General features: G+C 43.4%; 6 protein-coding genes and 1 pseudogene across 10 annotated transcripts in view; 4 read left to right on the top strand and 3 right to left on the bottom strand.

Moving 5' to 3' along the window:
* The window catches only part of LOC134808380 (uncharacterized protein C14orf178), an 8,713-nt gene extending 3,473 nt beyond the window's left edge, over positions 1-5,240 (bottom strand). Inside the window, exon 1 of the mRNA XM_063793818.1 lies at positions 5,067-5,240. Within this exon, the coding sequence (XP_063649888.1) occupies positions 5,067-5,140 (74 nt within the window). The 5' untranslated portion in view covers positions 5,141-5,240. The remainder of the gene's footprint in view (positions 1-5,066) is intronic.
* Positions 1-48,902, top strand: part of SNW1 (SNW domain containing 1) — a 66,592-nt gene extending 17,690 nt beyond the window's left edge. Inside the window, exons 2-15 of one of the 2 annotated variants that reach the window (XM_063792692.1) lie at positions 4,807-5,069; positions 11,011-11,164; positions 14,628-14,789; positions 27,066-27,161; positions 27,243-27,349; positions 29,051-29,155; positions 30,134-30,203; positions 31,129-31,194; positions 33,545-33,661; positions 35,018-35,159; positions 43,205-43,301; positions 45,657-45,774; positions 47,971-48,134; positions 48,215-48,902. In XM_063792692.1, coding sequence (XP_063648762.1) covers positions 5,056-5,069; positions 11,011-11,164; positions 14,628-14,789; positions 27,066-27,161; positions 27,243-27,349; positions 29,051-29,155; positions 30,134-30,203; positions 31,129-31,194; positions 33,545-33,661; positions 35,018-35,159; positions 43,205-43,301; positions 45,657-45,774; positions 47,971-48,134; positions 48,215-48,413 — 1,611 coding nt within the window. In that variant the 5' untranslated portion in view covers positions 4,807-5,055 and the 3' untranslated portion in view covers positions 48,414-48,902. 2 annotated transcript variants of the gene reach the window in all.
* Positions 48,903-58,596, bottom strand: SLIRP (SRA stem-loop interacting RNA binding protein). The gene is made up of 4 exons (XM_003952546.5): positions 58,468-58,596; positions 55,759-55,817; positions 50,614-50,721; positions 48,903-49,005 (listed from the first exon to the last, which is right to left on the bottom strand). The coding sequence occupies exons 1-4, from the start codon at positions 58,562-58,564 to the stop codon at positions 48,940-48,942; spliced, it is 330 nt and encodes a 109-aa protein (XP_003952595.2). The 5' UTR covers positions 58,565-58,596; the 3' UTR covers positions 48,903-48,939.
* Positions 58,597-58,652: 56 nt separating this feature from the next.
* ALKBH1 (alkB homolog 1, histone H2A dioxygenase) lies at positions 58,653-93,534 on the top strand. Its single transcript, XM_510096.8, has 6 exons — positions 58,653-58,854; positions 62,166-62,274; positions 71,743-71,905; positions 86,629-86,719; positions 90,723-90,916; positions 92,337-93,534. The coding sequence occupies exons 1-6, from the start codon at positions 58,672-58,674 to the stop codon at positions 92,764-92,766; spliced, it is 1,170 nt and encodes a 389-aa protein (XP_510096.2). The 5' UTR covers positions 58,653-58,671; the 3' UTR covers positions 92,767-93,534.
* LOC107968270 (zinc finger MYND domain-containing protein 19-like) lies at positions 69,140-70,091 on the bottom strand (annotated as a pseudogene).
* A 56,258-nt stretch (positions 93,535-149,792) lies between the features above and the next one.
* SPTLC2 (serine palmitoyltransferase long chain base subunit 2) lies at positions 149,793-250,819 on the top strand. 2 transcript variants are annotated; one of them, XM_510095.9, is made up of 12 exons: positions 149,793-150,197; positions 169,305-169,499; positions 187,645-187,799; positions 189,858-190,006; positions 196,246-196,370; positions 204,263-204,356; positions 209,598-209,703; positions 211,221-211,440; positions 214,519-214,645; positions 241,432-241,567; positions 244,661-244,790; positions 250,433-250,819. In XM_510095.9, the coding sequence occupies exons 1-12, from the start codon at positions 150,060-150,062 to the stop codon at positions 250,550-250,552; spliced, it is 1,695 nt and encodes a 564-aa protein (XP_510095.4). In that variant the 5' UTR covers positions 149,793-150,059; the 3' UTR covers positions 250,553-250,819. The 2 variants fall into 2 exon arrangements, with proteins under 2 accessions (XP_510095.4, XP_063649887.1); XM_063793817.1 differs by lacking the exons at positions 196,246-196,370; positions 204,263-204,356 and having other exon boundaries at positions 149,847-150,197.
* A 13,426-nt stretch (positions 250,820-264,245) lies between these two features.
* ISM2 (isthmin 2) lies at positions 264,246-287,990 on the top strand. 3 transcript variants are annotated; one of them, XR_010151244.1, is made up of 8 exons: positions 264,344-264,548; positions 277,458-277,700; positions 277,812-278,054; positions 279,702-280,047; positions 283,659-283,799; positions 284,049-284,132; positions 286,263-286,853; positions 287,716-287,990. XR_010151244.1 is itself a non-coding variant. In XM_003314431.7 (7 exons), the coding sequence occupies exons 1-7, from the start codon at positions 264,420-264,422 to the stop codon at positions 286,778-286,780; spliced, it is 1,704 nt and encodes a 567-aa protein (XP_003314479.2). In that variant the 5' UTR covers positions 264,246-264,419; the 3' UTR covers positions 286,781-287,990. The 3 variants fall into 3 exon arrangements, 2 of the variants coding, with proteins under 2 accessions (XP_003314479.2, XP_003314480.2); XM_003314431.7 differs by having other exon boundaries at positions 264,246-264,548; positions 286,263-287,990; XM_003314432.7 differs by lacking the exons at positions 279,702-280,047; positions 287,716-287,990 and having other exon boundaries at positions 286,263-286,379.
* Positions 287,991-288,358: the final 368 nt, after the last annotated feature.

The following is a 288,358-nucleotide window of genomic DNA, read 5'->3' as shown; positions in this document are numbered from 1 at the left end:
CATACCACTGAACTCCAGCTTGAGCAACAGAGTGAGACCCTGTCTCAAAAAAAAAAAAGAGATAATTTTCATATATATATAAAAGTTGAAACAATAGTTCAATAAACACCTATACAGTCCACACTCCCCCATCTAAGCTTAAATAATTGTTAACATTTTGCTTTCCCTTTCATGCTCTCTCACACTCTCTCACTATAAACACACACACACACACATTTTTTGTTGTTGAGATAAACTATTTGAAAGTAAGTTGAGGCTGGGCATAGTGGCTCAGGCCTATAATCCCAGCACTTTGGGAGGCCAGGTGGATGGAGCACCTGAGGTCAGGAGTTCGAGACCGGCCTGGCCAACATGGTAAAACCTCGTCTGTACTAAAAACGCAAAAATTAGCTGGGCATGGTGGCAGGCGCCCATAATCCCAGCTACTTGGGAGACTGAGGCAGGAGAATCACTTGAACCCGGGAGGCAGAGATTGCAGTAAGCCAAGATTGCGTCACTGTACTCCAGCCTGGGTGACAAGAGCAAAATTGTGTCTCAAAACAAAAACAAACAAAAAAGAAGAAAGTAAGTTGACACATTTCATCCCCAAATCCTCTGGCATGCATCTCCTAAGAATAAGGATGTTCTTCTACTTAACCACAATGTCATTAATACTCCTAAGAAATTTAGCAAAAATTCTACGATGTTGTCTATTATCACTCCATATGCAACTTTCTCCAAATGTCCCAAGAATATTTTTTATAGTTTTCCCCAACTGAACCAGAATCCCATCAAGGTTTACTAATTTTATGTGTCATGTCTCATCAATCTGTTTTCATCTATTCTATTCACATCCATTCCATGACATTGACATTTTGTAGAGTCTCAAGTCAGTTGTCTTGTAGAATGTCTCACATTCTGGATTTTACTGATTGTTTCCTCATGCTTTTAAACTTGTTACTCTATCCCCTGAATTTCTTGTGACCTGGACATTAGGTCTGGTTTGATCAGAAAATTGGTGAACTTCCGGCCAGGTGCAGTGGCTCATACCCGTAATCCCAGCACTTTGGGATGCCAAGGTGGGTGGATCACTTAAGGCCAGGAGTTCAAGACTAGCCTGGCCAACATGGTGAAACCCCATCTCTACTAAAAATACAAAAATTAGCCAGGCGTGCTTGCTCATGCCTGTAATCCCAGCTACTCGGGAGGCTGAGGCAGGAGAATCGCTTGAACTAGGGAGGCAGAGGTTGCAGTAAGCCGAAATCGCACCACTGCACTCCACCCTGGGCAACGGAGGAAGACTCGGTCTAAAAAAAAAAAAAAGAAAGAAAGAAAGAAAGAAAACTGGGGAACTTCCTATTAAAAGCACCTAGTGTCAGATTGTTCCACTGTTAGTGAAGCAAAAGTGATGACAGCCAAATCTCTCCATCGTAAAGATACGTTATTTCTTTCGCAGTTCCTAAGTAATCATTGGCTCTAGCCTTTTTAACTATGCTTTAATGCAAACCAATATTTTAATTAAAAAAAAATTTTAAACATTGAGAGGGCACGTAAAACACATCCAAAAAGTAAGAACGGTGAGGTGGAGCAGCTCTACCTTTTATCAGAGAATGATTATAATAATATAGCCATAATAACTAAAGCATAATGGCATCAGAGCATAAAATACTGGCATTGAAGTAAATTTAAACATACATCCTATAGCAGAAAATGTTAGTTGGAAGGTACCCCAGAAATAAAATTGAGTTCAACTGCCTCACTTCGCAGATGCAAAACCTGAACCTTAATAAATTAAGGCCAATTCATTAAAGCCAGAAAGCATAATTAATTTTTGAGCGCTTACTCTATGCTGGGCATTTTTCTAAGCACTTCACATGATTAACTCATTTAATCCTCCCAATAGCTTTATTGAGGATAAGTTATACTGATTCCACGCCCCTCACCCTTTTTATTGGCCAGTGAGAAAACTGAGACAGAGAGAAGTGACTTATCCAGAATCTACAGCTCATAAATTAGGGAGCTGGGATCAGAAGGCAGGAAAGCTGACTCCAGAATATGTGCTTAACTTGTCCTCCCTACCACCTCACAAGCTATATTACTTGTGGCTACATAGCCACACCTACTTAGGAATCAAATTAGGCCCTAGGTTCTCTGAGAACAATTCTACTCTCTATCCAGAATTCTAAGACTGGAGTGAATTGATTGCTTCTTGCAACCTGGCGCATTACTGATTCCAGCATGCACTGGGCTCTCTACATGAGCAGGCAGCTGCTAATTACCTATGATAATGAGGGATGGATAGGCACTGAAGATTCAGCATAGCTTAACACCAAACCCCCTCCCCAACAAAACCAAAGAAAGCACTAGGCCTTTGGGTATAATATTGTATCACGTTTGCAGTAGATTTGCTTTCTTAATTGTTTTGATAGGATTGCTATTAAAGTCAGTTTCTATTCTTTACACACCCCCAAAACAGCGAGGGACTATGACTGGTGGAAATGCCTTGCATGATGTGCCTCTGTGGAAAATGAGAGTGGATTGCAAAAGCTCCTCTCCACCCTGTTCTTTCAATCCTGCATCCCAGGTCTTGGTCTATGTCTTACTGATTTCCCATGTTAATTATTTTAACCTTGTCCTCAGTAGCCTCCTTTGTCTCTCATTGCCATAGAAACCCATTCTGCCTTAAGAATTGTCTTTCTTGCCTGTTCCTTTGACCCAGGCCCTCTACTTAAGTCCTCCTTCAGCTGCAAATCACCTGCTGAACTAAATCTAAGCTCCTTGATCTTGGCTTCCAGGACGTTCTATAATTTGCTTCTCTGTTTTTCTCCTTTTAGAAATAATACATTCCTGGAGCAGAGGTTGAAGTAGATCACTGTCAACCAAAATATTAACTGTAATAACTAACATATTTACATAGTACTTAAGAGTTAAGTAAAAACATATCCACCTACATTACCTCATTTAAGGCTCATACTCTGCTGTATTGTATATAATTATTTTACATTTATATAAATATAGGTAAAGCAGATAACATGATCAGCATTTTAAGTTCAATAAAACTGGGGCCCAAATAAATTAAATGACTTGCCCTTTAAGAATTTATTGGTGCTGAAGCTACATTTTTTTTTTTTTTTTTTTTTTTTTTCTGAGACAGTTTCACTCTTGTTGCCCAGGCTAGAGTGCAACGACGCACGATCTCGGCTCACCACAACTTCCGCCTCCCGAGTTCAAGCTATTCTCCTGCCTCGGCCTCCCGAGTAGCTGGGATTACAGGCATGCACCACCACGCCCGGCTAATTTTGTATTTTCAGTAGAGACGCAGTTTCTCCATGTTGGTCAGGCTGGTCTCGAACTCCCGACCTCAGGTGATCTGCCCGCCTCAGCCTCCCAAAGTGCTGGGATTAAAGGCACAAGCCACCACACCCAGCCAAAGCTACATCTTAAACTCTAATCTTTGGGCTCCCAGGCCATGCAGGTTATAATACACAATGTGATTAATAATCCTGTATTTACCAAAAGATTTTTTCTTTTTGTTTTTTTGGTTTACATGCTGTGGCAGGCAGAATTCTAGGATATCCCCCAAGATCTCCTCCTCACCCAACCCCCACAGTACCTGACCTACATAACCCCTGGGGCCATGACTATGAAGATTCTGATTCTGTTATGCGATGTGGCAGAGTTGATTTTTTTTTTTTTTTTGAGACAGAATTTTACTTTGTCACCCACGCTGGAGTGCAATGGTGCAATCTCGGCTCACTGCAACCTCCACCTCCTGGGTTCAAGCGATTCTTGTACCTCAGCCTCCCAAGTAGCTGAGAAAACAAGAGCACATCACCACACCCAGCTATTCTTTTATATTATTTATTTATTTATTTACTTTTATTTTTTGAGACGCAGTCTCACTCTGTCGCCAGGCTGGAGTGCAGTGGCGTGATCTTGGCTCACTGCAACCTCCGTCTCCTGATTCACACGATTCTCCTGCCTCAGCCTCCCCAGTAGCTAGGACTACAGGAGCGCGCCACAACGCCCAGCTAATTTTTGTATTTTTTGTAGAGACAGGGTTTCACCATGTTGCCCAGGCTTTGTCGAACTCCTGAGCTCAGGCAATCCGCCCGCCCCGGCCTCCCAAAGTGCTAGGATTACAAGTGTGAGCTACCGCGCCCGGCCAAGAGTTGATCTTAAAATAGGGAGATTATCCAGGTGCTCCTGATCTAATCACATGAGCCCTTTAAAAGCAGAGCATTTTTCTCCAACAGTGGCAGAAGAGGAGTCAGAAAGATGTGCTTCAGAAAGCAAATATCCATGTTGTGAACTACCAATAAATAGGGCTCATGTGGGTGGGAAGGACTCGAGAGTGACCCCTAGGAGCTGAGGGTGGCCACCACTAACAGCACAAAACAAAACAGGGAACTCGATCCCACAACCGCCAGGAACTGATTTTTGCCAACAAGAATGAGTTAGGAGACGGATTTTTCCCCAGAGCCTCCTATGAGATTTCAGCCTTGTCATACCCTGGGGCAGAGAACCCAGACACTCGGTAAATTACCAAGGATTACGAAATATCTCCCCAAGAGAGTGTTTTGGGGGGTGAGAGGATACGGTTTAAAGAAAAGTTTTGAGTGTGAATGTTTTCAGAGAGTCCAAGAACTCTCCATTAGCTAGTCTCATTATTACCTGTCGTTTTAAACGCCCTATCACTCTTACTTAAAGTAGCTATTCCCTGGAAGCTTTTGTATTTTGTACCCCTTCTCGGGGAACGGGACTGAGTAAGGAACGTAATAAAGCGGCCTAAAAGGCATCTCCCTGTATCTTTGATATTTTGCCTAGGGAACGCCCTATCATGTCGCATATAAGCGATCGAGTTATGCATTTGTTGCTAGCTGAAGAGATTATTCCTTGATAACCGCTTGGTCTGGTCAGAATACAAACGGTACTCCTGTTCAAAGAACTACAAATCCCAGAAGGCCTTTTCGGCCAGAGCGCCTGCGCATCGCGCACTCCTTCCTTTCCGCTCCTCATCATCTGGAAAGACCCGCCCAGCGGTGCTGTCGCTCGCGCTGGAAGAAGCGGAAGAAGATGGCGCTCACCAGGTGGGTTGTTGATTGGGGTCCTCGATACGGAAGGGTCTGGGAGTACCAGTCTTCTTCATTTCTCTTCCCATACCCTCCGGGCGGTGACCTGACCCGGGGCACAGAATGACGTGGGCCAAGACTACGGCTACGCCCTCCCGCTGGCCGCCGCTACGACTAGGCCTAGTCGAAGCTGGGGTCTTTCAGCGGTTTCCCGGGTTTAGTTCACCCGCTCACCGAGGCCGAAAGCTGCGGAGTGGCCTCAGACACTGAAGAGTGGGTTTTTCGCGTGAGCATCTTGCGGGGAGCGGACAGCGCTCCCTCAGGTCCGCGGCTCGGGCGAACGAGATGGGGTTGGTGATGGTAGTGGCTTATTTGGGCGGAGTGAAGCGCGCGGGCTGCGACTGCGCGGCTTTCCGGCCGTTTGCCTGTGGTGGTCTCTCTCCTTTCGCTGTCCACTGGGTGTCCCGAAACAAGGATTCCTGAAAAAAGAGGCCCGGAGCTGAATACAGATTTAAATGAGCCACAGTAGTGACCGCCGTCTGCTGATATGCGCCACTGCTCCGCATTTTAACTTTGGAGCTTAGAATTTCTTCCGTAGATAGAACCACCTCAGTTTTGCTGTTTCCGGTTACCTTAGTAACCGTCTGTAAAGTGCTCTCCGCCTTTAAGAAAAAGATGCTTTTCAGTGGGAGAGTCCGAGAAGTTACGCTACTCCTACTAGTCCCCAGCCTTGCTGCCCCGTTTTAAGTGGAAAAACTTTCCATGCGAACTCAACAGGAAAAGGCTAGTGTTCAGGAAGGTTGTAGAGAAAGTAATCCTTTTAGGACATCAGCTTGAGCTCTCTTAACCCCCTTCATTCTCCTCACGCATGTTTTTTTTTTTTTTTTCTGGCTGATGACAGTATGAATCCAAAAGTTTTAATCAAAAAATTATTTTGGGAATTACTGTTGGTGCCTTGCTCTGTCCTGGGGGTTGTGTACACAGAAGAAAATCTGTCTTTGGCAACAGGGAAGATGGGGTCCAAGGTATACAGACATAAAACAATTACAGAACACAAAATGTGCATTTGTGTAATACTAACCTTAGTGCAAAAAGAATTGAATGGAATAAGTTATGTGGGCTGGAGAGTTTTCTTCCCCCCCCCTCGTTTCTAAAATTTTTTTGCTTTTTTTTTTTTAACTTTATTTTTTGAGATGCGATCTCGCTGTGTTGGCCAGGTTGGTCTTGAATTCTTGGCCTCAAGCAGTCCTCCTGTCTCGGCCTCCGAAAGTGCTAGGATTACAGGCATGAGCCACCATGCCCGGCATCTGAAATCTTTTTTTAAAAAAATTAGAAATGGGGTGTTACTGCGTTGGCCAGGGTGGCCTCCAATTCTTGGCCTCCATCAGTCTTCTCACCTAGGCCTCCCAAAGTGCTGGGATTGCAGGCATGAGCTACCATGCCCAGCCAAGAGTTTGTTTAGTAAATGTTACAGGCAGCAAACATTTGAGTGCCCCCCAGGTGTGAGACACTGTGTCATAGACTAGTAAAGTTATGAGGGGAGACTTTGTGGAAAAGGTGGAATTTGAAATGGACACACAGGAAAAATTTCTAGAGATGTCATGGGTATTTTTTATTTATTTAATTTTATTTTTTGATACAGGGTCTCACTCTTGCCCAGGCTGGAGTGCAGTGGCCCAATCACAGCCCACTGCAGCCTCAACCTCCCAAGGCTCAGGTGATCCTCCTGCCTCAGCGCCCGAGAGTAGCTGGGACTCTAGACGCTTGCCATGATGCCCAGTTAATTTTTGTTTTTTTTTAGTAGAGATGGGGTTTTGCCATGTTGCCCAGCCTGGTCTTGAACTGGGCTTAACTGATCTGATCTACCCATCTCAGCCTCCCACAGTGCTGGCATTACTGGCGTGAGCCACCACATCATCTGGCCTGTCATGGGTATTGTGTGCTTAAAATTGCAGTGGCAGAATGTGATCTTTAAATGGCCAGTCTTGAGGACTCCAGAGCTTTCCATACCTACCATCTGGTGTTCCTCAGTATTCTTTGTAATATCCTTTAAATCAGTAAACACATTTCCCTGAGTTCTGTGAGCTGCCCTAGCAAATTAGTTGAACCTGAAGATGAGGTCATGGGAACCCTGGTTTGTAGTTAGTTGGCCAGTGGCCTTGGACCTACTGTTGGCATCTGAAGTAAGGGCAGTCTTGTGGGACTGAGCCCTCAACCTGTAACATCTGACAGTATCTCCAGGTAGATAACATCAAAATTGAATTGAATTAGAGGACACTTGACTGGTGTCCAGTAGACAGTTGATAGCTTGCTTGATATGTGGGGAAAAACCATCACACATCTGGTATCAGAAGTGTTGTGTGTTGTTGATTGTTGAGTGAAATAATAGGAGAAACTGAGTTTGTTTTAATTTTATACTCTATCCACATGGAGCTTACATTCTAATGGGACAGAATTCTAATTAGCTTACATTCTAATGGGACAGAGTGAGTAAAATCATAATGCAATTTCAGGTAATACATGCTAGGAATAAAATAAAGACCGGGTTAGAGAGTGACTCAAAGTTTGGGGTGAAGTGGCTATTTTGGGTAAGGTGGTCAGAAAACAGCTCTAGAGAGAGGTAACTGAGCAGAGACAAGAGTGCTGAGATGCAAGCTGTTGAAAGATCTGGGGCTACTCTAGGCATACTGCCTGTGGGATAGCCCTGCCCGGCAAGGAGCAGTCAAAAAAGAAAAGATCTGGAGATCTGGAGAAGAATTTTCTATAAAAGCATACGAAAATTTGTTTTGTTTTTGTTTTTGTTTTTGTTTTTTGAGGCAGAGTCTCACTCTCACCCAGGCTGGAGTGCAGTGGAGCAATCTCAGCTCACTACAAACTCCACCTCCCAGGTTCAAGTGATTTTCCTGCCTCAGCTGGGATTACAGGCGTCCGCCACCACGCCCGGCTAATTTTTGTGTTTTTAATAGAGACAGGGTTTCACTATGTTGGCATGGCTGGTCTCGAACTCCTGGCCTCAAGTAATCCACCTGCCTTGGCCTCCCAAAGTGTTGGAATTACAGGTGTGAGCCACCTCGCCCAGCCGGAAAAATTGTGATTGATCGATTGCAATAGATAGAGAAAAATTGTGATTGATTGATTGCGATAGATAGATAGATAGATGGATAGATGATTAGATTGATTTTATGGCAGAAGGAATAGCCAATGTAAAGATCCTGAGATGGCTTGTTTAAGGAAAGATAAGAAGGCTGTAGTGAAATAAAGATGGTGAGTGCTGGGGAAGAGTGTATTTATTTATCCTACAACATTTAAGGAGCTCCAGCTGTGAGCTAGAAGTCTTGGAGCATTAGGGATGAAAGAAGCATAAGGCGTGATTCCTGCAGAGCTGCTCACAGTCTCATGGAAACAGAATAGTTAAATGAGTAGATGATTGCAATACAGTAAGGTAATGTTGTAGTAGTGGTATATAGAGCATTTTGGGGGAGCATAGAGACAGGCAGTTAACCGAAACTGGAAGAGTCATGGAACAGCCCTAAAATAATCAAACATACAGAACCTGTATTGAAAGTGTCTAGATACTATACCAACTGGTTCATGGATTTCTCTCATTTAATACTTATAAGAACCTTATGAAGTAGATACTCTTATGAACTATTATTACAGATGAGAAAACAGATTCAGAGAGGTAAGTAGCTTATCCAGGTTAGTAAGTGGCATAGGTCGGATCTGAATTCTGAGCCTAGCCATCACTTACCTCCCCAGACTGGATTAGATCCCTCTCATGTAGACTGTCATAGCATCTATATTTTTCCATCATAACTTAACATAATGTCTAATTATAGATTTGTGTGATTTTTTTTTTTTTGGTCTCTGTCTGCAAGACTAAGCTGTCTTTCTCCATTTATAGTCTCATGCCTAGCATAGTGCTTGTACCCAAATAATAAATATTTTTGAATAATTAATAAGCTCTGCTACTTAGGTATGCTTACTATCCAAGAATCACAAAGGAACTAAGGTTATTTTCTCCATATTCATCCATCAGGATCCTTTTGTAATACTTTGGAGTATCACTGTAATACTTTAATACTTAAAAGTTGTTAAGAACCATTTAGTAGAAAGGTTACCTTGACTAAAGAATAAGCTGCATCTTCAGGGCTTCTGCTTTGATTCTTTGGCCTCTAAGGGTTTTTTTGTTGTTGTTTGTTTGTTTGAGATGGAGTTTTGCTGTTGTTGCCTAGGCTGGAGTGCAATGGTGCAATCTTGGCTCACTGTACCCTCCACCTACCGGATTCAAGTGATTCTCCTGCCTCAGCCTCCCGAGTGGGATTACAGGCGCACACCAGCACGCCTGGCTAATTTTGTATTTTTAGTAGAGACAGGGTTTCACCATGTTGATCAGGCCGGTCTTGATCTCCTGACCTCAAGTGATCCACCCACCTCGGCCTCCCAAAGTGCTGGGATTACAGGTGTGAGCCACCATGGCTGGCCTGGCCTCTAAGTTTTAAATTTCACTGTAGATACCCTTGACACTTAAATATGCAACTTGTGTTTATTTTATCCACCTCTTTTTTACATTCAGTTTTAATCCTAGTTCTTTTGTATTTACACTGAAGTAGTTTAAGGAGCATAACGGTAAAAATGTTAAAAACAAGGAGTAGCCAGGCGTGGTGGCTCATGCCAGTAATCCCAGCACTTTGGGAGACGGAGGCTGATGGATCACTTGAGGTCAGGAGTTCGAGACCAGCCTGACCAACATGGGCCAACATGGCAAAAACCAGTCTCTACTAAAAATACAAAAAATAGGGATGTGGTGGCATGCACCTGTAATCCCAGCTACTCGGGAGGCTGAGGCATGAGAATCACACGAATCCAGGCGACAGAGGTTTCAGTGAGCCGAGGTTGCGCCACTGCACTCAAGGCTGGGCGACAGAACGAGACTCTGTCTCAAAAAAAAAAGGAGTATAAGAATAGCAAGTATATACTGGACAGTTTATCCCTGAAGTATTAGGAATGTTTACTTGTTTGTTATAAGAAATATGGAAACAGGCTGGGCGTGGTGGTTCACACCTGTAATCCTAGCACTTTGGGAGGCTGGGGCGGGCACATCACCTGCGGTCAGGAGTTCGAGACCAGCCTGGCCAACATGGCGAAACCCTGTCTTTACTAAAAATACAAAAATTAGGTGGGCGTGGTGCTGCACATCTGTAATCCCAGCTACTTGGGAGGGTGAGGCAGGAAAATCACTTGAACCCAGGAGGTGGAGGCTGCAGTGAGCTGAGATGGTGCCACTGCACTCTAGCCTAGGTGACACAGAGAGACTCTGTCTCAAAAAAAAAAAAAAGGAAAGAAATATGGAAATATGGAAGCATGGCCAGGTGTGGTGGCACACGCCTGTAATTCCAGCACTTTGGGAGGCCAAGGTCAGCGGATCACTTGAGGTCAAGTTCAAGACCAGCCTGGCCAACATGGTGAAACCCCATCTCTACTAAAATTGCAAAAATTAGCCTGGTGTGGTGGCGCATGCTTGTAATCCCAGCTACTTGGGACGCTGAGGGAGGAAAATCACTTGAACCCAGGAGGCAGAGGTTGCAGTGAGTGGAGATGACACCACTGTACTCCAGCCTGGGCAACAGAGTGAGACTCTTTCTCAAAAAAAAAAAGGAAATATGAAGCATAAACGCTTAAGAGTTTGTCTGTTATGTGAAATATCTGTTAATTTTTTATTCTGGACATCATTTGCTGTTGTCCTAGTCAGATGTTTTTACTGTGTATCTTTGAGTACTTCTGTCTTCCACATACTATAAAATGGCTAGTATTGAGTACTACCATAAATCATTGAAAAATCTGCTCTTTTTCTGAAAAGTAAAAGCATCGTAGGAAAAATTGTCTCTGTGGCCAAGTTGCAGTGGTCAAATTAAACATAAGAGTTTTTTAAATTTCTGACTTTTATCTTTGCTTATAGCTTTTTACCTGCACCTACTCAGCTATCTCAGGACCAGCTTGAGGCTGAAGAAAAGGCAAGATCCCAGAGATCGCGGCAGACCTCACTGGTCTCCTCCCGAAGAGAACCTCCCCCGTACGGATACCGGAAAGGCTGGATACCTCGGTTATTAGAGGTACATATAGATCTTAAGTTTAGATTTGTTAAATTGTGCTGAAATGTATTATAGCACACTATAACATAAATTTAAATGTTAGAACCTCTGATTATGAATGTCAGTGTGATAGAAATTCTGGTTATGTGCTCTCAAGATGTATATTTCCCTCAGAAGATGTATCATTTTCTTTTTGCTTATTATCTATCACTGCTTTGTGGTCACTAGAGAACTGTACCATTTGTCTATTCCTATATCAAACTATTAAATATTTACAAGAAAACTAATATTTTATAAATTCAGGAATTACGGAAAATAATGGGAAAGTAAAAGATAAGAGAGATGAAAGTGGATTTCATATTTGGGCTCCTCCTCCTCCTCCCCCACTCCGATAATACCACATAACCCTGAAGACACAACTTTCCTTCAGGGAAAACTCCAGTAGCACCTCCTTTGCTGATTTCTTTCTCTTCACCTGTTTTCTTACCTTTAATTTGAGAATGTTAATATATATCTGATATATAGATTAAATATATTTTTGCGGGTATAAGAGACAAAATTTGGTTGATTTGAAGGCAATGAGGGAGAAGGAACCATCTGGAATAGCTCTTTCTATCTCTAGCTTGTTGCCAAATAACAAGCTTCCGGTCGGGCGCAGTGGCTCACACCTGTAATCCCAGCACTTTGGGAGGCCAAGGCGGGCAGATCACCTGAGGCCAGGAGTTCGAGACCAGCCTGACCAACATGGAGCAACCCTGTCTCTACTAAAAATACAAAATTAACCAGGTGTGGTGGCGCATGCCTGTAATCCCAGCTACTCCGGAGGCTGAGGCGGGAGAATTGCTTGAACCTGGGAGGCAGAGGTTGTGGTGAGCCAAGATCGCACCATTGCACTCCAGCCTGGGCAACAACAGCAAAACTCCATCTCAAAAAAAATAAAAAATAAAAATAAAAAGAATAAGCTTCCTTGGTAGCACCTATTCTAATTACTCAGGATCCTTTACATTAATTAATTAATTTTTTTTTTTTTATTTTTGGGATGGAATCTCGCTCCGTTTCCCAGGCTGGAGTGCAGTGGTGCGATCTTGGCTCACTGCAGCCTTCGCCTCCTGGGTTCAAGCAATTCTCCTGCCTCAGCCTCCCAAGTAGCCAGGATTACAGGCACGTGCCACCACACCCAGCTAATTTTTTGTATTTTTAGTACAGACAGGGTTTCACCATGTTTGTTAGGCTGGTCTTGAACTCCTGACTTCAGGTGATCCACCTGCCTCGGCCTCCTAAAGTGCTGGGATTACAGGTGTGAGCCACCGCGCCTGCCCCACACTCTTTATTAGAGTTTATAAGAGGAACACCCAACTAGATCATATCTTGTCCTATGTATTCCAAAAAACCCACATGTAGGTCTTTTTGTTGCTTTTTTGTCAGCTTTCCTCTGGTCCTTATGAATGCTGGTGTGTGAAGGCCAGTCATATTGCAATTATTAAGGGATTTTTGTTGCTTTTGTTCTCTCTGATAGTGTAATTTGTGGGAGGCAGAGGAAGATGAAAGATTATCAAGGAGTCTTACCTGGGGCAAAAAAGTAGTGACTGGCATCATCTAATAGAGCAGTTGAGTGTCTCTGTTGAGGCATTATAAATATTGTTTGGTCTGTCAGTACATTGCACCATGAGGGTGACAGGCATCATCTTACATAGAATGTAAATCTCATCCATGCATTTCAACATTACGATACTTGGTTGCTATTAGATTTTTAGATTCTTACTTGGCTATCAGTGGTTTCATATATCCTGGTGAAACAGAACAACTTATTTGAAAATCAAGTTGAAATGGCTAGCTAATCTGGAAATGCTATGGATGCTGCTTGAGGGGAGTGAATGTTCTGTGGAAGAAGGCATTTTGTTCTAGTTTTCAAAATAAAAGCTATGATTTTCTGGCAAGCTTAATGACCACATAATGCTACAGCTACAGTTCTGAAGTACTTATTATAGTTGAAAAACTCTAGCAAATCCAAGCATGTGTCAGATTGATGGCTTGGGTACGGGAAGCACTTTTCTTAGGAATGCTTTAACTCTTTCTCATTTACAAGAAAATGTCTCTCAGCTTTATTCTCTTGGTTTTCAAAAACTTCAAACATCTCTTTAGCAAATAAGCATATTGTACTTAGGAACTCATATATCTTAGATCTAATGGAGTATTACTTAAAGAGGTCTTGTAAAAGTGAGTATTTTCTTTTTTTTCCATCAAACCCCCTCTAAATGATTAATTTTAATTTGTGTTTTCTATTATTTCTTAATAGTACTCATTTGGCTGTTTTGAGCTAAAAGAAAGGTATTTCATAGTAGTAGAAAATACAAAGCTTTTTGGAGTCTCAAAAGATCTGGGTTCAGGTGCTGCATATAATACCTATGAGATCTCAGGAACACCGCTTAATTTTTCTAAGCCTGAATGTTTCCATTTAAAATGATGTTAAAGAGTTACAAGGATTAAATGAGATAATACATGTGTGAATCATGTTTAAAGTGTACTAAGCAAATACTACTGAATTTTTTTAACTACTTAAAAATTATACTTGATCCTCATTTATCAAATAAACCTTTTTAAAATACTACATTTCATCAGCAAACTTTATTTAGCTTGTTCTACTTTAGCAGTCTCAGTTCTCTCTCCTAAATAATTATGTATAATCACTAGTAGAAATGTAGTAAACTCATTTCTGGATCCTTCCTATTGTATTCATTTGCTTCTCACATAACAATGAATAAATAATATGTTAATAAAATCTGATTCCAAGAAAAAATCTTTTATATTTCTGCCCCAAGTATAGCTTTACCTGTTCCTCACTAAAATATGTATTTATATGCTAAAATATATACACATATATTTTGCCTTGTCCTAGCCATTTTACTTAGTTTCGTCCTGCATATATGAAATCCACATTTTCTTGCTGTAGCATGTAAGTCCCTTTGTGATCTGGTGTTTTTTACTCATGTAACTTGTGCCTCAAGCTCTGCTGTCCTTATTAAGCTGTTAGCCCCACTGAATTCTCATTTCCTAAAATATACCAAGCTCGTTCTTGCAGCAGGGCTTTTGCATTGGCTATTTGATCCATCTAGAAAATGCTTCGTGTGTGTGTGTGTGTGTGTGTGTGTGTGTGTGTGTCTTCCCATGACTGCTTTCTAATCATTCAGGCTTTAGCTCACATGTTACTTCTTCACAAAGGCTGTCCCCAACCACCCTATCAAAAGTAGCCCCTTTTCCCAGTCTTTTTCTTTTATATTACCTTCATGGTACTTATCACAAGCCAAAGAATGTGTTTTTTATATCTTTGCCTACTAGAATGTAAACTCCACAAGACGCAGGGACCTCTGCTGTATCTCTAGCATCTAGCATACTAAGGACTCAACAATTACTTGTTGAATGAATGAATATATCTTGAATGTCAAATGATGATTAACTATTTTATTTAACTACTTCTAATGTGTAGGATTTTGGAGATGGAGGTGCTTTTCCAGAGATCCATGTGGCCCAGTATCCACTGGATATGGGACGAAAGAAAAAAATGTCGAATGCGCTGGCCATTCAGGTGGATTCTGAAGGAAAAATTAAATATGATGCAATTGCTCGACAAGGACAGTCAAAAGACAAGGTAATCCTCTCATGTTTTCCCTGAATGATGAATATTTTAGGAAACATTTTAAATTTTGTGGACACGATAAATCTCTTGCTGTTTGAATTATGTTAAAAGTAGCAGTGGCTGGGCATGGTGGCTCGTACCTATATTCCCAGCTACTTGGGAGGCAGAGGTAGGAGGTTTGACTGAGCCCAAGAGTTTGAGGATACAGTGAGCCACTGCACTCTTGCTTGGGTGGCAATACCTTGTTTTAAAGGGGGAAAAAAAGTACATTTTAAAACAGTTACTTTATATTACTAGCATTCTAAAACTGCCAGTAAATTTTTTAAAATCTGCAACCCCAGAGCCTTACCATCAACTTTTAATTTATCCTGTAGTTTCTTCTAGTTTTTTCCTATAGTCTTGACTCATTTCCTCCATGTACTTAGAGTACTTACATGTACTCTATTACAAGTATTTAATAGTTTATTTGAGTATAATAAATTACACAAACTTCTTTTGCCCTAGATTAAGTACAAAACTAGCATTTGCTATCCAGATTTAGGATGGCCCTGCTACGAAGTAATCCATAGGCCAAAAATAAAATTTGCTTAAAATAATCTCATCACAGAACAGCTACACTCAGGGCCAAGGAACTATTTTTAAGAAGACCTAGTTTTTTTTTTTCTTGTAAATAAATACTCAAGATAGAAGTGAAAGATTTCTTTAGAACTGATGATGTTTGGAAAAATACTTGAGAGCTTTCAGTGCCTATCATTGGCCTCTCTCTCCCCACCAAACTTTTTCAATTTACCCTCTAAAATAGCACTAACAACCCATCCTTTGCTTCTGCATCATGGCTGCTGAGCTTTGGGGGAAGACAATTATGCAATCATGCAGATTTATATCTCCTATTTCAGCTCAGCTCCCTTGGTACTCCCGCCAAACTTTAATTCCTACTCCTTTCATCCCATCTCATCCTTAGCAGGTGACTCCCCCATCTATTTGAATATAAAGACTATTGGAAGACAATTGTCAATTTTCTTCATCCTGCACTTGTCCTTTTTCCTCGACTTTTACTTTTGTTTTTGCACGAAATGCCTTCTTCTGTCTAAGCCTAATGTTTTTTTATTTTACTTTTTATTTGTTTTTTTGAGACAGGGTCTTGTTCTGTTGCCCAGGCTGGAGTGCAGTGGCACGATGATGGCTCACTGAAGCCTCGACCTCCTGGGCTCAAGCAGTCCTCCCGCCTCAGCCTCTCGAGTGGCTGAGAGCACAGGTGTGCACCACCATGCCTGGCTAATTTATTATTTTTTTGTAGAGGTGGGATATCCCTATGTTACTCAAGCTGGTCTTGAACTTTTGGGCTCAAGCAATCCTCCTGCTTCTGCCACCCAAAGTGCTGGGATCACAGGCGTGAGCCACTGCACATGGATCTACACCTGATCTTGCCATATGTATTCTGGATCTCAATCCCTTCCCTCTTCCTCTATGAACCTTACCTACTAGTTAATCTTCTCAACAGTTCTTCATCCCTCCTCTTCTAACGGCTCTTTCCTGTTAGCATTTGAATGTGCTTGTTTTTCTTGTCATTTGTTTGTTTGTTTATTCTTTTTTAGATTGTAGTGCCATGGCACCCTCATAATTCATTGCAACCTTGAACTCTTGGGCTCAGGCGATCATCCTACGTCAGCCCCCCGAGTAGCTGGGACTACAGGCGCCTGCCACCATGCCCGGTGAATTTTTTTGTATTTTTAGTAGAGATGGGGTTTCACCATGTTAGCCAGGATGGTCTCGATCTCCTGACCTCGTGATCCGCCCGCCTCGGCTTCTCAAAGTGCTGGGATTACAGGCATGAGGCTGCCTGGCCTTTCTTATCTTTTGAAAGATAGGCTTTTCCCTGAGTACCTACTCGCAGTGTTCTGTCTAGCTACCACCTAATTTTCTTCACTTTTTTCAGGCTTGTTTCAGGAGTTGTTTTTGCCCTCTCTGCTTCTTCACTTTCCTTTCACTCTTCAATTCACTACAAAATGACCTCACCTAAACCAGTTTGATGAGGTGCTCTCTGGCAAAAGTCTCTTAACACATTTTTTTACAGCACATTCTCTTTATATATATATTTTTTTCTTTTAATCATTCTGTGACTTTAACCAAAAAACACAGCACATTCTCTTTAACTAATGTAATTTATTTGCCACTCATATGCTGATGACTGTTCAATCTGTGTTTCCAGCCCAGTATTCTCTGCTGGGCTGTAGGTCCTTATATCTTACTGTCTACAAGGGCAAGTCTATCTAGATTTCCCTAAAGTGCTACTTAATCAAATCCAAACCTAAATACATAATTTTCCACTTAATCTACCTGCTATTTCTGTAACTCAGTAAGTGGTAGTGATATTTCCCTAATTGTTTATGCTGAAAGCCTGGGAGTCATTTTTTCTTACTACTATATTGATTTTTTTAAAAAAAATTATACAAATAGGCTGGGTGTGGTGGCTCACACCTGTAATCCCAGCACTTTGGGAGGCTGAGGTGGGTGGATCACGAGGTCAGGAGATTGAGAACATCCTGGCTAACACAGTGAAACCCCGTCTCTACTAAAAACACAAAAAATTAGCTGGGCATGGTAGCGGGTGCCTGTAGTCCCAGCTACTTGGGAGGCTGAGGCAGGAGAATGGCGTGAACCTGGGAGGCAGAGCTTGCAGTGAGCTAAAGATGGCACCACCGCACTCCAGCCTGGGTGACAGAGCAAGACTCTGTCTCAAATTAAAAAAAAAAAGTTATACAAATAATATATTATAGTAAAAGATACCATAAGTATATATCACAAGTATATACAGTCCTGCCCACTTTTCTCCTATTTTACTTCCCAGAGATAACTGCTGTTACTACAGTGATACATATAATTCCAATTTTTTTTTCCTAAAATATTTTGTTTATTTATTTATTTATTTTAGTATTTATTGATCATTCTTGGGTGTTTCTCAGAGAGGGGGATTTGGCAGGGTCATAGGACAATAGTGGAGGGAAGGTCAGCAGATAAACAAGTGAACAAGGGTCTCTGGTTTTCCTAGGCAGAGGACCCTGCGGCCTTCCACAGTGTTTGTGTCCCTGGGTACTGAGATTAGGGAGTGGTGATGACTCTTAACAAGCATGCTGCCTTCAAGCATCTGTTTAACAAAGCACATCTTGCACCGCCCTTAATCCATTTAACCCTGAGTGGACACAGCACATGTTTCAGAGAGCATGGGGTTAGGGGTAAGGTTATAGATTAACAGCATCCCAAGGCAGAAGAATTTTTCTTAGTACAGAACAAAATGGAGTCTCCTACGTCTACTTCCCTCTACACAGACACAGCAACAATCTGATTTCTCTATCTTTTCCCCACATTTCCCCCCTCTCCATTCGACAAAACCGCCATCGTCATCATGGCCCGTTCTCAATGAGCTGTTGGGTACACCTCCCAGACGGGGTGGCCGCTGGGCAGAGGGGCTCCTCACCTCCCAGACGGGGCGGCCGGGCAGAGGCGCCCCCCACCTCCCGGATGGGGCGGCGGCCGGGCAGAGGCGCCCCCCACCTCCTGGACGGGGCGGCTGGCCAGGCGGGGGCTGGCCCCCACCTCCCTCCCGGACGGGGCGGCTGGCGGGGTGGGGGCTGCCCCCCCACCTCCCTCCTGGACGGGGCGGCTGCCGGGCGGAGACGCTCCTCACTTCCCAGACGGGGCGGCTGCCGGGCGGAGGGGCTCCTCACTTCACAGACGGGGCGGCTGCTGGGCGGAGGGGCTCTTCACTTCTCAGACGGGGTAGCCGGGCAGAGACGCTCCTCACCTCCCAGATGGGGTCGCGGCTGGGCAGAGGTGCTCCTCACATCCCAGACAGGGCGGTGGGGCAGAGGCGCTCACCACATCTCAGACGATGGGCGGCCTGGCAGAGACGCTCCTCACTTCCTAGACGGGATGGCAGCCGGGAAGACGCGCTCCTCACTTCCCAGACTGAGCGGCCGGGCAGAGGGGCTCCTCACATCCCAGACGATGGGCGGCCAGGCAGAGACGCTCCTCACTTCCCAGACAGGGTGGCGGCCAGGCAGAGGCTGCAATCTCGGCACTTTGGGAGGCCAAGGCAGGCGGCTGGGAGGTGGAGGTTGTAGCGAGCCAAGATCACGCCACTGCACTCCAGCCTGGGCAACATTGAGCACTGAGTGAGTGAGACTCCGTCTGCAATCCCGGCACCTTGGGAGGCCGAGGCTGGCAGATAACTCGCGGTTAGGAGCTGGAGACCAGCCCGGCCAACACAGCGAAACCCCGTCTCCACCAAAAAAATACGAAAACCAGTCAGGCGTGGCGGCGCGTGCCTGCAATCCCAGGCACTCGGCAGGCTGAGGCAGGAGAATCAGGCAGGGAGGTTGCAGTGAGCCGAGATGGTGGCAGCACAGTCCAGCCTCGGCTCAGCATCAGAGGGAGACCGTGGAGAGAGAGAGAGAGGGAGAGGGAGAGGGAGACCGTGGGCAGAAGGGGGGAGGGGGAGCTATAATTCCAAATTTTTATTATGGATTTAGATATTTATGTATATCCTCATTTTATGTATACATACAAACTTAGAAACTGTTGTTTACATGAATGGAATTTTGATGCCCATAACTTCCTTTGACTTGCTTTTTTTTTACTTAACACATTTGACAATTTTTGTTAGTACATATAGGTCTACTTCATTTTTTTTTTATTAATCTGTATAGGATTCCATGGCATGGTTATCTGCTAGTTTTTTTAAGCATTGGTAGTTTTTAGTTTTACAAACAAATGTATTCAAGATCCACATACAAACATCTTGTTGAACATGATTATTTGTTTAAATTCTTAGATGTGGACTTACTGGCTCAAAGGCTATTCAGATTTCATTCTAGTTCTTGTTTCCCTCAGACCTTCCATCTATTTATTCTCTGTGAACGATCTTATTTCCTTAACACTTCTCAAGTATATTCCCCTCTCTGCTACTTAGTTCAGGCTGTTTTCATTTCTTGCTTGATTTACTGCAGCCAAGCCTGCAACCATCTCGTTGACATTTGTCTTGCTAGCATGAACAAACAAATTCATCCATGTCTGTCTTTCTCATCATGTATATACACATACACGCAAGTGTGCACAATTAAAATCTTTCTGTGGCTTCCATGGTCTTTAGGGTAAGGACTAAGCTGCTATGGCATGCTTGACCCCTTACTCACTTTTCTGGGCTAGCTTCAACTCTCCTGATCGGAATACTGAAATCCAAAAATAAATAGTTCAGTTTTAGCCATTCTGTTTGTTTTCACTATAAAATAAATACTATTATAGGTGTTGTTGTTTGTTTTCGAGACAGAGTCTTGCTCTGTCACCCAGGCTGGAGTGCAGTGGCACAATAACGACTCGCTGCAGCCTTGAACTCCTGAGCTCAAGTGATCCTTTCACCCCAGCCTTCTGAGTAGTTGGGACTACAGGTGCACACCACCATGCCCGGCTAATTTTTGTATTTTTTGTAGTGAAAGGGTTTCACCTTGTTGCCCAGGCTGGTCTCAAACTCCTGAGCTCAAGTGATCTGCCTGCTTTGGCCTCCCAGAGTGTTGGAATTACAGTTGTGTGCCACCGCACCTAGCCAAGGTGGTTGTTAAGAAGAAAAAAACTTTTTCTGAGACCAAATCTTGCTTTGTCCCCCAGGCTGGAGTGCAGTAGGGCAATCTCAGCTCACTGCGACCTCAGCCTTCCCAGTTCAAGCAGTTCTCCTGCCTCAGCCTTCTGAGTAGCTGGGATTACAGGCGCCCGCCACCAGGCCCAGCTCATTTTTGTCTTTTTAGTAGAAATGGGTTTCACCATGTTGGTTAGGCTGGTCTTCAACTCCTGACCTCAAGCAGTCCACCTGCCTTGGCCTCCCAAAGTGCTGGGATTACAGGCATGAGACACCGTGCCCAGCCAAGAAGAAAAAACGTTCAAGCATTCCCTATAAATATTTGCCATGAGGAACTACTTGTAGTTCCCGTAATATGACACATTCTCTCTTGAGACTTCCCATGGATATTCTTTTTCCTAGAAAGTTCTACCCTTATTCATTCTCTGACTTAATTCTATTGCTTTCCATTCTCAGCTCACTCTTCACTATTCCAGGGTGTTGTCCTGGACCTTCCCTGGCTAGACTAAGTGTCCCTCTTCTCTACTCTCAATGTTTATCATTAGCAGTCTTCACCTTTTGTTGTAATTATCTGTTCACTCATAATCTATATCATTTGACTATAATGTTTTTAAGGGCAGGGATTATATATTTATATTTCCGTCTTTGGTGCCTTACTTACTGCCTGAAAGTTTGACACATAAGGCGTCCACCAGTGTTTGTTCAGCAAATAATAGTGGTTTTCATTGTATAACACAAAACCACTTCTGAAGCCAGTGAGGAAGTATAGTCCACTCCTGCAAAAGGAAAATTAGGCCCCTATACATGGAGAACATATACTGGAAATTTACCCTATACCATGGGGGCCTTCACTTGACTTCAGTTGCCTTTGTTTTGGTGCATCTCTCCTTGGGGGTAATCACTCTTCTTTATTGGTATGTGCTACCTCTCCAGTCCCATTTGGTAGGAAAAAACAACATCTAAGGGCAACAATTTGGCATTGGCAGGTTGTGTTATTTTGAATGAAATACAGCTTTGGTCCATTTTGCATTATATTTCAAGACTGGAAAGCAGGAGTTTTATCTGATTTCTAGGGAATGATGTTTAAATCACTGTCTGTATTGGTGATTATTTTGTATTCAAAATAGAGTAGAACTGTTCAGACTGAACTATCTATTTTTGGAGTTTAGTATCTTGGCCAAATAAGGTCTCCAAAGCATTGTTCCTTGTTTTTTCTCTTTTTTTTCTTTTCTTTTCTTTACTTTTCTTTTTTTTTTTTTTTTTTTTTTTTTGAGATGGAGTCTTGCTCTGTTGCCCAGGCTGGAGTGCAATCTTGGCTCACTGCAACCTCTGCCTCCCAGGTTTAAGTGATTCTTCTGCCTCACCATCCCACGTAGCTGGGATTACAGACGCACACCACCATGCCCAGCTAATTTTTTTGTATTTTTAGTAGAAACAGGGTTTCACCATGTTGGCCAGGCTGGTCTTAAACTCCTGACCTCAAATGATCCATCCTCCTCAGCTTCCCAAAGTGCTGGGATTATAGGTGTGAGCTGCTGTGCCCAGCCTATGCTATTTTCTTTTTTTCTTTTTTCTTTTTTTTTTTTTTTTGAGATGGAGTCTCACTCTGTCACCCAGGCTGGAATGCAGTGGCACGATCTTGGCTCACTGCAGCCTCCCAAAGTGATGGGATTACAGGCATGAACGACTACGCCCGGCCAGATCGTTGCTTTTGTCTGTAATGCAGCCACTAGAAACAAACCCCAAACTGGGACCACTCTCAGGTTTATATCTTTTTGTTTGTTTGTTTTCTAGAAGTGGATAGATTCATGCATGAAGTTTGGAATGCATTGAGTAATTCAACATTAATCAAGTAACTATTATGTGCCATTGGCACTGGGGGAGCACTTTGATTGTTTAGGACCATCTTCAGCATTGTACAATGTTTAGCATAAGTGGCACTACCTATAAATCCCAGTAGCGTCCCCATCCTACCCCCATTGTCTTAACTAGAAACACCTCACACATTTACAAAGGCACTGGGAGAAAGGAGTTAGAGGTGGCAGTGATGCCCTGTTTGACAATCACTGGTTTTCCTGTTTTAGAAGAAATAGAAATGGACTGCATAATATATAAAATAGGATTTAAAAAATTTGTTATTCCAGAGACTGAACAGGTTATTGGATTTATGAATTTGGACTAAGATTTCTGATTTGCTTCCGAGAGGTCTGGTATTCTTCAGAAACGAGGGAGTTCTCACTGAAATATTAATAGTGAATGAGTAAGAATGGAAAATACTAGGTGTTAGGTATAAGAGGTGAGAAGAATCAGTGAGGATTCTAAGACGTAATATTCTAGGACAAGTCTAAGGCAATTCTCTACATGTGAAGTAAGTACTGTGTATACGACTTATTAGTCATACAAAATTGGGGATGAAAAAGTTTTTTTAGTGTAAATCTTGATACAACCAAATGCTTTTTTTTTTCCTAATTATGAAAGTGATCAATCTTTTTTTTTTTTTGAAACGGAGTTTTGCTCTTGTTGCCCAGGCTGGGGTGCAATGGCACGATCTCAGCTCACCGCAACCTCTGCCTCCCGGGTTCAAGTGATTCTCTTGCCTCAGCCTCCCGAGTAGCTGGGATTACAGGCATGTGCCACCACACCTGACTAATTTTGTATTTTTGGTAGAGACGGTGTTTCTCCGTGTTGGTCAGGCTAGTCTCCAACTCCCAACCTCAGGTGATCCACCCACCTCGGCCTCCTAAAGTGCTGGGATTACAGGCATGAGCCACCACACCCAGCCAAGTGAAAAATCTTGAAATAAAGGGCTTGGTGTATGTATTTTTCCCTCTGAAATAGTTATGTAAGAAATACTACATACAGGCCAAGTGCATTGGCTCATGCTTGTAATCCCAGCACTTTGGGAAGGTTGAGGTGGGAGGATCATTTGAGGCCAGGAGTTTGAGACTAGCCTGGGCAATATAATGAAACCCTATCTCTTAAAGAAACGAAATGTTACACACATACTATACCCAAAAGAATGCCTTCAACGTATTACCCCTAAAAAACCGTAACAACTTTAAACTGACCCCATGATAAATTATATGTTATCTTGTTTGTATGATTTCACACACTAGCTAAGCTAGATTAGCGTTTTCTTTCTACCTCACATAGTGAATGTTTTGACAGGCTTATCCTTTTAGTCAGTCTAGTTCTTTGCCAGTTTTCTGTAATAAAATATCTGTTTCACAGATGAGTTACTACTTTATCTTGTTGACAAAGCTTATTTTTGCTTCTGATACTTTCAAGAGTATATTGTATTTTTCAGAAAACGCTCCCCAGCCCATTTGCCTCCTGGTACTCAGTTTCCTCAGCACATTTAATTCTCAGACTATAAAAATTTGGGGTTTTGGCCAGGTGCCGTGGCTCACGCCTGTAATCCCAGCACTTTGGGAGGCCGAGGCGGGTGGATCGCCTGAGGTCAGGAGATCGAGACCAGCCTGGCCAACATGGTGAAACCCCATCTCTAATAAAAATACAAAAATTAGCTGGACATGGTGTCATGCGCCTGTAATCCCAGCAACTTGGGAGGGAGGCTGAGGCAGGAGAATGGTTTTAACCCAGGAGGCGGAGGTTGCTATGAGCTGAGATCACGCCATTGCACTCCAGCCTGGGCAACAAGAGCAAGACTTCGTCTCGAAAAAAAAAAAATGGGGGGTTTTATAATTAATTACTATGGAGGAATCTTGCTCTTCAGATGTCCTTCACTCAGCCTTGTGAGATACTAGAATCTTACTGATGCTCATTTGAAGGGTTATTAACTTTGGAATGCCCAAATAAGGAGCAGCAAATGACTCTTGTATGCTAAATTAGTATTGACAGTTTATGTTGAACATACATGACTACCAGGGAGCCATTTACTTAGAATCCTTTCCTTATAACCGTTGCTATGGAGAAGGGATAAACTCTTCATGATTAACTCTTCATAGAATTGGTATTTTTTTCTTGTGTTGTTATATAATTTTCAGCTTAGGGTTGTATAGGTTTTTCCATGCTGAGAGGAAATAAGACTTTTGAGGTCAGATAGTAGCTGTATGATCTTAATGTACTGAACCTCACTCTTTTCAGTAGAGTGAGCTTTATGGTCCCTTCCAAAATCAACACTCTTAGAGTATGGTGACACTAATAACTCACATATCAGTAGTACGTGTTTTGTGCTAAATCATCTTAGGCTTTCTTACCTGATCCCTCTTCTCACTCCTGAGAAAAACAAGCTGGAGATTTTAGTGTATAGCCATGAGATAGTTTTTTCTGGGAAATCAGTAGCTTATAGAAAGTTCTGTAGGGCCTAAAATATAAACTTATTTATTTATTCATTCATCCATCCATTCTTTAAAATAGAGATAGGTCTTGCCATGTTGCCCTGGCTGGTCTCGAATTCCTGGGCTCAAGCTATCCTCCAACCTTGGCCTTCCAAAACGCTGTGATTACAGGTGTGAGTCACTGTTCCTGGCCTATAAACACCTTTAGCATGTAACAGAATATCTCTAAAATTCATTTATTTATTCATTTGTACAAAAAATATTGATCAAATATCTCCAGTCATTATTATAAAGCACAGGAGACACTTTTTTTTTTATTTTTTTTTGAGACAGTTTCACTCTTGTTGCTCAGGCTGGAGTGCAATGGCATGATCTCGGCTCACTGCCACCTCCGTCTCCTGGGTTCAAGCGATTCTCCTGCCTCAGCGTCTCATGTAGCTGGGATTACAGGCACCCACCACCATGCCTGGCTAATTTTTCTGTTTTTGGGAGAGACGGGGTTTCACCATGTTGGTCAGGCTGGTCTTGAAATCCTGACCTCAGGTGATCCACCCGCCTCGGCCTCCCAAAGTGCTGGGATTACAGGCGTGAGCCACCGTGCCCTGCCCGTTTTTATTGTTTTAATAGGGGAGACAGATAATAACCATGTAAAGTAGATAATTTCATGCTGTGAACAGTCTTGATCACAGTAAACAGTGCTATGGAGCAAATGATTGGGTGGGGAGGGGTTACTACTAAGGCAATCAGAAGAAGCCTCGATAATGGAGGACCTTTGATCTGAGACACACAGATTGAGAGCTTACTTGAAGAATGATAAACAGAACTCTGTAAAGGCCTAGAACTGGGGAAAAGTATGTTATGTTCAAGAAACAGAAGATGAGCTAGTGTGACTGAAGCATAATGAGTGAGAGAGTGAGAGTTGTAAGGGGAGATTGAAGGCATAGGCAAAGTCAGGTCAAGTTGCATAAGCCATAAAGTGGCTCACACTTTTTTGCTCTGTTTGGAGTAGAAAATTAGAAATAGCATGCATTTCCTTTAAACTTTTTTATTGAATGATGTATGATAGACTTATTAATAGAAGACTTTGGCTTGTAGTGGTAAACAGTTCTACAAAAAAAAAATTCTGGAGATCTCAAGTGCCTAGGAATTTGATTTTCTTTGATATTTATAAGTTGTCCTTTCTTTTTATGTACCTCAAAGAATTTCTGACTAAAGCATTAAAGGTAGAATGCCTATTATTTATTGAATTTTCTGTATCTCTCTCTCTTTTTTTTTTTTTTTAATATACAGTGTCTTGCTCTGTCACCCAGGCTGGAGTGCAGTGACGCAATCTTGGCTTACTGCGAGCTCTTCCTCCCGGGTTAAAGCCATTCTCCTGCCTCAGCCTCCCGAGTAGCTGGGACTACAGGCGCCTGCCACCACAACCGGCTAATTTTTTGTATTTTTAGTGGAGACGGGGTTTCACCATGTTAGCTAGGATGGTTTCGATCTCCTGACCACATGATCCAGCCACCTCAGCCTCCCAAAGTGCTGGGATTACAGGCGTGAGCCACCGCGCCCGGCCCCTCTGTATCTCTTTTTTACTTTAAAATATGCCATGTAACTTGTTTTGAAAATATTTAAGAAGTATAGATGGACCTGAAAGTAACCAGTATTCTATTTGTTAAGAGCCTACCACATCAGTGTCAGCCTAATAGAAACCATGTTGGGCATAGTATAAGTCATATAACAGGCCTCAATTTGGATAATGGATATAAAATAAGTTGTATATATAGAATATATTTTTCTTTTTCTTTTTTTTTTTTTTCTTTTGTCTTCTCATGGAAGAAAGCATTCTGGGTTTTTTAACTGTGGCACATGTTTATTTTCTTAGTCTGTGAATAGAGTTGATGGCAGAAAAGAGAAGTGTTATAAATAGGATGAGGTCAATAAAATTTTTCAGGCCCAGTGAATTTGGAAATTATTTGGTAACCTGACTTAAATTCTGATGAGTTTGTAATCCAGGTTAATGGTGCTATAGGCAATTTATATTATCATTAATTTCAAGTTTTAGTGGGCCTCAAAAATAGTGATCATCAATGCATGATTTTGTTGGCATGGTTTATTTGGATACTAACTTGATTAGAAGATCTCAAACAATTTAAATGCATGAGGTCAAGGGAAAATTACTAACTTACAGCCAGGGTAGCAATTTGTTTATATATTTTAAGCTTCCTTGGTTTTAAAATCTAAAAGAGAAAATCTGAGTGTCCTAAATTTTTAAGTGTGCTGAGAGGGCATGTTGACATCTGAAATGGCTAATGAGGTTTCTTTTCCTTGTTTGCTTTTCTTAAGCCTGCTTGTGTTTGAACATTTTAGGTCATTTATAGCAAATACACTGACCTGGTTCCAAAGGAGGTTATGAATGCAGATGATCCAGACCTGCAAAGGCCTGATGAAGAAGCTATTAAAGAGGTAACTGGGAATTGATATATTCGATGACTATTTACATCCTGATTAACTTCCAAACTCTCAATGTGATATTTCCTATTTCAGATAACAGAAAAGACAAGAGTAGCCTTAGAAAAATCTGTATCACAGAAGGTCGCCGCAGCCATGCCAGTTCGAGCAGCTGACAAACTGGCTCCTGCTCAGTATATCCGGTATGAATCATGCCTAGAAGACTTAGTTTCATTCTGAACTTGATTCAGCTTGGGGGGTCATGGTATTCTTTTACTAACCCACTTAGCAACCATTATAAATGCATTGTTTTCAATAATGACTCAAAGCCTGTCTACTGTCTTTGCAGACAATTGAAAGCAGAATTTTTTAAGGTGTCCACTTTGGTTTTTGTTTGTTTTCTGAGACAAAGTTTCTCTGTTGCCCAGGCTGGAGTACGGTGACACCAACACAGCTCACTGCAGCCCCCACCTCCTGGGCTCAGGTGATCCTCCTGCCTTGATGCCACCATGCCTGGCTAATATTTTAATTTTTTGTAGAGACAGGGTCTCGCTGTGATGCTCAGGCTGTTTTCGAACTCCTGGGCTCAAGCAGTCCTCCTGCCTTGTCATCCCAAAGTGCTGAGATTACAGACTTGAGCCACCACACTTGGCCTCTTTTTATGGTTTTTTTTGGGGTGGGGGACAGAATCTTGCTCTGTTGCCCAGGCTGGAGTGCAGTGGTGTGATCTTGGCTCACTGTAACCTCTGCCTCCCAAGAGATTCTTCTGCCTCAGCCTCCTGAGTAGCTGGGATTACAGGTGCCCACCACCACCATACCTGGCTAATTTTTGTATTTTTTTTAGTAGAGACAGGGTTTCACCATGTTGGCCAGGCTGGTCTCGAACTCCTGACCTCAAATGATCCATCCTTCTCAGGTTCTCAAAGTGCTGGGATTATAGGCGTGAGCCACTGTGCCCAGCCTATGCTATTTTCTTTTTTTTTTTTTTTTGAGATGGAGTCTCACTCTGTCACCCAGGCTGGAATGCAGTGGCACAATCTTGGCTCACTGCAACCTCTGCCTCCTGGGTTCAAGCAATTCTCCTGCCTCAACCTCCTGAGTAGCTGGGATTACAGGCTTGCACCACCATGCTCAGCTAATTTTTGTATTTTTAGTAGAGACAGGGTTTCACCACGTTGGCCAGGCTGGTCTCAAACTCCTGACCTCAGATGATCCGCCCACCTCGGCCTCCCAATGTGCTGGGATTACAGGCATGAGCCACCTGGCCTGGCCCTATGCTGTTTTCAAATTATATTTTTTGTTTTTAGAAATTAACAGTTACTTGTGGTATATGACCTAAATCACAATTATTATTTATAGTTTTCCATTTATAAGTAATAGATATCTTTATAATACTTCTAAATTTTGAGGCGTTTTACTTGACTAAATCTGCATAGAGAATTGAATCACATACAGATATTGAGGGAAAATTCAGAGCTGGTAGGGCTGCTGTCATTATTCTTTTCTCTGTTTTATAACCTATGATTAATCAAAAACTGCTAACCGTAAGTTGCCTGCTGGGATTATTATGAGTGTTTTTTCCTCAGATGCAGGCATACTAAATAGGTACTATTTTCTAGACTGCTTATCTGTGAAACTGAACACGGCACCTTCCATGTTGGAAAACATATGAGGATGGGTTATTTGCAAACTAATACCACTCAAGTTTATATTTTGACTGTAACTCATAATTTATGTTCTTTTATCCCTCTTGCTGTCTGCTTTGTCTAAATATTTTGTTAATTTTCTGTTAATACTTTGCGAAAGGAATGAAAATGTAGTGTAGCTTAAGATTGTAATAGAAGGAAAATACCTACTGAAAGTTTGAACTAATTACACCTTTAGTTTTTATCTGCTTTCTTCAGATACACACCATCTCAGCAAGGAGTGGCATTCAACTCTGGAGCTAAACAGAGGGTTATTCGGATGGTAGAAATGCAGAAAGATCCAATGGAGCCTCCAAGGTTCAAGTAAGTGAAAAGGAATAGGCTACTAATACACACAATAACATGGATGAATCTCAAAACAATTATGCTGAGTGAAAGAAGCCAGGCAAAAACAAGTACATACAGTATGATTCCATTTATCTAAAACTCCAGGAAATGCAAACTAACCTATAGTTACAGAAAGTAGATAGGTGGTTGCCTCTGGGGAAGGAGGTAGGGACAGAGAGGAGTTGGGAGGGACAAGAGGAATAGGCAAGGGGCAAGCAGAAACTTTTGGGGATGATAGACATGTTCACTATCTTGCTTGTGATGATGATTTCACAGGTGCATATTTGTGTCAAAATTTAATCAAATCGTATGCTTTAAATATGTATAGCTAATAAATGTCAATTATCTCAATAAAGCTGCCTTTTTTTTGTTGTGTTTTTTTGTTTTTTTTTTTTTGTTTTTTTTTTTTTTTGAGAGACAGTCTCGCTCTGTCATCCAGGCTGGAGTGCAGTGGCATGATCTCAGCTCACTGCAACCTCTGCCTCCTGGGTTCAAGCGATTCTCTTGTCTCAGCCTCCTGAGTAGCTGGGATTACAGGCGTGTGCCACAATGCCCAGCTAAGTTTTTGTATTTTTAGTAGAGACAGGGTTTCACCATGTTAGCCAGGATGGTCTCGATCTCCTGACGTCAGGCGATCTGCCCACCTTGGCCTCCCAAAGTGCTGGGATTACAGGCATGAGCCACTGCACCCGACCTAAAGCTGCTTTTTAAAGTGGAAAAAAGTATATTACTCTGCAAAATGACAATAATGTTGTGGAGGTGGGGTGAGTAACAGTTTCAAAGTTGGCCATGTTTTATTCATTGTCGAAGTGGAGTGGTAAATGTATATCATTATACAGTCTCTGTTTTTGTCCATGTTTGAAACTTTTATGCAAGAAAAAGGAGGAGAGACTTGATATGATGACTAAAAGGGAGGAAACTATATCACTCTCTGGTTGTGTTTTTATACTTCAGGATTAATAAGAAAATTCCCCGGGGACCACCTTCTCCTCCTGCGCCTGTCATGCATTCTCCTAGCCGAAAGGTATTCTTTGCTGTAGTCCAAAATATTTTTTTCTACTCATGGTTATTAATTTTATAGATAACCTCCCTATGCCTATACAGGTGCATGTCACCACACTGACTTGTAGTTTCTTTTTTTATTTTTCAAGATGAAGTTTCAAGAATGCTTATGAGAATGTATATAACATGTTAGCTATAAGTTTTGTTATTAGTAATGCAAACCCTACTTTTAATGGAATGGACAAGGTCTGCTGTTTCAGTTTAAGGATGTTATAGGAAGTGAATATATGGGTTCATTAGGTCCCTGGTAATTTGACTTTTTAAGATATGTTTTGTTAATCAAAAGAACAATTTTTCATCCAAAAGAAGTCACATCGGCCGGGCGTGGTGGCTCACGCCTGTAATCCCAGCACTTTGGGAGGCCGAGGCGGGCAGATCACCTGAAGTCGGGAGTTCAAGACCGGCCTGACCAACATGGAGAAACCCCGTCTCTACTTTAAAAAAAATTAGCTGGGCGTGGTGGCGCATGCCTATAATCCCAGCTACTTGGGAGGCTGAGGCAGGAGAATCACTTGAACCCAGGAGGCGGAGGTTGTGGTGAGCCAAGATTGCACCATTGCACTCCATCCTGGGCAACAAAAGCGAAACTCCGTCTCAATAAAAAAAAGAAAAAAGAAGTCACATCACTTTAAATATGGAAAAATACTAGCCAACATTTATAACTATCAAGAATAATTTCTAGATTATTTTCCATTTTTCACACTAGTTCAAAGTTATTACTAGAATTATATGGTAAACTAGTGCTAGCAAACATGGACTGCTGGCCTTTTACTACGGCTGTGCATATGTCAGTGTATATGGAGCTGTCTTTGAAGATAAAGATTATACTTAGATTTACTTTGTAGACTATAAATCTAAACTTGTCTCTTCTTTCCCTCTTCTCTCAGATGACTGTAAAGGAACAACAAGAGTGGAAGATTCCTCCTTGTATTTCTAACTGGAAAAATGCAAAGGTAATTAAGTTGTCAAATCAGTCTCTATTAATATAACCTACTGGAAAACACCAGTAAAACAACTACAGCCTGCATAACTGTAGTTGAAACAACACGTGGTTTAACTGAGCATTTTCAAAAAGGAATGCCCAATTTGGTGACTTTTTTAATGTAATAGAAATGTTAGTATGCCAGGCACGTGAATACCGTGTCAGTTCCTTTTTTTTTTTTTTGAGACGGAGTCTCGCTCTGTCACTAGGCTGGAGTACGGTGGCGTGATCTCAGCTCACTGCAGCCTCCACCTCCCAGGTTGAAGCGATTGCCCTGCCTCAGCCTCCTGAGTAGCTGGGACCACAGGCGCATGCCACCACGTCCAGCTAATTTTTTGTATTTTAGTAGAAACGGGGTTTCACCCTGTTGGCCAGGTTGGTCTTGATCTCCCAACCTTGTGATCCGCCGGCCTCGGCCACCCAAAGGGCTTAGATTGCAGGTGTGAGCCACCGCACCCGGCCCCATATCAGTTCTTTTAGTGAATTGTAGCTAACAGAAGCACATAGAGAAGGAATAAGTAGAATAAAGTGTCATGTAAATACAAGATGGTTTTTAGAAAACTCAAATTTATATCTAAAAATTATTTCTAAAAGAAAGTAAACTGATGTAAAAGATTATATGACAAAAGAACAGAGTAAATGTTTGGATACTTTAAGTGCTTTAATATTCAACTACTTGGCTCTGTAGTAGTGAAGGCTTAAGCTATATATCTCTAATCCAAAGTTTCTAGGAGTTGTTAAGAATCTGTAGATTGTGGGATAGATTTGCTAGTTACTGTTTCATCTTCCCTGAATCATAGTTCATGATTTTATTTTTGATGGATAAAGAAGACCATTTCAGGTTTCTTAAGAGAATTTATATACTCACCCTAAACAAAGAGGTTGTCGAATGGTCTGATTTGAGTTGATTAGTATTATGTAACTGGATGGTATCTTGAGCTGGTTCTGTAATGCTTCATTTTATTATGAGACCATGGACTAAAAGTCAACATTTGAGAGACTAGTCAGATATCTGGAAAATAAAGCTAAGCCTGAAAGTTACATAGACATTCAAATACAGTTCTTGAGTTATTGAAATGGGATGCAAAGTTTTAGAATGTAGAAATTCAGTTGTTTAGCAAACATTTTTTTTTCTTTTTTCTTTGGTTTTTTTTTTTTTTTTTTTTTTTTTTTTTGAGACGGTCTCGCTCTGTTGCCCAGGCTGGAGTGCAGTGGTATGATCATGGCTCACTGCAGCCTCAACCTCCCAGGCTCAGGCGATCCTCCCACCTCAGCCTCCCGAGTAGTTGGAACCACAAGTGTGCCCCACCATGCCTGGCTACTTTTTTGTATTTTTGGTAGAGACGGGGTTTCACCATGTTGCCAGGCTGGTCTTGAACTCCTGGGCTCAAGCAGTCCACCTGCCTTGGCCACCCAAAGTGTTGGGATTACAGGCTTGAGCTACTGCACCCAGCCTTTTTTTTTCTATTTACTAAAACTTCAGGATTCTAAGAATATAACAGATCATTAAGACAGTACAGCAGATTTAACTTCCTATAGATGCTAAGATTATAGTGATTCTACCTTTGTTTGACTGTTACATTTACTTGAGGAGCAACTGTTGAACTGTTTAACAGTGATTTCCTTTTATTAAAATCCACAATTATTAACACAAATATCTATTTTTCCAGAGCTTGGGTTCTGAAATCCTGCTGTCTGAGTTTAAATCCTAATCGCCCACTTACTAACTGTATGACCTTGGGGATGTTACCAAAGCATCAGTGAAATGGACACAATAATGTTAGAAGCTTTATAGAATTATCGTGAAGGTTAAATGAGACCATAGGTGTAAGTGCTTGATCTTCTACATAAAGCACTCATTGGTAGCTGCTGTTGTTTTGCATCATTGTGAAGAAAGATGCAAGGAAAAAGAACCTCCAGTTAAGTGGTTCTCAAAATGTGGGCATATTTAAATTTAATTTTAGCCAGGCTCGATGGCTCATGCCTGTAATCCCAGCACTTTGGGAGGCCAAGGGCGGATCACTCAAGGTCAGGAATTCAAAACCATCCTGGCCAACATGGTGAAACTCCGTCTCTACTAAAAATAGAAAAACTAGCCGAGTGTGTGGCGCACGCCTATGGTCCCAGCTACTCGGGAGGCTGAGGTAGGAGACTCGCTTGAACCCAGGAGGCAGAGGTTGCAGTGAGCCAAGATGGCACCCCTGCCCTCCAGCCAGGGTGACAGAGCAAGACTCCAGCTCGAAAAAAATAAAATTAATTTAACTTCAAATAATTAATTGAAGCACTTCTGTGACTGGGTTTTCTGTCTGCTTTCACTCTAGGGTTATACAATTCCATTAGACAAACGTCTGGCTGCTGATGGAAGAGGACTACAGACAGTACACATAAATGAAAATTTCGCCAAATTGGCAGAAGCCCTCTACATTGCCGATCGGAAGGTTGGTTTGTTATAATTTGTTTAATGCTCTTGTTACTTTTAAAATCCATTCTTGGTTACCTAAGGTACTGATAATTTAACTATAGTACCGAGCACCCAAAGAGAGTCTCACCCATGGTACGTGTGTCAGAAATGGCAGCTGCTAGTTGGCAGCTCTCTGCATGCTCCCAGCTTTTGTAGATGTGTACATACACCCCACAGTGGTGATCCGGCTCCCTCACAACATGTCAGAATAATGGTTTCCTAGGATGATCCCATTTTTTGAAGATTGCTAGGTTTCATAATTTTTGATTTCAAATTTTCCTCTATTTTAGATGTAGATGTCCTCCAAAAGGGCAGTTGCAGGAAAAGGCAGATAAACATTCTAATGAATTGAATACTACATAAAATGGCGTTCATAGCATTGGCCATCTATTAATGTTACATAATGTATTAAATATTATGGAATTAGGCTGGGCACAATGGCTCAGGCGTATAATCCCAGCATTTTGGGAGGCCAAGACTGGTGGATTCCTTGAGGTTGAGTGTTCAAGACCAGCCTGACCAATGTGGTGAAACTCCATCTCTACTAAATATACAAACATTAGCTGGATGTGGCATGCACCTGTAATCCTAGCTACTTGGGAGGCTGAGGCAGGAGAATCTCTCAAACCCAGGAGGTGGAGGTTGCAGTGAGCCAAGAACGCACCACTGCACTCCAGCCTGGGCAGCAGAGTAAGACACTTCATCTCAAAAAATATATGTAAATATAAATATTATGGAATTAATATGTGATATTGAAGTTCACATGCATCATAGCGTGTGTTTGGAACATAAAAAAAAATGTCTTTTGTATCACAGTGAGTACCCTTATAAAAATTATCTAGCAGATGTAAGTTAAGATTTTATCTTGAGTTGACTCGATTAACTTTGAAAGTGTTATTAATTTTGAAAATGTTATTTTTTTGAGATGGATCTCACTACGTTGCCTAGGCTGGTCCCAAGCTCCTGAGCTCAAGCAGTCCTTCCACCCTGGCCTCCCAAAGTGCTAGGATTGCAGGAGAGAGCCACTATGCCTGGCTTTAATTTTGTTCTTTAGATTGTTTCTGAGAAAGCATTAGTGAAATACTTGACTTACAAGATTAATTGGGGTCACGATAGTTTCAATCACTAAAATATTCCCAGAGAAAAAAGCTGACCTTGCAGTGTCTTCCAGGCAGGATATCTTTTAGTGGACAAGACTCTTTGTTTTAATTAGCAATAACAAATCTGAATTCTGTATAATTGCTCTTACCAGCCAGATGTTAGGGAGTTGGATGATAGCCATAAATATTTATCCCATGATACTGTCCTGTTTAACATGTGCCTTTACCAACAGGCTCGTGAAGCTGTGGAAATGCGTGCCCAAGTAGAGAGAAAAATGGCTCAGAAAGAAAAGGAAAAACATGAAGAGAAACTTAGAGAAATGGCCCAGAAAGCCAGGGAGAGAAGAGCTGGGATCAAAACTCATGTGGAAAAAGGTATGACATTCTCATTACTGAATTGAATTTTGCTTGGTGAACAAAATATATCTTATTTTAGAAAATCTTTTTCCTACTGCATATAAAGTAGGTACATATAAACAAAATTTAGATACATCAGATATAGTGTAGAAATGGAGAGTAATCTCTGCCTTAGTAAGCTGAAGCAACAGGAGATAAGAAAAAAGTGGGTCTTCAGTTTGGGACTGTACCAGAAATTTTTAAACTTCTGAGCAGTGTACTTTTCAAAATTGCATTATTACTCAAATGATAGGCTTGATTTTCTCTTATTTTAATCTCAAAACTTAAGAGAAATTAGGTATCTAACGGAATAATTCAGCTCCTTCATATGGTGAAGTAATCCAGAGTTTTTCTATCTTGTAGGCTCCAATGCATTTCTCATCATTAAATCTGCCAGTATTTTCTCTCTGACTTTACTTAGTGGTCTACATTGGTGTATTAATTCAATTAGAGTGGGAAGTCGAGTCCTAAGTATAATTTAAGAAATTTTGTGAGGGTGGTTATTTTTTTTTCATTACTAAATTCTTACCTGGTACATTTATTCATTCTTTCATTTATTTCGTTCATATTAAGCATCTGCTGTGTGCAAGGTTCTCTTTTAGACACAAAGTGTTTTTGCTAGACAGTGGGTAGGGGGATGGGATATAACAGTCAACATTCTGGTGAGTGTAGACAGACAGAAATTAATCATGTAGTATAGTAAAAGTTAATAATTGCTGTGGAGGAAAAATAATACAGGGAAAGAGGATATAAAATTGCCAGAAGGTGAGAGTGGTCAAATAGCCCTCACTTCTGAGATGGTGCTGTTAGCAGAAATACTTGAAGAAAGTAAGGAAGCAAACCATGTGGATTTCTGGGGGAAGAGCATCCCACACAGAAGGGCCAGCGAGTACATGGCTCTGAAATGGGAGTATGCCTAGTGTGGCCCAAGGAAGAGCAGACAGGCAAATATGACTGGATTTGTATGAGAAAGAAGGGGATAAGTAGGAGATGAGGTGTCAGAATAGTTAGGGCAGGTGGGAAGAGTAGTGGCCAGATCATGTATGGCCCTTTAACCTAAAGATAAAGCTTTTACTACAAGTGAAAAGGGAAGCAATTGCAGGGTTTTGAGCAGAGTAATGACCTGACATACTGTTTTCCAGCTTTATTGAGGTATAATTGGCAAATAAAAATTGTATAAAACATACAACATGATGTTTTAATATACACTGTGAAATATTCAGTACTGCCAAGCTAATTAACTTACCAGTCATCTCTTATAGTTACTTTTTAAATTTTTTGGTGAGAACACTTAAGATCTACTCTCTTGGCAAATTTCAAATATACAATGCAGTACTGTTAACTATAGTTAACATACAGTATATTAGATCTCCAGAACTTACTCATCCTGCATAAATGAGACTTTGTACCATATGACCATTTCCCCTAACATATATTTTTAAAAGACCTCCCTGGCCGGGCGCGGTGGCTCACGCTTGTAATCCCAGCACTTTGGGAGGCCGAGGCGGGCGGATCACGAGGTCAGGAGATCGAGACCATCCTGGCTAACACGGTGAAACCCCGTCTCTACTAAAAATACAAAAAAATTAGCCGGGCGTGATGGCGGGCGCCTGTAGTCCCAGCTACTCGGGAGGCTGAGGCAGGAGAATGGCGTGAACCCGGGAGGCGGAGCTTTCAGTGAGCCGAGATTGCGCCACTGCACTCCCGCCTGGGCCACAGAGCGAGACTTCGTCTCAAAAAAAAAAAAAAAAAAAAAAAAAGACCTCCCTGGCTGCTGTGTTAAAAATAGAATACTGTGGAATGGGCATGGGCTAATGCCTTCCAAATAAACTGTAAGAGAGATGGTAACAAGAGGTAACAAAAACATGGTCCCATATTGGATGTATTTTGGTGGTAGAGTTGACAAAATTTGTTTGTGGATTAGGTGGAGATACGAAAAAAAGTAGGAGTTAAGGATGACTCCAGAACTCTTATCCTAAGCAGTTGGGAAGGATTAAATTGCCAACTGCTCAGGATAAAAGTAAATATTACTTTTATTTACTAATATTGGGAAGACTGCAGGAGGAACAGGTTTGGGAGGGAAAGATGAAGAATTTATTATAGTTAAGGATATGTTAAGTTTAAGATGGAGGTGCCAGGTAATTGGTTACAAGAGTCTAGAGTTCAACCATAGGGAAATAACCAGGGTTTTAAGTAGTGATCCACTTCCCTCAGTTATATATGAATGACTTAATAAGGTGAGATATAAATACCTGCCTGGTTGTATACCTAACCATAGAAGATAATTAGAAGTAAAACTTACTGCATTTGAGTTCTCTAAACTAATAAGAAAAAGACAACAGAATCGTTCTCAAGAAATTAAAAATTTTAATGAATCTCTTGCCAGATAGTAGTAAAAACTAACATTTATCAGGTGCTTCTTATGGTGGGCACCACTCTGAGTACTTTATTTGCATTATCTCATAATCCCTGGGATAACCCTATGTAGTGATACTATTATTGTGACTGTTTTACAGAGGAGGAAACTAAGGCTTATAGTATTAAGTAATCTGCCCAGGTCACATGGTTAATTGGCTATAGAAACAGGATTTGAATCCAGACAGGCTTGCTCCAAATCTTATGCTCTTAACTGTACTCCATTCCCTCAGACTGGCGAGGGTAGAAAAAAATGAAGATAGATATAAATGCAGTGGAAATCAAGATCCAGCCAGCCCCTAAGGGAAATAAGCCGACAGTCCTTTATTCAATAGAATCTTTGAAAATATAAGGGAAACATTATGCATAATTCTTTTTTTCTGACTTTTTTATTATTATTATTATTATTATTTGGTTTTTTTGAAACGGAGTTTTGCTCTTGTTGCCCAGGCTGAAGTGTAATGATGCAATCTCAGCTGACTGCAACCTCCCCCTCCTGGGTTCAAGCAATTCTCCTGCCTAAGCCTTCCGAGTAGCTGGGATTAAAGGTGCCCATCACCATGCCCAGCTAATTTTTTGTATTATTAGTAGAGATGGGGTTTTACCATACTGGCCAGGCTGGTCTCAAACTCCTGACCTCAGGTGATCCACCTGCCTCAGCCTCTTAAAGTGCTGGGATTACAGGCATGAGCCACCACACCCAGCCTTTCCTGACATTTTATTATGAACATTTTCAAACATACAGAAAAGCTGAAAGAATTATATGATGAACACCCGTATCTCCTACCACCTAGATTCTACACTAAATTTTTTTTTTTTTTTTAACAATTAACATTGCTCCCATGAAAGAAAAGCTCAGGATTTGACAGCTTCACTGCCGAATTTTTCCAAACATTTAAAGAACTAAATACCAGTTCTACTCAGACTATTCCAAAAAATTGAAGAGAAGGGAATGCTTCCAAATTAATTCTACAAGGTCATTAGTATACTGACACCAAAACTAGACAAATATACAACAAAAAAGAAAACCACAGGCTAACATCCCTGATAATCTTAGATGCAAAAATCCTTAACAAAATTCTAACAAACAGAATTCAACACATTAAAAAATATCATTCATCATAATCAACTGAACTATCCTTCATCCCAAGGATGCAAGGATGGTTCAATATATGCAAATCAGTAAATGTGATACATCACATTAATAGAACCAAAAATAAGAACCATAGCATCATTTCAGTAGAAACTGAAAAAGCATTTGAAAAAATTCAACATCCCTTCATGATAAAAACTCTCAACAAAGTGGGCTTAGAAGGAACATAACTAAAAATACTTAAGGCCATATATGACAAACCCACAGCTGACATTATACTGAATGGAGAAACATTGGAAGTCTTTACTCAGAGATCTGGAAGAAGGCAAGGATGCCCACTTTCACCACTGTAACTCAACATGGGACTGGAAGTCCTTGCCAGAGAAATTTAGGCAAGAGAAAGAAATAAAGGGCATCCAGATTGGAAAGGAAGGCCAGGCACAGTGGCTCACACCTTTAATCCCAGCACTTTGGGAGGCTGAGATGGGCAAATCACTTGAGGTCAGGAGTTCAAGACCAGCCTGGCCAACATGGTGAAACCCCGTCTGTACTAAAAATACAAAAATTAGCTGGGTATGGTGGCGTTCACCTGTAATCCCAGCTACTCAGGACGCTGAGTCACAAGAATTGCCTGAGCCCAGGAGGCAGAGGTTACAGCGAGCTGAGATCATGCCACTGCACTCCAGCCTGGGCAACAAAGCAAGACTCCATCTCAAAAACAAAAAAAAACAAGACATCAAATTATACTTTGTCAGAGACAGTATGATCCTATATTTAGAAAAACCTAATGATGCCACCAAAAAACTTAAAACTGATAAACGAATTCAGTAACATTACAAGATACAAAACCAACATACAAAAATCTGTAGCATTTCTATATACAAATAGCATACCCAAGCTGAAAAACAAGAAGGCAGTCCCATTTATAATAGCTACCAAAAACTACCTAGGAATAAAGGTTTTTTTTTTTTTTGAGACGGAGTCTCACTCTGTCACCCAGGCTGGAGTGCAGTGGCATGATCTCAGCACACTGCAACCTCGGCTTCCCAGGCTCAAGCAATCCTTGTGTCTCCGCCTCCTGAGTAGCTGGGACAACAGGCGCACACCACCACGCCTGGCTAATTTTTTTTATTTTTAGTAGAGATGGGGTTTCACCACGTTGGCCAGGCTGGTCTCAGACCTCAGGTGATCTGCCTGCCTCGGCCTCCCAAAGTGCTGGTATTACAGGCGTGAGTCACTGCACATAGCCTCCTAGGAATAAACTTAACCAAAGAAGTGAAAGATCGCCACAAAGAAAATGATAAAAGACTGATGAAAGTAATTGAAGAGGCTGGGCATGGTGGCTCACACCTGTAATCCCAACACTTTGGGAGGCCAAGGCAGAAGGATTACTTGAGGTCAGGTGTTCAAGACCACCCTGGGCAACATAGTAAGACCCTATCTCTTTTTAAAAAAAAAAAATTAAATTTTAAAAACAGAAATTGTAGAAGACACACTAAAAATGGAAAGATAGCCCATGCTCATGAATTGGAAAAATTAGTATTGTTAAAATGTTCATACTACCCAAAGCTAGCTCTAGACACAATGCAATCCCTATCAAAATACCAATGACATTCTTCAAAGAAATAGAAAAAACAATACTAAAATTTGTATGGAACCACAAAAGACCCCAAATAACCAAAGCAATCCTGAATAAAAAGAAAAAAAACTGGAGGCATCACACTGCCTGGCTTCAAAATATACTACAAGGCTATAGTAACCAAAGCAGCATGGTACTGCCATAAAAACAGACACATAGACCAGTGGAATAGAATAGAGAACCCAGAAATAAATGGATCGGCTATAAATGCATGGAATTTTTGATTGTTTGGAGACAACGTCTCACTCTGTCATCCAGCCTGGAGTGCAGTGGTGTAATCTTAGCTCACTGCAACCTCCGCCTCTCAGGCTCAAGCTATCCTCCCACCTTGGCCTCCCAAGTAACTGGGACTAAGGCACACACCACCACGCCTGGCTAATTTTTGTGTTATTTTAGAGACAGGGTTTTGCCATTACACCCAGGGTGGTCTCAACCTCCTGGCCTCAAGTGATCCACCTGCCTCAGCCTCCCAAAGTGCGTTACAGGCCTGAACCACCACCATGCCCAGCCAATGCGTGGATTTTTAACACTGATGCCCAAAGCATACATTGGGGAAAGGATAGTCTCTTCAATACATAATGCTGTGAAAACCGAATAGTCACATGCAAAAGAATGAAAATAGACCTCTTATTTCTTATCACATACAAGAATCAAATCAAAATGGATTAAAGACTTAAATGTAAGGCCTGAACTATGAAACTACTAGATGAAAACATTGGGGACATGCTTCAGGACATTGGTCTGGACAAAGATTTTTTGGGTAAAATCTCAAAAGCACAGACAGCAAAAGCAAATATAGACAAATGGGATTGCGTCAAGCTGAAAAGCTTCTGCACAGCAGTCAACAGACTGAAGAGGCCACCTACAGAATGGAAGAAAATGGTTGCAAACTATCCATTTAAGAAAGAATTAATAACCAGAATGTACAAGAACTCAATCGCAAAGAAACGAGATAATCTGATTTTAAAATGGGCAAATGATCTGAATAGACAGTCTCAAAAGAAGACATACTTATGGCCAACAGGTGTATGAAAAAATGTTCAGCATCACTAATCATCAGGGAAATTCAAATCAAAACCACAGTGAGATATTATGTCACTCCAGTTAAAATGGCTATCATTAAAAAGGCAATAATAGATGCTGGCGAGGATACAGAAGTGGGGGAACACTAGTACATTTTTAGTAAGAATGTAAATTAGTACAGCCACTATGGAAAACAGTATGGCAGTTCTTCAAAAAACTGAAAATAGAGCCACTACGTGATCCAGCAATTCACTGCTGGGTATATATCCAAAAGGAAATCAGTATATCAAATCAAAAAGGGATATCTGCACTTCCATGTTTATTGCAGTGCTCTTTACAGTTACCAAGATACGGAATCAAGTTGTGTCCAGTGGGTGAATGGATAAAGAAAATGTGGTCTATATACACAATGGGATATTACTCAGCCATAAAAAAGAATGAAATCATGTAATTTGCAACAATATGGATGGAACTGAAGGTTATTAAGTGAATAAGCCCGGCACAGAAAAACGAATACTGAATCTTCCCACTTGTATGTGGGAGCTAAAAAAGTTGGTCTCAAGGAAGCAGAGAGTAGAATGGTGGTTACCAGTGGTTGGGAAGGATGTTGGGGACAGGGAATGAAGAGAGATTGGTTGATGGTACAGAAATACAGTTAGAAAGAGTAAGTTCTAATGTTCCTAGTACAGTGGGGTGAATAGTTAATGATAATTTATTGTATATTGCAAAATAGCTAGAAGAGAAGAATAGTTAATGATAATTTATTGTATATTGCAAAATAGCTAGAAGATTTAGAATGTTCCCAACACAAAGAAACAAATGTTTGAGGTGATGGATATCCTAATTACCCTGATTTGATTATTACACATTTTGTTCATGTATCGAATATATATACCCCATAAATATGTATAATGATTATATATCAAAAATAAATTTTAAAAGCAATTAACATTGATAAATTTGCTTTATCACATATTTGCCCATCTTTCTGTCCATCTGTCTGTCCGATTTACTGCATTGCATTTCAAAGTAAGTTGAAGACAGCAATACATTTTACCCTTAAATATTTTAGCCGCATGCTTGATTCTAGAATTCACATTCAAAAATTAAACTAATATCATTTATTAGACTTAAATTAATTGCAAGTAAGGTTTAAAAGGCTGAGTGTGACTACAAAGAAGTTTGGAATTTTCTAAGGTTAAAAAATATTCTCTTGTTCAGAATATTGGCTGGGTGCGGCAGATCACTTGAGGTCAGGAGTTTGAGACTAGCTTGGTGAAACTCCATCTCTACTAAAAATAAAAAATTAGCCCGGCATGGTGGTGCACACCTGTAATCCCAGCTACTTGGGAGGCTGAGGCAGGAGAATCGCTTGAACCCGGGAGGCAGAGGTTGCGGTGAGCTGAGATCGCGCCACTGCATTCCAGCCTGGGCAGCAAGAGCGAAACTCCGTCTCAAAACAAACAAAATACTAATGGGGCTGAGTGCAGTGGCTCACACCTGTGACTCCAGCACTTTGGGAGGCCTAGGTGGGAAGATCACTAGAGCCTGGAGTTTGAGACCATCCTCGACAACATAAGTGGGACCCCATCTTTACAAAAAATTGAAAAATTAGCCAGGCATGGTGGCACACATCTGTGGTCCCAGGTACTCGGGAGGATGAGGCAGGAGGATCACTTGAATCCAGGAGGTAGTGGCTGCAGTGAACCATGTTCATGCTACTACACTCCAGCCTGGGTGACAGAGTGAGACGCTGTCTCTTTTTAAAAAATTATATATATATACACACATGTGTACACGTATGCACACATATAATACATATTACAGTGAAGTACTTTTCAACTGTTCACACAGAGGATGGGGAGGCACGTGAGAGGGATGAAATCCGGCATGACAGGCGAAAAGAGAGACAGCATGACCGGAATCTTTCCAGGGCAGCTCCTGATAAGAGGTAGGTGTTATTTAAGATGTGTACCAATCATGGTGGCCAGGCGCAGTGGTTCACCCCTGTAATCCCAGCACTTTGGGAGGCCAATGCGGGCGGATCACGAGGTCAGGAGATCGAGACCATCCTGGCTAACACGGTGAAACCCTGTGTCTACTAAACGTACAAAAAGTTAGCCGGGCATGGTCGTGGCAGGCGCCTGTAGTCCCAGCTACTTGGCAGGCTGAGGCAGGAGAATGGCGTGAACCCGGGAGGCGGAGCTTGCAGTGAGCCGAGATCACGCCACTGCATTCCAGCCTGGGCGACCGAGCGAGACTCCATCTCACAAAAAAAAAAAAAAAAAAAGATATGTACCAATCATGAAGAGTGGCCTTTTTGTACCTTTTAGAGCAGAGTTTTAGTCCACTAAGATCAGTTTTGCTTCTCTCCCTTTCTTCTTTAGTTTGATAACTTAATAAATTAGCACTTAATTTTCTTGTACTTAACTACTTTGTCTTAGCTCTAGTTGACTGTCTTTGGAATTAATCTTTTCTTCCATCACTTAAGTCAGAATTGAGAATGATGGGAATATAGAAAACGGAATCGAGATCAGATTTTTGAAAAGGATGTAGTAGTAAATTTGGACTGTTATAGTCCGTTCTTTTTCTACCTCAAATGGTGAGATAAATGGATTATGTGCCTCTTTAGACAGGAAATAAGCTTTCATGCGTTTATTGAGATCATTTTATATGCATAGTACTGCATCTAGTACAATTGAGGAGAAGAGCAGTTTTGAAAGAAGTAGAAAATCAGCTCATTTTTAGGAGTAGTTTAACTTACAGTTCAGAAAGACAGAGCTATCCATAAAATAATTTGAGAAAATTTGCAAAGCATTCTTAGTAAGTATAAACGTATAGAACAAACTAAATATATATATGAGGGCATAGAGTAAAGTAGGAATTGGGGAAGTTTATGGCTCACCAAAGGCTGAGGACTAAAAGTTCTGAAAAGTAGAGGAAATGCTGCAGTACTAAGGTGGAATTCTGAGTGAGGGTTAAATGCAAATATAAAATATTTTCTTCCCAAATGAACAGTTTTCTGTGCTCTGATCATCCCATGAGCCTAATACATTTTTCAAGTCATATTTTAAACACAAAAAAGAGGCCGGGCACAGTGGCTGACACCTGTAATCCCAGCACTTTGGCAGGCCAAAGCACACGAATCACTTGAGGTCAGGAGTTCAAGACCAGCCTGGCCAACATGGTGAAACCCCCATCTCTACTAAAAATAGGAAAATTAGCTGGGTGTGGTGGCACATGCCGGTAGTCCCAGCTACTCGAGAGGCCGAAGTGGGAGAATCACTTGAACCCTGGAGGCGGAGGTTTCAGGGAGCCAAGATCGTGCCACTGCACTCCAGCCTGGGCAACAGAGCGAGACTCCGTCTCATAAAAAATAAAAAATAAAAAAATAAAAATAAATAAGCATGAAAAAGATTCCTGCTGGTATTAATTGGCATATTTCATCTCCCTGGATAAATGATGTCATGGAGAAGCAAAGACTCTTACTCTTGAGAGTTGAGGGTAAAGTACATGTAGAAGGAGGAGCAAAGAGTCAAAGTGTTTAATTAATGACAGTCTTGGTTAGTAATTCCGAAGTTGTAAAAGTTACAATGGCTCTGTGGATAAATTGGGCCCTCAAAACGAGTAAAGTGGCTATCAGAATTGACAACATAGAAAAGCTGTAAAATTGTAACTGGATGAAAATAAAATAGCCTATAGAAATCATTTTGTGACCTGAGTTTTTAGTAAAACAAGTAATGACAGTTACCATGGTTTCATTGGGATGTAGATTGCATATATAATGCAACAGCCAGGAAACCAAATTAATCTGAATGTCAAAAAGCGTACTAATTCAGTCATTGACATGTTTTCCTCAAAATTCTAGTGGGATAAAATTACTAAATGTGGTTAGATAAAAGAGCTGTTCCTAGCTTATTTAAAATGTTTCGTGTGCTATATCTAAATTGTATCCACTTCCCCAACCCCCAAACCATCATATAATGATAGTAAATATAGACCATAGCAATTTTATATCTCAGCATGGTTGTAAGGTGATTGCTTATATTAAAGAATTCCATGTCAACGAATCTGTTAGATGTTCTTTTGAGCTAACAGGACGTCCTAATTGTAAAACTCTCCCTCTAATCTGAAATGCTTTATAAGGGCTGCCAGCTTGATTATGTATCATCAAGGAATATATGTTCACAAGATGTGAATGTGACATATTCACATCCTTTGCTTCTGAGATTGGCTGTATTTCTATTGAACATATTCAGCTTGTCTATAAAGAGTTTTCAGTTAGTGATGTCGTATTTCAAAATAGGTCGAAACTTCAGAGAAATGAAAATCGGGATATCAGTGAAGTTATTGCTCTCGGTGTTCCTAATCCTCGGACTTCCAATGAAGTTCAATATGACCAAAGGCTCTTCAACCAATCCAAGGTACAAGTTTAGGAACAGCATATTGTGTGTGTTGATGTGAATACCTATCCTCAGGGAAACGAAAATTAACATACTTTACATTTGGATGTAAATGCCAGCATGATGACAAAAAAATTGGAAGTTGTATGTTGAAACTTGAGACAAGATGAAACAGTTCTGATTTTAACTTCCTATAGTGGGCTGAGATTTGAGACACTAGGAGAAGAAAGAAATTAGGTGATTAAAAACTTGGTGTTGTGGTATGTCAACCTTTTGTTTCTAAAATAGAACCAGGGAGGCCAGGCATGGTGGCTTTTGCCTGTAATCCCAACACATTTGGAGGCCAAAGCGGGCAGATCACCTGAGGTCAGGAGTTCACAACCAGCCTGGCCAACATGGTGAAACCCCATCTCTACTAAAAATACGAAACTAGCCAGGTGTGGTGGTGCACGCCTGTAATCCCCACTACTTGGGAGGCTGAGGCACGAGAATTGCTTCAGCTTATGGTGAGCCAAGATTGTGCCACTGCACTCTAGCCTGGGTGACTGAGACTCTATCTCAAAAAAATAAGAGTCAGTGTCCTACAAAAGTGCCTCTTGGGTTTTTTTGTTGTTGATTTTTGGATTTTTTTTTTTAATGCTATAGAAATATGTCAATTTGGGATTCTTTTAAAAATGAAGCTGTAAAACGGGATTAAAGTACTAGGCTGGCTGTGAGGAAATCTGATTTCTAGTACCAATTGCCATTAGCTAACTAGGACACTTTAAGCCTGGGAAAACACACGCAGGCGTGTGCACACACACAAGAATACAGAAGTGTAAGTTCTACTGGAAAGTAGAGTGGGAAACTTAATTATGACTTGGAGGTTTTAAGTAAGCTCTTCTAAGTGATAATTTATTAGATGCATTTTATATTCTTGGCATTGTTCTAAGTCTTATTATCTCAATTCTTACAAAAATCCTATGAAATAATACTATCTCTTATGTTATAGATGAGGAAATTGAAACACAGGTTTAGCTTGTGACTGATGGAATTAAGATTCAAACTGGGTGTCTTGATTTCAAAGTTTTTTTTTGTTGTTGTTGTTTTTTGTTTTTTTTTTTTGATATGGAGTCCCACTCTGTCGCCCAGGCTGGAGTGCAGTGGTGCCATCTCGGCTCACTGCAACCTCCACCTCCCAGGTTCAAGGGATTCTCCTGCCTCAGCCTCCTGAGTAGCTGGGATTATCACAGGGCATGTGCCACCATGCCAGGCTAATTTTTGTATCCTTAGTAGAGACAGGGTTTCATCACGTTGGGTCAAGCGGGTCTTGAACTCCTGACCTCGTGATCCTCCTGCCTTGGCCTCCCAAAGTGCTGGGATTACAGGCGTGAGCCACTGTGCCCAGCCAATTTCAAAGCTTTCTTAACCACTATACAATGGCAACTTACCAGCTGAGCAAAGCGATCTAGGGGTGAAATTTCACATAAGTAAATATTTTCAAGATAATCACCTGTTAGAAGCTTAAGCTTAAAACATTTAAAAATTGTGATGAAAATATTTCTGGCTGGGCACTGTGGCTCACGCCTGTAATCCTAGCACTTTGTGAGACCTAGGCAGGCAGATTGCTTGAACCCAGTTTAAGACCGGCCTGGGCAATATGGCAAAACCCTGTCTACAAAAAATTAGCTGGACATGGTGGCACACACCTGTACTCCCAGCTACTTGGGAGGCTGAGGTGGGAGGAACACCTGAGCACAGGGAGGTCACAGCTCCAGTGAGCTATGTAGCACTTTGTGAGACCAAGGCAGGCGATCACCTGAGGTCAGGGGTTCAGGACCAGCCTGGCCAACGTGGTGAAACTCTGTCTCTACTAAAAATACAAAAATTAGCTGGGTGTGGTGGCACATTCCTGTAATCCCAGCTACCTGGGAGGCGGAGGCAGGAGAATCACTGGAACTGGGAGGCGGTGGCTGCAGTGAGCCAAGATCACACCACTGCACTCCAGCCTGGGTGACAGAGCGAGACTCTGTCTGAAAAAAAAAAAAAAAAAAAGAATCCAAAGTTGTTACGAAGTTTATGTGCTACCAGTTTTTTAATGAAGACTTTTTAATTTGCAGTTCAGATTGTTGAAAATGTGAGCTGTACATTAGCAAGGGTTTACTGTAAACATGTTATGATTCAGCTTTTGATAAACAATGTTTACACTTTTATTTAATGTCATCCATTTTTCCACAGGGTATGGACAGTGGATTTGCAGGTGGAGAAGATGAAATTTATAATGTTTATGATCAAGCCTGGAGAGGTGGTAAAGATATGGCCCAGAGTATTTATAGGCCCAGTAAAAATCTGGACAAGGACATGTATGGTGATGACCTAGAAGCCAGAATAAAGACCAACAGGTGCCAAGCCATACAACTCAATTTCAGTGTTTACACTGGTGAAAGCAAAGTAGTTCATAGTTTTTTCTCCTTTTCCTTAGATTTGTTCCCGACAAGGAGTTTTCTGGTTCAGACCGTAGACAGAGAGGCCGAGAAGGACCAGTTCAGTTTGAGGAAGATCCTTTTGGTTTGGACAAGTTTTTGGAAGAAGCCAAACAGCATGGTGGCTCTAAAAGACCCTCAGATAGCAGCCGCCCCAAGGAACATGAGCATGAAGGCAAGAAGAGGAGGAAGGAATAGGCACAGGTCTCTTCAAAGTGAATGAACTCTTACCCATAACCCTAATGATGCAAGTCATATGGGGGAACACTTTGTAAATGGTCAGGATAAAAACCAAATCTGGGTGCCACATCCCAGCACTACTTTTTATTACTGGAGAAATGGGGGGGATAGAAAATTCTACTTTGAATTATTTAGTTTTTTTTAAAGAGTGGGTTGTGTTTGTGCTTCTCCCACCTTTCAGCATTTATAGAACATGCTGCCCCACATACAAAGTCAAGACCACTTCCTTTTGTGTGACACTAGTAGTTTGGGGTTAATGTTTTGTGTAAGAACAGCTGCATATGAGTAAAGTTACCCCAACCACAGTGAGGAGGAGGATGTTCACATACTGGAACTGTCCTGCCAAATACATTTTGCCCCTATTGTGCTCTGTTTTAATTTGGAGTGGGCAAAGTAACCTCTTGCTTGGTGCAACTATTTGTTTCAAATAAAAACATTTAGACAAAATTCTCAGTTATGTTAACTTTATTAATAGGCTGCAGTCTCAAAAATCTTTCTTTTCATCATCAGATGTTTGCGGAAGTTTTGGCCTTCTAGTGTGAACCTGGACCTGAAAAAAATAAGCACTGTAAGGGAGGAAAGGCAATGTCTGCAAAAACATTCAAACTGAAAATCACTTTATTAGGGAGTCAGTATGAATAACCCAGGCAGTTTTTATTTGTCCCTTGTTCTTTCGTTTTCTCCTCAAATTCCTTTTACCATCTTTGTTGATATTATGACTCCCTAACCCTCAATTAAAAATTGTAAATCAGACCGGGGCAGTGGCTCAGGCCTGTAATCCCAGCATTTTGGCAAGCTGAGGCAAGAGGACTGCTTGAGGCCAGGAGTTCAACACCACCCTGCAACATAGCAAGGCCCTGTCTCATTAAAAATAAAATTTAAAATAAAATAGTAAATCAGTTTGGCCCAGGATCACATGGTGGGTAAGCCAAGATTTCAGCCCCAGCTTGCCTGACCTGAAAAGCAGACTGCTGGCCAGGCGCTGTGGCTCACGCCTGTAATCCCAGCACTTTGGGAGGCCGAGGTGGGCGGATTGCCTGAGGTCAGGAGTTCGAGACCAGCCTGACCAACATGATGAAACCCAATCTCTACTAAAAATACAAAACAAAATTAGCAGTGCGTGGTGGCGCATGCCTGTAATCCCAGCTACTCGGGAGGTTGAGGCAGGAGAATCGCTTGAACCCAGGAGGCGGAGGTTGCAGTGATCCAAGATCGCACCATTGCACTCTAGCCTGGGCAACAAGAGCGAGACTGTCTCAAAAAGAAAAAAGAAGAGTAGACTGTTATGTCCACTGTGTTACATATCTTGCTACCCATTAAAGGGTCATCTTGTACTTTTCTGGACCTTTTAAAACTGGGCACTCTACCACCCCCCCATTTTTTTTGTTTTTTGTTTTTTTTTTTGAGATGGAGTTTCGCTCTTGTTGCCCAGGCTGGAGTGCAATGGCGCGATTTTAGTTCACTGCAACCTCTGTCTCTTGGGTTCTCCTGCCTCAGTCTCCTGAGTAGCTGGGACTACAGGCATGTGCCACCACGCCCATCTAATTTTTTTTGTATTTTTAGTAGAGACGGGGTTTCTCCGTGTTGGTCAGGCTGGTCTCAAACTCCTGACCTCTGGTGATCCCCCCCGCTTCGGCCTCCCAAAGTGCTGGGATTATAGGCATGAACTACTGCACCTGGCCTACTACCGCACCATTCTTTTTTTGTTGTTGTTTTGTTTGTTTGTTTGAGACGGAGTCTCGCTATCGCCCAGGCTGCAGTGGCGCAATCTCGGCTCACTGCAGGCTCCACCCCCTGGCATTCACGCCATTCTCCTGCCTCAGCCTCCCGAGTAGCTGGGACTACAGGCACCCGCCACCTTGCCAGGCTAATTTTTTGTATTTTTAGTAGAGACGGGGTTTCACCATGTTAGCCAGGATGGTCTCAATCTCCTGACCTCGTGATCTGCCCGCCTCGGCCTCCCAAAGTGCTGGGATTACAGGCGTGAGCCACCGCGCCCAGCCTCCACCCCACCATTCTTAACAAGCATTAAGGCAGCTTCAGTTACAAATCTCTCCAAGTCCCCATCATTCCACATTTATGATCTATTTAATTGATACATAATTAAATAGTACCTACATGTATATCATTTATGTATCTGGCATAGAAATAAATTTACCTTTACTCCATCTATAATATGATTTTCCTGTTGTAGTGCATTCCGAAGTCCTTCTTCTGAAGAAAACTGAACCCAACCCAAACCTCTGTGAAAGCCAGTCTCCTTGTCCTAAAAATTCAAAATATAGGAAAAGATTAATCATGAACTTCAGAAAGTTTCCATGAGTTCCAAATCAAACTACCAACTTTTTCACCTGCCAAAAATCGGACTTTTTAATTTTATTTTATTTTATTTTTAGGCAGGGTCTTGCTCTGTCACCCAGGCTGGGGTGCAGTGGTATGAATGCAACTCACTGCAGCCTCAACTTCCTGGGTTCAAGCAATCCTCCCACCTCAGCCTCTTCAGTAGCTGGGATCACAGGTACATACCACCATGTCTGCCTCATTTTTTATATTTTTTGCAGAGATGGGGTCTTCCCATCTTACCCAGGCCGGTCTCAAACTCCTGGGCTCAAGCAATCTTCCCATCTGGGCCTCCCAAAGTGCTGAAATTACAGGCATAAGCCACCATGCCCAGCCAAAAATCGGATCACAGACATTTATAAGTGTCAGTAACCTTGCTTTACACCCTTCCTGATTACCCAAAGCTAAATCCCTGTGTTATTAAACTTCCTGTTTTCCTTGCTGCCATTAGAGAAGATACGGGTCATGAGCTTTCTGTGTCATTCTAGATGCAAACCATACTAACAGTAATAGCTAAGGGAAATTTTGATCAGTACTCTTGTTCTAAGCTTCGTTTCTAGAAACTAGAAAATTAAGCCTCAAAGCCTTGTTGCACTCATTTCTGAATCCAGTCACCCTCACCACCACCACGACGACTATCACGTGTTCCTAATGAAAAACAAGAAAAGATAATATTTAGCCCTTACTCAACCTAGTTACAGACTTCTGGTTAATTTAAACAATTTTGCTATTTTCCCTTGTGCAAAAGTTTCAACCTATACATCGCATACGGAAAACAGATTCTAGAGTGCTTGGATGTACCCTGCCCCTCCAGCCCTTCAACAGAAAACAGATATTAAGATGTCTAGTCCCTGTAGATGACAAACTGGTCCTCATTAGTCTCATTCAAGTTATGCTGTGCTTTGCCAAAAAAAAACAAAATCTTACAATTGCTCCTCTACTTCAAGGATAACTTTATAAGGATTAACCTAGAAGACAGGGAAAGTTTCTGGTGATGTCCCAATGATCCATTCATTGTAGATACAACAATTTCTAAAGCATTCCTTTATTGTCATGTGACCACTTCCACAGTCAAAGGCATTAAGAAATTTGTTTATATTAAAACATAGGCCAGGTGCAGTGGCTCAATCCCAGCACTTTGGGAGGCTGAGGTGGATGGATGATGGCTTGAGGTCAGGAGTTCGGGACCAGCCTGGCCAACATGGTGAAACTCCATCTCTACTAAAAATACAAAAATTAGCTGGGTGTGGTGGCCCATGCCTGTAGTCCCAGCTATCTGGGTGACTGAGGAAGGGGGATCACTTGAACCTGGGAGGCAGCGATTGCAGTGAGCTGAGATCGCGCCTCTGCACTCCAGCCTGGGCGACAGAGCAAGGCTGTCTCAAAAAAAATAACTCAGTCCAGGTGTGGTGGCTCATGCCTGTAATCACAGCACTTTGGGAGCTGAGGTGAGTAGACTGCTTGAGTCCGGGAGCTCGAGACCAGCCTGGGCAATATGGTGAAGCCCCATTTCTACAAAGAGTACAAAAAATTAGTCAGGTGTGGTGGCACACGACTAATCCCAGCTACTCAGGAGGCAGAGGCAGAAGGATCCCTTGAACCCAGGAGTTCAAGCCTGCAGTGAACGTGATTGTGCCACTGCACTCCAGCCTGAGTGAGAGAGAGAACCTGTCTCAAAAAAGGAACCAGGATTTCCAACTAGAGTACAATGAATGGAACAAAAAAATATTTTTTTGGTCATATTTTATTTTGTTTTACCAACATCAAAGCCGCCTTTTATTTAAATCTAAGATCTATTCTTTGCAGGTCCTATTTTATTTATGGACCAATAAAAATCTATTCTTTTTTTTGCAAGGAACTTTTTATTTAAATGCTCTTGAAAAAACTGAAGTTTTCAAACTTACAGAAAATATTTCATGTCCATAATACATGTGCCCAACTTTTCTATTCAACTATATAAAATTCCATTGCATCAGTGACTTAATATCTAATCAATCCCAGGAATGAACATTTAGGTTTCTTCTTCTTACTTGATTGACATTAAATAATGCTGCTTTGGAATATTCTTGACCACACATTTCTGTAGGATAAATTCTTAGAAAAGTAACCACTAGATCAAAGCAAATATAAATTCTTAACTTTGGTATTTTGCCAACTACACAACAGAACTGAAGGTACCAGTTGAACTTCTCAACAACTTGAGTGCCAGATTCCCTACACCTTCACCGGCACTATATATAACTAATCTGTTAGTCTTTGGGAGTCAAGTAACATTAAACCAAGAATTAAGAATTTAAGTTCCTTTATGTTGTAATTTTACCACAGCCCTTACAGTACTGCAAGGAAAAAAGGGTTTCAGTGAAGTGTGTGTAAACTCTATGTACTCACATCACACCCTAAAAAAGCCCACAGAAAAATACAGCCCAGGATAAATTTATAGGCTGATTTCTAAACCCTCACAAGAAAGCAAAGGAAATGTAATTAAAATAAAAATAGTTTTATTAGTTATAAATCTAAAAAAGAAAATGGTACTCAATGAAGATAAAACAAAATATCCTCTGCCAATTATTAGAAATCTCAAGTCCTTATTAGAATACTATAGTAGGCAGAATTCTAAGATGGGCCCCATGATCTCCATGCATTCCCCATGTTACACCCTATATAATCTCCTCCCTCCTTGGGTGTAGGAGAAACCTGACTTGCTTCTAACCAAAAGAATACAGCGAAAGTAATGGGATGTCACTCCTGTGATTATGTTCTATATAAGATGCCATCTTAAGCAAACTGGAGAAGCCCTTGCTGGCTTTAAAGAAGCAAGCTGCCATATTGTAAGACAGCCTACAGATAAACTAGGTAACAAGGAACTGCAGGGAGTTCAAAAAGAATACAGCGAAAGTAATGGGATGTCACTCCTGTGATTATGTTCTATATAAGATGCCATCTTAAGCAGACTGGAGAAGCCCTTGCTGGCTTTAAAGAAGCAAGCTGCCATATTGTAAGACAGCCTACAGATAAACTAGGTAACAAGGAACTGCAGGGAGTTCCTAGGTGAGAGCAGCTCCCAACTCAGAGCCAAAGGTCAACAAGAAAACAGACCTCAGTCCTACGGTTAAAGATGAATTATGGCCGGGCATGAAGGCTCACACCTGTAATCCCAGCATTTTGGGAAGCCCAGGCGGGCAGGTCACTTGAGGTCAGGAGTTCGAGACCAGCCTGGCCAACATAGCGAAACTCCATCTATACTAAAAATACAAAAAATTAGCCGGGCGTAGTGGCGGGCGCCTGTAGTCCCAGCTACTCAGGAGGCTGAGGCAGGAGAATGGCGTGAACCCAGGAGGCAGAGCTTGTGGTGAGCCGAGATCGTGCCACTGCACTCCAGCCTGGGCCACAGAGTGAGACTCCGTCTCAAAAAAAAAAAAAAAAAAAAAAAAATTAGCCGGTCGTGGTGGTGCATGCCTGTAGTCCCAGCTACTCAGGAGGCTGAGGCAGGAGAATAGCTTGAATCCAGGAGGCAGAGGTTGCAGTAAGCTGAGACTGCACCACTGCACTCCAGCTTAGGCAAGGGAGAAAGACTCCATCTCAAAAAAAAAAAAAGGAGTTTTGCCAACCACATGAGGGAGCTTGCAAGTCAAGTCTTTTTCCCCAGTTGACCCTTTGATGAGACACACCACAGCCCCAACTGACACCTGGAATATATAGCTATGTGAGATCCTAAGGAGAGGACCCAGCTAAACTGTGCTCAGCTGTGAGAGATGTGTTGTTTTTGAGCCATTATGCTTGTGGTATTTTGTTATACAACAATAAAAAAACTAACACAAATACCTATGATAAAGCTTTTTCACTTTTTAATCAAGTATCACTCAAAATGTAATCAATAAAGACTGTAGGCCGGGCACAGTGGCTCATGCCTGTAATCCCAGCACTTTGGGAGGCCAATGCAGGAGGACTGCTTGAAGCCAGGAGTTCAAGGTCAGCCTGGGCAACATGGCAAGACCCCCATCTCCACAAAAATAAGCCAGCACAGTGGCTCACACCTGTAATCTCAACATTTTGGGAGGCCGAGGTGTGCGGATAGCTTGAGCCCAGGAGTTCGACGAGACCAGCATAAGCAACATGGCGAAACCCCAACTCTACAAAAAATACAAAAATTACCCAGGTGTGGTGGTGCATGCCTGTAGTCCCAGCTACTCAGGAGACTGAGGTGGGAGGATCACCTAAGCCTGGGAGGCAGAGGTTGCAGTGAGCCATGACTGCATCACTGCACTCCACCTGGGGTGACAGAACAAGACCCTGTCTCTTAAAGAAAATGAAAATTAAAAAAATTTTCTAGTCTGGGCAGTATCCCTGTCTCCACTAAAAAATACCAAAAAAGTTAGCTGGGCATGGTGGCACATGTCTATAGTCCCAGCTACTCAGGAGGCCAAGGCAGGAAGATCACTTAAGCCTGGGAGGCAGAGGCTGCAGTGAGATCAGGCCACTGCACCCCTGCAGGGGGACAGAGCGAGACCCTGTTGCAAGATAAGAATTTTTTAAAACACTTTATGCTTTTTTTTCAACAATTTCTGTGAGTGTATAGTAAGTGTATATATTTATTTGGGTATATATTTATATATATTTATATATTATTAGGTGTATATATTTATACATTTATATATATAAATATATATATTTATTATGGAGTACATGAGATGTTTTGATATAGGCATGCAATGTAAATTAAGCACATCATGGAGCATGGGGTATCTATCCCCTCAAGCATTTATCCTTTGACTTATGGGGTATCCATCCCCTCAGGCATTTATCCTTTGAGTTACAAATAATCCAATTACACTCTGAGTTATTTTAAAATGTACATTATTGACCATAGTCACCCTGTTGTACTATCAAATAGGTCTTATTCATTCTATTTTTTTTGTACCCATTAGCCATCCCCACCTCCCACCTACTTTTCCTTAATACTTACAAAAGGTAAAATGCACCTTCTGACATGGCCGAACTGTGCAAAGTGTTCTTTCAGCTGACCTGTGTGGCAGAAGAAAACATTAAAAGTAGTTACTATATTTTGGATTCTCTATCTTAGACTGTAGAAAGAAACTAAAAGTGGTCCCAGGGTCACCAGATTTCTTGTGGACAGGAACTACTTTGCATTTCCTTAAAGGCTTAAGATTTAGGAAGCAGCTATGGTACTGACTATAAAGCCATAATGTACCAGACTTGGTGGTGAGAAGGTGAGATGGACAGAGAGGTAGTTGAGTTGGCTGCAGTCTCCATCCTCAGCAAATATCGAGTGCTTTCATACCAGTTACTGTGCTATGTGGACTATGATCCCTGTGAGCAGATCACAATGAAGAAAAAGACAAATTACAATCCAGTGTGTTTCCCAGTATACTGAAGATTTCCAAATAAAATCCCAACTTACTGGTCTTTCACAATTTAGTAAAATGTGTTGAGTTGCCCTCACCTATCCTTCCTGCCTTATTTCCCCACTGCTAGCCCCTAGTTACTCTCTAGTACAACTAATTGAATTATCTTTATCTGTCCTGCGGGTTACCCTCTTTTCATATGTTGTTCTCTCCCCTCCATATGTTGGTAATCCTATCTCCCCCTGGCTAACTTGTAACTATAACTATCCTTCAAGACCCAAACCAAGTACATCCACTGAGTATTACTTTATTGGGCTCCTATCACAGTACAAGACAATGTACCAGCTCTGTGAGACTTCAAAGATTTAGAGTATATAATCTTAAAGACTAAAAACTACACGATCTGTTTCTCTTCTGAACTACAGTGCTTGTACTTCACTGATTTACTTTTTATAATATCTATTTAGTTCTCCTAGTTCACCAAAACCTCACTGGTTCAACAATTGCCTATATTTGTTCTAAGTCTCTTCATCCCCACCACTAATTGTAAGCTCCCTCAGCATATAAACCACTATGTTTACAGTGACCAATAAACAGCAGGGCCTCAATATTGGCTAAATGAATAAGTAAAAGTCCACTAATCCTTCCAACAATCCACAGAGACTAAATTTTGAAGGGCTCTAATGGTTAAGTCAAACCAACTGGCAAGATCAACGTCTCACAGAATATGATACTGGAGAACAAAATAATGTTAAACATATGTTGTATACCAGATAATTAAAGTCCTAGAAGACACTGATTTCAAAACAAACCAGCTCTGGAAGGTAACCCTCTTCCTAAATTGCCTAAAATGGTGAAGGAAAAACAGCTGCAAGCACCAAGAACAATGCCTACCACAGAATAGATACTCAAATAAATATTTGCTGAATCAATGGAACAACAAAGAGAAACTGTTTCAAAGCTGTACATAATGCTGACTCTTTTTAAGGGTTTTAAACTAGCCCTTTATTGTCTGGAAACTTGCATCCGCAAGATGCTAATGAAACTCCTCCGCCTTTCCATAAAGTTTCACAGGGACTACGGGAGACTTTACTGGGCTTGGTCTTCACCAACCACATGTTTAAAAGATGGGGCACAAACCAACCTATTTCCCATTCTACTACTCACATCTGAGCCACAAAAAACTTAGAAGAAACTAAATCTTGCTCCATTTTGTTTCCAGGGGTTGACCTGAAACATGAATATCTACAAAAAGAGTGACCACGAATGTTTACATGTTGGTAAGCAAATATAAAAACCTCATCTCAAAACTGCAGCTGACAAAAATTGAAGGTGGTGAAAGATTTCAGAACTAATTATTCCAACCTTTATCTGTAGACTAGGCCTCTCCCGTAAGTTTCAATTTTAGTTACCGTGAAAATAACTATCATTTGCTGAGTACTTACACTGTATCTAACACAAGTCTAAGAAGTTTGCATATAAACTCAATCCTCTCAACAATCCTATGAGTTGGGTATTATTGACTCCATTTTATCGATGAGTAAACTGAGGCCCAGTTGTGAGCCCTTTTCCCATACTAACTTCAGTTATTCAAGTGATACAACGATTAAATGGCCAAGTTGGAATTCTAACCGCAAGGGTCTAGCTTCGGAGTCCACTTCTCTGCCACAATGATATACAACCTTTGTCCAATTGCCTGACGGAAACCTCACAAGTTTCTCAAAGTTAACACATTCAAACTTTACTCATCTTCTCTTGGCCTGCTCCTAACTTCTAAACAAACAATTCACCAATGCTAAAAACCCAGAAATCATTCCTCCCTTTCCTTTATTCCGTACACTTCTCCCACTTAAGCCATCACGAAACGGTATCTAATTTGCTTTTAAAACATTAATGCATCTGACCACCATCCTTCTACCATCGCCCTAATTCAGGTCCTCACGTTTTAAGTAAATTAATGAAATTGCCTTTTAGCTCCTCTGCACGCCTACAATCTTGCCACCTTGAATCCATCCTCCACACTACAGTCAAAATTATCCCTTCTAAATTGTAAATCTTGGTTACCAAGTAATAAATCTTTACACCAAATCACTCCTAAATGCAAGAGCCGGTGCATTCGTGACCCCAAAAGCTCAAGGGACATCCCTAAACGGTTAACTGCAAACAAAATTTCTTTCTGCTCACTTGCATGCTCAGGAGCAGTCTCCTAATTCAGCCACCACGCTGACTTAAGTACCCTGCAAAAAGCAGAAGCTTTGAGGATCACTTGGACCTAAAAATTCCACTACTCCCACATCTCCATCACTCACTCGACGCCGCAGTCCAAGGAATTCTTCTCACAAAAGCAACCGGCTGATTGATACTTCTACGCAGCGCCGCAGCACCTCGCGCTGCTGAGGCCGCCATCTTCAGACTAAAGCACCTTCTCGAGCCGAGGTCGCGGCCCCGGAAAAAATTTCCGGATCCGGAACACGAGAGAATCTGCTTCCGGATCAGAGGGTATAGGCCGCGAGATGGGGAAGATGGCAGCGGCCGTGGGCTCTGTGGCGACTCTGGCGACTGAGCCCGGGGAGGACGCCTTTCGGAAACTTTTCCGCTTCTACCGTCAGAGCCGGCCCGGGACCGCAGACCTGGAAGGGGTCATCGACTTCTCGGCGGCCCACGCAGCCCGTGGCAAGGGTCCTGGTGCCCAAAAGGTACAGAGAGAGGAGTGGCGCGCGTCTCTCCATCGCTTTGCCCCGCGTCTTGGAGGGACTTACGTGTCTTCTTCGCCTCTTTTCATCTCCAGACCGATTGTTATTGAACGATTCCTGCCCTCCTTTGGCTGCAGAGTCGAACTCCCCACTAACCGTCACACTAGCAATAAAGCGTTGAGATGCCTGTTTCTTTAGGCGGCCATTCCTGGCGGGGGCGCTCAGTCAAAAGAGCCTGGGAATCCGTGTTTATTTCTTACTGTAACCGTCTCCTCACATTTCTGTTTGGGTTTTTGTAAAACCCCATAGAACGTCTTTGTAGACGGTAGGGTAGACTTCTGCAGCTTAAAAAAAAACCACTCCCGAGGAATCCCAGAACTGACAGGGATGCGGCGCTGTTTGTTAAGCCGCTGTGCGTAAAACTAGTCCCTGTCTTCTCCTCTGGCCCTTTTAGAAGGAGGTCATTGAAGGATTCTGAGAATCCCTCCGTGTTGAAAATAAATGGCAAACAAGTATATATGGAATACAGGCACCGTTCTCTCAACTTTTCCCCATGGAGATTAAGAAGGGGAACACAGTCCGGGAGCAGTGGCTCAAGCCTGTAATCCCGCACTTCGGAGGCCGAGGCGGGTGGATCGCTTGAACCCAGGGGTTCGAGACCAGCCTGGGGCATGGCAAGACCCCCGTTTCCGCCAAAAATACAAAAAATTAGCCAGTCTCATAACCTGTTCTCAAGTAAATAGATTTTTTAAAAATTATTTTTTAAGGGAACATAACAGGCAAGAGGGAAAACGGGGAACCAAAACCGTAGTCCAATTTATATTTTCTTTCTTTACAATCCACTTTAACGTTGAGGATATGCAGTGCCTTAATTTGCTCTTGGTGTTGTCCACAGATGTCTAGATGAGGCATTCTTTCCAAGCTTCCTAACAGCTCTGATAAAATTGGGATGCTACAGTATTAAGTGTTAATGATTGCATACTTGAGCTCAGCTTTTCAGCACCTTCATTTGTTAGGGAAAAAAAGTGGTCTTAGAGTTGTCAAAATACAGAAAGTCCACACCCCAATAATAATATACTTTTTCTCTCCAGAGCGCTTCAGACTCTCATTCAGCTCCTTTTACCTACATTTTACCATAATATGTACATGCTTTTTAGAATGTCAGCCATCAGGGAATGAGCCATTATGTGTCTAGTACAGGACCTAAAACAGTACTAAGTACAGTATGTGTTGAGTACATGAAAACTTGGGTGTTTAGTTCCTCAGCTCAAAGCAGATTAAAGTAGTAATTAAGAGAAGTTACTATTACAAGCCAGCTGATGAGACTGGTGGGGAAAGTGGTGGTTAACAGTCTGGCAAGGGAGGAAAGAGAAAACCTTTTATAAAAGCTCAGTGGTGTCGTTCAGTTTAGCATATGATAGAATAGGTCCACTAACATCACCTCCGAGAGTGTGTTGAATTATAGTGCAGTATTAAGTATGGCCTATTAAAGAAATCATGACAAAATGCTTAAAAGTGTTTTACCAGTGCCTAGGTACCTGGAAAACTCAGCTGATAGTACTGTCAGAGGGTTTCAGATAGCCCTTTTATTATAGAGACTGGTTATACATCAGCAAACTTTTGGTATTTTGTCCAGGAATCTCCACACTTGGAGAAGTTGATAAGGTAAAAGATCATTCTCTTTCAAAGAGAATGTTTCATATGTGTATATATATGTGTGTATATATGTGTGTGTATATATAATATATATACTTTTTTTTTTACTGAGACAGCGTCTCACTGTGTCACCCAGGCTGAAGTGCAGTGGCGTGATCTTGGCTCACTGCAACCTCCGTCTCCTAGGTTCAAATGATTCTTCTGCTTCAGCCTCCCAAGTAGCTGGGACTACAGGCACGCGCCACCATGCCTGGCTAATTTTTGTATTTTTAGTAGAGACGGGGTTTCGCCATGTTGGCCAGTCTGGACCCAAACTCCTGACCTCAGGCTTCCCAAAGTGTTGGAATTACAGGTGTGAGCCACCGCTCGGCCTGTTTCATATATTTTAAGGCAAGGCAGACCCTAGGTTTACTATTCAGGGAAGAATAAAGGTTTTTTCCTTTAATGTTTTGACTTCAATGACTGCATAGTGGGTCTCTTAACCAATGTAATGAGCCATCCATTAGATACTCACATACAAAGAAAACTTCAGCCCCTGAAATACTAAATTCATTTCTAAGTAATTAACAGAAGCAGAAGTTGTAGCGTCAGTTGGACATTTCATCTAGAAGAGGGCAAACAGGATTTTTTAGCTTTTACTTTTAGCAAACAGGATTCCCAGTGTCTCACTGAAACATTTTTTCTGTCTGTTTACAGCACTCTCTTTTCATTCTCTTTTTTTTTTTTTTTTTCCCTCAGACAGAGTCTTGCTCTGTTCCTAGGCTGGAGTACAGTGGCACAATCTCAGCTCACTGCAACTTCCACCTCCCAGGTTGAAGCAATTCTGGTGCCCCAGCCTCTCGTAGCTGGGATTTCAGGCGCCCGCCACTACACCCAACTAATTTTTGTATTTTTAGTAGAGACGGGGTTTCACCAGGTTGGTCTCGGACTCCTGACCTCGTGATCCGCCTGCCTCAGCCTCCCAAAGTGCTGGGATTACAGGCGTGAGCCACTGCGACCGGCCTTGTCTTTTCATTTTCTCACCCTGTCCAGCTTGGTGTTCCTTATAGCTCTGTTTAAATACCAACTCTATACAAGTGTCTCAAAAGCATTACTGTTAGCCCTAACTGAAGTAAATAGCTTTGTGACTCAAGATATTTCAGTACACCAAGCACCTTTCATGATTCAACCCCATAAGAAGTTGGAAAGGTATGATGTCATAGGAAAAAGTAGTTTTGAAAGCCAAAATTAGTCTGCTTAAGTTTTCTTATTACCATTTTGCCTTAATTTTGGGTGACTCTACTGTTACTATATAGATGAGAAACTGAGGCCCTAAGACATTAAATGACTCATCTAAAATGCCCAGATCAAGTAAGCAGTACAGCTAAGATTAACCCCAGACTTAATACTCCTTGCTTTGGCCAGGCACAGTGGCATATACCTCTAATCCCATTGCTTTGGGAGGCCAACACAGGAGGATCACTTGAGTTCAGGAGCTTGAGGCTGCAGTGAACTATGATCATGCCTCTGCACTCGCCTGAGCAATAGAGCAAGGTTCTGTATCTTAAACAAGAATCCTAGCTTTGCCTCATACAAGAAATGTCTTTGGAGGTTTGAGGTTCCCAGGGTTGACCTGCAAAATAGATTTAGTCCTTTAACTTCTGTTTCCTTCCTGCCAGGTGATCAAATCTCAGCTAAATGTGTCTTCTGTCAGTGAGCAGAATGCATATAGAGCAGGTCTTCAGCCCGTCAGCAAGTGGCAAGCCTATGGACTCAAAGGCTATCCTGGTGAGTGTAACTGACCTCAGAGAAGGCAATATCACTCAATCATTTATGTCTTCATGTCTTCAAAGAAGGTACTGTGTGTGAGCAAGTAAATAGACAAAGGATACACACAATAAACAGATAAATGTTTCATTTCCAAACCCATTCTAGACTGTACCTTGTCTAAGACATCCGTTTTGAAAGGATAGAACAGGAGTCAGCAGTGCCTGCAAATGTGGCTGAAAGTGGCATGACCATTGAAAAAATAAGGACATTGCCTCTGGGCTCCCTGCCACAACTCTGAACATCTGATTTGGCAGAAGTGCTGTGAAGAATAATTTATCGTTATCATTGTAATAAATGTCATATAATAGTTATGAATAATTCATAATTGTCCCTCTAGTCACATTCTCAAATGGCATAACAACTTAAAACTTGTTGCTATCAAGGCTGAACATATTTAATTAAGAATTACAATTAATGACATCAAAAGTCCTCGCCAGGCGTGGTGGCTCATGCCTGTAATCCCAGAACTTTGAGATGCCAAGGTGGGTGGATCACCTGAGGTCAGGAGGTCAAGACGAGCCTGGCCAACATGGTGAAATCCCGTCTCTACTAAAAATACAAAAATTAGCTGGGCACGGTGGTGCGTGCCTGTAATCCCAGCTACTTGGGAGGCTGAGACAGGAGAATCGCTTGAACCCAGCAGGTGGAGGTTTCAGTGAGCCAAGATCGCGCCATTGCACTCCAGCCTAGGCAATAAGGGGGAAACTCTGTCTCAAAAAAAAAAAAAAAAAAAAGCTGGACGCAGTAGCTCACGCCTGTAATCCCAACACTTTGGGAGGCCGAGGCGGGCGGATCACAAGGTCAGGAGATTGAGACCATCCTGGCTAACAAGGTGAAACCCCATCTCTACTGAAAATACAAAAACAAAATTAGCCGGGCATGGTGGCAGGACCCTGTAGTCCCAGCTACTCGGCAGGCTGAGGTGGGAGAATGGCATGATCCCGGGAGGCAGAGCTTGTTGAGCCGAGTTTGTGCCACTGCACTCCAGCCTGGGCAATAGAGCAAGACTCCGTCTCAAAAAAAAAAAAATAAAGAAAGTCCTAATAGGGACCAGGCGAGGTGTCTCACACCTATAATCCCAACACTTTAGAAGGCCAAGGTGGGAGGATCATTTGAGCCCAGGAATTTGCGACCAGCCCGGGTAACATAGTAAGACCCTGTCTCTACAAAACAAAATTTTTTTTTCCCAGACAGTCTCACTCTGTCGCCCAGGCTGGAGTACAGTGGCACAATCTCAGCTCACTGCAACCTCCGCCTGCCAGGTTCAAGTGATTCTTCTGCCTCCCGAGTAGCTGAGACTACAGGTATATGCCACCACGCCCAGCTAATTTTTGTGTTTTTAGTAGAGACAGGGTTTCATGTTGGCCAAGCTGGTTTCGAACTCCTGACATCAAGTGATCCACCCGCCTCGGTCTCCCAGAGTGCTAGGATTACAGGCGTGAGACACCTCACCCGGCCAAAAAAAATGTTTTTAATTAGCCAAGTGTGGTGGCATGCCTCTGTAGTCTCAGCTACTCAGGAGACTGAGGTAGGAGGATTGCTTGGGGTGCAATGAGCCGAGATCGTGCCACTGCACTCCAGCCTGGGTGACAAAATGAGACCCATCTCATTTTGCAGAATAGATTCGTCTGCAATTTTAAATTTAGTAATGTTAGGTAGCTGGTTTTACAGAGAATGAAATTAAGAAAATAATGAAGAATAGGTAATGTTATTAACCTTTTTTCTAGGCTCCTGGGGCCATTGTAAAAGTTAACATTGCACTTGTGATTTCAAATATGGGTTAAAAGTAAGAGAAATCTTTAAAAAGAAATGTTAGTTTTCATTGTGCCAATGGCCAGGACTCTATGATACAGCTCTTAATACGTTATGACCACCGAAATACTTGTTAATAGCTTGGGAAGATATAACAGCCTGGCTCCTCTTGAGTTTGGGTAAATGTAGAGCATGCATCACCAATAGTCTTGTTCTTGGAGGCCGCTCTTCACCTTTCAACTCTAGCACTTATTTTTATTTATTTATTTATTTATTTTGAGACAGAGTCTTGCTCTGTTGCCTAGGCTGGAGTGCAGTGGTGTGATCTCGGCTCACTGCAGCCTCTGCCTCCCAGGTTCAAGCAATTCTCCTGTCTCAGCCTCCCAAGTAGCTGGGACTACAGGCACCCGCCACCACGCCCAGCTAACTTTTTTGTGTTTTTAGTAGAGATGGGGTTTCACCATGTTGGTCAGGCTGGTCTTGAACTCCTGACCTCAGGTGATCCACCTGCCTTGACCTCCCAGAGTGCTGGGATTACAGGCGTGAGCCACCACGCCCGGCCTCTAGTTCCTATTTTTAAGGCCATGATTCTCTGTTGCTCTAGGCTTTCTCCCCTTAACAGATTGTTCATGCCACAAACTTAACCCCACTTGAGTTTTAAATTGTCTAAACTGCTGTACTTGCTTTCTGAGGCTTTCTAGGATTTACTGCTTAATTAAGCCACATCTTTTGGGTGGGTGTCTCATTATATCCTTGGAGAGTTTATTCTGTCTCTCTTGCCATTATAAGCTGTGTTTATTTTATTTATTTATTTTTTACTTACTTTCCCCTATAAGCTGTATTTAATAGAAATATAATGTCCAAAATACAGGAGAGAACAGTCTCTTCTTACTCTGAGTTGATCAAAAGGATTGTGTTTACTTCTGGATCTGACTTAATCTGAAGGAAGCTGAGTATACTACAACCTGTCCTCACACTTGTGTGAGGACACATCCTCTTGAGCAAGAGGATAATAGGCCTGGAAACCAGAAACAGAATCTAGGGAAGAAAAGACTTATGGGGGAACATGACAGCATTAAACATTGAAAAATTGTCCTGCACAAGAAGTGGTGGGAAGCAGTGCACACCAGTGGTTAAGGCGTAGGTTCTGGTGCCAGGTTACCTGGGTTCATATCCTGGCTCTGCCATCTACTAACTGTAAGACTTTGGGCAAGTTTTTAAATTCTCTTGCCCTCAGTTTCATCATATGTAAAATGTATATAAAAATAGTACCTACTTCATAAGGTTCTTATGAGGATTAAATGTTAATGTATATGTTAACTGCTTAGATCAGTGCATTTATCAAGCACTTAAAAATGATTTGGGGTTGCTCTAGGTGTCAGAACCCAAGACCAATGACTGAAAATTATAGAGAGGCAGATTTTTTTTTTAATCTGGAGAACATGTAGATGCAAGATAGGCAGAGTTTGGTTTTGTTTGTTTTCTTGAGACAGGGTCTCATTCTGTCACCCAGTGGGGTGCAGTAGCACAATCACGCTTCACTGCAGCCCTGACCTCCCAGGCTTAAAGGTTACTCCCACCTCAGCCTGCCTAGTAGCTGGGACCATTGGCTTGCACCACCATGTCCAGCTAATTTTTTTTTTTTTTTGATTTTTTGTAGAGATGGGGTCCCACTATGTTGCTCAGGCTAGTCTGGACCTCCTGGACTCAAGTGATCCCCCTGCCTCGGCCTCCCAGAGTGCTGGGATTACAGACCTGAACCACTGTGCCTGGCTAGGAGGCAGATTTTAACCCACTAAAAAGAAGACAACAGTTGTCTAAAATGGACTGCCTAAAGAGATGTTAAATTTCCTGTCACCATTCAAGCTTGGACTAAACCAGAAGTATTATTCCTTTAGTCTAATATGTTTGGGAATATTATAATATTCTTTATTTCGTGAAATTGTGGTGATAGCAGGTGGTAGGTTGTCGGGGGGTTTCCTATCTTTTTCCATAATATTGATGATCCTATCATTCTCCCAAACTATTTGGAGAATTTTACTGATAAATGAAACATAAAATCCAAATGTATTTTGGAGCTACTTTAGAAGACATATGAAAAATCAGATTACTGGTAAAAATCTTTGTCTGTATGAGGTTTCCTTGATGCCAAAAGCTCATTGACTTTGGTCATGAGGTTTAATTTGGAGTGTATGCTATTGATAATATTAAATGGTGGAACAGGATTAATCAACTGCAATGAGGAACCTGTCCACATTGAATATCTCTAAGCTGTCTAGTTTTTTTCTATATCTGCAAGAATCTAGACATAGAATTTTAAGTGCTTTTAGTAAGATTTAGTACAGTAGAGGAATCTTCAGGTTATTTCCTATGTATTTCTACGATGGCATAACCTCCTTTCAGCTGAGCCGTATGTGGTTTTAAATCTCTTTGAAATTCTGATAGTGGACCATTGATGATATTGTTCAGAGATTTGTTTGGTTAGAGCCTAGTATTTATTTATTTATTTTTATTTATTTATTTATTTTTTGAGACGGAGTCTTGCTTGTCGCCCAGGCTGGAGTGCAGTGGCGCGATCTCTGCTCACTGCAAGCTCCACCTCCCGGGTTCACGCCATTCTCCTGCCTCAGCCTCCCAAGTAGCTGAGACTTCAGGCGCCCGCCACCACGCCCGGCTAATTTTTTGTATTTTTTAGTAGAGACGGGGTTTCATTGTGTTAGCCAGGATGGTCTTGATCTCCTGACCTCATGATCCGCCCTCCTTGCCTCCCAAAGTGCTGGGATTACAGGCATGAGCCACCGCGCCCAGCCAGAACCTAATATTTAATGCAAAGAGCATAGGTTTGTTGCTTATGTGGGCTTACTGGTTTTGCTTGTTCCATGGCCACAAATCCAACTCTGTTTGTCGTATCCCAGATTGTTTGTTTGTCTTATCCCAAATGTGTGCTAGCCTTGTGATGGGCCACGAGAGAGGGATGAATCAGTGAAGCCATGTTACCCCTCTGAAATTCTGTTCTCTTATCTGCAAAACTGGATTAATAACTTCCTCATAGAGTTACTGAAGATTAATGAGATAGCATAAGGTTGCTGGCACAGTGTCTGACGCTTGTAGGCATCTAGTTATTTTTAGCAGCTACTATAATTAATGACTTAGGAATAAACTTACTTATTGTTAATTGCTGTTATTAAACTTTATCATTATTCCATTAATTTATGACTAAATTATATGCCAAAGAGAAAAGAGGAAAAGTAGTTAAGTAATAACAAAGTTGTTTCTGTTTTAGGCTCTCGGCTCAGTGTCTTTACTGTCTGCTTTCCATAGTAATTCTCCCTAAGGATATTTCCATAAAATGTGTCGTTATTGCTAATAGTCTATGCCAGGACTTGGCAAACTGCAGTTTTATTGTAAATACATTTTATTGGAATACAGCCACACCTTTTTGTTTACTTACTATGTATGGCTACTTTCTGGCTACAGTGACAGAATTGAGTGCTAAAGAGACTAAGGGCAAGCGCAGTGGCTCAGGCCTGTAATCCCAGCACTTTGGGAATCCGAGGCGGGCAGATCAGTTGAGGCCAGGAGTTCAAGACCAGCCTGGCCAACATGTCAAAATGCCGTCTCTACTAAAAAATAAAAATAGAAAATAAATTAAAATACAAAAATTAGCCAGGCATGGTAGTCCAAACCTGTAATCTCATCTACTCAGGAGGCTGAGGCAGAAGAATCGCTTGAACCAGGGAGGTGGAGGTGGCAGTGAGCCAAGATTGTGCCTGGGTGACAGAGCAAGACTCTGTCTCAAAAAAATAAAAATAAAGAGACCAAATAACTGTCAAAGCCTAGTCTTTACTATCTAGTTCTTGACAGAAAACATTTGCTGACCTCTGGTCTGGACTAGATCTGGAGTTCAACCAGGAACTGAAGAAGACCTTCAAATTATTGCCAGCATTTAATTCAGAAATCCTTAAGCTTTAGTCTGTTCATCTGTTTTTAAAATCCTTTTGCAAGGGGAACATTACACTAATATATGATGCTTGGCTTTTATATCATTGCTTGGATTCCTTCTTGTTCCTCAGGACCTGTCCAACCATGCTCACTTTTGTTGAGATGACCTTGCTATTTATCTTATTGGGAAAACTGAGTCCCTCAGGCACAAACCCTTTGAGCCTTCAATGCCCCCAACACTTATAAGCAAATGTTCTCATTTCCACCATCCAGTCGTAGAGGAGGAGTTCCTTTAGTTCAAAGCCAGTCTCTCTACCCTCTTGATCCATCTCACCTTCTTAAACCTCTTCCAGCTTTCAAGACCTTGCTCTATTTCTTTCCTCTCTTGTTTCCAAGTGGCTCTTCCCTGTTGGCTCTTTCTTCACAATCTGTAAGCATACTTAGGTCTTGCCAGTCCTTAAAAACCAAAAACTACCCTCTTAACTCTATTTTTCTATGACTATGCCTAAGCTTTTATTTTCTTTCATAGCTGGTCTTACAAAAAGGAGTTTAACTTGTCTTTATTGCCCCCTCTCCAGACAAGGTTTTTTATCACTTTATCTCTAATTCTTTTTTTTTCTTTTGAGGCAGTCTGTTTTTGTCACCCAGGCTGGAGTACAGTGGTGCAGTCTTGGCTCACTGCAACCTGTGCCTCCTGGGTTCAAGTGATCCTCCCACCTTAGCCTCCCAAATAGCTGGGACTACCTGTGTATGCCACCACGCCTGGCTAATTTTTGTATTTTTTGTAGAGACAGGGTTTCACCATGCTGCCCAGGCTGGTCTCGAATTCCTGAGCTCAAGTGATCTGCCTGCCTTGGCCTTTCAAGTGCTAGGATTACAGGCATCGGCCAAGCCACCATGCCCGGCTTCTAATTCTTTTTTTTTTTTTTTTTTTATTACAGCAAATGATTTTATTTGTAATTTCTACCCCACTCAGTGCCTCCTCCCAAAAAACCTGCACATGAATTTACAAACCTATTAACGTATAAATAATGAGAAACATCCTGGCCAGAGTCTCCTGGTTGTCTTTGCTGGAGATTAAGACTGGAGGGGACGCTATCTTCATACAGACTTCCAGTGACATCGAGAGTCACTTGGTGGCTGTTCTGGGCCCACAGCTGGCTTTTTCAACACCTCCAAGTTCAACCACCAGTCTGTCTGCTGTGTCCAAGGTAGAGCCCAGGGACTGCGAGCATGTGCAGCTCCATTGCCCGTCATTGCTCCAGCTGAGGTCATGCTGGAAGGGGTGCTTCCTCTCCTGACAGTGCTTCATGGTGGCCAGCCCGCTCCTGCTGGCACTCAGAGCCTCAGTACTGGGCCACCTGGCAGCACCCACAGATTTTGAACTCCTGGAGCTACTTCTCAATCACTGTGCAGGAAGGGTAATGCTACTATAGTAGGTGTAAGAATTCAACTCTTCCACCACGTCTCCATTGGTGTTATAGTACCAGGTCACAGTTAGGACAGGTCACTGCTCTTCTTTGGGGTCCATGGGAAGCTGCTGAATTGCAAGCCAGTACAAGCTTTGCTACCTCTTCTGGAGGTCTCTTTGGCTTTGGGCCACCAGCCCCACAGCACCAGCTACAGGTTGTCCAGGCAGTTGTCTCAGTCAGGGCATTGAGATGTACCACCTGGAACCCAGGGGTCGTGCCTCTTCTGTGCTCCCACAGCAACTCATGAAGGAGTCTTCCCAATCCTCTTCCTCAGTGCTTGTCGAAAGCATACCTGAATATCTTAGTACCATTTCTATCTGCATCTACTTCCATTTGGACCTCAGAGGAGTATCTCTCCACCAGCAGGATATCTTTGCTCATCTATCAGCGTATTTGGTCTTTATCTGACTGCATACTGCCTATACTACTCTCTCCTACCAGAAGCTACAGCCACTGGTGACAGGAACAGAGCTCTCATGAGGGTAAGGTCCCTGACTAGTACAGCTACACAGGTAGCTCCCTCGCAGCCAATGAGCTGAGCCATGTGATGTCCAATTTGAAGTCAGTCACGGCCAGGCCTATGCTCTCAGCCAGCAGTGCCACTCCCATGGGAGACAGGGGTGCTGGGACAAGGCCAGGGCTAGGGTCAGGCCAGGCAGGCCCCAGGTAGGACAAGACCAGGCCCGGCTTACCTTGTTCATGCCAGACCTCCCAGGCACTGACCTCTAATTCTTAAGAAAGTGCCTAGTACAGACCAGCCTGGCCAATATGGTGAAACCCCGTCTCTACTGAAAATAAAAAAAATTAGCTGGGTACAGTGGCAGGCACCTGTAATCACAGCTACTTGGGAGACTGAGGCAGGAGAATCACTTGAACCCGGGAGGCGGAGGTTGCAGAGAAACAAGATCACACCACTGTTCTCCAGCCTGGGCAACAGGATGAGAGAGACCCCCATCTCAAAAAAAGAAAGAAAGAAAGTGCCTGGCACATATTGTGTGTTTGATGAATGAATGAATCTTTACCATGCGTAGGATTCCGGTTAAATATTATTATTTATCTTTTGTTTTTGAGACAGAGTCTGGCTCTGTCGCCCAGGCTGGAGTGCAGTGACGTGATCTTGGCTCACTACAACCTCCACCTCCTGGGTTCAAGTGATTTTTTCTGCCTCAGCCTCCTGAGTAGCTGGGATTACAGGTGCGTGCCACCATGCCCAACTAATTTTTGTATTTTAGTACAGACGGTTTCACCATGTTGGCGAGGCTGGTCTCAAACTCCTGACCTCATGTGATCCGCCCACCTCAGCCTCCCAAAGTGCTGGGATTACAGGCGAGAGCCACCACGCCCGGCCTATTATTAATCTTTTACAGAGAAAAATGAGGTTAGGTTGCTGTCAAGGTCACAAAGATCTTTAACACACATGCTGTAGTTGTTTACAAACACTGAGATAATACAGAGACACTAACTGCAGGAATTTGCAAACACTGAGATATTACAGAGACAGTAACTGCAGGAAGCAACTGTCACCCCTGCAGCTGAGAAGAACAACAAAAGAGCTTGGGATTACTACATTGAGAAGCTTGGAAAAGGGACTACATGGAACTGGGGCTTAGACTTCTGAGGAGAGGACATAATGAGGCTGATTCTAGTGATGTGGAAAAGCTACATTAGAACCAACTTCCGCCCTCCAGTCTTCCATTAGTGACCCTTATAGGCACAGGTTAGCAGACAGCCAGCTGGCAAATAAGAAGTGTAGTTGGCAGGGTCTCAGCCCCATATTATGAAGCTAAGTATAGAAGAGTGGATTTGAAACTGAGAGAAAATAGACCAATAATGAGCACGCCATTCATTAGACGATGACTTTCAAATCTATGTTTTCGCTAAAATTCATTATAAGATTTCGTGTAATCATGCCTGTAATAAATGAAATAGGGAGGTAAAGAAGTCTCGGATGACTCTAAGTGTCAAGACCTGATAAAAATTAGAGGTGTACTTTTACCACTTCCAATTCTAAAGTTTGCTTTGGGATAACAGTTGTTGTGGAATATTTATTTCTCTTGAGAATACCCAGAAAGCCAGACACATTTGCATAGGGGTAGATGTCTAATGTTCATCAAAACCTACCTGTTCATTAACTTGAAGCATGACCAAAAAAATATGGGGAGTAAATAACAAAATAGTGAGTATAAAGATGTCAAAATTATTTGAATAACTGATGGAGAATTTCCCCCTCTTCTTTTTTTCCCACCCATCTTTTGTATAGGGTTTATTTTTATCCCAAACCCCTTCCTCCCAGGTTACCAGTGGCACTGGGTGAAACAGTGCCTTAAGTTATATTCCCAGAAACCTAATGTATGTAACCTGGACAAACACATGTCTAAAGAAGAGACCCAAGATCTGTGGGAACAGAGCAAAGAGTTCCTGAGGTAAGTCTTGTCAATCAGAATGAAGTGTTAATACTCAGCTCAGATCATCACAGGTCTTTGAAGGAACTGTTCTATAACAATGCAGTAAAAGTGACTGGCTGGGTTTTTTTTTCCCTTCATTGTTTCCAAGCAAAAACAGCACAGTTGTATTCTTTCCCCAGGAACATTTGGACAGATGCTTTGACAGTTATAGTAAATTGAGATCCATTTTAAAGACTTGCTTATCATAGCTTAGATAATTGAGTTCATCCTCATTAATCATCACATGATCCATTTCCATTAGCTTCAGCCATTTTTTTCTACTTAAAGTGAGTTCCTTTGAAGGCTTTTGGTATCCTAGGAAAAGTAACATCGAAAGCTCTTTGCTTCTACCCTCCTAGATGGATTCAGTGGTACTAGCCGTTTTATGATAGGTCAGTTGTTCCTCATGAGAATAACTAATACTTTCACCTTCATGCTTCAACATTCATTCATTCATTCCACAAATACTTAATGAGGGTCAGTAGTGTGTCAGGCATGATGCTAGGCATTGGACACAGAAAGATAAAGGCACCCTCCCTGCACTCAGTAGTGCATAGTCTCTGGCAAGAATGCATTACCTATGAGAATAATTACTGTAGAGCTCAGAAAGTGTTATGATGGGGTTTAGAAAAATACTGTGGGAGCATAGAGGAGGAAATAATTATTCCAGGCAGGGTAGAAGTGTGAACGAAGAAAAAATGATTTTTTGTTTGTTTTTTGTTTTTTGAGACAGAGTCTCACTCTGTCACCCAGGCTGGAGTGCAGTGGCGCGATCTCAGCTCACTGCAACCTCTGCCTCCTGGATTAAAACGATTCTCCTGCCTCAGTCTCCTGAGTAGCTGGGATTACAGGCATCCACCACCACGCCCCACCAATTTTTGTATTTTTAGTAGAGATGGGGTTTCGCCATGTTGGCCAGGCTGGTCTCAATTCCTGACCTCAAGTGATCCCCCTGCCTCAGATTCCCAAAGTGCTGAGACTACAGGCATGAGCCACCAAGCCCGGCCTGAAAAAATGATTTTTTGATTGGGTTATCCTCCTTTCACTGTCCATTTGAACTAATCTTCAAAAATGAGTAGGGGTTTACCAGTCAGAAAAGTAAAAAGTCTCTACTGAGTAGAGAAAGCAGCCTGAGCAAAGATACAATATTTAAGACAGAATAAATCGTCCTGCGAGACAAGAGCATAGGATGTGTACTTTCTTATGTTTATTCAGTTGTTATCTATTGAGTTTCTGCTATGTGTCAGACACTGTGCTTTAGTGTTAGAGATTCAAAGGCAGATAAAAAACAGTTCCTGTCTTCAAGAAATTTGTACTTTAGTTATGTTCAAAAACATACAAACAGATAATTAGATACAATTTGGGTCTGGGCTTGGTGGCTCATGCCTGTAATCTCAACACTTTGGGAGGCCAAGGTGAGAAGAACACTTGAGGCCTGGAGTTACCAGCCTGGGCAACATAGCAAGACCCCATCTCTATGAAAAAAAATTTTTTTTTTTTTTTTTTTTTTTTTTTGAGACGGAGTTTTGCTCTTGTTGCCCAGGCTGGAGTGCAATGGCATGATCTTGGCCCACTGCAACCTCTACCTCCCGGGTTCAAGCAATTCTCCTGCCTCAGCCTCCAGAGTAGCTGGGATTACAGGCAAGCGACACCACACCCGCCTAATTTTGTATTTTTAGTAGAGGTAGGGGTTTCTCCATGTTGGTCAGGCTGGTCTCGAACTCCCGACCTCAGGTGATCTGCCCACCTCGGCCTCCCAAAGTGCTGGGATTACAGGTGTAAGGCACTTCCCAGCCCCAAAAAAAGTTTTTTAATTAGCTGGGCATAGTGGTGTGTGCCTGTAGTCCTAGCTACTCGGCAGGCTGAGGAGAGACTGTCTCTAAAAATAAATAAATAAATAAATAAATAAATACAATTTGGTAGATGCAGGGATAGACATTATAAGATATAATGGGAATGGTCACTTAAGTAGCTAGGCTGGAGGTAGATTATAGAAAATGCTTCCTGGAAGCCATGAGTAGGTGGAATTGGTAAAACATGAAGGAGGAGAGGTGGATTTGGGCCAGATGGTAAAGGTTTTAGTGATGTAGAGCAGGGGGGTCCCCAATCATGGGGCCGCAGACCTAGACAGCCAAGCATTACCACCTGAGCTTCGCCCCCTGTCAGATCAGCAGCAGCATTAGATTCTCATAGGAGCGCAAACCCTGTTGTGAACTGTACATGCAAGGGATCTAGGTTGCGCACTCCTTATTGAGAATGCCTGTTCATCTGAGATGGAACAGTTTTCATCCCCAAACCACCCCCCATCCCCACTCCATCCATGGACAAATTCTCTTCCATGAAACTGGTCCCCAGTGCCAAAAAGGTTGGGAACCACTAATGTAGAGCACCAGTTCTGGAGTCAGACTGACTGTGTTCAGATCCAAGCTCCACCACTTAATAGCTGTGTAACCTTGAGCAAGTTCCTTCACCTTTCTGTGTCTCATAACAATTCTTTCCTTATTGAATAGTATGAAGATTAAACAAGATAATACGTGAGAAGTCCTTTAAAGTGCCTGTTAAAACCATTTTACCAACTTTGTGTCCCGTTTGGTGTTACGTGGCCTTAATTTTGTAGTTTTCAGAAACTGTCATGCCGATTCTAACAGAGTAAAGAGAAGATTTTCTTAAGGGGAAAGGAGAAGTAAAATTCAGTGGTTTTTTTTAAACCTTGGTCTATAGGTTATGGTATCAACAGGAGCAGTGAGGAAAATCCTGTCCATGAGCTTTTAGTAGTATCTTCTTCACAACTGAGAGCAGTGGAGAGGAAGATCGTGGTTAAGTAAATTAGTCCAAGAGAACCTACTGCTATTAAACCAGCCTGTGTTTTCAAGTAATTTTTTTTCCTTCTGATATATGACTCTGCAGAAATCCCAGCTGTCTTTTAAGATAGCTCAGATGAATCTCTGTAATAAATCATCCTGTAAACAATGGTGAGATACCTTTTTTTTTGGTCTAATAAATTAGCAGAAATAAAAAATTTGATGGTCATACCTTATGTTGTCAAAGGTTGGAAGAAATTGATACGCTCAAGACATTGTACTGGCAGCACTGAAAATCGATTAAGGCCAAGTTTTCATTGTATCACTATGTGATACGTGCTTCAGTTTCCTCATGTAAGAAATGAAGGTATTGGACTGGATAAGCCATTCAAGGTAATTGAATCATGGGCAGTCAGGGTCATGTGGACAGTACATGGCAGCTCTCCCAACTTTGCCAGAGTCTCTCAGAACAGGAGAGAGTCTGTTGTTCAAAACAGTTCCCCTGGAGATTTTGATTAGGTATCATAACATCCTCTGACATTGAGAACCACTGAAGTAAAGGACCTCTAAGATCCTTTTGGTTTTAATTTTCTAGAATTCTATGGTCAGGGAAGAAAAAACTTTAGGAAATGAAGAAGAAATACTTGAACTTAAGCAAAAACAAAAATTATTTAAAAAAATACTTGAACTTAAGGGCTGTTCAAAAAATTAGAGTACCTCAATTCTGTTCTTTTTTTTCCAAAGTGAATGGCGTAGCTAGAGATTGTTGTAAAAGTGTACAAGAGTTATGTGCAGGCCGGGCACGGTGGCTCATGCCTGTAATCCCAGCACTTTGGGAGGCCGAGTTGGACAGATCATCTGAGGTCAGGAGTTCGAGACCAGCCTGACCAACATGGTGAAACCCCATCTCTACTAAAAATACAAAATTAGCCGGGCATGGTGGCGCATGCCTATAATCCCAGCTACTCAGGAGGCAGAGGCCGGAGAATCACTTGAACCCGGGAGGCGGAGGTTGTGGTGAGCCGAGATCACGCCATTGCACTCCAGCCTGGGCAACAAGAGTGAAACTCCGTCTCAAAAAAAAAAAGAGTTATGTGTAAACATCTTCATTGTGACATTGTTTGTAACAGAAAAAAAAAATGCAAAACAGCCTAAGAGTTCATCAACAGGCGACCAGGTAAATCTAACGTGACATATCCCAGACATAGAATGCAGCTGCTGTGCAAGGATTAAAAAAACTTTAAATGCAACCCTCTAGTATATATTCCAGACTTCAAAGCCAGAATAAATTCAGTCATTTCTCACCATCTCCATCACAACTGCCTTGGTCTAAGCTGCCATCATTTCTTATCTAGAGCACTGCAGTAGCCCCCTAACCAGCCTCCCTTCGTAGCACAAACTCAGGTGTGGTTCCAAGGGCCCACCTTGATTAACAGTGACACTTTATCACTCAGGAAATTTCAAGGGTTTAGAAGTTCCCTGCCAGGAGCCAGGGACAAAGACCAGTCAAATTCTTTGTTGCATAACATCATCACATTTAGAAAAAATCCAGAATTCTTAACCATGGCTGTAAGGCCGAGATGACCTGGCCCACAGCTACCTCTCTACTCTCATTTCCTACCACTCCTACCTCATTTCCTTTTCATTTGTTCTTTTCTGCCACATTGACCTCCAGTGCTATCCTTAAACACACTAGGCATGCTTACGATTTTTTTTTTGTACAGGCTGTTCTACCTAGGAAGCTCTTCCCTTAGATCAACAGTGTCTTGCTTCTTGTAAGTCTTTGTTCTAATATCATCTTAGAAGAAAGTCTTCACTTATCATTCAGTCAACAAGAATCTCCTACTTCCCCTCATTCTTTATCTTCTTGCTTTGGTTTGTTTGTTTGTTTATTGCCACTTTTTTTTAGAGATGGTGTCTTGCTATGTTGCCCAGGCTGCCTTGAACTTCTGGGCTCAAGCAGTTGTCCCACCTCAGCCCCCTGAATAGCCGGAACTACAATTTTCTGTCTATTTTTTGTTTTCTAAATTTTTTGCTTGATTTTTTTTAATTAAGTGCAACATAGTTGCCAAATAACAACTTAGCTTTATTTGTTCTGTAAATTAGCTTATGAAATACTCTTTTTATGTATATGAAAGCTTTTTTCCCACTGTTACCCTCATTGTGGAAGCAGAATTAATCCTCTCCTCTTTCTACTTAAGACTGTTTATAATGCTAGTATAGCATTTATTCTAGTGAATTGAGTTATCTACCCCTGTCTCCTTCCATTGCCTTCCTCTCCCATCTTGAAAATTTTGTAGCCTTGATTCTTACCACAGTTCTTTGTATATATTAGAAGGTGCTCAGTAAATATTATTTCAATTAAATTCATATTCCCTCTTTATTAGTCCAATAAGAACAATGCTAAATTTGAGAAGGATCATTTAGAGACTGTATAGCTTTTCTTCTTATTTTCACTAATTTATTAAATAATGTACATTTGTGTCTTAGAAAATATGTGATGCTAGGATAGCTATGAAGAAGAATAAAAGCCAGTGAGGGAGGGACTGTTATAGGAGGAACCCAGGTACTTAAATAAGGAATTTACAATACCAAAGCATGTATACTTGAATAGAAGTTGCAAGGTGCTTTGGGGGCGCGATATAGGAAATGGCTGGGAGAAAGACTTCCCAGAAAAAGTGAGTGTAAACTGTATGAAAAAACAAATTGGAAAAATCTGCTAGGCTGAGAGTGGAGTAGAGCATTTCAGTAGAGAAAACTGTATAGTCAGAGGCACGGCCATGAAAAACATGAGAATAGCATACCTTGTGGGAAATGCTTGGAGATGAGACTAGAAAGGTTAGTTAGAGCCAGAATATAAATGGCTCTGCATGTCATCTAAGAGTGTGGACTTTGTCCTATTAACAGTGGGTATTTATCAGGATTAATAACAGATTTTTCACTTCAGAAAAATAACTGTGGTAGTGGAGGAAATTGACTGAAAATGCAGTGGTTGCAAAAAGCACAATTAAGAATTTAGTTCAGGCCAGGCGCGGTGGCTCACGCCTATAATCCCAGCACTTTGGGAGGTCGAGGTGGGGGGATCACCTGAGGTCGGGAGTTCAAGACCTGCCTGGCCAACATGGTGAAACCCCGTCTCTACTAAAAATACAAAAAATAGCTGGGCATGGCGGCAGGCGCCTGTAATCCCAGCTACTAGGGAAACTGAGGTGAGAGAATCGCTTGAATGTGGGAGAATCGCTTGAACCCGGCAGGTGGAGGTTGCAGTGAGCCAAGATCGCACCACCCTACTCCAGCCTGCGCGACAGAATGAGACTCTGTCTCAAAAAAAAAAAAAAGGCTGGGTGCAGTGGCTCACACCTGTAATCCCAGCACTCTGGGAGGCTGAGGTGGACGGATCACGAGGTCAAGAGATCAAGACCATCCTGGCCAACATGGTGAAACTCTGTCTCTACTAAAACTACAAAAATTATCCGGACATGGCAGCACGCACCTCTAGTCCTAGCTACTCGGGAGGCTGAGGCAGAAGAATCCCTTGAATCTGGGAGGAGAGGTTGCAGTGAGCTGAGATCACGCCACTGCACTCCAGCCTGGCGACAGAGCAAAAGCAGAGCAATTGAGACTCTGTCTCAAAAAAAAAAAAAAAAATTTAGTTTAATCCATGCAAAAGATGATAAAGGCCTCAAAAAGATGTTGTCTACAGAACTTAGTTACCAAGCAATTATAAAAAGTGAGAGAAAAGAAAGTTAACAATTACCTACAGATTTCTACATGGCAGTGAGGGTAATACTGAGGCTTGTAATGGAAATAAGTACTGAAAGAAGAAAAGAATGAGCAGAGACTATCCTTAGTGTAGTTGGGGCCATACTGTTTTTTGAAATGCCTGTAGGGTATCCAGGTGGAGATGTCCAGCATGATTTTGGAAATACAGAACCGAGCTTAGGAGTAACTAAGGGTGAGAGGGACACGAAGAGAAAGAGATGAGATGAGGAGTTACACGTAAAGGCCATAGTGAAGCGCTGAAAATAGATGTGGTTTTCTTTCTTCTTTTCACTTTTCTTTCTCATCTATAGAAAAGAAGGCTGTGGCCCCAGGAAGCATCACAGGATGAAGAAAATAGAGCAGGAAAAGACACCAAGCAGCCAGAAGGATATGAGGAAAAACAGAAGAAATGCTGTTAGAGGCTAAGACAGGAAAATGTTTTAAGAAGAGAAGGGCCAGCCATGTCAAATAGGTCTAGGATTTGACAATTAATTGGTGTAATGAAAACTAAGAAACTAGATTCAGTAGTGGTGTAAACAAAAGTCAGATTATGGTGAGGGGAGAGAGTGAGGAAGGCAAATGCTGAATTTTTTAAAAGTTTAATTATAAAGGGAAGGAAAGATAGGTAGGGGGTAGAAGGAGGTGAGGTATAAGCAGGGTAGCTTGCATACGTGACAAAGAAAATGTTTTTATTGTCTATTCTTAAGTATGTAGGAGTATTAAACATGTTTGAAGGCCAAGAGGAAAAAACAAGTTCAGAAGAGTACTTGAAAGTATGAGAAGAAACATTCTATTAATGGAGAAAGGCCTCAGAGGCTGTGTCAGGGAAATAGGATATAGTATAGGTAGAGAATTAGCTTTGGAAGAAAGAAGTAGGACCACTTCTGAAACCAGGAGGATCAGGTGAAAATTTAGAGAAGTTTAGTGGTGTGGGGGAGGAAAGTTGAAATTGTTCACTGGATCATTTGAGCAGGCTTCTGTTTTCTCACTGACATAGAAGGAAATAAGAACAAAACTAAGGACTTGGGATGAATGGTGAAGGTTTAGAACAGAAGACGGTTAGATAAGACTGAATATTTGCAGGATAGCAAAAGGATGTTAGCAGTTACGGTGGCATTGGATGTCCATTTGCAGTGGAGTGTCAAGTTGAGAAGGGAGAGAAAACTGGAAGCACTCAAACACTGAAAGAATGGGGTGGCCAGGCACAGTGGCTTACGCCTGTAATCCCAGCACTTTGGGAGGCAAAGGCAGGTGGATCACAAGGTCAAGAAATCGAGACCATCCTGGCCAATGTGGTGAAACCCCATCTCTACTAAAAATACAAAAATTAACTGGGCATGGCGGCACACATTTGTAGTCCCAGCTACTTGCGAGGCTGAGGCAGGAGAATCACTTGAACCCAGGAGGCGGAGGTTGCAGTGAGCTGAGATCACGCCACTGCACTCCAGCCTGGCGACAAAACGAGACTCTGTCTCAAAAAAGAAAAAAACAATTGCTAAGAGAAATGCCAACGCTTACATAAGGCGCTTACCCATGACAGAAACCAAGCAAACTGCTGTATGAGCACATTCACCAGGGGAGAAGGTGGCCAACCCACCCATCCATCATCCTGCTAGTGCCTGGAGAAGGCAGCAGGGAGCATAGCATGTTTCTTTTTTAGTGAGACCCAATAATTAGGGTCATGTTTGCTTGAACACATTCTTTTGGATAATTGGATAAAGATGTATTAGGTGCCAACGTATTTCCTGCATTCTTCAAGGTGAGAGTTGTATTGGTACTGATCCTTCTTGACCTCCTTTTGGACAAGTCAGGTTTAAAAAGAGAACAACCCACCCCCTTCAGTGATTCTCTCAGTATTTTATGCTTAAAAATGATCCGGAAGCATGTTAAATGGTTTTGGTCTTACTATTCACAGTGTTCAAGAACAAATCTTGGAATTTTTGTTACTCAGGAGGCCCATGATTAACCAGAAGGGTCCTTAAATAGTACTAAGACAAGAAATGTTTGGTGCTGGCCAGTCCTGCTCTCAACATATTGAAGGCAGATATTAAGAGTTGTTGCTACTTTACTTTCAGAAAATACAAAGGCAAGAATTGAAATCAGGTTTTCAGAAGAGAATATAAAATGAGGGTCTAATGCACTTACATGGGTGTAATACGTTACAAAAATATATATGTCTTTGCCCCCAAAATGGCATAGACACTCAAAGATCACAATTTTTCTTTTTGTTATGAGGACTGAACTTAATGCTTTTCAATGTAAGACTCGACTCTGGCTTGTTTTACATCCCTGGACCAGTCATCCTCTATAATATAACGCAAAAACTCAAAGCCTTTTTTTTCCCCCACTGAGACAGGGTCTCACTGTATTGCCCAGGCTGGAGTGCAGTGGCACAATCTTGGTCTACTGCAACCTTCTCCTCCCAGGCTCCTGCCTCAGCCTCCTGAGTAGCTGGGACTACAGGCGTGCACCACCATGCCTGGCTAATTTTTTGTATTTTTAGTAGAGACGAGGTTTCACCATGTTGCCCAGGCTGGTTCTCCAACTTCTGAGCTCAGGCAATCCGCCCACGTCGGCCTCCCGAAGTGCTAGGATTACAAGCGTGAGCCACCACGCCCAGCTCAAAGCCTTTCTTTTAATCATACAGTTAGAGTCCTTGTTTTTTTTTGTTTTTTTTTTTTAAGACAGAGTCTCACTCTGTCGCCCAGGCTGGAGTGCAGTGGCATGATCTTGGCCCACTGCAACCTTCTGGGTTCAAGCGATTCTCGTACCTCAGCTTCCTGAGTAGCTGGAATTACAGGCACCCACCACCATGCCTGGCTAGTTTTTGGTTTTTTAGTAGAGACAGTGTTCCACCATGTTGGCCAGGCTGGTCTTGAACTCCTAGCCTTAAGTGATCCGCCCATCTCAGCCTCCCAAAGTGCTGGGATTGCAGGCGTGAGCCACCGCTCCCAGTGAGAGATGTTATTTTGGCTTCTTAGGAAAGGAACTAAATTAGAAAAGGTATATTACAGGATGATTCTATTCATGCTGTCACTATAATTTTGATAATTTTTATTGTTAATAACATAAACCTGTGTTTATAAAATGTATTCTCTGTTCTTGAATATTAGACTAAATCTTTTGGTGGAAAAGCAGTTTGTTGCGGCCATATCAAATGTCTAAAATACTGTCACCTTTTGAATTATTTCCAAAGCAGCATTATTGTTACGTTTATTGTTTCAGATCAGTCTGACATTGATATAATAGTATGGATTCTTCATAAAATGAGGCTGGGCATGGTGGCTCATGTCTGTAGTACCGATACTTTGGGAGGCCAACGCAGAAGGATTGATTGAAGCTAGAAGTTCAAGACCCACCTGGGCAACATAGAGAGACCCCCGTCTCTACAAAAAAATTAAAAATTAGCCAGGCATGGTAGCACACACCTGTAGTTCTAGCTACTCAAGAGGCTGAGGTGGGGAGGATTACTTGAGCCTGCAGCAAGCTGTGACTGTTAGGAGGCTGAGGGAGGTGGATCACCTGAGGTCCAGAATTCGAAACCAGCCTGGCCAACATGGTGAAACCCCATCTCTACTAAAAATACAAAATTAGCCGGGCGTGGTGGTGCATGCCTGTAATCCAAGCTCCTTGGGAGGCTGAGGCAGGAGAATCACATGAACCTGGGAGGCGGAGGTTGCAGTGAGCCAAGATCGCACCATTGCACTCCAGCTTGGGCAACAAAAGCAAAACTCCGTCTAAAAAAAAAAAAGAAAAAGAATAAAACAATCTGTTATTGAGCTAGAAAGAAACAGAAGGTATTGTGTTTTGTTTTTTAGTTTGGGCTAGAATAGTGGTTTTCAAAGTGTAATTCCTGGACCAGCAGCATAAGTATCATTTGGGAACTTACTAGAAATGCAGTTCTTAGGCCCCCACCCCAGACCTGCTGAATAAGAATTTATAGGCCTGGACCCAGCCATGTGAGTTTCAACAAGCCTTCTAGATGATTCTGATGTACACTAAAGTTTGAGAAACACTCGGCAAAAATTAAGTGGGTTCTGTAATTAAGACAGGTTCTGTAAAGGCTTTCAGTAGAGCTCTTAAGACTCTTTGCGCCTTTCAGCTGGAACTGCCATCTTCCAGTAATTTGTGAAAATGACGAAGACAGGGAAAGAGGAGAAGTACCTGATAGATGTTTTCTAGGCCTTTTAGAAAATGGAGTTTTTCCTTTGGCCATGTATATGCGCATCTATAAGAAAGATGATATTGTCAGCTGGACGCAGTGGCACATGCCTGTAATCCCAGCACTTTGGGAGGCTGAGGCGTTTGGATCACCTGAGGTCAGCAGTTCAAGACCAGCCTGGGCAACATGGGGAAACCCTGTCTCTACTAAAAATACAAAAATTAGCCAGGCGTGGTGGTGCGTGCCTGTAATTCCAGCTACTTGGGAGGCTGAGGCAGGAGAATCGCTGGAACTTGGGAGGTGGAGGCTGCGGTGAGCCGAGATTGCACCACTGCACTCCAGCGTAGGTGACAGAGCAAGACTGCATCTCAAAAAAAAAGGAGGATAGAGTTGTCGACATTAAGGGAATGGGAATGGGTACTGTTCAAAAAGGAATGGCCCATAAATGTTGCCATGGCAAAACTGGAAGAGTCTACAGTGTTCCCCAGCATGCTGTTAGCATTGTTGTGAACAAGTAAGTTAAGGGCAAGATTCTTGCCAAGAGAATTAATGTGCGCATTGAGCACATTAAGCACTCTAAGAGCCGAGATAGCTTCCTGAAACGTGTAGTAAAATGATCAGAAAAAGAACCCAAAGAGAAAGGTACCTGAGTTCAACTGAAGTGCCAGCCTGCCCCACCCAGAGAAGCACACTTTGTGAGAACAAATGGGAAGGAGCCTGAGCTGCTGGAACCTATTCTCTATGGATTCATAGCATAATAGGTGTTAAAATACCCCTGGACTGTTTGTGAAAAAAAAAAAAAAAAAAAAAGACTTTGCAGCTTGGTGCGATGCCTCACTTAGCACTCTGGGAGGTCAGGGCGGAAGGATAGCTTGAGGTAAGGAGTTCAAGATCATCCTGGACAACATGGTGAGACTACATCTCTATATTTTTCTTTTTTGTTTTAATTAAACAATAAAAATAGGCCAGGTGCAGTGGTTCACGCCTGTAATCCCAGCACTTTGGGAGGCCGAGGCGGGTGGATCACCTGAGGTCAGGAGTTCAAGATGAGTCTAGCCAACATGGTGAAACCCCATCTCTACTAAAAATACAAAAATTAGCCAGGCGTAGTGGTGCATTCTGTAATCACAGCTACTTGGGTGGCTGAGGCAGGAGAATCACTTCAACCTGGGAGGCGGAGGTTGCAGTGAGCCAAGATCATGCCATTGCCCTCCAGCCTGGGTGACAAAACGAGACACCGTCTCCAAAAAATAAAATTTTTGAGAAGACTCTTTGCCATTTAGATACTCAGGGTGCCATCTATTTTGAGTTCTAGATTCCAGTCTTAGATGACCAACTTCTTTCATCTTTTACTACCACTTCTACCATCTCTCTTCCCCCTCCTCAAAAACACATAGCTTCAATATTCATAAGATCATCATCATCATCCTTTTCTTCAACAGCATTTTCTTGTATCCTAGAGATTACCTTAAAATAAGGAATTGGCTACAAAGTAATACCTTGGAAAGAGAAATAGAATGGATCACCTCTATAAGGTGCTTATGTAACTCTGGAACTACGTTTATATTTCCATTAACCACAAAGTCCACATGAGTCATACTTATTTTTCTGTCTCAGGCTACTAAAGTAGAACATGTTCTCTAGAGGAGAACATCAAGGAGTTCTTTTATTTGTACCTTTAGCTGAATAAACATTGGTAGACCTCAAGTTGTGTTAATAACTACATTACATTTTTTTCATTTTTCAGTTTTTATGCACAAAAATAATGTGTGGTTGTTATCCATATTGTAATTGTTCAAATCAGCTAGTTGCTGTCAGTGGCCAAGCCTTATATTTTTCCCTAAATTATTAGTTGTCTGTCTCCTGTTGTGTCAGGGAGTCCCCAAAACCACACCCAAATTTGATGATTCGCCAGGAAGACTCAGGACTCAGCATATGGTTGCACTTACAGATTTATCACAGTGAAAGCATACAAAGCAAGATCAGCAAAGGGAAAAGGCACCTGGAGCAAAGTCCAGGAAAAACCAGGTGCATGCCTCCAAAAGTCCTCTCCCAAGGAAATCACACCGGATATGACAATGGGTTGTGACAAAATCTGTGAAATGTCTACCAAAGAAACTCAGTGCCTAGGTTTTTACTAGGAGCTTGTCATGTAGGCAGCCTCTGCCTGACACATGCCAAAATCACAGACTCCCAGAAGCAAAGCAGGTGTTGACCATAAACCATATTGTTTGCACAGTTTAGGTGCAGTAAGCCACTCTTAACACTTCCAGAGAATTGTGTGAACCTTGCCAAGGACCATCTTTGTAAGCAGACCATCAGTCAAGTCTGCTATGTCTCTTCTGCACACCTGTCCTAAATAAATCAGTGTTTGTTCATTTCTTTTTATCTGCTGGTCTTGATGTATGTATGTGTCATGATGTCTTTCGTAGAATGTAAACTCTGTGAGGACAGATAGCATCTATTCTGTAAACTCTTTGTCAAACATCAAGATGAGTGCCACTGAACAGTGTGGGTCTCAATAAATCCTTTGCTTTTGCTTGTGCTGTGTGCCCATATTGCCTACTGCATCACTCCCTATTTAAATGCTGCCCATTCTTCAGTGCCGTGCTCAACTCCCAACTCTGCCAAGAAGCCCCAACTGATTCGACAGCTGACTTTGAGCTCTCCTTTTTCTTAATTCTCGTGCCCCTCAAAGTCTGCTGTTTACTTTAGTACTACACTTTATACTGCGTTCAGTTTCCCTCTAATTTCTCCTTAGACTTTCTATTACATTTGCCATTTCCTGTCACAATCAGATTCCTTAAAGGAATCTGATTTTTTCTTTTTTACACAGCCATAGTTTTGGACAAAAAAATTTTTGATTGATCAATGATGTAAATAACAGAGAAAAATTAAATCATTAGACCTACCATTCTCATATTTTTAGATATTTGGAGGTGAGCCAAACAAACAAGCTTCCTTTTTAGAAAAAGAGTAGTGGGCTGGTTGTGGTGGCTCACGCCTGTAATCCAAACATTTTGGGAGGCCGAGGCAGGCGGATCACCTGAGGTCAGGAGTTCAAGACCAGCCTCAATATGGAGAAACTCCGTCTCTACTAAAAATACAAAATTAGCTGGGCGTGGTGGTGCATGCCTGTAATCCCAGCTACTTGGGAGGCTGAGGCAGGAGAATTGCTTGAACCTGGGAGGCGGAGGCTGTGGTGAGTCAAGATCGCGCCATTGCACTCCAGCCTGGGCAACAAGAGCGAAACTCTGTCTCAAAAAAAAAGAGTAGTTAATCACATAGATTTGATCAGATGAGATGTAATTGCAGAAAGAGCACCTCTCGGTTGTACAGAAACCTCCTGTGGTTTGAACAAGGGTATGTCGGAAACCAAATCAGTTACAGTGGTGCCTTAATTGTTAGCTAAGCCTCAGTTATCTAAGCTATGTTATACAGAGTTAAAGAAGTCATGTTAAACCAGTTATTTTTTATTGTACTATACACTATATTTTGCTAAACTTTTTTTTTCCCCAACCTGCAATTCTGGGAAGCCACCGTCATTATAGACATAGAAATCATTGTGATTAACTGTACCCTGCTTTTAGCAAACCAAACTGAAAATGTTCTGTAAGTCAAATTTTTGATTGCCCATAGTGCTCTTGGTACCATTTCCCATGGACAGGTAAAGACATTTCTCTTGTCATTGTTGTCATTCTTATTTTATCATTACCAAGATGCTGGAGGCTTGTGATTTAAAGTTGACCCCGTTCAGCAGAGGATTTAGAACAAAGGATTATAAATTAGAAGCGCTAACATGTTTTTCTCTGTTAATGTATCTGTGGTCTACTCATTTATCTCTTCTAATTTCTCCTACTGAGTCTTGGCTAACAGCTTATACCATGTAATACTAAATTTTAACTCCAGAGTCCATACAAACGGCTATTGCTGCCATTTTACGTGAATAATTCCTCTTTTGTCACCAATCTTTGCAGGTATAAAGAAGCGACTAAACGGAGACCCCGAAGTTTACTGGAGAAACTGCGTTGGGTGACCGTAGGCTACCATTATAACTGGGACAGTAAGGTATTCAGGTTTTCTTAATTCTTTTGTTTTCTGTTTATAGGCTTCTTTAGCCCACATAGTTGTATTTCTTCCTAACCACGCTTAAGATATCAAGATTATACATTTGTGGGAGGATCCCTTTCTTTTATTTCCTTAAAAAATCTCAACTGGGCCAGGTGCCGTGGCTCACATCTGTAATCCCAGCACTTTGGGAGGCTGAGGTGGGTGGATCACTTAAGGTCAGGAGTTTGCTGCCAGCCTGGGCAACGTGGCACAACCCTGTCTTTACAAAAAATACAAAAGTTTGCCGGGCCTGGTGGCACATGCCTGCAGTCCCAGCTACTCAAGAGGCTGAGGTGGGAGGATTACTTGGACCCAGGAGGTGGAGGTTGCAGTGAGCCAAGATCGCACCACTGCACTCCAGCCTGGGTGACAGAGCAAGACTCTGTCTCAGAAAAGAAAAAAAAAATCTCTCAGGTATCTCAAGAGGAATGAATTTTATTATATCAGAAGTCACCAGTGCTTTCTCACAGTAGGTTCCAGGAATATAGAACTCTTTTCAAGAGCAGTTCTCACCATCTTTATTTCCATTATTAGTGAGAGTTTGTTGAGCATATATTTTTCTTTTTTTTAATTTTTATTGTGCAACAAAAGCCACATTCAAGAGCACTTATTTTTCTATGTAATATCTGCCTGGAGTAAAAAGAAGCTCCATGTATTTCAATTGTTCATTCGTCAACTCACAAAAGAACTTTCAACATATGGATACCGATCACACGCGGTGGCTCACGCCTGTAATCCAAGCACTTTGGGTGGCTGAGGTGGGAAGATCGCTTGAGCTCAGGAGTTCCAGAGCAGCCTGGGGCAACATAGCGAAACCCCATCTCTACAAAAAATAGAAAAATTAGCCAGATGTGGTGGTGCATGCCTGTGGTTCCAGCTACTCAGGAGGCTGGGGAGGGAGGATCGCTTGAGCCTGGGAGGCAGAAGTTGCAGTGAGCCAAGATCGCACCACTGCAGTCCAACTGGGTGACAGAACAAGATCTTGTCTCAAAAAAAAAAAGATATTTGCCTGCTCTATAATGACTAGGAAGGAGGGAGGTGGGAAAGAATTTCCTACAGTTGACAGTTTCGTGTTTTCTTGAGCTACGATTTCTTCTTTCCTATCCTCTATGCTTTAGAAAATGCCTTGTAACTAGCAGTGCAGTGCCTCTTGTCTCAATTAGACATTTGCCACCAAGGGAATATACTGATTATAAGAATAAAATGAAAAAAAAAATATTGGTATAGACCATTTTCTTTGCCTAATAACCAGTTACTTTGTCTGGTTTTTTTTTTTTTTTTTTTTTTGTAATGGTCTTACACTGTCACCTAGGCTGGAGTGCAGTGGCACAATCACTATAGCCTCGACCTCCCCAGACTCAGGTGATCCTCACACCTCAGCCTCGCAGTAACTAGTTACTTTCTAAAAGCTCCACAGTTTCAGCCAACCCAACTTACTAACAGATACATTAACTGCTCCAAATAATGACAGATTTGTTTTAAAAATATTTGTGATATAATTCTGACTTTCAGCAATACAGACTCAGTAGGAAACTAGGTATTTTTTGAGGGAAAATGCCATGTGATTTTCTTTGGATTAGACAGCCCGAGTTTGAATCCTTCCTCCGGTAATGATAGTGCCTACCTCATAAGGCAGTTGTGAAAATTAAGTGATCAGTGCCTGTAAAGTGATCTCAATGGTGTCTGGCTATTCTAAGCAGTTAAATGCATTATCACAATAAATGTTAGCTTTTTTTTTTGGTGATAATATTTTTACTGTTGATATTGTTATTCCCCAAGACCTCAAAGTTAACCTCATTGACTAAGAAAAATAGGGAGTAAAAATGACCAAAAACTGAATGAGTAGTCAGAGAAAAGTGAAAGAGAACTTTAAAAGAAAAAGTAGTGAGTAATGCAGAGACAGTTTGGACAGGGTTGAAAGCCCAAAAGGGTGATTATTTCATTATAGCAGAGGCTATCTACAGCTAGAATGACAGCCTTGACTGTTTGATTATCTGAGGGACTAAAGCTTAAAATGATAGAGGAAAACTTAAAGTTCTTTAATCACACTTTGAGTTTTGAGAAATTAAATAGGAACTCTTCTAATTTACAGTTCAGTAAAAGGAGAAAAAATAAAAAACAGAAAAGTTCCAACTGAAGAGACCAGGCCATTCATCAAGACTCTTCCTTACCCCTGAAGTTAAAGGTCGCTTCTGGCCAAAGTAAATACTTGCTGTCCAGACCTATGACTCTGCTGCTTCAGCTAGAATACATTCAGACACTAGTAGAGATATGAGACAAAAGTAGATTTCTGATCAGATTTGAGGTTAATTTAGCAAAGAAAGAAGTGAGAGCAGAGGAGCATCAAGACAAAAGAAGAGTCTGTCAGGTACATGTAGCCCAAATAGCCCTCAGATTCATCCATATAGGAACCTGTAAGTGAAAGTCTTAATCATAACTGCAGCCATGTCACTCATGCAGAAAGATGTTATAGAGAGTATTATGGCCAGGCCAGGCATGGTGGCTCACACCTGTACTCCCAGCACTTTGGGAGGCCGAGGCAGGCAGTTCACTTGAGGTCAGAAGTTCAAGACCACCCTGGCCAACATGGTGAAACCCTGTTCCTACTAAAAATACAAAAATTAGCCAGGCATGGTGGCAGGCACCTGTAATCCTAGCTGCTCAGGAGGCTGAGGCAAGAGAATCACTTGAATCTGGGAGACAGAGGTTGCAGTGAGCAGAGATCGTACCACTGCACTCCAGCCTGGGTGACAGAATGAGACTCAGTCTCAAAAAAAAAAAAGAGTATTATGGCCTTTGATATATTTTTTTTTAACTGGAAAAAGATATTTGTGATCCTTAGGTGTAAAAAACAGAGACAGCCCAGGGAAGTAAGTTCAGGAAATTACTTCCAATTTAAAGGCCTATCTTGGCCATGCTATAAATGAGAGTTAGTTCCGATGTTTTGAGCATGTCATCCCATCAGATTGACCAGTCAGATTGCCACTAAGCCATGTTGCAAGCTGAGAGGTCCAAAACCAAACTGGCTATAGTATTTGAGTTGCCTTTTTATAAATTAACTTTTTAGTTTAGGATAGTTTTAGATTTGCAGAAAAGTTGAGAAGATATTACAGAGAGAGCTCGTGCTCTCCCCCTATTATTAACATTTTACTTTAGTATGGTAACTTTGTCTCAAATAGTTAACCAATAGTAATACATTACTGTAATAGCATTTGTACTTCATTTAGATTTCCTTAGTTTTTAACTAATATCTTTGTTCTTATATCTAATTTTCTAATATCCCGGATCTTATCCAGGATACTACATTATATTTAGTCCTTGTGTTTCCTTGGGCACCTGTTGGCAATGACGGTTTTGAGTTGCATTTTTACCCTAATAGAACTGTCTCATTTACAGATAGAGTATACTAACTAGAGGGTGGTGGAGTAATTGCTTCATGTATAGACTCAATGCAGTATATAGCACAGTGCCTGTTATATAACAGGTACTTGGGTGTTTGAATGATTCATTATTAGATCATTAGATACCCCAAGAATGGATGGATAGACCGGGCACAGTGGCTCATGTCTGTAATCACAACGCTTTGGGAGACTGAGGCAGGAGGCTCATTTGAGACCAGTCTAGGCAACATAGTGAGACCCCATCTCTGCCAAAAAAAAAAAATTAGCCCGGCATGGTGGCACGCACCTGTGGTCCTACCTACTTGGGAGACTAAGGTAGGAGGATCACTGAGCCCAGGGGGTCTAGGCTACAGTGAGCCATGATCACACCACTGGACTTTAGCCTGGGCAACAGATTGAGGCCCTGTCTTTAAAAAAAAAAATAAAGAAAAGAATGGATAGATAATGCTGTGTTAATATCTTTGTAAGTAAGATTATTTTAAAGTGGTAATTAATCTTATAGTTTCCTGTATTCCTGAGATCATTGTTTATTTTTCTTATTCTCTCTACATTTACCAAAGAAATACTCAGCAGATCATTACACACCTTTCCCTTCTGACCTGGGTTTCCTCTCAGAGCAAGTAGCCGCTGCCTGTGGATTTGAGGATTTCCGAGCCGAAGCAGGGATCCTGAATTACTACCGCCTGGACTCCACACTGGGAATCCACGTAGACAGATCTGAGCTAGATCACTCCAAACCCTTGCTGTCATTCAGGTGAGTTAGTTCCAGGGATTTGGGATTACTTTTTGTCATTTAATTCTTTTTTCTAAGGCATTTTACTCTAAAATAAATACAGGTATTTAACTTTAAAAAAGTGGTTGGACTCTATAATCTTCCACTTCTGGGAATTTTAACAAATTATAGTTAGTATCTCTGTTTAAGACACATGGAGCCTACCTTTTATTTTATTTTTATTTTTTATTATTGTTTTTTTTTGAAACAGAGTCTTGCTCTGTCACCCAGGCTGGAGTACAGTGGCTTGATCTCAGCTCACTTCAAACTCCGCCTCCCAGTTTCAAGTGATTCTCCTGCCTTAGCCTCCTGAGTAGCTGGAACTACAGGTGCACACCGCCACACCCAGCTAATTTTTTTTTTTTTTTTTTAGTAGAGATGGGGTTTCATCGTGTTGCCCAGGCTGGTCGTGAACTCCTGAGCTCAGGCAATCCGCCCACTTCGGCCTCCCAAAGTGCTGAGATTACAGGCGTGAGCCACTGCACCTGGCCGTAACCTACCTTTTATAATGAAAGGTATTGTCAGTGCTCTGTGGAATAGACAAGTGGAAAGCCATAAAAGCAAAGCGAGTGACCTTTGGTATAGAAGAGCAAACTATAGAGCAAAGCACAAAAGCCTGAGTAGTTTACTCTCCTTGTCTCCCTAAAAGTAAGTTTAAATTTGTGCCAAGTTTTGCACCTGTATCTCGGGAAAGTGCCTTTTATTAATTGCCTTATCTTTAAAATGAGGAATGGTAAACATAGTAAAGAACTCAAATGATTTTATTGAAAGACTCAAAGACACATCAATAGGCTGGGCATGATGGCTTACACCTATAATCCCAGTACTTTGGGAGGCCGAGGCCAGTGGATCACTTGAGTTCAGGAGTTTGAGACCAGCCTGGCCAACACGGTAAAACCCCATCTCTACTAAGATACAAAAATTAGTCGGGTGTGGTGGCACACGCCTGTAATCCCAGCTACTCTGGAGGCTGAGGCACAAGAATCACTTGAACCCAGGAGGCTGAGGTTGCAGTGAGCCGAGATCGCGCCGCTGCACTCCAGCCACTCCAGCCTGGGTGACGAAATAAGACTCTGTCTTTAAAAAAAAAAAACCATCAATAAAACTTAAATGGATAACATTAAAGCTAAGTTCTCCATTTGCTTATTTAACTGCATCCAATTTTATTTTGCAGCAGTTCTGTGGGCTGTCATAACTATAGGTAGAAGGTCATGAGTTGGTCACTCATAGACACAAGCCAGAAGAGAAGGATCTTAGCACAGTTTAAAAAGGAGGATTTGGGAGCAATAAATATCAACCTGAAATTACAAAATAACACAGTTGGCAGTAACTTTCCCAGTCATAGTTAATAAACAAAATTTATACTTTTTTATTGTTGTGTGTTTTTACTTATTTTTTGTAGCTTTGGACAGTCCGCCATCTTTCTCCTGGGTGGTCTTCAAAGGGATGAGGCCCCCACGGCCATGTTTATGCACAGTGGTGACATCATGATAATGTCGGGTTTCAGCCGCCTCTTGAACCACGCAGTCCCTCGTGTCCTTCCAAATCCAGAAGGGGAAGGCCTGCCTCACTGCCTAGAGGCACCTCTCCCTGCTGTCCTCCCGAGAGATTCAATGGTAGAGCCTTGTTCTATGGAGGACTGGCAGGTGTGTGCCAGCTACTTGAAGACCGCTCGTGTTAACATGACTGTCCGACAGGTCCTGGCCACAGACCAGAATTTCCCTGTAGAACCCATCGAGGATGAAAAAAGAGACATCAGTACAGAAGGTTTCTGCCATCTGGATGACCAGAATAGCGAAGTAAAACGGGCCAGGATAAACCCTGACAGCTGAGACTTGGAGATCCCATCCTTTTTACTCAGGCACCTGCTTACCGTAAATGCTCATGTTATTGTGTATTGCCGTGGACTTCAGCACCCAGACAAGCCAAAAACAGAGACAGGGAAGAACTCATTGTTGATCACACTGTTGCCTTGGAACCCACGCAGAAGTAAACTCAGCCACTTTGCTCAGAGAAGTGTTTGACATGGTCTGGTCCTAGTTACATGTTGGCTGTAATGTATGTTGAGAAGTCAGTCCAAGGAGGTATGTTCTTCCACAACAGCCTTCTCAGCCTCTGCTATTTCCTTTGAGGAAGGTAGAAGTGAGTTTCCATGTTTGCAGAGTATTTAAATACCTCAGATTTTATTAATGAGAAATACAGTACCCCTCCCTCCACTCCATCTGGTAATTTATGGTAAAATTGTGGTTCTGTGAACCAGCTATTAGTCTCATCTTCTTAACTCCCTGAGGCATCATCAAATTCTTTGATCTTCTCTTCCACCTCTCTGGCTCTCATGGAAGAATCCTTTACACATGAAAACAATGGAACTGGAAAATCTTGTCTCTTAGAAAAGAAATTAATCACAACTATCTCTCTTGCCTAAAAGATAAATATAGGTAAACCCAAGGAAAGGGGAATTTAGTTTCTCTACATGTCATTTCGGTCTCCAAACTCCCTGTTGGCTTTTTAATGCAATTTTAATTGTTGGAATAAAAAAGTCCCAAGGGTGTTTTGTTACTGTTTTCTCCATGAATAAACTCACTTGATTTTAAATTAAAGATCTATATCTGTCTTTGGGGTTTAGTCTATCTGGGATTAAGGTTTTTTTTCTGTTTTTCTTTGCCGTATTGTTCATGCTATTGAAGCCCTCTAGCTGTTTCTGCCCTACACCATTCTGCTGTGCCCTAAGTATTCTTTGTGGCTGTCTCACAGAAGAGAGAACATTTCTTAATATTCCAGTCACTGCTGTTATTGTCTGAGGGTAGGCAGCTTGGAAAATGTAGGCAACACCAAGTTTTAATCTTTATACCCCCAACAATTTGACTGACTATATCATGGTCCAGGTTACTTTACATTTCTCTGGACCTCGGTTTCCTCATCATAAAATGAAGATACTGTAGACTACCATCTTCCTAAAGGGATATTGGTATTTGAAAGAGAATTAAGTGCTCCTTTCTAGAAACATGATGTGCCAAAATTGTTTTATTATAAGGGCTCTTTGAAACATCCTAACTTCCTTGTGTGGAGGACTGGCTGGAAGCCCATTTGGTACCTACTGTTTGCAGTGCATGTTATTAAGTTTACGTGTCTCCTCTGTCCTGCTCTGCCCCTTTTTTAAATTACTGGCATTGAATATTGAGTTCATATGGTAATAGCAGGGTTTTTTAAATGAATAAAAATTATGGATTTATCTCTTATGTGTAAGCTAGGTTCTTTGTTTTTTGTTTTTTGTTTTTTTTGAGTCAGAGTTTCACACTTGTTGCCCAGGCTGGAGTGCAATGGCACAAGCTCAGCTCACTGCAACCTCCACCTCCCGGGTTCAAGCGATTCTCCTGCCTCAGCCTCCTGAGTAGCTGGCATTACAGGCATGCGCCACCACGCCTGGCTAATTTTGTATTTTTAGTAGAGATGGGGTTTCTCCATGTTGGTCAGGCTGGTCTTGAACTCCTGATCTCAGGTGATCGGCCCGCTTTGGCCTCCCAAAGTGCTGGGATTACAGGCGTGAGCCACTGCACCCAGCCTAGGTCCTAAAATTAATACATAGGAAATCTTTATATAATTAAATAATACCACTGGATAAGATTACCACTGTTAACCTTAAATTTTCTACAATGTATGTTAAATGTGACCTACAGAAACCAACATACTGTCATTTAGTAAATCCAACAGAGACAGTCTAGCATTAAGACAGATTATTCTTTCTTCACTTGTGTGTCAGATAAAGGCATTGGTTTGTGTATGGGAACCATGTTGTACAAAAAACACATAACTAAATTGTAGACTCACTCCATGAAGTGAGATGTTTATGCTATGAGAAGCAGGTAGAAACAGGCCAGCCAAGAGAATAGCACATTCCTGTCTCCTGGGATGGTGAACAGATCATTCGTACAATTAAATATTCACGCTCTCTCTCTCCCCGACCCCATCTCCTCCCTCTAGCCCTCCCCACTTTCTCTGGCGCTCTCTCTACTTTTATTTATATATTTTTATGAAGCACATATAATTGAAGATGTATATAATGTAACTCAGTCGGGCGTGGTGGCGGGCGCCTGTAGTCCCAGCTACTCAGGAGGCTGAGGCAGGAGAATGGCGTGAACCCGGAGGCAGAGCTTGCAGTGAGCCGAGATCGCGCCACTGCACTCCAGCCTGGGCGACAGAGCGAGACTCCGTCTCAAAAAAAAAAAAAAAAAAAAAATAGGCCAGGCACAGTGGCTCATGTTTGTAATCCCAGCACTTTGGCAGGCTAAAACGGGAGGATCACTTGAGCCCAGAAGTTCAAGGTTACAGTGAGTTATGATTGTGCTACTGCACTCCAGCCTGGGCAACAGCAAAAACCTGCCTCTAAAAACAGGGCTGGGCGCTGTGGCTCATGCCTGTAATCCCAGCACTTTAGGAGGCCAAGGCAGGTGGATCACCTGAGGTCAGGAGTTCGAGTCCGGCCTGACCAACATGGTGAAACCCAGTCTCTACTAAAAATACAAAATTGGCCGGGCGTGGGGTTGCTCACACCTGTAATCCCAGCACTTTGGGAGGCTGAAGTGGGTGGATCACTTGAGGTCAGGAGTTTGAGACCAGCCTGGCCAACATGGTAAAACCCCATCTCTACTAAAAATACAAAAATTAGCCAGGCATGGTGGCAGGCGCCTGCAATCCCAGTTACTCAGGAGGCTGGTGCAGGAGAATCGCTTGAACCTGGGAGGCAGAGGTTGCAGTGAACTGAGATCGTGCCATTGCACTCCAGCCTGGGTGACAACAGCAAGACTTCATCTCAAAAAAAAAAAAAAATACATAATAATTAGCTGGGCGTGGTGGCGGGCGCCTGTAGTCCCTGCTACTTGGGAGGCTGAGGCAGGGGAATCATTTGAACCTGAGAGGCGGAGGTTGCAGTGAGCCAAGTCGTGCCATTGCATTCCAGCCTGGGCAACAAGAGCAAAACTCCATCTCAAAAAAAAAAACAAACAAACAAAAAGTAAAGTCACAGACGTTAGGCCCTGAGAAATTGGTTTTCTAATACTCTGTTAGTAGGGATGTAAATTGCTATAGCCCCTAAGGCATAATTTGGCATCATGTAATGTGTGACTTTTTATCCTACTTTGACCAGGGTAGTCCTGGATCTCCTTTTCCACCCAGAAGTGGTCTTTCATTCAATGATAATTTATGTGGTCATCCTAATAATGTTTTCAAATGTATACCCTTTGTCCCAGTACATTTCACTTCTAGGAATCGAGTCTGTGGAAAGTAATCAGAGCTGTCCAGAAAGATTTTTGTGTGAGAATATTCATAGTAGAGAAAATATGAAATATACTCAAAATCCAGCAACAGGGAGTTAAATTCATGTACTTTTCAGCACGTGGCTACTGAGCACTGTTCTTTGGCTGCACAAGTACTTTCCTTTGTGGAGCTTGTATACTGGATGTGCCATAACCCTATGTAGCCTTTAAAGGCCATGTTTTACAAGAATAGTTAGAGATAAGGGGAAATGTTTATACTATATTTAGGTGAGAAATCCAATTATGAAACTGTCCATAGTAACCTAATTTTGTATAGAATGTTGACATTTTTATTTTATGTTTTTTTGTTCAGACCTCTCAGAGATGAAATGTTTACATATTGTTTTAAACTGGAATGATGTGAATACCAAAACATGAATGATGGTGGAATTACAGTTGATGCTTATTTGTGCTTTTCTGTATTTCTGATTTTTAATTTTTTTTTCTCTTTCTGCGCACCCCCCTCTCCCCCTGCCCCATCTACTGGGCACCAGAGTTATTTGATTTTTTTTGTTTGTTTTGTTTTTTTGAGACAGGGTCTGGCTCTGTTGCCCAGGCTGGAGTGCAGTGGTGCAATCATAGCTCACTGCAGCCTCAATCTCCTGGGCTCAAACAACCTTCCCACCTCAGCCTCCCAAGTAGCTAGGACTACAGGCACCACCATGCCTGGCTAACTTTTCTAATAGTTTTGTAATGACAGGATTTCACCATGTTTCCCAGGCTGGTCTTGAACTCCTGAGCTCAAGTGATCCACCTGCCTGAGCCTCCCAAAGCTCTGGGATTACAGGCATGAGCCACCGTGCCTGGCTTGTCTGATATTTTTGACATTAAAAATCTTTTTAAAACATTTTTTTAAGACCGGGCACAGTGGCTCATGCCTGTAATCCTAGCACTTTGGGAGGCCGAGGTGGGCAGATTGCCTGAGCTCAGGAGTTCAAGACCAGCCTGGCCAACATGGTGAAACCCCACCCCTACTAGAATACAAAATAATTAGCCAGTCATCATGGCACGTGCCTGTAGTCCCAGCTACTCGGGAGGCTGAGGCAGGAGAATCACTTGAACCTGGGAGGTGGAGGTTGCAGTGAGCAGAGATCACGCCCCTGCAGTCCACTCCAGCTTGGGTGACAGAGCGAGGCTACGTCTCAAAAAAAAAACTTTTTTTTTTTTGAGGCAGAGTTTTGCTCTTGTCGCCCAGGCTGGAGTGCAATAGCACAATCTCTGCACGCTGCATCCTCTGCCTCCCGGGTTCAAGCAATTCTTCTGCCTCAGTCTCCCTAGTAGCTGGGACTACAGGTGCCCGCCACCACACCTGGCTAATTTTTGTATTTTTAGTAGAGACAGGGTTTCACCATGTTGGGCAGGCTGGTCTTGAACTCCTGACCTTGTGATCCACCCACCTCGGCCTCTCAAAGTGCTGGGATTACAGGCGTGAGCCACTGCGCCCAGCCAAAAAAAAAAAAAAACTTTTTTTTTTTTGAGACGGAGTGTCGCTCTTGTCCAGGCTGGAGTGCAGTGGCACAATCTCGGCTCACTGCAACCTCCACTTCCCGGGTTCAAGTGATTCTCCTGCCTCAGCCTCCTGAGTAGCTGGGACTACAGGCACGTGCCATGATGCCTGGCTAATTATTTTGTTTTCTAGTAGAGATGGGGTTTCACCACGTTGGCCAGGCTGGAAGAGGAATTTTCTCTGCACTTCCTCTTATTTTAAAATATGTCTGGGTAAGGTGGATCCACTCACTACTCTCTGCTTATTATTTTGGTAGAGCCTCTTGCCTGTTGCTCTTTTTTTGCACCCCATGTCTGGTTTTTCCTGGAAGGGTGCCGAGGCCTCAGACATAGATGTCCTGCTGAACAGGACAGACTCAGCGAGACTTGGCTTTCCAGTGTTCTCATTTTTTCAGTTCTTTGGTCACTAAGATAAGCTGGTCTTACCCCATTTCTCTTTTCCCTTAATCTAAAATATTGGTTTATTAGAGTAAAAAAAAAAAAAAAAGACCCTACCCTAGGTGGATCCAATAAGGCAAATTAGAATGGTAATGAGGCAGAAGGGAGCCCTTGGGGTGACTTGATCTCAACGTGATTGACAGGAGGACCTAGAAAGAAAGACACCTCACCTGTTTTCTGTTTCCAAGGTCACAGTAGAAGCAATGCAAATCTAATGCCTTAGGCTGAATGGTAAATTTCTACTGATTTTGATCAGCTACCTATACAAATTCGAGCCCTCCTGGAGATAGGTTTGTTGGCTCTAATTTTATTGGTAAGACAGACTTCTGGCCAGGCACAGTGGCTCATGCCTGTAATCTCAGCACCTTGGAAGTTCGAAGCAGGTGGATCACGAGGTCAGGAGTTCAAGACCAGTGTGGCCAAGATGGTGAAACCCCGTCTACACTGAAAATACAAAAATTAGCCAGGCATGGTGGCACACGCCTGTAATCCCAGCTACTCGGGAGGCTGAGGCAGGAGAATCGCTTGAACCCGGGAGGCAGAGATTGCAGTGAGCCGAGATCGGGCCACTGCACTCCAGCCTGGGCAACAAGAGCGAAACTCTGTCTTAAAAAAAAAAAAAAGACAAACTTCTTATTAAGATAAGATGGTACAGTAGATGGAAAGTAACATTGAGTGGTTACCAGAAAAGCTAATTCTAGTAAAAATTCCAACACTTAGCTGTGTGACCTTGACTAAATCTTCAGCTGAGCCTCAGTGAACCTTTTTGGGCCCCAGTTATCTCATCTATAAGGAGCTCGCCAAGTAATTCTTGTGTTGCCTACCACTTCTGCAATACTATATTTCTAAAATGAGAAGTTAATCTCACAGAGGTTGGATAAACAGCAAACAAAAGTTACCCCATGGGCAGCAAGATTTTTGGTAAGGAAATGAAGTGTTAACCAAGTAACACTAAAGGAGAACAAAGCAAAACTGAAACTTCTCTGAAGAAAGCAATACAAATAGCCAATAAACATCTAAAAAGCTGCTAACCTCGCTAGCAGATAGAAATGCAAATTAAAGCAATAGATGTGTATTTGTACCCATTTATTTGGCAAAATTAATTACATTATCTCTTGACTGTCTTTCACTCACATTATTCTACTTTTTTTTTTTTTGACTCCCGTTCTGTCACCCAGACTGGAGTGCAGTGGCACTATCTCTGCTCACTGCATCCTCCGCCTTTTGGGTTCAAGCGATTCTCCTGCCTCCGCCTCAAATAGCTGGGATTACAGGCGTGTGCCACCACACCCAGCTAATTTTTGTATTTTTAGTACAGATGGAGTTTCACCATGATGGCCAGGCTGGTCTTGAACTCCTGACCTCAAGTGATCCACCCACCTTGGCCTCCCAAAGTGCTGGGATTACAGGTGTGAGCCATTGTGCCCGGCCCACTCAATCCTACTTCTAATACCACAGGAAATGTTGGCTCTACCTTTCACGTATCCAGAGTCTAACCACTTGTGTTTACCTCACTGTTACTGTCCTGGCCCAAGCCACTATCATCTCTCAACTGGGTTATTACAATAGTGTCCTAATAGCTCCACCTTCCGTGCTTTGCCCCCTTCTCTTCCCCCATATTTTATCCTCAAGATAGCAGCCAGAGTGAGGCTATTAACACCTGAGACAGGTCATGTCACTCTTGTGCTCAAAACTCTTATGTTGCTCCTCACTCTGAGTACAAGCCAAAGTCCTGTCAATTGCCTACAAACCCCAACCCATCTGGTCCCCCATTTCCTCTTGGTCCTCTCACCCACTCTGTCTCAGCCACACTGGTCTCCTTGTTTTACTTCTGAAGATGCAAAGCACATCCCTGCCTTGAGACTTTCACACTGAACTGTTTCCTTTGCCTGGAATGCTCTTCTCCCAGAGATCTGCACCCTCACTGCCTTCCAGTCTTTGCTCAAATATCACTTTGGTGAGATCTTCCTTGACTACCCTCATTGAAAGTTTCAATTCTGCTGCCATTCCTAGTTTTCTTTACACAGTATAGTAAATACTCTGTTTTTTTCATAGCATTTCTGATATAACATTCTACATAATTTACTAAATAAGGAAATAACCCTTTTAAGGAAATAATGATAAATAATTATTGTCCCCTCCACTAGGCTGTAAGTGCCGCATGGCAGAGACGTGCCCTGGTGTCTAGTACAGTTCCTGGCACATAGTAGTTACTCAGTATATGTTGAATGAATGGATATTCACTGTAGGTGTGGACGTGTGGAAATGGGCACTCATATACTACCGTGGGAATGTAAATTGGTAAAGCTCTTTGGAGGCTAATTATCAGTGTTCACATAAATTTTGACCTAGCAATTCTACTTCCTTAGTATCTTCCCTATAGAAATAGATGGACACAATATGTGTAAAAAGATATTTATCACAGTGTTGTTCATAACAGTGAAAAACTGGAAACAACCCAAATGTTAATCAGTACTAAAAAGATTAAATTATGGTTCATATGCACTATGGAATATTATGAATATGTATTACTTCACAAGAATGTACTGACATCAACAGGGCTCCAGGATATTTTGGTTAGTAAAAACAAGTCGCAAAATAATAAATACAGTGTAAAAACATGTAAAACTATTATATATGTAAATATATATATATATATATAAACTAATATGTAAAAACTAAACAAGTCTTTCTTTTTTTTTGAGATGGAGTTTCACCCATATCACCCAGGTTGGAGTGCAATGGCGCAGTCTCGGCTCACTGCAACCTCTGTCTCCCAGGTTCAAGCGATTCTCCTGCCTCAGCCTCCCAAGTAGCTGGGATTACAGGCGCCGGCCACCATACCCAGCTAATTTTTGTATTTTTAGTAGAGACAGGGTTTCACCATGTTGGCCAGATTGGTCTCCATCTCCTGACCTCAAGTGATCCACCTGCTTCGGCCTCCCAAAGTGCTGGGATTACGGGCGTGAGCCACCGTGCCTGGCCTAAACAAGTCTTATCTATATATGCACATATGTTTGTAAATGCATGGGGGGAAAGGATATGTCCAAGGATAAGGGTGGGGAGGAGAGAGATTAGAAGATTGTAGAAGGTACTTTCTACTATGTGATTTGGGGCCTTAGATTTTTTTTTAATTTTTTAAAATTTACATTTATTTATTTATTTATGAGACAGGGTCTCACTCTTTTGCACAGGCTGGAATGCAGTGGTATGATCTCGGCTCACTGCAACCTCTGCCTCCTGGATTCAACTGATTCTCTTGCCTCAGCCTCCTGAGTAGCTGGGATTACAGGCACACACCACCATGCCCAACTAATTTTTGTGTTTTTAGTAGAGACGGGGTTTCACTTCATCGCCCAGGCTGGTCTCGAACTCCTGGGCTCAAGCGATCCTCCTGTCTCAGCTTCCCAAAGTGCTATGATTAAAAGCATGAGCCACCATGCCCAGCCTGGTGTTTATTTTTTTATGAGAATTATTCACATGTTACTTATATATTTTTATTATTTATTTATTTATTTATTTATTTATTTGAGAAGGAGTTTTGCTCTTGTCTCCCGGGCTGCAGTGCAACGGCGCGATCTCCACTCACTGCACTCTCCGCCTCCTGGGTTCAAGGGATTCTCCAGCCTCAGCCTCCCGAGTGGCTGGGATTACAGGCGCCCACCACCACACCCAGCTAATTTTTTTGTATTTTTAGTAGAGACAGGGTTTCACCATTTTGGCCAGGCTGCTCTCGAACTCCCGACCTCAAGTGATCCGCCCGCCTCAGCCTCCCAAAGTGCTGGGATTACAGGTATGAGCCACGGCGCCCGGCCACTTATATATTTTTAAATTATTTAAGTTATATATAGCAAACTTTAAAGAATCATATGCAGTAATAAAAATTTGAGGAAATGTATCTTTCTCCAAATTCTCTGAAAGTTTTTGTGTTGTTATAAATAAGATCTGGTAGTGTGTTAAATCATGGGAAAAGCAGCTGATTTTGGCGGCCGTCATAAACACTAGTTCTGGTCTCTGAGTTGGATTCACCATGGGCTGGCCAGAGAATGTTCGATTGTACCTATTCAGGCAAGAGAAGCAGCCCCTTGTTTTTCTATATCCTAAATTCATGTACATTGCTGTGCTCAGGAACCCCAATAAAAATAGGAGGCTTTGGTTGCTAAGGCAATAGACAGTCAACCTTAAGGTTGAGCCACTTGTGAGGGCTATAGTCCTCTGAAAAAGATTACTGTATTCTCCTAGGGACATAGTTAGCAGATAGCATTGATATCCACAGGGCCCCATGGTGTATTATTTCTGTTTTCTCTGTGGCAATGGCACAAGGGAGGAGTGGTGGAATCTGCTGTTTTTGGCACACTGAGAGGTATTTGTGCACATGTACACTGTGTATTCCCTTTTCTTGTTAGGTATTAATTGTCCTATCCCCCAAAGTGAGCGTAGGCCTACAAGTGTGGCCACCAGTGGCTGTCTGCTTCCGTCCGCTCTCATCCACAATAATCAAGCACTTCCTGAGAGCCACTGGATACTGGACCTACAGGCTTTATATCTTCATTTTTAACAGGTGCTCAGCAGAAGGGCACCAAGCTCAACAACAGGAAAAGCGTGAACAAACCGTGTTTCTGGCTATGGAAGATTTTTCTCTGTCTTTGAAGACAGTGATGCTATGTCTGTGTTACTAACCAACTCTTTTTGCCTTTGGAAGGTCACGTAGTGTAAGAATTGCCTAAGGGAGTGAAATAAACATCAGTATTGCTGCTGTCAGTTAGGTGTCAAGCCCTTGTTATTCATCCAGCAACTACTGAGCATCTATGAAGTGAGTCACTGTGTTAGGTGAATGTAACAGGCATTGTTTCTGCCCTCGGGTCCTTCCATGAGTGGGAAAAACACCTACGTAAGTAGGGTTGCCATAAAAGTATGCTCCCATGGGCCAAGTACAAGGTGTAGTGGGAGGGGCATTTAACCTAGAAATGGCAATGACAGGCTTCCTGTAGGAAGTGACATAAAAGCGGACGAAGAAGGAGCTAGACTTAGCTTCACTACCCTCCTATTTGGCTTAAGGCCGTTTATTATCTCCTCTATTGTTTCATTGGTCTTGTGGGAATAAGAGCATCTGGAAAATCTTGAAGACCTTTTTAGCCTTAATAGTTTATGATTCTGTATGACTCACATGATAAAAATCATTTATTTTGTTCATAGCCCTTAGCACTATCTGCTATTATATCTTTTTTTACTCTTTATTATTTGTGTCCTCCAAAGAAGAGCAGGCTTTTTTCTTTTTTTTTTTTTGTCTGTCTTGTTCTGGGCTATTTCCCTGACACCTAGAATTGTTCTTGGTACATAGTAGCTGCTCAATTAAATATTGTTGAATGAAGAACATTTTATCATACTCTTAATGTGATGTTGTATATCACAGAAGTCCTTTGCAAATAGTTGGCTGGAGAAAGGGGACAGCATCTTTTTAAGCATTTACACATATACAAGCAGTCTTTTTTCTAGGGATTCACTGTTTATCCTGAGTGGGGATGTGGCTCCAAAAGGCACTGCTAGCATCACAAGCCAAACCTAACCCAAATATTCTAATGCCTTAATCAGGGATCATTCCACTACAAGACACAAACCCACTAAATTACAAAAAACAACCAAGGGTAGGAAGTGCAGCCAAGCCTCACTGGGAACTAGAATTGGTAAAAACATCAGGACTCACAGCAGCTGCCATATTCCACTCTCCCCCACTCTCCCTCCCTCTTGGTTTTTTTCTGCCTTCTGCTTCCTTCTTATTGCAACCCTCTTTGTTAATTTTACTTGCACAGTGATGCCCCTAAATGGCACCTTCAGTCCCCAGTTTTCCAGGTTGCTTGCATATAGATGCCCTAAATCCCGATTGCTCGAAGAAAATCAGCTTGGCATTTTTTGGATTAGTTGTCTACCCCAGCTCAGTTACCTGTGGCCCTGATGATACAGAGGACTTAACTCTTCAAAACCAAACAAAGAACAATGGATGGATGGAAAGGAAGTAATTAGTGTGGGGAAAAGAAAGAGAGATCAGATTGTTACTGTATCTGTGTAGAAAGAAGTAGACATAGGAGACTCCATTTTGTTCTGTACTAAGACAAATTCTTCTGCCTTGAGACTCTGTTAATCTATGACCTCACCCCCAACCCCGTGCTCTCTGAAACATGTGCTGTGTCAAACTCAGGGTTAAATGGATTAAGGGCAGTGCAAGATGTGCTTTGTTAAACAGATGCTTGAAGGCAGCATGCTCCTTAAGAGTCATCACCACTCCCTAATCTCAAGTACCCAGGGACACAAACACTGCGGAAGGCCGCAGGGACCTCTGCCTAGGAAAGCCAGGTATTGTCCAAGGTTTCTCCCCATGTGATAGTCTGAAATATGGCCTCGTGGGAAGGGAAAGACCTGACCGTCCCCCAGCCCGACACCCGTAAAGGGTCTGTGCTGAGGAGGATTAGTATAAGAGGAAGGAATGCCTCTTTGCAGTTGAGACAAGAGGAAGGCATCTGTCTCCTGCCCGTCCCTGGGCAATGGAATGTCTCGGTATAAAACCCGATTGTATGTTCCATCTACTGAGATAGGGGAAAACCGCCTTAGGGCTGGAGGTGGGACATGCGGGCAACAATACTGCTTTGTAAAGCATTGAGATGTTTATGTGTATGCATACCTAAAGCACAGCACTTAATCTTTTACCTTGTCTAAGATGCAGAGACCTTGTTCACGTGTTTATCTGCTGACCTTCTCTCCACTATTATCCTATGACCCTGCCACATCCCCCTCTCCGAGAAACACCCAAGAATGATCAATAAATACTAAGGGAACTCAGAGGCTGGCGGGATCCTCCCTATGCTGAACGCCGGTCCCCTGGGCCCCCTTTTTTCTTTCTCTATACTTTGCCTCTGTGTCTCTTTCTTTTCTAAGTCTTTCGTTCCACCTAACGAGAAACACCCACAGGTGTGGAGGGGCAACCCACCCCTTCATCTAGTGGAAGAAATTACTGGCAACTCTAATGGTGTTATTATACACATTTTACTTCTGGAATGAAGTGCTAGGTGACTGGACCAGGAGATGATAAAAGTAGAGTGTGTCGGTGGCTCTCTCCAGCCCCCTTCACCAGACACTACTCCCAGGCCCCCCCCCCCAACAAACAAAATTCACCCGTGCCCCCTGTGCCATCTCCCCTGCTTATCGCCTCTTGGGCTTTGTCAAAAGGTTGGAGACAACAGTGAGGCATGCTCCCACGGTCCCATTGCTTTGGAGACCAGAGGCAATTGAGGTGCTTTCAGCCAGAAAAATATAATGTAAGGGCTTGGCATCTGGCTGGGAGCAGAGAGCTATGTTGCCATGGCAATGCCTCGCTTCATTTAACAGCAACATATCCCCAAGTTTGGTCACATCCACACTCAGGCACATACAGCACCCCGTCAGCAGCCCCCGTGACGTGCACACACTCACCTCTGGCAGAAATCCCTCTGCAAGATGCAAAGCCCATTCCCTGCACCCTCCTCTCATCATAGACACCCACACTCCCCCATATCCTTTCCTACAACACCTCAGCCAATCAGGTAGATTCCAAAAACACCTCCAGACAGCACAGAACACTCCAGGGAATTTTGTTTTGTTTTGTTTTGTTTTTGAGACGGAGTTTCACTCTTGTTGCCCAGGCTGGAGTGCAATGGTGCGATCTCGGCTCACCACAACCTCCGCCTCCTGGGTTCAAGCGATTCTCCTGCCTCAGCCTCCCAAGTAGCTGGGATTACAGGCACCTGCAACCACGCCTGGCTATTTTTTTTGTATTTTTTAGTAGAAACGGAGTTTCACCATGTTGGCCAGGCTAGTCTTGAACTCCTGACCTCAGGCAATCCACCCACCTCAGCCTTCCAAAGTGCTGGGATTACAGGTGTGAGCCACCACGCCTGGCCACTCCAGGGAATTTTGAGTGCTCTGTGAGTGCAGACCCTCTTAAATAGGCCCACACCACGAAGGCTGCTGGGGTCCCTGTGCTTCTTCAGCATCCCTAATATGCAACTGTAGCTCCGTCTTCCTTTACAAATCTTTGTGTGTCGTCTCCAATCCTTTAATAATGCCCAAGAGGATGGTAATGAGGGAGAGGAGCAGTGGTGGCCAGCAGTGCACAAATCTCTGTTTTCTTGAGAGCAGAGGTTAGCCTCTAGGGGTCAGGTACAAGGATCAAATCCCTGCAGTAATTATCCAGAAGCCCCCAAGTGCCTACTGATACTCTGTTTCTGCCCCTCCCTTAACCCAGGCAGTGGTAAACAGGATGGATCAGAGAAGAGAGACTTGAAAGCACAAGATCATTTATTGCAACACTGTTTATAGTAGTGAAAAAATAGAAATTGCCTAAATGTCCGTTAACAGGAACTAGCTAAATACACTGTGGCTCATCTGTATAATGATGGACTCTATGGGGTTTAAAAGAATTATGCAATCCATGTGTATCATGTGAAAATATGTCAGTATGTAAAGTGTGATCCCACCGATTTTTTTTTTTCCTGAGATGGAGTCTCGCTGTGTTGCCCAGGCTGGAGTGCAGAGGTGCAGTCTCGGCTCACTGCAACCTCCACCTCCCAGGTTCAAGCAATTCTCCTGCCTCAGCCTCCCAAGTAGCTGGGACTACAGGCACACGCCGCCACGCCCAGCTAATTTTTTGTATATTACTAGAGACAGGGTTTCACCATGTTGCCCAGGCTGGTCGCGAACTCCTGAGCTCAGGCAATCCGCCTGCCTCAGCCTCCTAAGATTTTTTTAACTTTAGTATATACACATGGATATTGATAATGTGAAGAAAAAGGTCTGAGAAGGCTGGACACAGTGGCTCACACCTGTAATCCCAACACTTTGGGAGGCCCAGGTGGGAGGATCGCTTGAGCCCAGGAGTTTGAGACCAGCCTGGGCAACATAGCAAGACCCTGTCTCTACAAAATATAATAATAATAATAATAACAAATTAGCCAGGCATGGTGGCATACACCTGTAGTCCCAGCTACTTGGGAGGCTGAGGTGGGAGGATTGCTTGAGCCTGGGAGGTCGAGTCTGCAGTGAACTATGATCGTGCCACTGCTCTCCAGCCTGGGCAACAGAGAAAGACCCTATCCCCCCAAAAAATTAATTAAATTTAAAAAAAGAAAAAGGTCTAAGAAGAGTGGGATCGAGAGAGGGGTGATGGTGACAGTTTCAGTTGTCCTTTGCTGCATGACAAACTTAGAGGCTTAGAACAATAACTTGTTATTTCTCCTGATTCTGTGGGTTGGCTTGGTAGCTCCTCAACTAGGTTCCCCTGAACTCACTGATGAAGCTGCATTCACCTAGTGCTGGCTGCCAGCTGGGCTTCCCCAGGTGCCCACATGGCCTCTCATCACCCAGGAGGCTAGAGTGGCTTCTGTGGTGTCCCAGGACAGCAGTCCGAGACCACCAAAGCAGAAGCAGCAGGAGTCCTGAAGGCCGAGGCTCTAGAACTCAACAATATCATGTCTGTCATGCTCTGCTGTTCAAGGCAAGTCAGAAGTTAGCCTGGTTTCAAGGGATGAGGAAACAGACTGAAACTCTTGGTGACATGCATGGCACAGCTACGTTGCCAAAGGGCCTATGGATTGGGATAGGGAGAATCTGTAGCCATGAAACAAACAACTGTCATGGGCACCTCTCACTTTTTACTCTATGCAATTCTGTACTTTGCGTTCAGGTTTTCCTTGTGTAAATTTGAAGAAAAAAATAAGTGGAAGAGTGAATCTAAGAGAGAAAAGGAAGAATGATGAGGACTTTGTAGACACATGATTTAGATAGAAATATCAAAGATGACCTAAAGGCTACCAGCCTTGAATACTAACTCATAGCAAGCTTTTTGTTTTTTAAATCAACTGTGAAGAAGAGAAGATTGGAATATCCAAGGGTGGAGATGCAACGACATTGACTAGTGATTCAGTGGGTGAGAAGCATGAATTTTAAAGAGCAGCAGAAGAAAGTATAGCTATTTCACTGGATTCCCATTTTACAGGAAATAAATGTAATCAGCCTTTGAAATAGCTATACATATGCAAAAGATGTATATATTATCACCAGCTATCAAAATGGATGGCAGGTTTTTCATTTTCTGCTGGCTCACTGCCTCTTCTTGCTGGACATTAAGTAAATTCCAGAACCACATTCCCACCCATAAAACAAAAGGATCCTCCCTTAGAAAGTATTTGTTTTGTTTTGTTTTGTTTTTTTAAGTGAAGATTTCACATTTATACAACATTCTTGCAAAGTTGGTTTGTTCCATCCGCATGGATGATTTAACAAAACAATAGCCTCAAAGGCTTGGACAAGGCCGGGAGCGGTGGCTCACGCCTGTAATCCCAGCACTTTGGGAGGCCAAGGCAGGCGGATCACCCGAGGTCGGCAGTTCGAGACCAGCCTGACCAACATGGAGAAACCCTGTCTCTACTAAAAATACAAAATTAGCCAGGCATGGTGGCACATGCCTATAATCCCAGCTACTGGGGAGGCTGAGGCAGGAGAATCGCTTGAACCTGGGAGGCGGAGGTTGCAGTGAGCCGAGATCGCACCATTGCACTCCAGCCTGGGCAACAAGAGTGAAACTCCATCTCAAAAAAAAAAAAAAAAAAAAAAAAAGGCTTGGACAAAGACGGCCAGGAAAAAAGAAAATGAAACCTTATTCCCAAAATAGCAAGTTCGTTGGAAGCATCGTGATTCTCTCTGTGTCCTGAGTCAGGGCCTTGTCTATATGCAGCACCGTGGAAAGCCTCAAGTTAACAGAGAGTTCCCAGGACACAGGGACAGGCAGAAGAATAAGACGATCAGAAAAACACCAGGGATGCAGAAGTCATCTGGTCACTGACCCCACAAGGAAGAAAGATGTCATGGGCAGAGGACAGGACCACTGATGTAAGGAAAGGATATGACGGGGGAACCGTCTTCCTCATTTCTGATGTTTCCTTCCTGCAAAGGAAGCTTAATGAGTGGAACTTCCGGAACTCTCTCTGCCCCACTGCTCCCTCCTCTCCTGGTGGGTGTGGGGGAGGAGCAGTGACTGTTCCCACTGGTTTTTTGGTGGGGAGGGGAGGAAGGTTGTTTGTTTGTTTGAGACAGGGTCTTGCTTTGTTGTCCAGGCTGCAGTGCAGTGGCATGATCATGGCTCACTGCAGCCTCCGCCTCCTGGGCTCAAGCGATCCTCCCACCTCAGCCTCCCGAGTAGCTGGGACCACAGGCATGCACCACCACACCCAGCTCATTTTTCTATTTATTGTAGTGATGGGGTTTCACCATGTTGCCCAGGTTGGTCTCGTACTCCTGGGCTCAAGCGATCTGCCCACATCACCCTCCCAAAGTGCTAGGATTACAGGTGTAAGCCACCATGCCCAGCCTGTTCCCACTGTTAATTTTGAGAATATCTGGGTATCTTTGGCTCAGTTCCATACTTTTGTCTCTGTTGGGCATGATTCCACCTGTTGAGAAGTTTTCTCCCCTTCTTCATGCTTCTACTCTGCAAGGGGAGGTCTCTGCTCCACCCAGTGTTCCTTGGGTCTGTGTGGGTATCCACCTAAATTCTGGGGTTTGGGACTGTCAGGCTCAATTGGCTTAAGTCACATCCTGCAATCTGGCCTCTTATCACTAATGAAAGTGATATTTCACCTTCCATATTTACTTTTTGTTTTATTTCTTGGCCGCAAAACCCAGGAAAAAATAAGAGAGTGTCCTCTTGAAGCCTGTATCAGTTGTTTACTGCTGGAAATATGGCCACATTTACTTAAAACGATGAATCTTTATGTTCTCACACAGTGCCTCTGGGAGCAGCTTGCCTGAGTGGTTGGTGAGGCTCAGGGAGGCTCAGGAGGTTACAGGCAGGACGTTGGTCCAGGCCGCAGTTGTCTGAAGCTTGATGTGGCTGGGGCATTGGCTTCCAACCTGGCTGAGGGCAGAAGGCCTCAGGTCCACACACGTGGGCATCTCCACAGAGCTGCTGCGTGTCCTCATGACATGGCAAGGGTCTTCCCTGAGCAATGATCCAAGTGAGAAAGAACAGGAAGTTCCAGTGCCTTTTGTGACCTAGTTTCTGCAGTTGCACACCATCACTTTTGCTTTATATTTTTAGAAGCCAGTCTCTGAGTCTACCCCAGGAGAGGAATTAGGCTCCCCATCTTCAGGAGAGCAGCAAAGAACTTGCAGATCTTTCTTAAAACCACAGAGACCTCGATAAAGGAAAAGTAACTGGGCTCTCATACAAGAAGCTGGTCCAGAGTTGGAGAAAGAGAAGCCATTCCTGCTGGGCGCGGTGGCTCACGCCTGTAATCCCAGCACTTTGGGAGGCCGAGGCAGGCAGATCACCTGAGGTCAGGAGTTCGAGACCAGCCTAACCAACATGGAGAAACCCCATCTCTACTAAAAATACAAAATTAGCCGGGCATGGTGATGCATGCCTGTAATCCCAGCTACTCGGGAGGCTGAGGCAGGAGAATCACTTGAACCTGGGAGGCGGAGGTTGCCGTGAGCCAAGATCATGCCATTGCACTCCATCCTGGGAAACAACAGCAAAACTCTGTCTCAAAAAAAAAAAAAAAAAAAAAAAAAAAAGCCATTCCTTCAAACGGCTCTTACTGAAAACCCGCTAACTGCTCGACTTTGTGCGGGATGTAGCCTGTGAAGGCAGAAATACTACAAGATTCTTTTGCTCGAGGTCTGAGTGAGAGAACACATCCTTGAGAGACGCTCTCCTTTGCTCTAGCCCTCCCTATCAGCCCAAGGGAAGTGCCTGCCCAGAGACCTTGGCCCCCTTGCGCTCTGAGGACCCAGGACCCCAACATCCTCTTCCCAAGTGGCCCGAGCCTGCTTCTCAGCCTCTGCAGCCTCATCCTCAAGTTCATCTTCCTGCCTGTGTACACACCCCCAAGCCCAGGGCAGCTCTTGGTGGGAACTGGCCAAAGCTTAGCCCTGCAGGCTGGGCTGTGGAGTGTCCACACTCATGGTGTGGGTCTGAGGCAGGGCAGGAGGAGAAGGAGGCCTCACCTCCTGGAAAGGAGATGACGCACAGAGGTCTAGGTCTCCACAGTACATCGGGGTGTTCCTTTCCTTCCTCCTCTTACCTGTAATCTAGCAAGTGTATGCAGGGGCTGCATGCCTCTTCACAGCCCAAGACTAGCAGCCAGCCCCTCAACAATAGGTGGGTGTGGTGTCACTTCTGAGCCCAGGCCTCCCTCTAGTGACCAGTCGGGAGACAACAGCCAGAGGCTCTTTGCTACTCTCCTGCACCTCTTCCAGAACCTGCTTTCCAGAACACAGATCTGATCCTGTTGTTCCTGGCTTAGAAACCTCAAAAGCAAAGAGCAAAACCTCCCAAGCTCCCTGCGTTCCCACATGCCTTTCAGTCCCTTAGCCTGCTTTATGTTATCCCAGGGCCAGCCAGGAGGCCCTTCCAGGTTTAAGCCAGCCTATATCTCCAGGATGGCTCAGAGCCAGCTTCCAGCACACACACACACACACACACACACACACACACCTCCCTCCACCACCTGTTAAACACACACACACACCCCTCCCTCTACCACCTGCTACACACATACACACACATGCACACACACACACACCTCCCTCCACCACCTGTTACACACAGACCTCTGTCCACCACCTGTTACACACACACATACACGTCATCTCTGCTACATAAAGTGCACACACACACACGTTTGAATTCTGCAACCCCTCTCCCACCCGCTCTGCTACACACACACACACACACACACACACACACTGTCATCCTCCACTGCCACACTGTTTGCCACACCAAACACACCATAGATTCCCTGCCTCCTTTTTTTTTTTTTTTTTTTTTTGATACAGAGTCTGGCTGTGTCACCCAGGCTGGAGTGCACTGGCACGATCTTGGCTCACTGTAACCTCCGCCTCCTGGGTTCGAGCAATTCTTGTGCCTCTCTTTTGCTGACAATTAACCACCCACCTTTGTCCATCAATCAAACAAACCTTGACTCCTCCATAAAGACTCATGTAACAGCTTCTTTGTGGCTTGCTCCAGCCCCTGTGAGAGTTAACAGCGGCTCCTTGCTGGTTCCTGAAGCACTTTTGTGCAGAACAATCACTAACATCTATTGAGCCCTTAACGCCAGCTGAAGGCTCCACAGGGATTACCTCATGTGGTCTCACGGTAACCCTCAACGCCAGGCGCTGCTGTCATCCTCGTTTTACAGATGTGGCAAAGGAGAAGAGAGGGGCTAAATCATGGGCCCGAGGTGACCCGGGGAGCAAGAGCTGTGTGGTGCCCACGTGCTCCCTGGGCCAGGGCTCTTCAGCAGGCGCCCTTGCTTCCTGCCCGCTGAGAGCCCCTTCAGAGAGAGGCCTGTTCTCCTGCCTCTGAATGCCCAGCATGAAGCACCACAGCCCTGTGCTTGGAGCCTGCTAGACCCACCACGCATTTCCTGGATTGAATGGCAGGCAGGAAGCGCTAGCTCTGCCTACTACCATCTTTCTCAGGCCCTTCGCGTCTGAACCCTGATTCTAAATCTCCCACCTACAGCCAAAAATCTTGTTTCCCTGCACAGAGCCAGTCAGATATACTTAGCAAATGAAGGCAGAAGCTGTGGGCACAGTTTGCAGTGTAAGGACGAGGTATAAGTTGGGGCTAGTTATCAAAACAGCTGATCCTCCATTCCCCACCTCTAACCTAATTAGCCCCAAACCAGCCAGGAGTTGGCACTCATCCCCAGGTGCTCCCTCAGGACTCCAGCGTGTCCCAGAGGGCTGCCTCCCTGACCCAGGGCCCCGTCCCTGCTGCCCTTCCTCCTGCCACTGGGGGAGCAGCCTGCCTTCGTCCCCTCTCCTTACTTCCTTTCTCGCCGCTTTCCTGTCTTCTGTCTTCACTCACTTTAACTTAGGCAACATGCATTAAATAAACTCCTTTTTGGCTCACCTGGAGTGCTCATTTGCTAAGTTGCATCCGTTTCCTCTTTTTTTTTTTTTTGAGATGGAGTCTCACTCTGTCGCCTAGGCTGGAACGCAGTGGTGTGATCTCGGCATGGCAATTCTCCTGCCTCAGCCTCCTGAGTAGCTGGGACTAGAGGCGCCCGCCACCACGCCTGGCTAATTTTTGTATTTTTGGTAGAGATGGGGTTTCACCATGTTGGCTAGGCTGGTCTCAAACTCCTGACCTCAGGTGATCCACCTGCTTCAGCCTTCAAAGTGCTGACATTACAGGCATGAGCCACTGCACCCTGCCCTTTTCTTCCTTTTCTTCAAAGTGGAAATACGAGGTCTCTTTGTTCTTCTGGATTATGACAGTAGTATGGTTTTCCTGCAAAAAATTCAAACACAGCCGTCCATTTTCCCATCAGCCAAGAAGGACGTTGTTGTTAAGGCTGGCATACCTATCAAGGACAGTAACTGCCATGGCTTCCGGTGCTTTGACGAAACCCGATGCGTGGCCTTCTGGCCAAGCACCTGTGCTTTCATCTTGTTTGAGAACTCATTGTATCTGCGGGGGTTGCAGCTCTCTATAAGTTTGCTGTGGCTGAACCAAGAAAAAAGACGTACACAGATTTCTACAGTAATTATGAGTTCAATGAAAGATTTTTGAGGAAATGAGGAAGGCTGGTATCTTTCAGAGTGCAAAGTGATTTGGGAATATAAAAAATGTATTTGGGTTGCATCACCTAGAAGTTTGTCACTGACTTGTGTTCTTGAACTAGAAACATGAATGTGTGGGCTAAGAAATAGTTTCTCTTGATAAAGAAACAACATATTTTTTAAAAAATCGAAACACAGGCCAGGTGCTGTGGCTCATGCCTATAATCCCAGCACTTTGGGAGGCCAAGGCGGGCGGATCACCTGAGGTCAGGAGTTTGAGACCAGCCTGACCAACATGGAGAAACCCCATCTCTACTAAAAATGTAAAATTAGCAGGGCATGGTGGCCCATGCCTGTAATCCCAGCTACTCAGGAGGCTGAGGCAGGAGAATCACTTGAACCTAGGAGGCGGAGATTGCAGTGAACCGAGATCACACCATTGCACTCCAGCCTGGGCAACAAGAGCGAAGCTCCATCTCAAAAAACAAACAAACAAAACCACAAATGTTTAAAGTAGAAAGTGAAAGTGGTCAGCCATCCCACTACAAGATAACCAGTGTTTTCAGTTTGGTTTATAGCATTCCAGATTAGCATGTGTGTGTATGAGTTTGTCATTTTACGTTTTTGTTGCTGTTGTTGTTGTTGTTTTTGGAGACAGAGTCTTGCACTGTTGCCCAGGCTGGAGTGTGGTTGCAGGATCTCGGGTCACTGCAACCTCTGCCTCCTGGGTTCACGCAATTCTCCTGCCTCAGCCTCCCGAGTAGCTGGGACTACAAGCATGCACCACCACGCCTGGCTAATTTTTGTATTTTGGTAGAGACAGGTTTTGCCATGTTGGCCAGGCTGGTCTCCAACTCCTGACCTCAAGTGATCTGTCTACCTCAGCCTCCCAGTGTGCTGCGATTACAGGTGTGAGCCACCGTGCCCAGCCTAGTTTGTCATTTTACTTTAATTTGAATCATAAATGAAAATCTGTCTCTCTCTCTCTCACGGTAATTTTATTCCAGCAGCCCTAGGTTGAAATGACAATGCTGCTACAAGGTCTTAGTCAAAAGCCACCCAGATTCATTCCGACAGAATGCTCTGGTTTCAGTTGGGGAGGAATCAGACAAGGTAGTATTGGAACCTTTCCTTCCAGAGGACTCCTAAGGTCCTTAGAGCAACTAGTCATACAAGCTCTACATATAGGCCGGGTGAAGTGGCTCACGCCTGTAATCCCAGCACTTCGGGAGGCCAAGGCGGGTGGATCACCTGAGATCAGGAGTTCGAGACCAGCCTGACCAACATGGTGAAACCCCATCTCTACTAAAAATACAAAAATTAGCCAGGCATGGTGGCGGGCGCCTGTAATCCCAGCTACTCAGGAGGCTGAGGCACAAGAATCGCTTGAACCCGGGAGGCGGAGGTTGCAGTGAGCCGAGATCATGCCACTGCACTCCAGCCTGGCAACAGAGCAAGATTATGTCTCAAACAAAAAAGCAAAACAAGACAAAAAAACTCTACATATAAAATGGCCTTTTCTAACTCATGGGAAAGTCTTTTTACACCATTTTCCCAGAACAAGACTTCTATTTACTCATATTTACCAAAACTAAGAGATCCATTGGCATCATGTTTCCCCCTGTAATAATAAAATATCACCATACTCAGGTAATTTGCTGGCTTCCCTTCAGAACAAAGCAGAGGATGGCAGGGTACTGGGAGGCAGCGGGGACTCACTTTAGCAGACGTTCATTTATTCATTCCACAAGCATTGGCTGAGGAAACAATGATAATACGCGGTTCCTGCTCACAGGCTATGGGAATAATGCGTCTTCTCCACAGAGTGCCAGCGGCATCAAGGGTAAAGTACTCAATAGAGGGTAAAATGCCAGACATGGGTAGAGCAATGATTACTGTGACACACTTCTAGACTCATGAGAGCTTGATGCTTAAAAACTGGGAGAGCCGTTACATTGTTTACTAATAAGAGATACAACTTTTTTTTTTTTTTTTTTTTTTTTTTTGAGATGGAGTCTGTCTCTGTCACCAGGCCTGGAGTACAGTTGCACGATCTCAGCTCACTGCAACCTCCGCCTCCCAGGTTCAAGTGATTCTCCTGCCTCAGCCTTCCGAGCAGCTGGGATCACAGGTGCCTGCCACCACGCCCAGCTAATTTTTGTATTTTTAGTAGAGACAGGGTTTCACTGTGTTGGCCAGGATGGTCTCCATCTCTTGACCTTGTGATCCACCCGCCTTGGCCTCCCAAGTGCTGGGATTACAGGTGTGAAACACCATGCCCAGCCTGGAGATACAACTTTTAAACGGGCCAGGCATGGTGCCTCACACCTGGAATCCCAGCATTTTGGGAGGCCAAGGCAGGAGGATCGCTTGAGGTCGGTGGTGGGCCAGCCTGGGCAACAGAGTGAGACCCCAACTCTACAAAAAATTTAAAAATTGGCTGGGCATGGTGGTGTGTGCCTGTAGTCCCTGCTACTTGGGAAGCTGGATTGGGAGGATCACTTGAGCCCAGGGGCTCCAGGCTACAGAGAGCTATGATTGTACCATTGCACTCCAGCCCAGATGACAGAGTGAGAACTTGTCTCAAAAAAGAAAAAAAAGATTGGCTACTTTTGTTTACTGATCATATTCTCTCCTGTAGGTTTATAATTAAAAATGAGAATAATAATGTATATAATATAATGATAATAATAAGAGTTACTCTTCGTTGAGTGCATGCTATGTGCTAGGTACTGGGCTGAGCCTGTTATCTTCATTTTCTCATCTAAATCTCTCTACAACACTATGTGGTGGGTACTGTTTCTTTTCTTTTTCTCTTTTTTTTTTGAGATAGGGTCTCACTCTGTCACCCAGCCTGGAGTGCAGTGGCACAATCTCGGCTCACCTGTAACCTCTGTCTCCCAGGTTCAAGCAATTCTGCCTCAGCCTCCCAAGTAGCTGGGACTACAGGTGTGCCCCACCACGCCCAGCAACTTTTTGTATTTGTTGGTAGAGACAGGGTTTCACTGTGTTGGCCAGGCTGAGTGGGTACTGATTTATCCCCACTTTGCAGATGGGGTTCAGAAATGTTTAGGGCAAATAAGTTGAGACCCAGAATTCAAACTCAGTTCTGCCTGCCACCAAGACCCAAGCTCTGAATTGCTCACTTATGGTAACTCTTCCCATCTGGGAAACCAGATTGTAATCTGGACTCAGAAGAAGGGACATTAAATTAGGTGGAGATTCTTAAACACAACTCAGACGTAACTGAGCCTTTTTGGAGCCAGTCTCAACGCAACAATGTACCACAAACAAAGCGCAAATCTGACTCCCAAAGCCTCTGTGCCAAAAGTCTATTTTCCCAAAGGTTTTCTGAAAGAGCCAAGAGGTTACACATCACAAAACATCCTAAGCATTTTGTTTCAACATCTTTTCCCCAAAGTCCTCCTCCTTCCAGCAGCTGTCCACAAGCCCTTCCTCTACCTTCTCTCTACTTCATCCCACTCATTCCTTTATTTATTTATTTATTTATTTAAGACAAGGTCTAGCTCTGTCACCCAGGCTGGAGTACAGTGGTGTGATCCTAGCTTACTGCACCCTCAAACTCTTCGGCTCAAGCGATCCTCCCACCTCAGCCTCCTGAGTAGAAGGGACTACAGGCATGTGTCACCACACCTGGCTGATTTTTGTATTTTTAGTAGAGACAAGATTTCGTCAAGTCACCCAGGCTAGTCTAGAACTCCTGGCCTCCTGTGATGCTCCTGCCTCGGCCTTCCAGTGTGCTGGTATTATAGGTGTGAGCCACTGCACCTGGCCCATTCCTTCCTTTTGAACTCTTCCTCTGCTTCATCTGAGACTTCTCCTCCTTCCTCCAGAATTTTACCCTCATTACTATCTCAGAGATTACAGACTGATAACTCCAAACACAGCCTACAAAAGTGTTTTGTTTGGCTGCTACTGCTCTTGGAAGTGGGGCAGGTGCTTCATTAATCACTGGATCACTGTCCTCCCTTCCCTATAGCCTGTGGACTGGGTGTCTGAGGGTCACTTGCTCTTCGTCATCCTCCTAACCCATGTAAGTAATTGACCTCTTGGATCTTGGATTTCCAGTTATTGGCCTGACCTCTTGGATTTCTAAGCCCAAGGCCTTTTTCTTTCTTCCTTCCTTCCTTCCTTCCTTCCTCCCTTCCTTCCTTTCTTTCTTTTCTTTCTTTCTTTTTCTTTCTTTCTTCTTTCCTTTCTTTCCTTTCTTTCTCTCTCTCTCTTTCAAGACATGGCCTCACTCTGTCACCCAGGCTGGAGTGCAGTGGTATGATCTCAGCTCACTGCAACCGCTGCCTCCCAGGTTCAAACGATTCTCCCACCTCAGTCTCCCGAGTAGCTGGGACTACAGGTGTGTGCCACCACGCCCAGCTAATTTTTGTATTTGTAGTAGAGATGGTGTCTCACCATGTTGCCCAGGCTGGTCTTGAACTCCTGAGCTCAAGCAGTCTGACTGTCTCAGCCTCGCAAAGTGCTGAGATTACAGGCATGAGCCACCGCACCCGGCCTCTACTTTTTTATTTAGAACCACAACATGATAACCAGTGCAGCTAGACTTTGGAGATCACCTTGGGGTGGATTTGTCTGCCATGTCTGTGAGTGTATTTGGACACCTTGGAAATGTGTCACTGATTAGGAAGACTGTAGCTCTGGTTCCTTTAAAAAGATTCCAGGCCTGGGCACATCGGCTTAGAAGAAATTATCCAAGTGGGTGCACAATGAAGTGCATGCACCCTGCCCTCAATTGAATGCTGATCAAAGTTCAGGCGTATCTCCTAGGGACCCACTCTTATCACAGACTAAGAGTCAATTGTGCAATAAAAAGTGAATGCTTATCATATCACATGGTGATAAATAATACAGGTTGTTTTAATACTCATTTTAAGATTAGATGCTTGTAGTCTAACTTATGATAAGTAAGAATCTCAGGGCTTAGGGATTCAACTTTGAAACAAACTTTCTTCTTTTCCTTTTGAGCTTGGGAATTCATTTAAATAGAGACTTCTTAAGATTGCAAGGTTAGCTTTTATCATTTCTAACAACTTTTCTGTTACTGCAGATTTCTACGGTATTTTGCTGTGGTGGACTCTATTGTTGTTTATGAGTATTCTTTACTCCTTTCTTTCGTTCTTTCTTTTTTTTTTTTTTTGATATGAAGTTTCGCTGTGTTGCCCAGGCTGTAGTGCAGTGGCACAATCTCGGCTCACTGCCACCTCCACCACCTGAGTTCAAGCAATTCTCCTGCCTCAGCCTCCTGAGTAGTTAGGACCACAGGCGTGCGCCATCACGCCCAGCTAATTTTTGTATTTTTAGTAGGGATGGGGTTTTGCTGTGTTGGCCAGGCTTGTCTTGAACATTTGACCTCAAGTGATCCTCCTGCCTTGGCCTCCCAAAGTGCTGGAATTACAGGCATGAGCTACCAGCCCAGCCCTCTTGTCTCCTTTCTTGAATAGGATCATATTTCCTTGCTTGTTGACATCAGGCTTTGACCATGTGATTTGTTTGGGCCAAAAAATGTGAGCAGAGCGATGTGTGTTAATGTTAGAGCCAGAGCTCTAAGAGCCAGCAGTGGTTTTACATGGTTCTCTCTCCCCTCTGGCACAGCAAGGACAGCCAGGCCCTGGCAGGAGGGTGACCTGTAGCAGAGCTGTGGCTGCCCCAGATGGATACAGGGCATGAGCGAGAAATAAACCTTTGTTGTTACATGGCACTGAAATGTTGGGACCAATTGTTACAGCGGCATAACCTAACCTATCCTGACCAAGATGTATGCAAGCAAACCAAAACTATTAACTCTGATACTGAAGCTGACAGGACAGGAGATTGCAATAAACCCAGTTTCATTTTTCCCTAATCATTAACATGATCTAATTGTTCTAATTGATTGAGAGGTAAGTGTTGTAAATTTAAACTATAAAATAATTATATACTAATAAAATTCTCTATATAATATGATACATAATATATACATACATACATATATAGTAGTCCGCCCTTGCACAGTTTTGCTTTCCATGGTTTCAGTTACTCAGGGTACAGTATAGTAAGATATTTTGACAGAGAGATGAGAGAGAGATGGAGAGAGACCACATTCACATCACATTCATTATAGTATATTGTTATAATTGTTCTATTTTATTATTATTGTTAATCTCTTACTGTATCTAATTTCGAAATTAAAGATTATCAGAGCTATGTATGTATAGGAAAAAACATAGCGTATATAGAGCTTGGTACCATAAGCAGTATGAGGCATCCTCTGGGGGTCTTGGAATGTAGCCCCGGGAGATATTGGGGGGACTACTGTATACACACATATACATATATACAGTCTCTATAAATTTTTTTTTTTGGGACAGAGTCTCGCTCTGTCGCCCAGGCTGGAGTGCAGTGGTGCGATCTCAGCTCACTACAACCTCCGCCTCCCGGGTTCAAGAGACTCTCCAGCCTCACCTTCCCGAGTAGCTGGGACTACGGGCATGTGCCACTGCATCCAGCTAATTTTATTTTATTTTTTGTATTTTTAGTAGAGACGGGGTTTCACCATATTGGCCAGGCTGATCTCGAACTCCTGACCTCAGATGATCTGCCCACCTCAGCCTCCCAAAGTACTGGGATTACAGGCGTGAGCCACTGCGCCCAGCCAGTCTCTGTAAATTTTTGAAAACAAAGTTCTGCTTGTAAAAATCATTAAATTCTCAGGACAAAATTCTGGTGTTTATGGGGCAGATCCCCCCCAAAACAAAGCTCAGATGAGAGCTGTCAATCAAAAAAGCTGTTGGCTTTATTGGTGTCTCCTTTTCTAAGCATTTGCTGCCAGTCAACCCCTTTCCAATGAACTTTTTTCTTGAAGTAGGTCCATAGCGTTGATCCACCTACTGTGTCAAGTACTGCAAACCTGGAAGCCATTCTACCTCTTTAACATAGATGGGTATCTCTGCTCAAATCCACTGTGAGTGAAATATTTTAAAATTATTGCAGTAATACATGTACATAGCAAAAAAGGCATACCAGAGATACGTGATAAGTAAATTATCTCTCCCTTCCCTAACCTGCAGTGCCACTTCTCAGAAGTAATTATGTGAGGAATTTCTTATCAGGGCCAGTTTCGCGGGAGTGTTACCGATACAGTCACACAGGCTCCGCACTTAGAAGGACTGTGCGCGCTTCATTTAATGCTCTGCCATTGCCTTCTTGAATTTTTTTTTTTTTTTTAGATGGAGTCTCGCTCTTGTCGCCCAGGCTGGAGTGCAATGACACGATCTTGGCTCACTGCAACCTCCACCTCCCAGGTTCCAGGGATTCTCCTGCCTCAGCCTCCCAAGTAGCTGGGATTACAGGTGCCTGCCACCACGTCTGGCTAATTTTTATATTTTTAGTAGAGATGGAGTTTCACCGTGTTGACCAGGCTGGTCTTAAACTCCTGACCCCAGGTGATCCGCCCGCCTTGGCCTCCCAAAGTGCTGGGATTACAGGAGTGAGCCACCATACCCAGCCAATTTTAGAAATGTAATTTAACTCATTGTGAGTGCTTGGTAGACAATCCACATAGCCTATGAGTAATGACAGCCTGAGCTATGGGTGTGACTTATAGAGCTGGAGAACTTATTTTTTGTTCATTTATTTGAGACAGAGTCTCTCTTTCTTGTCCAGGCTGGAGTGCAGTGGCACAATTACGGCTCACTGTAGCCTTGACCTCTCAGGCTCAAGGGATCCTCCCACCTCAGCCTCAAGAGTAGCTGGAACCACAGTGCACATCACCATGCCCAGCTAATTTTTGTATTTTTTATACAGATGGAGTTTCACTATGTTGCCGAGGCTGGTCTTGAACTCCTGGGCTCAAGTGATCCTCCGCCTCGGCATCCCAAATTGCTGGGATTACAGGCATGAGCCACCGCACCTGGCCCTTCTCAGCTTTTCTATCACTAATTCTCTGCATTAAACATTCTCTGTTTCAAGTGCTCAAAGTGGTTTCCCCTTTCCCGGTTGACCCCTGAATGATTCTCTAAATAATTCTTGCAGACATTACATGTCCTATGATATATCTAGCTCTAGTCACTGGTGATACAGTGTGCTGCATATGAAACTCATTCTAGAAGTAGGCTGACTGGAGTTTGAATCCTGACTCCAACCATTTCCTAGCCTCAGTTCCCTCATCTGCAAAATCAGGATAATACTAAAATCTAGCCCGTAGGGGAAATAGTGCTTGAAACATACTTAGCATAGTGCTTGACACAGAGTAAGTGTTCAGTGTTAGCTAATATAACAGGAGGAAGATCAGGGGCTTGCGAGAAGCTGACAGTGTCAACCGTAATTCCCAGACTGTTCTCATAATTTATGGTGTGTGCATTGTACAGCATTGTAAGCTCTTGTGTAGCATCCTAGAAACTTGTTTGTAATCCCCTACCATGCCCAGAACAGTGATTAGAACATAGGAGAGCCTCAGAAAGTTGGCTTGTTCTTGATTTTGTAATTACCACAGAATACCTTACATTAGGCCCCCCCTTTTTCTATACTGCTTAAAGCTGGCCCTGATCTTGTCCTTAGTTTCTGGGCCTTTGTTTTTGAGACAGAATCTTGCTCTGTCACCCAGGTTGGAGTGCAGTGGCACGATCTTGGCTCACTGCAACCTCTGCCTCCAGTGTTCAAGTGATCCTCCAGCCTCAGCCTCCTAAGTAGCTGGGATTGCAAGTGTGCACCACCACACCTAGCTAATTTTTGTATTTTTAGTATAGATGGGGTTTCACCATTTCGGCCAGGCTGGTCTTGAACTCCTGACCTCAAGTGATCCGCCCGCCTCGGCCTCCCAAAGCGCTGGGATTACAAGTGTGAGCCACCACACCCACCAGTTTCTGGGCCTTTAACCAAAGGACTCCAGTATCTGCGGAGTGCTGTCTCCTCTCCCCACTCACCCCTCACATACCCGACTCAGACCCCAGCGTTTAAAACCAAAAGAACTGCTGAGAACTCCAGACCAGAAATCAGCAAACTTTTTCTGTAGAGGGCCAGACAGTAAAGATTTTGGGTTTTCCAGGCCGCTTATAATTTCTTTTGTAACTACTCAACTCTGCCTTTGCAGTGTGGAACAGCCATTAATGAATGAATGTGGTCGTGTACCAATGAAACTTTATTGCTGGACACTGACATTTGAATTTTATATAATTTTCACACTTCATGAACTATTACTATTCTTTTGACTTCTCTTTAACCATTCAAAAGTGTAAAGACCATTCTTGGCTCTCAGGCTGTACAAAAACAGGCAGCAAGTAGGATTTGGCTGGCAGGTCATAGTTTTCGGTTGGCTTTTGTTCAAGTTCCTGTCTTCTTTTTGTTCCCCTCTTTCTTTCCTTCTTTGCTGTGTGACACTAAGTTACTTAGCCTCTCTGGGCCTCAGTTCTTTACCAGTAACTCTGGAGTGGCAGTAGATGAGTGTTTTTCAAAACCAGATCATCAGTAAGAATGGGATGAAGGGAGGAACAAGAGAGAAGCTGTTGGTTTTGTAGTTTTATTGTTTTTCATTTCTTTTATCTGTTTAGACTTACAGGTAAAATTCTATTCTTTTTTTTGTTGTTGTTGAGACAGAGTCTTGCTCTTTTGCCCAGGCCAGAGTGCAGTGGCGTGATCTTGGCTCACTGCAACCTCCGCCTCCAGGGTTCGAGCGATTCTCCTGCCTCAGCCTCCCGAGTAGCTGGGATTACAGGCACCCACCACCACGCCCGGCTAATTTTTGTATTTTTAGTAGAGATGGGGTTTCACCATGTTGGCCAGGCTGGTCTCGAACTCCTGACCTTAGGTGATCCACCCACCTCGGCCTCCCAAAGCGTTGGAATTACAGGTGTTAGCCACCGCACCTGGCCAAAAATTGCATTCCTACACACACACACACACACACACACACACACACACACACACACACACATTTATTTATTTATTTGAGACAGGGTCTCACTCTGTTGCCCAGGCCGGAGTGCAGTGTCACAATCATAGCTCACTACAGCCTCAAGTTCCTGGGCTCAAGTGATCCTCCTGCCTTAGCCTCCCGAGTAGCTGGGACTACAGGTGCACACCATCACACACGGCCAATTTTTAATTTTTTTTTGTAGAGATAAGGTCTCCCTTTGTTGCCCAGGCTGGTCTCCAACTCTGGGCTCCAGCAATCTTCCAGCCTTGGCCTCCCAAAGTGCTGCGATTACAAGCGTGAGCCACCGCTCCCAGCCTTAAAATTCCATTTAAACAAAAAGTACTCTTCCTACAAATACTTTTGGGAAATTGCCAATTGGTCCGGGGGTTCAACCGTTTTTCCTGCCTCCATCAATAATATTTCATGGGGCAGAGGTGAAACAGGTGTGAAAGTTATTGTCCTCCTCGAGCAACCCCTTCCTGACCGTCAGTGCATTTGTTTGTGTCTTGGGTCCTTTCAGTTCCAAGTTTCATTCGCTTATTCATGATGGAAACGTTTGTTGAGCGCCTCGGGTGCGCGGGGCCAGGACTGGATGGTCTGCAGCAGACGGCGCAGGCGCAGGAGTGGCTGAAGGTGCCCGCGCCGAGCGCTGCGGCCTGAACCACCCAGGAGCTCGGGGAAAGAGGGAGGGCGGGAGGGAAAGCTGGATCCAGACAGACCCCAGCTCCTGGGTTCCCAGAATTGTCCGGCTATTCCTCCAAAGCCCCCGCTATCTTGCTTCCGACTTCCTTCCGGCGCTTTCTGTAAACACATCTTTCAGTTTCCTGGGCTAGCCTCTCGCCAGCGCATCCTCCCCGCCCTTGGCTCTTCCCTGCACGAGGGAGCGGGGAAAGAGGGTGGAAATCACGCTCTTCTCCCCGTGCTGACCCCGGCTCCCGCTCGCCTTTCTCGGAATGACTCCGTGCCCACCCTCACCGCCCTGCAATCCTCCTGCGATCCTTATCAGGGTCGGCCCCGTGGAAACCTGGCCATCCTCAGGGCGACGTTCTGGCCTCCAGTACAGTTTTCTGACCCCCGTGGGGAACCAGGATCAAGGCCGACCCCAGTCTGTTTCAGTGACCTTTTTCTAGAGAGAAAGGTTGTTGCCAGCGATTGCCGGGAACACACACATACCAACACAGTTCTCTTTGGGACTTAAACCTAAAATAACCAGACGGCCTGATTTTCAGTCTTTGGGCGGGGAGAGGAGGGAAGGGGGGATGGTCTAATCCTACCCAGTGTTTCCTCAGTGACAACTTTTCTTCTCTAGGGCCACTACTTTCCTTCCTTATTTCTCTTCTCACCACTTCCTCATTCCTCATTCAAGAAAAAGCCTTAGGAGATTGACTTTACCTTTTTTTCTTTTTTTTATAATGAGGTAGGGCCTCACTCTGTTGCCCAGGCTGGAGTGCAGGTGCACGATCTCGGCTCACTGCAGCTAGAACTCCCGGGATCAGAGGATCCACCCACTTTAGCCTCCCAAGTAGGAGCAAAGGCGCACACCACCACGCCCGGCTACTGTTTTGTTTATTAGTTTGTTTTGCTTTTTCAGACAGGGTCTCTGTCACTAAGGCTGGAGTGCAGTGGTGCTGTAACTGTCCAGGGGGTTCACCTTGCCCGCTGACTAGACAGAGTCCGATTAATCAAGACAGGGGAATTGCAATAGAGAAAGAGGAATTCATGCGGAGCCGGCTGTGCGGGAGACCAGAGTTTTATTATTACTCAAATCAGTCTCCCGGAGCATTGGGGGAGCAGAGTTTTTAAGGATAACTTGGTGGTGGGGGGCGGAGGGGGACGGGGCGGGAAGCCAGTGAGCCAGGAGTGCTGATTGGTCAGGGAAGAAATCACAGAGACTGGAAGCTGTCTTCTTGGGCTGAGTCAGTTCCTAGGTGGGGGGGCCACAGGATGAGATAAGCCAGTTTATTGATCTGGGTGGTGTCAGCTGATCCATCAAGCGCAGGGTCTGCAAAATATCTCAAGCACTGATCTTAGGAGCAGTTTAGGGAGGGTCAGAGTCTTGTAGCTTTCAGCTGCATGACTCCTAAACCATAATTTATTTTCTTTTCTTTTCCTTTTTTTTTTTTGAGATGGAGTTTTGCTTTTGTCGTCCAGGCTGGAGTGCAGTGTTGCCATCTCAGCTCACTGCGAACTCTGACTCCCGGGTTCAGGCGATTCTCCTGCCTCAGCCTCCCGAGTAGCTGGGATTACAGGTATGCGTCACCACTCTTGGCTAACTTTTTTTTTTTTTTTTGGTATTATTAGTAAAGACGGGTTTCACCATGTTGGCCAGGCTGGTCTTGAACTCCTGACTGCAGGTAATCCACTTACCTTGGACTCTCAAAGTGCTGGGATTACAGGCATGGGCCACCATGCACGGCCTAAACCATAATTTCTAATCTTGTGGCTAATGTTACTCCTACAAAGGCAATCTAGTCCCCAGGCAAGAAGGAGGTCTGCTTTGAGAAAGGCTGTTACCATCTTTGTTTAAACTATAAACTAGGTTTCTCCCAAAGTTAGTTTGCCCAGGAATGAACAAGGACAGCTTGGAGGTTAGAAGCAAGATAAAGTCGGTTAAGTTAGATCTCTTTCACTGTCTCAGTCATAATTTTGCAAAGGCAGTTTCAGTGCAATCTCAGCTCACTGCAACCTCCGCTTCCCAGGCTCAAGCAATCCTCCTGCCTCAGCTTCCCGAGTAGCTGGGACCACAGGCATGTGCCACCGCACCCGGCTAACTTTTGTACTTTTTGTAGAGATGGGGTTCCACTGTTGCCCATGCTGGTCTCGAGCTCCTGAGCTCACGCGATCCACCCACCTCAGTCTCCCAAAGTGCTGGGATTACAGGCGTGAGCCACCGTGCCCAGCCTATGGCTACTGTTTTTGGTTTTGTTTTTGAGATGTAGTCTCGCTGTGTCTAGCCCAGGCTGGAGTGCAGTGGCGGAGTGTCGGCTCACTGCAGCTGCCACTTCCCAGGTTCAAGTGATTCTCCTGTCTCAGCCTCCTGAGTAGCTTGGACTACAGGTGTGCACCACCACATCCAGCTAATTTTGTATTTTTAGTACAGATGGGTTTCATCATGTTGGCCAGGCTGGTCTCAAACTCCTGACAGGTGATCCACCTGCCTCGGCCTCCTGAAGTGCTGGGATTTCAGGCATAAGCCACTGTGCCAGGCAGCTACTGTTTTTGTATTTTATTTATTGTAGAGAAGGGTCTCACTATGTTGCCCAGACTGGTCTCAAACTCCTGAACTAAAGCAATCCGCCCACCTTGGCCTCCCAAATGGTAGGATTATAGGCTTGAGCCACCACACCCTCCAGAATCTTGACTTCTTAACTGAGGAATTTCTCAGCTACCTCCTACCTACCTCTTACCTCTCTCAGCTTTCCACCTGCTGTTAGAATCTGTTCCTTCTTGCTGGGGGCAAGAAGGATTACGCCTGTAATCCCAGCACTTTGGGAGGCCAAGGCAGGTGGATCACTTGAAGTTAGGAGTTCGAGACCAGGCTGGCCAACATGATGAAACCCTTCTCTACTAAAACTACAAAATTTAGTCGGGCATGGTGGCATGTGCCTATAATCCCAGCTACTTGAGAGGCTGAGGCAAGAGGATCGCTTGAGACAGGGAGGTGGAGGTTGCAGTGAGCCAAGATCATGCCACTGCACTCTAGCCTGGATGACAGAGTAAGACTCCACCTCAAAAAAGGAAAAGAGTCTGTCCTTCTTCTCAAGCTTAATGTCCCCTTCCCACCCACTCCTTAGCATTCCTAACCTGACTCATCTCCCTTCCTTTCTGCCTCATGAAATATAGTAGACACTTTAGGGTTCTCTTTGAGACCATGCATGCCTTTTCTCTGAGAATTTCCTACACACAGACGCATACCCTGCAGGGGTGGGCCCCAGGCAGCTATGTTTGGGCGTGTGATTTGCCCCTATGGCATTAACTGAGACAGAGTGTACATGACTCACAACTGGGTCAAGCATATTCTCTTTTGTGGACTTTAGAATTAGGCTTGAGAAGCTGGCTGCAGCCTGAGTTGGTTGGTCTCTTGGATGCAGGAAATGTAGATAGGGAGGGCTTTGCCATGTGAATATTGGATTGGTGAAAACTGGTCTGTAGAAAGTGCAAAGGATCCAGATTCCCAGAAGCAGAGATGAGGCTGGAGGAAAGAGGAATTCCTTAGGGGTATGACTGCTTTCTAGTTCCTGCCTCCTGATCTTCAGGAGGAGCTGCCCTTGGGTCCCTTGAGACTCACAATGGATGTGTTATAGTCTGTATGAATTAAGATGTACTTGCCTACAAGTAAGAAAGTCTAAATGATAGTGACTTGAACCACTAGCACATGTTGTTTCCTTAAGAAGTCTGGGCTGGGCACAGTGGCTTACACCTGTAATCCCAGCATTTTGGGAGGCCAAAGCAGGAGGCTTACTTGAGCCCAGGAGTTCAAGACCAGCTTAGGCAACATAGAAAGAACCTGGATCTACAAAAATAATAATAATAATAATAATAATAATAATAATAATAATAATAATAGCCAGGCACAGTGGTGGCACCTGTAGTCCCATCTACAAGGGAGGCTGAGGCAGGAGGATTACTTGAGCCCAGGAGGTCAAGGCTGCAGTGAACTGTGATTGCACCATGATTGCACCACTGCACTCCAGCCTGGGTGACAGAGCAAGATCCCATCTCAAAGAAAAAAAGTCTGGAGTTAGGTAGAACCAGGGTTTCATCAGCTCAGCTATGTCATCAAAGACTCAGGCTCTTTCCATCTTTTGGTCACTCAGCATGTTGACTCTTCATTATTTTGCTTATTGCCTCATGGTCTCAAAATAGCTGCCATGGCTCCAGATATCATGTCCTCCATTCATTGCATCAAGTCACTGGGAAAGCAGCAGGAGTAAAAGGGCTCAATTTTTGCTAAAGGAAAATCCCTCATTTTCAGAGGCCCCACAGACTTCCTTATCTCATTGGATAGAACTGTGTCACTTATCTACACTACCTGCAAGGGAGGTTGGAAGAGTAAGTGCCTGGCAAAGGAAAATTGGGTTTCCATGATTACCTTAGGCCAATTATGATTCATAGGGCTGGCAGGACATCTGCTTCTCTGAAATCAGTGAATTTCCTCCCTGTCCTTGAACAAAATCAGCAGGGAAAGAGGGGAGAGGTGATACATAGAAAACAGTATCTGCCACACCTTCCCAAAACTTCCTGTTCCATTTAAGCTAGTTTACTTATATTTGTCACTTGTAACCAAAAGAACTTTGACTAAGGATGCCTGTTAAAGAGAAATGACTCAGCCAGGCACTGTGGCTCACACCTGTAATCTCAGCACTTTGGGAGGCTGAGGCAGGTGGATCACTTGAGGTTAGGAGTTCAAGACCAGCCTGGCCAAAATGCTGAAACCCCGTCTCTATTAAAAATACAAAAAGTAGCTGGGCATGGTATGGGTGCCTGTAATCCCAGCTACTCGGGAGGCTGAGGCAGGAGAATCGCTTGAACCCAGGAAGAAGAGGTTGCAGTGGGTCAAGATCGCACCACTGCACTCCAGCCTGTGTGATATAGTGAGACTCTGTGAGACTGTGTCTCAAATAAAAAAAAAAAAAAAAAAAGAGAATTACCTCTTTCCATGTTTCTCAGGCTCACTTAATCACTCTTGACCTCTGCCCAATGCCTTTCTTCTCACCAGAGAAGGGGGTGGGGTGCCTGGTTGGTGTGGGACATGTTCCTCCACTGGATAAGAACGATCTATCAATGGTCCTGGCTTGGAGGATCTGGTCTCTTATTTCTTTTCTACCAGGACAAGTGGGAGAGCAGCATATGTACTTGTTGGGTTTCAAATTTTCTTTTAGGTGTGCTTCATCAAGGTCTAGTCTGGAGATCAGAAATTAACCTCACACTCAAGCCATATTCTCCCAGACCACTTATATCCATAATAAAGATGACATTTTATCAGGTGACATTTTTGTCTGCACTTAATTTGTGGAATCCAGTGCAAAATAAAAATTACCAAGAATTTCAAGATGGCAACAACAGAGCATTAAACCAAGTGCAGGGCCCTATGCAACTCACACAGGTCCCACGCCCATGAATTCAGCCGTGCACTTTAGTTCTGCATATGCTGACCCTTTTGTCTTATTTCTCTCTCTTTTTTAGATGTAATTAAAGCCTATGTCTTATTTCTCAATTGGTTCATATCTATGGTTGTTACAGTAGGTAATTGGTCAGACATGAGTGGGGCAGGAGAGGGCCTCCACCAACCAGGAGTGTCAGGAGACCATCAGATGTTGGTCAGGCAGTTGTTAACTGTCTCTCTAAAATAATAATCGGTCAGAGCCAGCCCAGGGAAAGGTAGTCTCTGGATAGATAGCAACACCTGAAACTGGTGTTCATCAGCTTCCCAATAAGACCTTGGGAGTTGGGTGAGTGGGCTCAAGCATGTGCCCACATAAGCCCAGAGGCAAAATGGTAGAATTTAACTGGTATGTGACCTTTCTCTAAGAAGACTTCTAGGAACAAATCAGACATTGTCTTCAATAGGAGAAAGCCAAGGGAAACTCCAGAGGTGGCAAGTGGAATTACAAATTTCCCTTTTGCATTCAAGAGTGTGGGGAAAAGAAAGAGCGATCAGACTGTTACTGTGCCTATGTAGAAACAAGTAGACATAAGAGACTCCATTTTGTTCTGTACTAAGAAAAACTCTTCTGCCTTGAGATGCTGTTAATCTGTAACCCAACCCCCAACCCTGTGCTCACAGAAACATGTGCTGTGTGGACTCAAGGTTTAATGGATTTAGGGCTGTGCAGGATGTGCTTTGTTAAACAAATGCTTGAAGACAGCATGCTTGTTAAAAGTCATCACCACTCCCTAATCTCAAGTACCCAGGGACACAAAACACTGCGGAAGGCCGCAGGGACCTCGGCCTAGGAAAGCCAGGTATTGTCCAAGATTTCTCCCCATGTGATAGTCTGAAATATGGCCTCATGGGAAGGAAAAGACCTGACCGTCCCCTAGCCCGACACCTGTAAAGGGTCTGTGCTGAGGAGGATTCATAAAAGAGGAAGGCCTCCTTGCAGTTGAGGTAAGAGGAAGGCATCTGTCTCCTGCTTGTCCCTGGGCAATGGAATGTCTTGGTGTAAAGCCCGATTGTATATTCCATCTACCGAGATAGGAGAAAACTGCCTTAGGGCTAGAGGTGAGACATGCTGGCAGCAATACTGCTCTTTAATGCATTGAGATGTTTATGTACGTGCACATCAAAGCACAGCACAATTTTCTTTACCTTGTTTATGATACAGAGACATTTGTTCACATGTTTTCCTGCTGACCCTCTCCCCACTATTACCCTATTGTCCTGCCACATCTCCCTCTCCGAGATGGTAGAGATAATGATCAATAAATACTGAGGGAACTCAGAGACCAGTGCCAGCGTGGGTCCTACGTATGCTGAGTGCTGTTCCCCTGGGCCCACTTTTCTTTCTCTATACTTTGTCTCTGTGTCTCTTTCTTTTCTCAGTCTCTCATTCCACCTGACGAGAAATGCCCACAGGTATGGAGGGGCAGGCCACCCCTTAAAAGAGCTGCCTACTCTATGCTAACCTCCTTCTCTGGGCGACTCTCCAAATTCTATTGGGTAATGGGGACAAATGGCACCCACCCCCCAAAAGAAAAGATTCACATTTACTTGGAGCAAGATGGGTGCCTGCTTAATATTTACCCAACATCTGAATTCATCTTTCTCTCTAATAGCCCTGTGTTTCATGGAAAAGCGACCTAAACCTTTAACCAATAACTTTAACCTGGTCAGTCCTACCTTAGGGGTTTAAAAATAGGCCACACTGGCCGGGCATGGTGGCTCATGCCTGTAATCCCAGCACTTTGGGAGGCTGAAGCGGGCAGATCATGAGGTCAGGAGATCGGGACCATCCTGACTCACACGGTGAAACCCCATGTCTACTAAAAATACAAAAAAAATTAGCCGGACATGGTGGTGGGCGCCTGTAGTCCCAGCTACTCAGGAGGCTGAGGCAGGAGAATGGCGTGAACCTGGGAGGCGGAGCTTGCAGTGAGCCAAGATGGCACCACTGCACTCCAGCCTGGGCGACAGAGCGAGACTCCATCTCAAAAAAAAAAAAAAAAAAAATAGCCCACACTTACTCAAACAAGCCTGAACAAGAAATCTAACTGAGCAATCACTTTAGTGGGGGATAACTTCTACCATATATAGGTAACCTCTTTATCTGCTCCCATTTTACAGGACTTGCACAGCAACAAACCATAAATTCCTAACAGAAAGAAAATAACTTTTGTCTAATTCAAAAGTTATAAAGGTAAAGAGGTATTTTTGGTAAAGAGTGTTACAAGAAAAGAGACTTTGTATGAAAAAGGATCTTGTATGGTAAATTCTTGTCCTGAAATAAAATAACTGGTTGTTTAAAAAGACAGATATTTAGGACAAGTCAGAAAGTCCAAGCATGTCATAGATGGTCTGTGTAAGTTGTGAAAAGATTCGTGAAAGGAATTTACAACTTGCCTTCTTTAAAGCCATTAAATTTGGCCAGGTGAAGTGGCTCATGTCTGTAATCCCAGCCCTTTGGAGGCTGAGATGGATGGATCACGAGGTCAGGAGTTTGAGACCAGCCTGGCCAACATAGTGAAACCCCGTCTCTACTAAAAATACAAAAAATTAGCTGAGTGTGGTGGCGGGCACCTGTAACCCCAGCTACTTGGGAGGCTGAGGCAGGAGAATCACTTGAGCCTGGGAGGCAGAGGTTGCAGTGAGCCGAGATCGTGCCACTGCACTCCAGCCTGGGTGACAGTGTGAGACTCCATCTCAAAAAAAAAAAAAAAAGCCATTAAATTCTAGGTAAGGCCTGGGCACATACAGAGTTAGTCATGCCCCCTAACTATGCTGGAAAAAGTCAGACCTTATCTGTACTTCCGTCTAGTGTCCTAGGCTCCAAAGCTAGTACATAATTAGAATTGTTTTCTTACCAGGTTTTTCACAAAAAGTAAATGTTGCTAGGAGTTAACAGTGTAGGCCAATATGGTGAAACCCTGTCTCTACTAAAAATACAAAAATTAGCTGGGCCTGGTGGCATGCACCTGTAGCCCCAGCTACTCAGGAGACTGAGGCAGGAGAATCGCTTGAACCTGGGAGGTAGAGGTTGCAATCAGCTGAGATCATGCCATGACACTCCAGCTTGGGTGTTGGAGTGAGACTCTGTCTCAAAAATAAAAGAAAAAAAAAGAGTTAACTGTGTAACATTCACTTGAGACTACTGGAGAAAACAGTTTTCCATGCAAGGTGTATAAGAAAAGTAGAATGTGCTTTTGGTAAAAGATTACAAGAAGGCATGAAAGCCAGGTGCAGTCGCTCATGCATGTAATCCTAGCCTTTTGAGAGGCCAAGGCAGGTGGATTACTTGAGGTCAGGAGTTCAAGACCAAGCTGGACAATGTGGTGAAACCTCATCTCTACTAAAAATACAAAGAATTACCCAGGCATGGTGGCGCACACCCTTAATTCCAGCTACTCGGGGGGCTGAGGAAGGAGAATCACTTGAACTTGGGAAGTGGAGGTTGTAGTGAGCTGAGATCATGCCACTGCACTCCAGCCTGGGCAACAGAGCAAGACCCTGCCTCAAAAAAGCAAAACAAAACAAAACAAAATAAGTAATACAAAAAAGAGAAGGCATGAGAATGTGAATTTTTTTTGCCTCGTTTAGAGGGTTAAAGGATAGTTTTAAGTTGAAATAAAGCCAAAGGTTTGAGCAAATTGTGGAAGGATTGCAAAAGATTAATCTGTATGTGAACATATTGGCTAAAATTAAAGGGGTATATTATTCAGTTTATTCATAAATTGAACATTGGAATAAAAGCATAACATAGTTTTCTTAGAGCATTGTTCTGCTCTTTAACAGAAAACTATAAAGGGTCATAAAAGTTTTATGAGAATCTTACCTATGGTTAAATGAATTAAGATTGGATAGATTTGTCTATGAGGTTTTATTAAGAATTGGGTTTAACATCAATAGTACTCTAATGCAAAGGTAAAATTTGGCTTTCTTTGAACTGTATTTGTATAAATAGGTTGTTGGTATGTGTTCCAAAACTGTGTGAAACTCCTGTAATTCTGATATAACTTAGTATATGCTATCAGTAATAATTGTAATTGTTATGTTAAATTATTGCATACCACAGAGGTAACACATTTCCTTGTCAATTGTGTCTTTGACTGTGGTGGCCTTAAGACTTTTTGTCATCCACAGACAATCATTGTCTTGTTTTAACTCTTTTTAAAAGGTGGTTATACAGGCTGGGCATGGTGGCTTATGCCTGTAATCCCAGCACTTTGGGAGACTGAGGCAGGAGGACCACTTGAGTGCAGGAGCTTGAGAGCAGCCTGGACAACATGGTGAAACCCCATCTCTACGAAATCATAAAAAAATTAGCTAGATGTGCTGGTGGGTGCCTGTAGTTCCAGCTACTCAGGAGGCTGAGGTGGATGGATGGCTTGATCCTGGGAATCAGATGTTGCAGTTTGCAATGAGCTGAGATCACACCACTGCACTCCAGCGTTGGCTACAGAATGAGATCTTATCTCAAAAAAAAAGGTGGTTTTATAATAAGCTATAGAACAGGTGCTCTTTGGAGATTTTAACATTAAAATGAAGAGGAAAGAACTTCCAAGATTGTCTTGGAAAACTAATGTGTTCATAAATGTCAAGCAAAACTGGAATTAATTGACTGAAGTAATCTTTTTTACCTTTTTGCTTAAAACATTGCTAATCCTTTGTTTTTCAAAGTCAAGAAAACTGTTCTTTTGAGCTATTTACAGCTTTTAAAATTTAGTACTCCTGTAAACAAAATTTGGAGGATATTTGTTTCTCTCTACCTGATTTCTCCAGAATTTGGAAATGATTTGTGAGTATTCTTAACTTATGGCAATATGATTATTTATATAAGTGCAGTAAGAATATGTTTCTTTTGCAACCGGACACGATTGGAGAAACTAGTTATTTTATCAAGGCTTTGACTGAAATGTCATGCTTTCCTTTAAGGAATCAAAATTGACTTATAGAACCAATAAAGCTCCTTGGTAAAACAGACCTCATACCTTGTCTACACAGTCCCTGTATAGGATTCTTGACCTGTGGTAAGTAAAGAATATCACTTTCTAACAGGCCCAGGAGCCCCAAATTATCTTGCAATCTCAAGAGGAGAGAAATTTACCCAACTCATACAGGTATTTACTGGCATCAACCCATGGCTGGGATTAACACTTTGAAAAGTCTTATCTGAGTCCAGGCACAGTGGCTCACACCTGTAATCCCAGCATTTTGGGAGGCCAAGGCAGGCGGATCACTTGAGGTCAGGAGTTTGAGACCAGCCTGGCCAACATGGCAAAACCTGCTTGTCTACTAAAAATACAAAAATTAGCTGGGCATGGTGGCACACACCTGTAGTCCCAGATACTCGGGAGGCTGAGGCACAAGAATTGCTTGTGCATGGGAGGCAGAGGTTGCAGTGAGACAAGATCTTTCCACTGCACTCCAGCCTGGGTGACAGAGTGAGATTCTGTCTCAAAAAAAAAACAAAAACAAAAAGTCTTATGTGAGATTCCTTATGGAATGAAGTTCCATCAAAGCCAATTTAAAAAGGAGCCTGTATGTCAAATAATTATTCTTGCTGTGCTTTGTGCAAATAATCTGGCCAAGTATAAAAGACTAAAGCTTATTTTGCAAAGAAATCAGTCCTATCATGATATGTTATTAATGAAAATGAGAACTGAAGAGAGAAAAATTATGTTTCAAGAACTATGGTACACCTTTTATTATATTCTAGTGTCATCAGTTGCTTTTGAGTTTTTGTCTGTAATTTAGTTTAACTCTGCTTATTCCTATGAACCAACCAGTGATCTCTGGCTGCAGCTCAGAAAAATACAGAGGAATGGGTAATGTAAAAATCTTGATCAATATTCTAATTGTGGGCTGGGCGCGGTGGCTCACGCCTGTAATCCCAACACTTTGGGAGGCTGAGGCAGGTGGATCACCTGAGGTCAGTAGTTTGAGACCAGCCTGACCAACATGATAAAACCCCTTCTCTACTAAAAAATATAAAACTTAGGTAGGCGTGGTGGTGGGTGCCTGTAATCCCAGCACTTGGGAGGCTGAGGCAGGAGAATCACTTGAGCCTGGGAGGCAGAGGTTGCAGTGAGCTGAGATCACACCATTGCACTCCAGCCTAGGCAACTGAGCAAGACTGTGTCTCAAAAAAAAAAAAAAAAAAAAAAAAAAAAAAAAAAATATATATATATATATATATATATATATATATATATATATATATATTAGACAAGTGTGGTGGCAGGCCAGCACCAGGGAAAGACAGTTTCCCAATAGATAGAAACACCAGAAACTGGTGATCAGCAGCTTCCTGATAAGATCTCAGGAGTTGGGCGAGTGGACTCAAGCTTGTGCACTAAGAGGCAAAATGGCAGACTTTAACTGCTATATGACCTTCTTCTAGGAACACCCAACTGGTAAGAGAGGAACACCTCAAGTGAGCATGTATGTAACTTCAGTAAACACAGTGCGCATTTGGCCCCTCCCAGGTGCTAGCAGGCCACTGCTATGTGGATGGCTCACCCCAAGGGAAGAATCAGGGGAGATGTAACTCAACCCTGGAAGCATGCTAACATATAAGACTCCAAGTCAAAGGTCAAATTGTGCACTTGAATCTCTCAAGTTGCCCACTTTGCCCTCTTCCAAGTGTACTTTACTTCTTTTTATTCCTGCTCTAAAACTTTTTAATAAACTTTCACTCCTGCCCTAAAACATGCCTCAGTCTCTCCCTCTGCCTTATGCCCCTTGCTCAAATTCTTTCTTCTGAGGAGGCAAGAATTGAGGTTGCTGCAGACTCATTTGGATTTGCCACTGCTAGCATGGTGAGGAAGGAAGTGTTATTTATTTGGTCCTTTTGAACCCCCAAATATCATAATCATATCAATGCCTTCCTTTTTCATCCTCCTTCCCTCCTTCTATTCCTTTTGCATATCTTCTTTGGTGTAATGTCTATTCAATTCTTTTGCCCATTTAAAAATGGTGTTATTTATCCTTTTATTATTAAGTATTATAAGAGTTTTTGTGTATCCTGGATACAAGACTCTTTCTTTTATTGAGACAGAGTCTCGCTCTGTCGCCCAGACTGGAGTGCAGTGGCATGATCTCGGCTGACTGCAAGCTCCGCCTCCCGGGTTCATGCCATTCTCCTGCCTCAGCCTCCTGAGTAGCTGGGACTACAGGTGCCTGCCACTGCGCCTGGCTAATTTTTGTATTTTTAATAGAGACTGGGTTTCACCACATTGGCCAGGATGGTCTGGATCTTCTGATCTCATGATCCACCCACCTCAGCCTTCCAAAGTGCTGGGTTTACAGGCATGAGCCACCACACCCGGCCCCGGATACAAGACTCTTAACAGATATATGATTTGCAAAAATTTTCTCCCATTCTCTGGGTTATTGTTTCATTTTCTGATGGTGTCCCTTGAAAAACAATTTTTTTTTCATTTTAATGAAGTCCAATTTATCTATCTTTTCTTTGGATGGTTATGCTTCTGGTGAAATATCTCAAAACTATGGTCCAATCCACAGTCATGAAGATTCATACCTATGTTTTCTTCTAAGGATTTTAAAGTTTTAGCTCTTACATGTAGGTCTTTGATGCATTTTAACTTAGTTTTTTTGTATATGGTGTGAGGTAGGGGTCTAACTTTATTCTTGCTTGTAGTGATCCAGTTTTACAAGCACCATTTGCAATTAAGATCATTCATCGTCCCCTTTAATTTTCTTGACATTCTTGTCCAAAACCAGTTGATTATAAATCTTAGGGTTTATTTCTGGATTCTCAATTTTATTACATTGATCTATATGTCTGTCTTTATGCCAATAGCATACTGTCGTAATTACTTCAGCTGTATAGAGCTGTATAGTCAGTTTTGAAATTGGAAAGTGTGAATTCTCTAACTTTATTTTTTTTAATCAAGATTCTTTTGGCTATTCTGGGTCCCACATTTCTGTATAAATTTTAGGATCAGCAATGTCTCCAAAAAAGGCAGGTTGGTTTAGATACAGATTTCACTGAATCTGTAGATCAATTTGGGTAGTATTGCCATCTTACAATATTAAGTCTTACAATCACTGAACATGGGATGTTTTTCCATTATTTAGGTCTCCTTTAATTTTTCTTTCTTTCTTTTTCTTTTTTTTTTTTGAGATGGAGTCTCGCTCTGTCGCGCAGCTGGAGTGCAGTGGCTCAGTCTCGGTTCACTGCAAGCTTTGCCTCCCAGGTTCACACCATTCTTCTGCCTCAGCCTCCCAAGTAGCTGAGAGTATGGGCACCTGCCACCACGCCTGGCTAATTTTTTTCTATTTTTAGTAGAGACAGGGTTTCACCATGTAAGCCAGGATGGTCTTGATCTCTTGACCTCATTATCTGCCCACCTCGGCCCCCCAAAGTGCTGGGATTACAGGCATGAGCGACCACGCCCAGCCTAGATCCCCTTTAATTTTTCAACAATGTTTTATACTTTCCAGTACACAAATCTTGCACTCTTTTGTTAATTTTTTCCTATTTTATTATGTTTGATGCTATTGCTAATTGGATTGTTTTCTTACTTTCATTTTCAGAATGTTTATTGTTAGTTTATAAAAATATAACTCTTGGCTGGGCACTGTGGCTCATGCCTATAATCCTAGCACTTTTGGAGGCCAAGGTGGGTGGATCACCTGAGATTAGGAGTTCGAGACCAGCCTGGCCAACATGGTGAAACCCCCATCTCTACTAAAAATACAAAAATTTTCTGGGTGTGGTGGTGTGCACATGTAATCCCAGCTACTCAGAGGCTGAGGCAGGAGAATTGCTTGAACCCGGGAGGCGGAGGTTGCAGTGAGCTGAGATCATGCCATTGCACTCCAGTCTGGGCAACAAGAGTAAAACTCCATCTCAAAAACTAAAATAAAATAAAAATAAAAAATATAAATATAAATATAACTCCTTTTTGTATATTAATCTTGTATCCTTTAACCTGTTTAAATTGTTTATTAGTTCTAATCATTCTTTCAGTAGATTCTTTGGGATAGTCCATGTAAAAGATTACGTCATCTGTGAGTAGAGATCATTTCACTTCTTTTTTAATCTGGAAGCTTCTTATTTTACTTTCTTCCTTACTAGCCTGGTATAATGTTGAATAGGAGTGGTGAAAGTGATCATCCTTGTGTTCTTCCTAATCTTAGAATAAAGCATTCAGTGTTTTACCATTTAGAATAATGTTAGCTGTACATATTTTGTAAATGTCCTTTGTCAGATTGAGGAATTCCTCTTCTACTCCTAGTGTGTTGAGGACTTTTATCACAAAGAAGGGTTAGTTTTTTTTATCAAATGCCTTTTTTGTGTCTGTTAAATGACTATGTAGTTTTTGTTCTTAATTCTATTAAGATGACATTGTTTTTGGATATTAAAACAACCTACAGTCTCACTCTGTCAATTTGAGGTTTTTAATTATTGTAATTATAAATAGATACCTCATTTAAAAAACTGGGAAGTACCAAAAGGCAGGAAGACATTGAACCATTTACAACCTGAACACAAGATTTTCGGGTCTGATTCCTTGGGATACAAATATCAGGTTCGTGCAAACATAATTGTGGTTTTTGCAGCTGAAAGTAATGGCAACGACTGCAAATACTTTTGTATGAACCTAATACATGAAAAGAAAAGATACATAAATAACCTCACAGGAATAACTGAGCATGTTTCACTAGTTCCTACTTAGTGTATGAGAAAACAAACACAAACAGGTACACAAATAGCTTGAATATAAAATGGCACATATTGAGTGCTATAATCTCATTATGGGACTGCAGAAAGTGGACTACCCCTCTAGGACTCTGCTCAGGAGTGGTGTGCTGTCTGCCTACTTTGAGGTTGTTTTATTTCTTGGTCACTGCTCATCCTGTTCACCTTCCCTAAAATTTTCTTTTTCTTTTCTTTTCTTTTTTTTTTTTTTTTTTGAGGTGGAGCCTTGCTCTGTTGCCCAGGCTAGAGTGAAGTGGCACAATCTCGGCTCACTGCAATCTCCGCCTCCCGGGTTCAAGCGATTCTCCTGCCTCAGCCTCCTGAGTAGCTGGGATTACAGGTGCGTGCCACCACACCCAGATAATTTTTGTATTTTTAGTGGAGACAGGGTTTTACCATGTTGACCGCGATGGTCTCGATCTCCTGACCTCGTGATCCACCCGCCTTGGCCTCCCAAAGTGCTGGGATTACAGGCGTGAGCCACTGTGCCTGGCCTACTCCTAAGTATTTAACCAAGAGAAATGAAAGTTTATGGCCACACAATGATTTGTATACACATATTTATAGCAACTTTATTTGTAATAGCTCCAAACTAGAAACAATCCAAATGTCCATCATAGGTGGATGGATAAATAAACTGTGCATCCATACAATTAAAACTACTCAACAACAGCCAGGCGCGGTAGCTCACGCCTGTAATCCCAGCACTTTGGGAGGCCGAGGCGGGCGGATCACAAGGTCAGGAGATCGATACCATCCTGACTAACACGGTGAAACCCCGTCTCTACTAAAAATACAAAAATTAGCCAGGCATGGTGGCGGGTGCCTGTAGTCCCAGCTACTCGGGAGGCTGAGGCAGGAGAATGGTGCGAACCCGGGAGGCGGAGCTGGCAGTGAGCCGAGACCACGCCACTGCACTCCAGCCTGGGTGACAGAGCCAGACTCTGTCTCAAAAAAAAAAAAAAAAAAGAAAAGAAAAAAAACTACTCAGCAACAAAAAGGAAGAAAGATACAAGCAACAACATGAATGAATCTCAAAATATTATGCTGAATGAAAAAAGCCAAAGAAAGAATATACTACATTATTTCATTTATATAACATTTTTGAGAATGTTAACTAGTCTATAAGACAGGAAGTCTGGAAGAACAGTGAAGGAGGAGAGGGATTTCAAAAGGACACCAGGAATCTTTTGAGGATGATGGATATGTTCATCATTCTGATTGTGGAGATGATTTCACAGGTAGATATATATATGTCAAAACTCATCAAATCATACACTTGAATATATGGAGTTTACTTACTATTAATTATACTTCAATAATGCTGTGAAAAATATTGTACTGAAGGATTGTAACAGTTAAGGTGCTTTAAGTTCCAATTTTTAAAAAACACAAAACTTCAACCTGCATAAACAACTAAAGAGAATTTCTTGACTCAGCATAATTGAAATGTCTAGTGTGGGCCTCATGCGTAGTTTGATCAGAGCACCAGCTCCATGTGTCTGTGAGCTTCTCTGCTCACTTCCTGATGTTGCTTTTATTCTTAGTGGGGTTTTTCTTGTGGTAACCAAATGGCTGTAGCAGTTGTAGGTCTCACATTCACATACCACACCTTCTGGGAAAACAGATACGTTTCCTTCCCCCAGTCATTGAACCAAAATCTCAAGTCTTAAGCATGATTGAATCAACTACGCTCTTGTGTCTGTCCATGAACCACTCCCTGTTGTCAGGGACTGGGAAATAGTCAACCCTCTAATAAATGAGTGCTCACCAGTGAAGGAAGTGTGGAAAAGTTGCTGGAGAAGCAACCACCTGAAATGCAGAATATGGACCGGTAGATAAGGATGGGGCGGTCAGCATGGGAAAGGCTGGTTTGGATTAAAATAAAAGGTGACTCTAAAGTTGTCATTTATGCCTTAAAATATGCTGTTGATATAAAAGAGAAATGTACTATATTTTGAAATGTTCAAATGTCAATAGAAGAAAGTTCCTGGCCAGGAGGGGTGGCTCATGCCTGTAATCCTAGCACTTTGGGAGGCCGAGGCAGGCAGATCCCCTGAGGTCAGGAGTTCAAGACCAGCCTGGCCAGCATGATGAAACCTCATCTCTACTAAAAATACAAAAATTAGCCAGCTGTGGTGGCGAGTGCCTGTAATCCCAGCTACCCAGGAGGCTGAGGCATGAGAATCACTAGAACCCAGGAGGTGGAGGCTGCAGTGAGCCGAGACTGTGCCGCTGCACTCCAGCCTGAGCAACTGAGTGAGATTTTGTCTCAAAGAAAAAAAAAAGTTCCTTTCCCTGTCAACTCTTTTGGGCATCCCTGTTGCATTCCCATTGCCTATTCTAATTCCCATACTTTTTGGGACATTTATTGAAGGAAGCTGTCATGTGGCTTTAGAGTCATTGGGAGCATAAACAACAGAATAGTCTTCTTCTAGATATAGGTTAAAATGGCCCCCCAAGATATTAGGCACCAAAAATTATTGGTGTTGGAAGTGGTACACGATAGAGAAAAAATGTGAGAAAAAGTTAGCAAAATATTGAGGGTAGAGGAAGAACCCCGAAGGCCATTTTAAAAGAAGTTATGTTGTCCATGAATATGTAACATTGCACAGTAAATATAAAGAAAGTGATGGCGACAATAGCTAAATCTTCTAAGGGTTCTATGATGAAGTGGAAAAGAATGACAGCTTTACCTTTCACCTATTCTGTTTAAATATGCAAATTCCACCACACCATTGAATGCGTATGTCACGTTGCCTAGGAACATATGCAACTTCTTATTTATGTCTTCTTTTTTTAAAAAGGCAATTTTTTTGTTTTTTTAATTGAGATATACTTCACATTCAGTACAATTCAATTTTCGCCATTCTAAGTTCACAATATATAATATTCAGAGTTGGTGGTGTGTTGTCTTATGAGTCCTTTATTGCTCCTTTTTTTTTTTGAGACAGTCTCACTCTGTTGCCTAGGCTGGAGTGCAGTCACACCATCACAGCTCACTGCAACCTCTGCCTCCCCACTTCAAGTGATTCTCCTGCCTCAGCCTCCTTAGTAGCTGGGATTACAGGTGTGTGCCACCATGCCTGGCTAATTTTTTTTTTTTTTTAGTAGAGATGAGGTTTCACCATGTTGCCCAGGCTGGTCTTGAACTGCTGTCCTCAGGTGATCCACCCGCCTTGGTGTCCCAAAGTGCTGGGATTACAGGCCTGAGCCACTGTGCCCCACCCTTTATTGCTCTCTTAGAGAGTTAATGCTCTGTCTGTATTTCTGTTTTTCTTATACAGCTACATATACAAAGAATGTTTATTAATGGCTTTAGGATAATGATTTGATGAAGATGAAGATATCAATCACTTAAATCAGTTAAATAAACACACAGAACAGACAGTTACATAGGGAGGGATTAATTTGAGATAACTTTTGTAGGTCAGATTTGTGGAGGAGGGACAGTCTAAATGCAGTCTTTCTTGTAATATCATCTGAAAATGTTGAGACTCTCCAAGGCATTCCCACTTCCTGCTTCTTACTGTCATCATCATATTTAACATGATCAGTGCAATGGACATCTGCGGCTTATGCTTACTCAGCACCCTTTTTTCTGGCAACAGCACCCATCTTCTCCCAGAGGAAAACCAATGGTCTCCCCTTCTCTGAGCCTGTGGCTCAGAATTGGTGGAGTGGGTGGGCAGAAGATTCAGGCCTGGCCAATCAATTCAACAGTCACCTGATGCACATGACCCAAGCTGGGCCAACAGAAGTCTACTTAGGAATCTCGAGAAGACTACAGAAAACAGGTAGTGTCTTTCAGCTGAAGTTTTAAAGCTGATTGAATGGAAGCTTGCCCACCGCAAGCCATCTTTGCCATCACATGCTGGCAGCCTTTCTGGGAATAAAGCTAATTCAGAGGGACCCCAAGCTGGAGATGGAGACAGATTTCTTTCTTTTTTTTTTTTTTTGGAGATGGATTTCTGATGATATCGCTTGAGTACCTAGATCCAATCAGATCTACCCTTAGTTTTTGGTTATGTGAGTCAATAAATCATCTTTATGCTTAATTCAATTTAAATTCAGTTTCAAAACTTGCAACTCAGAGTCTTGGCTAACACCACCACCATTAATCTGCATCACCATCTCCTCTCCTCCCTCTTGAAGCCAGAAGTAAAAGTCCACTTGCTTCCTGGAGCAGAACCTGAAATGATTGCAACATTCAGCCAGGTGAGTGCCCAGAGGAAGTCCAGGGTGGCAGTGTGGGGTGTGGTGGAGGAAGCTCTCAGGTGCTTCTGGAGCAGAGGTAACTCAAGGGCAGAGACCTGCCATTGAGACATAAGTTCTGGCTGCCCATTCCTGGAGCACTCATCTGTATTATTGCAGAACTCCCATTGCAAATGCTTTGTTGGGTACAGATTAAAATCTCTACTAAGGGCTTAGCTGGCACCCTGGAGGTGTATATCAGAAACCATCATTCCTCTTAAAGCTTTATGTTTGCATGCAAACATTCATTTAAATAGCTCAGGCCTCATGATCATAATGCAATTCTAAACTCTTGTCCCAGGACCTGCCCAGTTTTGTGGATGCAAATATTGCCACTGAAAATAGTCCAAAAACAGCATCCAAGATTTTCCACAAAAGTAGGGTCAGAAACCCAGGGAGAGAATTAGTCTATTTCACTTACTCTATTAGATTAGGAATAATGAAAGGGGAAAGAGCAGACACATTTCTTGTAAATCAAGACTGAAAGCTCTACAAGTGCAAAGACCATGTTTCTTTCTATTTGTCATTGTATTTGCGGTACCCAACATGATGGCCAGCAAAAAATACTTGTGTGATTGGCCTAATAGATAAATGAATGAATGAAGCAAGAAAAGTTTGAAAAGGGAAGACCAGGCCAGGCGCGGTGGCTCATGTTTGTAATCCCAACACTTTGGGAAGCCAAGGTGGGTGGATCACTTGAGGTCAGGAGTTCAAGACCAGCCTGGCCAGGATGGCAAAACCCCGTCTCTACTAAAAATACAAAAATTAGCTGGGCATGGTAGCATGCGCCTGTAATTCCAGCTACTTGGGAGATACAAGAATCACTCAAACCCAGAAGGCAGAGATTCCAGTGAGCTGAGATCGCGCCACTACACTCCAGCCTGGGCAACAGAGTGCGGTTCCATCTCAAAAAAAAAAAAAAAAAAAAAAAAAAGAAAAGAAAAAGAAAGAAAGAAAAAGAAAAGGGAAGACCAAATGATGCTCTCAGAGTCAGGTTCAAATAATACCTCTGCATTGTCTATCTCTGGTTTTTGTACAAAAGCAGATTACTTCTGAAGGGCCCTTTCCATTCCATCTTGTGGTTCTTCTTTTTTTTCTTTTTTCTTGAGATGGGGTCTTGCTATGCTGCCCAGGCTGGTCTTGAACTCCTGCGCTCATGTGTTCCTCCTGCCTCAGCCTCCTGAAGAGCTAAGATTACATGTGCATACCACAATACACAGCTCTATCTTGTGATTCATCTGCAGCCTTGACTGATATAAAGGACATTGGCCATTTTTGCCTGCCCAGTGTCCGTTCCCTTTTCCTATTAAGTCCCCCATTTCCCTTTGGGAAATCATCTCTTCTCATTTAACGTACTCTTCTTAAGAGGGTGTGTCTTGGTAAGCACCTCCCATCATGAAAGGTGAAGGACACTTTTTTCTTCTGTTTGCACCTGTAAGGACCAGTGCGACCTAAACTCAAACAAGCAGATATTCTCTCCAGTATTTGACTCTTGACCAAGTGACCCAACAATGGAAGGGGTAGTTAGAAGTCATTTATTTTGGCAGAGGTGTTGCTAAGAGAAAAAATTCAAAGAAATTAAATTTAGACCAGGCACAGTGGCTCGCGCCTGTAATCCTAGCACTTTAGGAGGCCTAGGTGGGTGGATCGCCTGAAATCAGGAGTTCAAGACCAGCCTGGCCAATGTGGTGAAACCCTGTCTCTATTAAAAATACAAAAATTAGCCAGGTGTGGTGGCAGGCGCCTGTAATCCCAGCTACTTGGGAGGCTGAGGCAGAAGAATCGCTTGAACCCAAGAGGCAGAGGTTGCAGTGAGCCGACATCGTGCCATTGCACTCCAGCCTGGGCAACAGGAGCGAAACTCCATCCTAAAAAAAAAAAAAAAAGAAAAGAAAAGAAAAGAAAAAAAGAAAGAAATTAAATTTAACAGAATTTAACTGAGCAAATAATGATCCTCAAATTGGGCAGTCCCCATCCAGAATCAGAAGGTTCAGAGAGATTCCAGCACTGTCACATGGTCAGACAGGATTTATGAATAGAAAAAGGAAAGCAACATACAGAAAACAGAAGTGAGACACAGAAACAGTTGGAATGGTTATAGCTTGGCATTTGCCTTATTTGAACACTGAACAGTTGGCTGCCTGTTGAGTGGTTGAAGTATGGCTTCTGTGATTGCCTGAGGCTTGGCTACTTGTTTGGGGTTTTTTTTGTTTGTTTTTGTTTTTGAGACGGAGTTTTGCTCTTATTGCCCAGGCTGGAGTGCAATGGCGCGATCTCGGCTCACTGCAACCTCCACCTCGCGGGTTCAAGCAATTCTCCTGCCTCAGCCTCCCGCCTGCCACCACGCTGGATAATATTTTTGTATTTTTAGTAGAGATGGGGGTTTCACCATGTTGGCCAGTCTGGTCTCGAACTCCTGACCTCAGGTGATCTGACCCCCTTGGCCTCCCAAAGTGCTGGGATTATAGGTGTGAGCCACTGCACCCGGCCAGCCTCCTTCTTTAACATCCATTCTAAGCTATTGCTATTTGTCCTTTTCACTCCCAGGTTCTATCTCCCTGTAGTGAACACTGTTAGGGTTGTTCCTCCCTTCTCTGCTATGATTCTTCCTTGTCTGTAACTGATTCCTCCCCTCCAGCAGTTTGACCTTGTGCTCTGGCCATTGCGATTGGTCAGATTTACCCATCCTCACCATAAGCCAGGCCAATCAGATTTCTTTTTCCTGAGAGTGTAGAAGTTTGACCTTATGAATATGAAAGTTGTAGGTTGTTGAGAGCTAAGCACCAGAAGTGGTTTGGTTAGGAGGAAGGAAGGTCTATAATTTTCTGCTGCTGAGGTTTAGGATTTTCCTGAGTGCCAACACTTCCCTGTCTTCAGGAGAGTTCCAATAAATTTACCTTTCTTGAATAAGTTTTTTAAAATTGGCTTATGTTATCTGCAACCAAAGAACCTCAATTAACACAGTCTCCATGTGATAGAAGTTTCCTTGGAGACAAGGCCAGATTTTTTTTTTTTTTTTTTTTGAGACAGAGTCTCTCTCTATCACCCAGGCTAAAGTGCAGTGGCACAATCTTGGCTCACTGTAACCTCTGCCTCCCAAGTTCAAGCAAGTCTTGTGCCTCAGCCTCCAAGTAGCTGAGATTACAGGCATGTGCCACTACGCCCAGCTAATTTTTGTATTTTTTGTAGAGACGGGGTTTCACCATGTTGGTCAGGCTGGTCTCGAACTCCTGGCCTCAAGCGATCCATCTGCCTCGGCCTCCCAAAGTGCTGAGATTACAAGTGTGAGCCACCATGTCCAGCCAAGGCCAAATTTTAATTCATTTATCCATTTATGCATTCATCAAACATTTATTGAGCATTTGCTATGTGACAGACACGTGGTAGGTACTGGGAACCCAAAGATAAATTAGACAATCCCCTCAACTCACCAAGCTTGTTGCCTAGTTGTAAGTATAAATGTATTCAATCATTCATTCACTTAATAAGTAATTCATTTATCCAATGAATAATTACCAACACTCATTTAATATTATGTAACAGGTCTTGGCACTAAATGCTTTTGTTAATTCTCCAACTCTATGAGGTATATCCCATTTTACAGAAGAAGTAACTGAGTCATAGAGAGGTTAGGCAGCTTTGCCTAAATCATAAGGATTCTAGGTGCTGAAACCGGTCTTCAATTATGGTATATCTGACTGCAGAGCTCTTGCTTCTAAGCATTGTGTAACCTCCCTCTCAAAGAATCTCAAAGCAGTGTGATACATGCTTACACAGGTGTGTATAAAGCTCACAGAGGAGAAAGCAACTAATTTTGTGGGGAGGTTGGGGTTCAAAACAGGCTTCACAGTTGAAGTGGTTTGAGCAACCTTGAAGGAAGAGAAGGGTTGTCTTCCTGGTGCCTAGCATAGAACTTTGCATATGAACACTGTAAAATGATGATTAAGCGGCTTATGCTGCTGGAAGGAGTTGTTTTCCTGTTTACATGGAGTCTGGGGTGTTTCCTACTGCCTACTGCAGCATCATTTTTGTGATTTAGCAATGGCATGTGAAGTAATCAGATCATCTGTATATCACTGATGCTCACAGAAGCCTGTAAGGTAAGTAGTACAGGTACACACTTTGTAAGATGAGTGAGGAAACCAGGGCTGAGTTTGCATTACTTGTCCAAGACTATACATAGTGAGTAAGTGGCGGAACAAGACAAGGGGCCAGCCCCCTGAGGAGGGATCGGCTAACAGGACTCCTCAAATCTAGCCAGACTCCTTTACTCCTCTTAGCCTGCAGGTGAGGCTTTGATCTTTCTAGACTCGACACCCGAGTTTCTGAAGGTTTCCTCAGAACACCCTCCCCATCCTCCTCAGTTCCAGCTCTCCAAGTCCCGCTCATCTTCCAAGATCTATCTCATTGCACATCTTCCTCGCAAGCCTTCTCCAGAGTCATTCAGCTCACTCCCTAAGCTTCAGTTAAATCCCTTAGCCCTGCTTCCATCCAGATTCCTGCCCTGAAAACTTTCTACCTGGTTAGACTCATCACTGCCATTCAGCTTCCCTCATCAGAACTCCTGTTGCCTAATCTCTCCAGCCTTAGGTTGGTCTTTAACTATTGTTTTCTTTCTATGTGTATATCTTGTCTCTCACTGAAATGTAAGCTCCATGAAGCACAGCCACATGCTTCCTTTTTAGCCTTATACATACAGATGTATATTCACTTTGGGATCAATAGTGTTTGTCAACTCAAATAGGATGTGTGGGATGAATGATCCCACCTTCTGTTAGATTATTCAGCTCCTAAGTCATGCAAAACCGATACCTTGTGGACCTCCTTTCTAAAGCTCCTGCAGGGTGGGGAAAGAATGCACGGATTCTCATAGGTGCATTTAGCAATTACTAGTAACCAACACTTAATGAATGCTTACTAATTGCTAGGTCCTGTACAAAATACATTACATACATAAACTTATTCAATCTTCACGACAACTATTATTGTCCCCACTGAACAGATGAAGACACATAGAGGTCACTCAGCTAGTAAGTGGCGCAGCTAGGATTTAAAACCCAGACCGACTCCAGAGTCCATACTCTCAATTATGATACTAAATTCTTTATGGATAACAGAAAGTCTCTAATTGTAATGTAGATCAATTTCCTTGCTTTCTAACCCCATGGGAAGATGGAACTAAAAGGGTGAGAAAATAATATTTATTATACTCCTACTATGAGCCTAGTATTATAAGAGGTGCATAATGGGTTAATGATATAATTCTTGCTGTAAGTCTATGAAGCAGGAAGTATTAACTCCATTTTAAAGAATTTGGCTTCTAAAGTGGTTAAACACAGTGCTCAAGTTTTAGCTTCCAGTTATTGGCAGAGTTGGAATTAGACCAGGTTTTCTAACTTTGAAGGAAAGACTTAATTTAAAGGAGACTGTATAGAAAACCCTGCCAAGGGCAAATGTGAAGGGCACGTGAAAAGGCATCTGAATTATTACTTATAATAATTCAGAAATAGTGAATGTGTGGCGCATATTGAAGAATGATGAGAGATTGTCAAAAAATCTATTCTATAAACACTCACAGAGGAATCAGCTAATTAAATAAGCGAGCTGCCTGTCTTGGGCTAGGACATAAACCCCAAAACTTCCCACGAGGCAAGGGCAGAGAGGACGCCACCTGTCCTGGAGAACCTGGGAACCCGCTTTAGAGACTTCGGCTCAGCCCCTTTTATTTCCTCACACTCTAATTGGCTACTTTTCCCTGGGCTCCGCCTCCTCCTCGGTCTGGACCATTAAACAGGCAAGCCCTACCCCGGACCTGGATGCGGCCTCCAATCAGGTGCCAGGCCCTGGAGTCCCTCTAGAGAAGCCCCCTCTCCACCGGCGAGGCGCTTTGCTCTCGTCCGTGATTGGCCAGGAAGCAGCATGGGGTCCGCCTCCTTCTCTTCCAGATTGGTCAGCGGCCCTCAGGACCACATCCCTCTCGGCAGGTCCCCGCCGCTTTTTCCCTTCGCTGCGTGGCCTTGGGCGAGCCCGGTCCTCTGCGGAGAGGGCCCCGCCCTCTGTGAAGGCCCGCCCGGGAATTGGCGGCGGCGCTGCAGCCATTTCCGGTTTCGGGGAGGTGGGTGGGGTGCGGAGCGGGACTTGGAGCAGCCGCCGCCGCTGCCACCGCCTACAGAGCCTGCCTTGCGCCTGCTGCTGCCAGGAAGATGCGGCCGGAGCCCGGAGGCTGCTGCTGCCGCCGCACGGTGCGGGCGAATGGCTGCGTGGCGAACGGGGAAGTACGGAACGGGTACGTGAGGAGCAGCGCTGCAGCCGCAGCCGCAGCCGCAGCCGCCGCCGGCCAGGTACGAGGGGCCCGCGCGGCGGGGCCGGGGTGGCGGTGTGAACTGGCGGAGGGGCGGCCGGGCGGGGCGAGGTCTCCGGGCCATCCGCTGGGCAATCCGCGGGGCAATCCGCGGGGCGGGCGCCGCTCGCAGGTGTGGGCGGCAGTGTCCGGCTGCTGGCCCGACCTCCACGAGCCTGGAGGCTCAAGGACGGCTCGGGGGCTCCCCACCTCTCCGCGCCTGGAGGTCTTCCTCCCTTACTCCCGGAGCTCTGGGTTCTGCTCAGAGCTCCGGGTACTTTTCTCCGCCCCATTCTGCCAGAAGTGTGTGCTGTCCCCAGGGGAAGCGATGAGGGGCCCCTCGGACCCCAGTGGGAGCCGCCCAAGGGCTCCCGAGGGTCCCTTCTCAAACCTCTGAGGTTGTTGCTTCCTTTTAAAGTCCTGCAGTCGTCCAAAGAAAACCACCCATGGGGTCCTTAAGAAGCAAAGAAAGTTAGGCGGTGGTGTCAGATGGAAACACACCCAGCCTCTCCCAACCACATTCTGGACTACCACGTTCAGTCCCCAACCAGGACATTGGTCCGTAGATCTGGCAGGGAATCCAAGCTGGTCCCTCGAAAGCATCATTCTCTTAACTCTGCCGGTGGTGAGACTCTACCCCAGGCTCCAGGTTGGATTAGGTGGCCCCTTCGACCCTTTCCTGAACACGAGTGCTATCACACAAGGGGATTGTTTAGCCTGGTGGTGACTTGCGATGACTCTATACTAATTAACCATGCTGAATCATCAACCAAGTTCAGGCAGTTCTAAAATATTTTGAAAAGTTCTAAATTCAAGACAATGCTTATTATCAACCTTACAGTGGTCTGGACTGACAGATATTCTGTTGAAATGTGTTTTTAAAGATGAGCTGGTTAAAAAGATGCAAGATCGGTGTTCCTGGAAGAGAGTGTTGCGATAATTTTGCAGTTGACTTTAATACGTTTAAGTCTTGTACAGATATTAAGGAACGCTTAGAAAGTACTCTGTTTCCCTTTAGCGGGAGTGTGACTGTTGCAGTTTGATAGGATGGTGATCTTAATTTGGCTTTAACATAAATATCTGGCAGGCTCCTCCCCAGATGAGTAGTTATGATGGATAGGTCTGTTACTGTTTGCTGCGAAGCAGAAAATAAAGCATTTTTCCAGGTCATGTTGAGATATTGAGACTGAGTTGAGGGGAAAAATAAGTAAAGCAGACTTGACCTCCCCTGAAGTTGTAAGGTGTCAAAGCGAAGTAATACACAGATCAAAAGATTTGTTTTCACTTTTAAAGAAATAATTGTGTGAGGGAGGAAGTGATAACAGTCAGCTCATTATAAGCAGTGGAATAGTTTGTCGTTTTCCTAGCAATGTAAACGACTTATAAGACAAAATTGTTGTGGTATAGAATGTAATAGGGAAATTTAACGGGTAGGAGTTAGAAAATACATTTGCAGGTGAATTTCATTGAGGTATGATTTTTTTTTTGTTTTTTTTTTTTCAGACAGTTTCGCTCTTGTCACCCAGGCTGGAGTGCAATGGCGCGATCTCGGCTCACTGCAGCCTCCACCCCCTGGGTTCAAGCGATTCTCCTGCCCCAGCCTCCCGAGTAGCTGGGATTACAGGTGCCCGTCACCACGCCCAGCTAAATTTTGTATTTTTATTAGAATGGGGTTTCACCATGTTGGCCAGGTTGGTCTCGAACTCCTGACCTCAGGTGATCGGCCTGCCTTGACCTCCAAAAGTGCTGGGATTACAGGCGCACCAGGCCGAGGTATGATTTTTTTTTGTTTTTTTGGTTTTTTTGAGACGGAGTCTCGCTCTGTCACCCAGGCTGGAGTGCAGTGGCGCGATCTCGGCTCACTGCAAGCTCTACCTCCCAGGTTCACGCCATTCTCCTGCCTCAGCCTCCCAAGTAGCTGGGCCTACAGGCACTCGCCACCACGCCCGGCTAATTTTTTGTATTTTTAGTAGAGACGGGGTTTCACCGTGTTAGCCAGGATGGTCTCGATTTCCTGACCTCGTGATCCGCCTGCCTTGGCCTCCCAGAGTGCTGGGATTATAGGCGTGAGCCACCGTGCCTGCCCGGTATAATGTTTTAAAATGAAAAAGGAAGTCAAGAGAAAGGTGTTCACACTTCAGTGGTGCTTTGTGTTCAAATGCTTCTTTCAATCCCTATGAGTTATGTTCAGATTTAATAGGAAATCAAGGACCTTTCTCCCATAATCTCTAACAATTTAGCATTTATAGAATGATATTTCTTCGGAGCTTGCCAACTAATAAGGTGAAGAAATATCAAGGTACTAACATGACATTTTAAAATCTGTATGAATAACATTTGGTTGACTTTTGGGGACATGTTTTGTAAAAGTTTCACTCAAGGCACATTGGTGGCATTTGGAAGAACGGTCTGTTGGAATGCTGTGAGGGCTGCAGTATCCCTTCTAGAAAACTACTTCTCACCAGTATTTTTAATACAGACTTCAGATCTGGAGCTTTCTACACTCTCAGATGGAGGAATATTGTCTGTGAGTATTTTTCTTTCTTATACAAAAGAGAGATCTTGGTAACTACATGAGAGCAATACAATATCTTAACATTTTTTAAAAGTTGTTTTCATTTTTAATTAAAGTGATGTGCTTGTGCTCCAACCTCTACCTATCTTTCCCCTCTTTCTGGGGGGGAAATGTTGCCAACTGTGCCATCAAAAATACGCATACAGCTGTGTGTCATGCTTTTACTAAAATATGAATTTAGAGTATAACATGGTTGAGATGTAAATTCTTTTCCTCACATCTCCCACCATGTCTTTTAATGAACAGGAGAGAAGTCAGAAACATCTAGGATCACTTTACACTCTCAAGAGTATGTTTCTGTGCTTGAAGGGATGAATGAATGTATATAGTAAAAGAACAGCTCTTGGATTTGGGTTTAGAATTTGATGAGCTAGATGCTGTGTTAAGGAGTTATGAAACAATCACACATTGCTGTTTAGTGATGACAGTAGACACACAGTTTTCACAATAGTAACAGTTGAACAATAGAGCAGTAATTTTTCCTCTCTGCTATTCAGATGAGTGGGAGGAGCACAAGCCTTTATTTGAGGTAAGGTGTGGCAATTTGCCCAAGGGAAACTTTTACATTAGCATTGGAAAGAACCTTTGGGAGTTTATTTAATTCAGTCCTTTATCTCTTTGTAGGAGTTTATTAAAATCAGTCTTGGTAGAAAATTCTATACTGTTTTTAAAGATCTCCAGGGGATTTGCAGCAAGTTTTTCTCTATAGCAAATTGGATTATTATTCCATGATCTTAATTACCAAATTTCTTCCTGTGGATTTAACATTTGATGAAATAAATGCCATGTTTTGGTTGCACCTGAAATATAGTAGTTTGTTTGTGTGTTTGTTTTTAAAACTCCACGTTAACAGCTCTTTTTAAAAGAGCTTCCATTTCTTTATAGAAGTTTTGAGATTTAGGTTTTCCTTTTACTTTCCTCAATTAGTTAATAAGTGTGAAAGAAAAAAAGTTATCTACCTTTGAGACAGTTTTGACCCTAACTTTTTTCCCTTTGGGTGTAGTTTTAATGAGATATTAGAAGGATGAGAGCTCTCTGGCTTACAGAATAAAAAATTCTATCTCGAGGAATTGGGGCAAAAGTTGTGTTCTTATGTTAATTAATAAGACAAGCAAAGTAGAAAGAACAAAGTGTTAGTCTTGCTTCTTAGGAGGAGGCAAATAAATAACTAATGAAGCTGGTTTACTAAATAGCTACTAGCTTTTGTTTCCACTGAGGGAGAAACAGTAACTGGGGGTTTATATGTGTTAGTTAAGGAAAAGGAGACGATAGTTATGAGGCTAGAACTGTAGAAATAGTTAGAATAGTCATATATCTATTTAGATTTAGCAGGTCCTGATAAGATACCTCAGATACCTGAAGGCTTTTCAGAAATAATGTAATTTACAACTTGGAGGACAAGATTTTCGTTTCAGTTTTCACTCTAAGGGGAAGCATATCTTGATTCTTACATAGCTGCATCTGAAGAATTCCAGAGTTGTTTGAGGTACTCAGGAATTTTCTTTAACAGGAATTCTTGGGAAATGTGTAAGCAGCTATGTTCTTAAGATAGTATTTTAGAACTAGGATGTTCAGAAAAGTCAGACTTGCCCACTTTTTAGGGTTTGCCCATGTGCCATAGAAATTTGCACTGCTTTGAGCAAGACAGTTAATTGGTTGATTTAATTAGATTCAGTTTTTGGAAGAAAGAAGCAGTGTTTATTGGTAGAATAGGCAATTCAGAGGGATGGGTAGAGGCACTGTTTGCATTCTGAGTGGGTGTGCCATACTTGATTAAATAAATGGTTTGTGGACTCAAAGTCAGTTCCCTTCTGGGTAGTTTCTGAGAAGCTTCTGTAATATAATTCACAATTTGTGACCGATAAAAAAGTAAGTCCTTTGCTCTTGACCCATTTACTGTTAGAAAATTTATCTTGTTTGTCCTTAAGACTACTTTTTATTGCAAAGCTTGAGGCAGCTATTCTTCCTTTTTTAAAAAAATAATTTTTACTTCTCATTATAGAAATAATACATGTTTAATGTGGGATCATAAAGCATTGGGATAATCTCTGCGTTAGGTTTTTTTTTTTTTTTTTTGAGACGGAGTCTCACTCTGTCGCCCAGGCTGGAGTGCAGTGGCGCCATCTCAGTTCACTGCAGCCTCCGCCTCCCGGGTTCAAGTGATTCTCCAGCCTCAGCCTCCCAAGTAGCTGGGATTACAGGCATGCGCCACCACGCCTGGCTGATTTTTGCATTTGTAGTAGAGACAAGGTTTCACAGTGTTGGCCAGGCTGGTCTCGAACTCCTGACCTCAGGTGATCCACCTGCCTCGGCCTCCCAAAGTGCTGGGATTACAGGCATGAGCCACCGCGCCTAGCCGGAGGTTCGTTTTTTAATGTGGTCTATTGTAAATCCATCTGCTACTTTCCGTTAATTTCTTTTCTTTCTTTTTTTTTTTGGCAAGATAGGGTCTCGCTCCAGCCTGGCCTGCAGTAGCACAGTCATAGCTTACTGCGGCCTCAACTTCTCGGGCTCAAGCGATCCTCCCAACTCAGCCTCCCAAGTAGCTGGGTCCACAGGTGTGCATCACTAGAGTGGGCTAATTTTTTTTTTTGAGACAGAGTCTTGCTCTGTCACCCAGGCTGGAGTGCAGTGGCGCAATCTTGGCTCACTGCAAGCTCTACTTCCCAGGTTCACACCATTCTCCTGCCTCAGCCTCCCGAGTAGCTGGGACTACAGGTGCTCGCCAACACACCCGGCTAATTTTTTTTTTTTTTTTTTTTGTATTTTTAGTAGAGACAGGGTTCCCCCATGTTAGCCAGGATGGTCTCGATCTCCTGAGCTTGTAATCCACCCGCCTCGGTCTCCCAAAGTGCTGGAATTACAGGCTTGAGCCACCATGCCTGGCCTTTTTTTTTTTTTTTTGTAGAGATGGGTCTTGATATGTTCCCCAGGCTAGTCTCTTTTTTACTTAAACAAACAAACAAAAATAAATAAAAAATATATATATAAAGAGAGAGGGAGACAGAGAGAGAGGGAGACAGAGTCTCACTATGTTGCCCAGGCTGATCTCAAACTCTTGGGTACAATCAATCCTCCCGCCTTGGCCTCCTGAAGTGCTGGGATTACAGGTGTGAGCCACCGCACCCAGCCACCCAGGCTGGTCTCACACTCCTGACCACAAGCATCCTCCTGCTTCAGCCTACCAAAGTGCTGGGATTACAGCCACTGTACCAGACTATTTTGTGATAATTTCTAAGTACAGTGAAATATGCGGTTGTACTGAGACTATGGGTGTGATCCAGTCTTACTCCAAAAAATACGTATTAAGGGCCGGGCACAGTGGCTCATACCTGTAATACCAGCACTAAGGGAAGCCAAGGTGTAAGGATTGCTTGAGCCCAGGAGTTCAAGATCAGCCTGGGCAACGTGGCGAGACCCCATCTCTATTTAATTAAAAAATAATAAGGTATATGACCAGGTACCGTGGCTCACGCCTGTAATCCCAGCACTTTGGGAAGCTGAGATGGGCGGATCACTTGAGGTCAGGAGTTTGAGACCAGCCTGGCCAACATGGTGAAACCCTCTCTCTACTAAAAATGTAAAAATTAGCCGGGTGTGGTGGTGTGCGCCTATAATCCCAGCTACTCTGGGAGTCTGAGGTAGTAGAATCGCTTGAACCCAGGAGGTGGAAGTTGCAGTGAGCCAAGATGGTGCCACTGCACTCCAGCTTGGGCGACAGTGAGACTCTGTCTCAACAAAACAAAACCTCAGTTAGATACCATTTCACACCACTAGGATTGCTAAAATAATAAACCAGGTATTAAGTGTTCATTTGGATATAGAGAAATTAGAATCCTGATACATTGCTGGTAGGATTATAAAATGATGCAGCCACTTTAGGAAACAGTTAAACATAGAGTTAGCATGTGGCCCAGTAATTCTCCTCCCAAGAAAAATGAAACATATGTTCCTGCAGAAACTTGTATATTAATTATAATAGCAGCATTGTTGATTGATTGATTGATTGATTCAGGGTGTTACTGTTACCCAGGCTGGCAGGACATGGCTCACTGCAGCCTCCACCTCCTGGGCTCAATCAATCCTCCCACCTCAGCCTCCCAAGTATCTGGGACTACAGGCATATGCCACCATGAGTGGCAAATTTTTTTTTTTTTTTTTTTTTTTGAGACAGAGTCTCCCTCTGTCGCCCAGGCTGGGGTACAGTGTGGCTCACTGCAACCTCCACCCCGCTGGTTCAAGCAGTTCTCCTGCCTCCGCCTTCCGAGTAGCTGGGACTACAGGCACGTGCCACCACGCCCAGCTAATTTTTTATATTTTTAGTAGAGATGGGGTTTCACCATGTTGGTCAGGCTGGTCTTGGACTCCTGACCTAAGTGATCCAACCGACTTGGCCTTCCAAAGTGCTGGAATTATAGGCGTGAACCACTGTGTCTAGCCCCGCGTTTTTATAATAACCAAAAAGTAGAAACAATCCAAATGTCTATCAACTGATGGGTAGATAAAATATGGTATATCCATATTAAAGGATATTATTCAGCAGTACTACTGAAGGAATGCAGTACTAATACATGCAGGTGAATACTACATTGTTTATGGCCATGTGTTTATATAGTGAAAGTATTTAAAAATACAGGGGAATGATAAACACTAAATTCCCAATTCCTCTGAGGAGGAATGGAAATATAGCATTTCCCCAGGACAAACTTCTTTAAAGGATTGGAGAACTACTTAAACATGTCAGATCTTGACACTGTCCTGATGGCCTCCTGTCACTGATAACAAAATACAAAATAGGGTTTACAAGGCCCACCATGAACTTTGCTATCCCTCTCTGACTTCATATCCTGCCAGGTCACTGCTTTCTAGCCAATCTGGGCTTTCTGATGTTCCCCAAACACATTGCCATCAAGCACCCCTCCCTGGGGCCTTATTATTATTATTATTATTATTATTATTATTATTTTGAGATGGAGCCTCAATCTGTCACCCAGGCTGGAGTGCAGTGATGCGATCTCGGCTCACTGCAACCTCCGCCTCCAAGTTCAAATGATTCTCCTGTCTCAGCCTCCCAAAGTGCTGGAATTACAGGCGTGAGCTACCACACCTGGGGTCCCTGGGGCTTTAGCCTTTACAGTTACCTCAGCCTGGAAAGCTTTTTCACAGAGTTCTCTTCCCTACTCCAAGTCCATCTGCTTACACCTTACCTCCACCCTGTTTAAAATGCTCTTTTTCCACGATTTTATTCTGATTGTAGCAGTGTGATCTGATATGGTATATCTATTTGCTTATCTGTTGTCTGCCTCTCTCACAGGAGTGTATTTCTAGTGCTCGGATCATGCCTAGCTCATAGCAGGGACTCTAAGTATTGAATGAATGATAACTTTAATGTTTTATTTAATGGAAAAAAGATCTAAAGCATATAAGCTAAATCTTAAGTTTTGAGAAAGCTAGATGTTGAATACAGTTTTATTTCTATTTTTTGATGATAATTACTATGTCATATTTCATACATACTCTGCTGGTTGACAAAAACTAGTTCCCTAAAATAATGTTACAGACATAAGTAAGAAATGGATTGTGGTGACACATAAGCTGTTAAAGAAACCCATAGACTAATTTATAGTGTATCAGGTTTGCAAGTGGTTTAAAACAATAGCGGTTTACTGAATATTCTTACTAGCGTGAGGGGAGAGCTTGTGAGAAGTAGGAAGAGGCCAGAGAAGGTCCTGGGGTCTGGCACACTCTGATATGCTTCATCACCTCTCCCTAAGCTCTCCCTACAGGGCAGTGGGGCCAGTGGTGCCTTTTGCAGCACCCTCTCCATTGTCTTACCAAGGGCTTCAGCTGTGAGATGCCGGTTGGTGCTACAAGGAAGGGGAAACATGTCAGCTCTTTCCTCTGCTCTTTTCTCACATTGATTTCAAACGCCAAGAAGCTGGGCTGAGAAACCGGGCTTGTGATCCTGGTTGTACTGCAGTCCACCATGTGCTGGAGAGCTCTGCAGGTTGTGCTAAAGGGTAGTGTCTTTATTGCCTCCTGTATAAGCTTGACTTTTACATAGACAAGCAGGTTATTTCCAGGACAACTAAATTAGTTGGTGCGAAACCTCATTTCCTAGAAACACATTTTCTTAGTAGAGGAAACCCATATAACCATTTGTCTCCATCTAAGTGTAGCTAATAACATGAATAACAAAAATAGCTAATTATTTAAATAGCAAAAATAAGTATGGAAGATGAATTTGAAGTAAAATTCTAATATTAAGCCACTGATTATTTTAAAACAATCGGATTAAGTTGTAGTACCTCTGAAATAATTAAAGGAAAATTTGATTCTTAGAAAATCTCAATTCATTGGAAAGCCATGGAATTAATAAAAAAAGAAAATCTCAGGCAATATAAACTAAGGAATGGCAAATGGAAAATGTATTGATTGGTGGAAAAGTAATTGCGGTTTTTGACATTCAAAGTAATTACTTTTGCCATTACTTTTAATGGCGGAAACCATTTAATGGCAATTACTTTTGCACCAACCTATAAATAATTGGACTCTAGTTCCAACTTTGATATTTAGCTTTCCCATGACTGTTGACAAATTGCTTAATCTACTTTCCTTGATTTTGTCAGTCAAATGAAGAGGAAGAGACAGCTTGAGAAACATTTGTAAGAGAAATGCTTATTACTTTGTATGTGTTTTTCATCTTACATATTAAATATAAATTCCTTTAGGTGATATTCTTTAAAATGATTTCCTTACTCCCTTTTATATTTACATCCATTTTCTCTTAAAAAAACAAACAAACAAAATACTGCACAATTCTTGAAGACAAGGATTACCTCTTACCTCTTATTTGTTTCATGAAATATAGAGTACAATTTTTTTTTTTTTTTTTTTTTTGAGATGGGTCTTGTTCTGTCACCCAGGCTGGATGACATCATGGCTCAGTGGCGCCATCATGGCTCACTGCAGCTTCAACCTTCTGGGCTCAGGAGATCCTCCTATCTCAGCCTCCCCAGTAGCTGGGACTACATTCATGCACCACCACATCCGGCTAACTTTTGAAAATGTTGTGTAGAGATAGGGTTTCACTATGTTGTCCAGGCTGGTTTTAAACTCCTGGGCCCAAGCAATCCTCCCGCCTTGGCCTCCCAAAGTGTTGGGATTACAGGTGTGAGCTCCTGTGCCCAGCCTAGAGTACAGTTCTTGACATATAGATAGAAATTAAGTATTTGTAGAATGAGTGGAAAAAAAATGAAATGATTATGTTGATTTTGAGTTTCTCGGTGGAATAGGGCTTTGGATTCCTAGAAGAGACTTTAATGTTGAAAAATTATTTTTGTAGTTTTGAAAATGTTAAAAAATTGAACATGAGAAATCTCCACTTCTCTGGGCATGTGAAATTAAAGGGAGGGATGATCAAGTTGTGAGAGATTCCCTAGGCCAGCAGTGCTGATGCAAGAAGTTGAACATGTAGACTGCTGTATTCTGTACCTACACACACACACACACACACACACACACACACACACACACACACACACAGTCCCCTCCCTCCTGGGAAAGCAAAAGTTGTTGTTGTTGTTTTTTGAGACAGAGTCTCGCTCTGTTGCCCAGGCTGGAGTGCAGTGGCACGCGGTTTCGGCTCACTGCAACCTTTGCCTCCTGGGTTCAAGCGGCTCTCCTGCCTCAGCCTCCCGAGTAGCTGGGATTATGGGCGTGCGCCACCATGCCTGGCAAATTTTTGTATTTTCAGTAGAGAGAGGGTTTCACCATGTTGGTCAGGCTGGTCTCGAACTCCTGACCTCATGATCAGCCTGCCTTGGCCTCCCAAAATGCTGGAACTACAGACATGAGCCACTGCGCCAGGCAGCAGAAGTTTTTGACGATTTCTAGACAATGTGTGTAAAGACCTTTAGAGTCTAAAGTTAATGTTTGCATTTTGCAGTCTTAGGCAGATTCAATGAGGTGTAAAACACCTCTATCCAAACAACTGAGTTGGACTGGGCTGAAGATTTAAGTCCTTCAGTTCGGTGTAGTATCCCAAGAGTGGGATCCGTTGTATGTTTGTTACAGGCCACTCCCTCTAGCTTTATCTGCTAAGCACTGTGAGATTGTGCTTAATTTCACTTTGCCTTTCTAGTTCAGGCCTCCAGCCTGGAGGTGAATGTCCTGTGTAGAAAACTGGCCATAAATTTAGGGCTGTTATGGAATTTAATCTGTCATGCCAACCCATATAGCTGTCATAAGTTCTGCTGGTTTTTCTTTCTCTTGATGGAGTTCTGCCTATGGCAAGCCCCAGTTATCATCACTCACGCTAAAGCTCTACAAGTACCACAAGGAGAGAGGAAATGGCTGGCACTTTCAGCTCACCTAGAGAGGCCTCTTCTCCCTCTGGAATTTTAATTCTGCTAGTCCTCTTTGCTATGCATAGAAGACAGCTCTTCAATCTTTAAAGCCATTTATTTATTTGAATAATCTGTATAGTTTTATCTAGTTGTTACTGTGAAAGCGCTAGCTTGCCTCTCTCTATTAAAGCTAACCTGGAAGTCTCATTGTTTTTTGAATTTTTGTTGCCACAAACATGACATAAGAATAAGTTTGTTCTGGGCCAGGCATGGTGGCTTATGCCTGCAATTCCAGCACTTTGGAAGGCCAAACTGGGAGGATTCCTTGAGGCCAGGAGTTCAAGACCAGCCTAGGCAACATAGGGAAACCTCATCTTAAAAAAAAAAAAAATTAACCAGGTATGGTGGCGGGCACTTGTATAGTCTCAGCTGCTCTGGAGGCTGAAGTGAGAGGATTACATGAGCCCAGGAGTTTGAGGTTACAGTGAGCTATGGTTACGCCACTCTACTCCAGCTTGGGCAGCAACAGAGTGAGACCCTGTCTCTTTAAAATAAATAAATAGGCCAAATGTTTAAAGTAGAAAGTCAAAGTGGCCAGCCATTCCACTACAAGATAACCAGTGTTTTCAATTTGATTTATAGCATTCCAAATTAGCATGTGTGTGCATGACTTTGTCATTTTACCTTTTTTTTTTTTTTTTTTGAGACAGAGTCTTGCTTTTTTGCCCAGGCTGGAATGTGGTTACAGGATCTTGACTCACCGCAACCTCCGCCTCCCAGGTTCAAGCAATTCTCCTGCCTCAGCCTCCCGAGTAGCTGGGATTACAGGCATGCACCACCACGCCCGGCTAATTTTGTATTTTAGTAGAAATGGGGTTTCTCCATGTTGGTCAGGCTGGTCTCAAACTCCCGACCTCAGGTGATCCGCCCACCTTGGCCTCCCAAAGTGCTAGTATTATTACAGGCGTGAGCCACCGCGTCTGGCCGGGAAATATTTTTTAAAAATTTCTTGAAGCCCTTAAAGTTTACAGGCTCTGCTAACATGATAAATACCCAATAAAAATGTAGAAAAGAAGTTCTAAGAGATTTTAATATAGAATCATTATCTGTTAACTGTTTTAGTTGAGAGCAACAGAAACTGAGTCTGGTTAAACTAAGCAAAGAGTGATTTATTGGAAGGATGATAGGTATACAAAAATGGGATGGGGGATGAAATTGAATAAGTCTCAGAAAGGCAAGAATTGGCACAGCTCTTGGGACCTCAGTGGCAGGAGTTTGTGAACCCTTTCTTCAGGACATTGGAGACCCACTGCCCTTCAGACTCTCTCCCCATTGACATTTTAAATCCCCATAAAAGAGGGTTGTTGGATTTCTTTTGGCAGAGGTGTCTATGCTGTATCAATCAGTTATGGTCCAGGAAATATGGTCACAAAGCATACACGTGACCACCAGGGGCCCATCCCTGCATATCAGGGAGTATTCCCAGAGAAGGGAAGTTGACACAAACCGGATTGCCTCTCCAGTGGTGTGCACCACAAAACCAGATTGGAGCACGTGGTGGGGGCAGAGTGGAGGGGATGGTATTACAGGCTCAGAACATGTCAGCAGTGGAGGAGAGCTCAGATGAAGATGCAGAATTTGTGGCAGAGCTGCACTTGTACTCCAGTCTTCAGGCTCTTGCATCTCTTACACCGCGATGGTTATCTAGAGATGGAAAAGTGTTACAGCGGAGGCTTGGGTGGCCAGTTAGTGTGATAACTCCTGGGCAGACATCAGTGCCCAGTGTGTACAGGATGCCACTGAACTGAAATGGAAATGTTCCACTCCATATATGCTTGAAGATCTCCTTTTGGGGGTTTTCAGTAGGAAAATGGTAATGTCAAAATATAAATGTGTTTCACAGCTAGTTTTGGAAACATTTTTCATTCCATTCCACATGAGATACTTACTGACAAAAACTAAGGAATTTATGCTACCTACAAAAAAAACTATGGACTTCTACTTTTCAGAATTTCCCTGCTGAAAAAAGGAGACACTTCTGGACATACACATTCAGAGCATGGTATAGCCTATGTGATTTGTGTAAAGCTCCAAACTGTTCTCTCTAGTATGTGTGATATGCAGTAGAGGCCAGTACATTTCAGTAAAATTGCAAGGACAGTTTCAGCAGAACTGATTTTAAGGAGCAACAGAAACATAGCACTTGAAAATGAATAGGGTTCGTTTAATGGACAAAGCATGATAACAGTTCTTTGATTGCTGAAGAATAATGGGTGGTTCACATTAGACATTAAGTTTTTAAAAATAAAGTTCCAAACCATTCACCAGCTGGGCAGGTTCTGTTATCCTGCTGTAGCATGCAGCTGGAATGTGCTTATTTGCTTAAGGAAATTATGCTTTTGTGATTTTGTATTCATATCAGAAATGTGTGCTTCTGTTTCCTAATAATTACTTCACTGTTATTGGATTATAACATAGTTACTCCCTGTCCTTTCATGGGATTCTTGAAACCTTTATTCAGGATCATTTCTTCTGAGTCAGTTTACAGTGCAATAAAAACTGTTTTATTTTAATTATTTTAAACAAATTTTCCTGAAACTTAAGAGACAGAAGGCAACATATAATCCAGGGTTTTCTTTTGCTATAGAGGATATCATTAGGACGTTTGACAAAATCTGAATAAACTTGTAGACTAGGCTGGGCACAGTGGCTCATGCCTGTAATCCCAGCAGTTTGAGAGACCAAGGCAGGAGGATAGCTTGAGCCCAGGAGTTTGAGACCAGCCTGGGCAATGTAGTGAAATCCCATCTCTACAATAAATCAGTAAATATTTATTGTATTAATCTTATGTTATCTTATGTTAATCTCTTATTGTGCTGTGGTCCCAGCTTCCTGGGAGGCTGAGGCTGGAGGATCACTTAAGCCTGAAAGGTAGAGGCTGCAGTAAGCCATGATCACACCACTGCACTCCATCCTGGGTGGCAGAGTGAGATGCTGTCAACAGAAAAAAAAAAAAAAGAAACAAACCTTTTCAACCTCCTTAAAATTCTCTTGTGCCCCACAGGAAGCTCTTGGACTAAAGCACAGAAAGTCATTACTAATTCTATCTGGAAGCCAGAAAATAAGGTGGAGCCACAGATGACTCCAAACTTGGGAGACTGGGTAGACTGGATGGTGATGCTGTTGACCAAAATAGGTAATAGAAGAGGAGTATCAGGTTTTAACTGAGAGGGAGGGTTAGGATGGTGAGAAGAAGTTCAGCTTTAGACTTGTTGAGTTTGAAGTGCCCATGAAGTCTAAGTGGAGCTATGTAGAAGGCAGGTGGAAATGCGAATGTGGAGTTCTGGAAAGGAATTTGGGATTGCAGTGTAGAGTTGAGCTTACTTGTAGCATCTAAGGTCTAGCTGAGAACTCCTAAGTAGATGAGAATTCACTAGAGAGGTTATAGATAGTGAGGCAAGTTTAAAGAGAAGGGTAGAGACACGGAGAAAGGGGGTGGGGAGCAGCCAAAGCAGGCGTCCCCGCAGTTGACTTGCCACCAAGGGAACGTGGGTGAATGACCAAGGCAGGCGTCCCCATGGAGATCAGACACCAAAGGAACGTGGGTGAATAATCAGAGAGGCATCCCCTCAATGATTAAACACCAAGGGAAGGCTGCCTTCCCGAGTCCGTGACCGGCGCTGGAGTTTTGGGTCCACGGATAAAATGTGTCTCCTTTGTCTCTATCAGAAAATGAAAGGAATTGAAATTAAGAGAAGGGAGAGATTGAAGGGTGGCGCCAAGATTGAAAGGAGAAAGAGGTTGAGGGATAGTGAGAGAGGTTGGAGAAGAGAGTAAAAAGAGGCCGCTTACCCGATTTAAAATCGGTGAGATGTTCCTTGGGCTGGTTGGTCTGAGGACCTGAGGTTGTAGGTAGATCTCTTCACGAAGTGAGGATGAGGACAGGGGACTGGTCTCCCGAAGGAGTCCCACTGACCCTGGTCTTTGGCACCAAATGTTCATGTGAAGAGACCCCCCAAACAGGCTTTGTGTGAGCAACAAGGCTGTTTATTTCACCTGGGTGCAGGTGGGCTGAGTCCAAAAAAGGAGTCAGCAAAGGGCGGGAATTATCATTAGTTCTTATAGGTTTTGGGATAGGTGGTGGAGTTAGGAGCAATGTTTTGCAGGCAGCGGGTGGATCTCACAAAGTACATTGTCAAGGGTGGGGAGAATTATAAAGAACCTTCTTAAGGGTGGGGATTACAAAGTACATTGATCGGTTAGGGTGGGGCAGAAACAAATCACAATGATGGAATGTCATCAGTTAAGGCTATTTTCATTTCTTTTGTGGATCTTCAGTTGCTTCAGGCCAGCTAGATGTATACGTGCAGGTCACTGGGGATATGATGGCTTAGCTTGGGCTCAGAGGCCTGACAATATAAACTCGTAAAAAACAAGAAAAGAAAAATCAAAGCAGTTTAGAGGGTTATAAACAAAAAATATACCATCTTGTCCCACCCCACTCCTTACCACATTTTCTTGTGTCTCCTTCCAGACAATTTTAGTCTTATGGAAACATATGTATTACACATATGGCTTATCTTTTATTATACTTTCCCATTATTGCTTTGGTTAGGAGTGCCTTTTCAGCTGCTTAATAAACATGGTTGACAGCCCACAGGCATGTGGACAAAATGGCCCATTAGTTTGATTTTTTTTCCTTCTCTTGTTCTGTAATGTGTTTTATGGTGGTGTGCTTATAGTCTTGTCGGAAAAAAATTTCTTCCTTTGCATTTTTATTTTCTTTTACATTTTCTTAAACAGTAATATTACCGTTCAAGCAAACATTTGATATTCCTAAATCTTTCCTTGATTAATAATGCTAATATAGTGTCACATTCTTGTTTGCTTAATGTGAACAGACTGTGAACAGACTGATACGGAATGTTATTAAGTGTTAACTATTTATTAAGACTTCATAAATACTACCCTGGGTGCTAGACGTGCAATAATGAGCAAAACAGACCTGGTGTTTTTCCTCATGGATTATTACCTATGTATAAGAGAGTAATACCATTATTGTTTGAATCATGTGAAAGATAAGGTTTAGCATCAGTTCTTAAAGGTGAAGTGATTTTGTTCTCTCAGAGTTTAAAGACTTTTCACCTTGGAGAGGCTCGCGTGTCAGTTGGCGTGCCCATCTGCCTCCCTGTATCATCAGTCACTCTGTTTTGACTGAAGCCACATTCCAAAGTCACTTCTTTTCACAGGTTCTGAAGGTGGAAAAAAAGAAACCCCAGCCACTTCTTAGTTGAACCTAAATTCTTTAAAATACCTTTAATTTTGAATAAGGCTTTGGTAAAATCACACAGTTCTTCATAATGGTTTAGCATCCTCCTTCCTAGAGAGTCCAGCCTACAGTATGAATTGACCTGATCCTGCCTGTGTGGGTGTGCCTGAAATCAAGGCGGATATCTTTAAAAGAGACCCACCGTAAACTCGCTGCATGTTGGATTGAGATTGCGGTGGTTGGGGGGGGGTGCGGGGGGCGGGGGGCTCTGTAATTTCCAGGCTTTTTAATGATGCGTACAGTTGAGAGTAAATAGTTTAAATAATTTCATAGTTAGGGAGAGTTCAGCACTGGTATTAAACAGAGTTCTTAAGGCAAAATATTTTCAGATACAGTTTTTAAAGAGATGATCAGAATGTTAATTTTTCTTGTCTTTTAAATTGCTTTTCATTTTGCTTTGCCCAGCTTAATAACTTTTTTATATTGTTATGTTGTTAATTTTTAAACAATTTTCTGTCTTAAGGTATTGGCTCAATTTTAGGTATTCTGTTCTAAACACATTACAGTCTTACTCCTGCATAAAAGTTTAAGTATTAAATATTGACGCCAAACTTTTTCTCCTGTGTGGAAGAGATTGATGAAGACCCAAATGAGTTTGTGAATAGTTTTCAGAAGTTATTTAGATCATCAAGTTGAATCAGTACCAACAGATTCCATCCATCTGCCATGCCTATCTGAATGCCTGTCCTTTGTCACATACAACTGTGTCTTTCCGAACTATTCCAGTTTGTAACACTGAAGCAGCTTTCCAAAACTAACATTACCAGGATAGGATATTCTAAAATATCTTTACCCCTTGGATATGTATAACAGTTGATTGTATAGTTATGTAAATTTTATTAATTTGTTTTTTGTTGTTTATATCGTATCTCTGATCAGATTGCCTGAGAGGGCAAGAAAGGATCTTTTAGTTCTTTGGGACTTTTCGTAATGCTTAATTGACGATATGCCCCTGGTAAATACCATCCTCACTGCAGTTGTTCCAAAGTTAAGATTAAAGTTAACACACAAACTTGTCTAGCAGATTTCTTCTATAAAGCAAGATTTCCATTAAAATTGACCAAGAAGCAAAAAGTTTTCATCTATGAGATCAAAAGTAAATTTAGCTTGGTTTTTGTATATTAAAATCCAAGTATCCCAAAGGTTAAAACAAGGGATAATCTTACAGTATTTGGGAATGAATACTTAAGATGAAGGGGGACAGAAAAATTCATGACAGTTACTAACAATTTTTCCCCTTGTTTTGGGTTTCACTTTCTTTTTACTTTTATATAATGCTGGGCCACACTTTTTTTTTTTTTTCTGTATCACCTAGGCTGTAGGGAAGTGGCACGATCATGGCTCACTGCCATCTCGACCTTCTGGGCTCAGGTGATCCTCCCACCTATCTCCTGAGGACCTGGGACTACAGGCATGTGCCACCATGTCCAGCTAGTGTTTTTGTTTTTTGTTTTTGTAGAGGCAAGATTTTGCCATGTGCCCAGGCTGGTCTCAAACTCCTGGGCTCAAGTTATCTGCCCACCTTGGCCTCCCAAAGTGCTAGGATTACAGGCATGCGCCACTGCACCCAGCCTGGACCACACTTATATAAACATCTTAGTTTTTTGCATGATTTACTTGTGTTATCACTACCAACAAAGGTTAATTTGAACTACGTGTTTCTACAGGGGCCTACTGCTGATAATTATTTGGAATACTATGGCTGGGTGGCTTTAAGAATGTGTGGTAGTAAAACATTTACAAATATTTTACATTCGAATAGAGCTGAATTTACTTTTGAACTTTTGATCTCTTTATCTGTAGGCCAATATAGTACTTTTTTGGGACAGGCTTTCTCTTTGTTGATTTATATTTTTTGCTTTTTTTATTAGAACAAAAGAAATTATGCTAGCATTTTAGAATCTATTTAAGAAAATCAAATAATGATAAAAATCAGTGTTAGGTGGTGTTCTTATGCAGTCCTTCTTGCTCCCCTTCTTTTACTGTTCATCTGAAGGGCATATAATTTGTAAGTTATTTCTATTGAAAACAAGTAGCCCTGCTTATCTCTTAGTGTTACATTTGACTATTGCTTACAAAATTCTTTTTTTTTTTTTTTTTTTTTTTGAGATGGGGTTTCGCTCTTATTGCCCAGGCTGGAGTGCAGTGGCTTGATCTCGGCTCCCCACAACTTCCGTCTCCAAGGTTCAAGCAATTCTCCTGCCTCAGCCTCCTGAATAGCTGAGATTATAGGCATGCGCCACCACACCCGCCTAGTTTTGTATTTTTAGTAGAGATGGGGTTTCTCCATGTGATCAGGCTGGTCTTGAACTCCCAACCTCAGGTGATTCGTCCGCCTTGGCCTCCCAAAGTGCTGGGATTATAGGCGTGAGCCACCGTGCCTGGCCTAAAATTCTTTTTTTTTTTTTTTTTTTCTTGTTTCCAGTGAGGTTGGAACTTAGAAAATTCCTTTTTTTTTTTTTGACACGGAGTCTTGCTCTGTCACCCAGGCAGGAGTGCAGTGGCGTGATCTTGGCTTACTGCAGCCTCCACTTCCCGGATTCAAGCAACTCTCCTCCCTCAGCCTCCCAAGTAGCTGGGATTAGAGGTGTGCACTACCAATCCTGGCTAATATTTGTATTTTTAGTAGAGACGGGGTTTCACCATGTTGACCAGGCTGGTCTTGAACTCCTGACCTCAAGTGATCTGCCCGCCTCAGCCTCCCAAAGTGCTGGGATTACAGGTGTGAGCCAATGCGCCCGGTGGAACTTAGAAAATTCTTAAGGTATAATTCAGCAAATCTCTAAGGACCTAGATTTTAGGTAGGAATGTTTTTCTTGCCATGATGGAAATAAACATTTTTAACCTCTCTTTTAGATCCATCATGTTACACAAAATGGAGGACTATATAAAAGACCGTTTAATGAAGCTTTTGAAGAAACACCAATGCTGGTTGCTGTGCTCACGTATGTGGGGTATGGCGTACTCACCCTCTTTGGATATCTTCGAGATTTCTTGAGGTATTGGAGAATTGAAAAGTGTCACCATGCAACAGAAAGAGAAGAACAAAAGGTAACTGTTAGAGAGTTTTTGATTCTGTAAATAGAAGCCTTTTATGGAAATCTTAGTATTTTTGCACAAAAGTTTTTTCTCAGAAATTTGGGTACACATTAAAATTAAACTATTCCAGATGCAGTTAAATGAAAACATTCTACAAAGAAAGCTGAAAACAAGGTTAAAGATATCAAAGCATTCATCATGGGTTTAATCAAGAAGAACCTAAGGAGGTGGGCGGCACTATCCCTGTTTTATGGATTAGAAATCAAAAAGTCACAAGTTAAACAACGTTTCCCAACATGCCAGGTGTCAGAGCTGCTGTGTGGACAGAGGACTGTGAAGTGAAAAAGCCTTGCTCTTTCTGTTCATACCAGCATGCTGAATCCCAGGTTGTGTTTACCATTTTCTGAAAAGGTTGTATTCTTTGGAATTAATAATGTGTTTTCTCATAGATACATTATACATAGTTGGGTGATTCACACATCAGCTCCTCTCCTCAGGCAAACAAGCTGTAATACAGAATGTGGCCAACCGATTCTATTTACAGTAAACAACACTCTTATTTTAGGAATGGCAAACGTATGAGCATGGTTGTCTGGGGAAGAGGGCTTCATTCACTTCACTTTTCTCTGCATGTTCCTTTGTACCTCTGAAGGGTTGTTTGTTTGTTTGTTTGTTTATTTTTTGAGACAGTCTCGCTCTGTCAACCCAGGCTGGAGTGCAGTGGTGCGATCTCGGCTCACTGCAAGCTCTGCCTCCTGGGTTCACACCATTCTTCTGCCTCAGCCTCCCGAGTAGCTGGGACTACAGGCACCTGCCACCACGCCCGGCTAATTTTTTTTTTTTTTGAGACGAGTCTTGCTCTGTCGCCCAGGCTGGAATGCAGTGGCTCGGTCTCGGCTCACTGCACGCTCCGCCTCCCAGATTCACACCATTCTCCAGCCTCAGCCTCCCCAGTAGCTGGGACTACAGGCGCCTGCCACCGTGCCCGGCTAATTTTTTTTGTGTTTTTAGTAGAGACGGGGTTTTACTGTGTTAGCCAGGATGGTCTCGATCTCCTGACCTTGTGATCCACCCACCTCGGCCTCCTAAAGTGCTGGGATTACAGGTGTGAGCCACTGCGCCTGGCCAAGTTTTTTGTTTTTTTTACTTGTTATTGACTTGAAGCTCACTTCTGGAGTTGTATACATTACATATGTGTTACCTAGTCTCCATAAATAAATAAAATGAGGGTTAAAGATGCCTAATTTTACTAAAAATAAAACAAACCTGTGTGTTCTTGGCATGTCCCACATGGCAAAAGGTTGTCTTTTAGCCCAGGCAAATGTACCAGATTAGAGAAGGACTTAAGACATTAGAGTTTTTTTGTGGTTCCTGTGCGTCCGAGGAAAAGAGGCAGGTGTGGGGTGAGCAAAGTCAACGCCGAGACGAGCCAGTGAACATTGATTGTAGAAGAAACAATTATTCAGGTAATGGATAGTGGTCGTGTGCAAATGGGAAGAGTACATCACGAAAACATTGTCAGTTACTAGGAAGACAAAACCAGTCAGTAGATATATGGATTCAAAAGTGGCTCCTGGGAGAACTCAAGATTAGGCATCCTTTCTCTCTCATCTCAACCATCTTGTACTCCATCCGAGCCCCAGCACAAGTTGGCCATCCTACTCATTGCCCTGCAAGTTAATTTCACAAAGAAGGTAAATAAGTTTTTTGAATGCCAAGCCCTGCATTCAGAAGTTGGTCCAGTAACCCTAAGTAATTTTTATCTTTTAAAACCCAAACACATTTTTAACATTTTTTATTTTATTATTATTATTTTTTAGACAAGAGTCTTGCTCAGTCGCCCAGGCTGGAGTATAGTGGTGTGATCTCGGCTCACTGCAACCTCCACCTCCCGGGTCCGAGCAATTCTCATGCCTCAGCTTCCCAAGTAGCCGGGATTACAGGCATGTGCTACCACTCCCAAGATAATTTTGTGTTTTTAGTAGAAACGAGGTTTCACCATGTTGGCCAGGCTGGTCTCAAACTCCTTGACCTCAAACGATCCACCTGCCTCGGCCTCCCAAAGTGCTGGGATTACAGATGCGAGCCACTGTGCCTGGCCCACATTTTTAATACGTTTTGATCCCCCTTCTCCCCCTGAGCATGTCCACCCAGAGTGCATCTACAGTACGTTGATTTTGTATAGCCCTCAGTGACAGCTTACCATACCCTTCCTAGGTTGTACAGTATTGTAGTTACTTGTTCACAGGCCTGTATCCTCCTACTAGACTGAGTCGATGGCAGTTATGACCGATGATAGCTGAAGTTTTATTTAAATATTCAAACTAAAAACTCTTTATCTGCAGGGACCTCTCCTAGTGTAGATGCATAGTCGAAACTTGATAATTGACATGTATAGCTGGTGGTGAGGGAAGTGCTGATTGTGGTGCAGACAGCACATTCCTGGATGAGGGAATAGTATAGGCAAAGGCATGAAGAATGTTTGGGAGAATCTGGAATGTAGACAGAAGAGAAATTGTGTTTTGAAAATCAAAGTAAGAAGTTTGGTAGGCAATGAGGAGTAGTTTTTTTGTTTTTGTTTTTAAATAGAGACAGCGTCTCGCCATGTTGCCCAGGCTGGTCTCAAACTCCTGTGCTCAAGCGATCCTCCTGCCTTGGCCTCCCAAAGTGTTGGGATTACAGGAGTGAGCCACCATGACCCCAAGGGCAGTTTTTGATCAGGGAATTTTTCATACAGCTTGCGCAGCTAGTGCTCAAAGTGTGATGAATGAATGAAACCAACAAGATGTATCTGAATTACTTTGTTGAGTACATTATCTTTGGAACTTGTTTCATGTTTACAGAAAGTAAATTGGTGGTTTAAGTGTTGGGAGCTGCCTGTGTATCCTTTGTGTGAAAGAATTAGAACACACAGATTTTATTCTTAAGTAGTTTATAATTTTGTTGAGGAAACAAACATTTGAAAGTTATGGGCCTTTGCAAAACCATTATACAAGTAAATAATACTTAGATTATATGAAGATATAGAACAAAAAAAGTATCTGAGTAGCATAGGGTTAATCAGGAAACAATTCTTGGAGGAAGTAATACAAGGAAATGGGAGGCTGAGGAGAGCATTTGCCTCTGCAGTTTATGGAGAGGATTGTATTAAATTATTCAAACTCATTTCAATAGAATATTCCCAGTAGATAACATTAGCATTTAAAACAGCCAACTTCTGCCATTTTCTTACAAAAATTCAGCTTTTAGAGGGAAAGGAAAAGTCATTCCTTTGCTGTGATAGATAATGTTTGTTTTCTAATGTTGGATTAGAAATGGGGAAAGAGGGAGGCAAATTAAGTGTTAAACTGGAAGGAGGTGAGGGAAAGTGGTTGCTTGGGATCATAAAATGCAAACATAATGTTGCTACTTCCTCATTTCACTGAGAGAGTGGTATTCATAACCACATCCTGGTTTTCTTCCTCATTTCATTATAAAAGAGAGCCCAGTTTAACTATGTTAATTCTTTGATGTAAGGAAATACCATATGTTGCTTTGAATACAACTAAATCACATGATCATACCAATAAAGATGAGTTACCATGAGTTTGTTCTATTTTATATAAATTGCATAAAATTCTTGGAATTATTTACCCCTTAATCCTCTGTTATTTGTGGTGTTTTGGATGAGAATGTTGTTTTTCTCAATCTATGGATTATTTCTTTGTGATGTGAGGTGAAGCTAGTAGTTCAGAAACACGTACGTGACAGATACAGCAAAAGCTTGAATTAATAAAGATGTTCTAGGCTGAGGCAGGAGGATCACTCAAGGCCAGGAGTTTGAGACCAGCTGACACAACATAATGAAACCTCATCTCTACAAAATGACAAAATTTAATTCAGAAAAAAATATTCTAATATTTAGATAGGAAATAGCTAGGAACGTAAGGAGTAAATTATGGTAGGTAGTTACCACACACTGACAAAATTTTAAACTAACATTTTGCCTCCACAGCTTGTTCATGATCAGATATTTAAAAACGGGAGGACCAAATACCACATTCTCACTTATTTTTTAATTTTTTTAATATTTTTTTTTTTGAGATGGAGTCTCACTCTGTCGCCCAGGCTGGAGTACAGTGGCGTGATCTTGGCTCACTGCAATCTCTGCCTCCACGGTTCAAGTGATTCTCTTGCCTCAGCCTCCCAAGTAGCTGGAATTACAGGCATGCACCACCACGCCCAGCTAATTTTTTGTATTTTTAGTAGAGACAAGGTTTCACCATGTTGGCCAGCCTGGTCTCAAACTCCTGACCTCAGCCTGCCTTGGCCTCCGAAAGTGCTGGGATTACAGGAGTGAGCCACCGTGCCTAGCCTGTTCTCACTTATAAGTGGGAGCTAAATGATGAGAACATATGGATACAAAGAGGAAAACGACACTTGTGGTGGGTAGGAAGAGGGAGAGGATTAGAAAAAATAACCCATTGGGTGCTAGGCTTAGTACCTGGGTGACAAAATAGTCTGTACAACAAGCCATTGTGATGCGAGTTTACCTGCACAACCTGCACACGTACCCCTGAACCTAAAATAAAAGTTACAAAAAATAAGTAGATTAAAAATGGGAGGGATAGGATACGGGGAAGGGACATTATATGTTTATATCCCAATAGGCTTATTTTCAAGATACAAAAGAAAGAAAGAAATTCAAATACATTACTAGGAATTCCCAGAGGGATTTTATTCTTGGCCTCCTTCAAAAAGTAGCGTACAGCCGGGTGCGATGGCTCACACCTGTAATCCCAGCACTTTGGGAGGCCGAGGTGGGTGGATCACCTGAGGTCAGGAGTTCAAGACCAGCCTGGCCAACGTGATGAAACCCCATCTCTACTAAAAATACAAAAATTAGCCAGGCGTGGTGGTGGGCACCTGTAATCCCAGCTACTTGGGAGGCTGAGGCAGGAGAATGGCTTGAACCTGGGAGGCGGAAGTTGCAGTAAGCTGAGATCTTGTCACAGCACTCCAGCCTGGGCAATAGAGACTGTCTCAAAATAAAAAATAAAAAAAAGTAGCGTACTAAGAATATTCTGGTACCTGTGATTTTGGTGCATTAAGCTAGGGGATTGATCGTTTGGTTTGTCTTCTTTAATTCTGTGTATGATTCTACATTTAAAAAGAACACAACTGGCTGGGCACGGTGGCTCACGCCTATAATCCTAGCACTTTGGGAGGCCAAGGCGGGCGGATCACCTGAAGTCAGGAGTTGAGACCAGCCTGACCAACATGGTGAAACCCCGTCTCTACTAAAAATACAAGAATTATCTGGGGCGTGGTGGCACATGCCTGTAATCCCTGCTACTTGGGAGGCTGAGGCACGAGAATCGCTTGAACCAGAGAGGTGGAGGTTGCAGTGAGCCAAGATCACACCATTGCACTCCAGCCTGGGCAAGAAGAGAGAAACTCCGTCTAAAAATACATACATACATACATACATACATACAGAAGAGCACTACTTAGCTCCCCCAGAATCATCTGAACCTGGGAGGTGGAAGTTGCAGTGAGCTAAGATTGCGCCACTGCACTCCACCCTGGACAATGGAGTGAGATTGTCTAAAAAAAATAAGAAGAATAAAAAATAAAGAGCACTGTATTTCATTGTTTTGTGTTAGTTGCTGGGCACAGGACAGCAGTAGTCTTTTTAAATAATTGACATATCATAAAGGTTACCTATTTAAAGTGTACGATACAATGGTTTTTAGTATATCTACAGAGTTGTGCAGCCAGCACCACAATTTAATTTTGTAATGTTTTTCTCTTCTGAAAAAGAAACCATGAACCATTAGCAGTCACTCCTTCCTCATCCACCCTCCCCACCCTCGGCAGCCACTAATCTACTTTCTGTCTCTGTAGATTTACTATTCAGGACTTTTCATATAAATGGACGTTTCATGTAAATGGGATCATACAGTGTATGTTCTTCTGTGTCTGGCTCCTTTCACTTGGCGTAATGTATTTGAAGTTCATGTTGTAGCATGTATCGGTACTTCATTGCTTCCTATTGCTGAATAATATTTCATCATATGGAGCAGTCATCTCTACTTACTATAGGGATTTCTCACTGGTAAAAAACTATACTCAAAATAAACCTTTCAAAGAAGTTTTGTGTAGTAGGTTTACCACTGTATCTGTTTGGACTAGTGGCAGTAGGTTTACCTCTGTATCCGTTTGGACTAGTGCCAGTATTAGGTTTGCAAGAGTTTCCCTGTTACGTGTTTTCCCTGTTTTTCATGCCAGGAAAGCTTTTCCTTCAAATAGTCCCATGGCTAGTTCCCTCACTTCCATTTTATCCTCTGTTCTACCCAGGGCACCCCAGCTAATTTGCAGCATGTCTCCCCCTTTCCTTTTTGCTTTTGTTTCTGTTAGTATTTGTCACTGTCTAACATACTTTATTTATTTTTATTTTTATTTATTTTTATTTTCTTGAGACAGTGTCTTGCTCTGTTGCCCAGGCTGGAGTGCAATGGCGCGATCTCGGCTTACTGCAACTTCTGTCTCCCAGGTTCAAGCAATTCTCCTGCCTTAGCCTCCAGAGTGGCTGGGACTACAGGCATGTGCAACCACACCTAATTTTTGTGTTTTTAGTAGAGACAGGGCTTTGCCATGTTGGCCAGGCTGGTCTTGAACTCCTGGGCTCATGTTATCTATCTGCCCACCTCGGCCTCCCAAAGTGCTGGGATTACAGGCGTGAGCCACTGAGCCTGGACTAGCAAACTTTGTATTTTATATGTTTATCTCTTCCACCAGAATACAAATTCCAAGAGGGCAAGGATTATTACCTTTTTGTTTACTACTCTGTACTACAGAGTGCTTGGCACATATTAGACGCTCGGTAAATGTTTAAGATACAAGGCCAGAGGCCAGGCGTGTTAGCTCACACCTGTAATTTCAAGCACTTTGGGAGGCTGAGGTGGGAAGATAGCTTGAGCGCAGGAGTTTGAGACCAACCTGAGCAATGTAACAAGACCCTGTCTCAACAAGAAAATTAAAAAATTAGCTGGGTGTGGTGGCCCACACCCATGGTCTTAGCTACTTGGGAGACTGAGGTGGGAGGATCACTTGTACCTAGGAGTTCAAGGCTGCTGTGAGCTGTGATTGAGCCACTGCACTCTAGCCTGGGTGACAGAGTGAAACCTTGTCTTTTTTTTTTTTTTTTGAGACAGGGTCTTGCTCTGTCATCCAGGCTGGAGTGCAATCGCATGATCTCAGCTCACTGCAGTCTCTGCCTTCCGGTTTCAAGTGATTCTCATGCCTCAGCCTCCTGAGTAGCTGGGACTGCAGGCGTGCACCACCACGCCCAGCTAATTTTTTGTATTTGTATTTGTGTGTGTGTGTGTGTGTGTGTGTGTGTGTGTGTGTGTGTGTGTATGGAGACGGACTCTCGCTCTGTCGCCCAGGATGGAGTGCAATGGCGCAATCTTGGCTTACTGCAACCTCTGCCTCCCGGGCTCAAGCGATTCTTCTGCCTCAGTCTCCCAAGTAGCTGGGATTACAGGCATCTGCCATCACACCTGGCTAATTTTTGTATTTTTAGTAGAGACAGGGTTTCACCATGTTGGCCAGGCTGGTCTTGAACTCCTAACCTTAGGTAATCTGCCCACCTCGACCTCCCAAAGTACTGGGATTACAGGCGTGAGCCACCGTGCCCGGCCATTATCTCTAAAAAAAAAAAAAAGTTTAAGATATGAATGGTATTGTGAGTGGTGGTAACAGTAACAATGTAAAGTATTTTGAAGTATTTGTAGTCGAGGTGGGTGTGTACGTACACACATGCACACACAAACATGCAAATGACTGTTTTAGATGTAGGAAAAACCAGTGTTTTTTTATCTTGAAATCTCATTCTACGCTTTCATGGACAGCATAGAAACAGCAAGGAAGTGGCTTCCTGTTTTTAACATTAAAAACAGGAAAGGACAGACAGTGGTATGACCTATATGAACAGTAAGGAAAGTCGTTAATTAACCATGGTTGAAAGGTTTAAAAGTTGTAGTCTGAAAACCTTTCATTGAGTATTTCACCTACTTTTCTTCATTAAGTAGAGGTAAAAACAGAATTATTGGTTTTTAAAATACTTTTAGAATTTATAATGCTTTCCTTTTCCCTTTTCTTTTTCTTTTCTTTCTTTGTGTTTTTTTTTTTTTTTTTTTTTTGAGACAAGGTCTTACTCTGTCACCCAGGCTGGAGTGCAGTGGCACAATCTCAGCTCACTGCAGCCTCGACCTCCCTGTGCTCAGGTGATCCTCCCACCTCAGCCTCCGGAGTTGCTGGAACTACAGGCACGTACCACCCTGCCCTGCTAATTTTTGTGTTTTGTTGTGGAGACTGGGTTTTGCCCCCAGGCTGATCTTGAACTTCTGGGTTTAAGTGATCCGCCTGCCTCAGCCTCCTAAAGTGCTGGGATTATAGGCATGAGCCACTGTGCCTGGGCCAGATTTTTTTTTTTTCTTTTCAGAGACAGGATCTTGCTCTGTTGCCCAGGGTTGAGTGCAGTGGCACAATCTCAGCTCGCTGCAACCTTTGCCTCCCACGCTCCAGTGATTCTCCCACCTCAGCTTCTTGAGTAGCTGGGACTAGAGGCGCACGCTACCACAACTGGCTAATTTTTGTTTTTTTTTTTTTTGTAGAGACAGGGTTTCGCCTTGTTGCCCAGGTTGATCTTGAACTCCTGAGCTCAAGCGATCCACCTGCCTTGGCCTCCCAAAATCCTGGGATTATAGGCATCCACCACTGCGTCCAACTATAATGAATTTTAACTGTGTGATGACTCCATTTTCAACACTTCCTCAGGTGGGAATTATTTGGGATTTAAAAATTCTTAATTTAAGTTTTGAAACAACTTTGTCATGTTTCAGTTACTTCTAAATCTATCTCATAAGGCTATTTCCTTCTTTAGTAGAAAATACATTTTCCAGCTGGGTGTGGTGGCTCATACCAATAATCCCAGCAGTTTGGGAGACTGAGGCAGGAGGATTGTTTGAGGTTAGGAGTTTAGACTGGTGTGGGCAACAGAGAGAGATCTTGTCTCTACAAAAAATTTGAAAATTAGCCAAGCATGGTGGTGTGCACCTGTATGTAGTCCTGGCTACTTGAGAGGCTGAGGTGGGGAGATAGCTTGAGTCCAAGAATTTGAGGCTGCAGTGAGCTGTGATCATGCCACTTCTCTCCAGCCTGGGTTACAGAGTGAGACACTGTTTCTAACAATAACAACAACAACAACAGCAAATGTTGCCCAAATAAAAATTCAAAACGTTATAGATTGTTTTTTTTACTATCTTGTCTTTGATATGCAATATTATGTTTATAATGAAATGTCTTGAAATCTTTTAGTAGTACTATCATACCAGCAAACAGCATTAGTTATTATTATTATTATTATTATTATTATTTTGAGACAGAGTTTTGCTCTTGTCGCCCAGGCTGGAGTGCAATGGTGCGATCTCGGTTCACTGCAACCTCCACCTCCCAGGTTCAAGAGATCAGCCTTCCGAGTAGCTGGGATTACAGGTGCCTGCCACCACACCCGGTTAATTTTTTGTATTTATAGTAGAGACGGGTTTCGCCATGTTGGCCAGGCTGGTCTCGAACTCCTGACCTCAGGTGATCCACCCGCCTCAGCCTCCCAAAGTGCTGGGATTACAGGCATGAGCCACTGTGTCTGGCCTTCCTTCATTTTAATAATAATGGATATTGAGGCTTTTTTCATTTCTTGTCAGTGATGAATAAAACTACTATAAATGTTCTGATATATGCATTTCCTGCATGTAAATATGAGTTTCTCCAGGGTTGGAATTATTGAGTTATAGAGTTATAGAGTATGCATGTCTTCAGTTTCACTAGATAGTGCCAAATTGTTTTCCAAAGTTATTGTACTGGTTTGTACACCTACCGGCTGTGTTTGAGAATTCTTTTTTTTTTGAGACTGAGTCTCGTTCTGTCACCCAGGCTGGAGGAGTGCAGTGGCGTGATCTCAGCTCACTGCAAGCTCCGCCTCCTGGGTTCACGCCATTCTTCTGCCTCAGCCTCCCGAGTAGCTGGGACTACAGGCGCCCGCTACCACGCCCAGCTAATTTTGTTTTTGTATTTTTAGTACAGACGGGTTTCACTGTGTTAGCCAGGATGGTCTTGATCTCCTGACCTCGTGATCTGCCTGCCTCGGCCTCCCAAAGTGCTGGGATTACAGGTGTGAGCCACTGCGCCCGGCCAAGAATTGTTCCACATCTCTTTACTAACACTCAGTATTGCCAGAATTTAAAATTTTTACCAGTTCAATTGGTATATATGTACTAGTGTCTCATTGTGGTTTTAATTTGCAATTCTCTATTGCCCAGTGAAGCCGAACAGCTTTTTATATGTTTAATGACCATGGGAAGTGCTGATTTCATGAAGTCTCTGTTCAAATCTTTTGTCCGTTTTTCTACTGGGTTTGTGTATTTTTCTAAGTGGTTTTTAGGAAATATTTATGTATCCTACAAGTATTTTGCGTCTACCATCCCTCTTTTGTGGCTTGCCTTTCGCTTAGCATAATGTTTTCAAGATTCATATACCATTGTAGCAAGTAACAGTACTTCATTCCTATATCACTGTATACTATTCTGTTATGTGGATATACCACATTTTGTTACCACCTTTTGGCTGTTGTGAATAGTGCTTCTATGAACATTCACATACAAGTACTTGTTTGAGTTTCTGTTTCCAATTGGTATGTACCTAAGAATGGAATTGCTGGGTCACATGGAAAGTCTATATTTACCTTTAAAAAAATTATTTTTTGGCTGGGTGTGATGGCTCACACCTGTAATCCCAACACTTTGGGAGGCCAAGGTGGGTGGATCACTTGAGGTCAGGAGTTTGACACCAGCCTGGTCAACATGGTGAAACCCCGTCTCTACTAAAAATACAAAAATTAGCTGGACATGGTGGCGCACGCCTGTAATCCCAACTACTTGAGAGGCTGAGGTACGAGAATTGCTTGAACCCAGGAGGCGAGTGTTGCAGTGAGTCTAGATTGCATCACTGCACTCCAGCCTGGGTAACAGAGCAAGACTCCATCTCAAAAAAAAAAAGAAAAAAGAAAAAATTTATCACGTTCATCGTTGTCAAAGTCTACATGTACCTTTGAGAAACCAACACACTTTTCCACCTTGGCTGTGCCATTTTGCATGTCCACCAGGAATGTATTAAGGTTTTTCTGAGTCTTATAGTTTTATATTTTACGTTTAGGGCTATGCTCCTTTTGAGTTAATTGTATAAGGTGTGAGGTTTAGGTCGGGTCATTTTTTTGGCCAGTGGATGTCCTAGTGAGAAAGTTTTTAAAATAAGTATGGCATTTAAAAGTAATCTGTGAAGGTCTAAATACTTTATAGTTTTGTAGATTTAAATTTTTCTCCCACTTTTTCCTTTACTTAGCAAGTTTTGAATAAAAGTAAAGCTGAAATAAATTTGTTCCTTAAAGACTGCTAGAGTTGGTTTACTTGTCCCAATTTTTTTTCCCTGCACTGGATGCATAGGTCAAGGGTCGAACTTTAAATCATCCTGACCTTGAGAAGACACTGAGACAGTTCCAAGCATGTTTTCCAAGCTTTTTATCCTAACATCAAAGCAGTGATTGTTTGCCTCAAATGCTCATGTTTGAGAGAAATTTTCTTTTGTTATATCGAGATTGGTGCCCCAGACTCTAAAATAAGTAAAAGTTATTAAATTAGAACTGACATTGAGAATTCTTAATGGAATTAGTAGTAACACTACCACTAATAGTGTTAGTTTGGAATAATACTAGTCTCAGTTTTGGCTTTGTCACTGCATTGTTATGTGACTTGGACAAATAATTTAAATTTTATTCAGTGACTCTGTAAAATACATCTAATAAGTTATTAAACATCTATTTCTCAACAATAATTACAATGACCACGTTGTTGAAATCATCACATTTTTGGTAGAGTTACCAAAAACACTGTAGGTCATTCAAGCCAACAGAGAATTAGGCATTTATGGCTTTGTGGAGGGGTGAGAGCAGTGAGGTTAGGGCCTCCCTCCCCTAACTGGGCAGCTACCCCAAACTAGGAAACTGCTCCTGCCGTGAGTACTCTGAGTGCTGGCATCACAACTGTCGCACTGCCAGAGGCTGGTGAATAGGCAGTGGCACATAGAATCGCGCTGGTGCCGACCCAGCACTGAGGTCTGCAGGGGCTTGCCTCCTACGCTGGTGCAAAGCGTGGCCCCTGCCGTCCAGCTGTTGTGTGTGCTTCTCACTGGCAGACCCTACATCACATCCGCAACCCGATCACAAGGGTGTCCAGGAAATACAGTTTTTAGCCTTCCAGCTCCTAAGTGTGTGTGTGTGTGTCTGTGTGTCTTGTAGGGGGTTTGTTATGTGTGTGTTGGTCATATGCAGAACATAGGAAAAGAATGGGAAGGACAATAGCACAGTGGTCTTGAAGTGCTTTGAACGCTATCAAAGTATTTCAGATTGATTTAGTAGCATCACCAAATAAGAGGCAGTGTGGCATTGGGGTTAGGAGCACAGAGTAAAGTTAGAAGGCCTGGATCATCAGTTCCTGGCTCTGCCTCTGGCTGCTTTCCTAAGTGGGAAAGCCATTTAGCCTTTCTGAAAGTGTAAGAAATGATATCTTCCTTAAGAATGTGCAGAGTATGTATATTTACATACTTACATATATAAGTGTATAAATATGTGTGCATGTAAAGCACTTGGCAAGTGCCTGGTATGTCATAAATACTCAGTAGGTGGGCACTCTTGCTGCTGTTGTGATTATTCATCATCTTTATCATCATCATGTAAACATATTTGACTATCTGTGTTGGACCAGAATGATGCTTAACAAAGGGACAGTTGTTAGAAAGTGGACTTCGGAAAGTGATAGCATCCAGCTTTGCCCCCTGTGTTCTTAATGCCTGTATAGGTGCTAGAATAGGTGGTACTTTTGTATATTATATTAAACAATATAGGATATTTTCTAGAAGGCTTACCTTAAATAGGCTTAACCAGTAAAGGATATTTATTGGCTTCTTATTGAGATGTCCCTAGACTACTTTTGATAAGGTCTTCATTGATCTCTAAGCAGCAAATCCAAGAGTTTGAGTTGTTCTCTTGAGTTGAGAAGGCTCTTAAGTGAGGAGTATTTCAAGCCCAGTGATCCAGCATTTAGTCGCGAGTAGGTATTGTTTTCCCTCTACTTACATATGCTAGGATATGGGATTTGTGAGGATCTTCAGGAAGAATGTTTATGAGTATATCCTTAAGGCTGCTTGGACTTGACTTTATCATTGTCACTCCCTTATCAGTTAGGTATTCGCTCCTTCTCTGGACAAACACCCTTTTATAGTACTTATTATATTGTATTTATTTTTGTGTTTCTTCACTACACTAAGAGTTCTTAGGGAGTTTAGAGGTTGTTCTTACTCATTTTTATTCCCAGTGCCCAGTTTAGTGCCTGGAAGGTACTGCTCAGTAAATGTTCAATAACTGAGTATTAGGTCAATGATGATGAGTATTACATAAGCCTTAACTAAAGTCACTTCACAGTGACCAAACTGAGGAGGAGGAAGAGAGTGGTGGAGATGGGGGAATGAGGGTCGGAATAGTGGGGCTATCACTCTTTGCGGAGAGAACTGTCTTGTTCTTTAATGTATCCTGAAAGTCTGGCATACAATCCAGTATGTATCGAGTACTCACTAAGATATATTTGAATGAATGAATGAAAAGATTACCCCCCTAGTTTAACTGTGGTCTTAGAATGTTTAAAGTTAACCTGATATTTTTGGAAATACACTCCCATTGCCTAGAACTGGAACTGCAAGTAGTGACCCCCTCCCCTCCTTTTTTTCATGGCTAAGCTGCAGGGAGTTTGGTTTGCTGCCTTTCTCATCTTTTTTAAAATTATTATTATTATTATTATTTATTAATTTATTAATTAATTTATTTTTTGAGACAGCTTTTCACTCTATTGCTCAGGCTAAAATGCAGTGGTCCGATCTTGGCTCACTACAGCCCCAACCTTCTGAGCTCAAGTGATCTGTCCACCTCAGCCTCCCACGTTGCTGGGACTACAGGCACATGCCACCACACCTGGCTAATTTTTGTATTTTTTGTAGTGACAGAGTTTCACCACATTGCCCAGGCTGGTCTCAAACTCCTGGGCTCAAGCGATCCACCCGCCTTGGCCTCCCAAAGTGCTGGGATTACGGTGTGAGCCACTGCGCCCAGCCATGCCTATCAAATCTTTCTGCTGAACCTACTGACTGAGATCAGAGCTACTACCCTGGAACTTAGCTAAGGAGTAAAGGGGAGCTGAGATTTCGGCCATAAGTCCCTCTCTCCTACCATTCTATGCCACCCGCTTTTGGTCCCTAACATCCCTGGTTGTGACAGCTTCTCCTCCTTTACCCTATGCTACTGTGACTTAATCATTTGTTAAGGAGAGATGGAAATGCCTGACCATGGCAGGCACAATTCTTTGTTCAGGAAATTGGAACCCATTGCTTCCTTCCTAATCCCAGACAGCTGTGCCTCTGGTTTTCTTTGTTTAGCCCAAGGCTGAGGGGTGAAGCTCTACTTCATTCTGGCCTGCAGTCTTTTTTCTATCTTGGGGTTTGATAATCCCTCTGGTATTTGGAGCAGACTCTAAGATTTTTCTGTTTTATATAGTAAAACAAAAAATATTGCTTTTGTTGCTAATAAAAATTTGTCTGTAAGGAAATATTTTCTTAATATTGGAGTTAATACTTTGAACGTTAATGTGCAGTGTTTAGAAAGGTTATAAAGAAATGAGATCGGCCCGGCGCCATGGCTCACGCCTGTAATCTCAGCACTTTGGGAGGCTGAGGCAGGCAGATCCTTTGAGGTCAGGAGTTCAAGACCAGCCTGACCAACATGGTGAAACACTGTCTCTGCTAAAAAATACAAAACTTAGCCAGGTGTGGTGGAGTGCAGTGGCACAATCTCAGCTCACTGCAAGCTCCGCCTCCCGGGTTCACGCCATTCTCCTGCCTCAGCCTCCCGCCTAGCTGGGACTACAGGCGCCTGCCACCAGGCCCGGCTAATTTTTTGTATTTTTAGTAGAGACGGGGTTTCACCGTGTTAGCCAGGATGGTCTCGATCTCCTGACCTCGTGATCCGCCCGCCTCGGCCTCCCAAAGTGCTGGGATTACAGGCGTGAGCCACCGTGCCCGGCCAAAATTTTTTTTTTTTAATTAAAAAAAAGAAATGAGATAATCAGTACTGTCATTTCCTTCGTTAGAAGGGTTAGTACTGTTACCCTTTTTGACATGAATGAAAGGAAGACTACTTTTTGTTTTTTCCTTTGGGAAATAAATGTATGGATAATAACAGCCAAATAAGTTTTAATTAGAATTGGATATCTCTATTCCCATTTTCATTCAACCAGTATACTTGTTGGAAGGCTATCAAAATGGACATGCCATTTAAATGAAAAATTTCCAATTGTGATAGACATGTTGTTTATGAATATTTTCTGTCCTGAGGAAAATTAACTATTAGAACCAGTTGTAAAAGAAATGGTGGCTGGGCGTGGTGGCTCACACCTTTAATCCCAGCACTTTGGGAGGCCGAGGTGGGTGGATCGCCTGAGGTCAGGAGTTTGAGAGCAGCCTGGCCAACATAGTGAAACCCCGTCTTTAATAAAAATACAAAAAATTAGCTGGGCATGGTGGCAGACTCCTGTAATCCCAGCTACTTGGGAGGCTGAGGCAGGAGAGTCGCTTGAACCTGGGAGGCAGAGGTTGCAGTGAGGCGAGATCACGCCATTACACTCCAGCCTGGGCAACAAGAGTGAAACTCTGCCTCAAAAAAAAAAAAAAAAAGAGAGATGGTATCAGGTACTGCAAATTCTTAGAGTAGCTTCTGACTTTGCTCAGCCTTATTTATAAGATTTATCTACTGGGAGGCTCATTCAATAGGCACTTGAGAGTCCGGTGTCATAGAAAGTTGTTAATTTTAGAGTTGTATGCAGCCTTCTTTAGCAATGAAAATCTTTTACAGAATAAGGCTTAAGCTTTTTCAATGTTTTTGACTGATTTAGTTAACAGCTTAATTTATATTGGCACCAAGCCTAGATCTGATGGTTATAAACTCAGTAGTTGGCTGATACAGTAAAAACTGTAGTTTCGTTTTCTTGTTGTTTGGTTTACCCTTTACATTCAAGAGTTTAAGTAGATCTCATATGGTCTGGTCACATGTGTTCTGAGTAGTGGTCATACCACACCAGTCTGCTCCGCTGTGACTTGATTTTTTACAGACTTAAGTTTTAGTACAACTTAATCTCTCAGAGGAAGGGTTAAGTTCCTGAGCATAGGAATTCATTTTGGGAATGTATTTTCTTTTCTTTCTTTTTAAAAATTTATTTGTAGAGACAGAGTCCCACTATGTTGCCCAGGCTGGTCTTGAACTCCTGGGCTCAAGTGATCTTCCTGCCTTAGCCTCCCAAGTGTTGGGACTACAGGCATGAACCACTGTGTCCTGCCTTCTTTTCTTTTTGAGACAGGTTCTCGCTCTGTTGCACAGACTGGAGTGCAGTGGTGTAGTCATAGCTTACTGTCACTTCAGATTCCTGGCCACAAGCGATCCTTCCACCTTAGCTTCCCGAAGTGTTGGGGTTACAGGCATGAACCATTGTACCTGGCCTCTTTTTTTTTTTTTTTTTTTCTTTTTTAAAAAATTCCTTTCTAAAGGGAAAAGAACCTAAGGTGGGTGGCTTCCTATAACCATTTTTTTTTTTTTGAGATGGAGTCTCATTCTGTTGCCCAGGCTGGAGTGCAGTGACCACGGCCCACTGCAACCTCTGCCTCCCGGGTTCAAGCGATTCTGCTGCCTCAAGCCTCCCGAGTAGCTGGAATTACAGGCACCCGCCACCATGCCCAGCTAATTTTTGTATTTTTAGTGGAGATGGGTTTCGCCATGTTGGTCAGGCTGGTCTTGAACTCCTGAGACTTCAAGTGATCTGCCCACCCACCCACCTCGGCCTCCCAAAGTGCTGGGATTACAGGTGTGAGCTACCACACCCGGCCCCTATATCCTATTTTATAGTGTTTCTTGTTTATTATTTTCTCTTTGGATTTGTTTCATTTTGATCCTTGAAAATATGCAAAGGATGGAATCTTAATTTTGGAATTGTTTTTCTTGGTTGAAATTGGAATTATGTGGTTTTTATGGCATTTCCCCTAATCTATTAATGTGGGAGGAGGCTTGTGGGGAGGGAAGAGCCGTCTTTTTGAGATTATTAGGGAGGGAAACCATTTAATGACAGAATTGTATGACTACATTTTATTTTTATGAGGACTACTTTGTTAATTTACATTCTTGTGCTCTACATTCATGAAGTCAGTTATTTGAAACCATGTAATATATGTCAACTATTAAAGTTAAGTGACTTTTATCTGATAAGAGTTGTGTTAAAATAATCATAGAGAATTGATGCCTTTCCAGATGTTTTCCTGATACATCAGGGTTTTTGTTGTTGTTGTTTTTGCTGTTATCCAGCTTGGAGTACAGTGGTGCCATCATAGCTCACTGCAGCCCCAATCTACTGGGCACAAGGGATCTCCCTGCCTCAGCCTCCCGAGTAGCTGGGACTACAGGTGCACTGCACCTGGCTAATTTTTAAAATGTTTTTGTTGAGACAGAGTCTCGCTATGTTGCCCAGGCTTGTCCCGAACTCCTGAGCTCAAGCAATCCTCCTGCATTGGCTTTCTAAAGTCCTGGGATTACAGACGTGAGCCACCAAGCCTGTCCTGATTTAGCAGTTAATTAAATGTAAGTGGCCTCTCATTCTCAGGTGCTCTTACAGTATGAAAATGGAAGTTGTAAAGTTTGTTTTTAAAGTAACTCAGTGGAATGATAGACAGTGGAGACTTGGAAGGGTGAGGGAGTGAGGGTGGATGATGAGAAATTACTTAATGGGTACCATGTGTGTTATTTGAATGACTGATACCGTAAAATCCCTGACTTGTCCATTACACAATCTTGCACGTAATGAAATTGCCCTTATACCCCATAAATTTACATAAATAAAAGATCATGTCATCTGTTAAAAAATTTTTTAATAAAGTAACTCAGTTAAATTTATGGTATGTCACCATTTCTTGGCAGGACTTTGTGTCATTGTATCAAGATTTTGAAAACTTTTATACAAGGAATCTGTACATGAGGATAAGAGACAACTGGAATCGACCAATCTGTAGTGTGCCTGGAGCCAGGGTGGACATCATGGAGAGACAGTCTCATGATTATAACTGGTCCTTCAAGTGAGTCTTGGTTGGGAAATTATTTCTTGACAACAATTACAAAAGGGTTTATTCATTTGAGAAAATATGTTATTATAAATTGAGTATTCTCTCAAAATAGGAGTAGCAGCTGAGGATTCAATATGATTGGTTTCCTTACATATTCTTCATTGTTGAGCTTTTTAAGATATATCTTTCTATTACATTTGATACTGTGTTGGATTATAGTTCAGAACAAAATTTGGCTTACTTATTTATTTATTTTTTGAGATGGAGTTTTGCTCTGTCGCCCAGGCTGGAGTGCAGTGGCGTGATCTCAGCTCACTGCAACCTCCGCCTCCCAGGTTCAAGCAATTCTCATGCCTCAGCCTCCCGAGTAGCTGGGACTACAGGCATGCTCCGCCACACCTAGCTAATTTTTGTATTTGTTTTAGTAGAGATGGGGTTTCACCATGTTGGCCAGGCTGGTCTCGAATGCCTGACCTCAAGTGATCTGTCCCCCTCAGCCTCCCAAAGTGCTGGGATTACAGGCATGAGCCACTGCGCCCAGCCTGGCTTCTTTATTTTTAAAAATAACTCCTATTGATAAGAAACAGTATACAAAAGTTTAGTCTGTTTTATTTTTGGTCTTGACTTTAAAAAAAAAAAAAGAAAAGCTATCCTTTCCATTATGCCACTTATTAAGAATCAAGTATCCAAATTTATTTCTGGATATTTTGATTTCTCAAATGATTTAAGGATGATATATAGAGTGTTTTTACTTAAATGGATTGAATAGTTTGGAAAACTTTTTGTATTTTTAACATTGTATTTGTTTGTTTGTTTACTTATTTATTTATTTGAGTCAGAGTCTCGCTTTGTTGCCCAGGCTGGAGTGCAGTGTCACAATCTTAGCCCACTGCAACCTCCACCTCCCAAGTTCAAGTGATTCTCCCACCTTAGCCTCTCTGGTAGCTGGGACTACAGAGATGCACCACCACGCTCAGCTACTTTTTGTATTTTTAGTAGAGATGAGGTTTCACCATGTTGGCCAGGCTGGTCTCGAACTCCTGGCCTCAAGTGATCTGCCCACCTTGGCCTCCCAAAGTGTCAGAGTCTTGCTCTGTCACCCAGGCTGGAGTGCAGTGGCACCATCTTGGCTCACTGCAAGCTCTGCCTCCTGGGTTCACGCCATTCTCCTGCCTCAGCCTCCCGAGTAGCTGGGACTACAGGCTCCTGCCACCACACCCGGCTAATTTTTTGTGTTTTTTAGTAGAGACAGGGTTTCACTGTGTTAGTCAGGATGGTCTCAATCTCCTGACCTTGTGATCCACCCACCGCGGCCTCCCAAAGTGCTGGGATTACAGGCGTGAGCCACCGTGCCCGGCCTACAGCTTGCCTTCTTAGCTTGGTCAAATATTAGTGACACCCCTTCTCATGTGTATATTCACAGCAAGTTTATTATTTGTAGTGACTAGATTGTATTTTACAGTATACATGTGCCATGGTGTGACAGGTTGGGCTGTGTTAATAATCTCAAAATCTCAGGGAATTAAAACAGTAACAGTTTATCCTTATCGATACTTCATGTTCATCCTAGGTTGGTGGGGCCCTTGAACCATTTTGTCCTTAGTTAGGGGCCCAGGCTGCCTCAGCTTCCATTGTATGAAATGTCACTGGTCTCTGTATCTGAGGAACAGATGTGGCAAATTGTGCAGTGGCTCTCAAAGGATCCTCATGTGTATATATTCTCATGTGTGGGAGTTACTGAGTCAGAGTATGATGTATATCTTTTAATGGATAAGTACTGCCAAACTGCCCTCCAAAAAACAAACCTGATATTCTTATGTACAGTGTCCTGTAAGATAAGGTGACTGTCCTGGCCAACACTGGATATCATTAGTTTTAAAATCTTTATCACTATTAATAAATGAAAATTGATTATTTTAACTTCCATTTCCATAATTGGTAGTGTGTTTGAGATTTTTTTAATATAGACTTTGTTCTCTCTGCTTCCTTTTGTGTCACCAGTGCATTTGCTATTACATGTAAGTACTTTTTTGCTCATGAGTTTCATTGTTTTATGCTATTGATGCACAGGTATACAGGGAATATAATAAAAGGTGTTATAAACATGGGTTCCTACAACTATCTTGGATTTGCACGGAATACTGGATCATGTCAAGAAGCAGCCGCCAAAGTCCTAGAGGAGTATGGAGCTGGAGTGTGCAGTACTCGGCAGGAAATTGGTAAGTGAAAGCTGTATTTGGCCAGCTGCTGTTTTTGACATTGTTTTAGTCAGGGGCAAATAATAGTAATATTGACCTAGAGTATTAAATATCTACACTTTGTCATGTCATTTAGATAAGGTGAAGAATGCTTTGTTTTTCTGAAGTGTGATGGATGATTTCAATGCTTTCAACACATTTTGAGATGTGTTTATCTTTCCCAATGTGTTATACATATAGAATGTCCCTCGAAAAATCCTGCCAGTGTTTGTTTCATTTATAACTTTAATGTTGATTTCATTGGCTTTTGCAAATGTTAGTGGTTAAGAGTGCCACTTATTAGGATGTTGGGCATATGAGAGTTAATCTGCTTTCATACTGGTACATGGGGGCTAATAATAATTCCTGCCTTATAGAGCTCTTTTAAGACTTACGTAAGCTAATCCATGTAGAGCACTTGGAACATAGTAGACAATAAATATAAACTCTTTTTATTATTGTTTTAAGTTTGTAAAATATAAAAGAGTAATAACTTTATATAAAGAGATTCAATTTATTTTAATTCAGAGGAAGATTTCAGATTGTTCCAATTTGATTCAGAGAACTGACAACCCTGGAAGTTATGAAAACTTTCCAAATACTTATTACTGTAAGCACAGTAGATTAAAAGAACAGTTCATTGTTAGTTATTTCTCAGGGTTCTAGGGATTGGCAAGCACAGTTGGGTGCTTCTTACCCAAGGTTCCTCTCACGGTTGCACTCAGTGGTGGCTGTATGGCTGGAGACATGAAGCCTTCTTCATTCGCATGTTTCACCTAGGCTGCGGTGGCTGGAGCTCTGTGTGGCCTCTCCATGTTTCTAGCTTGGGTTTCTTCATACCATGGTGGTCTTGGAGAGTTGTTCATCATGCATGGCTGCAGGCCTCTAGAGCAAGCATGCAAAGATACCTGACTGAAGCCAGGCACGGAGGCTCATGCCTATAATCCCAGCACTTTGTGAGGCCAAGATAGGAAGATCAGCTGAGGCCAGGAGTTCGAGACCAGTCTGAGCAACATGGTGAGACCTGTTCTCTAAAAAAATAAAGATAAAGTAGCCGAATGTGGTGGCGCATGCTTGTGATCCTAGCCATTCAGGAGTTTGAGGCCAGAGCATCCCTCGAGCCAAGGAGTTTGAGGCTGCAGTGAGCTATGATCGTGCTACTGCACCCTAGCCCATGACAGAGTGAGACACTGTGTCAAAAAACAAAAACAAGGATACCCAGTTGAAAGTTGGAAGGCTTTTTATGCCCTAGCTGTACAGGTCCCAAAGTATCATTTATGCCTCTTCTATTGGCCAAAGCGTCGCTAAGGTCAGCCCAGATTCAAGGGTTGTGGGGATTGCCCTCCTCCACCTCCAAACGGGAAGAATAACAAAGAATTTGCATCCATATTTAATCTTCCATAGCAACTCTGTCAGCTCACGAAATTTAAAACAACATGAAGACAGGGAAAGAAATAAAATTGTGCAGATTTTTGTATCTATTTATTTAGATAGCTAGATACATGGATATATAGATAGATTGATGCATAGATGGATGCAGGGTCTCTGTTGCCCAGGCTGGAGTGCGGTGGTGCAGTCAGCTCACTTCAGCCTCAAACTTCGGTACTCCAGCCATCCTCCCACCTCAGCCTCCTAAGTAGTTAGGACTATAGGTGCACGCCACCATGCCCAGCTGATTTTTTAATGTGATTTTTGTAGAGATGGGGATCTCTTTCAAGAGGCTATGTTGCCCAGGGTGTTCTTGAAATCCTGGCCTCAAGTGATTCTCCTAACTCAGCCTTCCAGAACACTGGGATTATAGGTGTGAGTCACCATGCCTGGCCCCACCATCTAATTTTAAATATTTTCATTCCTCCTAAAAGAAACGCTATACTCAGTAGCATTCATTGGATACTGTTTCCCTTCCCCCTACAAGTCCTTGGCAACCAGTAGTCTACTTTTTGTCTTTATAGATTTGCCTATTTTGGACATTAAATATAAAAGGAATTGTATAACATTTGGTCTTTTCTGTCTGGCTTCCTTCACTAGCACAATATTTTCAAATTCATCCATGTTGTAGCCTGTAACAGCACTCCATTCTTTTCTATGACTGAATAATAATCCTTTGTGTGAGGGTGCCACGTCTTGTTTATCCACTTATCACTTGATGGTCATTTGGGTTGTTTCTACTTTTTGGCTATTGTCAGCAGTGCTGCTGTGAACGTGGGTGTACAAGTTTTTGTATGATATATTTTTGTTTCTCTTGGGTTTATACTTACTAGTGGAATTGCTAGGTCATATGGTAACTCTGTGTTTGACTTTTTGAGGAATTGCTAAACTGTTTTCCAAAGAGACTGTACTGTTTTACAATCTCTCCATCAATGTATGAGGGTTCCTATTCATTTTTATATCATCTTCCAGTCATCTTGTTTGTAGCCCAACTTTAACCCTTGATTACTTTGCTGCCTGTTCCCTCCGGTTTTTAAGCTTCTCTAGGGTTCCATACAGTGAATTTACTTGGTTTTCAAAGGATTCCACTCTATAAGGGCGTAGATATGACCTTCTTCTAACTCTGTCATTTTCCAGTTGTATTAGTTTCCTGTGGCTGCTGTAACAAAATATCAGAGCAGAGTGACTTAAAACAACAAAAATGTCTAGTCTCATAATTCTGTGGATTATAAGTTTGGGGTCTAGGTGTCAGCAGGGCCATGCTCTCTGACGCTCTGGAGAATCCTTCCTAGCTTCTGGTGTCGACAGCAATCCATGACGTTCCCTGGCTTATAGCGCATCACTTCACCACATGGCTGTCTTCCTGTGTGTCAAACATTGTCGTCTTCTGGCCGGGCACAGTGGCTCATGCCTGTCATCTCAGCACTTTGGGAGGCCAAGGCGGGCAGATCACTTGAGGTCAGGAGTTCAAGACCAGCCTAGCCAACATGGTGAAACCCTGTCTTTACTGGAAATACAAACATTAGCTGGGCGTGATGGAAGGTGCACGCCTGTAATCCCAGCCACTCGGGAGGCTGAGGCACGAGAATCTCTTGAACCTGTGAGGCAGAAGTTGCAGTGAGCCGAGATCACACCACTGCACTCCACCTGGGCAACAGAGCGAGACTCTGTCTCAAGAAAAACAAAAAAACAGCATTGTCTTCTGTATTCCTTCTGTGCATGTCTATCTCTGTGTCCAAATTTCCCCTTTCTATAAAGACATTAGCATCCCCCTAATGGTCTCATTTTATTTATTTATTTATTTTTAAAATCTTTGTAAAAATTTTTTATTGATACATAACATTTGTACATTTGTGTGGGGTACATGTGATGTGTTGTTACATGTATAGAATGTGTATAGAATCAAGTCAAGGTATTTAGGGTACTTGTCACCCCAAGCATTTATTATTTCTATATGTTGGGATCATCAAGTCCTCTCGTCTAACTATTTGAAATATACAATACATTGTTTTTAACTATAGTCACCCTACTCTGCTATCAAACATTAGAACTTATTTCTTCTAACTCTATATTTGTACCCATTTACCAGCTTTTCTTCATCTCCCCCGCTCCCCCTACCTCATCTCAACACACATCCTTCCAGTATTGTTTTACTCGCTACCTCCATGAGATTAAACTTAGTGAGGAAGGCATGTTAAAAGCTGACATAGGCCAAAAGCGAGGCCTCTTACACCAAGCAATTAGCCAAGTTGTGAATGCAAAAAAAGTTCTTGAAGAAAATTAAAAGTGCTACTCCAGTGAACCCACAAATTATAAGAAAGTGAAACAGCCTTTTATTGCTGGTAGAGAGAAAGTTTTAGTGGTCTGGGTAAAAGATCAAAGCAGCCACAACATTCCCTTAAACCCAAATCTAATCCAGAAGAAGATCTTAATCGCTTCAATTCTGTCAAGGCTGAAAGAGGTAAGGAAGCTGCAGAAGAAAAGCTTAAGCCTAGCAGAAGTTCATTCATGAAGCTTAAGGAAAGAAGCCATCCCTACAACATAAAAGTGCAAGGTGAAGCAGTGAATGCTGATAACTTAAGCAAGTTATCCAGAAGATCAGCTAAAATAATTGATGAAGGTGGCTACAATAAATCACAGATTTTCAATGTAGATGAAACAGCTTTAAATTGAAAGAAGACACCATCTAAAACTTTCACAGCTAGAGACAAGTCAATGCCTGGTTTCAAAGCTTCAAAAGACAGGTTGACCCTACTTTTAGGTGCTAATTTTAAGTTGAAACCAATGAATGACCTCATTTTAATTTGATTACCTCTGGAAAATTCCAGTTTCCAAAGAAGGTCACATTCTTCTGGGAATGAGGACGTCAAAATATCTTTTTTGGTGGGACACAATGGAACCCGTAGCATCATCCTTCTGTATATTTTCCATTTTCATTAATTGTGTTCAGAATTACAGATATCCACTAATTAATAAAAAATTGAGCTTTTAGCTTTTATTTCTTGGTTATCCAGTTGTTTTGTGATGATTTTCAAGAGGAAGATGGGAGTAGAACATTTTTATTTCCCCCTGCCTTTAAAACAGAGTTTCTAACTGGCACTCCAGAAATGACAAGCCTTGTGATCTAATCCTGTGGTTAAAGGAGCATTGTGCAGTGACGACATATAGTAAGGATACATTATGCCTTTATGGCATTTGATATTTTATAAAGTGCTCAGCTGGATGCGGTGGCTCACGCCTGTAATCCCAACACTTTGGGAGGCCAAGGTGGGTGGATCTCTTGAGGTCAGGAGTTTGAGACCAGCCTGGCCAGCATGGTGAAACCCTGTCTCTACTAAAAATACAAAATAGTCAGGCGTGGTGGTCCGCACCTGTAATCCCGGCTACTTGGGAGGCTGAGGCAGGAGAATTGCTTGAACCCAGGAGGTGGAGGTTGCAGTGAGCTGAGATCGCGCCACTGCACTCCAGCCTGGGCGACAGTGCGAGACTGTCTCTCTCAAAAAAAGAAGAAAAGCTCAAACGTATTATCTCTTTTGATCCTCACAACAATGTCATGAGGTAGATAGGGCAAATTATTATTGCTATTTAGAAGTATTTAGCCCAGAGAGTTCCTAAGGGCTTTGATTAAGCAAGCCTTAAGGACACATGGCATCCAAGTTAAGCATTCTTCTTTCCCGCATCTTTTCTCTCTGTAATGTCATTTAGTCCTTAAAGAGTTGAGTACCAATATAAAATTGCAGTACAAATTTACCAGTCAGTTCACAGTGAGAGAAGAAACTTTTTTTTTTTTTTTTTTGAGTCAGAGTCTTGCTCTGTTGCCTAGGCTGGAGTGCAGTGGTGCGATCTCAGCTCACTGCAACCTCTGCCTCCCAGGTTCAAGCGATTCTCCTGCCTCAGCCCCCAGGTAGCTGGGATTACAGGCACACGCCACCATGCCTGGCTAATTTTTGTATTTTGAGTAGAGACAAGGTTTCGCCATGTTGCCAGGCTGGTCTCAAACTCCTGACCTTAGGTGATCTGCCCTCCTCGGCCTCCCAAAGTGCTGGAATTACAGGCGTGAGCCACTGCACCCTGCCAGGAAGAAACGTTTTTACCTATCTCTTGCTGTATAACAAACCATCTCAAAACTTAGTGGTTTAAAACAGCAACAGATTTATTTGCTCATGATTCTGCAATTTAGGGAGGGCCTGATGTTATCTTAGCTCCATGTGGTATTGGATAGGCAATTATGACTGTGTACAGGGTATCCAAGATGTCTTAACTCACGTTTGACACCTCAGCTGGGTGGCAGGAAGGGCTAAGGGCTGGCTGGGCATCTCTGTTTCTCTTTCTCTCTGTCTCCCCCTCTCCTTACGTCTTTTTCTCCTCCTTCCATAGTCTCTTATCCCTCAGTTCCCATCCCCCCGCCCATGTTCTGTTTTTGCAACAGGCCAGTTAGATTGTTTTACATAGCAGCTGACTTTAAAAGTGTAAAAGCAGATTTTGCTAGGCCTCCTAAGGCCTAGACCTGGAACTAGTATGCACAAACAGGAATGGGTGAAATTTTTGGCAGCCCCCTTTGGGGAAATTCCACTGCAGGTGCTGAATCAGATTTTATTCAGCTATTGTGTTCTTTATGAGCACATATTACTCTTCACAATATTATGAAGAATATTACTCTTCATAATATTGACTCCTTCATAGATCTTAGTCTGAAAAGGACACAACACATACACTATGATTTCTTTTAATAAAGTGATGAGTAATTCTTAAATTCAGGATTTTGTGATACTGACTTTATTAACTTCACACAGGAAACCTGGACAAGCATGAAGAACTAGAGGAGCTTGTAGCAAGGTTCTTAGGAGTAGAAGCTGCTATGGCGTATGGCATGGGATTTGCAACGAATTCAATGAACATTCCTGCTCTTGTTGGCAAAGTAAGATACTCTGTCATTTATGAAAACTCCCTCATGTATATCTTCTTTTGTTTTGAAAAGCAGTCAGAGTGAGCTAAAAGCTGTTGTAAACTTTAGGCTAAACATAGTTTAGCCAAAGATATTTCTACCACAAATTGTTTTTCTTTTTTTTTTTGAGATGGAGTCTTGTTCTTTCGCCCAGGCTGGAGTGCAGTGGCACCATCTCAGCTCACTGCAGCCTCTGTCTCTTGGATTCAAGCGATTCTCCTGCCTCAGCCTCCCAAGTAGCTGGGACTACAGCTGTGTGCCACCACGCCTGGCTAATTTTTTGTATTTTTAGCAGAGGCGGGGTTTCACCATGTTGGCCAGCCTGGGCAACATAGTGAGGCCTCGTCTCAATTTGATTTTATTTTTTAAATTAAAAACAATTTGTGGCCGGGCGTGGTGGCTCACACCTGTAATCCCAGTGCTTTGGGAGGCTGAGGCAGGTGGATCACCTGAAGTCAGGAGTTTGAGACCAGCCTGTGTTTATATATATATATATATATAAAATATTATATTGTATATTATATATATAACATATATGTATGTTACATATTATATGTATTACATATATGTATGTTACATACTATATATATTACATATTACATATTATATATATAATATATATATATATCCCCAAGTGGGTAGCGTGTGTGAGAGGGCACAATCTGTATGTAAATGTAAATTATATTTCAGCAGATTGGTACTCTCATCCTGAAAGGCCCCTTGAGGTTATTTATTCTCATGTTTAACATGACACCTAGGAATGGTATGTTGAAAACGTGGTGGATTAACTCAAGCAGGAGAATTGAGTTTTTGTTTTTTGGTTGTTTATATGGTCACACTTAGCTGTGTGACTGTGAGCATGTCAAATAATCTTTCTGATCCTCCAAGTTTCTTTTGTAAAATGAGGTGGTTGAGCTAGATTAACTCTAAAGTCCTTTTTAGTTATGCAGTGTATGGGTCTGTAAGGTACAAATGGGACAAATAGAAAACAAACAGCAAGATAGGAGATTTAAACCCACCTGTGTTGATAAACATTAAATATAAATGGTTTGTACATTCCAATGAGAAGACAAAGATTGTCGGATAAAATTAAGTAGGTTTCCTAATATAAAATAGCAACCTATTTTAAATATGAAGACACAGAGGTTAAAAGGAAAAGGATAGAAAAAAATACAGCGTGCAAATAATAATCAGAAGAAATGTGAAGTGCCTGTATTAATATAAACAAAGATTTCCGAGCAAGAAATATTTCTGGTGATAAAGAGGAACATTGTGTAATGATTAAGGAATTAATTCATCAAGAGGTTATAATTTTAAATGTGTAGGTGCTTATCCCATTTATGCCTAATGTTCCATTATTGGAACGCTAAGCATGTGGGAGTTATTTATATCCTACTGCTCAAGGTCATCGCCAGGGTCTGATTTTGCAATTCAAAAAATTGTAACCTCTGGCATAAATGGGTTATTAACAGAGCTTCAAAGTACGTGAAGCAGAAATTGATGAAACTAAAAGAAGTAGACAAATAGAAAATTGTAATTAGAGACATTAACCCCTCTCTCTCTCTTTTTTTTTTTTTTTTGAGACAGAGTCTCGCTCTGTTGCCCAGGCTGGAGTGCAGTGGTGTGATTTCGGCTCACTGCAAGCTCTGCCTCCCGGGTTCACGCCATTCTCCTGCCTCAGCCTCTTGAGTAGCTGGGACTACAGGCACCCACTACAACACCTGGCTAATATTTTGTATTTTTAGTACAGATGGGGTTTCACCGTGTTAGCCAAGATGGTCTTGATCTCCTGACGTCATGATCTGCCTGCCTCGGCCTCCCAAAGTGCTGGGATTACAGGCGTGAGCCACTGTGCTCTGCCCTAACCCCTCTCTCTTAATTAACAGAAGAATGAAACAGAAAATCAGTAATGATATAGAATGTTTGGAAAACACTGTCAACCAGTTGACCTAATTGAGAGTCATGAAACACTTCACTCAACAACAGCAAAACATTTACTACCAAAGACCATATTCTAGGCCATTAAGCCAGTTTTGGTAAATTTGAAAGTATTAAAATTATTCAAAGTATGTTCTGTGATCACAGTGGAATTTAAATTAGAAATTGATAACACAAAGATATCTGGAAAACCTTTGAATATTTGAAAATTAAACAACGTATTTCTAAATAACCCATGGGCCAAAGAAGAAAAAACAGGGGAAAATAAACATATTTTGAACTAAATGGAAATGTAACCTATTACAGTTTGTTGGATGAAGCTAAAGCAATGCTCAGATGGAAATGTATAGCATTAAACATTTATACAGGTTGAGCATTCCTAATCCCCAAATCTGAAATCTAAAATGTTTCAAACTCGTAAATATTTTGAGTGTCATCATGACAGCTCAAAGAAAATGCTTAGGGGTGCTAAACCAGTAAATATAATGCAAATAATCCAAAATCCATAAAAATCTGAACTCTGAAACACATCTGGTCCCAAGCATTTTGAATAAGGAATATTCAACCTGTATTAGAAAAAAAGTAAAGCAGCCAGACTCCGTCTCAAAAAAAAAAAAAAGTAAAGCTTGTAGCTTAAAAAATTAGAAAAAGAAGAACAAATTAAACCCAAACTAAGCAAAAGGAAGAATATAATGATGATAAGTGCAAAAATTAATGAATTAGAAAATGGACAATAGGGAAATTAGTGAAACCGAAGCTGATTCTTTGAGCAAATGAATATAGTTGATAAATCTCTGGCCCGAATGGTCAGGATAAGACGAGATAAGATGCATATTACCAGTAACAGGAATGAGAGAGGGTGCATCACTACACGTCCTATGGACATTAAAGGATAATAAGGGAGTATTAAGAACAACTTCATGCCAAAATACCCAACAACTTAAATAAAATACACAAAATTCCTTGTAAGACATAAATGTATGGTTCTTTGACTTCACGTTATAATATGTTGCTGTCCTGCATTTTGAAGTACAAGCCTGAGATTCTTGTTAGAATTTTTAACACTGGAGGATTAGAGAATCTCATCTTGCTCTTCTCTCTGTATGCTTACAAGCTCTATCAGAGGATTATCTAGAATTAGACGTTTTCTACACAGACCTGGAAGATACAACCATAAGGATTTATATTCCAGGGCCGGGCGCGGTGGCTCACGCCTGTAATCCCAGCACTTTGGGAGGCCGAGACGGGCGGAGATCGAGACCATCCTGGCTAACAGGATGAAACCCCATCTCTACTAAAAATACAAAAAATTAGCTGGGTGTGGTGGCGGGTGCCTGTAGTCCCAGCTACTCCGGAGGCTGAGGCAGGAGAATGGCGTGAACCCGGGAGGCGGAGCTTGCAGTGAGCCGAGATCGGGCCACTGCACTCCAGCCTGGGGGACAGAGCGAGACTCCGTCTCAAAAAAAGAAAGATTTATATTCCAAATCAAACTATAATTGAAATATTATTAAATATTGTTTAATCTGTTAAAGACAGTAACTTACCCAGTTTTAATGATCCTTTGAATCTGATACTGAATTTCCATGTGAGGTGGTTAATTGCTCAGTTTGATGGCAGGGTGGGGCAGTATATTGATTAAGAGCATAGGTTCTGGAAGCAGACACTTGTCTTATTTAATAATTATTTTGTGGCCGGGCGCAGTGGCTCACGCCTGTAATCCCAAGACTTTGGGAGGCCGAGGCGGGTGGATCACGAGGTCAGGAGATCGAGACCATCCTGACTAACACGGTGAAACCCCGTCTCTACTAAAAATACAAAAAATTAGTTAGGCGTAGTGACAGGCGCCTGTGGTCCCAGCTACTCGGGAGGCTGAGGCAGGAGAATGGCGTGAACCCGGGAGGCAGAGCTTGCACTGAGCCGAGATTGCGCCAGTGCACTCCAGCCTGGGCAATAATTAGTATTGCTATTATTATTTTGTTACTGTGCTTGTGACCTTGAGCAAGATTCTAAACTCCTGAACAAGAGTTTCCTCATATGTAAAGTGGGAGTGATAATAGTGTCTACTACATAGAATTATTGTGAGGATTAAAAGTAATAATGCTTTTAAATCTTTTAACATACCTGAAACATTAAGCGCTTAGATGTTAACTGCTAGTATGAATATCTTTTATTTTTGAACCAAAGATTTAATAAAGCTTCAGAATAAGTTCTAAGGGAAAAAGACAGATTGATACATTGAAATGGTGAATAAGGCTGTCTAAAAAAGGCTGTCTAAAAAGAGTTCCTTTTTGCCAGAAAAAAAGAACATAATGCTTTTGCAGGTTTGCCAGAAAAATATTTAGCTGGAAAGAGGAGAAAATAAAATTTTGTGTGGAGGGGAAGGGAAGGGAGGGTTCTTTTTAAGATAGAGTTGAATGCCAAGAGTGGTAAGTAAAGAATTTGACTTGCTGAAGAGAAATCTGACTTCTATTTTCTCCCTCAGTTTCGCTTTTTCAATTTTAACACTTTTTTGAAACTTTAATTTAGACTTACAAAAAGAGTTACAAAAGAGTACAGAGAGTTCCTGTATACCATTCATTCAGCTTCCCTTTATGTTAACATCTTGCATAACAGTGGAACTGTTTCTTACAGCTAAGAAATTAACTGTGACACAATACTATAACTAAAGTACAGGACGTATTTGGTTTTCACCAGTTTTTCACTAATGTCCTTTTTCCGCTTCAGGATCCAGGTGAGGATCCACATTGTCTTTAGCTGTTGTAGCTCCTCAGTCTCCTCCAATCTGGGATAGTTCCTGTTTTTCTTTGTCTTTCATGACCTTAATACTTCTGAAGGGTACTGGTCCCTTATTTTGTAGAATGTCTCCAATTTGGGTCTGTCTGTTGTGTTGTTATGGTTTGATTGAGTCCGTGCGTTATTGAGAAAGCTACCAAAGAAGTGATACCATTCTCAGTGAATCATGCGAGAGACTATGTGGTTTCGATACATATTACTGATGATGTAAATCTTAATCACTTGGCTCAGGTGTCAGCAGGGATTTTCTACTACCAAGTTACTGCTTTTCCCTTTGTAATCACCATATATTGTGGCAGAGATACTTTGGGACTGTATATAGCATTTTGGATTAAACTTTCACCCACTAACTTTAGTATGCATCTCTGATCTTGCCTGTGGCAGTTATTACCTTGGTGTTCTTTTTTTTTTTTTTTTTGAGATGGAGTTTTGCTCTTGTTGCCCAGGCTGGAGTGCAATGGCGCCATCTCGGCTCATTGCAGCCTCCGCCTCCTGGGTTCAAGCAATTCTCCTGCCTTAGCCTCCTGAGTAGCTGGGATTACAGGCACCCACCACCATGCCCGGCTAAATTTTTGTATTTTTTAGTAGAGATGGGGTTTCACCACGTTGGCCAGGCTGGTCTCAAACTCCTGACCTCAGGTGATCCAGCCACCTCAGCCTCCCAAAGTGCTGGGATTACAGGCGTGAGCCACCACACCCGGCTTACCTTGGTGTTCTAATGGTGATTTTTCTATTTTTCTCATTCTTTCTATACTTACTAATTAGAATTTTTGTGTAAGGAAGAGTTCTTGCTTCTCCCTTATTTATTTCTATCGTTGTGGGTTTGTGAATATTTTTATTATTTGGCTTATAATTCAACACAATTGCTTCTTTTTTGTTGCTCGAGTTTTAGTTTTGGCCATTGGGAGCTGCTTCAGGTGGGTACCTGTGTCCTTTGAATATATAATAACTTTTTTTTTTTAAAAGCATTCTTATACTTTCTGGCATGATAAAATGCTCCAGGATCATCTTATATTTTCCCTGTCCCAGTTTTGGAATTAACCAGTTCTCCAAGAAGCGCTGGTTCTTTTTTTTGGAGAATGATATTTAGAAACCAAGGTCTGGGAACTAGGTGTGTTTATTGCTGAAGGAGTGTCACTGCTTCTCACCTCTCAGTGACTAGAGCTAGAAAATGTATGTATATATGCGAACTCATGCGTACACACACGTGTGTGTGTGTGTGTGTGTGTGTGTGTATGCATGCATAAAGATTTGAAAGCCAGGAGTCTGTTGATACTGCCGGCTCTAGTCTTCTCCTTTTCCTTCTTCTCCTTCTCCTCCTTCTCCTCTTCCTCCTTTTCCTCCTCTTCCTCCTCTTCCTCCTCCTCCTTTTTTTTTTTTTTTTCCCCAGACAGAGTCTCCCTCTGTTGCCCAGGCTGGAGTGCAGCAGCACAATTTCGGCTCACTGCCTCACTGCCTCACTGCCTCAGCCTTTTGTGTAGCGGAGATTTCAGGCGCCTGCCACCACGCCCAGCTAATTTTTTTGTGTTTTCTTTTTAGTAGAGATGGGGTTTTGCCATGTTGGCCAGGCTGGTCTCGAACTCCTGACCTCAAGTGATCCACCCACCTTGGCCTCCCAAATTGCCAGGATTACAGGCATGAGCCACCATGCCTGGCCACTTCATTTTTAATCTATACATTTTTAACCAGGTAGCTTTTTTATCTTAATAAATACTATGTGCATAATAAAAATTTCAAACACAACTACTGTTACAAGTTTCTTAAGTATTCTTTAAGAATATTCTGTAATAAATAAGCGTGTATATATATAGTTGACCCTTGAACAACATGGTTTGAACCATGCAGGTCCACTTACACGTGGATTTTTTTCAACCAAATATAGAGCAGAAATACAGTTTTCAGCCAGGCACAGTGTCTCACACCTGTAATCTTGGCACTTTGGGACGCTGAGGCGGGTGGATCACCTGAGGTCAGGAGTTCAAGACCAGCCTGGCCAACATGGTGAAACCCCATCTCTACTAAAAATACAAATATTAGCTGGGCCTCTTGGTGGGCTTCTGTAATCCCAGCTAGTTGGGACGCTGAGGCCGGAGAATCGCTTGAATCTGGGAGGCAGAGGTTGCAAGTGAACCAAGATCGCACCACTGCACTCCAGCAACAAGAGCAAGACTCCATCTCACACACACACATACACACAATATAGTATTCATGGAACACAAAACCCAAGTATATGGAGGGCCTGCAGGTCCCACAGGGCCAACTGCAGGACATGAGCATGGATGGATTTGGATAAATGTGAGGGTGAGGCAGTTCTGGAACCAAGTCCTCCTGTAGACTGAGGGATGACTGTGTGTCTTTGTATCTTCTCTCTTCTTTTTATTCTCGCAGGAGCATGCTATATACTTTCTGCACCCTTTTCATCTAATTGGATATTTTGAGGCTATTTTTGACAGAGAAAAACCTTTTTCTGAGTTGAGATCTGACAGGTTGAAGCCCCTGAGAGATGGAAGAGTAAGAACTGCAGTGAAAAAAAAAAACCAAACCGAGATCTTCAACCTTTTCTTAGTTGCCTTAGCAGAAACTGATGTTTGTGTGTTAAAGCAAAGCTTGTTTGGGGATTTTTAAGACAAAACTGAAGCCTACAGTCCATGCTATGTGGGGAAAAAGTTAATAAGTAGGATCTTCCTTGGACTCTGGATATGAGTAGTAGTGAGAGAATGCACCATTTCCACAGACATGACCCCATCAGCTGCCATTTCCCACAGATAAACAGAACATTATACTAAAACTACATGGAATTCTCTCACGTAAAGAAACCAAAACGTTTTAGAGACGGATGTGTCATGTTTTAGATACAAATAAAGACCTGTTGCCATATATCTGAATATTTACATCAGTCATGGGACTGAAGATATTAAATTAAAAGGCTAGAATTTTGCATCTACTTTTAAGGTGTCTTTACAAAAAACAAATGATTGTGTACACCTTTTTCCTCTTCTTAAAATTGATTACTGTGCTGTTGTGCACGATTTCCTTAATAAGATACAACTATTAGTGTTTGTGGCATTTTGTGATTTGTGTAACTAACCCTTTCCCCTCCAGCTTCTTACCTTTCTGTTCCTGTGATGTTGCAGGGTTGCCTGATTCTGAGTGATGAACTGAACCATGCATCACTGGTTCTGGGAGCCAGACTGTCAGGAGCAACCATTAGAATCTTCAAACACAACAGTGAGTTTGCTGAAGAATTCACTGCTGGCCTTGGTTTTGCTATTCTTTCGATCCATGGTGGAAGTTAACATTAGTTATATTAGCACTTGAAAGTATAAATGAAGACAAAGTAGCAACATTTAAAATGTTCTTCCGGTCCAGTCTTTTAAAATTAGAGGTTGATGGAAGCCTCTTGTACAAATATAATACTATCCTTTTATTTGACCATGAAGTTTTCCATCCCATTTCCTTGTTTACAGATCCCTTACTCAAATACATTTACTCGATGACTATAGTGTATCTTGCCATAAGACTAACGGTATTTAAGTGAATAAATCAAGATCTCTGACTGGTTAATGAAGAGACTTAATAGATAAGCCAGTCCTTACAATATAGTGGACAGGTGCTGAAGTACAGCTATGAATAGATGCTGTGGGAGCACAGAGGAGGGTGGCCCTGAGCCAGACCTTTCCTCCCTCAGTGGAAATATCTTTGTGTATTATTAAAATGATTATTTAGAATAAAAATGCGTAACTTTCATAGTTAAAACACACACATAGGCAGAAAAGGTGACCAAACTGTATGTTAATAGCATCTTTTCCCAAAATGTGTACAGGCACAGACAAAAGTTTGGAAGAGTGTATACCAAAATGTTAGGTGTGTACCCGTGGATGGAAGGATCATAGATGATAACATCATTTTTGTTTTTGTTTTTGTTTTTGTCTTGTCTAAAATGTTTTACAGTGAGAAATCAGATCTTATTAAATATCACTATGTAACCTGTTATTTTCTTTTTTTTTTTTGAGGCTAGAGTCTCGCTCTGTCACCCAGGCTGGAGTGCAGTGGCTCAATCTTGGCTCACTGCAACCTCTGCCTCCCAAGTTCAAGCGATTCTCCTGCCTCAGCCTCCCGAGTAGCTGGGATTACAGGAGCGCGCCACCACACCTGACTAATTTTTAGTATTTTTAGTAGGGACAGAGTTTCACTGTGTTGGCCAGACTGGTCTTGAACCCCCGACTTCAGTTGATCCTCCCGCCTTGGCCTCCCAAAGTGCTGGGATTACAGGTGTGAGCCATCATGCCTGGCCTCTTTTTACAATACACGGTGATTGTTGTTTGTCATTACATGTAACTCTACCTCATTCTTAAATACCAGTGTGGCAGTTAGTGCCTGGGTGTGCCCTCATTTAATTGCCCCCTCAATTGGACATCGGGGCTGTTTCTAAATTTTTCTACTGGGAACAGCACTACAGTTACAGTTTTGTACCATCATCTGGTTAGTGCCTTAGGATAAATTTCTAGCAGTCTCAGAATGCATGGTTAAAAGAGTATACATTTTTAATACTTTTCCAAATTGCCTCTAAGCATTATATGAACTTTTTTTTTTCACTTTTATTTTAGGTTCAGGGGTACGTGTACAGGTTTGTTATATAGGTAAATTGCATGTCTCGGGGGTTTGTGTACAGATTATTTCGTCACCCAGGTAATCAGCATAGTACCTGATAGGTAGTTTTTCGAACCTTACCCTCCTCAACCTCCCCTGCCTCACTCTCAAGTAGACCCCAGTGTCTGTTGTTCCCTTAGTCGTGTCTGTTTGTACTCAGTGTTTAGCTCCCACTTACAAGTGAGAATATGTGGTATTTGGTTTTCTGTTCCTGTGTTAGTTTGCTTAGGGTAATGGCTTCTAGCTGCATCCATGTTGCTGCAAAGGACATGATCTCATTCTTTCTTACGGCTACATAGTATTCCATGGTGTATATGTACATATATATATATTTTTTTATTTTTATTTTTATTTTTGAGACAGAGTCTTGCTCTGTCTCCCAGGCTGGCATGCACTGGCATGAACTCAGCTCACTGCAACCTCTACCTCCCCAGCTCAACCAATCCTCCCATCTTAGCCACCCTAGTAGCTGGGACTACAGATGTGTTCCACCACGCCTGGCCAAGTTTTTTGTTTTTTGTTTTTTGTGTTTTCTTTTTGTATTTTTTGTAAAGATGGGGTTTCACCATGTTGCCCAGGCTGGTCTTGAACTCCTGGGTTCAAGCAATCCACCCACCTTGGCCTCCCAGTACTGGGATTATAGGCATAAGCCACCACACCTGGCCCACATTTTTTTAATCCAGTCTACTGTTGATGGACATTTAGATTGATCCTATGTCTTTGCTGTTGTGAATAGTGCTACAATGAACATACACATGCTTGCATCTTGTATGAATTTTTCCTCAACAACATGAGATTGACTGTTCCTACACACTGGCCAACATAGGCTATGGTGAATCATTTTAAATCTTTCCAAATCTAATGAGGAAATAATATGTTAGTTTTTATTTCATTGCTTATTAGATATAGAACAACTTTTTGCATTTTTACTGTTTTTTAAACTCTACTTGTAAGCTAATGTGTTTGTATTTCTTTATAAATTGGCCATTTTCAAATTGTTTCTATTTTTTACTGATTGTAAGAGCCCTTTATATTAATTATCTTTTCCTTTATGTTGCATTATTTTATTATTATTTTTTTGAGACAGGGTCTTGCTGCATCACCCAGGCTGGAGTGAAGTAGCAGAACCACAACTCACCACAGCCTTGACCTCCTAGGTTCAAATGATTCTCCTGCCTCAGTCTCCTGAGTAGCTAGGACTGTAGGCATGCACCACCATGCCGGACTAGTGTTTTTTATTTTTTATAGAGACAAAGTCTCGCTGTGTTGCCCAGGTTGGTCTTGAACTCTTAGGCTGAAACGATCCTCCTGTCTCAGCCTCCCAAAATGCTGGGATTACAGGAGTGATTCACCATGCCCAGACTGCACTATTTTTATATTATTGACTTTGTTTTCAGTGTCTTCCTGTACAGACTCATGAAAATGTTTTTGTTGCCACACTTACTGTTTTACGACTTTCGGATTTTACACAATACCCTCCTCATTCTCAGATCATAATATTATTCTTTCATGTTTTCTTCTGAGAGTTTTGCAATATATTTTTTATTTAAATTTATGTGGAATTTGGGGGCATAACATTGGAGAGGTTGAATTTTTTTTTCTAAGTAGATAATATGGTTAAGCATTCTGCTATAGGTATTTCTTTTTTTTGAAACAGTCTTGCTCTGTCACCCAGGCTGGAGGGCAGTGGCGTGATCTTGGCTCACTGCAACCTCCGCCTCCTGGGTTTAAGTGATTCTCATGTCTCAGCCTCCCAAGTAGCTGGAATTACAGGTGCCCACCACCACAGCCGGCTAATTTTTTTTGTATTTTTAGTAGAGACAGGGTTTTGCCATGTTGGTCAGTCTGGTCTCGAACTCCTGACCTTAAGCGATCCACCCGCCTCAGTCTCCCAAAGTGCTGAGATTACAGGCGTGAGCCACCACACCTGGCTGATGCTTCTTTTATCTAAAATTTTGACCAGTATTATTTTTCTCCTCCTTCTATATATAAACAGAGAAAACTAAAATAATTCCTGTGTTTTTACTTGTCTTCAGCTGATCGCCATACATTGCTCTCTGCCTAAGAACTGGAGGCTTTGCAGGACTTGGGGAGGCCAAGGCGGGCAGATCACCTGAGGTCAGGAGTTCAAGACCAGCCTGGCCAAAATGGTGAAACCCCACCTCTACTAAAAATACAAAAATTAGCTGGATGTGGTGGCATGCACCTGTAATCCCAGCTACTCAGGAGGCTGAGGCTGGAGAATCACTTGAATCCAGGAGGCCGAGGTTTCAGTGAGCAGAGATCACGCCACTGCACTCCTGCCTTGGCGACAGAGCAAGACTCTGTCTCAAAAAAAAAAAAAAAAACTGGAGGCTTTGAGTCAGGACGTAATTTACTTCTGTAGGGAACATCTCCTGAATCTTGATTAGGTCGTATGCAGATTTTTTTCTTAGAAATTACTGAATGTGTAAGCACAATCACAACCTTAGACTATCTTATTTGTGTTTGTGTTCTGTGTTTTTATTACCTTATCTCTTTTTCTGTCAAAATTGTTTTCTGCAAAGAGCAAAATCATGTACTTTTATAACTCCTTCCTCCAGTTACAAGCAATACAGAATACAAAATCAGATTTTATGATAGGGCCAGGCGTGGTGGCTCACGCCTGTAATCCCAGCACTTTGGGAGGCCGAGGCAGGCGGATCACCTGAGGTCAGAAGTTCAAGACAAGCCTGGCCAACATGGTGAAACCCCATCTCTACAAAAGTACAAAATTAGCCTGGCGTGATGGCGGGTGCCGGTAATCCCAGCTACTTGGGAGGCTGAGGCAGGAGAATTGCTTGAACCTTGGAGGTGGAGGCCTCAGTGAGGAGAGATCACACCATTGCACTCCAGCTTGGATGACAGAGGGAGACTCCATCTCAAAAAAAAAAAAAGATTTTATGATAGGATGTCTCCCACCCCTATTAAGTATTCCCCAGACTTAATGTTGCTTAAATTTGGGGGAGTTTTTTTTAAGGACTTCATTTCAGGGCAGGTATTTTAAGTATGAAATCTGTAGTGTGGCAACAATGGTCTTCAAAGCATTTGTCTTTAACAAGGAAATTATGATCATCATTAATGGCAGTAGCAGCCAAGTTGTTTCCAGGCCCATTAACCACCATAAGAACCAACAGAGCCACAAGAACTTGGTTGTTTATGGACAACTGATGAAGTCAAACATGGAACAATTTCAACTGATTGTCGGGCTTGCTTAACACACAGACTTATACATGCCCCAGACGGGTGTATTTTTAACCCAGTACCAAAATAGAACTCTTTAACAAGCATTTATTGAGTACGTCCTGGGTGAAAGGAAATGGAGCACGCACTGTGAAGTTTTTTTACGCCTTGCATTTGTTTTTTTAGGAGGAGTATGTGTCTGTGATGGTTTATTCACACTCTCTCGCTCTGTCTTTTTTACGCATTTATTTCCGAATGACTCACTGGGATTAGAGATACAGTTTGATTCTGTATTTTTCGATAAACACACAGAAGCTAACTTAATGGCAGGGTATTTAACATGAGACACTGGTCATTTTATAAGGAAGCTAATGAACTGAGTCAGCCACCACCGTCCTTTAGTCAAGTTTCGATGGTTTGAACATTTGTTACATTTTGGATTTCAATTCAAGGTGGCAATAATTCACCTATTTTGCCCTGCTTTTTTCTGCCCAACTCTAATTATGTCCTTTGCTATCTGAGGCATGGTTTCTGAATGAGAAATATATCTCTGCATTTCCAGAATAAAGTTAGGAAAGAGGAAGATGCGGTATAACTGTTCTTTTTTGTGCTCTGTAGATATGCAAAGCCTAGAGAAGCTATTGAAAGATGCCATTGTTTATGGTCAGCCTCGGACACGAAGGCCCTGGAAGAAAATTCTCATCCTTGTGGAAGGAATATATAGGTAATCCTGCTTTATTATTCTTACCTTTGTGACTTGGCCCCATGAAGTCATAGAATTTTTTAACTGAAGGGAACATTAGTCTATCCCCCTCTGGAAACTAAGGAGACAGTGTTTATAAGTCGCTAAAATACCTGGAAACAGAGTCAGCATTAGAACAGAAGTCTTTTTGTCTAGTTCTTCGTTATTCTTTCCATAATACTACATGGTCACCAAATCCCCTATTTGGGTCTTTTATTTTTCTAGTTTGTAGAGGGAACCTATATGTAGGGGCAAGAATTGGAATATATATTTTCATATGTCAAAACAAATTACACACCATTTAATTTTAATAAATATTTTATTTTAGGCTGAGTGCAGTAGCTCACGCCTGTAATCCCAACACTTTGGGAGGCCAAAGTGGGAGGTCGCTCGAGGCCAGGAATTTGAGACCAGCTTGGGCAACATAGTGAGAGCCTGTCTCTGTAAAAAATAAAAAAAAATTAAAAAGAAATATTTTATTTTGGTTAACCTTTACAGCTTTTACACGTATTTTTACCACCTAATTTTTTTTGTTCTTTTGTGTCATTTTAATTGCCTGTGCAATGTGATGCAAAGTCTCATGTTGCCTGTAATTACAAGCTTTAGAAGAATCTGCTGTGACCTTAATTATTTTTGTTGTGAATTAAGATTGCTTGTGTTTGGTGCTTGTTTTTTGTTTTTTGGTGGTTTGGGTGGCTTTTTTTTTAAGACGGAATCTCGCTGTGTCACCCAGGCTGGAGTGCAGTGGCGCGATGTCGGCTCACTGCAACCTCCGCCTCCCGGTTCTCCTGCCTTAGCCTCCCAAGTAGCTGGGATTACAGGTGTGTGCCACCAAGCCCAGCTAATTTTTGTATTTTTAGTAGAGACGGGGTTTCACTGTGTTGGCCGGGCTGGTCTCGAACTCCTGACCTCAAGTGATCCGCCTACCTCAGCCCACCAAAGTGCTGGGATTACAGGTGTGAGCCACCGCACCCAGCCAGTGCTTGTTTTAAAAGTCCAGTTTTCTTTCCCCTAGTCTTTTGCCTTGCCATGGCTTCATCTACCTTTGTCAGTTTAAGCCACAGATACAGTTGTCAGACCATTTAAAACCCAATAAACTCAGCCGGGCAGGGTGGCTTATTCCTGTAACCCCAGAACTGTGGGAGGCCAAGGCGGGTGTATCACTTGAGGCCAGGAGTTCGAGACTAGCCTGGGAAACATGAGGAAACCCTATCTCTACTAAAAATACAAACATTATCTGGGCGTGGTGGTGGCGGGCACCTCTAGTCCCAGCTACTTGGGAGGCTGAGGCACAAGAATCGCTTGAACCCAGGAGTCAGGGATTGTAGTAAGCCGAGATTATGCCACTGCACTCCAGCCTGGACAATGGAGCAAAACTCTGTCCCAAGAAAAAAACAAGAAGCAGTAAACTCAATAATAATGAAGTGCCAAACTCCCAATTTTGATTGAAAAAGTCTCAGTGTATATGTGTATATATATATTTTTTCATGTTTTGCCAGCATGGAGGGATCTATTGTTCGTCTTCCTGAAGTGATTGCCCTCAAGAAGAAATACAAGGCATACTTGTATCTGGATGAGGCTCACAGCATTGGCGCCCTGGGCCCCACAGGCCGGGGTGTGGTGGAGTACTTTGGCCTGGATCCCGAGGATGTGGATGTTATGATGGGAACGTTCACAAAGAGTTTTGGTGCTTCTGGAGGATATATTGGAGGCAAGAAGGTAAACGAGCCATGAGAATGAGCGATTAGAGATAAAGTCACTGGCAATTAGATTTGGTACCTCAGGCCTAGCAGATGGGTCCCTGAACTGGGATGTCTGCAAATTTGCCTCTGGTTTAGGCTCATAATACCAGTGAGTGACTCTAATGTCTCCTCACTGAACTAAAGGCTGGTTCTGTTCATTGTTTGTTGTTTTCTTATTTGAGCTTCTTTCTAAGCTACATGCTGATCTGAGATATAGAATACCCTCTTGTGTGAAAGAACACACAGTGGTGCTCCCTGCCCGCCCCAGCCTTCTGTTGGGTTTGCATTGTGCTCGCAGTTTCAAAAACAGTGGGGTTGTCATGGGAGCCCATGGGAATAGCAGGTCACCTTGCCCTTGGACACAAATATATCATGAGTGAACATGGAGACAGGAAGCAAAAAAGTTGTGCCAGCTGTGGGGTACTACAAAGCATTGTATTTTTCAATTTTTTAACTATGAAGTTGCCTTTTCTGGGTCTTTGTAGTCAGAAAAAAATCATACGGTGAATTTTGATGCAGGTAAGAATCTGTGGTGTGGTCGAAATGGTGAACCATAAAGACAGAGGCCTGGGTCTGAATATTTCTCGGCTTACTTTGTTAGACCTCAGGGAAAACATTTAACCTCCCAGTTTCCTTGTCAGTAAAATGGAGATAAATATGCCCAGCTTGTAAGATTGTAGTAAGGGTTTAAAAAGTAATATATGTCCATGCTACAACGTGGGTGCACCTTAAAAACATTATGGTAAGTGAAAAAAGTCACAAAAAGTCACATATTGCATGTTTTAAAATATGTGATACCTAGAATAAGCATAGAAACAGAAAGTAGATTAGTAGTTGCCGGAGGCGGAGGGGACAGGGAAATGGAAAGTGAATGCTAATGGGTATGAGGTTTCCTTTCAGGGTTATGGAAATGTTCTAAAATTAGTGGTAAAAGTGGCACAACTCTGGATATACTAAAAACCACTGAATTGTGCTTTAAAACGGTGAATTCTGTGTATGTGGCTTATATCACAATGAAGCTGTTATTTTTAAACGTTGATTGCAATGTTAGGGAAAAAATAATGTATGTCAGGTATTTGTATATGGCACAGAGGAGGTGCTCATAAATGTTCTTAATTTTGCTTCACCACTCAATATTCGGAGTATTAAAGAATGGTTATGCTGGGCACAGTAGCTCACACCTGTAATCCCAGCACTTTGAGAGGCTGAAGTGGGAGGATTACTTGAGCCCAGGAGTTCAATACCAGCTGGGCAACATAGTGAGACTTCATCTCTACAAAAAAGTAAAAAAATTAGCTGGGTGTGGTGGCACATGCCTGTAGTCCCAACTATGGGGGAGGCTGAGATGAGAGGATTGCTTGAGCCTGGGAGATCAAGGATGCAGTGAGCCGTGATTACACCACTGCATTGCAGCCTGGGCAACAGAGCAAGACCCTATCACAGAAAAAAAGGTCATTCTTTTAATACTTGATTGCCTTTTAGAGAGAACTCATTTTCAGTGACTTTTAATCAGCTTTGATAGATTTTTTTTTTTTTTTTTTTTTTTGAGACCAAGCCTTACTCCATTGCCAGGCTGGAGTTCAGTGGCACAATCTTGGCTCACTGCAACCTCCGCCTCCTGGGATCAAGCGATTCTCCTGCCTCAGCCTCCCAAGTAGCTGGGACTACAGGCACGTGCCACCATGCCCAGCTAATTTTTTGTATTTTTAGGAGAGACAGGGTTTCACCGTGTTGGCCAGGATGGTCTCGATCTCTTGACCTCGTGATCTGCCCGCCTCGGCCTCCCAAAGTGCTAGGATTACAGGTGTGAGCCACTGCACCTGGCCAGGTTTGATAGATTTTTATCTCAAATATTACCTTTTTGTTAATGGGACCAGGCTCACTTTGGAGAGTTGTTTTTTAGTAAGCTTTGTGGCTGTGAACCAAAGGATAGAAAAATAATACTCTGGGAGATCATTAAAGTACAATATATTTGTGCTTTTGGTTTTTTTAGTACAATTTTTAATATTTTTGAGATAAAACTGTTTCATAGCCACATTTGTGTCCCCCTAATTTGTTCTGGTACATAAGCTTCTTGTGTGTGCATTTTAAAGATTTGGTGAAATTAAAAGATATCAGAGAATAGGGATATACAATTAAGTTTTTTTGAAATCCTTGTAAATGACAGAGTTTTACTTTATTCAGTGAGATGTCATTGGCATTTTAATAAAATACCTTGTAAATTTCTATTTCACATTTATATCATTTTATACATTTCTGCATATCTGGAGGAAGTTCTAATGCTCTTAAAGTTGATGTTAGAGAACTGTTATTTAGGGGTAGAAGGATGGGCTTTACAGGCACACAGAGCTGCAGATGACATTTTCTGTGATACTTGGAATTAAATCATTATATCTAAAAAGCAATCCAAACACCTTGTTTAATTCAGCCGTGTTCATTTATTTTTAACTTTTTTTTTTTTTTTTTTTTTTTAAGACAGAGTCTCACTCTGTCCCCTAGGCTGGAGTGCAATGGCGCAATCTCAGCTCACTGCAACCTCCGTCTCCTAGGTTCAAGCGATTCTCCTGCCTCAGCCTCCCAAGTAGCTGGGATTATAGGTGCCCGCCTCCACGCACAGCTGATTTTTGTATTTTTAGTAGAGATGGGGTTTCACCATGTTGGTCAGGCCAGTCTTGAACTCCTGACCTCAGTAGATCCACCCACCTTGGCCTCCCAAACTGCTGGGATTACAGGCATGAGCCACCATGCACGGCCATATTTCTAACTTTAAATGATACATTCTCCAAATTTAGAGGGGTTGTTTTAAAACTAGTTTTTCTCTTATGTTGTTCCATGTTTAAAAAACAAAACCAAACCTAAGAACTTTGCCATGTTTCTGACCCAGTTGTTGCCAGCGGTATGCTTCGACCATGTTGGTTGACCTTGTATCTCAGATTAGTGTCCCTATTCCAGTGCCATTGAAGTGAGGAGTCCTCTAGAACTTAGAAGGAAAGGACTGACATTGCCAGTGAATGCAAGAATTGTCTCTACTTATCTGCCTCTGTGAACTCCCCAGGAGCTGATAGACTACCTGCGAACACATTCTCATAGTGCAGTGTATGCCACGTCATTGTCACCTCCTGTAGTGGAGCAGATCATCACCTCCATGAAGTGCATCATGGGGCAGGATGGCACCAGCCTTGGTAAGTCTTTCTTTTCTTGAAACATTGCATAAGTCCACCTAGCAGCCAAACGTGCTGTTTTTCTTGAGCTTTTTTCCTAAAATAAATAGTCAGGTTTACTAATAGGCAGAGCTGGCTGGTGTGTGGTTTCCATGGACACTTTTTTAGTGTGTTTGATACATATGCCATGAGAACGACCCTGGCTCACTTTCTATGGAATTTTCTTGTTTATAGATGGGAGGCTTTACTCTTACTATCCTACATACCCTCTTAACTCAGAGGTAATATACCTTCGAGGTTTTTCTTGAATTACATAATTTTATGTGAAGGTATAATTCACTGTTAGTGATGTTTCATTAACAGCATAGTTAAGAGCTGCTGTTTTCATAAATTAGTATTCCTGATTTAATGCCTTTTTAAAGAGTTTCTACTTTCATATACGGTAGATAATAAATGACATCCTGAATCAGTTTATTTTGTCTTTGATGGGATTTGTAGTCCCAACTAGATGCCTTGATTTAAACATACTACTGTGAACAGTAAAGTTCAGTGTTCACTTTCTGACATTTGACTTTTATTCTGCAACACCAGAGGGCAGTATTGACTGCAGAACAGTGGTACTAAAAGGGGAGCAACTGGGTGTCTGTCTTTACTTTAAAAAATATTTTCATTGCATGTATGAGACAATAATTTCACTTGTTGCTTTTTTTTTTTTTTTGAGACGGAGTCTCACTCTGTCACCCAGGCTGGAGTGCAGTGGTGCGATCTTGGCTCACTGCAGGGTTCACACCATTCTGCCTCAACCTCCCGAGTAGCTGGGACTACAGGCGCCCGCCACCACGCCCGGCTAATTTTTTTGTATTTTTAATAGAGACGGGATTTCACCGCATTAGCCAGGATGGTCTCGATCTCCTGACCTCGTGATCCGCCCTCCTCGGGCTCCCAAAGTGCTGGAATTACAGGCGTGAGCCACCACGCCCGGCCCAGTTGTTGCTTTTTTAATGCTTGTAGAGTCAGTTTGGCATTTGTAAAAGATTTCACATTATCAGCCATGAGCTCTCCACTCTGCAGTTATGTAATACTTTATTGTAAGATTGATTTGGCTTGCATCGAATAAAGTGGCACATCTGATTTTGGTTGGTTTAAGACTGTTTTCTTTCTTTCTTTTTTTTTCTGGTTTTTGTTTTTGAGACAGAGTCTTGCTCTGTCTCCCGGGCTGGAGTGTAGTGGTGCGATCTCAGCTCACAGCAACCTCTGCTTCCCAGGTTCACATGATTCTCCTGTTTCAGCCTCCCAAGTAGCTGGGACCACAGGAGTCTGCCACCACACCTGGCCATTTTTTTTGTATTTTTTGTAGAGATGGGGTTTCACCATGTTGCCCAGGTTGGTCTTGAACCCCTGGGCTCAAGCAGTCTGCCTGCCTTGGCCTTCCAACGTGCTGGAACTACAGGTGTGAGCCACCACACCCAGCTGACTGTTTTCTTTTCTTTTCCTTTCCTTTTCTTTCTTTTGAGATGGAGTTTTGCTCTTGTTGCTCAGGCTGGAGTGCAATGGCATGATCGGCTCACCACAATCTCTGCCTCCCAGGTTCAAGTGATTCTCCTGCCTCAGCCTTCCCAAGTAGCTGGGATTACAGGCATGCGCCACCACGCCCGGCTAATTTTGTATGTTTAGTAGAGACCGGGTTTCTCCGTGTTGGTCAGGCTGGTCTCGAACTCCCGACCTCAGGTGACCTGCCTGCCTTGACTTCCCAAAATGCTGGGATTACAGGCGTAAGCCACCGCGCCCAGTCGACTGTTTTCTTAAATCAGAATTTTACCTTAACATTTTTTCTGATCTGTGCTAGATCCTTGTTATCTCTAATGAGAGATTTTTGGAAATAGTGAAATGTGATCATTTTCAGTTTTGTGAATTAATTCCTTGAAGAAGTTGTTTTATTAATGTTGCAAACACATAGTGGAGCCTGTGAATAGCTCCCTGTTAATAACAGCTATATCTCCTCTCCTTCTGATGTGGTGTTAGTGGAAACTGTGTGTGAATCTGAGAGACAGACATATATACACACATATGTATACATACAGCTAGCATTTCTCTAGGTACTTCACATAGGCACACTTACCTTACTGATTCAGCACACAGGTTTAGGTGACTAAGAAATGGCTAAGAGCTATCAAAGTTAACATTGGATAATTTATTTGCCCTGTTCCAGAACATGGATCTGTGTGACACATTACCCCCAGATAAATGACTTATCTGTACTAAATGATGAAATCTGGGCTGTGCTAGTAGTGAGAAAATGAAACATGGTAATTATATATAGACTTTGGATCAGCACAAGTTTTCTAGTTTTTGCCTCTAGCCACCCCCAAAGCTTAGTGGTGTGACACAACAGCCATCTGATTATGCTCACAGATGCCACAGGTCAAGAATTCGGTCAGGGCACAGCAGGGATGACTTGTCTTTGCTCTGTTGTCTGGGGCTGGCCTGGAAGACTCAAGTGTCTGGAAAGACTGAGATGGTTGGTGGTTGGGATCATCTGGAGGCTTTTCCACTCACATGTCACCTGGGCTGGAGTGACTTGGAGCCAGGCTCAGCTGAGGCTGTTGACCAGAGCACCTTCATGCATGTATCTTTTCAATGTGGCTTAGGCTCCTCATGACATCATGACTGGGTACCCAGAAAGGATGCTTCAGAGAGCAAGCATTCTAAAGAACCTGGCGGAAACCCCATGACCTTTTCTGACCTGTTGTTAACAAACAGGTCACTAGGCCATCCCGGATTGAAGGGGTGGGGAACTAGATTCCACCTCCCCAATGGAGGCATGTCAAAGAATTTGTGGCTGTTTTTTTTTTTTTTTTTTGAGATGCAGTCTCAAAAATAAGGAGAAGTACCATGCTTTTTTAAACAACCAGATCTTGGGAGAACTCAGAGCGAGAACTCACTCATTACCCAAGGATGGCAGCAAGCCATTCACGAGGATCCTCCCCATGATCCACACACCTCCCACCAGGCCCCACCTCCGTCATTGGGGATCACATTCCATCCTGAGATGGACAAACATCCAAACTATGTCAGTGAATATATTATGTTTATCATTAAAACTTTGTTATTGTTGGATTCCGGAGTACATTAAGCACCTGGTATTGAAAGTAAGGCTTAAACATGTATATGTGGTTGCTTATTGTTAAATGTTTTCATCTTTTTGTGTGAAGAAATGTTGCTCTTTGGTGAGAGTACAGAGCCTTCAGAAAAGCTGCAGCATGCAAGGGAAGGTGAGATCCAGTTTCCACACGACTTTGTGAGCACTCCTTTCCCCTTCCTCCCAACTTTTTCCTCATTTCCCCTCCAGTTTCAATCCTTTTCCCAAGGAAGAACAGGACATATGACTAGGTTGACAGATCTTGAAAGGCAACTTCACTAGGATCTCAGGTGAGATAATAATGAATGGGAATTGTGCTGCCAGGATGCCTGTACCTGGAGTGGGAATACTGAGCACAGGCCAGGGAGTAGAAAAAATGAGGCCTAGGAAATTCTGTTAAATTCCACTAGACATTTGAAATTCTAACTTTTACTTTACACATCACTAATCCATGTCCACTAATGGAAATTTAGCTATAGTATCTACATACGAATCAAGGCAAAGTGTTTGACCAAATCAACTGAAATTTTGCTTTTCCATTTTCCAGAGCTGTGCTTTGATGTATTTTATTTCTGTCCAAAGGTGTAGTTAATAGTAACATGCATAGCACCCAGCTTAGTGTGTGACATCTAGGATCCTTTCAGTAAATTTATTGAATGACTGAATGAATGCACGCATGATTGGCAATACCAGAAAATCAGTGGGTTCTTCAAGTACTTTATTGTAACATTGCTTGAATAGTTGATTGTTAAGCCAGAATGACCAAATTATGGAACCAAATTAACTAGATAGGTACATTTTCATAGATACATTTTTAAATAATGTCAGAACGCTTTATAGAGTTTTGTACTTCTTTGTTTTGAAAGGAACTGGGTCCTTGCAGGCAGCTACTGATGTAGGAGAAAAAAGACTACCCTGAGCAGATTGAGGTTTAATTAAAACTAGGTTTGGCTCATTTGAATTAATTCCAGTAATAGACTTGTTAATGAGGTGTTAAATGATCACCTTGAGAATACCGGGGAACTGTCAAAAACTAAGAGAACTGAGACACTTTAAAAAAAAAAAAAAAAAAAAAAAAGACATTCCAGGACAATGCGGTGGCACATGCCTGGAGTCTCAGCTACTCAGGAGGCTGAGGCACGAGGATCGCTTGAGCCCAAGAGTCCTGGGCTGTAGCACACTGTGCCAGAGACGTGTCTGCACCAAGTTCAGCCATCAGTATGATGACCTCCCAGAAGTAGGGGACCACCAGGTTGCCTAAGGAGGGGTGAATTGGCCCAGGTTGGAAATGAACAGGTTAAAACTTCCCCTGCTGATCAGTAGTGGGATTACGCCTGTGAATAGCCACTGCACTCCAGCCTGGGCAACATAGCGAGACCTTGTCTCTTTAAAACAAAACAAAACAAAAAAACATTCCAAGATTCCCATGCAGAAGGGTTAGAAGTGTTGGAAAAACGCAGCCTTGCTGGGAGTGGGTCATAAAGAGAGACTTTCCTGCCCGTCTTCAGGGCTGACAGCTTTTAACCCTCCCGTCAAGCACCATACTTCCTGAGCCCAAGAACGTTTGGGTGTTGACTTTCTTCTTTGTTGTGCTTTAAAGTAATTTATTTCACTATTAGAAATTCATCGAAATAAAAATTAAGTTTTCTGGTAAGCACAGTTTTGTTCTTACCCACAGTACAGTTTAGCAGTTTATCTGATGCTGGGAATCAGACTTGCTTCCTCCTGTTTTGTGACTTTCTGCCTGGAATGCTGTTGTTTGAAAAAAAAAAAAAATACTTGTTTCAGCCGGGTGTGATGGCTCACACCTGTAATCCCAGCACTTTGGGAGGCCGAGGCAGGCAGATCACCTGAGGTCGGGAATTCAAGACCAGTCTGACCAACATGGAGAAACTGTGTCTCTAATAAAAATATGAAAATTAGCTGGGTGTGGTGGCGCATGCCTGTAATCCCAGCACTTTGGGAGGCCAAGGCAGGCGGATCACCTGAGGTCGGGAATTCAAGACTAGCCTGACCAACATGGAGAAGCCCTGTCTCTAATAAAAATACGAAAATTAGCTGGGCGTGGTGGCGCATGCCTGTAATCTCAGCTACTTGGGAGGCTGAGGCAGGAGAATTGCTTGAACCCAGGAGGTTGCGGTGAGCTGAGATCGCGCCATTGCACTCCAACCTGGGCAACAAGAGCGAAACTCCATCTCCAAAAAAAAAAGTGTTTTACCATTTGTTAAACACTTATCAAGCAACAAGCAACTACTCTCTACATAGTGGTAGATATGCTGTGTGGGAGATGCAGAGTTGAACAATAGGTGATCTTTGCCTTTGACAAAACAGTCCAGTGGTAGGGGTAAGATTCCCAGGAAGAACTAGTCTCAGAGGCACAGATAAATTCTTCCTTTGTTCAGCTTGTCTTTTCTCAATTTCCTCCTCCATTCTCTTCTACAACCTCCTCCTTCACTCACTCCCACTCCCCTAAAACCTTAAACTTCCTTAAACCAGCTAAGTTTTTGAAGCAAACTCATATTTTAGATTTCTTATATAATAACTTTCTATATAAATGAAATTTTTCTGTGGATACTGTCACTCTAGTAAATTATCAGCAATCAAAGAAAAAGATTTTCCTTTTTTAAAGCAGCTTCTTGATTATTGAGCACAAAAGGCCTTTTAACCAATGGCTTAAGCCTTCTGAAGTCAGCAAGCAATATGACCACCTTACAGGTGGAGAAATTTGAGCTCACGTATGGGACAAGTTTTCTCAATATCTTGTCTCCAACTAGAATGTAGCTTTTCTAACTCCATCTGCTTCTACTTCTGAGGTTGCGTGATGACAGCATTTTATTCAAACAGACTATTTTATAATCTGTTTCTAATTTTCTGCTAATTTTCCAAAGTTTAATTGTGAGTAATCAACCCAACAAATGAAAGCTCTTTTGGGCATTTGCCTCCCTGTTTTCTCTCCGTGGATCAGTAGCCGTTTCCCCACCTTTCTGCTTCAGAAATGGATTCTGAATACTCAAGAGCTTTTGCAACATGGTGTGTCTATTTTTTATTCCACTGCTATCTTTTTCTTCCAAATCCAAATGCTATTAAAAGTTTCTTGCAACAAGAGCATTCTCTCCTTTTGTGCCTTGTTTCAGAGTTAGTTTGAAGCTAGCAGTTAGGATGCCCAGTGTCTATTGTTTGTTGAAGAATAATTCTAACTTTCTAAACCTTCACATAATTGGAATTGCTTTTCTCCCCCCAGAATTATGTCTGAGGGCTTTATCTTTCATCAAATAGACTTGATCCTAGCTGTTCCCCAACTTTATAGCAGATACTTAATATGCATAAACCAGTGACCTGATAGATGGAATCTGCTCAAAGTAAGAACCTGATACCCGGCCGGGCACGATGGCTCACGCCTGTAATCCCAGCAATTTGGGAAGCTGAGGCGGGTGGGTCACCTGAGGTCAGGAGTTTGAGACCAGCCTGACCAACATGGCGAAACCCTGTCTCTACTGAAATACAAAAAAATTTAGCCAGGCATGGTGGCGCATGCCTGCAATCCCAGCTACTTGGGAGGCTGATGCAGGAGAATGGCTTGAACCTGGGAGGTGGAGATTGCAGGGAGCCGAGATCACGCCATTGCACTGCAGCCTGGGAGACAAGAGTGAAACTCCCATCTCAAAAAAAAAAAGTGCCCGATACCCTTCTAAGAGCTCGCCGGATTTGAAAGCTTTCCAAAAAGGAATTGATTTTTAATTGTCACCTATAGTTTTTCTAATTATCTAAATATTTTATTTGTATCTACCTCCCTGCTATCTACTTTGGCAGTGAGTAGTGAGGTGTTAAAGAAAAAATTATTCCTGTCACTTGTGAAACATGATAAGGCAGACTTCCTTCAAGGGGGCCATGGTAATAAGCATAGGGATGACTGCAATGGGGTCTTCCAGTGGGGGAGAGAGGGTGGGCTGCAGTCTGACTCCAATAAGGACAGATGAGGATTTACAGCCAAGGAACAGGGTGGGAGTGAGTAGATAGAAAAATACTAAGAGGAAACATCAGGGGTAAGGGGGATGCTTGCCTTCAGCATTCTTGTTGAAGGTAGGCCAGGGTGATAAGATACCAGGGGTAGTCATGTAGGGGATTTTCTCTAATCTGACTTAGCAGGATTATTGCTCAAACTGGATTCTGCAAGAATGGAGAAGGAGGCGCAACGTCAGGACTTTATCAGAAAGGACTCCCAAGAGGAGCCTGACTCAAGTTTGGTCAAAGGAGAGAGTCTTTGTCAGAGGTTCAGAATGACCTCATTAACATGAACTCTTTAAGCCCCCGTTCTCAGACTTTGTCCATGGACCACCTGCATCAGAGGTACTTTTAGTACAGTGGTTCATACCTTGCTTACACATAGGAAAGCTTAAAAAAAATAGTGCCAGTGTTAGAGACCTTCTGTACACGCATTGAGTATCTCGAGGCGAGGCCTCCCTGCCATGGCATGGTGTTATTTAAAAGCACCCCAGATGCTTCTCATGTAAGGCCCCATTTCGGAACCACTGCTGCTTGTTAAAAATGAAGATCTAGTTTGTTCCACCCACCCTACTGAGTCTTGGTGGATGAGGCCCTAGAATATGCATTGAAAAGAAAACCTTAGGCTGTATATGGTAATCCTGACATTTTGGGATGTAATCGTAACATTTTGGGAGGCTGAAGCTGGAGGATCACTTGAGGTCAGGAGTTTGAGACCAGTCTGGGTGACATAGTATGAGCCTCTGTCTCTACAAAAAATTCTAAAAATTAGCCAGGTGTGGTGGTGCACGTCTGTAATCCTAGCTACTTGGGAGGCCAAGGCGGGGGAATTGCACAAACCCAGCTATGATCACACCACTGCATTCCAGCTTGGATGAGAGAGGGAAACCCTATCTCTAGAAAATAAAAAAGAGGATTGTCTTTTTGACAATCCTCTTTTTTTTCTTTTAACTTGTTTACCTCAGAACCAAAGCAGCTCTACTGATTGATGGTAATTGAAAAAGGAAAAGAAACTGGAAGTCAAGATACAAATGAGGGAGATGTTTGGCTTGTAAGACAGGCATTTGCTGGCAGAGCTAAGTTGCCATTTTTGGTTGTTTCTGGAACTGTAAATGCCTGGGATGCTGACACTCCCTTCCGAACAGCTGATGATTCTGGCTGATTGAATCAGTGGCATAGGTGGAGAAGTTAGAAACCAGTTAGGTGCAGGAGGAAAACAGAACTAAGCATTCAGAGATCTGTGGTCATGGTTCCTAAGGCTAGTTGGAATTAATTATTTTTGTTTTACTTTTTTTGGGGGAGCTGCTTGTATTTTTATAACCTATTAATCCTCAAATTACTTAGTACATAACCTACAAATGGCCTTGCCCACTATAAAGTTGTTAAAATGTTTAGTATTAATCGTTTTGTAAAACTCTGATTGTCTTATTGTATTGCCTTCTACCTCTAAAACTGTTAACTTAAATCCAAGCCAAGCCTTTACCAGAGATTACCTTTATTTGCTAGCTGTCTTCATCTGTGGGTAGATACATTACTACAGTGTTCACGTTCCGTATCTCTTTGTCTCAGAGTAGCCTGTGATATGTTCCAGCCCCAACAGAGGACAGTAGAATGGTCCATTAAGACTTTCTGAGGCCAAGATGGGCGGATCACTCGAGATCAAGAATTGGAGACCAGCCTGGCCAACATAGTAGTGAAACCCTGTCTCTACTAAAAATACAAAAATTAGCCGGGTGTGGTGGTGCACGCCTGTAGTCCCAGCTACTCAGGCGGCTAAGGCAGGAAAATCACTGGAACCCGGGAGGTGGAGGTTGCAGTGAGCTGAGATCGTGCCACTGCACTCCAGCTCAGGCAACAGAGTGAGACTTGGTCTCAAAAACAAACAAACAAAAGACTTTCTGTCCTGCCTGTGGGTTGGCACCCGTTAAAACTCAGTTCCTTGATTTTTCACAGGCACTTGGCCTCTTTTCTGCCTTTTGTGGAGGGCCCTCTGTTTCTGGCTGTGCATTAGCAACCATTCTTTTAAACTTCTGATTATATTGAATCAGCAACTTTAAGCTTGCTCCTGCTGCTTGTCGTACGTCCTGTGGCAGTCCTCAGGAAATCCTAGTTTTTGGCATTGAAATGAATTAAAGGATTAAGCCACAAGAGGGTGGGGGTGATAAACCGTGCTTTTAAGAGGAATTTACTCTGCAGTACTTGATGTTAGCAAAAGCAGTTCTAGTTCTTACAGGGAGATAGGAAACCAAGGGGCTGCTTTAGAACAGCATCCCTAGGATATGAAGACGCAGATCTGTCTGCTTTGATGTTCTTTAGCTTGACAGTGGCCCCGGCTGAGCATTTTGATATTTGTCGCCAGTCTAGCAAAATAGGGGTTGTGTCTTGGAGATGGTAAACCTAGTTCCCATTATTTTGCTTCAGTGTTAGAAAATTACTGAACTCTTGCTTCCTGGAAGTCCCTTATAAATCTCCCTTTTACAAGACTGTTCTCTGGGGCACGAAAATGCCTTTGCTTGTAAAGAGCTTATTGAAGGTCCATTTATTTTCCTTTTCTTAACAGGAAGATTTTCCAGTGCCATTTAGTTAGGACTTATGGGAAACATGTTGTTAAGATCAATCTGTCTTGTCTGTTAGCTAATATTTCTTTTATTTTCATTTTGAGTTTTAGAAAAGATTCTTTATCTTTCTGTGAGATAATGTGAAAAAAACACAAAAGAAATAAATTCAAATACCAGTATACTCTGGTTTTTAAAAATATCTTCACTGACTTTTTTTTTCTTTACATGCTCTACTCTCCCTCTCACCCTACTTCCTTCTTCACTTTTCACTTGGTACTTTAAGATATTCTTTGTGGGTTTTTCTTGTTTGTTTTTTGTGTTTTTTTTTGGACACAGAGTCTGTCTCACTCTGTTGCCCAGGCTGGAGTGCAGTGGCGCAATCTTGGCTCACTGCAACCTCCGCTTCCCAGGTTCAAACCATTCTCATGCCTCAGCCTCCTGAGTAGCTGCGACTACAGGCGCGTGCCACTATGCCTGGCTACTGTTTGTATTTTTAGTAGAGACAGGGTTTCTCCATGTTGGCCAGGCTGGTGTCGAACTCCTGACCTCAGGTGATCCACCCGCCTTGGCCTCCCAAAGCACTGGGATTACAGTCTTGAGCCACTGCACCTGGCCTAGATATTCTTAGATATATTCATGATGCATCCCATCTAGATACTTGTGATAAGTATATAATTTACTGATCTGGAAAGTGTTGTGACAAGAGTTTAAAGTGTTATCTGCTGCCTTCTCCCCCCACTTTAGAGCTGTTCAAAGAAAGTGACCATTGATCATTTTAAAAGATGAGCGAAGGAAAGACTGCTTCTTTTTTAAAAAAGAAAATTTGATGACTTACTGTTAGAACACATTTCCACATGGACCCCCCTCCTTCTAAATGGGTGTATATCCAGATCATCCAGTCTGTGTGCACAGAGTCCTTGCATTTCTAAGTTCAAAATAGTAATTTAAATGAAAGTAGGCCATCATAAGGCATTGCTAGGAAGAGGTTACTCTTGATAGATGAATGTGCTGCTTTTGGTAAGAATTAGTTTGTTATTTATATTTAAATTTTGTAGGCCGGGCCTGGTGGCTCAAACCTGTAATCCTACCATTTTGGGAGGCCAAGACGGGTGGATCACTTGAGCCCAGGAGTTCAAGACTAGCTTGGGCAACATGGTGAAACCCTGTCTCTACAAAAAAATACAAAAATTAGCCAGGCATGGTGGCTCATGCCTATAGTCCCAGCTACTTGAGGTGCTGAGACAGGAGGATCACTTGAGCCTGGCAGGTGGAGATTGCAGTGAGCTGAGATCACACCACTCCAGCCTGGGTGACAGAGTGAGTCCCTGACTCAAAATAAATAAATAAATAAATAAATAAATAAAATGTTTTGCAAACATACCTTCTGAGTACAGTTACACTTTGCCTTATTCTTAGGTTTTACATGTTACACGTATTTTTGGTTCTGTGAACAGATTATATATGGCATATTTGTAATTCTGAACTACTTCTGCAACTAAACATGCGTTATATCGCTCATTTCCCCTCAGTGGAACTGGTATATATGGACTTATGCCAGAATTAAATGTTAGCAATGAGAGGGATCTACCTTTAAAATAATAAAATGTGCTCACGCCTGTAATCCCAGCACTTTGGGAGTCTGTCCATTACATTTTTTTTGTATGTTTCAGGCCTTTTAAGGCATATTATTCCTTTATTGCTATCTGATCTTCAAAACATATCCAGAGGACCTTCTTATTACTTTTTTTTTTTTTTTGAGACAGAGTTTCGCTCTTGTTGCCCAGGCTAGCAGGCTGGAGTGCGATGGCACGACCTCTGCTCACTGCAACCTCTGCCTCCCAGGTTCAAGCGATTCTCCTGCCTCAGCCTCCCGAGTAGCTGGGATTACAGGCATGTGTCACCACACCCGGCTAATTTTGCATTTTTAGTAGAGACGGCATTTCTTCATGTTGGTCAGGCTGGTCTAGAACTCCCGACCTCAGGTGATCTGCCTGCCTCGGCCTCCCAAAGTGCTGGGATTATAGGCGTGAGCCACCTTGCCTGGCTTGATTGTGTTTTTTTATTAGTTCAAGCCACAATAAGAAGTTTATTCAGTCAGCAATCTGTTTTTGACTACTTAACCACGTGCCAGCTACAAAAAAATAACATATAGCTTCAAAAGCCTCTTTAAGGGGCTGGGCACAGTGGCTCACGCCTGTAATCCCAGCACTTTGGAAGGCCAAGACTGGCAGATCACTTGAGGTTAGGAGTTTGAGACCAGCCTGGCCAACATGACAAAACCCGATCTCTATTAAAAATATAAAAATTAGCCAGACTTGGTGGCAGGCACCTGTAATCCCAGCTACTTGAGAGGCTGTGGCAGGAGGATCACTTGAGCCCAGGAGCCAGAGGTTGCAATGAGCCGAGATCACACCACTGTACTCCAGGCTGGGCGACACAACGAGACCCCATCTCCAAAAAAAAAAAAAAAAAGCCTCTTAAGGTAAAATTTTCATTTTTTTGAATTCTCAGAATAAACAACAGTTTCTTAGTGTTAGATTACAATTATTTCTTAATACCACTTAGATCCTTCTAATTTTTTTATTAATTTTTTCTCTTTTTGGTATCTGTGTGGGCCTTAGAGTTAGAAAAAACCTGTCTCCTGTTGGCTTGCCTTTTCTCTTTTTCCTCAAGGTCTTTAATATCTCCCTAGAAGATAAAAAGGATATATGCCCATTTGTTTCTGTTTTTCCCAATTTGATGATAGAAGAATAGGCCTTAAAATATTATGGGTCTTGTTATAGGTAAAATAACAAAAATAGAAAATAATAATAATAATATAAATGATCTTACATATGTAAATATAAAATAAGTTTTTAAAGACCATGTGTTTAAGCATTTCATTAAGTGCTTTAATAGAGTATCCCATTTTCTTAAAACAACCTTATCTAGTAGGTAGTTATCATCATCATCATCATCCCCATTGCCATTCCCATTTTGCAGATGAGTTTAACAAACTCAGAGGTTAAGTGACTTGGCTGTAGCCATACAGCTACTAGATGCTCAAGCCAGGATACAAACGTAGATAGTCTGACGTCAGAAGTTTATATACCACACACTGGGGATGGTGGCTCATGCCTGCAATCCCAGCACTTTGGGAGGCTGAGGCAGGTGGATCACCTGAGGTCAGGAGTTTGAGACCAGCCTGAGCAACATGGCGAAACCCCATCTCTACTAAAAATACAAAAATTAGCCAGATGTGGTGATGCATGCCTGTAATCCCAACTACTTGGGAGGCTGAGGCACGAGAATAGTTTGAACCTGGGAGGCAGAGGTAGCATTGAGCCAAGATCAAGCCACTGCACTCCAGCCTGGGCAACAGAGCAAGACTCTGTCTCAAAAAAAAAGTTTATATAGAACCAAATTAAAGCTAATAATAAGTGAAATTCAGGAAGATGGTGAAATTATTAGTTCTCTCTTTCTTTCTGAGACCTGCATTACTGCTTTGATGTATGACATCCAAAATGACTGTCTTATTATTTCAAGTTTAAAATGTCCTCCATGCAAGCATATCTCTATGCCTATTCTAGATTATTAGATGTGAGAATAAAATTAGCTCAGGTAGAGACAGGGTCCCATCCCCGTTATGATGGGGTATGCATGAGTGATAGTTTTCAGAAAAGGTGGGTGTCTGCTTGCCATCTTGAACACTCAGATTTGCAAAGGTAATTTGCCTCACCCGGATGATAATTACTGGGTGATGTGATGGTAGAGGTACTCTAAATTGGAGAATAAAGGAAAACCTCAAAAGCTTTGGAAAGTTCATAGCATCGTAGAGGGTAAAATATATGAAGCTTGTGTATAAACTGTAAATCAGAGCATTAGAGAATGAAGTGATTATATGTTAGTAAAGTCAGCTGTGTCCTTCTGTTATGTGTTAAAATTAATAAGAGTGTGCACAGGAAATAGAAAATGGAGAACTAGAAACAACAAGGGAAGTAAGATAGTTGTTGATTTCATTTTTCAAAGTTAAGGCTAAGCCGAAGGGTCAGAACATGTATGGAAGACAGGAACAGCACGATTTTAAGAGAAGAATACATGAACAAGTGAAATAACAGTGGCCGTTTATTATCTGCTTACCATGTAGTTAGCACTGTTCTAACTGCTTTTCATTAAATTCTCAGAACAAGTATTAAATGTTAGACATTATTTTCCCTCTTTTACAAAAGGAGGAAGCTGAGAGGTTAAGGAAACAAAGAGGTTAAGTTGCTTACCTAAGGACACATAGTTACTAGTGTTGGAGCCAGTTTGAACTCATGGATCCAGTTCCAGAATGCTTTTTGTGTACTAGATATTTATTAATGTATTAAATGATTATTTGCCTTAATGTAATTGACTATGTAGGTCATTTTGCTTTGTAATTTAAATTAGTTTGAATATATAACGTGTTTTCATTTTCCCAGCGTATTTCAACTTGGCTTATCTGCTCAGTGTTCTTGGGGGAGTTACTAGGGAAAAAAATATAACAGTATTTGTCCTCAGAGTTTGCAGTTTGTTCTGGCAACACTAGACCACACATAAACGGCATAAGTACAGTAACAGGAACTTATAAACAAGAGCAAATTAATGAATTACAAAGTAGAGACATGTCTTAAAATGTGCCATAGGGAATCTTTCCATAACTTTTTTTTTTTTTTTTTTTTTTTTTTACTTCTGCCCTTTATCTTTCATAGTGCTCTTTGGTTTCTTTGGGGTTTTTAAAGATAAGAAGTACATAGGCCAGGTGCAGTGGCTCACGTCTGTATTCCTAGCACTTTGTGAGGCAGAGGCGGGTGGATCACGAGGTCAGGAGTTCATCAGCCTTGCCAAGATGGTGAAACCCCATCTCTACTAAAATTCCAAAAATTAGCTGGGTGTGGTGGCAGGCGCCTGTAGTCCCAGCTATTCAGGAGGCTGAGGCAGGAGAATCGCTTGAACCTGGGAGGCGGAGGTTGCAGTGAGCCAAGATTGCACCATTGCACTCCAGTCTGGGCAACAGAGTGAGACTTCGTCTCAAAAAAAAAAGGGTGGGGGGGAATACATAGACATTGGTAGAAAATAACAAAAACAAAATTAAAATTTACAAATTGCTTGTATTTACTGATTTGCATGATTTTCACCTAAACTGCAGAAAATTGTCCATAGGAGTTTTTACTAGTAGTATTTTATCTTTACCACTGATCTAATGGTAGAAAAAGAAATAGAGCTCTAAGAGAGGTTTTTTTTTCTTCTTTTTAAAAGTTATCACTTGTCTTTTGTTTACATAGAAAAGTGTGGCTTTGGAATAAATTATATTACTTGACCCACCTCCCACAAAAGTTTTCCTTAAACCCGGCCTATAGGCTGGAAGGACTAGGATGAAAAGGGGGATTGCTAATGGATACTGGTTTCTTTTTGAGTGATGAAAATATTCTAACATTTATTGTCATAAGAGGTGCAGAACTCTATACTAAAAAACATTTAACTGTGTGCTTTAAATGGGTGAATTTTATGGCACGTGATATATATCTCAATAAAGCTGTTTAAAAAATCACCTGGTGACGTGAATCCATTGGTCAAAAATAAAGAGAAAAAAAAAAAAACAAAAAATACCTGACCTACAGTGAGCAAACAGTGTCACCTATAATAAATAACTTTAAAACTTTTTTATTGTGGTAAGTATATATAACAAAATTAACCATTTTTAGGTACAATTCAGTGGCATTACATACATCCAGTGCTGTGCAGACATCATCACTATCCATTTATAGAACCTTTTCATCATCTCAGAAAATAATTGTTAATATTCTAGTTCAAGTTTGGAAGCAGTAGTCTTGACCTACTGCATTTCAAAATCTAGGCTCTAGAAATACTTGCTCCACCAAAATTGAGTTGTGTCTCCACAGTTTTTAGCCTTTTTGCTGGTTTCCCCTCAAACCAACTTTTTCTTTTGTGTTTCGTATCTCAGGTAATGGCATCACTATTCATGAAGTTGTCCAAACAAGAAATACCTATCATCGTTTCTCTCCTTTATCCCCTGTATTTAGTCACCGGTGCCTATGGATCATGCTTCCTTAATATCTTTGAACCTGTCTACTTCTCCATATCTCATTGTTATTTACTTGACTTAGATTTCTGTCCACTTTCACCTGGTTTTAATAGCCAGCCAGTCATAATAGTAGAGGAATCAGTCAAGCAAAAATGCTTTGGAAAAATTAAATAAGCAATGCTGAACATCAGGAATTGCAGATATCCGTACAGAGAGTTCCAGTAAAATTTTATGAGTCCATGACCCCTTTTCTAAGAGTCTGGTCCATGTTGGTCTCATTCCTCATATGCAGGATTCATTCATTCATTAAATATTTGTTTCATACCTTGTTTGTAACACTTCTGTCTGCCTTCTAAATGTATCCTCAGTCCACTTTCTACCACTTACTACTGTGTTCATCCAAGCCACCATCTTCCCTTCTGTGGTGTCTCTGCTTCCCTCTTTGCATCTATTCTAAATATAGATAGCTCTCAGTGTGATCCTGATGGGAGATCATGTCTATCTTCTGTTTAAGAACCCTCCCCAAGGGCCTTCTCATCCCGCCTAAAGTCAGTGAAGACCTGTGGGCCCTTGGGATCTATCCGTCTGTTGACCTCCTCTATCCCACTCTTCCCCTCACTCGCTGTTCCGTATTTCTTGCATATGCTGGGTGTGCTTTTTGCTCTGGGTCTTGGAGGTTTATAGAAATAGCACTTGGGGCTGGGTGTGGTGGCTCACAGCTGTAATCCTAGCACTTTGGAAGGCCGAGGCGGGCAGATCACCTAAGATTGGGAGTTCGAGACCAGCCTGACCAACATGGAGAAACCCTGTCTCTACTGAAAATACAAGATTAGCCAGGTGTGGTGGCGCATGCCTGTAATCCCAGCTACTCGGGAGGCTGAGGCAGGAGAATCTCTTGAACCCGGGAGGCGGAGGGTTGCAGTGAGCCAAGATGGCACCATTGCACTCCAGCCTGGGCAACAAGAGCGAAACTCCATCTCAAAAAAAAAAAAAAAAAACAAAGAAATAGCACTTGGCTGCATCAGGTCTTTCCTGAAACACTTCTTTAGTGAGTATTAATTTTGTTTGTTGTCCATCTCCCACACTGGAATATAAGCTGCATAAAGGCAGGAGTTTTGTCTGTTTCATTTGCTGCAGAATGTCCAGGGTCTAGAGCAATATCTGGTGCATCGTGAGTGCTCAGCATATGTTTTTTTAACGACATCTGCTTCCCTAGTGCACAATATGTTCTCCCCTTTTTGTGTAGTCTTCTGGTGAGATTTTTGCTTTTGGTGAAATCAATTTCTATCTCTTCTATGTTTAGCATATGTGTGTGTGTGTGTGTGTGTGTGTGTGTGTGTATATATACTGAAATATGTGAAATGTTTATTATTTAATTTTATATACCAGATTTCTGTGTTAAAATTTTTTTATATCATAAAGTTAGACTGCCCTGAGGCTTCAGAAATGTTAGTAGCCTCCTAATTTGACTTCTTTAGTGTTTAAGTTTCTTTCAGAAATCCTGAAACATATCCACAACCACTGTATGTATACAGTTTCTTTTAACACTTATTTGGTGAATTTATCAATATGAATTTGTCATGTTTCTCAAAATCAGCACTTTTTAAAAATTGGTAATATTGAATTTGATGAAACCTACTATTTATATGGAGTAAATAATATGAAGTGGAACAAATTTACATGTTCCCTTTGAGACTTTTTATAGATATGCATTTGTGTGTATGTGTGTGTGTGAGAGAGAGAGAGAGAGAGAGAAAGAGACAGGGTCTCACTCTGTTGTCCAGGCTGTAGTGCGGCAGCATGCTCTCAGCTCACTGCAACCTCTACCACCCAGGCTCAAGCAGTCCTCCCACCTCAGCCTCCCAAGTAGTTGGGACCACAGGCGTGCGTCACCACACCTGGTAATTTTTGTATTTTTTGTAAAGACGGGGTTTTGCCATGTTGCCCAGGCTGGTGTTGAACTCCTGAGCTCAAGGGATCCTCCCGCCTCGGCCTCCCAAAAGTGCTGGGATGACAGGCATGAGCCACTGCGCCCAGCCCATATTTATTCTAAAAGAAAGAAGTAGAGGTTATAACGGGAATTCAAAATTCAGTTGGCACCAGCAAACCCCAGAGACTTAGGAATATTTTTTGTTACTTTTGCTATCAAATCTAAACGTTCATTTGCCCAACCTACTTCCCCTTTCTTGAAAGAAGTAAAAATTACTTTTGGAAATTTCCTGAATAAATGGAGTCAGGAATCCCAGCAGTTCTTACTGTTAAAGGACGTGCTTGCACACGTAAAGAAGGGTCTGTTTACCTAAGGTTTATTTAGCTCTGGAACATCGTAAGCCCTGGTACAAGTCCAGCCTTCCCGAAACTGTCTGCTTGCGTGTACACTCCCTGCTCAGCTTCGCCCCTTTTAAAATGAAGTCAAAACATTCTAATTTGGTAAAGGTGTTAGGTCCTGAGACATTATTACTTTGTCAATATTACCATATTTGCTTTTCAGAATTTCAGATTCCAGTCATCCTAGAGAGCATATTATTTCTACAAAAACTGTTTTAGGAGGACTTTGTTATACATTGCTATTATACTCACCCAGAGACAGTTACTTTTTTTTTTTTTTTTTTTTTGCAACGGAGTTTTGCTCTTGTCACCCATGCTAGAGTGCAATGGCACAATCTTGGCTCACTGCAACCTCTGCCTCCTGGGTTCAAGCAATTCTTCTGACTCAGCCTCCCAGGTAGCTGGAACTCCAGGCGTGCACCACCACGCCCAGCTAATTTTTGTATTTTTTGAGTAGAGACAGGGTTTCACCATGTTGGTCAGGCTGGTCTCAAACTCCGAACCGCAGGTGATCTGCCCACCTTGGCCTCCCAAAGTGCTGGGATTACAGGCGTGAGCCACTGTGCCCAGCTGACATTTAAATTTTTTAATCTGAAACTGACCTTTTCTGTTAACATGAAGCATTTGTTCATGCTTTGCTACTATGGTGGTGTCATTTTAACTTTTTCTTTGCTGAATAATTTTGTACTCCATTGTATCCTCATAATTTCAATTGTATTGTCCCATAGCCCTCCAAAAAAGGCAGTCAGAATCAGATTTCTTATTTTATTCATTTATTTATTTTTATTTTTATTTTTTGAGACAGAGTCTCGCTCTGTTGCCCAGGCTGGAGTGCAGTGGCACTATCTCAGCTCACTGCAAGCTCCGCCTCCCGGGTTCACACCATTCTCCTGCCTCAGCCTCCCGAGTAGCTGGGACTACAGGCGCCTGCCACCACACCCAGCTAATTTTTTGTATTTTTAGCAGAGATGGGCTTTCACTGTGTTAGCCAGGATGGTCTCCATCTCCTGACCTCGTGATCCACCTGCCTCGGCCTCCCAAAGTGCTGGGTTTACAGGTGTGAGCCACCGCGCCCAGCCCAGAATCAGATTTTTATATTAAGTTACTAATTTTTTGTGCCAGCCGTCCATCAGCCTCCCCATCTTGGCAGGGTATGCAGAAGAAAAACCTAATAGTAAAATATCTAGGGAAAATGTCTTCATGAGAATTAAAGCAAATGCACAGATAAAAAACGAATATTTTTATTACCAGGATTTTCTATTCTGTGTATTCATTCATGTGAGCATTTAAAGAGAGAAAGGGAAAGAAGGGAAGGCCAGCTTTCATTTCTTGCCTCAGGACATTTAAGTTTGAAGTGCTGTTTTCCTAACACTTACCCCATCTTACAATACAAATTCCCGGAATACGCAGCACCAAAAATTTCAGTATTTTTCCAGATTTGTCTTAAAACCGAAGGTTAAGAGGAGAGTTCCTGAGCCCACACCTGTAATATTTAGATGGCTCTGTTTTGTTGTTGTTGTTGTTTTTAAGTAAAAGGGGTATTATTAAATAGTAGTTGGCTGTATTTAAAATCATCAATAGAGAGATGAGAAATTTAACCTCAATTCCATTTTTGTTTAACTTTGGGTGATTTTCCAAGTATTTTAAATTTTATTTTTATTCTTATTGAAGTATTGACATTCATACAATGAAGTGTACAGATCTTAGACATACAGTTTTCATAAATATACTCATCTAATCACCACCCAGATTGCAGTATAAAGCATTCCAGGCCGGGTGCAGTGGCTCACGCCTGTAATCCCAGCACTCTGGGAGGCCAAGGCCAGCAGATCACCTGAGGTTGGGAGTTCAAGACCAGCCTGACCAACATGGAGAAACCCCGTCTCTACTAAAAATACGAAATTAGCCAGGCATGGTGGCACATGCCTGTAATCCCAGCTACTCGGGAGGTTGAGTCAGGAGAATCGCCTGAACCCGGGAGGCGGAGGTTGCAATGAGCCGAGATCGCGCCATTGCACTCCTGCCTGGGCAACAAGAGTGAAACTCCATCTCAAAAAAAAAAGAAGAGGAAAAAAGGGGTGGGGAAGTTCTTCAATTTCAAATTCTTTCAGTGCACTGTAATTAATTGGAAAGTATAAGTTGGAGGAGTAGGAGTAATTTTATTTTATTTTCCCCAGGAAGACAGATTATATATCAGCATATTCAGGAAATCTAAGAAGATTAGGAGCTGTGTAATGAAGTATAATATGAGTTAGGAGATCAACTCTGGCTGAACATCCTTAATATTTGTGTCCTTTATTTTGAAAGATTTCAGTTAACAACAGAAATGTTATTTTTGAAGCTGCAGCCTCAAACATGTTTTTGTTGGTTATGGTATAAGTTGTATAAAAGCTCATCAGCTAAACTGGAAATCATATTACTACTGAAGCAGCTGAGTGCATGCTCTATTCTTTGAAGTATAATGCTAAATAGTACTAGTTTAAGACAAAAATGTCTGCTGCCTTTATATTCCTTACTTTATTACATGGATCTTTTCCTGGCTTTCAAAAAACAAAAAAAAAGCAGTCTTGAGCGTTCAGAAAATTTATAGAACACTGTCTGTTCTAAGTCACACCTATCTAGGAGGGCTTATGGAGTTTATTTCAGTAATAATATAGTAGTTCCTTCTAACCTTAAGATTACATGCATGGCTGAGAATCTTGAGAAATGTGGATTAAGACTTGATAAAATATTCCTTTTAAAAATAACTGAAAAGCAGTTGGTACACCTTAAATCTGTTTGGCAGTGATTAATATAGTTCCCTAAATCTAATTCTGTTTTGTAAACGTGATTGAAGGTTATCAATATCTAGTGGTTATCAGTAGGTAGATACTTGTGGCGCTCCTTCAACCTCTACCCTCCTTCCTTTTCAAGGCCTTCTAGATCCTTAAGAGAACTAAATCTAGGCCTGGTGCGATGGATCACTTGAGGTCAGGAGTTTTAGACCAGCCTGGCCAACAAAGTGAAGCCCTGTCTCTACTAAAAATACAAAAAATTAGCCAGGCATGGTGGCACGTGCCTGTAATCCCAGCTACTCAGGAAGCTGAGGCAGGAGAATCACTTGAGCCTGAGAGGCAGAGATTGCAGTGAGCTGAGATCGCACCACTGCACTCCAGCCTGGGCAACAGAGTGACACTCCATCTCAATTAAAAAAAAAAAAAAGAGGCCAGGCGCGGTGGCTCACGCCTGTAATCCTAGCACTTTGGGAGGCCGAGGCAGGTGGATCATGAGGTCAGGAGATCGACATCATCCTGCCTAACATGGTGAAACCCCATCTCTACTAAAAATACAAAAAATTAGCCGGGTGTTGTGGCGGGTTGCTGCAGTCCCAGCTACTTGGGAGTCTGAGGCAGGAGAATGGCGTGAACCCAGGAGGCGGAGCTTGCAGTGAGCCAGGAGCACGCCACTGCACTCCAGCCTGGGCAACAGAGTGAGACTCTGTCTCAAAAAAAAAAAAAAAGAACTAAATAATCTAATGATGCTTTTACAGCATATTGATCTTTTATATCTATTCCTTCCTTCCTGAGAATAAGATTTATTGTAAAGAGGTTGAAGACTAAAAATGACCTATTAAAGTTATCTACATTTTCCAAGAAATTAACTACATATTCACTTTTCTCTGTCTCTTCCATGCCAAGCTGTAGATTTTTTTACAGTAGAGTTCCTAAAAATAGTTTTATTCTAACAAACCATATTGAAGAAGTCCAAAAGGACAGCCACACAGTTAAGTTTATTTGTAAAATTCAAGAGTCAGTACAGATTTTTCTCCTCCAAATTGCTTTTATGCTTTTTATCACCCTTAAAAGTAAAGATTTATGTTTGAAAAGTAGGAAAGAATTCTGACCTCTTTATATTTCCATCTGTGTTCTTTCGGAGCCAAAGATAAAAACTTCTTAAGAGCAGTATTTTTTTAAACAGTGCTAAACTTTCTTCTTTGTTTCAAGTCTGTATTAGACCAGATACTTGCTGAAACTCTGCAGTGAAAAATCCTTGGGACTGAGCTACTACATTGGCGTTAAATAGCAATTGGTCTTCTTGCATAAATATTAACTGCTATTTTATATGATATTCAAGTCAAAGTGGGTAACTATGTTGTCTGTTAAGATTCAGTTTCACTTTTAAGAGCAAAGGATAACTATTTTCTAACATGTATAAATGCCAGGGCTTACTGATTTGTCTAGATTTATTTTACTGCTTTTATTTTCCTGTTATTCTCTTTGAAATTAATAAGTTAAACCATAAGAAATTGCCTGCTTTAAGGTCAAAAATGGTAGCATGTTGGCAGTTTGATGGTTCAGCCTAGCAATTTTAAAGGATAACAGGCCACTTTATTTTTATATATTTATTTATTTATTTGAGATGGAGTCTCACTCTGTCACCCAGGCTGGAGTGCAATGGCATAATCTCGGCTCACTGCAAGCTCCGCCTCCTGGGTTCATGCCATTCTCTCGCCTCAGCCTCCCAGGTAGCTGGGACTACAGGCGCCCACCACCACGCCCGGCTAATTTTGTTTTTGCATTTTTAGTAGAGACGGGGTTTCACCGTGTTAGCCAGGATGGTCTCGATCTCCTGACCTTGTGATCCGCCCGCTTCAGCCTCCCAAAGTGCTGGGATTACAGGCGTGAGCCACCATGCCCAGCCCTCCTTTTTAAATTTTTTTAATTTTTCTTTTTTTTTTTTTCGAGACGGAGTTTCACTCGTATTGCCCAGGGCAGAGTGCAATGGCGCAATCTCGCTCACGGCAACCTCTACCTCCCAGGTTCAAGCAATTCTCCTGCCTCAGCCTCCCGAGTAGCTGGGATTACAGGTATGCACCACCACACCTGGCTAATTTTGTATTTTTGGTAGAGATGGGATTTCTCCATTTGGTCAGGCTAGTCTCAAACTCCCAACCTCAGGTGATCCGCCTGTCTCGGCCTCCCAAAGTGCTGGGATTACAGGCGTGAGCCACCGTGCCTGGCTCATTTTTCGTAAGTGACAGAGTCTCACACTATGTTACCCAGGCTGGAGTGCAGTGGCTGTTTACAGGTGCAGTCATAGCTCACTACAGCCCCAAACTCCTGACTCAAGAGATCCTCCTGCCTCAGCCCCCCAAGTAGCCAGAATCACACCACTGTGCCTGGCTTTCCTTTTTTAAAAATTGATACATAATAATATTTATGGGGTACATATGATATTTTGATACATGCATACGGTATCAAATACTCTGATCAAATCAGAGTATTTTGGATATGCGTCACCGCAAACATTTATCATTTCTGTGTGTTTAGAACATTTCAGCTCTTCTAGCTATTTTGAAATACACGGTAAACTATTGTTAACTGTAGTCATCCTGTGCTATCAAACGCTATAATTTATTCCTCCTATCTAACTATATGTTTGTACCCATTAACCAACCTCTCTTCAATCCCCCTTTCCCTACCCTTCCCAGCCTCTGGTAACCACTGTTCTACTCTCTACCTCCATGAGATCAACTTTTTTAGCTCCCACATGAGTCAGAACATGCGCTATGTGTCTTTCCGTGCCTGGCTCATTTCACTTAACATCATGACCTTCAGTCCCATCCATGTTGTGCAAATGACAGCATTTCATTCTTTTCATGGCTGGATAGTATTCCGTTGTGTGCATCTGCCACATTTTCTTTATCCATTCATCCGCTGATACTTAGAATGATTCCGTATTTGGCTCTTGTGAATAGTGCTGCAGTACACATAGCTGTGCACACATCCCTTTGATACACTGATTTCCTTTTATTTGGATAAACAGCAGTAGTGGGATTGCTGGATTGTATGGTAGTTCCATTTTTAGTTTGAAAAAACTTTTTTTTTTTTTTTAACAGAGGCTAGTTAATTTGTGATTAGATAGCTAAAAGGTTTGTGATTTTTTTTAAAAGGTGGTGGCTGGGCAGCATGGTGGCTCACACCTGTAATCCCATGCCACAATCAAGGTTAGAATATTTTCATGGTCCCTCCTGGAAGTTCCCTTCTGCCCCTTTGCTATCAGCCCCCTTCCCATACTTTCTGGCAACCATGAATCTGTTTTCTGTCATTACAGTATGTCTTTTTAGAGTTTCATACAAACGAATTCATACAGTGTGCAGTCTCATGTCTGGCTTATTTCAGTGAACATTATATTTTGAGATTCATCAGCATTGTTGCCTTAGCAATCATTTGTTCCTTTTCATATATTTCCTTTCTCTCCTCATGTTTCTTCTACCTTTTTGAACATATAGATCATATTTATAATGGCCTTTAACATCCATATCTGCTAATACTCCGTTATTTTTGGTCGGTTTTTATTGACTGACTTTTCCCCTGGTTGTACGTCATATTTTCCTGTTTCTTTGAATGCCTGGAATTTTAAAATTATATGTTGGACATTAATTTTACGTTGCTAGTTTCTATATCTTGTTGTTTTCCTTTAGGTAATGTTGGACTTTGTTCTTGGAATCAGTAGGATCCTTTCAAAGCTTGCTTTTAAGGTTAGGGTGGGTTCAGACCAATTTTTAGTCTAGGGTTCATTTATCTCCACTACTAAGGTGATAGGAGTAGAGTCCCCTTCTGAGGACTCTGTTAGATAACCCACATATTATAAGATCTTTATATTTTGGTGGACAAAAATACAAACTATTCCCAGCTCCATGTGAGTGCAGGAATTGTTTGGCCTATTGCTTTCTGATGGATCTTTTCCCCAGCCTCTGCTAGTTTCTTTTCATGCGTATAGAAATCAGTATCCTTCCCAAAGTTCAAAGGGACCCTTCAGCAGATCTCTAAAGCTCTCTCATCGCACCCCACCTCCCTGCTCCTGTACACTGCCCAACAAATTCTAGCCCCCGCAGCCTCCCCAGCTCTGATCTCAACTGACCACTCTCCACTCCAATCTCAGATGTCCTCAGCTGGCAAGACTGGGCCCTCCTTCCCTGTGCAGCAGCCTGTAACCTGCCTTCAGGCAGCACAGTCTGGCATTCCCCGTGGTTCAATGTCTAAAAGTCATTGTTTATGTACTTTGTCCAGTTTCCTATTGTTTACAGCAGGAAGATAAATCCAGCCTCTAGTACTCCATGGCCAGAAGAAGTCTCATCTTCTAAATGTAAATTAAGCATGTATCGATACTTCTAGGGGGAAATTAGGGGACTTGGCTCATCAGTTCCCAACATACTTAAATATAACACACTTTAATGTCTGCTTTCTTCTTTGTAACTTAAGCGATGACATAAATGATGCTCTTCAGTGCTCACACTAGGCTAATCTAAGCTTGAGTGTTTTTCTGTAATCGACTTGAAATTATCTACATAAAGAGTATTAATTTTGACTTATTTGTGGCCAACTTATATAGAGTAGCTTCCTGTGAATGATGGATATGTTAGTATTCTAATTCTAAGGACATTGTTAGCTATCTGTATGTCTGGTTAATTTGTCATAAGAACTTATGTCATGTATCATGCTTGGACTTTTAAAAATATGAACTTGCTGATTTTATAATCTATATATGAAAATTACTGCAGCCTTTTCTATTCATGAGTATTTATGGTTGAGAAGATTCTAAAACAGTTCTTAGCCCTTTACAAGCGGATCTTTTAAATTTATTGCTTTGCTCTGTATAACAGAACAATTGTTTGGATATCTTTTCAAAGATTGACTTACCATAATGTCAAAACCTGCCCAAATATTTAGTCAGTTCGCAATTGCAGACAGACACGTGTGTTTTATCTATTTGTGTTTTAGGGAAGATGAGCAAAATAGGATTAAAGATACGATTTTATACTATTACAGATATGTTACTGTTGTCTGGTAAGAATTTTAAGGAAACAGGCCAGGCGCGGTGGCTCATGTCTGTAATCCCAGCACTTTGGGAAGCCAAGGTGGGTGGGTAGATCACTTGAGGTTAGGTGTTCGAGGCCAGCCTGGCCAACATGGCGAAACCCTGTCTCTACTAAAAATACAAAAATTAGCTGGGCGTGGTGATGTGCACCCGTAACCCCAGCTATCAGGAAGCTGAGACAGGAGAATCGCTTGAACCCGGGAAGCAGAGATTGCAGTGAGCCAAGATCGTGCCGTTGCACTCCAGCCTGGGCGACAGAGTGAGACACCGTCTCAAAAAAAAAAGAAAGAAAAAGAAAAAAAGAATTGTAAGGAAACAACAAAATGAAGCTTAGAAGATGAAAATTTGGGGGTCTAAAGGCTTCATCTCTGGTCTTATGTGTAAAATTTATTTGCAGCACAGTTAATTAGAATGAATCTTAAAGTTAGAAGATGTAAATTCTAGTTGCAGCTCTGCCACTTGCTACTTGTAATGTGCCACACACTGTTGTGCAACTGTAGGCATGTCACTACCTTGGTGAGAGTCTCCCCACCTATAATATGAAGATAATCATAAATATCCTGCCTACTGTCAAGGGATTTGTGGAGTGCTCAGTGAGGGGGTATGGCTGAAATTCTTTGAGGATGCTAACGCTCCATTAAACGTTTTTTACATTATTATAACCTCTGCTGTTAACAGGTAGAATGACAGAATACAAAATGAGACATTTTACATTTATATTCCGTACGGTTTACTGTGTAAAATATTTTATGGTGAAATGGAAAAAAACGAAACAGAACTGATTAGATAGAATGGAGATAGAGGAGATTTACTGTCTTTTTTCCATTCCTTTTTACTTAGTATTATTTTGTTTTCTCTCACCGTGACTTTCCAGGTAAAGAGTGTGTACAGCAGTTAGCTGAAAACACCAGGTATTTCAGGAGACGCCTGAAAGAGATGGGCTTCATCATCTATGGAAATGAAGACTCTCCAGTAGTGCCTTTGATGCTCTACATGCCTGCCAAAATTGGGTATGTTTTGTTGCAGATCACAGACCAGTCTGTCCTTATCCTTATCTGTGATGTGAGACCAGGGCTTATGTATTTTGTTAGGGAAAATGGTCTCGTCCTTACTGTGTTAACCTTCATTTGGTACATATGCCATAGATCAAATAGTGGATTCCAAATTGTAAAGTATGTTAATTTGTCCTTCTTTCATTAAACATTTGAGTTTCATGTACTCTCTAGGGGCCTGGGATAGATCAGTGAATAAAATACAAACATCTCTGTCCTTGTGGAGCTTACAGTCTAGTAGGGGGCAACAGTCAGACAGACATAATAAACAAATGAACTGTGTACGATGTTAGAAGGTGTCAAGTGCTATGGAAAAAAATAGAGCAGGACCTATATGGGGAGTTGAGAGTGCCCTGTGGGCGGGCCGATAACACTATTAAATAGGGTGGTCAGGGTAAGGAAGCCTCCTTGGGAAGGAAAATGACATCTAAGCAAAGATTTGAAGGAGCTGACAGTTAGCCACTGGAGAAAGAAGCATCTGTGCAAAGGCCACAGTACAGAAGCAAGCTTGCTTAGCTGACGGAAGAGTAGCAAAGAGGTCCCTGGAATTGGAGCACCGTGCCCCAGGGCGAGCAGTGGGCCATGAGGTCAGAGAGGTTTTATCAGAGTGTGTCATTGGATACTTACCAGATGTGCAGATTACACCAGCTTCTTTGGTTTGTATGAGGCATACATAATGGAAAGCCCTGCCCTAGGATAGCTTTCAATGTATTTGAGAAGTCCAGATGTATAATGAAACCAGAAGACATTTGAAAAGCAAATGAACAGTAATTATACTGAACAAATTTTATTATATGCAAAGTGGCCCTGAAGATGTAGAATAAAGGAGTGACCTGCTTAGTATAGGCTCAGGAAGAAAGGCACATCTTGTTGGATGGGTGAGTTTTGAGCTGGATCTTAAAGCATTTCTCCAGTTTGATTGAACTCATTGAAGGAGCAATTTTTGTAAATTTTTGAATCCCCAGTGTCCACCACAGTCTCCGACACTCAGTAAATGTTTACTGAAATGAATATGGGAGAGGAAATTAAATCAAGGAACCTGGAAGTAATGTGATTCAAAGAGAATGAAAGGGAAGTAAGGAAAAGGTGCTCCCTGAGAGAAAAAGAGGAATTTGGGTTTCAACATGAAGTCATATGGGCAGTTGGTATTATGGCTTCAGAGGGGATGGGGAAGGATTTTCTTCATTCTTCTTTAAGTGGAATTCTCATAAACAAACATGAAGAGTTATCAGATCCAAAGGACTCAGTCTAGAGCTCTCTCTTTAAAGAAGGCTGTGTCTCCTTTATTCTACATAGGTGCAACTGACTGTGTACACTTTAATTAGGAAAGATTTAGAGAAGGTAAAGAATTAGAATAAGGCACTAGACAGTTTGGGAGCATGTGCTGAAGATACAGGGCACCCAGGTTCATGCTGACACAAAGGAGGTATGTTGAGGAAGATGTACTGGTACTACAGAGAGTGGGAAACGGCTGTGAAAAGACTGGCATTAATGTAATGCCAAATGTGCAGGATCTGTATAGCCCAGGCTGGAGTGCAATGGCGTGATCTCGGCTTACTGCAACCTCCACCTCCCAGGTTCAAGCAAATCTTGTGCTTCCGCCTCCCCAGTAGCTGGGATTACAGATGTGTGCCACCACACCTGGCTAATTTTTGTATTTTTTAGTGGAGATGGGGTTTAACCATGTTGGCCAGGCTGGTCTCCAACTCCTGACCTCAGGTGATCTGCCCGCCTCGGCCTCCCAAAGTGCTGGGATTACAGGCAGGAGCCACTGGCCCGGCCACATTTTTTTATTCTCAAACAAATGCTGTAAACAGCTTAAAGGAAAAGTTGAAACATAAGGAAGGTCAATAAGAGGAAAAGACAAAAAGCAACATAATTTGGGCCGGGCACAGTGGCTCACACCTATAATCCCAACACTTTGGGAGGCCGAGGTGGGTGGATCACAAGGTCAGGAGATCGAGACCATCCTGGCCAACATGGTGAAACCCCGTCTCTACTAAAAATACGAAAATCATCTGGGTGTGGTGGTGCATACCTGTAATCCCAGCTGCTCGGGAGGCTGAGGCAGGAGAATTGCTAGAATCTGGGAGGCAGAGGTTGTGGTGAGCCAAGATCGCGCCACTGCACTGCAGCCTGGCGACAAAGCGAGAGACTCAAAAAAACCCACATAATTTAGTAGACAAAATTAACTAAAAGTTAGAATGTGTTATTTAGACAAGATACAGATGTGGAGTAAGGCCACAGGGCCTCCAATTTGGCTTACGATAGGGGTGGGGGATTGTTAAACACGAATTGTGTGGTCTGAGTAATCAGCTGAAGCCAGCGGGTGAACTGGCCTGACAGACACCAAAGGAAGCCCTGAATTCTGAAGCAGTGTTGTTCCCAAGACAATTAAAGAAACGTGTGATCTGGAGAGCTCATGCCAGTCAGCCATTCTGCTAGCAGAAAAGATGTGCCGTGTTACAGCAGATCCCCCACAGCTGCAGAATCCTCAGAATTTGAGGATTAATGTTAAACTGCCAAGCTTAACATTTCAAGGACCAGATTTTAATTAAATACAGGTTCATTTTGAAGCCTCTGAACCACTATTACATATCAGGGACACTTTTTTTTTTTTTTGAGACAGAGCCTTGCTCTGTTGCTCAGGCTGGAGTACAGTCGTGTGATCTTGCCTTACTACAGCTTCTGCCTCCAAGCTTCGAGAGATTCTCATGCCTCAGCCTCCGGAGTAGCTGGGACTACAGGTGCATGCCACCACACATAGCTAATTTTTTGTATTTTCGGTAGAGACGGGATTTCACCATGTTGCCCAGGCTGGTTATTTCAGTTTTGTGAAGGACACCATATAGGAGAAGACTGCTTTAGGATTGACTTTAAAAGTATTTGTGAGCTGTCAATTTTAACTTTAAAAGGAGTTAAAGGAAACTCCTATTAGAAGTCTCCAATGCCTGCATCACCAAAGAGTTGAAATCTTTGAGGACAGCAAGTCCTCTGTAATGAGTGCTTTCTCACTCCTCCTGGTTTCTGTTCTTGTTTTCCCCTTTGCAGCGCCTTTGGACGGGAGATGCTGAAGCGGAACATCGGTGTCGTTGTGGTTGGATTTCCTGCCACCCCAATTATTGAGTCCAGAGCCAGGTTTTGCCTGTCAGCAGCTCATACCAAAGAAATACTTGATACTGTAAGTAGGCACTTTCACCTTGATATAAATATGCCTTTTATTAAAAGGGCCTGTATATTAGATGAAATTCATAATATATTGATCTTGATGTTCTTGTGAGCACCTAAGACAGAGGGGGTGACAGTGCTACCAAAAACATTGGCATTTACAAAAAAACTGTCACCCACCACACCTGCATCATGAGAGCTCTGGAGAATTTTCCAGCTTTGTCTTGCTCCACTGTCTCCCTCACTATGGACTCTAAAATTCTCTTTCCACTCTAGCTATTTCTACACTAAGCTTTCTCATACGTTGTTCTGTCTAAAATTTTCTCTCTTGAGCTTTCTCTCCCCTCTGCCTGGCTGACTGCCACTCATTCTTCACATCTCCATTTAAAGGAAAATTGCTCAGGGGCGCCCCACACCTTCTTGCTCTGTGTTCCCTTGGAATCCTGAGATTCTCCCTCACTAAATTCTTCACACCTATAATTATTTAATAGCAGTCTTCTCCATTAGATAAATATTGAGGATAGGAATAAGTCTGTTTTACTGATTCTATATCCCAGCACCCACCACACTGCCAGGCATCTAGTTGGGGATCATTATTACTAAGCTTAATTATTTATGATCTCAATATATTCTCATCTCTATATATTCTCTTAATATGTTATTGTTGCAAGTCTAAGATTTCAGAGTTTAAATCATTATTGCCGTCTGGGAGTTTATAAAGCTTTAGAACATGACATTTGCATAAAATTAGTTGCTAGAAATATCCATTAATGAGTTAGAGAGCTACTAATTTTTTTTTTCTTTTTTGAGAGAGAGTTTTGCCCTTGTTGCCCAGGCTGGAGTGCAATGGCGTGATCTCAGCTCACCACATCCTCTGCCTCCTGGGTTCAAGCAATTCTGCCTCAGCCCCCTGAGTAGCTGGGATTACAGGCATGTGCCACCACGCCCAGCTAGTTTTGTATTTTTAGTAGAGTCAGGGTTTCTCCATGTTGGCCAGGCTGGTCTCGAACTCCCGACCTCAGGTGATCCGCCTGCCTCAGCCTCCCAAAATGCTGGGATTGCAGGCGTGAGCCACTGCCTGGCAAGAGCTACTAATCTTAAAGAACATTATGAATGCTTCTTTATAAAAGTTAATTATAACAATTTGATGGACATTTTATATTCCTGAATAGCCGAAGACTTGACTTTTCTTCTCTGTTTCTACACAGCAAAATTTCTACGAGTATAAGTGTATTCCCTTTTAAAAAACAAACTTGTAGTAAGAACACTTAACATGAGATCTGTCCTCTTAACAAATTTTTCCATGTCGAATACAGTATTGTTAACTATAGGCACAGTGTTGTGAGCGTATTCTTAATCACATTCTGACAATATCCAATTAGATTCAACTTTTTGATATTGTATCTTTTTTTTTCTTTATTTTGATTATACCTGTCAGATTTTTCCAATGGATTTTTCTCATTTCTCAGAAATTTTACTGGTGAATTTCTGCGATGATTTTTTTTAACCTAGAGATTTCAGCTTTTCATTCCTTCCTACTCTATTGATGTTTTAAGAATTTTCTTTTTTCTTTCTCATGTTCACCTGTTAACTCAGAATTTCAATGTGCCTTTAAAAAAAAGTCTGTGTAACTATAACCAGTGTCTATGGCAGTAATCCATGCCTTCTGACCACAACTTTGACTTCTGAGAACTGTACACATTCATGAAAGAATTTAGATGTAACCAGGATATCTCCTTAGGATATCTAAGGAGATTTCTGTTGCCAACAAGTATGTTTGCCAACTGAGAGTTCTAATCCTTTTCATAAGATTCTCTTGAGGGATTGTTGGGCTTTGCCTCCCATTTAGTTTTTTAAAGCATAAAGTGCGTTTTTTGAAACCATGGATTTGTTAAAGTCATTTTGTCTTATGATGTTTTATGGAACTAAACATGTACTAGACCATTATGAGATACAAATTAATTTTCATTTAATAATGGGCCTCATGACATGATTCTGTATATAGAAAGTGTTGTAAAATACACACACACACATGCGCGCACACACACACACACACACACACAGCTAGAGCTCATAAATGAATTCAGCAAAGTTGCAGGGTAAAAGATCAGCACACAAAAAATTAGTGCTTTTATACACCAGCAATGAACAAATGAAAAGAAAATTTCTTTTACAATTTTCAAAAGAAGAAAATACCTAGTAATAAACTTAAGAAAGCCTTTCCTGGCTGGGTGCGGTGGCTCACACCTGTAATCCCAGCACTTTGGGAGGTCAGGCGTTTGAGATCAGCCTTGCCAACATAGTGAAACCTCATCTCTACTGAAAATACAAAAAATCAGCCAGGCATGGTGGGGGGCACCTGTAATCCCAGCTACTCGGGAGACTGAGGCGGAAGAACCGCTTGAACCTGGGAGGCGGAGGTTGCAGTGAGCTGAGATCACACCACTGCACTCCAGCCCGGGCGACAGTGCGAGACTCTGTCTCAAAAAAAAAAAAAAAAAAAAAAAAAAGGCTTTCCCTTGTACACTGGCTAATTTACACTTGTACACTGTATTTTTAGATGTGTATATTGAAAACTATAAAACTTTGCTGAAAGAAATTACAGAAGACTTAAAGAAATGGAATGACATCCTGTGTTCATGGATTGGAAGATTTAATATTGTTAAGATGGCAGTATAGCAACCTACAGATCCTGTGTTCAGCATTTCTCAGAAAAAAATGGACTGGGAGACCCTAAGCCACTGGCCCTTTTTTGTAGAAATTAAAAGGCTGATCCTCAAATTTATATGGAACTGGCAGGGAATAGCTAAAATAGTACTGAAAAGGAAAAGCAAAGTGGGAGGACTCACACTTCTTAATTTTAAAACAAAGCTAATTACTACAAAGCTACAGTGATTACAACAGTCGAGTACTAGCATAAGGATAGACATATAGACCAGTGAAGTAGAATTCAGAGTTCGGAAATAAAGTACAAGCATCTATGGCCAATTTGTTTTCAACAAGGGAGCCAAGACCAGTCAATGAGAAAAGAATAGTCTCTTCAACAAACAGTACTAGGTCAGCTGGATGCAGAAGAGTGAAGTTTTAACCCTACAGCATGGATAAACCTTGAAAACATTAGGCTAAATGAAAGAAGCCAAAACAAAGACTACGTAACTTACAATTCCATTTATAAGAGATGTCCAGAACAGGCAAATCATAGGGTCAGAAAACAGATTGGTGGCAGCCAGCCTGAGAGGAGGGGGGAGTGAGGATTGAGACCACGAGTATTGGGTTGCTTTTTAGGGTGATAAAAATACTCTAAAACTAGATAGTGACAAAAGTTGCACAACTCTGTGAATATACTTAGAAGCAATGAATTGTATACTTTAAAAGTGAATTTTGCTGAATGTGAATTGTATCTCAAAGCTATAATTTTGTTATTTTTTAAAATGGGAAGCGCAAGGATATTGGCTCAGGGGAGCGGCAGGATGGCTGTCGTAGAGGATTCGGTTACTCAGCTCTATAATGAATACATGTTTTTCTCCTAGAAACCCACCTTACCTGTGATCTAGAGGTTCTGTGTAGACTGTTTGTTAATGAATGGTGATGTATGTACTGGCTGCCTGTCCCTAACATACCCAAATACCCCACACAAGAGTCAGCACTCATTAGAATGTCATCTTATATTCACATGACACCGATTTGTCTGAAATATTTGGAGTGGGATCAAAGGAAATCTTGTAATCTAGATCCCCTTGGGCTACTGAGGATTTCTTTTTCTATCTAATGATTACTTTTCTACATTGATGAAAAAATTCTAGATTCTTCTAAAGTTTATAAATGTCCATTACTTTGTGATCTTAGTCATGTGCACTTTTGTCTTATTATTATTATTTTGAGGCAGGGTCTCAGTCACCCAGGCTGGAGTACAGTGGCATGATCTTGGCTCACTGCAGCCTCCATCTCCCAGCCTCAAGGGATCGTCCCACCTCAGCCTCCAGCATAGCTGGGACTATGCCTGCCAATTTTTTTTTCTTTTAAGAGACGAGGTCTTACTATGTTGCCCAGGCTGGTCTCAAACTCCTGGGCTCAAGCAATCCGCCTGCCTTGGCCTCCCAAAGTGCTGTGATTACAGGCTTGAGCCACCGTGTCCAGCCTTGACTTTTTTTTTTTTTTTTTTTGAGACGGAGTTTTGCTCTTGTTGCCCAGGCTGGAGGGCAATGGCATGAACTCAACTCACCGCAGCCTCCGCCCCCTGGGTTCAAGCGATTCTCCTGCCTCAGCCTCCCGAGTAGCTGGGATTACAGGCATGCGCCACCACGCCCAGCTAATTTTGTATTTTCAGTAGAGACAGGGTTTCTCCATGTTGGTCAGGCTGATCTCAAACTCCTGACCTCAGGTGATCTGCCCACCTCAGCCTCCCAAAGTGCTGGAATTATACAGACATGAGCCACCGCGCCCGGCCAGCTTTGACTTTTGTCTTAAATTATTACATCTTGTCACAGAGGTCAGGTGAATAAATGGTCGATGGGTTCTCCCAGCTTAATTTCAGACTTAAATTGTTTCCATGTGGAGCTTTCACTTATACCTCTTCTCAGAGGTACCGCTGTTGAGATAGCACATTGAAGTTCAGCTCTTATTTGCTTTTATATTTTTCACATTTTGAAATGAAGAATATTTTTTCTTGTGCTACAATACATCAGTAATACTGGTGGTTTTCTCTCTCCAAACACTGATTTTTTTTAAAAAATGACGTTTAAGACGCCAGGTGTGGTGGCTCATGCCTGTAATCCTAACACTTTGGGAGGCAGAGGTGGGTGGGTAACTTGGTGCCAGGAGTTCAAGACTAGCCTGGCCAACATGGCAAAACCCTGTCTCGACAAAAATTAGCTGGGTGTGATGGCACGTGCCTGTAGTCCCAGCTACTCAAGAGGCTGAGGCAGAGAATCTCTTGAACCCAGGAGGCAGAGGCTGCAGTGAGCCGAGATGGTGCCACTGTACTCCAGCCTGGGTAATAAAACAAGACTCTGTCTCAAAAAAAAAAAAAAAAAAAAAAAAAAGTTGCTGGGTTCGTTGGCTTACGCCTATAATCCCAGCACTTTGGGAGGCCAAGGTGGTGGATCACTTGAGGTTGGGAGTTCAAGACCAGCCTGGCCAACATGGTGAAACCCCATCTCTACTAAAAATACAAAAATTAGCTGAGCATGGTGGCGGGCACCTGTAATCCCAGCTACTTGGGAGGCTGTGGCAGGAGAATCACTTGAACCTGGGAAGTGGAGGTTGCAGTGAGCTCGGATGGCGCCACAGCACTCCAGCCTGAGCAACAGAGCGATACTCCATCTCAAAAACAAAAGGGAGAGATGACAAATTGTATTCGGTTTTGTAAGTTCAGAGTGCATATAACTTTTTCTACCAAGCATATCATACTTTGAATTATAGCCTTTATTCTGCATACCTGGCTATTCACAACCCATTATTCATGGTGAGCTTGAAGGCCTTGTTCAAAAAGCAGCTCCTTCCACAGCTGTATTGTAGTCTGATCTTGTAAATGCACTAGACATAAGTCCTGCCGAAGGATAATCTTGCCATGATTGTTTTTAGCAAAGTAAAACACCAGGCATGCCTGCATCCTACTGGCTCTGACAGACCTCTACTTTGTCTTGTGTATTTTAGGCTTTAAAGGAGATAGATGAAGTTGGGGACCTATTGCAGCTGAAGTATTCCCGTCATCGGTTGGTACCTCTACTGGACAGGCCCTTTGACGAGACGACGTATGAAGAAACAGAAGACTGAGCCTTTTTGGTGCTCCCTCAGAGGAACTCTCCCTCACCCAGGACAGCCTGTGGCCTTTGTGAGCCAGTTCCAGGAACCACACTTCTGTGGCCATCTCACGTGAAAGACATTGCCTCAGCTACTGAAGGTGGCCACCTCCACTCTAAATGACATTTTGTAAATAGTAAAAAACTGCTTCTAATCCTTCCTTTGCTAAATCTCACCTTTAAAAACGAAGGTGACTCACTTTGCTTTTTCAGTCCATTAAAAAAACATTTTATTTTGTAACCATTCTACTTGTGAAATCACGCTGACCCTAGCCTGTCTCTGGCTAACCACACAGGCCATTCCCCTCTCCCAGCACCTTGCAGACTTGGGCCCATCAAGAGCTACTGCTGGCCCTGGCTCCGCAGCCTGGATACTTACCTGGCCCTCCTCCCTAGGGAGCAAGTGCCTTCCACTTACTTCCCATCCAGGTCTCAGAGGTCTCAAGGCCAACCTTGGAATCCTTATTTAACCATTCAAGTAATCAACGGAAGTTTTCACCCTTTAATCTTAAGTTTAGCCTTTTAAGAAAAACAGTAAGCGATGACTGCTGAAAGGCTTATTGTGTAATCTCCCAAGGGTTTGGTCTTATTCCATTTTCTTCTGGTCACCAGATGATTTCTTCCTTTACCATCAAATATTTCTTCATAATGGTCACAGTCTGAGGATGTGCGCAAATTCTGGTTCTTCCCAAGCTCTAACCATAACACGTCCCACCCCCTTTTTAAAGCACTTACTGTTTTCAGAGCACCCATATCCCACCCTGGTGAGAAGGCCACTCTCACATCTGAGTGTTGGGTACAAAGCTGCTCCGTAGAGTGATGTGCACTCCTGGTGGGTGAGGGGCAGGGGCAATGGCAGTGTGCAAAGAATTGATTACTCCCTGCAGAGCCTGTGGCTTGCATTTCCTACTGCTTTCTACGTTTGAAAATTATGACAGTCTCTGGCTAGGTCTGGGTCCAGATTAGGATTTAAACTGATAAAGGAAACTGTTGGTAAATCCTCTGCTCAGAAAGCATTTATCATGTTCCTATTTAAGGATTAGGTTTATTAATTTAGGCCTCTTAGAAGCTAACCCACTTAAATATTACTCTTCTGAATGCTAGTTCTCTTTTATTCTTGATGTCCTAAGTCAATTGAATCTGGCATCTGGGGCTAGGGTCTGCCTGTCTACATATTTTTTATTTTTTTCTGAGAAATTCTGAACACATAGATCTCTTTCCTAAACTGACATTTTCTATTTTGACTGTTTTCATACTATAACCAGGTAAAGGGACTTCTTTCAGAGAGCTTTATACTGCCTGACCAAAGAACAAATCTGAAAATCACCATTTTAAAGTTATTTTTTCAGTTGAACCAAAGTTTAAGTGAAGAGGACTTTTAGCATATTATATCCAGGATCAGTTTGTCTTTTTGTATCCATCAAGTATTACAGGAGAAGGATTGGGAACAGAATGGAAAAACAGTGTATGAAAGTCATGTTACAGGCCGAGTGCGGTGGCTCACACCTGTAATCCTAGCACTTTGGGAGGCTGAGGCAGGTGGCTCACTTGAGGTCAGGAATTCGAGACCAGCCTGGCCAACATGGTAAAACCCCGTCTCTACTAAAAAGACAAAAAATTAGCTGGGCGTGGTGGCAGGCACCTATAATCCCACCTACTTGGTAGGCTGAGGCAGGAGAATCGCTTGAACCCAGGAGGCGGAGGTTGCAGTGAGACGAGATTGTGCCACTGCACTCTAGCCTGGGTGACAGAGCAAAACTGTGTCTCAAAAAAAAAAAGTCATGTTACACATTTAAGTTTTTGAAATTGCTCCTTTTATCGGTAAAGATTCTCAATCCAAATCCTCCTGGGTGTGTTGTCATCAGCTGTGATATGTTTGTGCACATTACGTATAGCAGAGGATGTAAGCAATATTATTGTTTGTGAAGTTTTGTTTTTAATGTCTTGAGTATGAGTTATGTTTAGTCACTGTCAGCATCTGAGAACTTTAATAAGCCCTTGAGATATTCCAAAGTTTTATTTTACTTTTTTAAAGAACAGAAAAAGATGAATGAAAGAACCAAGGAGAGATGCAGAGACTATATTTAGCATGTATAGGTTAAAGTAAGAAGGAGGTTGTGGTAACTAAATAGGAGTCCTATAAAATCAAATACATTGTCAACCTTTCCTGCACATCTAGTTTCCTACCACAGAATCCCACTGGAATACCACATAGCTTTTGCACTGCAGTTACTATTTACTAATGTAAACGTAGGGTTTGTAAAAGTCACAAACTTATAAGCAATGAACTTACCTGCTAGTCTTTTTATTTTGGCTTGCATGAAGTCACTGCAAATTCAAATGTCAGTACCGGCATTTAAAATATATCTATATCACTTTGTTGGTACAAAGTTATTTCAAGATAAGTGTAATTTTGTTACAAGTTTATTTTGAAGAGACAAATCTCCTGTGATCTATCCAGGACCTCTGTACTTTCTAAAGAACAAAATGTTATGTAGACATTATACATGGTTGGTTGTCTCTTCTTGAAACTGTAATGTAAATCTAGGGTCCAGTCATATCCTAGGTATCATCATTTATCCAAGTACTTGGAGGAATACAAGTATATATAAATACAGTCATTGAGAATAAGTCGATTTGAGGCATACAAGAGTAGTTTCATACACAGTTTAACACGGCCTGATTCAAGACTCTGATAGGATTTAAACAGATACCGGTTAACCATGACTACCAAAACTGATCATCTGAGTCGATTGATAGAGGTGTGACTAGTCCTTAGCACTTTTTCTCTTTTTTTTTTTTTTTCCTTTTTTTTTTTTTTTGAGATGGAGTCTCACTCTGTCGCCCAGGCTGGAGTGCAGTGGTGTGATCTCGGCTCACTACAACCTCCGCCTCCCTGGTTCAAGCGATTCTCCTGCCTCAGCTTCCCAAGTAGCTGGGATTACAGGCATGTGCCACCACACCCGGCTAATTTTTGTATTTTTATTAGAGACAGGGTTTCCCCATGTTGGCCAGGCTGGTCTTGATTGAACTCCTGACCTCAGGTGATCCGCCCGCCTCAGCCTCCCAAAGTGCTGGGATTGCAGGCGTGAGCCACCACGCCCGGCTGTACTTAGCACTTTTTCTCATTCCTCTTTTTATTCAGCATTGCTGTTACCTATTTCAGGTTTATAAGACCTCTTTCAGCAGATCACATCAGAAGCCAGGAAATGTATAGCTAGGAGATGTCAAAAGCCCATATGAGGAGTGGACCAAGCAGCAGTGGCGGTTTCTCCTGGCATCTTTTTTTTTTAAAGCTTTAACTTAGCAGGGGCATGGACTTTATAGCACTTTTTCAACTTTTTGCTTTGCTTTGGATAAGAAATCCTTACCTTTAAAAAAAGCTTCTAGTCTCCATAACCCCCAAAGTACTGCTTATTTGTTTGAAGAATCCAGCCATCGTAGTGCTTTAGTCATTATCGTAAACATTCATGATAGGGCAAGGATTTTTAAAAGGATTTAGCAAGGATTCTTGCTTCTGTAGTCATCAAGGTGAACAGAAGCATCCTACACAACCACTAAGGGCTCTATGTTTGTGTCATGCCTCTTCAAACACCGAGGAGTTGAACATGCTTCCAGTGATTTGTCTCCGTAATGCCTTCTTCCTTTATTTGGCCTTTCTTTCTTTCTGTACCTTCAAGTTCTTGATTTTTAAAATTCCAACTCTAGAGAAAACCAATATATGGTGGTGCTGGGCTTTGAAGATAGCATATCAGACGCCTTGGTTCTGTTTGTACACTTAGCCTTACATTTCAGGAGGAGGCTTTTCATTAGGGGCTTAAGCTAGCTCCTTTGGCTTTTAAAAAAATTTTTTTTCAAATTTCTTCATTACCTAAGGGAGCCTGCATCTAAATTTCTCAACTAGTTCAGCCTAGCTGAATTTTCTAGTGTGTAATACACTTTGCTTCCTTCTTATTGGTGAAAACCAGGGGGATGAGTGGCTTCCATGGAGAGATTTCCTGATTTCTCAGGGAGGAAAAAAGTGATGACATTTACCACTACTTTTATGTTTTTCCCCTTTTTCCAAATTGATAAGGATTTCTGGTTCCTAGTGATGCGGGATTGGGCAACAGTGCAGAACTGCCAGTCATGCCGTAGGCCGTGAAGAAAGAATGTGAGTAACTGTTGTTTTGCAAGGATTTGTAGGGTTATGGGCAGTTGTTGTTTGAAGCATTGCTATGACCTAATTCCCAAGGTATCTTTCCTCTCTTGGTGTTCTAGGTAAGCCAATGAGTTTTAATCTCTACTTGCTATAACCGTGTGCTTAGAAAAAGAGGTGAGAGTAGTGGTTTTCCTTCAAACTGTCCACATTCATGAAGATTATGAATTGTTAGGACAGCCAGGGCAAGATAGACCCTGTCTCTACAAAAATTTTTTTCTAAATTAACCGGGCATGGTGGTGCCTGCCTGTAGTCCCACCTGTGTGGGAGAATCACTTGAGCCTGGGAGGTCAAGGCTGCAGTGAGCCATGATTGCACCCCTGCACTCCAGCCTGGGTGACAGAGTGAGACCCTGGCTCAATAAGAGGGGGAAAAAAAATTGTTAGGAGCTGGGTGCGGATGCAGCCTGCAATCCCAGCTACTTGAGAGGCTGAGGCTGGAGGATTGCTTAAACCCAAGAATTTGAGCCTAGCCTGGGCAACACAGCAAGACCCCATCTAAAAAAAATGTTTTTAAAATCAGCTTAGCCCAAAGGGGTTGTGAATGGGGAGGTATAAAAAGCAAAGATTATTTTTTGGCTACTAAGCCAAGAACTTACAGGGATTTTTTTTTTTCAGTGCCAGAACCTACAGATACCCTGCTACTTGCTTCACGTGGATGCTCAGTGCCCAACAGCCATCTTAATACATTAAACCAGTTTAAAAAATACCTTCCACGTGGAGAAAAACATGTCTTTTTCTCGCCTCAACTTTATCCACATGAAATGTGTGCTCATGGCTGGGCGCAGTGGCTCATGCCTGTAATCCCAACACTTTGGGAGGCTGAGGCAGGCAGATTGCTTGAGGCCAGGAGTTCGAGAACAGTCTGGCCAACATGGCGAAACCTCATCTCTACTAAAATTACAAAAATTAGCCGGGCATGGTGGCACATGCCTGTAATCCCAGCTACGTCAGGAGGCTGAGGCACAGGAATTGCTTGAACCCAAGAGGCAGAGGATGCAATGAGCCAAGATCACACCACTGCACTCCAGCCTTGGCAACAGAGGGAGACTCTGTCTCAAAAAAAAAAAAAAAAGAGGTGTGCCCAGGCCCCTAGCCATTGCCATGTGCCCAGCCAGAGAGCCAAATTAGAGGGCTGGCTTCCCTATCACACAGAAGAAATGCTAGTGCTAGCCAATGATCCCTTTGCTTTTAATGTATAGAAAATACTGTTGTTCCTTTTGTCATTTCCAGTGACATCTGTTTTCTAAGCAGCTCTTTTCTAGGGAGGAAACCAAAGGGGCTAGGTTAAGCCCCTAATAGAAATGTTTTTTCTAATCTCTGGTGAGTCTGGAAGTGTCACATTCACAGTCCACCCTTGGGAGTGGCTTGGTGGAGCTGGGGACAAGGTTTTGTTTACTACATAGTGTACATGATAAATGGCCTTAAACTGTGATTCTTTCTGGTAGGATAAGTTATAATACACTGACCCTAAAGAATGCAATGGCTTTTAAACTGCAGTTACTGTGTTCTTAATGAAGCAATACCCAAAGCTCTGTTCTTTTGGAGCACTTGAGGGGAGGTTGAATGAAAGGTGCAAATAAGAGCAGTACCTTGATCTTATGCTTTCTGAGTGTCCTGCCTTGTTGCCATCTGCATGGATGAGTGAATGCTTCTATGCACGAGGAGACTCAAGCCAACTCAGAGTCTGCTTTTTCCAACGCTATTCCCAGGTTTCTTTTGCAAAGCTTGGTCATTTGGCCCAGGTCTTCCTGGAAAGTGGAGTACATGTCACTGACTAGGGTGGTGTGGTGTCTTTACCCTTAACATTAAGTCTTGTTACCTCAGTGATGTGAAGCCAATGGTTGGAATTATAAAAAGCATCCTTGCTGGTTCTTCACAGGACACTGGAACCCACCCTGTCGATTCAGCTAGCATGTCCACACAGTCTTGATGATCCCTCTCTGTAACAGGCAGCTAACATTAAGAGAAGGGGGAAAGAGAAGAAGAGAGCAATAGCTTATGGGAGAGCTGAGATCTTACTTCGTTGACCCATATTTTTCCCCTGACCAAGTTACCTGTAAACTGGAATTTGCAAGGGGATGCTGTGATGATAACCCCTTTCTATTGCTGTAATGTTCATATAACCTGGGAAACTGAGAGAAGGGGATGTGTAAATAAAAGCTTAAACATTTTAGTAATGTGTTAAAATGTCACTCTCTCTTACCCTGTTTCCCTTTTTTGCCAGATGATGATTTTTTTATTTTTATTTTGTACTTTACTGGATGACTGTGAAGCGATGAGTATTGGGTTGGGGTAGGTGTGTTGATTTTGAGAGTGCATGTTAAGAACTGGAGGGGAACTACTTGAGATGACTTAAGAAGCATCCCATGCAACTATCTTGTTTTGCCCTAATAAAATATTCAGAAAGATATATCTGCCTTTATTCATTCAACCAATACATATTGAGTGCTATCTCTCTGATGGGCAGCACACTGAGCTTTGTGGTTCCTACTTGCTAGTAAACAGATAAGCACATGAACATACATGTCATTTTACAAACTGTTAAGTGCTATGGAGGAAAAGTAAAGAGCTTGGTAAAAGTAACCAGGCCGGGCGCGGTGGCTCACGCCTATAATCCTAGCACTTCAGGTGGATCACTTGAGGTCAGGAGTTTGAGACCAGCCTGGCCAACATGGCGAAATCCCGTCTCTACTAAAAATACAAAAATTAACCAGGCATGGTGGCGTGTGCCTATAATTCCAGCTATTTGGGAGGCTGAGGCACGAGAATCGCTTGAACCTGGAGGCAGAGGTTATAGTGAGCTAAGATCACACCACTGCACTCCAGCCTGGGCAATAGAGCAAGACTCTGTCTCAAAAAAAAAAAAAAAAAAAAAGACAGTAACCATGATCTGGTTTAGACAGGGGTGAGAGAGAAAACTGAGGAAGTGGAGGGTCTGAAATAAAGTACAGTTGGAGCTTGATTAAAAACTGTATGGTGAGGTGAGGTAGTGGGGAGGTGGTAGAGGCAGACTCACTGGGCTTTGTAGATCTTGGTGAGGTCTTTCTCTTATGCAGGGGGTGGGGGTCAGACTAGTGAAAGGGCTGGGTTTTTAAAAAATTTTTTAAATTATTACTTAAAGTGGAGACAGTGTTTCACTGTGTTGCCCAGTCTCGAATTCCTGGCCTCAAGCAATCCTCCCGTCTCAGCTTCCTGACATACTGGGATGACAGGCATGAGCTGCCACACCCGGCCCAGTGAGGAGTTTAAAGTATGGAAACAGATACCTCTCAGTGTTTTTGTAGACATGGACAATTTGATAAAGTTTATATGGAAATCTAAAGGACCTAGAATAGTCCAAACAATTTTGGAAAAGAACTTACACTACCTGATTTCAAGACTTTCTGTAAAGCTACAGTAATCAAGACACTACCGTTGGCATTAAGATAGTCATGTAGATCAGTAAAACATACTAGAGTCCAGAAATAGACCCACACATAGAAGGTTGGTTGATTTTCAACAGAGTTGCCAAGGTAGTTCCAGTGGGGAAAGTACAGATACTTCAACTAATGGTCCCAGAACAACTAAATATCCATATGGGCAGAAATGACCTTCAACCCTTAACTCATAGATATACAATAATTAATTCAAAATAAATCACCTGAACACAAAAATTAAAACTATAAGATGTCTAGAAGAAAACAGAAGAGAAAATCTGTGACTTTAGGAATGATTTCTGAGGACACAAAAAGCATTATTGATAAGTTGGACTTGATCAAAATGAAAATTTCAAAAGACTGAAAATGAAAAGCAAACCCCAGGCTGGAGTAAAAGATTCAGAATACATGTATTTGATAAAGGCTTTCTATACAGACTATAAAGAACCCTTAAAATTTAGTAATCTATTCATAAAAAAATAGATAAAAGATGGAAAAGACATTTCACAAAAGAGGTAAACTAATGTCCCATAAGCTTATGAAAAAATGCTTAACATAATTAGTCATCAGGGAAGTGCAAATAAAAACTACAATAAGATTCTACCACCCCAGCCTGGGCAACATAGCAAGACCCCATCTCTACTAAAAAACTGAAAAATTAGCCAAGCATGGCGGTGCATGCCTGGAGTCCTAGCTACTCAGAAGTCTGAGGTGGGAGGATCCTTTGAACCCAAGAGTTGAAGGCTACAGTGAGCTATGATCACACCACTGCACTCCAACCTGGGAGACAGAGCAAGGCACTGTCTCAAAAAAAAAAAAAAAAAAAAAAGCCTGGCGTGGTGGCTCATGCCTGTAATCCCAGCACTTTGGGAGGCTGAGGCTGGCGGATCATGAGGTCAGGAGATCAAGACTATCCTGGCTAACACGGTGAAACCCCGTCTCTACTAAAAAAAATACAAAAAATTAGCTGGGCATGGTGGCGGGTGCCTGTAGTCCCCACTACTCAGAAGGCTGAGGCAGGAGAATGGTGTGAACTCGGGAGGCGGAGCTTACAGTAAGCTGAGATTGCATCACTGCACTCCAGCATGGGCGACAGAGGGAGATGCCGTCTCAAAAAAAAAAAACACCAAAAAACAAAAATTCTACCACCACTCCCACCAGAATGGCTGAAATTAAAAAGAATTACAATATCAAGTGTTGGGAAAGATGTGGAGCAACTGGAGCTCTCATCAGTTGCTGGTGGGAATACAAATGGTACATCCACGTGAGAAAATAATTTGGCAGGTTTGAGACAGCAATTCCACTCATAGATAAATTTAAATTTTTTATTTTAAAATATTCATCTATTTATTTTGAGACTGAGTTATGAGACTGGCTAATTTTTGTATTTTTGTTAGAGACAGGGTATCGCCATGTTGGCCAAGCTGCTCTTGAACTACCGGGCTCAAGGGATCTGCCCACCTCAGCCTCCCAAAGTGCTGGGATTACAGGCGTGAGCCACCACATCCAGCCCACTTACAGATACTTAAGAGAAATGAAAGCATGTCTGCATGAGGACTTAGACTTGAATACAGTCACTATTCATAACCAGAAACAAAAAACCATAATGGTGAATGGATAAACACATTGTAGTATGTGCATAAAATGGAATATTACTCAGCAATGAAAAAGAACAAATTACTGATACCTACAAGAGGGACAAATCTCGGCCACATGCTGATGCTAGTGCACGTGGTGTATGGGGGAAAGAAACATGATGAGAGAAAGAAGCCAAAGAAAAGAATACATAAATATTCCATCGATACGAAATTCTACAAAAGGCAAAACTATTCTACGGTAACAGCAGGATCAATGGTTGCCAGGAGCCAAGGGTAGAAGGAGGTAGGGATTAACTATACAAAGGGACTATTAAAATGTAATTTTCCAAAAAGCATGAATCGGCGGGGCATGGTGGCTCACACCTGTAATCTCAATGCTTTGGGAGGCCGAGGCAGGTGAATCACCTGAGTTCAGGAGTTCAAGACCAGCCTGACGAATATGGTGAAACTAAATCTACTAAAAATACAAAAATTAGCTAGGCATAGTGATGTGCGCCTGTAGTCCCAGCTACTTGGGAGGCTGAGACAGGTGAATTGCTTGAACCCTGGAGATGGAGGTTGTAGTTAGCCAAGATCAAGCCACTGCACTCCAGTGTGGGTGACAGAGCAAGACTCAGTCTCAAAAAAATAAAAATAAAAAAATAAGCATGAAGTCATGTCTCTCATGGATATAAAAATGAACACGTGTTAGGCCAGGCACGGTGGTGGCTCACTCCTGTAACCCCAGCTCCTCAGGAGGCTGAGGCGGGGGAATCACTTGAACTCAGGAGCCAGAGGTTGCAGTGAGCGCAGCTTGCGCCATTGCACTCCAGCCTGGGCAACAGAGCAGATTCCATCTCGAGGAAAAAAAAAACAATGAACACGTGTTAAAGACTTTACTTATTAATGAGGAAACTGGTAAGGGCATTAAAACCAATTCAAAGGAGATATTGAAAAACCAACATTTATAAATCAGGAATATTGAAATTAATGTCCAAATGAAGGCAAACTTGTTTCTTCCACACTGGGAGAAGGAAGTCAAACTTCTACAGGACAGGACAGATTGCACGTTTCTATGGACAAGAATTTTGTTTTTGCTACCAGTTACCTACAACCTACAGAGCAGTAGTTCAAAGGCAATGAAAGACTAGAATCAAATAGCCTGGAAGCATGTACGCTATGTACACAATGCAGTTTTCCACTGGTGCACAGTTTTTTTCTACAGCGCACAGAAGGAAATTGGAATGGTGGGAAGGTTCTACATCATGATTGTGGTGGTGGTTACACAGATGTATACATTTGCGAAAACTAAATGGTTCAATTAAAATGGGTGTGTTTTATTATATATAAATTATATCTCAATGAAGCTTATTTTAAAAAGGAAAAATAGGCCGGCCAGGCGCAGTGGCTCACGCCTGTAATCTCAGCACTTTGGGAGGCTAAGGCGGGCGGATCACCTGAGGTCCAGAGTTCAAGACCAGCCTGGCCAACATGGTGAAACCCTGTCTCTACTAAAAATACCAAAATTAGCCGGCAGTGGTGATGGGTGCCTGTTGCCTGTAATCCCAGTTACTTGGGAGGCTGAGGCAGGAGAATCGCTTGAACCTCAGATGTGGAGGTTGCAGTGAGCCAAGATTATGCCATTGCACTCCAGCTTGGGAGACAACAGTGAGACTCTGTCTCAAAAAAAAAAAAAAAAAAAAGGCTAGGTGCAGTGGCTCACACCTGTAATCCCAGGCTTTGGGAGGCCGAGGTGGGTGGATCACCTGATGTCAGGAGTTGGAGACCAGCCTGGCCAACATGGTGAAGCCCTGTTTCTACCGAAAAAAAAAAAAAAAAAAAAAAGAGTTTCGTTGCGGTGGCTCACGCCTGTAATCCCAGCACTTTGGGAGGCCGAGGTGGGCAGATCACCTGAGGTCAGGAGTTCAAGACCAGCCTGGCCAACATGGTGAAACCCTGTCTCTACTAAAAATACAAAATTAGGCAAGCATGGTGGGGCACGCCTGTAATCCCAGCTAGCTCGGGAGGCTGAGGCAGGAGAATCGCTTGAACCCCGGGAGGCGGAGGTTGCAGTGAGCCGAGATTGCACCATTGCACTCCAGCCTAGGTGACAAGAGCAAAACTCCATCTCGAAAATAAATAAATAAAAATACAAATAAACTAGCTGAGCATGGTGGTGGGTGCCTGTAATTCCAGCTACTAGGGAGGCTGAAGGCAGGAGAATCACTTGAACCTGGGAGGCGGAGGTTGCAGTGAGCCGAGATCACGCCACTGCACTCCAGCCCGGGGCGACAGAGCGAGACTCCATCTTAAAGAAAAAAAGAAAAGATAATCAGCTTCATGGGGAGTGGGGGAGGGTAAAAACAAGAGTGGGTGCAGCAGGACCAATTAGGCTATCTATAGTTGGGGGCGTGGCTGGGAGTCCAGTGGTGATGCTCTTCATGGAGACAGGTGCTCATGAATGAATGAACTCATTGTCTTCCAAGTCTCCTTTCATCTGGTGGAAGCTGCAGGAGTGTGGTAAAAAGACAAAATAATAGGCAGGATGTAAAAATATTTATACCAAAAAAAAAAAAAAATCCTGAAAAAGAACAAGGTGGCCTTGCCTTTAGTCTAGTAAATGCAATATGGTCTAGCAGGTGCTCATAAACAGGGTTTCTTTAGGCTAACATTTGAGTGTTTACCATGTACCAGGCACCCTATTAGGTTGCACCATATGAAATTGCCAATATTTGACCTTTTGAACAAAACATGGCAACTTCATATAGTTCATTCTAATACAAATTCTCAACATGGAAACCTGGCTTCTCATTTACTCACATTTACTTCTCATTTACTCACATTTACTTCACATTTACTTCTCATTTACTCACACTTCTCACACTTGGTGCCCAGGTGAGAGGGGTAACCCCTCCTGCTCCCGGGCCCCCACACCTTTACAGATGACAAGAGCACGAAGACGTCAAATAATTTGTCCAATAATATCACCTACTTGGTAAATGGTGAAAGATTCCAGTCCCCATGGCCGAATCCAGACCCAGGTTGTCATCCCTGTGATGCACCATTCAAAACCCTGCAGCTGTGCCCCTGGGAATAGGAGTAGTTCCAGAAAAGCACACAGTCCCCCCACAGTCTTACTCTAACTTGACCCAGACCCAGCAGTTTACACCAGTAGCTGGGCTTGCTGTTCATCCTCTCTACCACCCCTGGGGATCCACCAACCCTGCCCTGAAACTTGAGTCATACTTTGTGCGCCCTGCTATGGCCCCTGGGTGGGCATGTCCCCAATGCCTTGTGACTGCTCCTCACTGACCTGTCCCAACCCCTCCCCCTACCTGGTGTCACTGCGTTCACATTCCCAAGCTGCCCCATCCAGATTGGCACTGCCTCTCAAGAGTTCCTGATCTTTGCCACAAGCTAAAGTTTTGTGTCGGTTGCTCAGAGGCAGGCCATCTTGGTGACCCTCGTGGCCTACGTGAGGATCCCTGCACCAAGGGTCCCACTGGATGAAGTGGGCAGTTTCACTGTTTCACCCAGGATACAACTAGGCGACGACCAGACTCCCGGCTGTCCTTCTGGGACTTTATCCTCACATCTGAGTCTCAACTTTCTCCTGTGTTGTTTTCTGAGACAGGGTCTCACTCTGTCGCCTAGGTTGGAGTGCAATGGTGCAATCTCGGCTCACTGCAGCCTCTGCCTCCCAGGTGCAAGCGATTCTCCCACCTGTGTGTGGGCCAGGTGCGCCGGACCTCGGGGCTCCCACCCGCTGGGACTACGGGTGCGCGCTGCCACGCCCGGCTAATTTTTGTATTTTTAGTAGAGACGGGGTTTCACCTTGTTGGCCAGGCTGGTCTCAACTCCTGACCTCAAGTGATCTTCCTGCCTCGGCCTCCCAAAGTGCTGGGATTACAGGCGTGAGCCACCGGCCGGCTCTCCGGTTTTTAAAAGTGCTCTGAGAACACTCCGAGGACACTGGGTGCAGAGTGGCAGGTGCTGGCTTGTGCCTCTGCTCTGGTCTCCACCTCCGGCAGTAGACTGGGAAGAGCCCTGGGGGAGTTACTTCTAGGCTTCCTCCCCAGCAAACCTTCCTCGAGACATAACCAAACATCTGCCCGGCATCCGAAGACTCGCGCCACTCTCCCGTCGGGCTGCGCCTCCCTCGCCCGCGCGGCACCGCCGGTCCAGGTCGCAGTTGGAGCGCGGTCGGGGAGGGCAGAGGTGGCGTCGGACCCTCAGGGCCCCGCAGGAGTCGCAGCGCAGGGCCGGAGCGCGCCGGGCCGCAGCTTCCCGCGAACAGGAATTCGCTGAGGGCTGCGACGGCGACAGCAGCGGGGACTGAGGGCGGGGAGGCGGCCAGATCAAAGAGAGCCGCCCACAGGGTCAAGACGGGTCGGGGAGCGCCGAGGGGCCCCTCGGAGGAGGGCGGGGGACGTCCAGGTGCGCGGACCCTAGAGCTGTGCGGGCGCCCACGCGAAGAGCCGGGGCCAGAGAGGCTGTGCGAGGGGCGCGCCCCCGCCCCGCGCGCCCCCGTGCCCCGCGCGCCCCTCAGGATCCCCGGGTCCCGCCCCCGGAGGAGGCGAGGCGGGGCGCGACTGGGTTCGCGGCCGCGTGCAGAGGCGCAGGCAGAGCAGCCTCGGAACCGAGACGATGCGTGCGCTCCGCGACCGACCCGGGCTCCTCCTCTGCGTGCTGCTGCTGGCGGCGGCGCGAGGGCTCCCCGTGAAGAAGCCGCGGCTCCGCGGACCACGGCCTGGGAGCCTCACGAGGCTCGCAGAGGTGAGTGGCGGCGGCACCGGGCTGCGGAGCGCGCGGTCCCTCCTCCGCAGCCCGCCGGCTCTAGCCGTGCGGGGAGCGGGACCGGGACACACACAGGCGGCGACCCCCCGATGGAGAGAGGGGCCGGGGCCGGTCGGAAGCTCCCGGACACCGGGCGTTGCCCAGGTGCGCCGGATTTCGGGGCTTCCACTCCTCGCGCGTGGCCGCGACCCGGGCTGCCGCGGACCAGCCGGGTGACAAGTTTGACTTCTGTGCGGAGTGAGGTGGCCGACACTCCACGGTGGCCGGGCTTCCTCGCCCTGAGCGAACCTCGCCTGCAGCCCCCTTTCCAGGTGCGCCCTGGCTCGGAGAGGAGTCCCGCCGGTGCGAGGAATCTGGCGCTTTGCGGAGTGGCGGGCCAGGGCCGCTGAGGTTCAAACGGTCAGGTGAGCCCCTTCCATGAGACAAGCGGAGGCACAGTGGGGCTCTCCAGCCGCCGGCAGGAGTGGCCAGCCTGAGACTGGCTCTGTCCTCGTGGCCTGTGGGTGGGCGTTGGGGTATAAAACAGGAATGAGATGGAAGAGTGGTGTTGGCCATGGAGAGAAGCCATGGTCTGTCAAACCCTGTGTCTTCCAGTCACTGAGGGGTCTACAGTCCAGCTTATTGCCCCCTGGAATGCAGCGGACGTTCATTCCCATGGGGCCAAAGACAGCCAGACTTGTATTAGGGTATGCAGGAGCAGTCCTATGTGGCAGGTGGTCTTAGGTCTTGGGTCCTGGGTCCTTCCATGTACTAAGCTGTAGGAGGCCCGAATAGCTCTGCGCATCTTGCCGTTTTTCCTTCCTTCCTTCCTTCCTTCCTTCCTTCCTTCCTTCCTTCCTTCCTTCCTTCCTTCCTTCCCTCCTTCCCTCCCTCCCTCCCTCCCTCCCTCCCTCCTTCCTTCCTTCCTTCTTTTTCTTTCTCCCTCTCTTTTATTTTATTTTATTTTATTTTATTTTATTTTATTTTTGGGACAGGATCTCTCTCTGTCACCCAGGCTGGAGTGCGGTGGTGTGATGATAGCTCACTGTAGCCTCAACCTCCCGGACTCAATCGATCCTCCAGCCTCAGCCTCCTGGGTACCTGGGAGCGCAGGCATGCACCACCACACCTGGCTAATTTTTTTTATTTTTTATTTTGTAGAGATAGGGGTCTCACTATGTGTCCCAGGCTGGTCTTGAACTTCTGACCTCAAGCAATCCTCCTGCCTCAGCCTCCCATAGTGCCAGTATTACAGGCATGAGCCATGGTGCCCAGCCATTCTTCTTCTTCCTTTTTTTTTTTTTTTTTTTTGAGACAGAGCCTCATTCTGTCACCCAGGCTGGAGTGCGGTGGCACGATCTTGGCTCACTGCAACTTCTGCCACCCGGGTTCAAGCTATTCTCCTGCCTCAGCTTCCCAAGTAGCTGGGATAACAGGCACCTGCCACCGCGCCTGGCTAATTTTTGTATTTTTAGTAGAGACGGGGTTTCACCATCTTGGCCAGACCGGTCTTGAGCTCCTGACCTCATGATCCACCTGCCTTGGCCTCCCAAAGTGCTGGGATTACAGGTGTGAGCCACTGCACCCAGCCATTCTTCCCATTTTTGAGATGACGACACTGAGGGTCCATATAGGCATGCAGGGTGTGGGAGATTGTGAGTGAGTGAGTGAGTGAGAAGCCAGAGCTTGTCCAGACTGCTGAAACCCTCCAAAGGCCGTGGGAAGGAATGGGGAGACTGGCTGCACTTGAGGATGTGTCTGTAGACCAGTTTTGCTACCTTTTTTTCTGCCCCCTTAAGGAGTCTTTTAGGTTTTTTTCCTGTCCCCACTCCCCATGAATTTTTTTTTTTTTTTTTTTTTCTGAGATGGAGTCTCACTCTGTCACCCAGGCTGGAATGCGGTGGCACGATCTTGGCTCACTGCAACCTCCACCTCTCGGGTTCAAGCAATTCCCCTGCCTTAGCCTCCCCAGTAGCTGGGATCACAGGCTCACGCCACCACGCCCGGCTCATTTTTGTATTTTTAGTCAAGACGGGGTTTCACCATGTTGGTCAGGCTGGTCTCGAACTGGCTGGTCTCGAACTCCTGACCTCATGATCCACCTGCCTAGGCCTCCCTAAGTGCTGGGATTACAGGTGTGAGCCACCACGCCAGGCTTTTTTTTCTCCCCAAGACGGAGTTTTGCTCTTGTTGCCCAGACTGGAGTAAAATGGCGTGATCTCGGCTCACCACAACCTCCGCCTCCTGGGTTCAAGCGATTCTCCTGCCTCTGCCTCCCGAGTAGCTAGGATTACAGGCATGCGCCACCACGCCCAGCTAATTTTGTATTTTTAGTAGAGATGGGGTTTCTGCATGTTGGTCAGGCTGGTCTTGAACTCCCGACCTCAGGTGACCTGCCCACCTCAGCCTCCCAAAGTGCTGGGATTACAGGCGTGAGCCACCATGCCCGGCTGAATTTTTTTTTTTTTTTTTTTTTGACATGGAGTCTTGCTCAATCTCAGCTCACTGCATCCTCCACCTCCCAAGTTCAAGCGATTCTCCTGCCTCAGCCTCAAGAGTAGCTGGGATTACAGATGCCTGCCACCACGCCCAGCTAATTTTTGTATTTTTTTAGTAGAGATGGGGTTTCGTCATGTTGACCAGGCTGGTCTCAAACTCCTGACCTCAAGTGATCCATCTGCCTTGGCCTCCCAAAGTGCTGGGCTTACAGGTGTCAGCCACCACGCCCGACCTCCCCATGACATTTTAATACCATAGATACACTGTCTATGTATTATAGCCCTTTGGAATGCCACAAACCACTGTAATATCTTAAGACTTTTTGGTCTCTCACAAGATCTAGTTATTGCCCCTATTGAGAATGCATCCTTTAGACTGGCTCTTCTCAGCCTCAGCACCCTCGTCATTTTGGGGCATATAATTCTTTGTGGTAGGGGCTGTTGTCTTATGCTTCATAGAACGTTTAGCAGCATTCCTGGCCTCTACCCACTAGGCGCCTGTAGCACTTGCCTCCTCACGAGGCCCAGACACTCCACATGCTTCCTGTGGGACACCCTATCCCCACTGCCCGTAGTGGAGAATGACTGTTGTAGACAGATGAGGCCTCTCGCCAGTCCCTCCTCCTACATGGAGATGACAGTGATAATAAAATTAACTAAATTGGCATTGTTTCTGCTCACTTGGCATGAATACTTTCTATTTTAGTACTTACTGCTTTGTATTGTAATTATTTTTAGCGTGTTTGCCAAATCTTCCCCTAACAAGAACACCCTAGAGGATGAGTTATTTCAGAGCCAAAATCATATCCTCAGCTCCAGTACAAAGCCTGGCAGAGTCATCCAAAACATGTGAAAACAAATTAGTGCCACAATGAAAAAGCAGAGCTTAGAGTCTAGGGCTTGGGGTTCTGGTCCCAGTGGGTCATTAATGCATGTGTGACTCACCTCGGATGATTTCCTCACATTTAAAAAGAGGGGCCTGCATGGTGGCTCACACCTGTAATCCCAGCACTTTGGGAGGCCAAGGTGGGAGAATTGCTTGAGCCCAGGAGTTCAAGACCAGCCTGAGCAACATGGCGAAAACCCATCTCTACCCCCCAAAAAATACAAAAATTAGCTGAGCGTGATGGTGCGCCCGCGTAGTCTCAGCTACTCTGGAGGCTGAGGTGGGAGGATCTCCTGAGCCCAGGAGGCAAGAGTTGCAGTGAGCTGAGATCGCGCCACTGCACTCCAACCTGGGTGACAAAGTGAGACCCTGTCTCAAAAATAAATAAATAAAATGAAAAAAGAGAGCTGAGAGCGCCTAAGTCATCTTGATGGTCCTGTCCAGCTCTGACATTGTTTCATGAGTCTGCATGATTTGTGTTAAAGCTGTCTATGGCAAAGGTGTTAGTTTAAGGAGTCATGTTGAGAGAATGCAGATTGCTATTCTAGGGACTTGGGTGGTGTGTCACAAATAACTGACCAGGCTGGGTGCAGTGGCTCACACCTGTAATCTCAGCACTTTGGGAGGCTGAGGAGGGTGGATCACTTGAGGTCAGGAGTTCAAGACCAGCCTGGCCAACCTGGTGAAACCCCATCTCTACTAAAAATACAAAAATTAGCCGGGCATGGTTGTGGGCACCTGTAGTCCCAGCTTACTGGGAGGCTGAGGCAGGAGAATTGCTTGAACCCAGGAGGCAGAGGTCATAGTGAGCTGAGATTGTGCCACTGCACTCCAGCCTGGGCGACAGAGTGAGACTCCCTCTCAAAAATAAATAAATAAATAAATAATTAGCCTTGTGAACAAAATGTGGCTTCTGCTTCTCTGGGCAGGCCTGTTGCTGAGCCTCAGTTTACTCCCACAGTAAAATAAGAACCCATTCTGTCAGATGCAGTGCTGGGTGAAAAAGCACCAGACACATGGATGGTGACATCATCATAAAAAGAGGCTGTGGGCCAGGCACGGTGGTTCATACCTGTAATTCCAGCACTTTGGGAAGCCAAGGCAGGTGGATCACTTGAGCTCAGGAGTTCAAGATCAGCCTGGGCAACATGGAGAAACCCTGTCTCTACTAAAAATACAAAAATTAGCCAAGCGTGATGGCATGCACCTGTAATCCCAGCTACCGGGGGCTGAAGTGGGAGAATTGCTTAAGCCCAGGAGTTTGAGGCTACAGTGAGCTGTGATTGATTGCACCCCTGCACTCCAGCCTGGGTGACAGAATGAGACCCTGTCTTTTTTTTTTTTCTTTTTTTTGAGATGAAGTTTCGCTCTTGTTGCCCAGGCTGGAGAGCAATGGCGCAATCTTGGCTCACTGCAACCTCTGCCTCCCAGATTCAAGCGATTCTCCTGCCTCAGCCTTCCTGAGTAGCTGGGACTATAGGCATGTGCCACCATGCCTGGCTAATTTTGTATTTTTAGTAGCTATGTTGGTCAGGCTGGTCTCGAACTCCCGACCTCAGAAGATCTGTCTGCTTCAGCCTGCCAAAGTTCTGGGATTACAGGCGCGAGCCACCGTGTCTGGCCGACCCTGTCTTCAAATAAATAAATTAATTAAATAAAAGAGGCTGTGCCAAGCCAGGCATGGGTGGTGCATGCCTATAGTGCTAGCTACTTGGAGGGTGGGTGGGAGGATCACCAGGAGTTTGAGGCTGCTCTGAGCTGTGAACGCACCACTGTACTCCATCCTGGGCAGTAGAGCAAGACCCTGTCTTGAAAACAAAAACAAAAACAAAAACGCTGGGGCCAGTTTGTTGAGTGCTGGACAGGCAAAGAGTGACCCAGCTCTGTCTTGGGTATTTTCTGTTCTGGTTAGGATGAGAACACCACTCAAACAGCCGCCATGTGTGTTCCTTGTCTTGTTACCATTTTAGGGATGAGAAAACTGACAGCAGGCCCAGTAACTAACCTAAGGTTAGTGTGTGGTGAGCCAGGATCCCCACTCAGTTTTGCTAAATTCCAGAGCCCCTGGGCACCTAAACCTGGCACCCACCTCCTCCCTGGCAGGCAAGGGAAGACCTTGGCATGGGAGAAAGAAGAGCTGGGGACTTGGTGCCACAAAGGGGTTGAGGGGGTTAGAATTAGGCAAGAGAGGCTGGGTGTGGTGGCTCATGCCTGTAATTCCAGCACTTTGGAAGGCCAAGGTGGGAGGATTGAGGCCGGGAGTTCACAGCTCCTGTGAGCTGTGATTGCACCAGTGCACTCCAGCCTGGACTACAGAGTGAGACTCTGTCTTTATTTAAAAAAAAAAAAAAAAAAAAAGGTGGGGGGCTGGGCGGTGGCTCACGCCTGTAATCCTAGCACTTTGGGAGGCTGAGGCAGGCAGATCCCCTGAGGTCAGGAGTTCAAGACCAGCCTGGCCAACATGGTGAAACCCCGTCTCTACTAAAAATACAAAAATTAGCAGGGCTTAGTGGCAGGGGCCTGTAATCCCAGCTACTCGAGGGACTGAGGCATGAGAATCGCTTGAACCCAGGAGCTGAGGTTGCAGTGAGCTGAGATTGTGCCACTGCACCCCAGCCTGGGTGACAGAGACTCCATCTCAATAAAAAAAAAAAAAAAAAAACAGGCGCAGTGGCCCATGCCTGTAATCCCAGCACTTTGGGAAGCCAGGGCGGGTGGATCACCTGAGGTTAGGAGTTGGAGACCAGTCTAGCCAACATGGTGAAACCCTGTCTCTACTAAAAATACCAAAAAAATTAGCCGGGCATGGTGGCAGCCACCTGTAATCCCAGCTACTTGGGAGGCTAAGGCAGGAGAATCACTTGAGCCCGGGAGGCAGAGGTTGCAGTGAGCCGAGGTCATGCCACTGCACTCCAGCCTGAGCTGCAGAGTGAGACCCTATCTCTATTTAAAAATAAATAAATAAACAGAGGAGACCTGAGAGAGGACTGTTCTTCCAGTCTGCAAAGACTGTCCCACCTGGAGCGGGATGGGGGTGGTTTGTGCTGCCGCAGCGGGGGTTAAATGGCCATGAAAGAAGCGCTTGTTGAGGGTATAGGCTGAGACAGAACAAAGGGCAGAAGAAGGAGCCTGGGGTCCCTGAGAAACCTGAGGCAGTGTCATGAACATGGTGGCGGTGCCCGCCCAGCACTTCAGTCCCGGTCCATTGTCCAGCCAGTTGCCTGGAAGCAGGGGCTGGATTGCTGGAGATTTGCAAGGTCTCACCTGCCAGGTGGGTGGCAATGAGAAGGATGTATTTCCTAAAGGCTGATTTTATTTGGTTGTGGGGTCTTTCTAGCCCAATCAGTGAGTGAGTGCCAGGGAGAACTAGAACCTAGGTCTGTGTGGTGCCAAGCCTGTGGCCTCACCTGCTAGCCTTCTCCTGCAGCTGGCCACCTTCCTGGACCTCAGCTATGGCCTTCCTTATCCCTCCAGACCATTCAGTCTCTAAAGGGTTGGAAAAGCCCCCAGGGAGGGAGAGAGAGAAGGACAGGAATGAGGCCTGGAAGCTTGGCTGCTCAGAGGCCTCAGGCAAGTCTCCAGCCTCTCCGATCTCAGTCTCAGGTTGTTATGAGGATCAAAGGGAAGGATGGACGTGGAGAGTTGAACATCCTGTATAGTGTTTTGTTCATCCAGCACATTCAGCACCGCAGAGCAGCAGGCGGCAAACCAGAAGGTGCAGCCACTGCCTGGAGTTAGCAAAGCACAAGGCTTAAGAGCACAGACTCCAGCCATACCACTGACATCAAATCCCACTCTGCCAGCCCCTAGCTGTGTGACTCCAGGCAAGTTACTTTACCTCTCTGATCCTTGGCTGCATTATCTATGAAGTGAAGATGATGCTCACACCTGCCTAAAGTGTTGTTGTGAGAATCCAGTGAGTCTGTACATATAGGGTGATTGGCAAGACTGGCTACGTTTTTTTGGTTTACTTTTCTTTTCCTTTCCTTTTTTATTGCCTTTACCTGGGAAAGCCAACTGGCCACATTTTTTGTGGGGCCCAGTGCAGAATGAAAATGTGGGGCTTCTTGGCCGGGTGCGGTGGCTCACGCCTGTAATCCCAGCACTTTGGGAAGCCGAGGCGGGCGGATCACGAAGTCAGGAGATTGAGACCATCCTGGCTAACATGGTGAAACCCCATCTCTACTAAAAATACAAAAAATTAGCCGGGCGTGGTGGCTCACGCCTGTAATCCCAGCACTTTGGGAGGCCGAGGCGGGCGGATCACGAAGTCAGGAGATTGAGACCATCCTGGCTAACACGGTGAAACCCCGTCTCTATTAAAAATACAAAAAATTAGCTGGACATGGTGGCAGGCGCCTGTAGTCCCAGCTACTCGGGAGGCTGAGGCAGGAGAATGGCGTGAACCCGGGAGGCGGAGCTTGCAGTGAGCCAAGATCGTGCCACTGCACTCCAGCCTGGGCGACAGAGCGAGACTGCATCTCAAAAACTAAAAATAAAAAAAGAAAATATGGGGCTTCTTAGCTATTTCGAAAGGGCAACAAACAGCAGAGCGTTAAACTAAATATGGGGCTCAGTGCAAAGACACAGGTTGCACACCATGAAGCCGGCCCTGTGCGGGGAGCACTATGCTTGATCAGCACTACTCTTATTACAGTGAGGAGCTTTGCAGCCTCCGCTGGGTGCCAGGGTGGGTTGGCTTAGAATAGTACATACCTAATCCCAGCTACTCAGGAGGCTGAGGTGGGAGGATTATTTGAGCCCAGGAATATCGAGGCCAGTCTGGGCAACATAGCAAGACCCAGTCTTAAAAAAAAGAATAGTACTTACCAATCAGGAAGGTAGTTGAGGGAGAATGAAATCCAGCCCTATTCCTCTGCCTGTGGCTAAGGAGGCCTGACTGAAGAGTCAATTGCTATTGTAGGCAGGGTCTCAGGCCCAGCTAAAGAGGCAGTTGCTGTTGTATGCAGGGTCTCAGGCCCGGCTAAAGAGGCAATTGCTGTTGTATGCAGGGTCTCAGGCCCGGCTAAAGAGGCAATTGCTGTTGTATGCAGGGTCTCAGGCCTGGCTAAAGAGGCAATTGCTGTTGTGTGCTGGGTCTCCAGCACCTCCCACCAGCATGACTTAGTGTGCAGCCTGGCTCTGTGTGGTTGGGCCTGGGCTTCAGCAGCTAGGGCTGCGGGACCTGCACTTGGTGACTGAATTTAATTATCCAGAACAAGTTTCTGACCCCTGAGGCACAAAGGAGAAGGGAGAACAGGGAACTGTGAAGGGGCTGAAACAGGTTAGCAGGCGAGCTCACGCAATGCAGTAAGGGTCTGTGGGGATTGGGACTCTGCTGTGTTAACTGGAAACACGTGGGTCAGGAGCTGCCTGGCCAAGCCTGGGAAGGTAAGCATAGGGGTGAGAGAGAGAGAGAACTGGTAAAGATATACCCCAGGATGTATCTCTATTTGGGCAGTGACACCACCCCCCAAAAGAATGGCCTTGTGTGTTTGTACATGCATGCAATTCCACATGTAAGCTTAGAAGATGGAGAGAGGTGGTCTTGTGAGATAGGACTGGAGTTCTTCACAACCTGGAGTCTCAGAATTCCCCTCAGAATGCCGTGAGGATACACCTGCCGAGTGATTTTGCAGCAGTGTTCGGGGGACCTGAATGAGGTGTGAAGAACTGGCATGTTGCCTGGCGAGGGGGGTGCCCCTGATGGCTCCTCTGTCTGCCTTCTGAGTACCATCTGTCGCCACCTCTGGGTAACGTTCATTGCATGCTTAGCACCTACAAGATACTATTCTAATTCAACAACCCTGTGAGACAGGTGCTGGTGTTTCCCTAAATTACAGAGGAAGAAACTAAGGCAGATTAAGTAACCTGCCGGAGGTCATGCAGCTAGTAGGTGTACATGTTGGGATTGAACCCCGGTCATGTGGACTCCAGCCTGAACTCATTTCCACCACATTCAGCTGAGATGAAAGTGGAACTGCTCTGTGAAGACAGAAGGTGGTGGCCCACAAGGGGTCACTGTCACCAGTGTCTGTCCACGCGTGCATAGTGTGCACCAGTGCGCAGGTGTTGAGATCAGGCTGGGCTGAGCTGAATCCCAGTTATCTTATTGTAACCTTTAAGACCTTATGTAAGTCCCCTACCCTCCCTGAGCCTCTATAGCCTCATCTTTAACATAAAGGTGATCACGCTCGCCCCTCAGGGTTGCTGGTGTTCATTTGTTTACGTGGCAGTGATTTATCGAGCTCCTATAATGTATTAGGCACTGTGCTCAGCACAGTATCCCACAGTGAACAAAGCAGACACAATTCCTGTCTGCACAGAACTTACCTTTGAGTTGGAAAAAGTGACAGATGGCATGGAAATTGCCTAGGAAGGCCTGGTGTGTAAGATGTGTCCAGAGGTTGGCTATGGGCTGGGCCTCTGGGTACCCGGCCCTGATCCCCTCAGCCCTTCTGGGAGATGTACGTGGCTCACTTGAAGTGTCTGGAGAGCAAATCCTCCCTTCTAGCCCCAGAGCCTTTAACCAGGACTGGTGGAGTTGGCAGATAAATCCCCAGCTCTGTCCCTGCTCGAGGGGTATCAGAGGAGCCCAGGGGGATTGGCTGCAGGTGCCCATCATGGTTGCTGCTTGACTGCATCCTTGACTGCCGCCTCCCCTTCCCTGTCTCGCTCCCCTACCCTCTTCTGGCATCTCCTGGGGCCACCTTCCAGTGGAACCACCTACACTGGAACCCTTGTCTCGGGGTAGGCTTCAAGAGAACCCAAACTAAGATGAGACGTTCCCCACATCTCTTTCCACTCCCAGGAGTTCCGCAAGGGCTGACGCACAGAGAGGGAGACTCCCAAGAGCAGCTCCAGAGAGGAAAGGCGGCACGTGTGGCTGTGACACTTGGCCAGGACCTCTCTGGCCTTTGCCCACCCTATGGTCTGACTGGGCACCAGGGAGAGGAGTGGGTAGAGAGGTCTGGAAATGAACATTTTGAGCACCTACTGGGTAGCAGGGCCTGGGCTAGGCTTAGTCCTGTTGTCATTCCCATTTTGCAGATGAAGAAGCTCACAGAGGCTTCTCTCCTGCTAGGGCCCCACAGGTTAGAAGCCAGGCTGCCAGCAGAACTCAGACCAGGCAGCCCAGTCTACAGCATGCTTGCTTTTCTTTTCTTTTTATTATTTATTTATTTATTTATTTATTTATTTAAGATGGATTCTCACTCTGTTGCCCAGGCTGGAGTGCAATGATGCAATCTTGGCTCACTGCAACTTCTGCTGCCTCAGTTCAAGCGATTCTCCTGCCTCAGCCTCCCGAGTAGCTGGGACTACAGGCACCTGCCACCATGCCCAGCTAATTTTTTTTTGTATTTTTAGTAGGGACAGGATTTCACCATGTTGGCCAGGCTGGTCTCAAACTCCCGACCTCAAGTGATCCACCCGCCTCAGCCTCCCAAAGTGCTAGGATTACAGGCGTGAGCCACCGTGCCTGGCCTACAGCATGCTTTCTTAACTACAGCACTATTCACATGTGGGTTGGATGATTCTTGTGGGATGGCCTTGTGCACTGCAGGCTATGTGGCAGCATTCCTGGCCTGTGCCTACTAGATGCTAGTAGAAACCCCCTCTAGCTGTGACAACCACAAATTTCTCCAGGCAGTGCCACATGTCCCCAGATGAGAACCACTGCATAACCACTGTACCACCTGCCCAGGCAGGCCCAGCCACCACCAGGCTAGGGTATCCCAATCAGCCAAAAGGCTGCACAACCCTGAACACCTGCTGCTCCGAGACTGCCTGTCTCTATGCCCCAGAGACTGCAGACAGTGGAGATGCTGAGCAAAGTCACAGGCACAGTTAGGGCTTTGGTGGAATTGTGGGTGGGAGCTGCTAGGAAGCCAGCACTTAGGGATGCTCCAGGCCTCCCTCATTGGTCAGTGAAGGGGCTGAGTTGTTCCATTACTCACCCTTCCACCTTCCACTCATCCACCCTGCTGTCTAGACTAGAGGGCTTTGACTCAGCAAGAGACTCCAGGCTGGGGCCGAGATGGGCCCACGGCTGCCCTGGGACCAGGCGTTTAGTGCAGGAGCCCTGGAGCCAGGTGTTTGGACACCGCAGAAGGGGAGGTCAAAGAGGGAGAGACAGAAGATTCTGAATCTGTTTCCAAACTTTCAAGAAAAAAAGTCAGTAAGAGTGAGAAACTAGGCTGATTAAGCCCCTGATTTTTGAAGGGGATGCAATACTATCACTTTATAGCTTGCAGGTTAAGAGAATGGGCTCTAGGCCCAGACTGCCTGGTTTAAATCCTGGCTTTATCGCTAAATGTCTGTGCAACCTCAGGCAGGTTACTTGCCCTCTCTGTGCCTTAGTTTCCACTGTAAGACAGGCATGACAATGAGGATGTAAGACAGGGAGGATGAAATGAGTGATAAAGTGTTTAGAATAGTGCCTGATGTGCAGTAAATGCTGTGGAAATGTTTGATAAAATTCTCACAGTCCTTGCAGGGAAGAATGATTATCTTCAATCTGCAGACGAGGATATTGTCAAGTTGAAGACGTTAGTAAGAGGCAGAGATGGGATTTGAACCCAAGCTTATCTGACTCTCACAACCAGTGTTTGTCAGCCATACCATACTGCCCATGTATGAGACGGGAGGGGTGGCAAGGGTGTGGCCTGAGTGAAGCAGGGTCCACAGGTGGCAGGTCCCGGAGACTCATAAGGCAGCTCTGGGAGGTGCTCCTTTTGCCCTGGCATAGAGACCTGGGCAGTGGCTATAGCCTGGAGGCAGGTGGCAGCCACTGAGCCCCTAGTGCCCCACTGTCTGGGCAGATGAATGCTGAACAGGAGTCAGAGATGACATGGATCTGCTTTTCACTTACCATCTGATCTGAAGCAAGGACTGTCCCGGTGAGGACACCATGGCCAGTGGCTGTTGGAAGGGATGAACTGGCTGAGTCAGCCATGCCAGCAGCCTGGAATAGAAAAAGGAGCCAGGCCCCAGGCAGGCAGGCGGAGGAACACAGCCCTCATGTGGATGGCCTGGGTGGGGCCTAGCGGACAGGAGCAGGCTGAGGGGAAAGGCCAAGGCCTGCTGCCCACTCCCCGATAGGACCAGGTGCATCCCTGGGGGCCTTTCTGCTCTGGCCTGTGAGGGCCTTGGGGAGTGGGAGGCACATTGTCTGCAAAGGACACCACTCTCTGAAACAACTCTCTCCCCTTCTTGGGCCTTGGTTTCTTCATCTGTGAAATGACCCTCCTTTTCATGCCTTACACTGGCATCCTCTGTGAAAGCGCTTTGTGGACACAGTCCACTGTCTGACCAGCTACACCCTCACTTACCCGTTGAGGGCCTTAAAGCAGGCAGTGTGGAGATTTTACACTACAGATACACACTCCAGAGAGGTGTAAGTCACAGGGTGAGTTTATGACCCGGTCAGACCCCAGGGCTCCTGGATCTGCCTGGCCAGCCTTTTCCGGATCCCCGTGGGGTGAGCCCTGACCTGTTACCTTACCTTCCCTCTCTCTCCCTCAGGTCTCAGCCTCCCCAGATCCTAGGCCTCTGAAGGAAGAGGAGGAGGCACCACTGCTCCCCAGAACCCACCTGCAGGCAGAGCCACACCAACATGGACGCTGGACTGTCACTGAGCCAGCAGCCATGACCCCAGGCAATGCCACCCCTCCCAGGACCCCAGAGGTTACTCCGTTGCGGCCGGAGCTGCAGAAGCTGCCGGGATTGGCCAACACAACCTTGAGTACCCCTAACCCTGATACCCAGGTGAGAGCTACAGAAGGGCCAGCAGCTCCTGGCTCTGCGTGGCCAGCCTTTTCTGGGTCCCTGTTGGGTAAGCCCTAACTTGTTACCTCACCTTCCCTCTCTCTTCCTCAGGCTTCAGCCTCCCCAGATCCTAGGCCTCTGAGGGAAGAGGAGGAGGCACGACTGCTCCCCAGAACCCACCTGCAGGCAGAGCTACACCAACATGGATGTTGGACTGTCACTGAGCCAGCAGCCCTGACCCCAGGGAATGCCACGCCTCCCAGGACCCAGGAGGTTACTCCCTTGCTGCTGGAGCTGCAGAAGCTGCCAGAATTGGTCCACGCAACCTTGAGTACCCCTAACCCTGATAACCAGGTGAGAGCTACAGAAGGGCCAGCAGCCCTGCAGACACCCGGAGAGGAGCGGGGCTGACAAGGTGGGCTCAGGATACCCTACATCCTGGATTCCGTGGAGGGTGGGGCTGCTGTGTGGGGTCAGAGGGCAGGCTCCCCATGCTCTCCCTGTGGTGTAGGGGGCGGAGGACCTGCCCCTCTACTTTCTAGCTGTGGGCCTTGGGCAAGTCTTTTGACTCTTTGAGCCTATGTTCTCTAGACCATGGCAAGAGACAAACAGCACCAAACCAGCAGGGCTATGTGAGCACCAGTGAGTGGGAAATGCTTTGTAGGCTACAAGGGATTCCGGGAATCTAAGGAGGCCTCCTGGAAAAGACCTGCAGGTCTGATCCCCTAAAGAAGGGGTTCAGTATGGAATGGAGTAGGCTGGTGGCATGGGGGACAGCCACCTGAAGGGCTTTATAGGAGAGGAAATTAGAGCGGCTGGCAGAATTCTAGTTTCAGGCTCCACTGCCTGGCGTGAGTCCTTCATGATAATAATTCTGCATGTTTGTGTAGCAGCTACAGTTTACAAAACACTTTCCCCAGAAGGGGAAAAAAGACCATAAAAGTATAAAACACAATTCTAAAATTATTTAAAAGTGTCTCTCTTCTTTTCTCTACTTACCTACACGCACACACACACACACACACACACACACACGCACACGCAAAAAACTGGAAGGCAGAAATGTCAGCGATAGAATATAGGTGATATTCTTTTTTCTTTCTTTTTTTTTTTTTTGAGATGGAGTCTCGCTCTGTTGCACAGGCTGGAATGCAATGGCATGATCTCAGCTCACTGCAACCTCTGCCGCCTGGGTTCAATAAATTTTCCTGCCTCAGGCTCCCAAGTAGCTGGGTGCATCAACATGCCCGGCTAATTTTTGTATTTTTAGTAGAGACGGGGTTTCACCATGTTGGCCAGGCTGGTCTCGAACTCTTGACCTCGTGATCTGCCCACCTCGGCCTCCCAAAGTGCTGGGATTATAGGCGTGAGCCACTGAGCCCAGCCAGAATATAGGCGATTTTCATTTTCTTCTTCATAGTTTGCTGTTTTTTTCCAAATTTTGTTCAGTGAACCTCATGTTACTTTATTGAATAGCCAAAAATAATGTTTCCGAAGTTCAGTTTCACATAAATGATTTTCTTTTACTTATTTTCCATCCATAATGTGGTGCAAGAGAGTTCCTCCGACGGCTGCTGTGTCGGGAGCACTCAGCTTCCAGCCCTACCATGAGGAATTGGAGGCTCAGAGCTGCCCAGGCCCAGCAGATGCATGCTGGCAGAGCCGAGATTCAAAGCCAGCTTCTCTTAAGCTAGTGAGTGTCAACCCTGGCATGTGTTAGAACCGCCATACCTGGCCCCAGCCCAGACCAGTTCAGTCCATACCTGGCATCTGCGAATTAGGAGTCCCCAGGTGATTCTAATGCACCTCCAGGCCGTAAGCTGTGATTCTTGTGCCCTAAGAGGCCAGGAAGATTAGCCAAAAATGTCAGCCAAGAGAAGACAGCTGGTTTGAAGGAAAGGTTGGGCCTCTCACCTCTGACCCTGACCCCATCATCCCTCGTCTCTTTGGAATGCAGCTCTAAGACCTCCTTCACTGGCCGGCCTGGCCTGTCTCCTGCAGGTGACCATCAAGGTGGTGGAGGACCCCCAGGCCGAGGTGTCGATAGACCTGTTGGCTGAGCCCAGCAATCCCCCGCCCCAGGATACCCTTAGCTGGCTGCCCGCCCTCTGGTCCTTCCTCTGGGGAGACTACAAAGGAGAGGAAAAAGACAGGGCCCCAGGGGAGAAGGGGGAAGAAAAGGAGGAAGACGAGGATTATCCTTCAGAGGAAATCGAGGGTGAGGATCAAGAGGACAAAGAGGAAGATGAGGAAGAGCAGGCGCTCTGGTTCAATGGAACTACAGACAACTGGGACCAGGGCTGGCTGGCCCCCAGGGATTGGGTCTTCAAGGATTCTGTCAGCTACGGTGAGCACCCCCATCTTGGCATCCCCAGGCTGCTCCCCTGTAGGTACTGAGTGGAAATGGGGGTGAGGGAGAGGGTGGAGGCTTCCCAGGCAAGACCATTGAGGAAGCCAGGAGCTTAGGCCTTGTTCAAACACCATCATCAACTCAAAAGTAACATTGCCAATAGCTTGCAGAGTTTTTCCTTTTTTTTTTTTAAAATTTTTTTATTTGAGATTGGGTCTCGCTCTGTTACCCAGGCTGGAGTGCAGTGGCATGATCATGGTTCACTGCAGCCTCAAACTCCTGGGCTCAAGCGATCCTCCCACCTTAGCCCTCCCACCTTAGCCCCTGAATAGCTGGAACCACAGGAGCATACCACCAGGGCGGGCTAATTTTTTTATTTTTAGTAGTGATGAGGTCTCCCTATGTTGCAGAGGCTGGTCTCAAACTCCTGGGCTCAAGCAGTCCTCCCACCTCGGCCTCCCAAAGTGCTGGGATTACAGGCATGAGCCACTGTGCCCAGCCTTTTTTTTTTTTTCTTTTTTTCTGAACAACATTTGACCCTCACAAAAATCTCTGATATCCCCTAAGCAAAAGACATTTGTTACTATTATATTTATTTACATCTGTGAGTTTCCAAGGATTGAGAAATTATAAATTCCATCACTCATGACTGACCTTATTTTCAGATTGTGTGTGTGACTTTGACTCCTGACTGTGTTGCTTACCAGCTGAATGACCTTGGGCAAGATTCTTCAACTCTCTGTGCCTCAGTTCCTTCCTCTATAGAATGGGGAATGGTATAATCTTTACTACATGGAGTTGGCTGTAGAGAGTATTAAGTGAGTTAAGACATATACAGTGCCAGCATGGAGTAAAGAAAGTATTGGCTATTTTTATTATTTTTGTTAGAAAAAGACACAATAGCAGCACAAACTGTTCAGAAAATATTACCTTAAGCCTACCAGCCTCTCATGATGACAGATTTTTTTTTTTTAATTTTTTTGAGGTGGAGTCTCACTCTGTTGCCCAGGCTGGAGTGCAGTGGCACAATCTCAGCTCACTGCAACCTCCACCTCCCAGGTTCAGACGATTCTCATGCCTCAGCCTCCCAAGTAGCTGAGATTACAGGTGTGGACCACCACGCCTGGCTAATTTTTGTAGTTTTAGTAGAGATAGGGTTTCACCAACTTGGCCAGGCTGATCTTGAACTCCTGACCTCAAGTGATCTGCCTGCCTTGGCCTCCCAAAGTGCTGGAATTACAGGCATGAGCCACCGTGCCCGGCCATGATGATGATTTTTATTTTTGCATATTGTGGTTCAGGTTTCCTCTGGGTGCAGACATGTTTTATGCATAGTTGCAGCCATTTCCCTTGGAGCCCTGGTGTCTTGTCAATGGACAGAGGTGCCTATTGTTAAGACTAACTTGTGACAGGCTCTTCCCAATTCACTAAAATAATGTAAACTCACAGAAAATTTTCATGACAGCCAGGCATGGTGGCTCATGCCTTGTAATCCCAGCACTTTGGGAGGCCAAGGCAGGTGGACTGCTTGAGCTCAGGAGTTTGTGATCAGCCTGGGCAACATGTTGAAACCCTGTCTCTACAAAAAACACAAAAATTAGTTGGGCATAGCGGCGCCTGCCTGTAGTCCCAGCTACTCGGGAGGCTGAAGTGGAAGGATCACTTGAGCCTGGGAGGTCAAGGCTGCAGTGAGCCGTGATTACATCACTGCACTCCAGCCTGGGTGACAGAGCAAGACCCTGTCTCTAAAAAAAAAAAAAAAAAAAAAAAGGAAAAAATTTCCGTGTTTTTCAGCTTTTCTCCCATTAATTTTCCTTAAACTCTTGGCGCCAGTGCTGGCCTGCCTGTGAAGTGTGGAACCAGCTCTCAGTATTTTGGGGGTTTCACAGAAAGCACTGGGTCTCAGGCCCTGCACAGCCTGAGGATTTGGGCCCAGCCACAGTGTATTTCAGCTCCCTCAGATCAGAAGTGGGTCCCTAATATGGGTAGCAGGGAAATTCTTTTTTTTTTTTTTTGAGACAGGGTCTCACTGTGTCTGGAGTGAGACACAGTGGCTGTGGCTGGAGTGCAGTGGCATGAGCACAGCTCACTAGCTCACTGCTGCCTCAACCTCCCTGGCTCAGATGATCCTCCTGCCTCAGCCTCCTCAGTAGCTTTTTAAACATTTTTTGTAGAGATGGGGTTTTGCCATATTTCCCAGGCTGGTCTCAAACTCCTGAGTTTAAGGGATCTGTCTGCCTCAGCCTCCCGAAGTGCTGGGATTATAGGCATGAGCCACCATGCCCAGCCTGGGAAATTATTAAATATCTCCAGTGCAAGGGAAATATTGTCAACCTTGGTTTTGATTGACATAGAAACTATAGCTCAGGCCAGGTGGGTGGCTCACACCTGTAATCCCAGCATTTTGGGAGGCTGAGGCTGGAGGATCGCTTGAGCCCAGGAGTTCAAGACCAGCCTGGGCAACATGGCGAAACCCCATCTCTACAAAAAATTTAAAAATTAGCCAGGCTTAGCCAGGTGCAGTGGCTCATGCCTGTAATCCCAGTACTTTGGGAGGCCAAGGCAGGCGGATCACTTGAGGTCAGGAGTTTGAGACCAGCCTGGCCAACATGGTGAAACTCCGTCTCTACTAAAAACACAAAAATTAGCCATGCAGTGGCTCACGCCTGTAATCCCAGCACCTTGGGAGGCCAAGGCAGGTGGATCACGAGGTCAGGGGTTCGAGACCAGCCTGACCAACTTGGTGAAACACTGTCTCTACTAAAAATACAAAAATTAGCTGGGCATGGTGGCGGGCACCTGTAATCCCAGCTACCCAGGAGGCTGAGGCGGGAGTATTGCTTGAACCCGGGAGGCAGAGGTTGCAGTGAGCCGAGATCACGCCACTGCACTCCAGCCTGGGCGACAGAGCGAGACTCCGTCTGAAAAAAAAAAAAAAAATAGCCAGGCATGGTGGCGCATGCCTGTAATTCCAGCTACATGGGAGGCTGAGGCAGGAGAATCACTTGAACCCGGGAGGCGAAGGTACAGTGAGCCGAAATCGCGCCACTGCACTCTAGCCTGGGTGACAGAGTCTCAAAAAAAGAAAAAATTAGCCAGGCCTAGTGGCACGTGCCTGTAGTCCCAGTTACTAGGGAGGCTGAGGTGGGGGGATTGCTTGAGCCCAGGAAGTCAAGGCTGCAGTGAGCTATGATCACACCATTGCACTCCAGCCTGGGCAACAGGGTAAGACCCTGACACAGAAAAGAAATTAAAAAACCTATAGCTCAGAGATGTAGGGGGACTTGCCCAAGGTCACACCAATAGTGGTCAGATAGCTCCCAGCCCCAGGTATCATTTCCTCTTTATGCTGTGTTGGCACAGAGCAAGTGGCTAGGCATTATACTGTCTTTTCAGGGCACCTGATATATTTGCACAGGTTATTCACTGCAGAAGGGAATCCAGTTGAGGGAGCAGGTGGAAGCTGAAATCCAGCCCAGCTTCATTCATGAGGCTGGAAGCCCTGGCATGGGCTGCATCCACCTGAGGAAAGGGTGCCCTGTGCTGATTTGTACCAATTTGCCCTGTGAGCTATATGCACTCACCCCCAACTCCCTGTCTTAACCCAGACTATGAGCCTCAGAAGGAGTGGAGTCCCTGGTCTCCCTGCAGTGGGAACTGCAGCACTGGCAAGCAGCAGAGGAGTCGGCCCTGTGGCTATGGCTGCACTGTCACCGAGACCCGTACCTGTGACCTGCCCTCCTGTCCTGGTGAGATGAGCCCCTACCCCTGCATAGGAGTGGCTGGTGCGGCTTAGGCTGGAGGCTTGGTCCCCTGGGAATGTGGGTGGGCTTGGGAGATGGGATGCAGGAAGCTCACAAACATGGTGGTCCTGCCTTGTCCCAGGCCTATTTTGGCTGCTGTGGGCACTGAGAGCCTATTGAGGTGGGGGGGTTTCCCCATCAGCGGCACTGAGATGGCCTGCGGAGCCACCAGCCTGGCCTCCTTTCCTCCCAAAGGCACTGAGGACAAGGACACCTTGGGCCTCCCCAGTGAGGAGTGGAAGCTCCTGGCCCACAATGCTACGGACATGCATGATCAAGGTGAGTGAGGGGCTAGGCTTGCCCCTGGTGGTTTGGGGAACGAGCTCTCAGGGGAGGGTGGGGTATTATTCCACGGCAGGAACCTGGCTTCTTTCCACTAGGCAGAGAGCACAGCTTCCATCTGGAAGGTTTGCTTCTCCAACAGGGGGCCCTGGCATTTCTGAGCCAGCCCATTGGCCTTTCTCAGACTGGTATTCCTACTGGGAAGGTCTTAATGGGAGCGGCAGAGCTTAGAGATCATCTGGTGGGGGCATATCCTATCCTCCCTGGCAGCAGGATGGGGTGGGGACGTTCTGACTTCCATTCCTTGGTTACTCTTGGGAGGCTCCTGGGCAGGCTCTGTCTGGAGAGGGGGATGCAGTGCAGTCAGAAATGGGTCAGTGTGCAGAACTCCAGCATTGCTCCTCCAGGCAGCTGGGCGTGGGCCAGGCTTCCACCTGCACACTCTGAGTCTGTGTCTGTTGGTCTTACTTGCACCCTGCAAGGAAGGCAGGGAGACCAACCTTGCAGATAAGGGTTGCACTCAGCACAGCAAGAGCCTACTGAGCCTGCATCATGTGCCTGGCCATGGTGCTGGCACAGGGGATGTCAGCAGCCTGAGGCTTGGTCCATGTCCTCAAGGAGCTCAGGTCCCGTGGGGGAAAGACACGCATAACCCATGTGAGCACTGCACTGCAAAGAAGGCCCTAAAGATTTGGGAGCAGAGAGGAAGGAGCAGTTTGTTTTCTGGTACAGGGGTGGGCCTGGGAAATGTGTGTCTCTTCCCCTCTCCTGTGTTACCATTTCCCAGGCTCCTCCTTCACTCCCAGTCAAAACCCAAATCCCAGCATCTGGATCCTGGGGAAGGTTGCAGTCCCTTGGAGATGTGCAGGGCCTCAAACTATCAAAGTCAGTCCCCCAGTGTCCGGGGCTGGACAGCTCATCCCATTAGGATGAGGGCACAGAAGGGAAAATGAGAAACAAGACCCGGTTAACAGCATCCACTCAGGCAGATTCTGGGGAGTGAGGAGCAAGGTTCTGCACATTCCCACGTGGCCAGCCGCCCAAGGCCATTTTTCTTCTTTCTGCTGTTCCCTGGTGACTGCAGTGTTTTCCCCTTCCCTGCTCGCTGCAGGGCTCTGGTGAGTCTGGGGGGCACCTCTTTCTGGTTTATGAAGGCTCCTGGCCTCTGCTGCACTGTGCCATGGGGACCAGGTAAAATGGTGAGACAGACTCTTGCTCTGTCACCCAGGCTGGAGTGCAGTGGTGTGATCTCAGCTCACTGCAACCTCCACCTCCTGGGTTCAAGTGATTCTCATGTCTCAGCCTCCCGAGTAGCTGGGATTACAGGCATGCGCCACCAAGCCCGGCTAATTTCTGTATTTTTTGTAGAGACGGGACTTTGCCATGTTGGCCAGGCTGGTCTTGAGCTCCTACCTCCTGCCTTGGCCTCCAGAAGTGCTGAGATTACAGGCGTGAGCCATCGCGCCTGGCCCCCCAGCTCTTCTATTTAAGAGAACCTCAGTCAGATGTACTTTAGCCTCAGGTTTTTGTTTTGAGGGATATAATTTATTTTAAAATTAAATAAAAATATAGTTAAAAAAAAAGGCCACGTTTCCCGAGGTGGAGATGGGGAGGAGAGCAGCATAGACAGAGGGGGCCACAGGAGGCCCAAAGTGGCCAAATGACTCACCCCAGGCCAGACCGCCTGAGAAAGGCAGCGTTCAGAACAAGAATGGGCCAGTGGCTAAAATAATGAAACCTTCTTACCAGTTGGTGAAAAGCTGCTGTCCCTGTCTCCACTCACCCCAGATCCTTTTCCAAGATCTCAGGATCTTTCCCACCATTCAGCACATGACACCTAAACCTTTCCCACCATTCAGCATGTGACATATGGCACCGCAGAGGACATCTGGGTCATTGCTCCAGCCCCTTGGCCTGTGTCTGTTCTGAGCAAGAGCTTCTTGCTTCAGGTTGTCTGGATGGTGTGGGGTAGCCTCTCTCCATTCCCAAGGCCCTACCAAGCCACGCCTTTGCACCAGCTGGGGCCTGGGCCTTCTCTCCCCATGCACTGGCCCTTAATCAGTCCCCGCCCCACACGGGCCCGGCTCTGTCACTGGCTTCCCTCCTGCACTTTGTGGCCCTTTGCAGATGTGGACAGCTGTGAGAAGTGGCTGAACTGCAAGAGCGACTTCCTAATCAAGTATCTGAGCCAGATGATGCGGGACCTGCCCAGCTGCCCGTGTGCCTACCCACTGGAGGCCATGGACAGCCCTGTGAGCCTACAGGACGAGCACCAGGGCCGCAGCTTCCGGTGGAGGGATGCCAGTGGCCCTCGCGAGCGCCTGGACATCTACCAGCCCACGGCGCGCTTCTGCCTACGTTCCATGCTGTCTGGGGAGAGCAGCACACTGGCCGTCCAGCACTGCTGCTATGACGAGGACAGCCGGCTGCTGACCCGTGGCAAGGGTGCCGGCATGCCCAACCTCATCAGCACTGACTTCTCACCTAAGCTGCACTTCAAGTTCGACACGACGCCCTGGATCCTGTGCAAGGGGGACTGGAGCCGCCTCCACGCTGTGCTCCCCCCCAACAACGGCCGAGCCTGCACCGACAACCCCCTGGAGGAGGAGTACCTAGCACAGTTGCAGGAGGCCAAGGAGTACTAGTGACGGGGTTGCTGAACAGACACTGCAGGGAGAGGGCAGGCGGCTGCTGCTGTTGCACGGGAGAACTTTCCTGGTAGGGCCCTCACCCGCCCCTGCCCAGACAGGGTGAGGAAAGGGCTCCCCCAGTGAGGTTGGTCCGAGGCTGTGTGCCCTCTGCCAGCGACCCCGAAGCAGATATCTCAGTGGGGTTAGTGAGAAGGTTGAAGGGTATGTAGGGCCCAGGGTGGGTGTCCCTGGGAGCCCTGGAAATGTGCATATGTGCATGTGTCTGCCGGGGCCTCCCTCTGCTGCCTGCTGGGACCCTGGCCACTCATTTTTCTCCTCCTTGGGAGCTGGGCTCTTCTGTCCTGGCTCTGCACATAAGTGTTAGCCAGCAGCTCCAGAAAAATCCTGATTCCCGGGATCTGCCACGAGTCACTCCTACTCCACCCTGATGGCCAGCAGAGGAAGGGCCACTCTTCTCATGGGCACAGCCATCCTTTGCCGGGGGGGGCATCCAGCCCGGGTGGCCACCCCTCCTTATCTCTGGGTGGTGCACATGCCCTTCTTTCCCCACTCCCTGCCACGAGCCACTGCACAGGAGGCTATCTGTAGCCCCAAGCTGCCTTTCTGTTGGACACCAACTTTAGTCTTGGGCTGCAAGCCAGCCCAGCTGAGGCGAAGTGGACTCCAGGCAGGGAATGGGTTGCCCAATTCTGGTCCCTTTCCTTTGCTCAGCCCTCTCTGTTCTGCTGATTGTCGGGATGTGCAGGGCTGGGAGTTGGCATTCCCCCCGAGTGGGGAGGTGACAGCTTGTCACAGTAGCCAGGCTTGGGTGGGTTCAGCACTAGCTCGGGACGGTGTGTCACACGTCTATAGTAAACCAGTTCTCTGGGAGGGGAAAAAAGCCCTGATTTATTGCATTTGGGCAGCTTCTGTGGTGTAAATTCTCCCAGCAGCGTCCCATGTCATGCTCCCAGCATCACTGAATGCACTGAACTCAGTTGGGAAGAGATGCACATAATCGCTCTCCCGGCACACCTCATGCCTCTTCCCTGCCTCCCCATTCCCCTGGCTGCACTTCCTTGCCTTCTATGGGGTTGAAATGTTGAAGTCTCAACTGTCTCTGTTCACAAGAGCCACCAAAAGGTAGGGGACTTCAGTCCTAGCCCCCAGATGGCCGCCCTGAAGCTCTCTGGGCTCCTCAGCAATAAAGCACTTTATTTTCAAATTCTGCCTGATGAAGACTTTCGGGCCCCGGCAGAGCGGAGGAGTGTAAGGAACCCTTGCTTATGATCGAAGTCAAACTCCCATGGGTGTGCTTGTAATTTACTTAACCCACAGCAGGCTCCTTTTCATTTCCTGGACCAGCTGGGCAGGCAGAGCTTGTGGCATGCAGGAGTTAGACTCTAAATATCAGTTATCCTTATTCACACTGCCTAGGAGATGGACGAGGAGCTGGCTGGACCTCAGGGGCACATTCACTCTGAGCTTTGTCAGAGAGGTAAATCACTTTTACTCCACCAGGAAGTAATTTGCTGTCAGGGGATCCAACAAAGAGTTGCCCAAAGAACTACAGCTCTAAGATGAGAGGTGGAT

Source organism: Pan troglodytes, chromosome 15 (assembly GCF_028858775.2).
Source record: "Pan troglodytes isolate AG18354 chromosome 15, NHGRI_mPanTro3-v2.0_pri, whole genome shotgun sequence".
Classification (NCBI taxonomy): domain Eukaryota; kingdom Metazoa; phylum Chordata; class Mammalia; order Primates; family Hominidae; genus Pan; species Pan troglodytes.
The sequence above is the reverse complement of the archived record's forward strand: the minus strand, read 5'-3'. Positions and strand labels throughout refer to the sequence as shown.

Bases quoted from the DNA above. Each gene is read 5' to 3' on its own strand.
- SLIRP (XM_003952546.5), bottom strand. From the start codon at position 58,564: ATGGCGGCCTCAGCAGCGCGAGGTGCTGCGGCGCTGCGTAGAAGTATC. The intron at 50,722-55,758 runs GTAAGTATTAAG...TTGAATTTTTAG, and splicing joins GAAGGTGCATTTTACCTTTT to GACAAGGAGACTGGCTTTCA. The intron at 49,006-50,613 runs GTAAATTTATTT...TATTTTTTTCAG, and splicing joins ATATTATAGATGGAGTAAAG to GTCCAGGTTCACACTAGAAG.
- ALKBH1 (XM_510096.8), top strand. From the start codon at position 58,672: ATGGGGAAGATGGCAGCGGCCGTGGGCTCTGTGGCGACTCTGGCGACT. The intron at 58,855-62,165 runs GTACAGAGAGAG...CCTTCCTGCCAG, and splicing joins AGGGTCCTGGTGCCCAAAAG to GTGATCAAATCTCAGCTAAA. The intron at 86,720-90,722 runs GTATTCAGGTTT...CATTTACCAAAG, and splicing joins ATTATAACTGGGACAGTAAG to AAATACTCAGCAGATCATTA.
- SPTLC2 (XM_510095.9), top strand. From the start codon at position 150,060: ATGCGGCCGGAGCCCGGAGGCTGCTGCTGCCGCCGCACGGTGCGGGCG. The intron at 150,198-169,304 runs GTACGAGGGGCC...CCTCTCTTTTAG, and splicing joins CCGCAGCCGCCGCCGGCCAG to ATCCATCATGTTACACAAAA. The intron at 244,791-250,432 runs GTAAGTAGGCAC...TGTGTATTTTAG, and splicing joins CCAAAGAAATACTTGATACT to GCTTTAAAGGAGATAGATGA.
- ISM2 (XM_003314431.7), top strand. From the start codon at position 264,420: ATGCGTGCGCTCCGCGACCGACCCGGGCTCCTCCTCTGCGTGCTGCTG. The intron at 264,549-277,457 runs GTGAGTGGCGGC...TCTCTCCCTCAG, and splicing joins GCCTCACGAGGCTCGCAGAG to GTCTCAGCCTCCCCAGATCC. The intron at 280,048-283,658 runs GTGAGCACCCCC...GTCTTAACCCAG, and splicing joins CAAGGATTCTGTCAGCTACG to ACTATGAGCCTCAGAAGGAG.